The sequence below is a fragment of the Somniosus microcephalus genome, unplaced genomic scaffold, assembly GCF_052327205.1.
Source record: "Somniosus microcephalus isolate GS21.2 unplaced genomic scaffold, FLI_Smic_1.0 scaffold108, whole genome shotgun sequence".
In the NCBI taxonomy this organism is placed as follows: domain Eukaryota; kingdom Metazoa; phylum Chordata; class Chondrichthyes; order Squaliformes; family Somniosidae; genus Somniosus; species Somniosus microcephalus.
The window spans coordinates 498,670-776,570 of record NW_028225295.1 but is presented as its reverse complement, the minus strand read 5'-3'; the positions used below and the strand labels follow the sequence as shown (position 1 = coordinate 776,570).

At 48.7% G+C, this 277,901-nt stretch overlaps 2 protein-coding genes across 2 annotated transcripts; both read right to left on the bottom strand.

Moving 5' to 3' along the window:
• Nucleotides 1-34,317: 34,317 nt before the first annotated feature.
• LOC147083063 (uncharacterized) lies at nt 34,318-43,499 on the bottom strand. The gene is made up of 2 exons (XM_085980304.1): nt 43,342-43,499; nt 34,318-35,920 (listed from the first exon to the last, which is right to left on the bottom strand). Exon 2 carries the CDS (start codon nt 35,809-35,811, stop codon nt 35,020-35,022), a length of 792 nt encoding a protein of 263 aa, XP_085836430.1. The 5' UTR covers nt 35,812-35,920; nt 43,342-43,499; the 3' UTR covers nt 34,318-35,019.
• A 30,902-nt stretch (nt 43,500-74,401) lies between these two features.
• LOC147083062 (uncharacterized) lies at nt 74,402-165,685 on the bottom strand. Its single transcript, XM_085980307.1, has 2 exons — nt 165,645-165,685; nt 74,402-75,278 (listed from the first exon to the last, which is right to left on the bottom strand). The coding sequence occupies exons 1-2, from the start codon at nt 165,683-165,685 to the stop codon at nt 74,402-74,404; spliced, it is 918 nt and encodes a 305-aa protein (XP_085836433.1).
• Between the last annotated feature and the right edge of the window lie 112,216 nt (nt 165,686-277,901).

The window sequence follows — 277,901 nt, the reverse complement described above, 5'->3', positions numbered from 1 at the left end:
CAGTGTTGACTAAAGTGGACTGGGATAATAGATTAAGGTGTAAGACGGTAAATGAGCAGTGGTGTACATTGAAGGAGATATTTCACAACTTTCAAGAAAAATATATTCCACTGAGGAAAAAGGGGCGTAAAAGAAAAGACAGCCATCTGTGGCTAAGTAAAGTAATAAAGGATAGTATCCAACTGAAAACAAGGGCATATAAAGTAGCCAAATCTAGTGGGAGGATAGAAGAGTGGGAAGTATTTAAAAGCCAGCAAAAAATAACTAAAAGATTAATTAAGAAAGGGAAGATAGATTATGAAAGTAAACTAGCAAAAAATATAAAAACAGATAGCAAGAGTTTCTACAGTTATATAAAAAGAAAAAGGGTGGCTAAAGTGAACGTTGGTCCCTTAGAGGACGAGACTGGGAAGTTAGTAGTGGGGAACATGGAGATGGCAAAAACGCTGAACAAATATTTTATATCAGTCTTTACAGTAGAGGACACTAAAAATATCCCAACACTGGACAAACAGGGGGCTATGGGGGGGAGGAGCTAAACACGATTAAAATCACTAAGGAGATGGTACTCGGTAAGATAATGGGACCTAAGGCGGATAAATCCCCTGAACCTGATGGCTTACATCCTAGGGTCTTGAGAGAGGTAGCGGTGGGGATTGCGGATGCATTGGTGGTAATTTTCCAAAACTCCCTGGATTCAGGCAAGGTTCCAGCAGATTGGAAAACTGCTAATGTAACGACCTTATTTAAAAAGGGAGGGAGACAAAAGGCTGGAAACAATAGACCAGTTAGCCTAACATCTGTGGTTGGTAAAATGTTGGAGTCCATTATTAAGGAAGCAGTAACAGGACATTTGGATAAGCATAATTTAATCGGACAGAGTCAGCATGGTTTTATAAAGGGGAAGTCATGTTTGACAAATTTGCTCGAATTCTTTGAGGATGTAACAAACAGGGTGGATAAAGGGGAACCAGTGGATGTGGTGTATTTGGACTTCCAAAAGGCATTTAACAAGGTGCCACACAAAAGATTACTACACAAGATAAAAAATCATGGGATTGGAGGTAATATACTGGCATGGGTGGAAGATTGGCTATCTAACAGAAAACAGAGAGTTGGGATAAATGGTTCATTCTCGGGTTGGCAATCAGTAACTAGTGGTGTTTTGCAGGGGTCAGTGCTGGGACCCCAACTCTTTACAATCTATATTAACGATTTGGAGGAGGGGACCGAGTGCAACATATCCAAGTTTGCCGACGATACAAAGATGGGAGGGAAAGCAGTGAGTGAGGAGGACATAAAAAACCTGCAAAAGGACATAGACAGGCTAAGTGAGTGGGCAGAAATTTGGGAGATTGAATATAATATTGGAAAGTGTGAGGTTATGCACTTTGGCAGAAAAAATCAAAGAGCAAGTTATTATCTAAATGGAGAGAAACTGCAAAGTGCTGCAGTACAAAGGGATCTGGGGGTCCTGGTGCATGAAACACAGAAGGTTAGTATGCAGGTACAGCAGGTGATCAGGAAGGCCAATGGAATCTTGGCTTTTATTGCAAGGGGGATGGAGTATAAAAGCAGGGAAGTCTTGCTTCAGTTATACAGGGTACTGGTGAGGCCACACCTGGAATATTGCGTGCAGTTTTGGTTTCCATATTTAAGAAAAGATATACTTGCTCTCGAGGCATTTCAGAGAAGGTTCACTCGGTTGATTCCGGAGATGAGGGTGTTGACCTATGAGGAAAGGTTGAGTAGGTTGGGCCTCTACTCATTGGAATTCAGATGAATGAGAGGCGATCTTATCGAAACATATAAGATTGTGAGGGGGCTTGATCGGGTGGATGCGGGGAGAATGTTTCCACTGATGGGTGAGACTAGAGCTAGGGGGCATAATCTTAGAATAAGGGGCTGCCGTTTCAAAACTGAGATGAGGAGAAACTTCTTCACTCAGAGGGTGGTAAATCCATGGAATTTGCTACCTCAGATAGCTGTGGAAGCTGCGACATTAACTAAATTTCAAACGGAGATAGACAGTTTCCTAGCTGATAAGGGAATTAAGGGTTACGGGGAGCGGGCAGGGAAGTGGACGTGAGTCTAGGTTCGGATCAGCCATGATCCTATTGAATGGTGGAGCAGGCCCACGGGGCCATATGGCCTACTTCTGCTCCTACTTCTTATGTTCTTATGTGCTTTTTCTCTTCACATATCTATAAAAGCTTTTACAGTCAGTTTTTATGTTCCCTGCAAGCTTACTCTCATATTCTATTTTCCCCTTCTTAATTAATCCCTTTGTACTCCTTTGTTGAATCCTAAACTGCTCCCAATCCTCAGGTTTACTGCTTTTTCTGGCCAATTTATATGTCCTCTCCTTGGATCTTATGCTATCCCTAATTTCCCTTGTTAGCCACGGTTGAGTCACCTTTTTTGTTTTATTTTTATGCCAAACTGGGATGAACAAATTCTGTAGTTCATCCATGCGGTCTTTGAATGTTTGCCATTGCGTATCCACCGTCAACCTTTGAGTGACATTCCCCAATCAATCCTACCCAACTCGTGCCTCAGACCATCGTAGTTTCCTTTATTTAAATTTAGGACCCCAGTCTCTGAGTCAACAACTTCATTCTCCATCTTAATGAACAATTCGATCATATTATGATCACTCTGACCTAAGGGGCCTCGTACAAGAAGATTGCTAATTAATCCTTTCTCGTTACATAATACCCAGTCTAAGATGGCCTGATCTCTGGTTGGTTCCTCAACATATTGGTCCAGGAAAGCATCCCGTAAACACTCCAGGAATTCCTCCTCCACAGCAGAGGACATGAGAGGGGGGGAGGGAGTTCCTTTAAATGTGGAGGAGGTAGGTGTCCCTTTAAATGTGGAGGGGGTGGGTGCCCCTTTAAATGTGGAGGGGGTGGGTGTCCCTTTAAATGTGGAGGGGTGGGTGTCCCTTTAAAAATGGAGGGGGTGGGTGTCCCTTTAAATGTGGAGGGGGTGGGTGTCCCTTTAAATGTGGAGAGGCAGAGCCGCGCATGCTCATTCAGCCTCACCACAAAACGAGGCTGCCAGTGCGCCTGTGCGGGGCCTGTGGAGCGAAGACGGAAGACCGGGCCCGGGGAAGAGGCAGAATCAGCGGTCGGGGTAAAGTCAAGTGTTGGGGAATCGATTTAAATCGATGTGAGGGGGGAGCGGAGAGCGAGATTATAAAGTAAAAAATACGAGAAAAACCAAACCTGAGAGTCGGGCGGGCGGGACTCCGCGGACGCCGAACGGAGCGGATTGAGCTGCGAGGGGTGGCGGAGTGAGCCGGAGCAAGGTGATTCTGACTGACGGGAGCGCGGACCAATAGGAAGAGGGCTGAGGTGGGAGGACTGAACTGGGCGGCCTGGTCCTCCAACCAATGGCGGCGCGGCAAGGGGGTGGGAACTTACTCCCCGGGGCTGAGGCTGGGGCCCGATTGTGACGTCATAACAGGAACAGGCCAGTGAGGTGGATGGAGGCCGGCCCGGCCTGTGACTGACGGGAGCTCTGACCAATAGGACGAAGGCTGAGGTGGGAGGACTGAACTGGGAGGCCTGGTCCTCCAACCAATGGCGGCGCGGCAAGGGGGCGGGGCCTCCTCTCCAGCTCAGGTGCGCTAGGGCCGATTGTGACGCGCTGTCCCCAGGTGAGAGCAGCTCAGTCAGCACAGAGCTGGGGCTGGAATCTGGGAGAGGGGCCGCAGGCAGCGGGCCTGGCAAAGGGGCACAAGCTTTACAATACAAGCTGCTTTCAAATGCACAATTGTTTCCTACACACAGCCTTGGTCACTGCAAAAAAAACTGTTTAACAATTCATCATAATTCCCCTGCTTTAGGAGAGGCGTAGAGTGCAAAAGCAAGGAAGTTATGATGAAACTGTGTAAAAGACTGGAGTCAGCTGTGGCTCAGTGGATAGCAGAGTCAGAAGGTTGTGGATTCAAATCCCGCTCTAGGGACTTGAGCATATAAAGCGAGGCTGACAATCCAGTGTGGTGCTCAGGGAGCGCCGCACTGTCGGAGGGGCAGTACTGAGGGAGCGCTGCACTGTCGGAGGGGCAGTACTGAGGGAGTGCCGCACTGTCGGAGGGGCAGTAATGAAGGAGCGCTGCACTGTCGGAGGGGCAGTGCTGAGGGAGCGCTGCACTGTCGGAGGGGCAGTAATGAGGGAGTGCCGCACTGTCGGAGGGGCAGTAATGAAGGAGCGCTGCAGTGTCGGAGGTGCCGTCCGAAGGGTGAGACGTTAAACCGAGGCCCCCGTCTGCCCCCTCAGGTGGACGTAAAAGATCCCGTGGTACTATTTCGAAGAAGTTAACCTCAGTGTTTTGAGCCCAATATTTATCCCACAATCAGCATGACGAAGACGCAGATTATCTGCTCATTATCACATTACTGTTTGTGGGAGCTTGCTGTGAGCAAATTGGCTGCCGCGTTTCCCACATTACAACAGTGACTACACTTCAAAAAGTACTTCATTGGCTGTAAAGCACTTTGCAGCATCCGGTGGTCAGGAAAGGCGGTTAAGAAGGCAAAAGATATGCTGGCCTTCATTACAAGAGGATTTGAGTACAGGAGTAAAGAAGCCTTACTCCAATAATATCTTCTTAGGCAGTCCCTCGGAACCGAGGATGACTTGCTTACGCATTATCAATGAGTTCTCAGGTGACTGATGAGTCCACACAGCTGGGGCAGATGGTGGTTGAAGGGGCGGGTGGATGGGGTGCTTGGGTTGACGTGCGCTCCTTGCGCTGCCTGCGCTTGGCTTCTGATTGCTCCCGGCGAAGAGACTCGAGGTGTTCGGCGCCTTCCCAGATGCGGTCTTGGGCCAGGGATTCCCAGGTGTCAGAGGGGATGTTGCACCTTTTCAAGGAGGCTTTGAGTGTGTCCTTGAAGGGTTTCCTCTGCCCACCTGGGGCTCTCTTACCATGCCGGAGCTCCGAGTAGAGCGCTTGTTTTGGGAGTCTCGTATCGGGCATGCGGACAATGTGACCCGTCCATCGGAACTGATCGAGCGTGGTCAAAGCTTCGATGCTAGAGTCCATTATAAAAGATGTAATAGCAGAGCACTTGGAAAGCAGTGACAGGATCGGACAAAGTCAACATGGATTTACAAAAGGTAAATCATGCGTGACTAATCTACTGGAATTTTTTGAGGATGTAACTGGTAAAATAGATAAGGGAGAACCAGTGGATGTGGTGTATTTGGACTTTCAGAAGGCTTTCGATATGGTCCCGCATAAGAGATTAGCGTGCAAAATTAAGGCACATGGGATTGGGGGCAAGGTATTGACTTGGATAGAGAACTGGTTGGCGGACAGAAAGCAAAGAGTTGGAATAAACTGGTCGTTTTCCAAGTGGCAGGCAGTGACTAGTGGGGTACCGCAAGGATCGGTCCTGGGACCCCAGCTGTTCACAATATATATTAATGATTTGGACGAGGGAATTGGATGTAATATCTCAATTTGCAGACGACACAAAGCTGGGTGGGAGGGTATGCTGTGAGGAGGATGTCATGAAACTCCAGTACGATTTGGACAGGTTGGGTGATTGGGCAGAAACATGGCAAATGCACTATAATGTGGATAAATGTGAAGTTATCCACTTTGGTGGCAAAAACAGGAAGGCAGATTATTATTTGAAGGGCAATAGATTGGGAGAAGGGGGAAGTGCAAAAAGACCTGGGTGTTCTTGTGCACCAGTCGCTGAAGGTAAGCATGCAAAATTAAGGCACATGGCACATCCTGCCAATGAATGTGCAGGATCTTGCGGAGGCAGCGTTGGTGGTACCTCTCCAGTGCACCTCAAATCACTGGAGAGGTACCACTAACACTGCCTCCAGTTATATAGGGCCTTGGTGAGACCACACCTGGAGTACTGTGTACAATTTTGGTCTCCTTACCTAAGAAAGGATAAACTTGCTATAGAGGGAGTGCAACGAAGGTTCACGAGATTGATTCCTGGGATGGCGGGACTGTCGTATGAGGAGAGATTGAGTAAACTAGGACTGTATTCTCTTGAATTCAGAAGAATGAGAGGGGATCTCATTGAAACATACACAATTATTACAGGGCCTGATAGGGTGGATGCTGGGAGAATGTTTCCCTTGGCTGGGGAGTCTAGAACCAGGGGCCACAGCCTCAGGATAAAGGGTAGGCCATTCAGGACTGAGATGAGAAGAAATTTCTTCACACAGAGGGTGGTGAATCTTTGGAATTCTCTACCCCAGAGGGCTGTGGAGGCTCAGTCATTGGGTATATTCAAAACAGAAGTCGATAGATTTCTGACTAGTAAGGGCATCAAGGGATATGGCGATAGGGCCGGTGAATGGAGTTGAGGCAGAAGATCAGCCATGATCTCATTGAATGGCGGAACAGGTTCGAAGGGCCGAATGGCCGACTCCTGCTCCTATTTCTTATGTTCTTATAAATACAAGTCTATCTTTCTTTCTTATTGTGTCCAATTCTGGGCACCGCACTTTAGGAAGAATGTGAAGGCCTTAGAGAGGCTGCAGAAAAGATTGACCAGAATGGTTCCAGGAATGAGGTACTTCAGTTATGTGGAGAGACAGGAGAAGCTGGGATTGTTCTCCTTAGAGCAGAGAAGGTTAAGGGGAGATTGACCAGAATGGTACCAGGGATGAGGGACTTCAGTTATGTGGAGAGACAGGAGGAGCTGGGGTTGTTCTCCTTAGAGCAGAGAAGGTTGAGAGGAGATTTGATGGAGGTGTTCAAAATCGTGAGGGGGTCTGGACAGAGCAGATAGAGGGAAACTGTTCCCATTGGCGGAAGGCTCGAGAACCAGAGGACACAGATTTAAGGTGATTGTCAGAAGGTCCAAAGGCTCCTCACAGCTTACTGTCCCACCTAGCTTTGTATCATCAGCAAACTTGGATACATTACATTCGGTCCCTTCATCTAGGTCATTAATATAGATTGTAAATAGCTGAGGCCCCAACACTGATCCACGCGGCACCCCACTAGATACAGCCTGCCAACCTGAAAAAGATCTGTTTCTCCCTACTCTCTGTTTTCAGTCCGTTAACCAATCCTCTATCCATGCTACTATATTACCCCCAACCCCATGAGCCCTAATCTTGTGAAATAACCTTTTATGTGGCACCTTATCGAATGCCTTTTGGAAATCCAAATATACTACATCCACTGGTTCCCCTCTATCTACCCTGCTAGTTACATCCTCAAAAAACTCTAATAAATTTGTCAAACACGATTTCCTTTTCATAAAACCATGTTGACTCTGCCTAATCATGTTATAATTTTCTAAGTGACTTGATACCACTTCCTTAACAATGGATTCCAGCATTTTCCCGATGACTGATGTAGCTTTCAAAAGCTCTTACAATAATGTGTCCGTGACTACACAAACCACTCTGGGTCCAGGTATATTGTGTATCAGTAAAACAGTCCGTGACTACACAAACCACTCTGGGTCCAGGTATATTGTGTATCAGTAAAACAGTCCTTGACTGCACAAACCACTCTGGGTCCAGGTATATTGTGTATCAGTAAAACAGTCCGTGACTACACAAACCACTCTGGGTCCAGGTATATTGTGTATCAGTAAAACAGTCCGTGACTACACAAACCACTCTGGGTACAGGTATATTGTGTATCAGTAAAACAGTCCGTGACTACACAAACCACTCTGGGTACAGGTATATTGTGTATCAGTAAAACAGTCCGTGACTACACAAACCACTCTGGGTCCAGGTATATTGTGTATCAATAAAACAGTCCGTGACTACACAAACCACTCTGGGTCCAGGTATATTGTGTATCAGTAAAACAGTCTGTGACTACACAAACCACTCTGGGTACAGGTATATTGTGTATCAGTAAAACAGTCCGTGACTACACAAACCACTCTGGGTACAGGTATATTGTGTATCAGTAAAAGAGGTTTATTAAACATTAAACATCTGGTACAAAGAAGTAGTACTTAACAAGAAGATAGTCACAGTCTGTTCGTTCAAACCCCGGCGTTCCTTCCGAGTGAGCGCGGCGCAAGTCTCCTGATGTATCTTGCTGTGTTCCGTTGACCCATGCGCGCTTCCTTGGGATCTTGCTGTGTTCTGTTGACCGAAGCTCCTATCAATCTCTGGTTACACGGTGCGCTGCTTTCGATGTTCAAAACCTGTATCTTTATACCCTTTTCCCTCTCGTTTTGCCGACGTGGCGTAATTAACCCTCTAACACCTGGTAAAAAGTCTTGCTCCCTCGTTACCCATCTTATGACCTTGTTTGATCCTTCTGACTTTTTCTCCCTACATTACAAAGTACCCTTATCTCAGATCTTCACTTTTCACAGAACACTTCCTAGAATGTTGACGACACAGTCGGTCCATCCTATAGCTGGACCAATGAAGGACGTCTCCAACTCTTATCTATCTCTCTAGTTTTTATCTCTTTAAGCATAATATTGCTGAATTCCTCGTCTCCATAAACTTAGCACAACATTCCATTACTTCAGTAATTTTAAACAGGTTTTTAGTCAGGTTGGCATAATCCCATCCTGCTTTGCGCTCAGCCATTCTCCATTTTATACAGGCTTTTAGGATCTTAACATACAATTTCACATTATTATAGTTATATAAAATTGGTTATAGAATCTTAATAATGTTTACTAAATCCTACAGGTACTCCCTATCCTACATATCCCGACCTTGACGGCGAGGCATTTGCCGACCCCTCAAAACTAAAATCTTACATATGGATTATTTTTCTTCCGTTTATGTAACTCTAACATGTTCTGGGCTGTGATCATATTTAAATGTGATTGGGCATTGGACTTTAGGTGTTTCAGGTAGCAGGTGTAGAATAGTAAGCACATCATTACTACAAGTTGGGATATGACCAGTACATGGGAAGTTATCCTAATCCAATGAGGAATTTCCATGTTTGTCCCTATGTTGTCTTATTAGTCCTAACAGTTTTTGACTCCCTACCTTGTGACATTTGTGTTTAACTGGGTAGATCTTAAACAAACTTCTGATCTTACATAGTTCAAAGTTTTACTACATGGGTTACATATCTCAAATACAAAATCATTACAAGTTGGAGAACAACCAGAGCGTGTGAAATAATAGGAGCCTAAGGGCATGCTGATGTATTAAGCCCAATATCCCACCAGTGTGTGTTGTCCCTTATGCTTTCAATTTCAATATCTATTCTCCAGTTGTCTTGCTCCAAAACATAAAAAATGCTTTAGGGAGGAGTTCAGTCGTATCATGAGCTCACTGAAACCCTCAAACAATAGGGGAATGTCGGGTCTGAATTGTGCCACATAACTGTGCAGCTCGTACTTAAAAACGTGTTGGTTGATGGGACAGGTCCTGTTAGACCCGTAAAGCATGGTAGTTGTGGTGGTAGTGACACAGGAGGCACCACCAAAATCACCTCATACTGGACTCGTACTGGTTTTTCCCCACGCTCTGTTACCTACAAAACACAATTATTACAGTCACAGTTAAATTCAGTCTTACAATCATTTCAAGCGACATTACAGTTTCACATCTACTTCCTGATCTTCCAAGTCGAGATCCTTTCTCCCTTCCGTTTTTCAAAATAGCGGCCACGGGATCTTTTACACCCACCTGAGAGGGCAGACGGGGCAGTGGTTTAACGTCGCATCCGAAAGGTGGCACCTGTGACAGGGCAGCTCTCCCTCAGTACTGCCCCGGAGTGTCAGCCTAGATTACGTGCTCAAGTCTCCAGAGTGGGACTCAAACCCACGACCTTCTGACTCTAGAGGTGAGAGTGTCGCCCACTGAGCCGAGGCTGACCCCTCTTAAACTCCAGCCTAGTTACTGGGGTTATCAGCATCTTCAAACCGCACCCCCCCAACCCCGTAATTGCCATTATTAACACAGAACAGTCCTTCATGTGATTAACAGCAGAATGGGACCAGTGCGCTCAGGTGTGAACTCGCTGGTGTCTCAGCAGGTGAGATGAACTGGTGAATCCCTTTTCACACACTGAGCAGGGGAACGGCATCTTCCCAGTGTGAGTGCGCTGGTGCTTCCAAAGACCGGATGAGTGGGTAAACCTCTTCCCGCAGCGAGAGCAGCTGAACGGCCTCTCCCCGGTGTGGATGCGTCGATGCATCTCCAGGCCCTTGGAGCATTTGAAACTCTTGTTGCAGTCGGAACATTTAAACGGCCTCTCGTCAGTGTGAACCAGCTGGTGTTCCCGCAGAGAGTCAGAACGTGTGAATCCTTTCCCGCACTCGGAGCAGGTGAACGGCCTCTCGTCAGTGTGAACTCGCTGGTGCAGCCGCAGAGAAGAGGGACAAGTGAATCCTTTCCCGCACTCGGAGCAGGAGAACGGCCTCTCGTCAGTGTGAACTCGCTGGTGTATCAGCAGAGCGGAGGGACGAGTGAAACCTTTCCCGCACTCGGAGCAGGTGAACGGCCACTCATCAGTGTGAACTCGCTGGTGTTCCCGCAGAGAGGAGGGTCGAGTGAATCCTTTCCCGCACTCTGAGCAGGAGAACGGCCTTTCGTCAGTGTGAAGTCGCTGGTGTATCAGCAGAGAGTCGGAACGTGTGAATCCTTTCCCGCACTCGGAGCAGGAGAACGGCCTCTCGTAAATGTGAACCAGCTGGTGTTTCCGCAGAGTGTCGGACTGGACAAATCCCTTCCCGCACACGGAGCAGGTGAACGGCCTCTCCCTGGTGTGAACTCGCTGGTGCTGTATCAGGTCGCTGGATCTTCTGAAGCCCTTCTCACAGTCGGAGCACTGAAAAGGTCTCTCATTGGTGTGAACACGCTCGTGTATCAACAGGTGGGAAGACTGGTTAAACCTCTCTTCACAGTGAGAGCAGGCGAACGGCTTCTCCCCGGTGTGAACTCGCCGGTGTCTCAGCAGGGCGGATTGTTGAGTGAATCCCTTCCCACACACGGAGCAGGTGAACGGCCATTTCACAGAGTGACAGCATTGATGAGTCTCCAGCTCGGAAACGCAAGTGAATCCCTTCCCACATTCCCAACATTTGCACGGATTCTCCTCGCTTTGGTTACACTTGTGCCTCCCCAGGCTGCATCTTCGGTTGAATCCACGTCCACACACAAGACACGTGTGCAGTTTGTCCGCACTCTGCTGCTTTCTGCTTCCATATGTCGATGATATTCAGGTCCTGATGAATCGAGTGACTCTGTCAGATCTTCGTGTGAAGTTTGCGTTAAGCTGCCCGTCTGCAATTCTTCCCCTTGCAAGAGACAGTAAAAGAGGTTTATATAAGTAATTAATGTAAATACAGGAGAGAAAATAAAGAAAGACTGGCCTTTATACAGCGCCTTTCACGACCAACGGTTTTACAGCCAATGAAGTACTTTTTGAAGTGTAGTCGCTGTTGTAATGTGGGAAACACTGCAGCCAATTTGCATGATAAATAATGGCCAGGACACCGGGGATAACTCTCCTGCCCTTCCTCGAAATAGTGGGATCTTTTATGTCCACCTGAACGTCTCTTCCGAAAGACGGCCCTCTGACAGTGCGGTGCTCCCTCAGTACTGCCCCTCCAACAGTGCGGGGCTCCCTCAGTACTTCCCCTCCGACAGTGAAGCGCTCCCTCAGTACTGCCCTTCCGACAGTGCGGGGCTCCCTCAGTACTGCCACTCCGACAGTGCGGCGCTCCCTCTGTACTGCCCCACCGACAGTGCGGCACTCCCTCAGCACTGCCCCTGACAGTGCGGCACTCCCTCAGTACTGCCCCTCCGACAGTGCAGCGCTCCCTCAGTACTGCCCCTCCGACAGTGCCGCGCTCCCTCAGTACTGCCCCTCCGACAGTGCGGCGCTCCCTCAGTACTGCCCCTCCGACAGTGCGGCGCTACCTCAGTACTGCCCCTCCGACAGTGCAGCACTCCCTCAATACTGACCCTCCGACAGTGCAGCACTCCCTCAGTACATCCCCTCCGACAGTGTGGCTCTCCCTCAGTACTGACCCTCCGACAGTGCGGTGCTCCCTCAGTACTGCCCCTCCGACAGTGCGGCGCTCCCTCCGTACCGCCCCTCCGACAGTGCTGCGCTCCCTCAGTACTGCTCCTCTGACAGTGCAGTGCTTCCTCAGTACTGACCCTCCGACAGTGCGGCGCTCCCTCAGTACTGACCCTCCGACAGTGCGGTGCTCCCTCAGTACTGCCCCTCCGACAGTGCGGTGCTCCCTCAGTACTGCCCCTCCGACAGTGCGGCGCTCCCTCCGTACCGCCCCTCCGACAGTGCTGCGCTCCCTCAGTACTGCTCCTGTGACAGTGCAGCGCTCCCTCAGTACTGACCCTCCGACAGTGCAGGGCTCCCTCAGTACTGACCCTCCCACAGTGCGGCGCTCCCTCAGTACTGCCCCTCTGACAGGGCACCGCCCCTCCGACAGTGCGGCGCTCCTTCGGCACTGCCCTGGAGCGTCAGCCTAGGTTAATGTGCTCGAGTCCCTGGAGTGGGGACTTTGAACCCACAACTTTCTGACCGAGAGACGAGGGTGCTCTCAACTGAGCCACTGGCTGGCTCTCAAGGTCTTTCACATCCTTGCTAAAGTGCGGTGGCTGGGGGAATTGTCACAGTCCCTTTAATCAGAAGAACACACGAGACGGGGGGAGGGAGTCCCTTTAAATATGGAGGGGGTGGGTGCCCCTTTAAATGTGATGGGGCGGGTGTCCCTATAAATGTCGAGGGGGTGGGTGTCCCTTTAAATGTAGAGCGGGTGGGTGACCCTTTAAATGTGGATGGGCTGGGTGTCCCTTTAAATGTAGAGAGGCGGGGCTGCGCATGCTCATTCGACTCCACCACAACACGAGGCTGCAAGGTGTCGGGGGATCATAGGGTCCAATGAGAGGGAGGAACTGAATGAAATCAGTATTTGTAGGGAAATGGTGTTGGGGAAATTGATGGGATTGAAGGCCGATAAATCCCCAGGGCCTGATCATCTACATCCTAGGGTACTTAAGGAAGTGGCCCTAGAAATAGTAGATGCATTGCTGGTCATCTTCCAGAACTCGATAAACTCTGGAACAGTATCCATGGATTGGAGGATAGCTAATTTAACCCCACTATTCAAAAAAGGTGGTAGAGAGAAAACGGGGAATTACAGACCGGTAAGCCTGACATCGGTAGTGGGGAAAATGCTAGAGTCCATTATAAAGGATGTAATAGCAGAGCACTTGGAAAAAAGTGACCGGATCGGACAAAGTCAACATGGATTTACAAAAGGTAAATCATGCTTGACTAATCTACTGGAATTTTTTGAGGATGCAACTGGGAAAATAGATAAGGGAGAACCAGTGGATGTGGTGTATTTGGACTTTCAGAAGGCTTTCGATAAGGTCCCGCATAAGAGATTAGCGTGTAAAGTTAAGGCACATGGGATTGGGGGCAAGGCACTGACTTGGATAGAGAACTGGTTGGCAGACAGGAAGCAAAGAGTTGGAATAAACGGCTCTTTTTCCGAGTGGCAGGCAGTGACTAGTGGGGTACCGCAGGGATCGGTCCTAGGATATAGATTATCAGGCCCTGGGGATTTATCGGCCTCCAATCCCATCAATTTCCCTAACACCATTTCCCTACAAATACTGATTTCTATCAGTTCCTCCATTTCATTAGACCCTATGTTCCCCGACATCTTTGGGAGGTTATTTGTGTCCTCCTTTGTGAAGACAGAACCAAAGTATGTATTTAGGACCAGGACCAGTGCAAGATAGATGAAGGCGATACTTAGTACAACTAAATCAGGAGGTACAAGCACTAAATAAAGAAGTAAGGAACCAACAACAGATTAAAGATCTAGAAAGGCAGAATGCTGGACTTAAACCAGACAAGTTGCCCAGAATTGGTCAACAAGTAATGACGCAAGTTATCGGAAGAAAGGGAATGGGGCCCGTTGGATGGGGCCATGTACTGTATTAATGACAAGTGATACGTGTGTTTGTCTACAGGGACCGATGGGTATGCGATGGAAGCAATGGACCCAGGTGAAACCATTTAACACTAAAGACCCCCATTCTACCCTCTCCTCTAGGGGAAAGAGCTCGGAAGACGACCAGACCTCTGTTTAAATTACAGATAAACATGGATCCAGTCGACCCTTTATATCAGAGCTTCCATCTCGGGGAGAAGAAGCTCTCCCGATTTACCCTTACACTTGAGAACTCATTTTTAATGTGGAAGCAAGTCATCCTCGGTTCCGAGGGACTGCCTAAGAAGAAGATATAATTGGAGTAAGACTTCTTTACTCCTGTACTCAAATCCCCTTGTAATGAAGGCCAGCATACCATTTGCCTTCTTAACTGCCTTTCACGACCACCGGACGTCCCAAAGCGCTTTACAGCCAATGAAGTACTTTTGAAGTGTATTCACTGTTGTAATGTGGGAAACGCGGCAGCCAATTTGCGCACAGCAAGCTCCCGCAAACAGCAATGTGATAATGACCAGATAATGTTTTTTCATCATGTTGATTGAGGGATAAATATTGGGCTAAAAACACCGGGAATAACTTCTTCAAAATAGCACCACGGGATCTTTTACATCCACCTGAGGGGGCAGACGGGGGCCTCGGTTTAACGTCTCATCCGTAGGACGGCACCTCCGACAGTGCGGCGCTCCCTGAGCACTGCCCCTCCGACAATGCGGCTCTTCCGCAGCACTGTCCCTCCGATGGAGCAGCGCTCCCTGAGCACTGACCCTCCGACAATGGCAGAGGGTTGGGAACCTGAGCAGGGAGACAGAGGAAAGGAAAACAGGGATAAAAGCAAAAGATAGGAAGGAGAAAAACAAAAGTGGCAGTCAGAGAAATCAACGGTTTAAATCAAACATGGCCACAGTAAATAATAATTCTAATAGGTCTAAGAGCATTAAAAAAACAAGCCTGAAGGCTTTGTGTCTTAATGCGAGGAGCATTTGTAATAAGGTGGACGAATTGGCTGTGCAAATAGAGGTAAATGAATATGATTTGGTTGGGATTACGGAAACGTGGCTCAAGGATGGCCAAAACTGGGAACTCAACATCCAGGGGTATTCGATATTCAGGAAAGATAGGCAAAAAGGAAAGGGAGGTGGGGTAGCATTACTGGTTAAAGAAGGGATTAATACAACTGTAATGAAGGATATTAGCTCTGATGATGTGGAATCTGTATGGGTAGAATTGAGAAATACAAAGGAGAAAAAAACATTAGTGGGAGTGGTATATAGACCTCCAAACAGTAAGGCGGAGGTTGGGGATGGCATTAAAAGGGAAATTAAAGAAACGTGCAATAAGGGCACAGCAGCCATCATGGGTGACTTTAATCTACATATAGATTGGGCCAACCAAATTAGTAACAATACTGTGGAGGAGGAATTCCTAGAGTGTTTACAGGATGGTTTCCTGGACCAATATGTCGAGGAACCAACCAGAGATCAGGCCATCTTAGACTGGGTATTATGTAATGAGAAAGGATTAATTAGCAATCTTGTTGTACGAGGCCCCTTGGGTCGGAGCGATCATAATATGATCGAATTCTTCATTAAGATGGAGAATGAAGTAGTTGACTCAGAGACAAGGGTCCTCAATTTAAATAAAGGAAACTACGATGGTCTGAGGAGCGAGTTGGGTAGGATTGATTGGGGAATGTCACTCAAAGGGTTGACGGTGGATAGGCAATGGCAAACATTCAAAGACCACATGGATGAACTACAGAATTTGTTCATCCCAGTTTGGCATAAAAATAAAACAAAAAAGGTGACTCAACCGTGGCTAACAAGGGAAATTAGGGATAGCATAAGATCCAAGGAGAGGACATATAAATTGGCCAGAAAAAGCAATAATCCTGAGGATTGGGAGCAGTTTAGGAGTCAACAAAGGAGGAGAAAGGGATTAATTAAGAAAGGAAAAATAGAATATGAGAGTAAGCTAGCAGGGAACATAAAAACTGACTGTAAAAGCTTTCATAGATATGTGAAGAGAAAAAGATTGGTGAAGTCAAGTGTAGATACCTTGCAGTCAGAATCAGGGGAATTTATAATGGGAAACAAGGAAATGGCAGATCAACTAAATACATACTTTGGTTCTGTCTTCACAAAGGAGGACACAAATAACCTCCCAGAGATGCCGGGGAACATAGGGTCTGATGAAAGGGAGGAACTGAAAGAAATCAGTATTTGTAGGGAAATGGTGTTAGGAAAATTGATGGGACTGAAGGCCAATAAATCCCCAGGGCCTGATGGTCTACATCCCAGGGTACTTAAGGAAGTGGCCCTAGAGATAGTAGATGCATTGCTGGTCATCTTCCAGAACTCGATAGATTCTGGAACAGTACCCATGGATTGGAGGGTAGGTAATGTTACTATTCAAAAAAGGTGGTGGAGAAAAAGCGGGGAATTATAGACCGGTAAGCCTGACATCGGTAGTGGGGAAAATGCTAGAGTCTATTATAAAAGATGCAATAGCAGAGCACTTGGAAAACAGTGACAGGATCGGACAAAGTCAACATGGATTTACAAAAGGTAAGTCATGCTTGACTAATCTACTGGAGTTTTTTGAGGATGTAACTGGTGGATGGGGGAGAACCAGTGGATGTGGTGTATTTGGACTTTCAGAAGGCTTTCGATAAGGTCCCACATAAAAGATTAGTGTGAAAAATTAAGGCACATGGGATTGGGGGCAAGGTATTGACTTGGATAGAGAACTATTTGGCGGCCAGAAAGCAAAGAGTTGGAACAAATGGGTCGTTTTCCGAGTAGCAGGCAGTGACTAGTGGGGTACCGCAAGGATCGGTCCTAGGACCCCAGCTGTTCACAATATATATTAATGATCTGGACGAGGGAATTGGATGTAATATCTCCAAATTTGCAGACGACACAAAGCTGGGTGGGAGGGTAAGCTGTGAGGAGGATGTTGTGAAACTCCAGTACGATTTGGACAGGTTGGGTGATTGGGCAGAAACATGGCAGATGCACTATAATGTGGATAAATGTGAGGTTATCCACTTTGGTGGCAAAAACAGGAAGGCAGATTATTATTTGAATGGCAATAGATTGGGAGAAGGGGAAGTGCAAAGAGACCTGGGTGTTATTGTGCACCAGTCGCTGAAGGTAAGCATGCAGGTGCAGCAGGCAGTTAAGAAGGCAAATGGTATGTTGGCCTTCGTAGCAAGAGGGTTTGAGTGCAGGAACAAGGATGTCTTGCTGCAGTTGTACAGGGCCTTGGTGAGACCGCACCTTGAGTATTGTGTGCAGTTTTGGTCACCTTACCTGAAGAAGGACATTCTTGCCATGGAAGGAGTGCAGCGAAGATTCACCAGGCTGATACCTGGGATGGCAGGAATGACGTATGAGGAGAGATTGTGTCGATTGGGCTTATACTCACTGGAGATTTGAAGATTGAGAGGGGATCTCATCGAAACCTTTAAAATTCTGTCAGGCCTGGACAGACTAGATGCAGGAAGGATGTTTCTGATGGCCGGGGAGTCCAGAACCAGGGGTCATAGTCTAAGGATAAGGGGTAAGCCATTTAGGACTGAAATGAGGAGGAATTTCTTCACCCAGAGAGTGGTGAACCTGTGGAATTCTCTGCCACAGAGGGCGGTGGAGGCCAGTTTATTAAATATATTCAAGAAAGAGTTGGATATATTTCTTGAGTCTAAAGGGATCAAGTGATATGGGGAAAAGGCAGTGACACGGTACTGGATTTGGATGGTCAGCCATGATCGGAGGAGCTTAACAACTTCTACGCTCGCTTCGACAGGGACAAGGAGCCGGCTACCAAAGCCTTGCCACCCCCGGAAGACCAGGTGCTCACTCTGTCGACCTCCGACGTAAGGGGCGCTCTACGCAGAGTGAACACACGAAAGGCTGCTGGACCGGATAGCATCCCTGGACGGGTACTCAAGGAATGTGCTGATCAGCTGGCTGATGTCTTCACCGCCATCTTCCACCTGTCATTGGCCCAGGCAGTAGTCCCTACATGCTTCAAGACCGCCACCATCATTCCTGTGCCTAAACAAGCGGCTGTGATGTGTCTGAACGACTATCGACCTGTCGCACTCACACCCATCATAATGAAGTGTTTCGAGAGACTGGTCCTGGCTCACATCAAAGCCAGTGTTCCTGCCTCCCTTGACCAACACCAGTTTGCCTATCGGGCAAACAGATCAACGGAGGATGCAATCACTACTGCTCTACACTCGGCACTGAATCACCTAGATGGTAAGGAGACCTACATCAGAATGTTGTTTATAGAATACAGCTCAGCATTCAACACTATCGTCCCCAACAAGCTGGCCACCAAACTCCAAACTCTTGGCCTGAACACTTCCCTCTGCAACTGGACCCTGGACTTCCTAACAAACAGACCCCAGTCTGTCAAATTAGGCAACCACACCTCCCCCCCCCAACCCTGAACACGGGGGCCCCACAAGGATGTGTGCTGAGCCCCCTCCTCTACTCCCTCTTCACCCACGACTGTGTGGCTGTTAATGGTTCCAACACCATCATCAAGTTTGCAGATGACACCACGGTAGTGGGCCAGATCACCAACAACGATGAGTCAGCCTACAGGGAGGAGGTCCAGCATCTCGTGAAGTGGTGCGCCGACAACAACCTGGCCCTTAACACCAAGAAAACAAAGGAAATAATCGTGGACTTCAGGAAGTCCAAAGGCGGAAGTCACACCCCCATCCACATCAATGGGGCGGAGGTGGAAAGGGTGGCCAGCTTTAAGTTCCTCGGAGTCCACATCACGGAAGACCTCTCCTGGTCCCTCAACACCTCCTCTCTGGTGAAGAAGGCCCAGCAGCGCCTATATTTCTTGAGGAGGCTGAAGGGATGTAATCTGTCACCCCTGATCCTCTCTAACTTCTACCGCTGCACTATAGAGAGCATCCTGACAAACTGTATCACGGTATGGTACGGCAGCTGTAGCTCCCATGACCGGAAAGCCCTGCAGTGGGTAGTCAAAACTGCCCAACGCATTACCGGCACCCGGCTACCGACCATAGAACATATATATCAGAAACGCTGCCTACGGAGGGCACGGTCCATCATCAAAGACCCTACCCACCCCAGCCACAGTCTGTTCGCCCTCCTACCATCTGGAAGACGCTACAGATGCATTCGCACCCGTACGATCAGATTTAGGAACAGCTTCTTTCCCAGGGCTGTCATCCTACTGAACTCCACAAATAAACACTAAAGCCTGCACATCTGCCGATGCACTTTATTATGGTCGTATTTATGCTAATATATATGTACAAATGTATGTTGAAATGTTTAAGTGTCCTAATCCAAATTGTACACTCTCGGGAGCCGCAAGCCTACATTTCGTTGTACTGCACTTGTGCACTAACAATGACAATAAAAGTTGATTTGATTTGATTGATTTTGATGATCTCATTGAATGGCGGAGCAGGCTCAAAGGGCCGAATGGCCTACTCCTGCTCCTATCTTCTATAATTTTATGTTTCTATGTTTAATGCAGCGCCCCCTCAGTACTGACCCTCCGACTGTGCGGCGCTCCCTCAGTATTCCCCCTCCGACAGTGCGGCGCTCCCTCAGTACTACCCCTCCAACAATGTGGCGCTCCCTCAGTACTGGCCCTCCGACAGTGTGGCGCTCCCTCAGTACTACCCCTCCAACAATGTGGCGCTCCCTCAGTACTGCCCCTCCGACAGTGCGGCGCTCCCTCAGTATTCCCCCTCCGACAGTGTGGCGCTCCCTCAGTACTGGCCCTCCGACAGTGCGGCGCTCCCTCAGTACTGCCCCTCTGACATTGCGGCACTCCCTCAGCACATAAGAACATAAGAAGCAGGAGCAGGAGTAGGCCATACGGCCCCTCGGGCCTGCTCCGCCATTCAATAGGATCATGGCTGATCCGAATCTAGACTCACGTCCACTTCCCTGCCCTCTCCCCGTAACCCCTAATTCCCTTATCTGCTAGGAAACTGTCTATCTCCATTTTAAATGTATTTAATGTTGCAGCTTCCACAGCTCTCTGGGGTAGCAAATTCCATAGATTTACTACCCTCTGAGTGAAGAAGTTTCTCCTCATCTCAGTTTTGAAAGGGCAGCCCCTTATTCTAAGATTATGCCCCCTAGTTCTAGTCTCATCAGCAGTGGAAACATCCTCACCGCATCCACCCGATAAAGCCCCCTCACAATCTTATGTTTCGATAAGATCGCCTCTCATTCTTCTGAACTCCAATGAGTAGAGTCCCAACCTACTCAACCTTTCCTCATACGTCAACCCCCTCATCTCCGGAATCAACCGAGTGAACCTTCTCTTAACCGCCTCGAGAGCAAGTATATATTTTCTTAAATATGAAAACCAAAACTGCACGCAGTATTCCAGGTGTGGCCTCACCAATACCCTGTATAACTGCAGCAAGACTTCCCTGTTTTTATACTCCATCCCCCTTGCAATAAAAGCCAAGATTCCATTGGCCTTCCTGATCACCTGCTGCACCTGCATACTAACTTTTTGTGTTTCATGCACCAGGACCCCCAGATCCCTTTATACTGTAGCACTTTGCAGTTTCTCTCCATTTAGATAATAACTTGCTATTTGATTTTTTCTGCCAAAGTGCATAACCTCACACTTTCCAACATTATATTGCATCTGCCAAATCTCTGCCCACTCACTTAGCCTGTCTATGTCCTTCTGCTGTTTTTTTATGTCCTCCTCACTCACTGCTTTCCCTCCCATCTTTGTATCGTCGGCAAACTTGGATATGTTGCACTTGGTCCCTTCCTCCAAATCGTTAATATAGATTGTAAAGAGTTGGGGTCCCAGCACTGACCCCTGCGGAACACCACTAGTTACTGATTGCCAGCCCGAGAACGAACCATTTATCCCAACTCTTTGTTTTCTGTTAGATAGCCAATCTTCCACCCGTGCCAGTATATTACCCCCAATCCTGTGATTTTTTATCTTGTGCAGTAATCTTTTGTGTGGCACCTTGTCGAATGCCAAATACACCACATCCACTGGTTCCCCTTTATCCACCCTGTATGTTACATCCTCAAAGATTTCAAGCAAATTTGTCAAACATGACTTACCCTTCGCACAGCACTGGAGTATCAGCCTCGCTTTATGTGCTCAATTCCCTGGAGCGGGATTTGAACCCACAACCTACTGATTCTGCTACCCACTGAGCCACAGCTGACTCCAGTCTTTTACACAGTTTCATCATAACTTCCTTGCTTTTGCACTCTACCCCTCTCCTAAAGCAGGGGAGTTATGATGAATTGTTAAACAGTTTTTTTGGCAGATTGACCAAGACTGTGTGTAGGAAACAATTGTGCATTTGAAAGAAGCTTGTATTGTGACGCTTGTGCTCCTTTGCCAGGCCCGCTGCCTGCGGCCCCTCTCCCAGATTCCAGCCCCAGCTCTGTGCTGACTGAGCTGCTCTCACCTGGGGACAGCGCGTCACAATCGGCCCCAGCGCACCTGAGCTCGAGTGGCGGCCCCGCCCCCTTGCCGTGCCGCCATTGGTTGGAGGACCAGGCCGCCCAGTTCAGGCCTCCCACCTCAGCCGTCTTCCTATTGGTCAGCGCTCCCGTCAGTCAGAATCACGTTGTTCCGGCTTAATCCGTTCCGTTCGGCGTCCGCGGAGGTCCCCACCCGCCCGACTCTCAGGTTTGGTTTTTCTCCTATTTTACTTTATAATCTCGCTCTCCGCTCCCCCCCTCACCTCGATTTAAATCGATTCCCCAACACTACTTTACCCCGGCCGCTGATTCCGCCTCTTCCCCGGGCCCGGCCTTCCAGCTGCTCCCGGAGGCCCTGCGCAGGCGCACTGGCAGCCTCGTGTCAATCGACACCACGAGGGGGGAAGGGAGGGTGATTGACAGGTGACGATTGATGGAAGCGCCTGCCCGCGCTGTGATTGGTGCAGGGGAAGGCAAGTGGGCGTGTCCGGGCGCGGCCCACGTGGGGGAGTCAAAGGCTGGCTGGAGCGCATGTGGTGCCCGCCTCGCACCGTTGGGAAGCGTTTGAAATATTTTTTTTTGCGAAACAAACTGAAAACACTCATTAATTCCCCCAACCTCCTCCGCTCTAAAGTGCGATTATTATTATTTTTGTTTTTCCTCATTTGTGTGGGGTGTCTTTTTTTACCTTGCGGTTGCGTGCGCCGATCCAACCGACCCCCTGGGCGTTGCGTGCTGGCGTCAGCGCGTAATCGGAGGGGGGCTTGATTGACGCGAGGCGCCCGCCAATCAGGAGCGCGGAAAACGCTGGGAGGACCGGGTGGGCTGATGGTCCTCCAACCAATGGCGGCGCGGGAGGGAGGGGGGCGGGACCTCGGTGGGCTGGAGACCGCTTTCCTGCTTTCATTGTCTGCAGGAGCTGTTAAAGGGAAGGGGAGGAGGGGGTGGAAAAAACCCAGCTTGTGAGTGTTTATTCCTTTGTATTACCTTTATTGCAAGGCTGTTCATCAACTGCATTGATTTAAAAATAAGTGAACCTTTTCTCTTTTTGACTTTTATCCAGAACAAAGAGCCCTGGTGCTGTGAACATTTTGGTGGGCAGCCACTTTTAAAGGGACAAAGACCAGCATTCTTCCTCCTCTCTCGCTCTCGTGAGTATTTGTGGTGGGTGAGAGGGTGGGGGGGTGAGTCAAAGTGGACTGCGGCCCCTTTTCAACCAAAGAAATTGCATGGCCATTTAAAGGGGAATGGGTGCCCCCCAGGTATTTGAAGGGGCAGTGCCTCTGTATCATGTAAGAGCAGGGAGGTTCTGCTTGAACTTTACGAAAACACCAGTTAGGCCACCGCATGCAGTTCTGGTCGTCCCCATTGCAGGAAAGATGTGACTGTGTGCTCGAGACGGGAGATTTTCGAGGATGTTGCCAGGACTAGAGAATTTCAGCTACAAGGAAAGATTGAATGCATAGAAACATAGAAGATAGGAGCAGGAGTAGGCCATTCGGCCCCTCGAGCCTGTTCCGCCATTCAATGAGATCATGGCTGATCATCCAAATTCAGTACCCTGTCCCTGCCTCCTCCCCATATCCCTTTAGCCTTAAGAAATATATAAGTACAGGAGTAAAGAAGTCTTACTCCAATTATATAGGGCCTTGGTGAGACCACACCTGGAGTACTGTGTACAATTTTGGTCTCCTTACCTAAGTAAGGATATACTTGCCATAGAGGGAGTGCAATGAAGGTTCACGAGACTGATTCCTGGGATGGCGGGACTGTCGTATGAGAAGAGATTGAGTAAACTAGGCCTGTATTCTCTTGAATTCAGAAGATTGAGAGGGGATCTCATTGAAACTTTTAAAAGTCTAATAGGACTAGACAGACTAGATGCAGGAAGGATGTTCCCGATGGCGGGGGAGTCCAAAACCAGGGGTCACAGTCTAAGGATAAGGGGTAAGCCATTTAGGACAGAAATGAGGAGGAATTTCTTCACCCAGAGAGTGGTGAACCTATGGAATTCTCTACCACAGAAGGCAGTGGAGGCCAATTCATTAAATATATTCAAGAAGGAGTTAGATATATTTCTTAAGGCTAAAGGGATCAAGGGATATGGGGAGAAGGCAGGGACAGGGTACTGAGTTTGGATGATCAGCCATGATCTCACTGAATGGCAGAGCAGGCTCGAGGGGCTGAACGGCCTACTCCTGCTCCTATCTTCTATGTTTCTATGTCTTAAAGAAGGATAGCGAGGCGGAGAGGTTCAGCGAGGGAATTCCAGAGCTTACGGCCGAGGCAACAGAAGACACGGCCACTGATGGTGCAGCGATTATAATCAGGGATATTCAAGAGGGCAGAATTGGAGGAGCGCTGATGTCTCGTGGGGGGGAGGAGGTTGTTTTCTTTGGAACTGGGGAGGCTGAGGGGAGACCTGATTGAGGTGTATAAAATTCTGAGGGGCCGAGATAGGAAGGACCTATTTCCTTTGGCAGGGAGGTCCACAACCAGGGGGCATAGATTTAAAGTAATTGGTCGGAGCTTTAGAGGGGAGTTGAGGAGAAATGTTTTCACCCAGTGGGTGGTGGGGGTCTGGAACTCACTGTCTGACAGGGTGGTAGAGGCAGAAACTCTCATCACATTTTAAAAAGTACTTGGATGTGCACTTGAAGTGCCGTAACCTACAAGGCTACGGACCAAGTGCTGGAAAGTGGGATTAGTGTGGATAGCACTTAATCAGCCGGCACGGACAAGATGGGCCGGATGGCCTCCTTCTGTGCCGTAATTTTTCTGTGATTCTATCGCGGGGGGCGGGTGGTTGTGAGGCTGAAGGGAATAACTAAGATAGGGAGGGGCGAGGCCAACAAGGCTGAGAATTTTGAAATCGAAGCATTGCTTAACCGGGAGCCAATGTAGGTCAGCGAGCACAGGGGTGATGGGTGAATGGGACTCGGCGTTGAGTTACGACACGGGTAGTTTTGGATCACCTCAAGTTTACGTGGGCTGGAATGTGGGAGGCCAGCCAGGAGTGCGTTGGAATAGTCGAGTCTCGAGGTAACAAAGGCCCGGGTGAGGGTTTCAGCAGCGGATGAGCTGAGGCAAGGGTGGAGACGGGCGATGTTACCGAGGTGGAAGTAGGCGGTCTTTGTTATGCTGCGGATATGTGTTCGGAAGCTCATTTCAGGGTCAAATATGACACCAAGGTTGCAAATAGTGTGGTTCAGCCTCAGACAGATGTTAGGGAGAGGGATGGAGCCAGTGGCTAGGGAACAGAGTTTGTGGCAGGGACCGAAAACAATTGCTTCAGTCTTCCCAATATTTAATTGGAGAAAATTTCTGCTCACCCAGAACTGGATTAGAGATCGTGGAGCGGTCGAGAGAAGTGATGGTGAGGTAGAGCTGGGTGTCGTCAGCGTACATGTGGAAACTGACACTGTGTTTTCAGATGTCGCCAAGAGGCAGCATTTAGATGAGAAATAGGAGGGGCCCAAGGATAGATCCTTGGGGGACACCAGAGGTAACGATGTAGGAGTGGGAAGAGAAGCCATTGCAGGTGATTCTGTGGCTACGATTAGATAGATAAGAATGGAACCAGGCGAGTGCAGTCCCACCCAGCTGGATGATGGTGGAGAGGCATTGGAGAAGGATGGAGTGGTCAACCGTGTCAAAGGCTGCAGACAAGTCACGAAGGACGAGGAGGGATAGTTTACCTTTGTCACAGTCACAAAGGATGTCATTTGATGAGACTTTGATGAGACTTGATTTGACTTCAGGGCCAAGTCAGTGAGGTGGATTGGGCTGTTTCTGGCCCGCTGGTTATTGTGGGCACGGCTGGACACCAGTGGGACCGGCTCTGCCCTGTTTGTTCTTTGAGGCAATATTAGCTAAAAAAAAATCCTGCTTCCCCCTTACCCTTTCTACACTCCTTTTACAGGGTTTTAGAAGTGGAGCATTTACAGACAGGAAGCTCAAACCAAACATCACCTCAAATTCTGACAGAGCTACGCGATTCATCAGGACCTGATTCAATCGCTCCTTGAATCTGCTGGCACCCCTGTGAGTTCACACTGATTAGAGACCTTTTAAATGTACTGAAAGAGCTTCAAAATCTACAAATAGCTGAAGCGACACCAGTGCCTACACACTGGGGGAAACCCGGGCCCCGTGTGTGGAAGGGAGTCACTCAGCCATCCGCTCCGATGATACACCAGCAAGTTCACACGAGGGAGAGACCTTTAACCCGCTCCGTGTGTGGGAAGGGATTAATTGCACCCTCCGTGCTGCTGAGACACCAGCTTGTCCACACCGATGAGAGACCGTTGACCTGCTCCGTGTTTTTGAAGTGATTCTCTCATTCTTCTACCCTCCTGAGACACCAGCTTGTTCACAGTGATGAGATTAAATGTTCTGTCTGTGGGAAGAGATTTAAAAGGTCCCAGGATCTGAAGAGACACCAGCTGTAGAGAGCAGGAGAGATTCTGTTCACCTGCTCCGTGTGTGGGAAGAGATTCACTCGGTCCTCGAATCTGCTGGCACACCAGCGAGTTCACACTGGGGAGAGGCCGGTAAAACATTCCAACTGTGGGAAAAGCTTTCAAATGTCCCAGGAGCTGAAGGGACACCAGCTGGGGAGAGCAGGAGAGAGACCATTCACCTGCTCCGTGTGTGGGAAGGGATTCGCTCAGCCATCCCACCTACTGACACACCAGCGAGTTCACACTGGGGAGAGACCATTTAAATGTTCTGTCTGTGGGAAGAGCTTTAAAACCTCTGGGAATCTGAACGGACACCAGCGAGTTCACACTGGTGAGAGGTCGTTCACCTGCTCAGTGTGTGGGAAGGGATTCACTCTGTCGTCAAGCCTGCTGAGTCACCAGCGAGTTCACACTGGTGAGAGGTCATTCACCTGCTCCGTGTGTGGGAAGAGATTCACTCGGTCATCCCACCTACTGACACACCAGCGATATCACACTGATGAGAGACCATTTAACTGTTCTGCCTGTGGGAAGAGCTTTAAAACCTCTGGGGAACTGAAGGTACACCAGCAAGTTCACACCGATCAGAGACCATTTACATGTTCTGTCTGTGGGATGAGCTTTAAAAGCTCCACGAATCTGAACGGACACCAGCGAGTTCACACTGGGGAGAGGCCATTCACTTGCTCCGTGTGTGGGAAGGGATTCACTCGGTCATCCCACCTGTTGACACACCAGCGAGTTCACACTGATGAGAGACCATTTAACTGTTCTGCCTGTGGGAAGAGCTTTAAAACCTCTGGGGAACTGAAGGTACACCAGCAAGTTCACACCGATCAGAGACCGTTTACATGTTCTGTCTGTGGGAAGAGCTTTAAAAGCGCTGGGATTTTGAATGGACACCAGCGAGTTCACACTGGGGAGAGTCGTTCACCTGCTCCGTGTGTGGGAAGGGATTCACTCAGTCGTCCCATCTGCTGACACACCAGCAAGTTCACACTGATGAGAAACCATTTGAAAGTTCTGACTGGTAAGACATTTATATGTTCAAAGGACCTGAAGAGACACCAGCTGGAGAGAGAAGGAAAGAGACTGTTCACCTGCTCTGTGTGTGGCAAAGGATTCACTCGGTCATCGCACCTACTGAGACACCAGCGAGTTCACATTGTTCTGTAGCGCAGAGCCCCGCAGACAGCTGGGGTGACATGAACATGGGATGGATGAATGTTTTATAAATTCTTGTACTGCTGTTTAATCTTTAAGACTGTTGTGCTGATGATTCCCTTCGATTGACTGTTCATGGTGTTACATAGAATGTACAGCACAGAAACAGGCCATTCGGCCCAACTGGTCCATGCCAGTGTTTATGCTCCACACCCACCCTACTTCAATTAACCCGATCAACATCTCCTCCCATTCCTTTCTCCCTTGTGTGGCTTCCTCATAAATCTATCTATGCTGTTCACCTCAACCACTCCCTGTGGTAGCGAGTTCCCCATTCTCACCATTCTCTGGGTAAAAAAGTTTCTCCTGAATTCCCTCTTGGATTTATTAGTGACTTTTATATTTATAGCCACATAAATATGATGAGATTCTGTTAAGCTGACCAGTATGTTGTTGTACTTTGTCTTTTTCTGATGAATGAAACATTACTGAGCCCCTGTACCTGTGTTATGGGATGAAGTGCCAGACAAGTGAAGGCACAACGTCTGGGTGTGAATCTGATAACCTCACGGACCGTATAGGTGTGATAACCAGATGGGCTTGTGGTTATAGTCTGGTCACAGATGGACTAAAGTCCCTGAATTAGCAGGAGTTCAGGACGCAGACAACAGACGGGTCCAAACAATCCCATTTCCTGAGCGGTAACCAAGCTTGTGTACAAGAACAGGCCACTTAAGCCATTGTCAGATGGAACAGACTCGAGAAGATCCCGCGCGAATCCACTGTACTTCTATTCTCCAGATTGAGGGAATTATCACCCGATCTGTGTTATGCAGCGCTCTTAATAAAGCCTGGAGAGACAATTTGTGTTCTTGTGAGCTTGATTATCTGGTATCTGAAACCCTGGGACTCCTGATCATTAGAGTCAACCTCAGTGTGTGGAAAGGGATTCCCTGGTGTATCCCACCCGCTGACACACCAGAGTGTCCACAGTGTGACTGCGGTGGGTCGATTCCACTGTTTCCGATGCCTTTAATCACATCCAGGACTGAACCATGTTAATTCAGGCAACTGAGGCTTGTTAATGTTAAGAGCCCCCAATAACTAGGCTGGATTTAAAGATTATTCCCTGTTCTCTCAGTACCCGTGTGCAGAGAGAAGCTGATGTTACAGAATCATAGAGCACAGTAGGATGCCTTTCGGCCCATCGTGCTGGTGCCGGCTCTCTGAAAGAGCGATGCAATTAGTCCCACTGTCCTGCTCTTTCCCCACAGCCCTGCAAATTTCTGCTTTTAGTATATATCCAATTCCCTTTTGACAGTTACTATTGAATCTGCTTCCACCTCCCATTCAGGCAGTGCATTCCAGATCATCACAATTTGCTGTGTAAAAAAAGTGTCCTCATTTCCTCTCTCGATTCTTTTGCCAATGATCTGAAATCTGTGTCCTCTCGTTACCGACCCTCCTGCCAGTGACAACAGCTTCTCCTTGTTTGCTCGATCAAAACCCCTCATAATTTTGAGCCCCTTGATCACAGCTCCACTTAACCGTCTCTGCTCCAAGTTATATTGCCAGTGTTTTGTGAATTGTTGCTGTGATCGAGGTGCTGGATGTCCGTGCCTGGGGAATGCGACATTCTATCCTCGTGAGCACCGAGTGTCAGCATCCAGCAATCTCTGGTCAGGGACTGTCTTTTTAAACTGCCTCACCTGAGCTTTTTGACTCCCTGATTTCATTATTAAACATTTCAGAGTTTTTGCAGACTGACCAAGGCTGAACAGATAAATGTGAGGTATTACATTTTGGTAGGAAGAATGGGGAGGTCACTTACCACTTGGAGGGTGTGAGTCTGGGTGGGGTAGAGGAACAAAGGGATCTCAGAGTACAAATACACAAATCACTAAAAGTTGTGACGCAGGTTAGCAAGGCCATAAAAAAAGCAAACCAAGCACTAGGATTTATTTCTAGAGGGATAGAATTGAAAAGTAGTGAAGTTATGCTAAACCTGTATCGAACCTTGGTTAGACCACACTTAGAGTACTGCGTACAGTTCTGGTCGCCATATTATAAAAAGGATATAGAAGCACTGGAGAGGGTTCAGAGAAGATTTACAAGGATGACACCAGAAATGCGAGGGTATACATATCAGGAACGGATGAACAGGCTGGGTCTCTTTTCTCTTGAAAACAGAAGGCTGAGGGGTGACCTAATAGAGGTCTTTAAAATTATGAAAAATGTTGATAGAGTGGATACAGAGAGAATGTTTCCACTTGTGGGGAAGAGCATAACTAGAGGCCTCAATATAAGATAGTCACCAAGAAATCCAATAGGGAATTGAGAAGAAACTTCTTTACCCAGAGAGTGGTGAGAATGTGGAACTCGCTGCCACAGGGAGTGGTTGAAGCGAATAGTATCGATGCATTTAAGGGGAGGCTAGACAAGCATATGAGGGAGAAGGGAATCGAGGGTTATGCTGATAGATTTAGATGAGGAAAGACGGGAGGAGGCTCGAGTGGAGCATAAACACCGGCATGGACTGGTTGGGCCGAATGGCCTGTTTCTGTGCCGTATATCCGATGTAATCCTATGTCAAGTATCCCAGCTGGCTTAGCTCCAGGCACTTTAGCTCAGTGGGCAGCACTCTCACCTCTGAGTCAGAAGGTCGTGGGTTCAAGTCCCAGTCCAGAGACTTGAGCATAAAAATCTAGGCTGACACTCCAGTACTGAGAGAGTGCTGCGCTGTCAGAGATGGCGTCTTTCGGATGAGATGTTAAACCGAGGCCCCGTCTGCTCTTTCAGGTGGATGTAAAAGATCCCATGGCACTACATTGAAGAAGAGCAGGGGAGTTCTCCCCGGTGTCCTGGGGCCAATATTTATCCCTCAATCAACATCACTGAAATAGATTATCTGGTCATTGTCACATTGTCTGTTTGTGGGAGCTTGCTGTGCGCCAATTGGCTGCCACGTTTCCTACATTACAACAGTGACTACACTTGAGAGGTTCTTCATTGGCTGTAAAGCGCTTTGGGACATCCTGAGGTTGTGAAAGGCACTATACAAATGCAAGTCTTTCTCAGCAAGAGGGTGAGTGTCAGTGGTTGGAGGGAGGAGCTCAGTGTTGTCACTGGCTGGACACAGACAGATGGAAGCTAAAAGACAGAGAATGCTGAAGTTTGGAATGATAACACCCAAAGTCAAGAGTTGAGCCCTTTGCCTAGATAAGGGAGGTGGTTGCTAAGAGACCTACAGACCTAATAACACTGCAAACTGCTCAGGCAGCAGACTTGTTGCAACATGTGAGGTCACGAGTGAGTTGGTGCCCAGACAACAGAGTCTTGGGCATTCCTGAGAGACACAAACTGGTTCTGTAACCAGGAGAACAGGTTGAGGCTCGTCTGAGGTGTTAACACAGAGTCAGCCTGGGGATGGGATGATCAATGACTAGTGGATAAGAACAGAGAGGCCTACATGTAGCCCCAGGCAGCCGAATAGTATCAAGATAGGAATAACAACAGAAAATGCTGGAAACACTCAGCAGGTCCGGCAGCATCGAGGAGAGAGAAACAGAGTCAACGTTTCGGGTCGAGGACCCTTCGTCAGAACTGGAAAAGGTTCGAGAAGAGAGATTTTTAAGCAGGGGCAGGGAGGAGGGGAGGAATGAACAAAGGGAAGGTCTGTGATAGGATGGAAGAACAAAGGGAAGGTCTGTGATAGGATGGAAGAACAAAGGGAAGGGCTGTGATAGGATGGAAGAACAAAGGGAAGGTCTGTGATAGGATGGAAGAACAAAGGGAAGGTCTGTGATAGGATGGAAGAACAAAGGGAAGGTCTGTGATAGGATGGAAGAACAAAGGGAAGGTCTGTGATAGGATGGAAGAACAAAGGGAAGGTCTGTGATAGGATGGAAGAACAAAGGGAAGGTCTGTGATAGGATGGAAGAACAAAGGGAAGGTCTGTGATAGGATGGAAAAACAAAGGGAAGGTCTGTGATAGGATGGAAGAACAAAGGGAAGGTCTGTGATAGGATGGAAGAACAAAGGGAAGGTCTGTGATAGGATGGAAGAACAAAAGGAAGGTCTGTGATAGGATGGAAGAACAAAGGGAAGGTCTGTGATAGGATGGAAGAACAAAGGGAAGGTCTATGATAGGATGGAAGAACAAAGGGAAGGTCTGTGATAGGAAAGAACAAAGGGAAGGTCTGTGATAGGAGGAAAGAACAAAGGGAAGGTCTGTGATAGGATGGAAGGCAGGAGAGATTGACTGACAAAAGGGATGATGGTGCGAGGCAAAAGGAGGGGAAATGGGACAAGTTAAGAAACAAAAGATGGCTCTAGATGAGGTGTGAATAATGATGGGAGCAACATTAACAGCTACCATGTGAGAAAATGAGAAAAATATTAAAATATATAAAGAAATACAGGTTATAGTCTGAAATTGTTGAACTCGATGTTGAGTCCAGCAGGCTGTAAAGTGCCTGATCGAAAGATGAGGTGCTGTTCCTCGAGCTTACATTGAGCTTCGTTGGAACAGTGTAAGAGGCCGAGGACAGAGAGGTCGGAGTGGAGCGGAGAATTAAAGTGACAGGCGAGCGGAAGCTCAGGGTCACCCTTCCGGACTGAACGGAGGTGTTCCTCAAGGCAGTCACCCAATCTGTGTTTGTCTCACCAGTGTGGAGGAGACCGCATCATGAGCAACGAATACAGTGGACTAAATTGTAAGAAGTACAAGTAAATCGCTGTTTCACCTGGAAGGGGTGTTTGGGGCCCTGGACAGTGGGAAGGGAGGAGGTCAAAGGGCAGGTGTTGCATCTCCTGCGCTTGCACGGGAAGGTGCCAGGGGAAGGGGAAGGGCTGTTAGGGGTGATAGAGGAGTGGACCAGGGTGTTGTGGAGGGAGTGGTCCCTTCGGAATGCTGAAAGGGGAGGTGAGGGGAAGATGTGTTTGGTGGTGGGATCATGCTGGAGGTGGCGGAAATGGCGGAGGATGATCCGTTGAACGTGGAGGCTGGTGGGGTGAAAGGTGAGGACAAGGGGAACCCTATCGTGGTTCTGGGAGGGAGAGGAAAGGGTGAGAGCAGAAGTGCAGGAGAAAGAACGGACATTGTCAAGGGTCATGCCAACCACAGTAGAGGGGATTCCTCAGTTGAGGAAAAAGGAAGACATGTCAGAAGCACTAGTATGGAAGGTGGCATCGTCAGAGCAGATGCGGCGGAGATGGAGAAACTGGGAGAATGGAATAGAGTCCTTACAGGAAGTGGGGTGGGTGGAAGTGTAGTCCAGGTAGCTGTGGGAGTCAGTGGGCTTATAGTAGATGTTGGTCGACAGCCTATCCCCAGAAATGGAGACAGAGAAGTTGAGGAAGGGAAGGGAAGAGTCAGAGATGGACTATGTGAAGGTGAGGGAAGGGTGGAAATTAGAAGCAAGGTGAATGAAATGTTATAGTTCAGGATGAGAGCAGGAAACGGCACCAATACAGTCATCAATGTACCGGAAAAAGAGGTGAAGGAGGGGACCTGAGTAGGACTGGAACAAAGCTAGCATGCAGGTACAGCAAGCAATAAGGAAGGCAAATGGCATGTTGGCCTTTATTGCAAGGGGGTTGGAGTATAAGAGTAAGGAAGTCTTGCTCCAATTGTACAGGGCCTTGGTGAGACCACACCTGGAGTACTGTGCACAGTTTTGGTCTCCTTATCTAAGGAAGGATGTACTTGCCTTGGAGGCGGTGCAACGAAGGTTCACTAGATTGATTCCTGGGATGAGAGAGCTGTCCTGTGATGAGAGATTGTGTAGAATGGGCCGATACTCTCTGGAGTTTAGAAGAATGAGAGGTGATCTCATTGAAACATACAAGATTCTGAAGGGGATTGACAGGGTAGATGCTGAGAGGTTGTTTCCCCTGGCTGGAGTGTCTAGAACTAGGGGGCATAGTCTCAGGATAAGGGGTCGGCCATTTAAGACTGAGATGAGGAAGAATTTCTTCACTCAGAGGGTGGTGAATCTCTGGAATTCTCTGCCCCAGAGGGCTGTGAATGCTGAGTCTTTGAGTATATTCAAGGCTGAGATCGATAGATTGTTGGACTCTAGGGGAATCAAGGGATATGGAGATCGGGCGGGAAAGTGGAGTTGAGGTCGATGATCAGCCATGATCTTATTGAATGGCGGAGCAGGCTCGAGGGGCCATATGGCCCACTCCTGCTCTTATTTCTTATGTTCTTAAAGAATGATCCACATATCTCACAAAAAGGCAGGCATAGCTGGGGCCCATGTGGTTCCCATAGCAACACCTTTGATTTGGAGGAAGTGAGTGGAGTCAAAGGAGAAGTTGTTCAATGTGAGAACAGGTTCAGCCAGGCGGAGGAGGGTGGTGGTGGATGTGGACTGGTTGGGCCTCTGTTCAAGGAAGAAGCAGAGCGCCCTCAGGCCATCCTGGTGGGGGATGGAGGTGTAGAGGGATTGGACGTCCATGGTGAAAAGGAGACGGTTGGGGCCAGGAAACAGGAAACTGTTAAAGTGACGAAGGGCATCGGAAGAGTCGTGAATGTAGGTGGGAAGAGACTGGACAAGGGGAGAAAAAAGAGAGTCGAGATAGGAAGAAATCAGTTCCATGAGGCAAGAACAGGCTGAATCGATGGGTCTACCAGGGCAGCCTTGGTTGTGGATCTTGGGAAGGAGGTAGAAGCAGGCTGTGTGGGGTTGGGGGTCTATGAGGTTCACAGCCATGGAGGGAAGATCTCCAGAGGAGACAAGGTCAGTGACAGTCCTGGAAACAATGGCTTGATGTGGTAGTGGGGTCATGGTCCAGGGGGAGGTAGGAGGAGGTGTCAGAGAGTTGGTGTTCAGCCTCTGCACAGTAGAGATTGGTTCACCAAACAACAACAGCACCATCCTTGTCAGCAGGTTTAATGACAATGTTAGGGTTGGGTCGGAGAGAACGGGATACTGCAAGCTCAGAGGGAGGGAGGTTGGAGTGAGTGAGGGGAGCAGAGAAATTGAGACACAATGTGGACACTCTGGTGTGTCAGCGGGTGGGATACACCAGGGAATCCCTTTCCACACACTGAGGTTGACTCTAATGATCGGGAGTCCCAGGGTTTCGGATACCCGATAATCAAGCTCACAAGAACACAAATTGTCTCTCCAGACTTTATTAAGAGCGCTGCATAACACAGATCGGGTGATAATTCCCTCAATCTGGAGAATAGAAGTACAGTGGATTCACGCGCGACCTTCTCGAGTCTGTTCCAACTGACAACGGCTTAAGTGGCCTGTTCTTATACACAAGCTTGGTTACCGCTCAGGAAATGGGATTGTTTGGACCCGTCTGTTGACCGCCTCCTGAACTCCTGCTAATTCAGGGAATTTAGTCCATCTGTGACCAGACTATAACCACAAGCCCGTCTGGTTATTACACCTATACGGTCCGTGAGGTTATTATCAGATTCACACCCAGACGTTGTGCCTTCACTTGTCTGGCACTTCATCCCATAACACGGGTACAGGGGCTCAGTAATGTTTCATTCATCAGAAAAAGACAAAGTACAACAACATACTGGTCAGCTTAACAGAATCTCATCATATTTATGTGGCTATAAATATAAAAGTCACTAATAAATCCAGGAGGGAATTCAGGAGAAACTTCTTGACCCAGAGTTGTGAGAATGTGGAACTCGCTACCACAAGGAGTGGTTGAGGCTAAAAGCACAGATGCAATTAAGGGGAAGCTAGATAAACACATGAGGGAGAAAGGAATAGGAGAATATGTTGGAGGAGGCTCGTGTGGAGCACAAACCCCGGCATAGACCAGTTGGGCTGAATGGCCTGAGTCTGTGCTGTACATTCTATGTAACACCATGAACAGTCAAATCAAGGGAATCATCAGCATAACAGACTTAAAGATTAAACAGCAGTACAAGAATTTATAAAACATTCATCCATTCCATATTCATGTTGCCCTCGCTGTCTGCAGGGCCCTGCGCTACAGAACAACGTGAACCCGCTGGTGTCTCAGCAGATTATTGGAGTTTTTAAAGCTCTTCCCACAGTCAGAACATTTAAAGCGCCTCTCTCCAGTGTGAACTCGCTGGTGTGTCAGCAGGGTGGAGGACTGAGCGAAACCCTTCCCACACACGGAGCAGGTGAACGGCCTCTCCCCAGTGTGAACTCGCTGGTGTGTCAGCAGATCTGAAGACCGAGTGAATCCCTTCCCACACACTGAGCAGGTGAAAGGCCTCTCTCCAGTGTGATCTCGCTGGTGTGCGAGCAGGTTGGAGGACCGAGTGAATCGCTTCCCACACACGGAGCAGGTGAATGGCCTCTCCCCAGTGTGAACTTGCTGGTGTCTCAGCAGATGGTTGGACTGAGTGAATCCCTTCCCACACACGGAGCAGGGAAACGGCCTCTCCCCAGTGTGAGCACGCTGGTGATTCGTCAGATTCCCGGAGCTTTTAAAGCTCTTCCCACAATCAGAACACGTAAAGGGTCTCTCCCCAGTGTGAACTTGCTGGTGTGTCAGCAAGTGAGATGTCTGAGTGAATCTCTTCCCACACACGGAGCAGGTGATCGGACTGTCCCGGGTGTGACTGCGCCGGTGAACTTTCAATGCAGACGGGGAACAGAATCCCTTCCTGCCGTCCCCACCTTTACCCATTTGTTTCCCGGTGTGACAGTTCATGTGTCTTGCCAGGTCAGGCGATCGGCTGAATCCCTTTCCACACACGGAACACGTGAGCGGTTTGTCCGCGCTGCGATTGCTGCTCTCTCCTTCCATGTGCAAAGGCCGATGATATTCAGGTCCTGATGAATTGAGCGACTCTGTCTGATCTTGAGGTGATGTTTGGTCTGAGCTTCCTGTCTGTCAATGTTCCACTTCTAAAACCCTGTAAAAGGAGTTTAGAAAGAGGTAAGAGGGAGAATGTCATCTCATGTCCCCCTTTCCCAGCAAAGGGTCAGTGAAGCTGATTTTCAGGCCCCAGCTGCTGCACAGGTTGGTTGAAAGGATCAGCAGTAATGGCAGCTGCAATCCCCACAAGCCCCCGCGCTCCAGAAAGCGCTCCGGCCGCCGTGCTGAGTTGTGGCTGACACCACGCAGCGCCCCATGGCCCCGCCCTCTCCTGCTCCACAGGCGCCCGGCCCGCACTGCGCATGCTCAGCACCCTGGGCCCCTGTCAATCATCCTCACCCGCGCCTGCGCGCTGGGCCCCTGATCTCAAGGCTGCCGCGCGGGGCGTTCTTTGTGAAGTCGGTGTTGGTGAAGAGCCGCAATCAGTGAGGGAAAGTGAGTTTTGTGAGGGGGCAGAGTGAACCGCAGCACGTGATCGCGGGACCTGTGACTTAAGGGAGCGCTAACCAATAGGAAGAGCGCGGGCGGAGCTGACTGGCAGCGGGTCCTCCAACCAATGGCAGTGCGGCAAGGGGGCGGGGCCTCCTCTCCAGCTCAGGCGCGCTGGGGCCGATTGTGACGCGCTGTCCCCAGGTGAGAGCAGCTCAGTCAGCACAGAGCTGGGGCTGGAATCTGGGAGAGGGGCCGCAGGCAGCGGGCCTGGCAAAGGGGCAATCACTGATTGAATAATAAACAGGGGTAATCACTGATTGAATAATAAACAGGGGTAAGGGGACACTAACCTCACATCATATATATCTATAGCTTAAGTAGACAGATTTTAAGCCAAACGATGGGACCGTTGGCTGCAATTCCTGTGCCATGCGGGAACTCCGGGACGCTTCACGTGTCCCGGTGAACCGCGGGTGCAGGAAGCGCCTCCAGTGGCTGGAACTCGAGCTCAGGGTCTCTGAGCTTGGGGAGCGGCTGGAGTCACTGCCGGGCAGACAGGAGGCTGAGAGTTTCCTGGAGCGCACGTTCCAGGAGGTGATCACCCTACAGCCACAGAGAGTTTGTGGGAATTGTAACTGGGTGGCCGCCCAGCAGGGTTTGAGCAGGCAAGGCAGTGCAGGAATCCCCCGGGAGTGCGGCGCTCTCAAACCGGTTTTCAGTGCTGAATCCCGGTAAGGGTGACGACACCTCGGGGGGAGAGTGCAGTCTAGAGCGCATCCACTGCACTGTGGGGCAAGGCCAATTTCAGTGGGGTGAGAATGGATCTGGCCCGGGTAAATTGGAATCAAAGATTGGCAGGAAAAACTGTAGAGGAACAATGGGCTGCCTTTAAAGATGAAATAATTCAGGTACAGTCGAGGTACATTCCCACTAAGGGGAAATGTAGGGCAACTAAAGTCAGAGCTCCCTGGATGATGAAAGAGATAGAGAGTAAGATGAAGCAGAAAAAGAGCGTGTATGACAGATGTCAGGTCGAGAATACATCGGAGAATCAGGCTAAATATAGAAAGTTCAGAGGAGAAGTGAAAAAGAAAATATGAGGGGCAAAGAGAGGGTATGAGAATAGAATGGCAGCTAACATAAAAGGTAATCCAAAAGTCTTCTATAGGCATATAAATAGTAAACGGGTAGTAAGAGGAGGGGTGGGGCCAATTAGGGACCAAAAAGGAGACCTACGCACGGAGGCAGAGGGTAAGGCTGAGGTACTAAATCAGTACTTTGCATCTGTCTTCACCAAGGAAGAAGATGCTGCCATAGACATAGTGCAGGAGGAGGTAGAGGAGATACTGGATGGGAGAAAAATTGATAAAGACAAGGTACTAGAAAGGCTGGCTGTACTTAAAGTAAATAAGTCACCAGGACCGGATGGGAAGCATCCTAGTACGCTGAGGGAAGTGAAGGAAGAAATTGCGGAGGTACTGGCCATAACCTTCCAAATCCTCATTAGAAACTGGGGTGGTGCCAGAGGACTGGAGAATTGCAAATGTCACACCCTTGTTCAAAAAAGGGTGTAAGGACAAACCCAGCAACCACGGGCCAGTCAGTTTGACCTCGGCAGTGGGGAGGTTTTTAGAAACAAAAATCAGGGACAAAATTAACAGTGTGGATTAATTAAGGAAAGCCAGCACGGATTTGTTAAAGGCAAATCGTGTTTAACCAACTTGATGGAGTTTTTTGATGAGGTAACAGAGAGGGTTGATGAGGGCAATGCGGTTGACGTGGTGTGCATGGATTTCCAAGGCGTTCGACAAAGTGACACATAATAGGCTTACCAGCAAAGTTGAAGCCCATGGAGTAAAAGGGACAGTGGCTGCATGGATAGGGAATTGGCTAAGTGACAGGAAACAGTGAGTAGTGGTGAACGGTTGTTTTTCAGACTGGAGGAAGGTACACAGTGGTGTTCCCCAGGGGTCGGTTCTAGGACCACTGCTTTTCTTGATATATATTAAAGACTTGGATGTGGGTGTACGAGGCACAATTTCAAAATTTGCAGATGACACAGAACTTGGAAGTATAGTGAACAGTGAGGAAGATAGTGATAGACTTCAAGTGGACATAGACAGGCTGGTGGAATGGGCGGACACGTGGCAGATTAAATTTAATGCAGAAAAATGTGAAGTGATATATTTTGGTAGAAAGAATGAGGAGAGGAAATCTAAACTAAAGGGTACAATCCTAAAGTGGGTGCATGAACAGAGAGACCTGGGGGTATATGTGCACAAATCATTGAAGGTGGCAGGGCAGGTTGAGAAAGCAGTTAAAAAAGCTTACGGGAACCTGGGCTTCATGAATAGAGGTATAGAGTACAAAAGTGTTGAAATTATGATGAAACTTTATAAAACACTAGCTCGGCCTCAACTGGAGTATTGTGTCCAATCCTGGGCACCGCACTTTAGGAAGGATGTGAAGGCCTTAGAGAGGGTGCAGAAAAGATTTACGGGAATGATTCCAGGGATGAGGGGCTTCAGTTACATTGATAGACTGGAGAAGCTGGGGTTGTTCTCCTTGGAGCAGAGAAGATTGAGAGGAGATTTGATAGAGGTGTTCAAAATCAAGAGGGGTCTGGACAGAGTAGATAGAGAGAAACTCGTCCAATTGGCAGAGGGGTCAAGAACCAGAGGACACAGATTTAAGGTGATTGACAAAAGAACCAAAGGTGACATGAGGAAAAACTTTTTTACGCAGCGAGTGGTTAGGATCTGGAATGCACTGCCTGAAAGGGTGGTGGAGGCAGATTCAATCACCGCTTTCAAAAGGGAATTGGATAAGTACCTGAAAGAGAAATATTGCAGGACTTCAGATTCCTGGGGCAGGAGGGACCAGTTCTGGGGCAGGAGGGACCTGTCCAAGGTGGACAGGTTGCACCTCAACAGAGCTGGGACCAATGTCCTCATGGGACGGTTAACTAGTGCTGTGGGGGAGGGTTTAAATTAATTTGAGAGGGGGATGGGCACCAGGATGAAACATTCGAGAGGAGAAACAAGGTGAAGAGAGGACTGGGAGAGACAAGTAGCACTAGAGGGACAGAATTGCTGGTCATCTTCCAAAATTCGATAGACTCTGGAACAGTTCCCATGGATGTTCTTGCCATGGAGGGAGTGCAGCGAAGATTCACCAGACTGATACCTGGGATGGCAGGAATGACGTATGAGGAGAGATTGGGTCGATTGAGCTTATACTCACTGGAGTTTAGAAGAATGAGAGGGGATCTCAGCGAAACGTATAACATTCTATATCATTGAATGGCGGAGCAGGCTCGAGGGGCCGAATGCTCCTATCTTCTATGTTTCTATGTTCAGACTCAGACAAATGTTAGGGAGAGGGATGGAGTCAGTGGCTCGGGAACGGAGGTTGTGGGGTGTCTGTCCCTTTAACTACAATTCATAGAATTATAGAAATTTACAGCACAGGAGGAGGCCATTCGGCCCATCTTGTCCGTGCCGGCCGACAAAGAGCTATCCACCCTAATCCCACTTTCCAGCACTTGGTCCGTAGCCTTGTAGGTTACGGCACTTCAAGTACATATCCAAGTACTTTTTAAATGTGATGAGGGTCTCTCCCTCTACCACCCTTTCAGGCAGTGAGTTCCAGACCCCCACCACACTCTGGGTGAAAAGATCTCTCCTCAAATCCCCTCTAAACCTCCGACCAATTACTTTAAATCTGTGCTCTCTGGTTATTGATCTGTCTGCTAAGTGAAATCGGTCCTTCCTATCCACTCGATCTCGGCCCCTCATAATTTTAGACACCTCAATCAGGTCTCCCCTCAGCCTCCTCTGTTCCCCAGCCTCTCCAATCTTTCCTTGTAGCTAAAATTCTCTAGTCCTGGCAACATCCTCGTAAATCTCCCGTCTCGAGCAGTCACATCTTTCCTGCAATGGGGACGACTAGAACTGCATGCGGTGGCCTAACTGATGTTTTTGTACAGTTCAAGCAGAACCTCCCTGCTCTTACATGATACAGAGAGAGGCACTGCCCCTTTAAATACCTGGGGTCACATAGAAACATAGAAGATAGGAGCAGGAGTAGGCCATTCGGCCCCTCGAGCCTGCTCCGCCATTCAATGAGATCATGGCTGATCATCCAAACTCGGTACCCTGTGGTACCCCACTAGTCACTGCCTGCCACTCAGAAAAAGACCCGTTTCTTCCAACACTTCACTTTCTGTCTGCCAACCAGTTCTCTATCCAAGTCAATACCTTGCCCCCAATCCCATGCGCCTTAACCTTACACGCTGTCGAACGCCTTTTGGAAATCCATGTACACCACGTTGACCGCATTGCCCTCCTCAACCCTCTCTGTTACCTCATCAAAAACCTCAATCAGAATCAGAGCGGCCGGGCCCGGCGGATGTCTGGCCAGAGCCCCGGCACCAGGAAACCCAGGGTGCAGCGCCTCCCCCATCTGAGCCGCCGCTTCCCGGTTTCTTCAGCTGGTTCCACCGAGTCCGACTCGGGACAAAGGACAGGAGCCAAGCTCCCAGAATGGCCCGCGGCCCCGGGAGCATGCGCACTCTCAGCGTGGAAATCAGCGCGTTGGATAGAGCGGTTTCTGGGGCGCGGGGAACTGTGGGTGCTGCGGCCGCCATTAGTCAGCGGCTGTCGGGATGAGTTTTATTGCAGGTGACGGAAGTCGGCCCCTGGCCGCCTGTGTAGGTCTTTTTGTTGCAGCAGTTTGAGCTGGAGTGGAGATGGAGGAGAAGCTGCTGGGTTTTCAATGGAATCTGGAACAGTACCCATGGATTGGAGGGTAGCTAATGTTACCCCATTATTCAAAAAAGGTGGTAGAGAGAAAACGGGGAATTACAGACCGGTAAGCCTGACATCGGTAGTGGGGAAAATGCTAGAGTCCATTATAAAAAGATGTAATAGCAGAGCACTTGGAAAACAGTGACAGATCGGACAAAGTCAACATGGATTCACAAAAGGTAAATTGTGCTCGACTAATCTACTGGAATTTTTTGAGGATGTAACTGGTAGAATAGATAAGGGAGAACCAGTGGATGTGGTGTATTTGGACTTTCAGAAGGATTTCGATAAGGTCCCACATAAGAGATTAGCGTGTAAAGTTAAGGCACATGGGATTGGGGGTAAGGTACTGACTTGGATAAAGAACTGGTTGGCAGACAGGAAGCAAAGAGTTGGAATAAACGGCTCTTTTTCCGAAAGGCAGGCAGTGACTAGTGGGGTACCACAGGGATCGGTCCTAGGAACCCAACTATTCACAATATATATAAATAGTCCAGACGAGGGAACTAGATGTAATATCTCCAAGTTTGCAGACGACACAAAGCTGGGTGGGCGTGTGTGCTGTGAGGAGGATGCCGAGAAACTCCAGGATGATTTGGACAGGTTGGGTGATTGGGCAGAAGCATGGCAGATGCAATATAATGTGGATAAATGTGAGGTTATTCACTTTGGTGTCAAAAACAGGAAGGCAGATTATTTTCTGAATGGCAATAGATTGGGAGAAGGGGAAGTGCAACGAGACCTGGGTGTCCTTGTGCACCAGTCGCTGAAGGTAAGGATGCAGGTGCAGCAGGCGGTTAAAGAAGGCAAATGGTATGTTGGCCTTCGTAGTGAGAGGGTTTGAGTACAGGAACAAGGATGTCTTGCTGCAGTTATACAGGGCCTTGGTGAGACCACATCTTGAGTATTGTGTGCAGTTTTGGTCGCCTTATCTGAGGAAGGATGTTCTTGCCATGGAAGGTATCCAGTGAAGATTCACCAGGCTGATACCTGGGATGGCAGAAATGACGTACGAGGAGAGATTGGGTCGATTCGACTTGTTCTCGCTGGAGTTTAGGAGAATGAGAGGGGATCTCATTGAAACTTATAAAATTCTGGCAGGACTGAACACACTAGATGCAGGGAGGATGTTCCCGATGGTCGGAGAATCCAGAACCAGGCCTCACAGTCTAAGGATAAGGGGTAGGCCTTTTAGGACAGAAATGAGGAGGAATTTCTTCACCCAGAGAGTGGTGAACCTGTGGAATCCTCTACCACAGAAGGCAGTAGAGGCCAATTCATTAAATATATTCAAGAAGGAGTTGGATATATTTCTTAAGGCTAAAGGGATCAAGGGGTATGGGGAGAAAGCACGGACCGAGTACTGAACTTGGATGATCAGCCATGATCTCATTGAATGGTGGAACAGGCTCGAGGGGCCAAATGGCCTACTCCTGCTCCTATCTTCTACATTTCTATGTTTCTATCTCTTATGCGGGACCTTAGCGAAAGCCTTCTGAAAGTCCAAATGCACCACATCCACTAGTTCTCCGTTATCTATTTTGCCAGTTACATCCTCAAAAAATTCCAGTAGATTAGTCAAGCACGATTTACCTTTTGTAAATCCATGTTGACTTTGTCCGATCCGGTCACTGTTTTCCAAGTGCTCTGCTATTACATCTTTTATAATGGACTCTAGCATTTTCCCCACTACCGATGTCAGGCTTACCGGTCTGTAGTTCCCCGTTTTCTCTCTACCACCTTTTTTGAACAGTGGGGTAACATTAGCTACCCTCCAATCCATGGGAAATGTTTCAGAGTCTATCGAATTTTGGAAGATGGCCAGCAATGCATCTACTATTTCTAGGGCCATTTCCTTAAGTACCCTAGGATGTAGATTATCTTCTATGTTTCTATGTATTCAATCTTTCCTTGTAGCTGAAATTCTCTAGTCCTGGCAACATCCTCGTAAATCTCCCGTCTCGAGCAGTCACATCTTTCCTGCAATGGGGCGAGCAGAACTGCACGCAGCACTCTAGCCGGTGGCCTAACTGGTGTTTTTTACAGTTCAAGCAGAACCTCCCTGCTCTTACATGATACAGAGAGAGGCACTGCCCCTTTAAATACCTGGGGGGCACCCATTCCCCTTTAAATGGCCAAGCATTTTTTTTTGTTGAAAAGGGGCTGCAGTCCCCTTTGACTCACCACCCCCACCCTCTCACCCATCACAAATACTCACAAGAGAGAGAGAGGAGGAAGAATGCGGGTCTTTGTCCCTTTAAAAGTGGCTGCCCACCAAAATGTTCACAGCACCAGGGCTCTTTGTTCTGGATAAAAGTCAAAAAGAGAAAAGGTTCACTTATTTTTAAATGAATGCAGTTGATGAATAGCCTTGCAATAAAGGTAATGCAAAGGAATAAACACTCACAAGCTGGGGTTTTTTCCACCCCCTCCTCCCTTTAACAGCTCCTGCAGACAATGAAAGCAGGAAAGCGGCCTGCAGCCCACCGAGGTCCCACCCCCCTCCCTCCCGCGCCGCCATTGGTTGGAGGACCGTTAGCCCGCCCGGTCCTCCCAGCGTTTTCCGCGCTCCTAATTGGCCGGCGCCTCGCGTCAATCACAAACCCCCTCCGAGTACGCGCTGACGTCAGCACGCAACGCCCAGGGGTCGGTTGGATCGGCGCACGCCACCGCAAGGTAAAAAAAAGACACCCCACACAAATGAGGAAAAACAAAAATAATAATAATCGCACTTTAGAGGGGAGGATGTTGGGGAATTAATGAGTGTTTTCAATTTGTTTCGGAAATAAAAAAATATTTGAAAAGCTTCCCAACGGTGCGAGGCGGGCTGCGCATGCGCTCCAGCCGGCCTTTGACTCCCCCACGTGGGCCCGGGTAAAGTGTTGGGGAATCGATTTAAATCGAGGTGAGGGGGGGAGCGGAGAGCGAGATTATAAAGTAAAATACGAGAAAAACCAAACCTGAGAGGCGGGTGGGACCTCCGCGGACACCGAACGGAGCGGATTGAGCCGCGCGGGGAGGCGGAGTGAGCCGGAGCAATGTGATTCTGACTGACGGGAGCGCCGACCAATAGGAAGAAGGCTGAGCTGGGAGGCCTGAACTGGGCGGCCTGGTCCTCCAACCAATGGCAGCACGGCAAGAGGGCGGGCCCTCCTCTCCAGCTCAGGTGCGCTGGGGCCGATTGTGACGCGCTGTCCCCAGGTGAGAGCAGCTCAGTCAGCACAGAGCTGGGGCTTGAATCTGGGAGAGGGGCCGCAGGCAGCGGGCCTGGCAAAGGGGCACAAGCTTCACAATACAAGCTTCTTTCAAATGCACAATTGTTTCCTACAGACAGCCTTGGTCACTCTGCAAAAAAAAAACTGTTTAACAATTCATCATAACTCCCCTGCTTTAGGAGAGGCATAGAGTGCAAAAGCAAGGAAGTTATGATGAAACTGTGTAAAAGACTGGAGTCAGCTGTGGCTCAGTGGATAGCACAGTCAGAAGGTTGTAGGTTCAAGTCCTGCTCCAGGGACTTGAGCACATAAAGCGAGGCTGATGGAGCACCGCACTGTCGGAGGGGCAGTACTGAGGGAGCGCCGCACTGTCGGAGAGGTGGTGCTGAGGGAGTGCTGCACTGTCGGAGGGGCAGTAATGAAGGAGCGCTGCAGTGTCGGAGGTGCCGTCTTACGGATGAGACGTTAAACTGAGGCCCCCGTCTGCCCCCTCAGGTGGATGTAAAAGATCCTGTGGTGCTATTTCGAAGAAGTTGTCCCCGGTGTTTTGAGCCCAATATTTATCCCTCAATCAACATGACAAAAAAACAGATTATCTGGTCATTATCACATTGCTGTTTGTGGGAGCTTCCTGTGCGCAAATTGGCTGCCGCGTTTCCCACATTACAACAGTGACTACACTTCAAAAATACTTCATTGGCTGTAAAGCGCTTTGGGACGTCCGGTGGTCGTGAAAGACGGTTAAGAAGGCAAATGGTATGCTGGCCTTCATTACAAGAGGATTTGAATACAGGAGTAAAGAAGTCTTACTCCAATTATATCTTCTTTCTTCTTAGGCAGTCCATCGTAACCGAAGATGACTTGCTTCCACATTTAAAATGTGTTCTCGGGTGTAAGGGTAAACCAGGAGAGCTTCTTCTCCCCGAGACGGACCCTCTGATATAAAGGGTCGACTGGATCCATGTTTATCTGTAATTTAAACAGAGGTCTGGTCGTGTTCCGAGCTCTTTCCCCTAGAGGAGAGGGTAGAATGGGGGTCTTTAGTGTTAAATGGTTTCACCTGGGTCCATTGCTTCCATCGCATACCCATCGGTTCCTGTAGACAAACACACGTATCACTTGTCATTAATACAGTACATGGCCCCATCCAACGGGCCCCATTCCCTTTCTTCCGATAACTTGCGTCATTACTTGTTGACCTATTCTGGGCAACTTGTCTGGTTTAAGTCCAGCATTCTGCCTTTCTAGATCTTTAATCTGTTGTTGGTTCCTTACTTCTTTATTTAGTGCTTGTACCTCCTGATTTAGTTGTACTAAGTATCGCCTTAATCTATCTTGTACTGGTCCTGGTTCACCAGTCGCTGAAGGTAAGCATGCAGGTGAAGCAGGCGGTTAAGAAGGCAAATGGTATGTTGGCCTTCGCAGCGAGAGGATTCGAGTACAGGAACAAGGATGTCTTGCTGCAGTTGTACAGGGCCTTGGTGAGACCACACCTTGAGTATTGTGTGCAGTTTTGTTTGCCTTATCTGAGGAAGGATGTTCTTGCCATGGAGGGAGTGCAGCGAAGATTCACCAGGCTGATACCTGGGATGGCAGGAATGACGTATGAGGAGAGATTGGGTCGATTGGACTTATATTCGCTGGAGTTCAGAAGAATGAGAGGGGATCCCATTGAAACTTATAAAATTCTAACAGGACTAGACAGACGAGATGCAGGAAGGATGTTCCCGATGGTCGGGGAGTCCAGGACCAGGGGTCACAGTCTAAGGATAAGGGGTAGGCCATTTAGGACAGAGATGAGGAGGAATTTCTTCACCCAGAGAGTGGTGAACCTGTGGAATTCTCTACCACAGAAGGCAGTGGAGGCCAATTGATTAAATATATTCAAGAAGGAATTGGATATATTTCTTAAGGCTAAAGGGATCAAGGGATATGGAGAGAAGGCAGGAACAGGGTACTGAATTTGGATGATCAGCCATGATCTCATTCAATGGCTTCCTGTCTGCCAACCGGTTCTTTTTCCAAGTCAATACCTTGCCCCCAATCCCATGTGCCTTAACTTTACACGCTAATCTCTTATGTGGGACCATATCGAAAGCCGTCTGAAAGTCCAAATCCACCACATCCACTGGTTCTCCCTTATCTATTCTACCAGTTACATCCTCAAAAAATTCCAGTAGATTAATCAAGCACGATTTACCTTTTGTAAATCCATGTTGACTTTGTCCGATCCTGCCACTGTTTTCCAACTGCTCTGCGATTACATCCTTTATAATAGACTCTAGCATTTTCCCCACTACCGATGGGTATGCGATGGAAGAAATGGACCCAGGTATAATTTCCCGTTTTCTCTCTACCACCTTTTTTGAATAGTGGGGTAACATTAACTACCCTCCAATCCATGTGAACTGTTCCAGAGTCTATCGAATTTTGGAAGATGACCAGCAATTCTGTCCCTCTAGTGCTACTTGTCTCTCCCAGTCCTCTCTTCACCTTGTTTCTCCTCTCGAATGTTTCATCCTGGTGCCCATCCCCCTGTCTAATTAATTTACACCCTCCCCCACAGCACTAGTTAACCGTCCCATGAGGACATTGGTCCCAGCTCTGTTGAGGTGCAACCCGTCCACCTTGGACAGGTCCCTCCTGCCCCAGAACTGGTCCCTCCTGCCCCAGGAATCTGAAGTCCTGCAATATTTCTCTTTCAGGTACTTATCCAATTCCCTTTTGAAAGCGGTGATTGAATCTGCCTCCACCACCCTTTCAGGCAGTGCATTCCAGATCCTAACCACTCGCTGCATAAAAAAGTTTTTCCTCATGTCGCCTTTGGTTCTTTTGTCAATCACCTTAAATCTGTGTCCTCTGGTTCTTGACCCCTCTGCCAATTGGAAGAGTTTCTCTCTATCTACTCTGTCCAGACCCCTCTTGATTTTGAACACCTCTATCAAATCTCCTCTCAATCTTCTCTGCTCCAAGGAGAACAACCCCAGCTTCTTCAGTCTATCCATGTAACTGAAGTCTCTCATTCCTGGAATCATTCTCGTAAATCTTTTCTGCACCCTCTCTAAGGCCTTCACATCCTTCCTAAAGTGCGGTGCCCAGAATTGGACACAATACTCCAGTTGAGGCCGAACCAGTGTTTTATAAAGGTTCATCATAATTTCAACATTTTTGTACTCTATACCTCTATTCATGAAGCCCAGGTTCCCGTAAGCTTTCTTAACTGCTTTCTCAACCTGCCCTGCCACCTTCAATGATTTGTGCACATATACCCCCAGGTCTCTCTGTTCATGCACCCACTTTAGGATTGTACCCTTTAGTTTATATTGCCTCTCCTCATTCTTTCTACCAAAATATATCACTTCACATTTTTCTGCATTAAATTTAATCTGCCACGTGTCCGCCCATTCCACCAGCCTGTCTATGTCCACTTGATGTCCATCACTATCTTCCTCACTGTTCACTATACTTCCAAGTTCTGTGTCATCTGCAAATTTTGAAATTGTGCCTTGTACACCCACATCCAAGTCTTTAATATAGATCAAGAAAAGCAGTGGTCCTAGAACCGACCCCTGGGGAACACCACTGTGTACCTTCCTCCAGTCTGAAAAACAACCGTTCACCACTACTCACTGTTTCCTGTCACTTAGCCAATTCCCTATCCATGCAGCCACTGTCCCTTTTACTCCATGGGCTTCAACTTTGCTGGTAAGCCTATTATGTGGCACTTTGTCGAACGCCTTTTGGAAATCCATGCACGCCACGTTAACCGCATTGCCCTCATCAACCCTCTCTGTTACCTCATCAAAAAACTCCATCAAGTTGGTTAAACACGATTTGCCTTTAACAAATCCGTGCTGGCTTTCCTTAATTAATCCACACTGTTAATTTTGTCCCTGATTTTTGTTTCTAAAAGCTTCCCCACTCCTGAGGTCAAACTGACTGGCCCGTGGTTGCTGGGTTTGTCCTTACACCCTTTTTTGAACAAGGGTGTGACATTTGCAATTCTCCAGTCCTCTGGCACCACCCCAGTTTCTAATGAGGATTTGGAAGGTTATGGCCAGTACCTCCGCAATTTCTTCCTTCACTTCCCTCAGCGTACTAGGATGCTTCCCTGGTGACTTATCTACTTTAAGTACAGCCAGCCTTTCTAGTACCTTGTCTTTATCAATTTTATCCCATCCAGTATCTCCTCTACCTCCTCCTTCACTATGTCTATGGCAGCATCTTCTTCCTTGGTGAAGACAGATGCAAAGTACTGATTTAGTACCTCAGCCTTACCCTCTGCCTCCGTGCGTAGGTCTCCTTTTTGGTCCCTAATCGGCCCCACCCCTCCTCTTACTACCCGTTTACTATTTATATGCCTATAGAAGACTTGTGGATTACCTTTTATGTTAGCTGCCATTCTATTCTCATACCCTCTCTTTGCCCCTCGTATTTTCTTTTTCACTTCTCCTCTGAACTTTCTATATTTAGCCTGATTCTCAGATGTATTCTCGACCTGACATCTGTCATACACGCTCTTTTTCTGCTTCATCTTACTCTCTATCTCTTTCGTCATCCAGGGAGCTCTGACTTCAGTTGCCCTACATTTCCCCTTAGTGGGAATGTACCTCGACTGTACCCGAATTATTTCCTCTTTAAAGGCAGCCCATTGTTCCTCTACAGTTTTTCCTGCCAATCTTTGATTCCAATTTACGCAGGCCAGATCCATTCTCATCCCACTGAAATTGGCCTTGCCCCACAGTGCAGTGGATGCGCTCTAGAATGCACTCTCCACCCGAGGTGTCGTCACCCTCACCGGGATTCAGCACTGAAAACCGGTTTGAGAGCGCCGCACTCCCGGGGGATTCCTGCACTGCCTTGCCTCCTCAAACCCTGCTGGGCGGCCACCCAGTTACAATTCCCACAAACTCTCTGTGGCTGCGGGGTGACCACCTCCTGGAACGTGCGCTCCAGGAACCTCTCAGCCTCCCATCTGCCCGGCAGTGACTCCAGCCGCTCCCCAAGCTCAGAGATCCTGAGGTCGAGTTCCAGCCACTGGAGGCGCTTCCTGCACACGCGGTTCACCAGGACATGTGAAGCGTCCCAGAGTTCCCGCATGGCACAGGAATTGCAGCCTTCGGTCCCATCATTTGGCTTAAAATCTGTCTACTTAAGCTATAGATATATCTGATGTTAGGTTAGTGTGCCCTTACCCCTGTTTATTATTCAATCAGTGATGGTCCCTTTGCCAGGCCCGCTGCCTGCGGCCCCTCTCCCAGATTCCAGCCCCAGCTCTGTGCTGACTGAGCTGCTCTCACCTGGGGACAGTGCATCAAGAAGGAGTTAAATATATTTCTTCAGGCTAAAGGGATCAAGGAATATGGGGAGAAGGCAGGGACAGGGTACTGAGTTTGGATGATCAGCCATGATCTCATTGAATTCTGCAGCAGACTTGAGGGGCTGAATGGCCTACTCCTGCTCCTATCTTCTATGTTACTGCTAATGAGAGGGAGGAACTGAAAGAAATCAGTATTTGTCGGGAAATGGTGTTTGGGAAATTGACGGGATTGAAGGCCGATAAATCCCCAGGGCCTGATCATCTACATCCTAGGGTACTTAAGGAAGTGGCCCTAGAAATAGTAGATGCATTGCTGGTCATCTTCCAAAATTCGATAGACTCTGGAACAGTTCCCATGGATTGGAGGGTAGCTAATGTTACCCCACGATTCAAAAAAGGTGGTAGAGAGAAAATGGGAAATTATAGACCGGTAAGCCTGACATCGGTAGTGGGGAAAATGCTAGAGTCCATTATAAAAGATGTAATAGCAGAGCACTTGGAAAACAGTGACAGGATCGGACAAAGTCAACTTGGATTTACAAAAGGTAAATCGTGCTTGACTAATCTACTGGAATTTTTTGAGGATGTAACTGGTAGAATAGCTAAGGGAGAACCAGTGGATGTGGTGTATTTGGACTTTCAGAAGGCTTTCGATAAGGTCCCGCATAAGAGATTAGCGTGTAAAGTTAAGGCACATGGGATTGGGGGCAAGGTATTGACTTGGATGCAGAACAGGTTGGCAGACAGGCAGCAAAGAGTTGGAATAAATGGCTCTTTTTCCGAGTGGCAGGCAGTGACTACTGGGGTACCGCAGGGATCGGTCCTAGGACCCCAGCTATTCACAATATATATATAAATGATCTAGACGAGAGAACTGGATGAAATATCTCCAAGTTTGCAGACGACACAAAGCTGCGTGGGCATGTGTGCTGTGAGGAGGATGCCGAGAAACTCCAGTATGATTTGGACAGGTTGGGTGATTGGGCAGAAGCATGGCAGATGCAGTATAATGTGGATAAATGCGAGGTTATCCACTTTGGTGGCAAAAACAGGAAGGCAGATTATTTTCTGAACTGCAATAGATTGGGAGAAGGGGAAGTGCAACGAGACCTGGGTGTTCTTGTGCGCTGAAGGTAAGCATGCAGGTGCAGCAGGCGGTTAAGAAGGCAAATGGTATGTTGGCCTTCGTAGTGAGAGGGTTTGAGTACAGGAACAAGGATGCAGTTGTACAGGGCCTTGGTGAGACCACATCTTGAGTATTGTGTGCAGTTTTGGTCGCCTTATCTGAGGAAGGATGTTCTTGCCATGGAAGGAGTGCAGCGAAGATTCACCAGACTGATACCTGGGATGGCAGGAATGACGTATGAGGAGAGATTGGGTCGATTGGGCTTATACTCGCTGGAGTTTAGAAGAATGAGAGGGGAGCTCATTGAAACTTATAAAATTCTAACAGGACTGGACAGACTAGATGCAGGAAGGATGTTCCTGATGGTCAGGGAGTCCAGAACCAGGGGTCACAGACTAAGGATAAGGGGTAAGCCTTTTAGGACAGAGATGAGGAGGAATTTCTTCACCCAGAGAGTGGTGAACCTGTGGAATTCTCTACCACAGAAGGCAGTAGAGGCCAATTCATTAAATATATTCAAGAAGGAGTTGGATATATTTCTTAAGGCTAAAGGGATATGGGGAGAAGGCAGGAACAGGGTACTGAATTTGGATGATCAGCCATGATCTTGTTGAATGGCGGAGCAGGCTCGAGGGGCTGAATGGCCGACTCCTGCTCCTATCTTCTATGTTTCCCTCACTGATTGCAGCTCTTAACCAACACCGACTTTACAAAGAAAGCCCCGCGTGGCAGCCTGGAGCTCAGGGGCCCAGCGCGCAGGCGCGGGGGAGGATGTTTGACAGGGGCCCAGGGTGTGTGCTGAGCATGCGCGGTGCGGGCCGGGCGCCTGTGGAGCAGGGGAGGGCGGGGCCATGGGGCGCATGCGCGGGGTCAGTCACAACTGTGAGCGGCGGCCGGAGCGCTTTCTGGAGCGCGGGGGCTGGTGGGGATTGCAGCCGCCATTACTGTTGATTCTTTCAACCAACCTGTGCAGCAGCTGGGGCCTGAAAATCAGCTTCACTGCCCCTGGGCTGGGAAAGAGCGACATGAGACAACATTCTCCCTCTTACCCCTTTCTACACTCCTTTTACAGGGTTTTTAGAAGTGGAGCATTTACAGACCGGAAGCTCAGACCAGACATCACGTCAGGATCTGACAGTCGCTCGATTCATCAGGACCTGAAAATCATCGGCCTTTGCACATGGAAGGAAAGAGCAGTGATCACAGCGTAGACAAACCGCACACGTGTTCCGTGTGTGGACTCGCCTTCAGCCGATCGCCTGACCTTGCGAGACACGTGCTCCGTCACACCGGGGAGAAACCAGGTGAAGGTGGGGACAGCGGGAAGGGATTCAGTTCCCCGTCTACATCAGAAGTTCATCGGCGCAGTGACACTGGGGTCAGTCCATTCACCTGCTCCGTGTGTGGGAAGGGATTTGTGTATTCATCCCACCTGCTGAGACACCAGCAAGCTCACTCTGATGAGAAACCATTTAAATGTTCTGACTGCGGGAAGAGCTTCAAATACTCCAAGGATCTGAAGCAACACCAGCTTGTTCACACTGATGAGAGAGCGTTTAAATGTTCTGACTGGGAAGAGTTTTAAAAGCTCCGGGGCTCTGAAGGAACACCAGCGAGTTCACATTGGGGAGAGGCCATTTCCCTGCTCTGTGTGTGAGAAAGGATTCACTGATTCATCCAACCTGCTGATACACCAGCTTGTTCACACTGATGAGAGACCATTTACATGTTCTGACTGTGGGAAGAGTTTTAAAAGATCCGGGGCTCTGACCAGACACCAGCAAGTTCACAGTGGAGAGAGGCCATTTCCCTGCTCTGTGTGTGGGAAGGGATTCTTGCAGTCCAACAACCTGCTGGCACACAAGCTTGTTCACACTGATGAGAGAGCGTTTACATGTTCTGACTGTGGGAAGAGCTTTAAAAGCTCCAATGACCTGCTGAGACACCAGCGAGTTCACACTGTTCTGTAGCGCAGGGCCCTGTAGACAGCTGGGGTGACATGAACGTGGAATGGATGAATGTTTTATAAATTCTTGTACTGCTGTTTAAACTCTCAATCTGTTGTGCTGATGATTCCCTTGATTTAACTGTTAATGTTATTTTTGTTTTTCTCCTTATCACAGGCAATTGCCTATTAAAAGTCAACCATCACAACCAATAAAACATGTAACATAACCAAAAAAGTTTAAAGGAAACTTAAATGAAATTAAAATTCTATTTTCGGTGGTGATGATGCACGCCAGTCCCTCCGGTACCCACCGGTCGCGGAAGGCCTCGAGCGCGCCGGTGGACTGTTCATGTTATTACATCGAATGTACAGCACAGAAACAGGCCATTCGGCCCAACTGGTCCATGCCGGGGTTTATGCTCCACACGAGCCTCCTCCGACATATCCTCCTATGTTTATCTGGCTTCTCCTTAAATACATCTATACCATTCACCTCAACTACTCCTTGTGGGAGTGAGTTCCCCATTCTCATCACTCTCTGGGTAAAGAAATTTCTCCTGAATTCCCTCCTGGATTTATTAATGACTATTATATTTATGGCCCCATAAATATGATGAGATTCTGTTAAGCTGCCCAGTATGTTGTTGTACTTTGTCTTTTTCTGATGAATGAAACATTACTGAGCCCCTGTACCCGTGTTATGGGATGAAGTGCCAGACAAGTGAAGGCACAACGTCTGGGTGTGAATCTAATAATAACCTCACGGACCGTATAGGTGTGATAACCAGATGGGCTTGTGGTTATAGTCTGGTCACAGATGGACTAAATTCCCTGAATTAGCAGGAGTTCAGGAGGCGGCCAACAGACGGGTCCAAACAGTCCCATTTCCTGAGCGGTAACCAAGCTTGTGTATAAGAACAGGCCACTTAAGCCGTTGTCAGTTGGAACAGACTCAAGAAGATCACGCGCAAATCCACTGTACTTCTATTCTCCAGATTGAGGGAATTATCACCTGATCTGTGTTATGCAGCGCTCTTAATAAAGCCTGGAGAGACAATTTGTGTTCTTGTGAGCTTGATTATCTGGTATCCGAAACCCTAGGACTCCCGATCATTAGAGTCAACCTCAGTGTGTGGAAAGGGATTCCCTGGTGTATCCCACCCGCTGACACACCAGAGTGTCCACAGTGTGACTGCGGTGGGTCGATTCCACTGTTTCCGATGCCTTTAATCACATCCAGGACTGAACCATGTTAATTCAGGCAACTGGGGCTTGTTAATGTTAAAACCCCAATAACTGGGCTGGATTTAAAGATTATTCCCTGTTCTCTCAGTACTAGTGTGCAGAGAGAAGCTGATGTTATAGAATCATAGAGCACAGTAGGGTGCCTTTCGGCCCATCGTGCTGGTGCCAGCTCTCTGAAAGAGCGATGCAATTAGTCCCACTGCCCTGCTCTTTCCCCACAGCCCTGCAAATTTCTGCTTTTAGTATATATCCAATTCCCTTTTGAAAGTTACTATTGAATCTGCTTCCACCTCCCATTCAGGCAGTGCATTCCAGGTCATCACAATTCGCTGTGTAAAAAAAGTCTCCTCATTTCCTCTCTCGATTCTTTTGCCAATGATCTGAAATCTGTGTCCTCTCGTTACCGACCCTCCTGCCAGTGACAACAGCTTCTCCTTGTTTGCTCGATCAAAACCTCTCATAATTTTGAGCACCTCGATCACAGCTCCACTTAACCGTCTCTGCTCCAAGTTACATTGCCAACGTTTTGTGAGTTGTTGCTGTGATCAAGGTGCTGGATGTCCGTGCCTGGGGAATGGGACATTCTATCCTCGTGAGCGCCGAGTGTCAGCATCCAGCAATCTCTGGTCAGGGACTGTCTTTTTAAACTGCCTCACCTCAGCTTTTTGACTCCCTGATTTCATTATTAAACATTTCAGAGTTTTTGCAGAGTGACCAAGGCTGAACAGATAAATGTGAGGTATTACATTTTGGTAGGAAGAATGGGGAGGTCACTTATCACTTGGAGGGTGCGAGTCTAGGTGGGGTAGAGGAACAAAGGGATCTCGGAGTACAAATACACAAATCACTAAAAGTTGCGACACAGGTTAGCAAAGCCATAAAAAAAGCAAACCAAGCACTAGGGTTTATTTCTAGAGGGATAGAATTGAAAAGTAGTGCAGCTATGCTAAACCTGTATCGAACCTTGGTTAGACCACACTTAGAGTACTGCGTACAGTTCTGGTCGCCATATTATAAAAAGGATATAGAGGCACTGGAGAGGGTGCAGAGAAGATTTACAAGGGTGATACCAGAAATGCGAGGGTATACATATCAGGAAAGGATGAACAGGCTGGGTCTCTTTTCTCTTGAAAACAGAAGGCTGAGGGGTGACCTAATAGAGGTCTTTAAAATTATGAAAAATGTTGATAGAGTGGATACAGAGAGAATGTTTCCACTTGTGGGGAAGAGCATAACTCGAGGCCTCAATATAAGATAGTCACCAAGAAATCCAATGGGGAATTCAGAAGAAATTTCTTTACCCAGAGAGTGGTGAGAATGTGGAACTCGCTGCCACAGGGAGTGGTTGAAGCGAATAGTATCGATGCATTTAAGGGGAGGCTGGACAAGCATATGAGGGAGAAGGGAATCGAGGGTTATGCTGATAGATTTAGATGAGGAAAGACGGGAGGAGGCTCGAGTGGAGCATAAACACCGGCATGGACTGGTTGGGCCGAATGGCCTGTTTCTGTGCCGTATATCCGATGTAATCCTATGTCAAGTATCCCAGCTGGCTTAGCTCCAGGCACTTTAGCTCAGTGGGCAGCACTCTCACCTCTGAGTCAGAAGGTCGTGGGTTCAAGTCCCAGTCCAGAGACTTGAGCATAAAAATCTAGGCTGACACTCCAGTACTGAGAGAGTGCTGCGCTGTCAGAGGTGCCGTCTTTCGGATGAGATGTTAAACCGAGGCCCCCGTCTGCTCTTTCAGGTGGATGTAAAAGATCCCATGGCACTACATTGAAGAAGAGCAGGGGAGTTCTCCCCGGTGTCCTGGGGCCAATATTTATCCCTCAATCAACATCACTGAAATAGATTATCTGGTCATTGTCACATTGCTGTTTGTGGGAGCTTGCTGTGCACCAATTGGCTGCCGTGTTTCCTACATTACAACAGTGACTACACTTCAGAGGTTCTTCATTGGCTGTAAAGCGCTCTGGGACATCCTGAGGTTGTGAAAGGTGCTATATAAATGCAAGTCTTTCTTTCTCAGCAAGAGGGTGAGGGTGAGTGTCAGTGGTTGGAGGGAGGAGCTCAGTGTTGTCACTGGGTGGACACAGACAGATTGAAGCTAAAAGACAGAGAATGCTGAAGTTTGGAATGAAAACACCCAAAGTCAGGAGATGAGCCCTTTGCCTCGATAAGGGAGGTGGTTGCTAAGAGACCCACAGACCTAATAACACTGCAAACTGCTCAGGCAGTAGACTTGTTGCAACATGTGAGGTCACGAGTGAGTTGGTGCCCAGACAACAGAGCCTTGGGCATTCCTGAGAGAGACAAACTGGTTCTGTAACCGGGAGAACAGGTTGAGGGAGTCACCCTACGTGGGACGGCTCGTCTCAGGTGTTAACACAGAGTCAGCTTGGGAATGGGATGATCAATGAATCATAGAATCATAGACATTTACAGCACAGAAGGAGGCCATTCGGCCCATCTTGTACATGCCGGCCGACAAAGAGCTATCCACCCTAATCCCACTTTCCAGCACTTGGTCCGCAGCCTTGTAGGTTACGGCACTTCAAGTACATATCTGTTAGGGTGAAAATTATATAGCTTAAAGCAGCAACATAAAGAATTAAAGAATGTTTTGTAAGAAGTGAACTTGTAAATAAGAAACAAGACTAAACAAACTCAGCTTAAGAGGGGGCGGCTCAGCTCGGGACACAACCTGTAATTCCCCCTTAGGCTTTACAACATTCGCTGCCCTCATTTTGTGTTAAATTCACAAAGCTTCCATCTTTGTCCCATGAGGATTCCCCATAGTATGTCTAAGTGCTGTTGTGGTGGGCAAGGGGCAGGAATTAACTGTTTGTGTCTGTTCCCATTAAAACCATTGTGCTTGACATTAATTGAATTGAGGAATAGTCGACATTTTTAAGTAGTTTCTTGCCAGATTGAGGGTAGGCAAGATAATTGATAGAAGGCCTCCAATCAAATTACATCAGTGCCCTTCAGCCAGTCAGATTAATGTGTTCAAATGAGGCAAAATAAAATGAACAGTTATTGAATGTGGGAAACACTAAATATTTCACATTTATTCAGTGGTGCAGCCTTCTGCAAACTATTTGCTGGAAGCCCTTTGGATGTATTAACGTAATTCTACTATTCTATAATGCAAAGTCGATGAATCAGAATTGTGAGTATTGATGAGTTACAGTAATTGGTAGCTGCAAAACTGCCCATTTTGTAATTAACCATTAAAAAGTGCCCAAAGTTCTGGAAGGTTCCATATCATTTTATGTTGCCAAACTAGTATCCTGTGAGGACCGGGGAGTTGTTGCTGGGGGAGCGAGATTGGTTGAAGACACCTGTGTGTAATATTTTGCTATAATGTATAAAAGAAGTTTCAATACCTTGTTGCTAAGGGAACGTGATTGGGTGAGGACAAGAGAATTGTTGCTGGGGGAGAATGTTGTCAATTTCTGTCCTGGACTCTCAGTGATGGCTTTTGGAAACTCCTTTCACAGGCTGTGAGAAGGGCAGGATTGACAGACGGGGAAACTCAAACCAAACTTCATATCAAGATCTCCGAGAGTCACTCCATTCATCAGGACCTGAAATTCATCGGCCTTTTGAGTGTGGAAGGAGAAATGTTTGGGAGGTAAGTAGCATGGAGTCCAGTTCTACGGAGTACGGCTTCTACAGAGTACTTAACTCGGGAATTGGGTGAGTGAGCGAATTCGATGAGGTGGGGGTAAGAGGTGCTGCTTGATACGTGAAAAAATATAAACAACTAGGGTTTAATTAGGACTGTGGGCTAAGTTACAGTAAAGATCTAAAGCATAAAACTAAATGTAATAAATTAAAGAAGGTTATTACCTAGATTAAAAACTATTAATAGACAATTGGTTATTTCAAAACTTGAAAACCTAATTAGTTAAATAAAATACAATAGAGATGGCCGGGCAGGTGATGTGTTGCAGCTGTAGCATGTGGGAGCTGGTGGACCCCAGTGTGATCCACAGCAACCACATAGAGTCATAGAGGCACAGGAGGAGGCCATTCGGCCCATCGAGTCCGTGCCGGCTCTCTGTAGAGCAATCCAGTCAGTCCCATTCCCCCGCTCTGCCCCCATAGCCCTGCAAGTTTATTTCCCTCAAGTGTCTATCCAGTCTCCCCTTGAAAACATTGAGTGTCTCCGCTTCCACCACTTCCGTCGCCAGCGAGTTCCAGGTCCTCACCACCCGCTGCGTAAAAAAGTTTTTCCTCACATCCCCCCTGTATCTCTTGTCCAAAACCTTAAATCTGTGTCCCCTAGTCCTTGTACCATCAACTAGTGGGAACAGCCTTTCTCCGTCTAGCCTATCCAAACCCGTCATAATCTTGTACACCTCTGTCAAATCACCCCTCAACCTCCTTTGCCCTAATGAAAACAAATCCAGCTTCTCCAACCTGTCCTTGTAGCTAAGATCCCCCATCCCCGGAACCATTCTGGTAAATCTCCTCTGCACCCTCTCAAGGGCCTTCACATCCTTCCTAAAGTGTGGTGACCAGAAGTGTCTGCAACTCGAGGAACTTCGGCTCAGAGTTAGAGTCATAGGGTTATACAGCACAGAAAGAGGCCCTTCGGCCCATCGTGTCCGTGCCGGCCATCAAGCCCTGTCTAATCCCATTTTCCAGCACTTGGTCCGTAGCCTTGTATGCTATGGCGGTTCAAGTGCTCATCTAAATGCTTCTTGAATGTTGTGAGGGTTCCTGCCTCTACCACCCTTTCAGGCAGTGAGTTCCAGATTCCAACCACCCTCTGGGTGAAAAAGTTTTTCCTCAAATCCCCTCTAAACCTCCTTCCCCTTACCTTGAAACGATGCCCCCTGGTTATTGACCCCTCTACTAAGGGGAAAAGTTTCTTTCTATCTACCCTATCTATGCCCCTCATAATTTTGTACACCTCAATCAGGTCCCCCCTCAGCCTTCTCTGCTCCAAGGAAAACAACCCCAGCCTGTCCAGTCTCTCTTCATAGCTGAAGCGCTCCAGCCCAGGTAACATCCTGGTGAATCTCCTCTGCACCCTCTCCAATGCAATCACATCCTTCCTATATTGTGTCTACCAGAACTGCACACAGTATTCCAGCTGTGGCCTAACTAGCATTTCGTACAGCTCCATCATAACCTCCCTGCTCTTATATTCTATGCCTCGGCTAATGAAGGTAAGTATCCCATATGCCTTTTTAACCACCTTATCTACCTGTCCTGCTGCCTTCAGGGATCTATGTACATGCACACCAAGGTCCCTCTGATCCTCTGTCCTTCCTAGGGTCCTACAATTCATTGTATATTCCCTTGCCTTGTTAGTCCTCCCAAAATGCATCACCTCACACTTTTCAGGGTTAAATTCCATTTGCCACTGTTCTGCCCATCTGACCAATCCATCTATATCGTCCTGTGGCCTGAGGCTTCTCTCCTCGCTATTTACCACTCCACCAATTTTTGTGTCATCTGCGAACTTACTGATCATACCTCCTACATTGATATCTAAATCACTAATGTACACTACAAACAGCAATGGACTCAGCACTGATCCCTGCGATACACCACTGGACACAGGCTTCCAGTCACAAAAACAACCTTCGACCATCACCCTCTACCTCCTGCCACTAAGCCAATTTTGGATCCAATGTGCCAAATTGCCCGGGATCCCATGGGTTCTTACCTTCTTGACCAATCTCCCATGTGGGACTTTGTCAAAAGCCTTACTGAAGTCCATGTAGACCATATCAACTGCACTACCCTCATCCACACACCTAGTCACCCCCTCTCAAAATTCAATCAAATTGGTTAGAAACATAGAAAACATAGAAACATAGAGATAGGAACAGGAGTAGGCCATTCGGCCCTTCGCGCCTGCTCCGCCATTCAATGAGATCATGGCTGATCTTCGTCTGAGATCATAGCTGATCTTACCAGTTCAGTACCCCGTCCCCGCCTTTTCTCCGTAACCCTTAATCCCCTTAGCCTTCAGAAATATATCCAATTCTCTCTTGAAAATATTTATTGAATTAGCCTTCACAGCCCTCTGTGGCAGGGAATTCCACAGGCTCACCACTCTTTGAGTGAAGAAATTCTTCCTCATCTCTGTTTTAAATGATTTGCCCGCTATTTTTAGACTGTGGCCCCTGGTTCTGTGCTCCCCGGCCATTGGAAACATTCTCTCTGAATTCAGCCTGTCCAGGCCTGCCATAATTTTATATGTTTCGATGAGATCCCCTCTCAATCTTCTAAACTCCAGTGAGTACAAGCCCAAACTATTTAATCTCTCTTCGTAGGTCATTCCCGCCATTCCAGGTATCAGCCTGGTGAATCGCCGTTGCACTCTTTCCATGGCAAGAACATCCTTCCGCAGATGGGGCGACCAAAACTGTACACAATACTCCAGATGCGGTCTCACCAGCACCTTGTACAGCTGTAGTAAGGTATCCCTATTCCTATACTCGAACCCCCTTGATATGAAGGCCAACATACCATTTGCCTTCTTAATCGCCTGTTGCACCTGCATGCTCTCCTTCAGTGACTGGTGCACAAGAACACCCAGGTCCCTCTGCACTTCCCCATCTCCCAATCTATTGCCATTTAGATAATAATCTACCCTCCTGTTTTTACCCCCAAAGTGGATAACCTCGCATTTATCCACATTATAGTGCATCTGCCACGTATCCGCCCATTCCCCCAACCTGTCCAAATCGCACTGTAGCCTCCTGACATCCTCATCAGAGCCCACCCCTCCTCCTAGTTTAGTGTCGTCAGCGAATTTGGAAATATTGCATCCAATTCCCTGATCCAGATCATTTATATATATTGTGAACAGCTGGGGTCCCAGGACAGATCCTTGCGGCACCCCGCTGGTCACTGCCTGCCACTCCGAAAACGAGCCGTTTATTCCAACTCTCTGTTTTCTATCCGCCAGCCAGTTCTCTATCCACGTTAATACTTTGCCCCCAATCCCATGAGCCTTAATTTTGCATGATAATCTTTTGTGTGGAACCTTATCGAAGGCTTTCTGGAAGTCAAGGTACACCACATCCACTGGCTCTCCCCCATCTATTTTACCAGTTACTTCCTCAAAAAATTCCAGCAGATTAGTCAAACACGATTTACCCTTTGTAAATCCATGTTGACTCTGTCCGATCCTTTCCCCATTTGTCAAGTGCTCCGCTATTTTATCCTTAATAATGGACTCTAGCATTTTGCCCACAACTGATGTAAGGCTTACTGGTCTATAATTCCCTGCTTTCTCTCTACCCCCCTTTTTAAATATTGGGGTAACATTAGCTACCCTCCAATCCACGGGTACTGTTCCCAAGTCAATGGAGTTCCGGAAGATGATCCTTAGAGCATCTGCTATCTCCAGGGCCACCTCCTTAAGTACCCTAGGATGTAGTTTATCAGGCCCCGGGGATTTGTCGGCCTTCAGTCCCCTCAACTTACCCAACACCATATCCCTAGAGATACTAATTTCTGTCAGCTCCTCCCTCTCATTAGTCCCTATGTTTGCCGATATTCCTGGGAGGTTATTTGTGTCCTCCTTTGTGAATACAGAACCAAAGTATGAGTTTAATTGGTCTGCCATTTCCTTATTCTCCATTATATATTCTCCCGAATCGGACTGCAAGGGACCAACTTGGGATTTTACCAGTCTTTTCCTCCTGATATACCGATAAAAGCTTTTGCAGTCTGTCTTTATGTTTGCTGCAAGTTTACTTTCGTATTCTATTTTCCCCTTCCTGATTAATCCCTTTGTCCTCTTTTGCTGTATCCTGTACTGCCCCCAATCTTCCGGTCTGGTGCTTTTTTTTGCCAGTTGATATGCCCTTTTTTTTGATTTTATGCTGTCCCTAATTTCCCTCGTTATCCACGGTTGAGTCACCTTTTTAGGTTTATTTTTATGCCAAACCGGTATAAACATGTTCTGGAATTCTTCCATTCTATCTTTGAATGCTTGCCATTGTCTCTCCACTGTCAATCCCCCCAGAAACACCACCCAATCAATCTTACCCAATTCCCGTCTCATACCCTCGTAATTCCCTTTATTTAAGTTCTGGACCTTAGTCTCTGATTCAATTTCCTCACTCTCCATCTCGACTGAGAGCTCGATCATATTATGATCGCTCTGACCCAAGGGGCCTCGTACAAGAAGATTGCTGCTAAGTCCCTTCTCATTGCACAATACCCAGTCTAAAATGGCCTGATCTCGAGTCGGCTCCTCGACATATTGGTCCAGATAACCGTCCCGAAAACATTCCAGGAATTCCTCCTCCTCAGAATTTTTACTAATTTGGGTAGTCCAATCAATATGTAAATTAAAGTCACCCATGATGACAGCTGTGCTCTTATCGCACGCTTCTCTAATTTCCCTTTTTATGCCTTCCCTCACCTCCATATTACTATTTGGAGGCCTATATATCACACCCACTAACGTTTTCCTCCCCTTGCTATTTCTCATTTCTACCCATACAGATTCCGTTTCATCCGAGTTAATATCCTTCCTTTCCATTGCATTAATCCCCTCCTTTACCAGCAATGCTACCCCACCTCCCCTACCTTTTTGCCGATCCTTCCTAAATATTGTATATCCCTGGATGTTAAGTTCCCAGCCTTGCCCACCCTGCAGCCACGTTTCTGTAATCCCAATCAAATCATACTTGTTTACCTCTATTTCCACAACTAATTCATCCACCTTGTTCCTAATGCTTCTAGCATTAAGATACAAAGCCTTCAGGCTTGCTTTTTTCACACTCTCATTATGAATTAGTTTGGCCCTTTGTGTTTCTCTCCTTTGCTTATTGCTTCTCACCTTTCTACCATCTATTTCTGACTTCATATGACTTCCCTCTTTTCCACTACCTAGGTTCCCATCCCCCTGCCAAATTAGTTTAAATCCTCCCGAACCGCCCTAGAAAATATTACCCCGAGGACATCGGCTCCCTCACAGTTCAGGTGTAGACCGTCCCCTTGGTACAGGTCACTCCTCCCCAAGAACTGGTTCCAATGCCTCAGGAATTTAAATCCCTCTCCCTTGCACCACTGCTCAAGCCACGTATTTAGCTTATCTATCTTACTCTCTCTAAACTTATTAGCTCGTGGCACTGGTAGCAATCCAGAGATTACTACCTTTGAGGTCCTACTTTTCAATTTAGCTCCTAACTCCCTAAATTCAGCTTGTAGGACCTCCTCCCTCTTTTTACCTATATCGTTGGTACCTACATGTACCACGACAACTGGCTGATACCCCTCCCCCTTCAGAATGCTCTGCACCCGCTCCGAGACATCCTTGACCCTTGCACCAGGGAGGCAACATACCATCTTGGAGTCTCGGTCTCGGCCACAGAAACTCCTATCTATCCCCCTTACAATTGAATCCCCTATCACTATAGCCCTATCCCTCTTTTTCCCGCCCTTCTGTGCAGCAGAGCCAGTCATGGTGGCCTGAACCTGGCTGCTGATGCCTTCCCCTGATAAGTCATCTCCCCCAACAGTGCCCAAAACGGTAAACCTGTTTTGGAGGGAGATGACCGCAGGTGACTCCTGCACTACCTTCCTGCCTTTTGGTCACCCATTTACTGTCTGAGCTAGCCTTTACCTGCGGTGTGACCAACTCACTGAATGTGCTATCCACAAGATCCTCAGCATCGCGTATGCTCCAGAGTGAGTCCATTCGCAGCTCCAGCACCGCCATGCGGTCCGCTAGGAGCTGCAGCTGGACACACTTCCTGCACACATAGTTGTCAGGGACAGTGTCCCTGATTTCCCACATGGCACAGGAGGAGCATGGCATGGGTCCGAGCTGCCCTTCCATGACTTAACCCTTACAATACCCTTTTATTTACTACGATTTAGATTAATTATTGAATTCTACTTAGAATAAGTTTGTGAAAGTACTCACCAACCAGTCACCTACCTGTTTTCTGGTGTTGTATTTTCACTGCCGCCTCCTGTCCTGGAACCTTTTCCACCTAGGTTAGGCTCCTGAAATAAAATAAATTGAACCTACCTTTTCAACTTCCCCTAACCCCTAAAAGGTTAGAGGAGGTGGAAGGGTGGGAGACACTACACTGTAGTGTTTCGGGTTTAGCAACAGCTCCACCTATATAAGAGTTACTGGCCTCCTGCTCTCCTGATTGCACCAGCTGTGAAAGAAAAAGCCCGCGAAAGGTGAGCTTTTAAACTCTCCCGCCTCGGGCTGCTTCCGCGCAGGTCCGCTGCTTCTCCGGTCTCGGGGCTGTGGGCCTCGGTGCCTCTGACTGCTCCCTCTCAAGCCTTTAAGCTCTCCCGCCTCGGGCTGCTTCCGCGCAGGTCCGCTGCTTCTCCGGTCTCGGGGCTGTGGGCCTCGGTGCCTCTGACTGCTCCCTCTCAAGCCTTTAAGCTCTCCCGCCTCGGGCTGCTTCCGCGCAGGTCCGCTGCTTCTCCGGTCTCGGGGCTGTGGGCCTCGGTGCCTCTGACTGCTCCCTCTCAAGCCTTTAAGCTCTCCCGCCTCGGGCTGCTTCCGCGCAGGTCCGCTGCTTCTCCGGTCTCGGGGCTGTGGGCCTCGGTGCCTCTGACTGCTCCCCCTGACAAAGCCATGCTGACTATCCTCGAGTAATCCTTGCCTCTCTAAGTGTAGACTCATTCTGTCCCTCAGAATTTTTTCCAATAATTTCCCGACCACTGATGTTCGGCTCACTGGCCTGTAATTCCCTGGTTTATCCCTACTACCCTTGTTGAATAATGGTACTACATTAGCTGTCCCCCAGTCCTCCGGTACCTCCCCTGTGGCCAGAGAGGTTCTGAAAATTTGTGTCAGAGCCCCTGCAATCTCCTCCCTTGCCTCACACAGCAGCCTGGGATACATCTCGTCTGGGCCTGGGGATTTATCCACTTTTAAGCACGCTAAAACCACTAGTACCTCCTCCCTCTCAATACTAATTTGTTCAAGTATATCACAATCCCCCTGCCTGATTTCTATGCCTACATCGTCATTCTCCATAGTGAACACAGATGCAAAATATTCATTTAAAACCTCACCCACATCTTCCGGCTCTACACACAGATTGCCACTTTGGTCCCTAATGGGCCCTACTCTTTCCCTGGTTATCCTCTTGCCCTTAATATACTTATAAAACACCTTGGGATTTTCCTTTATTTTGCCTGCCAGTGTTTTTTCATGCCCCCTCCTCGCTCTCCTAATTGCTTTTTTAAGTACCCCCTGCACTTTCTATACTCCTCTAGGGCTTCCACTGTTTTTAGTCCTTTTTATCTGCCAAATGCCTCCCTTTTTTTCCTAAACCATTCTTGTATATCTCTTGACATCCAGGGTTCCCTGGGCTTGTTGGTCCCACCCTTGACCTTTACGGGAACATGTTGCCATTGTACTCTCTCTATTTCCTTTCTGAAAGACTCCCACTGCTCTGATGTGGATTTTCCCACAAGTAGCTGATCCCAGTCCACTTTGGCCAGATCCTGCCTTATCATATTAAAATCGGCCTTCCCCCAATTTAGAACCTTTATTTCCGGTCCATCTTTGTCCTTTTCCATGACTACCTTAAATCTCACCGAATTATGGTCACTGTCACCAAAATGTCACCAAAAAAACTCTAACGCCTGCACATCTGCCAATGCACTTTATTATGTTTATGTTACAAGTCAAATGAATGTTAAATGTCTTAATCAAAATGTACACTCTCGGGAGCCGCAAGCCTACATTTCGTTGTACTGCACTTGTGCACTAACAATGACAATAAAGTTGATTATTATTATTATTATTATACTTCTACCACTTGCCCGGCTACATTTCCTGGAATTAGGTCCAGTACCGCCCCCTCTCTTGTAAGACTTTCTACATGCTGGCTCAAAGAGCTCTCCTGGATGCAGTTGATGAGCTGGAGTCCGAGCTTCGGACACTGAGATACATCAGGGAGGGAGAAAGTTACCTGGACACTTTGTTCCAGGAGGCAGTCACACCCCTTAGGTTAAATCCTTCAGATTTGGTCCGTGGTCAGGGACAGGAGGGTGTGACTATGAGTGAGGCAGGTATGGGGATCCAGAAGGTAGCATTGGAGGAGCCTCAGCCCTTGCACTTGTCTAACAGGTACGAGGTTCTTGCAGCCTGGGTGGGCGAGAGCAGGGACTGCAGGGAGGATGAGCAATCTGATCACAGCACTGTGGTACAGGGGGCCATTCAAGTTGGGGAGTAAAAAGTAAAGTAGTAGTGGTAGGGGACAGTATAGTTAGGGGGATAGATACTGTTCTCTGTAGCCGAGAGTGTGAGTCCCGAAGTCTGTGTTGCCTGCCCGGTGCCCGGGTTAAGGACATCTCCTCTGGGCTGGAGAGGAACTTGGAGTGGGAGGGGAAGGATCCAGTTATCATGTCCACACAGGTACCAAGGACATAGGTAGGGCTAAGAAAGAGGTTCTACTGAGGGAGTACGAGCAGCTAGGGGCTAAATTAAAAAGCAGAACCACAAAGTAATCTCTGGATTACTACGTGAGCCACGAGCAAATTGGCATAGGGTCAATAAGATCAGAGAGTTGAATGCGTGGCTCACGGATTGGTGTGGGAGAAATGGGTTTCAATTCATGGGGCACTGGCACCAGTACTGGGAAAGAGGGAGCTGTTCTGTTGGGACGGGCTTCACTTGAAGCGTGCGGGGACCAGTGTCCTGGCAAATCGAATAACTAGGGCTGTAGATAGGGCTTTAAACTAAATAGTGGGGGGGGGGAGGGTTCAGGTGAGGGGAAACCTAGAAAGTTAAAGAGAAAGGACAAGGCAATAGTGCAGGGTAGCGATAGGGGTAATGATAACCAGAGTGTGACAGGAAGGGACAGAGCGTACAAGCATAAGAGTGCACCAGCAAATAAGGTCAGAGCAGGAAAAATGGTAAAAAGACAAAATTAAAGGCTCTTTATCTGAATGCATGCAGCATTCGTAACAAGATCGATGAGTTGACGGCACAAATAGAAATAAATGGTTATAATCTGATCGCCATTACAAAGACGTGGTTACAAGGTGACCAAGGCTGGGAACTGAATATTCAGGAGTACTTGACATTTCGGAAGGATAGGCAGGAAGTAAAAGGAGGTGGGGTAGCTCTGTTAATAAAGGATGAGATCAGTACAGTGGTGAGAAATGATCTTGGCTCGGAAGATCAAGATGTAGAATCGGTTTGGGTGGTGATAAGAAATAATAAGGGAAAGAAGTCACTGGTGGAAGTGGTCTATAGGCCCCCTAACAGTAGCTACACTGTGGGACAGAGTATAAATCAAGAAATAATGGGGGCTTGTAAGAAAGGTACTGCAATAATCGTGGGCGATTTTAATCTTCATATAGATTGGACAAATCAAATTGGCAAAGGTAGCCTTGAGGACGAGTTCATAGAATGTATTCAGGACAGATTCTTGGAACAATATGTTGTGGAACCCACCAGGGAACAGGCTATTTTAGATCTGGTAATGGGTAATGAGACAGGATTAGTTAATGATCTCATAGTAAAGGATCCTCTAGGGAACCTGCTCATAACATGATAGAATTTCACATTCAGTTTGAGGGTCTGAAACTAGTGTCTTAAACTTAAATAAAAGCAATTACATGGGTATGAAGACAGAGTTGGGTAAAGTGGACTGGGAAAATAGATTAAAAGGTAAGATGGTAGATAAGCAGTGGCAGACTTTTAAGGAGATATTTCATAACTCTCAGCAAAGATATATTCCAGTGAGAAAGACTCTGAGAAGGATGAACTAAGGAAGTTAAGGAGGGTATCAAATTGAAAGAAAAGGCGTACAATGTTGTGAAGATTAGTGGTAGGCCAGAAGATTGGGACATTTTTACAAACTTGGAAAGGATGACTAAAAAAATTAAAAAAGTGAGAGAGTAAACTGGCAAGAAATATAAAAACAGACAGTAAGAGCTTCTACAAGTATATAAAAAGGAAGAGAGTAGCTAAAGTAAATGTTGATCCCTTAGAGGATGAGAGTGGGGAATTAATAATGGGAAACAAGGAAATGGCAGAGACTTTGAACAAATATTTTGTATCTGTCTTCAAGGGAGAAGACACTAAAAGCATCCCAATAATAGTGGAATATCAAGGGGCAACAGGGAGGGAGGAACTTAAAACGTTCACTATCACTAGAGAAAAAGTACGAGACAAACTAATGGGACTAGAGGTAGACAACTCCCCTGAACCTGATGGCCTGCATCCTGGGGTCTTAAAAGAAGTGGCTGCAGAGATAGTGGATACATTGGTTGTAATCTTCCAAAATTCCCTAGACTCTGGAAAGGTTCCAGCAAATAGGAAAACTGCAACTGTAATGCCCATATTCAAGAAAGGAGGGAGACAGATAGCAGGAAACTATAGGCCAGTTAGCCTAACATCTGTCATTGGGAAGATGCTGGAATCCATTATTCAGGAAGTAGTAGCAGGACATTTAGAAAATCATAATACAATCAAACAGTCAACATGGTTTTATGAAAGGGAAATCGTGTTTGACAAATTTATTAGAGTTCTTTGAGGATGTAACGAGCAGGGTGGATAAAGGGGAACCAGTAGATGTAGTGTAGTCCATTCTATTTCCCTCACTTCTGCTCTCACCCCTTCCCCTCCCTCCCAGAACCACGATAGGGTTCCCCTTGTGCTCACCTTTCACCCCACCAGCCTCCACATTCAACGGATCATCCTCCGCCACCTCCAGCGTGATCCGACCACCAAACGCATCTTCCCCTCCCTCCCCTTTCAGCATTCCGAAGGGACCGCTCCCTCCGCGACACCCTGGTCCACTCCTCTATCACCCCCAACACCCCTTCCCCTTCGCCCCCCCCAACACCCCTTCCCTTTCGCCCCCCCCAACACCCCTTCCCCTTCGCCCGGCACCTTCACGTGCAAGTGCAGGAGATGCAACACCTGCCCTTTTACCTCCCCCCTTCCCACTGTCCAGGGCCCCAAACACTCCTTCCAGGTGAAACAGCGATTTACTTGTACTTCTTGCAATTTAGTAAACTGTGTTCGCTGCTCACGATGCGGTCTCCTCTCAGAGTCATAACGGCACAGAAGGAGGCCATTTGGCCCATCGAGTCCGTGCCGGCTCTCTGTATACAATCCAGTCAGTCCCATTCCCCCGCTCTATCCCCGTAGCCCTGCAAGTTTATTTCCCTCAAGTGCCTATCCAGTCTCCCCTTGAAAACATTGAGTGTCTCCGCTTCCACCACTTCCGTCGGCAGTGAGTTCCAGGTCCTCGCCACTCGCTGCGTAAAAAAGTTTTTCTTCACATCCCCCCTGTATCTCTTGCCCAAAACCTTAACTCTGTGTCCCCTAGTCCTTGTACCGTCAACTAGTGGGAACAGCCTTTCCCCGTCTAGCCTATCCAAACCCGTCATAATCTTGTACACCTCTGTCAAATCACCCCTCAACCTCCTTTGCTCTAATGAAAACAAATCCAGCTTCTCCAACCTGTCCTTGTAGCTAAGATCCCCCATCCCCGGAACCATTCTGGTAAATCTCCTCTGCACCCTCTCAAGGGCCTTCACATCCTTCCTAAAGTGTGGTGACCAGAACTGGACGCAATACTCCAGTTGTGGCCTAACCAGCGCTTTATAAAGGTTCAGCATAACTTCTCTACTTTTGTACTCAATACCCCTATTTATGAAGCCCAAGATCCCATATGCTTTGCTAACCACTCTCTCAATATGTCCCGCCACCTTCAGGGACCTATGCACATTAACTCCCAGGTCCCTCTGTCCCTGCACACTCTTTAAAACTGTCCCATTAAGTGTATATTGCCTCTCCCTGTCCCTTCTGCCAAAATGCATCACCTCGCACTTCTCTGTATAAATTCCATCTGCCACTTGTCTGCCCATTCTGCTCGCCTTTCTATGTCCTGTTGCAGCCGATTGGTATCATCCTCACTGTTTGCCACCCCCAAGTTTGGTGTCATCGGCAAATTTAGAAATTCTACTCTGTATTCCAATATCCAGGTCATTTATATATATCAAAAAAAGCAGTGGCCCCAGCACTGACCCTTGGGGAACACCACTGTCTACCATCCTCCAGTCTGAAAAACAGCCATTTACCACAACTCGCTGTTTTCTGTCCTTAAGCCAATTCCTTATCCAAGCTGCCACTGACCCACCTATTCCATGAGCCTCAATTTCGTTAACCAGCCTTCTATGTGGTACTTTGTCAAATGCCTTCCGAAAATCCATGTGGACAACATCCATTGCATTCCCTTCATCAATCCTCCCTGTTACTTCATCAAAAAATTCAATTAGTCAAACACGATCTGCCTTTTACAAATCCGTGTTTAATTAGCTTAAACCTCTCCAAGTGCCCGTTAATTTTTCCTTGATTATTGTTTCTAAAAGTTTACCCACCACTGATGTTAAACTGTCCGGCCTGTAGTTACTAGGATTGTCCTTACACCCTTTCTTGTACAATGGCATCACATTTGCCACTTTCCAATCCTCAGGCACCTCCCCTGCATCGTGGGAAGATTGGAAAATTATGGCAAGCCCTTCCGCTATCTCCTCCCCCAATTCCCTTAGCAACCTGGGATGCAAGCCACCTGGACCAGGTGACTTACCCACTCTGAGCATACCCAGCCTTTCTAGTACACCCTGTGTATCAATTTTCACTCCTTCCATTGCTTCTACCTTTTCCACTTCTACCGATATTTTGTCAGCATCCACCTCCTTAGTAAACACCGATACAAAGTACTCATTGAGTATTCGAGCCTTGCCCTGCACCTCTAAGCATATATCACCTTCTTTGTCCCTAATAGGCCTCACACCGCCTCTTACTACCCGCTTACATGCCGGTAGAAGATTTTTGGGTTCCCTTTTATGTTAACCGCCATTCTACTCTCATTCGCTCTTTGCCAATCTTATTTTCATCGTCACTTCCCCTCTCAACTTATTGTATTTGGTCTGGTTCTCCCTTGAAGAATTCACCTGACATTCATCATAAGAACATAAGAAATAGGACCAGGAGTGGGCCATATGGCCCCTCGAGCCTGCTCCGCCATTCAATAAGATCATGGCTGATCATCGACCTCAACTCCACTTTCCCGCCCGATCTCCATATCCCTTGAATCCCCTAGAGTCCAACAATCTATCGATCTCAGCCTTGAATACACTCAAAGACTCAGCATTCACAGCCCTCTGGGGCAGAGAATTCCAAAGATTCACAACCATCTGAGGGAAGAAATTCCTCCTCATCTCAGTCTTAAATGGCCGACCCCTTATCCTGAGACTATGGCCCCTAGTTCTAGACACTCCAGCCAGGGGAAACAACCTCTCAGCATCTACCCCGTCAATCCCCTTCAGAATCTTGTATGTTTCAATGAGATCACCTCTCATTCTTCTGAACTCCAGAGAGTATCGGCCCATTCTGCACAATCTCTCATCATAGGACAGCCCTCTCATCCCAGGAATCAATCTAGTGAACCTTCGTTGCACCGCCTCCAAGGCAAGTATATCCTTCCTTAGATAAGGAGACCAAAACTGTGCCCAGTACTCCAGGTGTGGTCTCACCAAGGCCCTGTACAATTGGAGCAAGACTTCCTCACTCTTATACTCCAACCCCCTTGCAATAAAGGCCAACATGCCATTTACCTTCCTTATTACTTGCTGTACCTGCATGCTAGCTTTCTGTGTTTCTTGCACGAGGACACCCAAATCTCTCGGAACACCAACATTTGAAAGTTTCTCACCATTTAAAAAAGATTCTGTTTTTCTATTCTTCCTACCAAAGTGAATAACCTCTCATTTCCCCACATTATACTCCATCTGCCACTTTACTGCCCACTCACTCAGTCTATCTATATCCCTTTACAGACTCTCTGTGTTCTCCTCACAGCTTACTGTCCCACCTAGCTTTGTACCATCAGCAAACTTGGATACATGACACTCGGTCCCTTCATCTGGGTCATTAATATGGATTGTAAATCGCTGAGGCCCCAACACTGATCCACGCGGCACCCCACTAGTTACAGCCTGCCAAATTGAAAAAGGTCCGCTTATCCCTACGCACTGTTTTCTGTCCATTAACCAATCCTCTATCCATACTACTATATTACCCCAACCCCATGAGCCCTAATCTTGCTATGATTGTGGAGCTGTATCCCAGCGCATACCTGCCCTTCACAATAGAGGTGGTGAAACTGGAATGGCAGAAAAAAATAAAATAAAAAGTGGAGGGGGGAGTTCTCCCCCGTGTCCTGGGGCCAATAGTTATCCCTCAAACAACATCAGCAATACAGATTATCTGGTGATTATCACATTGCTATTAGTGGAAGCTTGCTGTGCTCAGATTAGCTGCCGCGGTTCCTGCATTAAAACCTCGTCCATGTAAAAGTCGGATAGCCAGGTGGTGAAGGGTAGAATACCAGAGCCTCGTCTTGTAGACTTTCTCCAGTACTCCCACTGTACAGGATGTCCAGATACAATCCCGTATCCACTGTCTCCACAAGAGGCAGTGTTTCAGTACTCCCACTGTACAGGATGTCCAAATACAATCCCGTATCCACTGTCTCCACAAGGGGCAGTGTTTCAGTACTCCCACTGTACAGGATGTCCAAATACAATCCCGTATCCACTGTCTCCACAAGAGGCAGTGTTTCAGTACTCCCACTGTACAGGATGTCCAGATACAATCCCGTATCCACTGTCTCCACAAGAGGCAGTGTTTCAGTACTCCCACTGTACAGGATGTCCAGATACAATCCCGTATCCACTGTCTCCACAAGAGGCAGTGTTTCAGTACTCCCACTGTACAGGATGTCCAAATACAATCCCGTATCCACTGACTCCACAAGAGGCAGTGTTTCAGTACTCCCACTGTACAGGATGTCCAAATACAATCCCGTATCCACTGTCTCCACAAGAGGTAGTGTTTCAGTACTCCCACTGTACAGGATGTCCAAATACAATCCCGTATCCACTGTCTCCACAAGAGGCAGTGTTTCAGTACTCCCACCGTACAGGATGTCCAAATACAATCCCGTATCCACTGTCTCCACAAGAGGCAGTGTTTCAGTACTCCCACTGTACAGGATGTCCAGATACAATCCCGTATCCACTGTCTCCACAAGAGGCAGTGTTTCAGTACTCCCACTGTACAGGATGTCCAAATACAATCCCGTATCCACTGTCTCCACAAGAGGCAGTGTTTCAGTACTCCCACTGTACAGGATGTCCAAATACAATCCCGTATCCACTGTCTCCAGAAGAGGCAGTGTTTCAGTACTCCCACTGTACAGGATGTCCAAATACAATCCCATATCCACTGTCTCCACAAGAGGCAGTGTTTCATAGAAACATAGAAGATAGGAGCAGGAGTAGGCCATTCGGCCCCTCGATCCTGCTCCGCCATTCAATGAGATCATGGCTGATCATCCAAACTCAGTACCCTGTCCCTGCCTTCTCCCCATATCCCTTGATCGCTTTAGCCTTAAGAAATATATCTAACTCCTTCTTGAATATATTTAATGAACTGGCCTCCACTGCCTTCTGCGGTAGAGAATTCCACAGGTTCACCACTCTTTCGGTGAAGAAATTCCTCCTCATCTATGTCCTAAATGGCTTACCCCTTATCCTTAGACTGTGACCCCTGGTTCTGGACTCCCCCACCATTGGGAACATCCTTCTTGCATCTAGTCTGTCTAGTCCTGTTAGAATTTTATAAGTTTCAATGAGATCCCCTCTCATTCTTCTAAACTCCAGTGAGTATAAGCCCAATTGACCCAATCTCTCCTCATACGTCATTCCTGCCATCCCAGGTATCAGTCTGGTGAATCTTCGCTGCACTCCCTCCACGGCAAGAACATCCTTCCTCAGATAAGGTGCAGCAGCCAGAGCACTTTGAACAACCCTTTTTATTTTCTTAGCATCCCAAGCTAAAGGACAACATTTCCCATTCTCGCCCAGAAGAAAGATGATGAAACCAGCTGCAGTGGAATAGCCATCAGGACGATCAGCCTGTGAAGCATCGCTAAAGATAACTCGCTTCATGGTCACTGGGTCGCCTAAGGATGGGAACTTAAGTGCGGATTTATCCAGATTTAATTTTGGTAATGTTTAATTTGCCGTTAAAACATTCTCTACTGTGGGGTGTTCCATTGAAGTACTTAACTCAACACATCAAAACTGGCCTCTGGTCTAGTCCGAGTGCACAACCAGTTCAACTGACCAATCAAGCTTCGCAATAGCTCTGTCTTCTTTAGATATAACATCACCTTTCTGTGATGACCCAATACCATTAACCGGGATTGGAGTAACACTCTCTAAATAGGACAGTTGATTTAAAGTTAGAGCAGACCCACTTTGCTTAACAGCTAAACCAATATATTTAATATAGTGCAGGGGAGAGGGTCACACTCCCCCGCACTACAGAGCAGTGTGAACTTGCTGGTGTCTCAGCAGGTTACTGGTCCTTTAAAAGCCCTTCGCACACTCCGAGCATTTAAACGGTCTCTCATCGGTGTGAACTCGATGGTGTGTCAGCAGGTTGCACGACCGACTGAATCCCTTCCCACACAGAGAGCAGGCGAACGGCCGCTCTCCAGTGTGAACTCGCTGGTGTGCACGCAGGTTGCATGACTGAGAGAATCCCTTCCCACACACGGAGCAGGTGAACGGCCTCTCCCCAGTGTGAACTCGCTGGTGTATCATTAGAGCGGATAACTGAGTGAATCCCTTCCCACACACAGGGCAGGTGAACGGGCTCTCCCCAGTGTGTAGGCACTGGTGTCTCTTCAGGTAATTGGAGATTTTGAAGCTCTTCCCACACTCTGAATATTTAAACGGTCTCTCATCCATGTGAATTTGCTGATGTGCCAGCAGGGGGGGCGAGAGAGCGAATCCCTTCCCACACACAGAGCAGGTGAACGGCCTCTCCCCAGTGTGAACTCGCTGGTGTTTCAGCAGGTTGGAGGATCGAGCGAATCCCTTTCCACACACAGAGCAGGTGAATGGCCTCTCTCCAGTGTGGAGGCGCTGGTGTCGCTTTAGCCCCGGGAAGCTTTTAAAGCTCTTCCCACAGTCAGAACATTTAAACGGTCTCTCATCAGTGTGAACAAGCTGGTGTGTCAGTAGGGTGGATGACAGACCGAATCCCTTCCCACACACAAAGCAGGTGAACGGCCTCTCCCCAGTGTGAGCTCGCTGGTGTGTGGTCAGATCCCCGGAGCTTTTAAAGCCTTTCCCACAGTCGGAACAAGTAAACCGCCTCTCATCAGTGTGAGCTCGCTGGTGTCCCTTCAGATCACCAGAACATTTAAAGCTCTTCCCACAGTCAGGACATTTAAATGGTCTCGCATCAGAGTGAACAAGCTGGTGTGTCCGCAGGTGAACTGGATAAACAAATCCCTTTCCACACACGGAACACGTGTGCGGTTTCTCCGCGCTGCGATTGCTGCTCTCTCCTTCCATGTACAAAGGCTGATGATATTCAGGTCCTGATGAATCGAGCGACACTGCCTGATCTTGAGGTGATGTTTGGTCTGAGCTTCCTATCTGTAAATGCTCCACTTCTAAAACCCTGTAAAAGGAGTGTAGAAAGGGGTAAGAGGGAGAATGTTGCCTCATGTCGCCCTTTCCCAGCCCAGGGGCAGTGAAGCTGATTTTCAGGCCCCAGCTGCTGCACAGGTTGGTTGAAAGGATCAACAGTAATGGCGGCTGCAATCCCCACACGCCCCCGTGCTCCAGAATGTATATTTTGAGGGGGTGACTAGGTGTGTGGATGAGGGTAGTGCAGTTGATGTAGTCTACATGGACTTCAGTAAGGCTTTTGACAAAGTCCAGCATGGGAGACTGGTCAAGAAGGTAAGAGCCCATGGGATTCAGGGCAACTTGGCACATTGGATCCAAAATTGGCTTAGTGGCAGGAGGCAGAGGGTGATGTTCGAAGGTTGTTTTTGTGACTGGAAACCTGTGTCCAGTGGTGTACCGCAAGGATCGGTGCTGGGTCCCTTGCTGTATGTAGTGCACATTAATGATTTAGATATGAATGTAGGAGGTATGATCAGTAAGTTCACAGATGACACAAAAATTGGTGGAGTGGTAAATAGCGAGGAGGGAAGCTTCAGGCTACAGGACGATATAGACGGGTTGGTCAGATGGGCAGAACAGTGGCAAATGGAATTTAACCCTGAAAAGTGTGAGGTGATGCATTTTTGGAGGACTAACAAGACAAGGGAATACACAATGAATGGTAGGATCCGAGGAACGACAGAGGATCAGAGGGACCTTGGTGTGCATGTACATAGATCCCTGAAGGCAGCAGGATAGGTAGATAAGGTGGTTAAAAAGGCATATGGGATACTTGCCTTCATTAGCTGAAGCATAGAATATAAGAGCAGGGAGGTTATGATGGAGCTGTACAAAACGCTAGTTAGGCGACAGCTGGAATACTGTGTGCAGTTCTGGTTGCCACACTATAGGAGGGATGTGATTGCATTGGAGAGGGTGCAGAGGAGATTCACCAGGAAGTTTTTTTTTTAGTTCCATTGTGTATGCATGCGTATTATTTGTGTCCGCATGCGTGCGTTCACTTGAGCGTTCGTTTGTTCGATCGTTCGTACATTAAGGAAGGCTTTAACACTAAATAACACCACAATATACAAAGTCCCATAACCATATCAGAAACAATTAACACTTCCAGTAAACTACTTTTAACCAGAAACCCGAAACTTCTTCAACAAAACAAGTAAATACCAGTTCTACACCAGTCCTATTGCATTCTAATAACTCCTCATTTTCACTTGATGTTATCTAACCATATAATGTCATGATCCCAGGAAGTTACCTGGGCTGGAGCGCTTCAGCTATGAAGAGAGACTGGACAGGCTGGGATTATTTTCCTTGGAGCAGAGAAGGCTGAGGAGGGACCTGATTGAGGTGTACAAAATTATGAGGGGCATAGATAGGGTAGATAGAAAGGAACTTTTCCCCTTAGTAGAGGGGTCAATAACCAGGGGGCATAGTTTCAAGGTAAGGGGCAGGAGGTTTAGAGGGATTTGAGGAAAAACATTTTCACCCAGAGGGTGGTTGGAATCTGGAACTCACTGCCTGAAAGGGTGGTAGAGGCAGGAACCCTCACAACATTCAAGAAGCATTTAGATGAGCACTTGAAGCGCCATAGCATACAAGGCTACGGAGCAAGTGCTGGAAAATGGGATTAGAATAGACAGGGCTTGATGGCCGGCGCAGACACAATGGGCCGAAGGGCCTCGTCTTGACAGGCAGGCAGTGACTAGTGGGGTACCACAGGGATCGGTCCTAGGACCCCAGCTATTCACAATATATATTAGTGATCTAGACGAGGGATCTAGATGTAATATCTCCAAGTTTGCAGACGACACAAAGTTGGGTGGGCGTGTGTGCTGTGAGGAGGATGCCAAGAAACTCCAATATGATTTCGACAGGTTGGGTGATTGGGCAGAATCATGGCAGATGCAGTATAATGTGGATAAATGTGAGGTTATCCAATTTGGTGGCAAAAACAGGAAGGCAGGTTATTATCTGAACGGCAATAGATTGGGAGAAGGGGAAGTGGAATGAGACCTGGGTGTCTTTGTGCACCAGTCACTGAAGGTAAGCATGCAGGTGCAGCAGGCAGCTAAGAAGGCAAATGGTATGTTGGCCTTCGTAGCGAGAGGGTTTGAGTACAGGAGCAAGGATGTCTTGCTGCAGTTGTACAGGGCCTTGGTGAGACCACATCTTGAGTATTGTATGCAGTTTTGGTCACCTTATCTGAGGAAGGATGTTCTTGCCATGGAGGGAGTGCAGTGAAGATTCACCAAACTGATACCTGGCATGGCAGGAATGATGTATGAGGAGAGATTGGGTTGATTGGGCTTATACTCGCTGGAGTTTAGAAGAATGAGAGGGGATCTCATTGAAACTTATAAAATTCTAACAGGACTAGACAGACTAGATGCAGGAAGGATGTTCCTGATGGCAGGGGAGTCCAGAACCAGGGGTCACAGTCTAGGGATAAGGGGTAAGCCATTTAGGACAGAAATGAGGAGGAATTTCTTCACCCAGAGAGTGGTGAACCTGTGGAATTCTCTACCACAGAAGGCAGTAGAGGCCAATTCATTAAATATATTCAAGAAGGAGTTGGATATATTTCTTAAGGCTAAAGGGATCAAGGGATATGGGGAGAAGGCAGGGACAGGGTACCGAGTTTGGATGATCAGCCATGATCGCATTGAATGGAGGAGCAGGCTCGAGGGGCTGAATGGCCTACTCCTGCTCCTATCTTCTATGTTTCTATGTGTTCAATCTTTCATTGTAGCTGAAATTCCCTAGTCCTGGCAACATCCTCGTAAATCTCCCGTCTCGAGCAGTCACATCTTTCCTGCAATGGGGACGACCAGAACTGCACGCGGTGACCTAACTGGTGTTTTTGTACAGATCAAGCAGAACCTCCCTGCTCTTACATGATAGAGAGAGAGAGGCACTGCCCCTTTAAATACCTGGAGACACATAGAAGATAGGAGCAGGAGTAAGCCATTCGACCCCTCGAGCCTGCTCCGCCATTCAACGAGATCATGGCTGATCATCCAAATTCAGTACCCTGTCCCTGCATTCACGCCATATCCCTTGATCCCTTTAGCCTTAAGAAATATATCTAACTCCTTCTTGAATATATTTAATGAGTTGGCCTCTACTGCCTTCTGTGGCAGAGAATTCCACAGGTTCACCACTCTCTGGGTGAAGAAATTCCTCCTCATCTCTGTCCTAAATGGCTTACCCCTTATCCTTAGACTGTGACCCCTGGTTCTGGACTCCCTGGCCATCGGGAACATCCTTCCTGCATCTAGTCTGTGTAGTCCTGTTAGAGTTTTATAAGTTTCAATGAGATCCCCTCTCATTCTTCTAAAGTCCAGCAAGTACAAGCCCATTCGACCCAATCTCCCCTCATACGTCATTCCTGCCATGCCAGGTATCAGCCTGGTGAATCTTCGCAGCACTCCTTCCATGGCAAGAACATCCTTCCTCAGATAAGGCGACCAAAACTGCACACAATACTCAAGATGTGGTCTCACCAAGGCCCTGTACAACTGCAGGAAGACACCCTTGTTCCTGTACTCAAACCCACTCGCTACGAAGGCCAACATACCATTTGCCTTCTGAACCGCCTGCTGCACCTGCATGCTTACCTTCAGCGACTGGTGCACTGGGACACCCAGGTCTCGTTGCACTTCCCCTTCTCCCAATCTATTGCCATTCAGATAATAATCTGCCTTCCTGTTTTTGACACCAAAGTGGATAACCTCACATTTATCCACATTATATTGCATTTGCCATGCTTCTGCCCAATCACCCAACCTGTCCAAATCATACTGGAGTTTCTCGGCATCCTCCTCACAGCACACACGCCCACCCAGCTTTGTGTCGTCTGCAAACTTGGAGAGATTACATCTAGTTCCCTCGTCCAGATCATTAAAATATATTGTGAATAGCTGGGGTCCAAGGACCGATCCCTGCGGTACCCCACTAGTTACTGCCTGCCACTCGGAAAAAGAGCCATTTATTCCAACTCTTTGCTTTCTGTCTGCCAACCAGTTCTCTATCCAAGTCAATACATTGCCCCCAATCCCATGTGCCTTAACTTTACACGCTGTCGAACGCCTTTTGGAAATCCATATGCACCACGTTAACCGCATTGCCCTCATCAACCCTCTCTGTTACCTCATCAGAGCGGGTCCGGCGGACCTGCGGCCAGAGCCCCGGCACCAGGAAACCCAGGTTGCAGCGCCTCCCCCATCCGAGCCGCAGCCTCCCGGTTTCTTCAGCCGGTTCCACCGAGTCCGACTCGGGACAAAGGACAGGAGCCAGGCTCCCAGAATGGCCCGCGGCCCCGGGGAGCATGCGCACTCTCAGCGGGGAAATCAGCGCGTTGGATAGAGCGGTTGCTGGGGTGCGGGGAATTGTGGGTGCTGCAGCCACCATTAGTCAGTGGCTGTCGGGAAGAGTTTTATTGCAGGTGATGGAAGTCGGTCCCGGGCCGCCTATGTAGGTCTTTTTGTTGCAACAGTTTGAGCTGGAGTGGAGATGGAGGAGAAGCTGCTGGGTTTTTGATGGAATCTGGAACAGTACCCATGGATTGGAGGGTAGCTAATGTTACCCCACTATTCAAAAAAGGTGGCAGAGAGAAAACGGGGAATTACAGACCGGTAAGCCTGACATCGGTAGTGGGGAAAATGCTAGAGTCCATTATAAAAGAGCAGAGCATTGGAAAACAGTGACAGGATCGGACAAAGTCAACATGGATTTACAAAAGGTAAATTGTGCTTGACTAATCCACTGGAACTTTTTGAGGATGTAACTGGTAAAATAGATAAGGGCGAACCAGTGGATGTGGTGTATTTGGACTTTCAGAAGGCTTTTGATAAGGTCCCACATAAGAGATTAGCGTGTAAAGTTAAGGCACTTGGGATTGGGGCAAGGTATTGACTTGGATAGAGAACTGGTTGGCAGATAGAAAACAAAGAGTTGGAATAAACGGGTCTTTTTCCGAGTGGCAGGCAGTGACTAGTGGGGTACCGCAGGGATTGGTCCTTGGACCCCAGCTATTCACAATATATATACCAGACAAGGGAACTAGATGTAATATCTCCAAATTTGCAGATGACACAAAGCTGGGTGGGCGTGAGTGCTGTGAGGAGCATGCCGAGAAACTACAGGATGATTTGGACAGGTTGGGTGATTGGGCAGAAGCATGGCAGATGCAATATAATGTGGATAAATGTGAGGTTATCCACTTTGGTGTCAAAAACAGGAAGGCAGATTATCATCTGAACGGCAATAGATTGGGAGAAGGGGAAGTGCAATGAGACCTGGGTGTCCTTGTGCACCAGTCGCTGAAGGTAAGCATGCAGGTGCAGCAGGCGGTTAAGAAAGCAAATGGTATGTTGGCCTTCATAGCGAGAGGGTTTGAGTACAGGAACAAGGATGTCTTGCTGCAGTTGTGCAGGGCCTTGGTGAGACCACATCTTAAGTATTGTGTGCAGTTTTGGTTGCCTTATCTGAGGAAGGATATTCTTGCCATGGAGGGAGTCCAGCCAAGATTCACCAGACTGATACCTGGGATGGCAGGAATGATGTATGAGGAGAGATTGGGTCGATTGGGCTTGTACTCGCTGGAGTTTAGAAGAATGAGAGGGGATCTCATTGAAACTTATAAAATTCTTGCAGGACTGGACAGACTGGATGCAGGAAGGATGTTCCCGATGGTCGGGGAGTCCAGAACCAGGGGTCACAGTCTAAGGATAAGGGGTAGGCCTTTTAGGACAATAATGAGGAGGAATTTCTTCACCCAGAGACTGGTGAACCTGTGGAATTCTCTACCACAGAAGGCAGTAGAAGCCAATTCATTAAATATATCATAAAAGACTGAGAGTTAAGAGAGTAACTAAAGGCTTTTATTAACAAAAGAATGAAGGTCTGCCTCGAGTGGTCGACCGGTCCAGAAATACAAAGGGCTGGGGAGCAGTTACCTTTATACTAGGACTTGTGGGAGGAGTCAGCCGAGGCATGTCCAGGCATGTACACACTGGAATACAAACAGTGGTTTACCACATTCACCCCTTGTTTAAAATTGAGTCCGGCGGGGTGAAGTGTATTAAAAGTTAGTGTATTGGAGTCTCTCCGGAGGTCTTGTCTGCCGCTGTGATCGGCGTGGCGACGGCAGGGGTAGTGGAGCTTCCGGCGTCGAGTCCTGCGTGGGCTGTGGCACAGGCGTGTCGTCCTCGTAGATGTCGAGCGGGTCGCGGGGCCCAGGCCTGCCGTCTGCTGGGGCTGGATATCGGGTCGTGGGGGGGGGTGGTAGTGAGTAGTGGGTTACTGCGGCCCCCGAGGGTGCAAGGTCTCTTATGGAGACTGTGTCCTCCCGCCCGTCCGGGTATGCAATGTAAGCATACTGGGGGTTGGCGTGGAGGAGGTCGACCCTCTCGACCAGGGGGTCCATTTTATGGGTCCTCACGTGCCTTCTCAGTAGGACCGGCCCTGGGGACGTCAGCCATGGTGGTAGCGATGTCCCCGATGTGGACTTCCTTGGGAAGACAAACATTTTCTCATGAGGGGTGGCGTTAGTGGCAGTGCAGAGCAGTGACCGAATAGAGTGGAGCGCATCGGGGAGCACATCCTGCCAGCGGGAGGTTGGAAGGCCCCTAGACTTTAAGGCTAGCAGGGCGGCCTTCCAAACTGTTGCATTTTCTCTTTCCACCTGTCCGTTCCCCCGGGGGTTGTAACTGGTGGTCCTGCTTGTGGCAATACCCCTAGTTAGCAGGTACTGACGGAGTTCGTCGCTCATAAACGATGAGCCCCGGTCGCTATGGATATAGCTGGGGAAACCGAACAGGGTGAAGAGGTCGTTCAGACATTTAATGACCGTGGCACTGGTCATGTCCGGGCAGGGGATGGCGAAAGGGAAACGGGACTACTCATCAATAATATTGAGGAAGTACACATTGCGGTCGGAGGAGGGGAGAGGCCCTTTAAAATCAACGCTCAGGCGCTCGAAGGGGCAAGTGGCTTTTATCAAGTGGGCCCTGTCTGGTCTATAAAAGTGCGGTTTGCACTCAGCGCAGACTTGGCAGTTCCTGGTCATGGTCCTGACCTCCTCAATAGAGTAAGGCAGGTTGCGGGCCTTGATGAAGTGGAAGAACCTGGTGACCCCCGGGTGGCAGAGGTCATTGTGGAGGGCCCGCAGTCTATCGATCTGCGCGCTGGTGCAGGTGCCACGCGATAGCGCATCCGGGGGTTCATTGAGCTTCCCGGGCTGGTACAAGATCTCGTAATTGTAGGTGGAAAGTTCGATTCTCCACCTCAAGATCTTGTCATTTTTGATTTTGCCCCTCTGCTTGTTGTTAAACATGAAAGCAACTGAACGCTGGTCAGTGAGCAGGGTAAATCGTTTTCTGGCCAGGTAGTGCCTCCAATGACGCACAGCCTCCACAATCGCCTGGGCCTCCTTCTCAACAGCGGAGTGTCTGGTCTCCGGGCCTTGGAGGGTTCGTGAAAAGAAGGCCACGGGTCTCCCCGCCTGATTGAGGGTAGCGGCCAGGGCAAAGTCGGACGCGTCGCTTTCCACCTGGAAGGGGATGGATTCGTCCACTGCGTGCATCGTGGCTTTGGCAATGTCTTCCTTGATACGGTGGAAGGCTAAGCGGGCCTCTGCCGTCAAGGGAAAAGAGGTGGACTTGATCAGCGGATGGGCCTTGTCCGCATAGTAGGGGACCCACTGGGCATAATAGGAGAAAAACCCTAGACACCTCTTCAGGGCCTTGAGGCAGTGGGGCAGTGGGAGTTCCATAAGGGGACGCATCCGGTCGGGGTCGGGGCCGATGACTCCGTGCTCCACAACACAGCCAAGGATGGCGAGGCGGTTTGTGCGGAATATGCACTTCTCCTTGTTATATGTCAGGTTCAGGAGTTGGGCGGTGCGGAGGAATTTTTCAAGGTTTGCGTCATGGTCCTGCAAGTCACGGCCGCAGCTAGTCACATTGTCCAGATATGGGAAAGTGGCCTGCAACGCATTTTGGTCTACCATCCGGTTCATCTCCCTTTGGAAGACGGAGACCCCGTTGGTGACGCCAAAGGGAACCCTAAGGAAGTGGTAGAGGCGGCCGTTTGCCTCAAAGGCAGTATACTGGCGGTCCTCAGGGAGGATAGGGAGCTGGTGGTACGCTGATTTCAGGTCAATGGTCGAGAAGACGCGGTACTGCGCGATCTGGTTGACCATATCAGCTATGCGGGGGAGTGGGTAGGCGTCCAGCAGGGTGTAGCGATTTATTGTCTGGCTGTAGTCGATGACCAGGCGCTGCTTCTCGCCGGTCTTAACGACCACAACCTGGGCTCGCCAGGGGCTGGTGCTGCCCTCAATAATCCCTTCCTTCAGGAGCCGCTCCACTTCGGTTTTAATGAAAACCCTGTCCCCGGCACTGTATCGCCTGCTCTTTGTGGCGATGGGCTTACAGTCGGGGGTGAGGTTAGCAAACGGGGGGGTGGGGGGGGTGACTCTGAGTGTGGAGAGGTTGCACCTGGTGCGCGGCGGGCAATTTGGGAGCTGCTGGCTGCGGACTGTGAGTGGGGGTAGGGGTCCACCGTACGCCATCGTAACACTTTTAAGGTGGCACTGAAAATCTAACCCCAGCAGGATGGCAGCGCAGAGGTCGGGCAGGACCAGAAGTTTAAAATGATTGTACACGGTCCCGTCTACTACGAGTGTCACTACGCAGTAGCCGCCGATGTCCGCCGACTGGGACTCGGAGGCCATAGAAATCCGCTGGTGCGCAGGCAGGACTGGGAGAGAGCAACGCCGCACCGTGTCGGGGTGGATGAAGCTCTCCGTGCTCCCAGAGTCAAAAAGGCAGATTGTATCGTGGCCATTTACCTTAATGTCCATTGTGGAACTGGCCAGCTGGTGCGGTCTCGCTTGGTCCAGTGTAACGGATGCCAGCGTAGGGGTCGGTGTGTCGCTGCGGGTATCAGATGAGGCGGTGTTGGGGGCCTGCTGCGTTCCGGCTGTCATCCAAGATGGCGGCGTCCATGATCCCCATGTGGCTGGCGGCGTCCAAAATGGCTGCTGTACCGGTGGTTCGCACATGGCCGGGGAGGCCCAAGATGGCGGCCCGCATGGCCCACACGCGGCGCTGCTGGGGTTCGGGGTGGCTTTGGCCCTGCAGACGTTAGCGTAGTGTCCCTTCTTCCCGCAGCCTGAGCAGATCGCGTTTTTCGCCGGGCAGCACGCTCTGGGGTGTTTTGCCTGGCCACAGAAGTAGCATTTCTGGCCTTGGGGCACTGCTGTCTGGCCTTGGGACACTGCTGCGGTAGTTGGGCCGTTGCTGGGGTGTGGCTGGGGTGGCACGGTGCTATGAGGCGGTCCTACCGTGTCCCAGGCTGTCATTCCCCGCGGCGTCCACGGTGCAGAGGAGTAGGCATCCATGCCCCGGTAGGCTGCATCCAATGATAGTGCGAGTTCAGAGGCCTTGTTGAGGTCGAGGTCACTCTGCTCCAACAGTCGCTGTCGGGTGTAATTGGATCTGTGGCCCGCTACAAAAGCGTCCCGGATAAGTTCCTCTGTGTACACGGCGGCCTTTACATCCTTACAACCACAGGCCGGCCAAGCACAGACAGTGCCTGAAGGTATTCCACGGTCGATTCCCCAGGTTGTTGTTTACGACTCCCCAGAAGGTGCCTGGCGTACACTTCGTTCACTGGGCGCGTGTACTGGTCCTTGAGGAGCTTGATAGCGTCCGCGTACGAGGTCGCGTCTTGGATGACCGAGTACACTCGGTGGTTCACTTTGGAGGTCAGGACATCCAGTTTGTCCTCGTCCGATTTGATTGCTGCGGAGGCGGTCAGGAATTTTTCGAAACACTTAAGCCAGTGAGTAAACTTGGTGGATGAGTCCGCCTCCCGATGATCTAAGTCCAGGCATGCTGGTGTGAGGATCTTCTCCATTATAAAAATTTTGTTAATAAAATTGATGCGCTATCAATTACTCATAAAAGACTGAGAGTTAAGAGAGTAACTAAAGGCTTTTATTAACAAAAGAATGAAGGTCTGCCTCGAGTGGTCGACCGGTCCAGAAATACAAAGGGCTGGGGAGCAGTCACCTTTATACTAGGACTTGTGGGAGGAGTCAGCCGAGGCATGTACACAGTGGAATACAAACAGTGGTTTACCACAGTCGGGGAGTCCAGAACCAGGGGTCACAGTCTAAGGATAAGGGGTAGGCCTTTTAGGACAATAATGAGGAGGAATTTCTTCACCCAGAGACTGGTGAACCTGTGGAATTCTCTACCACAGAAGGCAGTAGAAGCCAATTCATTAAATATATTCAAGAAGGAGTTGGATATATTTCTTAAGGCTAAAGGGATCAAGGGATATGGGGAGAAAGCAGGGACCGGGTACTGAACTTGGATGATCAGCCATGATCTCATTGAATGGCAGAGCAGGCTCAAGGGGCCGAATGGCCTACTCCTGCTCCTATCTTCTATGTTTCTATCTCTTATGTGGGACGTTATCGAAAGCCTTTTGAAATTCCAAATACACCACATCCACTGGTTCTCCCTTATCTATTTTACCAGTTACATCCTCAAAAAATTCCAGTAGATTAGTCAAGCACGATTTACCTTTTGTAAATCCATGTTGACTTTGTCCGATCCGGTCACTGTTTTCCAAGTGCTCTGCTATTACGTCTTTTATAATGGACTCTAGCATTTTCCCCACTACCGATGTCAGGCTTACCGGTCTGTAATTCCCCGTTTTCTCTCTACCACCTTTTTTGAATAGTGGGGTAACATTAGCTACACTCCAATCCATGGGTACTGTTCCAGAGTCTATCGAATTTTGGAAGATGACCAGCAATGCATCTACTATTTCTAGGGCCACTTCCTTAAGTACCCTAAGATGTATCTTCTATGTTTCTATGTATTCAATCTTTCCTTGTAGCTGAAATTCTCTAGTCCTGGCAACATCCTCGTAAATCTCCCGTCTCGAGCAGTCACATCTTTCCTGCAATGGGGCGAGCAGAACTGCACGCAGCACTCTAGCCGGTGGCCTAACTGGTGTTTTGTACAGTTCAAGCAGAACCTCCCTGCTCTTACATGATAGAGAGAGAGGCACTGCCCTTTTAAATACCTGGGGGGCACCCATTCCCCTTTAAATGGCCAAGCAATTTTTATTGTTGAAAAGGGGACGCAGTCCCCTTTGACTCAACCCCCACCCTCTCACCCACCACAAATACTCACAAGAGAGAGAGAGGAGGAAGAATGCTGGTCTTTGTCCCTTTAAAAGTGGCTGCCCACCAAAATGTTCACAGCACCAGGGCTCTTTGTTCTGGATAAAAGTCCAAAAGAGAAAAGGTTCACTTATTTTTAAATGTATGCAATTGATGAAAAGCCTTGCAATAAAGGTAATGCAAAGGAATAAACACTCACAAGCTGGGTTTTTTTCCACCCCCTCCTCCCCTTCCCTTTAACAGCTCCTGCAGACAATGAAAGCAGGAAAGCGGCCTGCAGCCCACCGAGGTCCCGCCCCCCTCCCTCCCGCGCCGCCATTGGTTCGAGGACCGTCAGCCAAACCGGTCCTCCCAGCGTTTTCCACGCTTCTGATTGGCGGGGGCCTAACGTCAATCACCCCCTCCTATTACGCGTTGACGCATGCACGCAACGCCGAGGTGTCGATTGGATCGGCGCACGCAGCTCATCGAGGTCCCGCCCCGCTCCCGCGCCGCCATTGCTTGGAGGACCGTCAGCCCGCCCGGTCCTCCCAGCGTTTTCCGCGCTGCTGATTGGCGAACGTCTTGCGTCAATCAAAATCTCCGCTTACGCGCTGACGCATGCACGCAACGCAACGGGGTCGGTTGGATTGGCGCACGCCACCGCAAGGTTAAAAAAAGACACCCCACACAAATGAGGAAAAACAAAAATAATAATAATCGCACTTTAGAGGGAAGGAGGTTGGGGGAATTAATGAGTGTTTTCAATTTGTTTCGCAAAAAAAAATATTTGAAAACCTTATCAACTGTGCGAGACGGGCAGCGCATGCGCTCCAGCCACCCTTTGTCTCCCCCACGTGGGCACGGGGCCCAGACACGCCCACTTGCCTTCCCCTGCACCAATCACAGCGCGGGCAGGCGCAACACGAGGCTGCCAGTGCGCCTGCGCGGGGCCTCCGGGGCCCAGACGGAAGGTCGGGCCCGGGGAAGAGGCGGAATCAGCGGCCGGGTAAAGTCAAGTGTTGGGGGATCGATTTAAATGGAGGTGAGAGGGGAGCGGAGAGCGAGATTATAAAGTAAAATACGAGAAAACCAAACCTGAGAGTCGGGCGGTGTGGCGGAGTGAGCCGGAGCAATGTGATTCTGACTGACGGGAGCGCTGACCAATAGGAAGAGGGCTGAGCTGGGAGGACTGAACTGGGCGGCCTGGTCCTCCAACCAATGGCGGCGCGGCAAGGGGGCGGGGCCTCCTCTCCAGATCAGGTGCGCTGGGGCCGATTGTGACGCGCTGTCCCCAGGTGAGAGCAGCTCAGTCAGCACAGAGCTGGGGCTGGAATCTGGGAGAGGGGCCGCAGGCAGCGGGCCTGGCAAAGGGGCACAAGCTTCACAATACAAGCTGCTTTCAAATGCGCAATTGTTTCCAACAGACAGCCTGGGTCACTCTGCAAAAAAAAACTGTTTAACAATTCATCATAATTCCCCTGCTTTAGGAGAGGCGTAGAGTGCAAAAGCAAGGAAGTTATGATGAAACTGTGTAAAAGACTGGAGTCAGCTGTGGCTCAGTGGATAGCAGAGTCAGAAGGTTGTGGGTTCAAATCCCGCTCCAGGGACTTGAGCATATAAAGCGAGGCTGACACTCCAGTGCGGTGCTGAGGGAGCGCCGCACTGTCGGAGGGGAAGTACTGAGGGAGCGCCGCACTGTCGGAGGGACAGTACTGAGGGATCGCCGCACTGTCGGAGGGGCAGTACTGAGGGAGCGCCGCACTGTCGGAGGGACAGTACTGAGGGAGCGCCGCACTGTCGGAGGGGAAGTACTGAGGGAGCGCCGCGCCATCGGAGGGGCAGTACTGAGGGAACGCCACACTGTCGGAGGGGTGGTACTGAGGGAGCTCCGCACTGTCGGAGGGGCAGTACTGAGGGAGTGCCGCACTGTCGGAGGGGCAGTACTGAGGGAGCTCCGTGCTGTCGGAGGGGCAGTACTGAGAGAGCTCCGCGCTGTCGGAGGGGCAGTACTGAGGGAGCGCCGCACTGTCGGCGGGGCAGTACTGAGGGAGCGCAGCACTGTCGGCGGGGCAGTACTGAGGGAGCTCCACGCTGTTGGAGGGGCAGTACTGCGGAAGCGCCGCATTGTCGGAGGGGCAGTACTGAGGGAGCGCTGCAGTGTCGGAGGTGCCATCCTACGGATGCGACGTTAAACTGAGGCCCCCATCTGCCCCCTCAGGTGGATGTAAAAGATCCCGTGGTGCTATTTTGAAGAAGCTATCCCCTGTGTTTTGAGCCCAATATATATCCCTCAAGCAACATGATGAAAAAACACTATCTGGTCATTATCACATTGCTGTTTGTGGGAGCTTGCTGTGCGCCAATTGGCTGCCGCGTTTCCCACATTACAACAGTGACTACACTTCAAAAGTACTTCATTGGCTGTAAAGCGCTTTGGGACGTCCGGTGGTCGTGAAAGGCAGTTAAGAAGGCAAATGGTATGCTGGCCTTCATTACAAGAGGATTTGAGTACAGGAGTAATGAAGTCTTACTCCAATTATATCTTCTTTCTTCTTAGGCAGTCCATCGGAACCGAGGATGACTTGCTTCCACATTAAAAATTAGTTCTCAGGTGTAAGGGTAAACCGGGAGAGCTTCTTCTCCCCGAGACGGACCCTCTGATATAAAGGGTCGACTGGATCCATGTTTATCTGTAATTTAAACAGAGGTCTGGTCGTGTTCCGAGCTCTTTCCCCTAGAGGAGAGGGTAGAATGGGGGTCTTTAGTGTTAAATGGTTTCACCTGGGTCCATTGCTTCCATCGCATACCCATCGGTTCCTGTAGACAAACACACGTATCACTTGTCATTAATACAGTACATGGCCCCATCCAACGGGCCCCATTCCCTTTCTTCCGATAACTTGAGTCATTACTTGTTGACCTATTCTGGGCAACTCGCCTGGTTTAAGTCCAGCATTCTGCCTTTCTAGATCTTTAATCTGTTGGTTCCTTACTTCTTTATTTAGTGCTTGTACCTCCTGATTTAGTTGTACTAAGTATCGCCTTAATCTATCTTGTACTGGTCCTTGTGCACCAGTCGCTGAAGGTAAGCATGCAGGTGAAGCAGGCGGTTAAGAAGGCAAATGGTATGTTAGCCTTCGTAGCGAGAGGGTTTGAGTACAGGAACAAGGATGTCTTGCTGCAGTTGTACAGGGCCTTGGTGAGACCACACCTTGAGTATTGTGTGCAGGTTTGTTTGCCTTATCTGTGGAAGGATCTTCTTGCCGTGGAGGGAGTGCAGCGAAGATTCACCAGGCTGATACCTGGGATGGCAGGAATGACGTATGAGGAGAGATTGGGTCGATTGGACTTATATTCGCTGGAGTTTAGAAGAATGAGAGGGGATCTCATTGAAACTTATAAAATTCTAAGGGCTAGACAGACGAGATGCAGGAAGGATGTTCCCGATGGTCGGGGAGTCCAGGACCAGGGGTCACAGTCTAAGGATAAGGGGTAGGCCATTTAGGACTGAGATGAGGAAGAATTTATTCACCCAGAGAGTGGTGAACCTGCGGAATTCTCTACCACAGAAGGCAGTAGAGGCCAATTGATTAAATATATTCAAGAAGGAATTGGATATATTTCTTAAGGCTAAAGGGATCAAGGGATATGGAGAGAAGGCAGGGACAGGGTACTGAATTTGGATGATCAGCCATGATCTCATTGAATGGCGGAGCAGGCTCAAGGGGCCGAATGGCCTACTCCTGCTCCTATCTTCTATGTTTCTAACTCTTCGCTTCCTGTCTGCCAACCAGTTCTTTATCCAAGTCAATACCTTGCCCCCAATCCCATGTGCCTTAACTTTACACTTTAATCTCTTATGCGGGACCTTATCGAAAGCCTTCTGAAAGTCCAAATACACCACATCCACTGGTTCTCCCTTATCTATTCTACCAGTTACATCCTCAAAAAATTCCAGTAGATTAGTCAAGCACGATTTACCTTTTGTAAATCCATGTTGACTTTGTCCGATCCTGTCACTGTTTTCCAAGTGCTCTTCTATTACATCTTTTATAATGGACTCTAGCATTTTCCCCACTACCGATGTCAGGCTTACCGGTCTATAATTCCCCGTTTTCTCTCTACCACCTTTTTTGAATAGTGAGGTAACATTAGCTACCCTCCAATCCATGGGAACTGTTCCAGAGTCTATCGAATTTTGGAAGATGACCAGCAATTCTGTCCCTCTCGTGCTACTTGTCTCTCCCAGTCCTCTCTCCACCTTGTTTCTCCTCTCTAATGTTTCATCCTGGTGCCCATCCCCCTGTCAAATTAATTTAACCCCTCCCCCACAGCACTAGTTAACCGTCCCATGAGGACATTGGGCCCAGCTCTGTTGAGGTGCAACCCGTCCACCTTGGACAGGTCCCTCCTGCCCCAGAACTGGTCCCTCCTGCCCCAGGAATCTGAGGTCCTGCAATATTTCTCTTTCAGGTACTTATCCAATTCCCTTTTGAAAGCGGTGATTGAATCTGCCTCCACCACCCTTTCAAGCAGTGCATTCCAGATCCTAACCACTCGCTGCGTAAAAAAGTTTTTCCTCATGTCGCCTTTGGTTCTTTTGTCAATCACCTTAAATCTGTGTCCTCTGGTTCTTGACCCCTCTGCCAATTGGAACAGTTTCTCTCTATCTACTCTGTCCAGACCCCTCTTGATTTTGAATACCTCTATCAAATCTCCTCTCAATCTTCTCTGCTCCAAGGAGAACAACCCCAGCTTCTCCAGTCTATCAATGTAACTGAAGCCCCTCATCCCTGGAATCATTCTCGTAAATCTTTTCTGCACCCTCTCTAAGGCCTTCACATCCTTCCTAAAGTGCGGTGCCCAGAATTGGACACAATACTCCAGTTGAGGCTGAACTAGTGTTTTATAAAGGTTCATCATAATTTCAACACTTTTGTACTCTATACCTCTATTCATGAAGCCCAGGTTCCCATCAGCTTTTTTAACTGCTTTCTCAACCTGCCCTGCCACCTTCAATGATTTGTGCACATATACCCCCAGGTCTCTCTGTTCATGCACCCACTTTAGGATTGTACCCTTTAGTTTATATTTCCTCTCCTCATTCTTTCTACCAAAATGTATCACTTCACATTTTTCTGCATTAAATTTAATCTGCCACGTGTCCGCCCATTCCACCAGCCTGTCTATGTCCACTTGAAGTCTATCACTATCTTCCTCACTGTTCACTATACTTCCAAGTTCTGTGTCATCTGCAAATTTTGAAATTGTGCCTTGTACACCCACATCCAAGTCTTTAATATATATCAAGAAAAGCAGTGGTCCTAGAACCGACCCCTGGGGAACACCACTGTGTACCTTCCTCCAGTCTGAAAAACAACCGTTCACCACTACTCACTGTTTCCTGTCACTTAGCCAATTCCCTATCCATGCAGCCACTGTCCCTTTTACTCCATGGGCTTCAACTTTGCTGGTAAGCCTATTATGTGGCACTTTGTCAAACGCCTTTTGGAAATCCATGCACACCACGTCAACCGCATTGCCCTCATCAACCCTCTCTGTTACCTCATCAAAAAACTCCATCAAGTTGGTTAAACACGATTTGCCTTTAACAAATCCGTGCTGGCTTTCCTTAATTAATCCACACTGTTAATTTTGTCCCTGATTTTTGTTTCTAAAAGCTTCCCCACTACTGAGGTAAATCTGACTGGCCCGTGGTTGCTGGGTTTGTCCATACACCCTTTTTTGAACAAGGGTGTAACATTTGCAATTCTCCAGTCCTCTGGCACCACCCCAGTTTCTAATGAGGATTTGGAAGGTTATGGCCAGTACCTCCGCAATTTCTTCCTTCACTTCCCTCAGCGTACTAGGATGCTTCCCATCCGGTCCTGGTGACTTATCTACTTTAAGTACAGCCAGCCTTTCTAGTACCTTGTCTTTATCAATTTTATCCCATCCAGTGTCTCCTCTACCTCCTCCTTCACTATGTCTATGGCAGCATCTTCTTCCTTGGTAAAGACAGATGCAAAGTACTGATTTAGTACCTCAGCCTTACCCTCTGCCTCCGTGCGTAGGTCTCCTTTTTGGTCCCTAATCGGCCCGACCCCTCCTCTTACTACCCGTTTACTATTTATCTGCCTATAGAAGACTTTTGGATTACCTTTTATGTTAGCTGCCATTCTATTCTCATACCCTCTCTTTGCCCCTCGTATTTTCTTTTTCACTTCTCCTCTGAACTTTCTATATTTAGCCTGATTCTCAGATGTATTCTCGACCTGACATCTGTCATACACGCTCTTTTTCTGCTTCATCTTACTCTCTATCTCTTTCGTCATCCAGGGAGCTCTGACTTTAGTTGCCCTACATTTCCCCTTAGTGGGAATGTACCTCGACTGTACCCGAATTATTTCCTCTTTAAAGGCAGCCCATTGTTCCTCTACAGTTTTTCCTGCCAATCTTTGATTCCAATTTACCCGGGCCAGATCCATTCTCATCCCACTGAAATTGGCCTTGCCCCACAGTGCAGTGGATGCGCTCTAGACTGCACTCTCCCCCCGAGGCGTCGTCACCCTCACCGGGATTCAGCACTGAAAACCGGTTTGAGAGTGCCGCACTCCCGGGGGATTCCTGCACTGCCTTGCCTCCTCAAACCCTGCTGGGCGGCCACCCAGTTACAATTCCCACGAACTCTCTGTGGCTGTGGGGTGACCACCTCCTGGAACGTGTGCTCCAGGAAACTCTCAGCCTCCCGTCTGCCCGGCAGTGACTCCAGCCGCTCCCCAAGCTCAGAGACCCCGCGCTCGAGTTCCAGCCACGGGAGGCGCTTCCTGCACACGTGGTTCACCAGGACACGTGAAGCATCCTGGAGTTCCCGCATGGCACAGGAATTGCAGCCATCGGTCCCATCGTTTGGCTTAAAATCTATCTACTTAAGCTATAGATATATCTGATGTGAGGTTAGTGTCCCCTTACCCCTGTTTATTATTCAATCAGTGATTGCCCCTTTGCCAGGCCCGCTGCCTGCGGCCCCTCTCCCAGATTCCAGCCCCAGCTCTGTGCTGCCTGCGGCCCCTCTCCCAGATTCCAGCTCCAGCTCTGTGCTGCCTGCTGCCCCTCTCCCAGATTCCAGCCCCAGCCCTGTGCTGCCTGCGGCCCCTCTCCCAGATTCCAGCCCCAGCTCTGTGCTGCCTGCGGCCACTCTCCCAGATTCCAGCCCCAGCTCTGTGCTGCCTGCGGCCCCTCTCCCAGATTCCAGCCCCAGCTCTGTGCTGACTGAGCTGCTCTCACCTGGGGACAGCAACTGGAGCCTGAAAATCAGCTTCACTGCTCCTGGGCTGGGAAAGAGCGACATGAGACAACATTCTCCCTCTTACTACTTTCTACACTCCTTTTACAGGGTTTTAGAAATGGAGCATTTACAGACAGGAAGCTCAGACCAAACATCACATCAAGATCTGACAGAGTCACTCGATTCATCAGGACCTTAATATCATCGGCCTTTGCACATGGAAGGAGAGAGCAGCGATCGCAGCGCAGACAAACCGCACACGTGTTCCGTGTGTGGACTCGCCTTCAGCCGATTGCCTGCCTTGGCGAGACACGTGCACCGTCACACCGGGGAGAAACCGGGTAAAGGTGGGGACAGCGGGAAGAGATTCAGTTCCCCATCTGCGTCAGATGTTCATCGGCGCAGTCACACCGGGGACAGTCCGTTCACCTGCTCCGTGTGTGGGAAGGGATTTGTTCATCCATCCCACCTGCTGAGACACCAGCAAGCTCACTCTGATGAGAAAGCGTTTAAATGTTCTGACTGCGGGAAGAGTTTTAAAAGCTCCGGGGTTCTGAAGGAACACCAGCGAGTTCACACTGGGGAGAGGCCATTTCCCTGCTCTGTGTGTGGGAAGGGATTCTCTGTTTCATCCAAATTGCTGAGACACCAGCTTGTTCACACTGATGAGAGAGCCTTTAAATGTTCTGACTGTGGGAAGAGTTTTAAAAGCTCCGGGGTTCTGAAGGAACACCAGCGAGTTCACACTGGGGAGAGGCCATTTCCCTGCTCTGTGTGTGGGAAGGGATTCTCTGTTTCATCCAAATTGCTGAGACACCAGCTTGTTCACACTGATTTGAGAGCCTTTAAATGTTCTGTGTGTCAAAAGAGCTTTAAAAGCTCCACAGACCTGGAGCGACACCATCTTGTTCACACTGATGAGAGGCCGTTTAAATGTTCTGACTGTGGAAAGAGCTTTAAATGCTCCGTGGATCTGACCACACACCAGCGAGTTCACACTGGGGAGAGGCCATTTCCCTGCTCTGTGTGTGGGAAGGGATTCTCTGTTTCATCCAAATTGCTGAGACACCAGCGAGTTCACACTGATGAGAGAGCCTTTAAATGTTCTGTCTGTCAGAAGAGCTTTAAAAGCTCCACAGACCTGAAGCGACACCAGCTTGTTCACACTGATGAGAGACCGTTTACATGTTCTGACTGTGGGAAGAGTTTTAAAATCTCCAGGGCTCTGACCAAACACCAGCGAGTTCACACTGGGGAGAGGCAGTTCACCTGCTCTGTGTGTGGGAAGGGATTCACTCTCTCCTCCACCCTGCTGAGACACCAGCTGGTTCACACTGATGAGAGGCCATTCACCTGCTCCGAGTGCGGGAAAGGATTCACTCGTCTCACCTCTCTGCGGGAACACCAGCGGGTTCACACTGACGAGAGACCGTTTAAATGTTCCGACTGCGACAAGAGTTTCAAATGCTCCAAGGGCCTGAAGATGCATCGACGCATCCACACCGGGGAGAGGCCGTTCAGTTGCTCTCACTGCGGGAAGCGGTTTACGCACCCATCCGATCTTCGGAAACACCAGTTCACCCACACTGGGAAGAGGCCATTCCCCTGCTCAGTGTGTGAAAAGGGATTCACCAGTTCATCTGACCTGCTGAGACACCAGCGAGTTCACACCTGAGTGCACTGGTCCCATTCTGCTGTTAATCACATGAAGGACTATTCTGTGTTAATAATGGCAATTATGGGGTTGGGGGGGCGGGGGCGGTTTGAAGATGCTGATAACCCCAGTAACTAGGCTGGAGTTTAAGAGGGGTCAGCCTCGTCTCAGTGGGTGACACTCTCACCTCTAGAGTCAGAAGGTCGTGGGTTTGAGTCCCACTCTGGAAACTTGAGCACTTAATCTAGGCTCACATTCCAGGGCAGTATTGAGGGAGAGCTGCTCTGTCAGAGGTGCCATCTTTCAGATGCGACGTTAAATTGAGGCCCCGTCTGAAGGGATAATTACAGTCCTAGCCCTTTTGGGCTGTCCTAGATCAGGCGTATTCCCCAGACGTTCACTCTCAATTTAACTTCGAGATAGCCGAATTACATAAGATGCTTAAATGGGTCTAAAGGTTCAGACTATCTCTCCCTAAAGGAATGGAATGACTAAAGATGTTACCATCCTCCGGATAGTACTTTTAATATGTTGAACTAAACTGTAGCCTGATCCTGCTCCTATTTCGTGTGTCTAATTCTGTTAGATTCAGGAGATGGTTCTGTGATAGTGGATTGGCGGTTAGGATCAGATCAGCCATGATCTTATTGAATGGCGGAGCAGGCTCGAGGGGCCGATTGGCCTACTCCTGCTCCTATTTCTTATGTTCTTATGTAACCTTCTGGATATTATGAGGGTCTGGAATACCCCCCAGAATTCTGCAACTCCTTACAAAATTGTGTACAGATTTTGTGGGTTCACTAGTCTATACAGAATTACTCTTTGAGACTATTCTAAAAGTATATAGTTTTATTTAAGAGCTGACATTCAGTTAACATCTGTTGAATCAGTCGCAACATTAACAAATCAAAATACAATTAGCTTACATTCCTTATTTCTCAGAGATCCTTATTTTCAAATCTTTACTTCGTTACATTTCTTATTTCTTATTTCTAAATCCAGAACATCCACCAAAATCAATCTGACTTCCCGAGACTCAGTTAAAGACTTACAGAGATGCCTCTGGAAAGTTGAGAAATGCTTTGCCCGTTCAACGTGTTCTGACTTTCTGTTAAAAAGGTCTTATTTTTATACCCTTTTGGCAGTGGTTTCTTCTTTGATGTTCTCTGCTGATGTCAGCTAATTGTCTTTATTGATACCGCTTTCGAATGCTTTCTATTTTATTGTCAATTCAACTATTGCATGCATAATTATTTCTCTACCTTTGAAGTGTTCCAAAAACCATCGTAAAATCAATGACAGCAATGGTTTCCATTTGATGTCATTCTTACCGAAGATTCTTCATTCAATTCTTAATATTGGCTTTACTGGTTCTTAGCAGACATTTTGACTCCCCTTATTCTCCAAGTTCAATACAAACACAATGCAATTGCTTGGTAACATAGAAAACATAGAAACATAGAAGATAGGAGCAGGAGTCGGCCATTCGGCCCTTCGAGCCTGCTCCGCCATTCAATGAGATCATGGCTGATCATCCAAACTCAGTACCCTGTCCCTGCCTTCTCCCCATATCCCTTGATCCCTTTAGCCTTAAGAAATATATCCAACTCTTTCTTGAATATATTTAATGAACTGGCCTCCACCGCCCTCTGTGGCAGAGAATTCCACAGGTTCACCACTCTCTGGGTGAAGAAATTCCTCCTCATTTCAGTCCTAAATGGCTTACCCCTTATCCTTAGACTACGACCCCTGGTTCTGGAATCCCCAGCCATCAGAAACATCCTTCCTGCATCTACTCTGTCCAGGCCCTGCTCTGTGTGTGGGAAGGGATTCTTGCAGTCCAACAACCTGCTGGCACACCAGCTTGTTCACACTGATGAGAGGCCGTTTATATGTTCTGACTGTGGGAAGAGCTTTAAAAGCTCCAATGACCTGCTGAGTCACCAGCGAGTTCAGACTGTTCTTTAGCGCAGGGCCCTGCAGACAGCTGGGGTGACATGAATGTGGAATGGATGAATGTTTTATAAATTCTTGTACTGCTGTTTAATCTTTCAATCTGTTGTGCTGATGATTCCCTTGATTTGACTGTTCATGTTATTTTTGTTTTTCTCCTTATCACAGGCAATTGCCTATTAAAAGTCAACCATCACAACCAATAAAACCTGTAACATAACAAAAAAAAGTTTAAAGGAAACTTAAATGAAATTAAAATTCTATTTTCGGTGGTGATGATGCACACCAGTCCCTCCGGTACCCACCAGTCACGGAAGGCCTCGAGCGCGCCGGTGGACAGTTCATGTTATTACATCGAATGTACAGCACAGAAACAGGCCATTCGGCCCAACTGGTCCATGCCGGGGTTTATGCTCCACACGAGCCTCCTCCGACATATCCTCCTATGTTTATCTGGCTTCTCCTTAAATACATCTATGTCGTTCACCTCAACTACTCCTTGTGAGAGCGAGTTCCACATTCTCATCACTGTCTGGGTAAAGAAGTTTCTCCTGAATTCCCTCCTGGATTTATTAATGACTATTATATTGATGGCCCCATAACTATGATGAGATTCTGTTAATCTGACCAGTATGTTGTTGTACTTTGTCTTTTTCTGATGAATGAAACATTACTGAGCCCCTGTACCCGTGTTATGGGATGAAGTGCCAGACAAGTGAAGGCACAACGTCTGGGTGTGAATCTGATAATAACCTCACGGACCGTATAGGTGTGATAGCCAGATGGGCTTGATGTTATAGTCTGGTCACAGATGGACTAAATTCCCTGAATTAGCAAGAGTTCAGGAGGCGGTCAACAGACGGGTCCAAACATAAGAACATAAGAAGTAGGAGCAGGAGTAGGCCATACGGCCCCTTGGGCCTGCTCCGCCATTCAATAGGATCATGGCTGATCCGAACCTAGACTCACGTCCACTTCCCTGCCCACTCCCCGTAACCCCTAATTCCCTTATCAGTTAGGAAACTCTCTATGTTTTAAATTTATTTAATGTCGCAGCTTCCACAGCTCTCTGAGGTAGCAAATTCCATAGATTTACTACCCTCCGAGTGAAGAAGTTTCTCCTCATCTCAGTTTTGAAAGGGCAGCCCCTTATTCTAAGATTATGCCCCCTAGTTCGAGTCTCACCCCTCAGTGGAAACATCCTCACCGCATCCACCCAATCAAGCCCCCTCACAATCTTATATGTTTCGATAAGATCGCCTCTCATTCTTCTGAATTCCAATGAGTAGAGGCCCAACCTACTCAACCTTTCCTCATAAGTTAACCCCCTCATCTCCGGAATCAACCAAGTGAACCTTCTCAGAACTACTGCGAGAGCAAGTATATGTTTTCTTAAATATGGAAAGCAAAACTGTACGCAATATTCCAGGTGTGGCCTCACCAGTACCCTGTATAACTGAAGCAAGACTTCCCTGCTTTTATACTCCATCCCCCTTGCAATAAAAGCCAAGATTCCATTGGCCTTCCTGATCACCTGCTGTACCTGCATACTAACCTTCTGTGTTTCATACACCAGGACCCCCAGATCCCTTTGTACTGTAGCACTTTGCAGTTTCTCTCCATTTAGATAATAACTTGCTCTTCGATTTTTTCTGCCAAAGTGCATAACCTCACACTTTCCAACATTACACAGAAACACAGAATCACACAGAAACCCCACAGTGCAGATAGAGGCCATTTTGGCCCATCGAGCCTGCACCGACGCATATCCCACCCGATCCCCGTAACCCCTACACCAACACATATCCCACCCTATTCCCGTAACCCCACATATTTAATCCCCCAAACACTAAGGGTCAATTTATCATAGCCAATCAACCTAACCTGCACATATTTGGACTGTGGGAGGAAACTGGAGCACCCCGGAGAAAACCCACGCAAACACGGGGAGAATGTGCAAACTCCACACAGACAGTCGCCCGAGGCCGGATTCGAACCCGGGTCCCTGGCGCTGTGAGGCAACAGTGCTAACCACTATGCCACCATGCTGCCCTTATACTCCATCTGCCACATTTCTGCCCACTCACTTAGCCTGTCTATGTCCTTTTGCAGGTTATTTATGTCCTCCTCACTCACTGCTTTCCCTCCCATCTTTGTATCGTCGGCAAATTTGGATACGTTGCAGTTGGTCCCCTCCTCCAAATTGTTAAAAGAGATTGTAAAGAGTTGGGGTCCCAGCACTGACCCCTGCGGAACACCACTAGTTACTGATTGCCAACCCGAGAATGAACCATTTATCCCAACTCTCTGTTTTCTGTTAGATAGCCAATCTTCCACCCATGCCAGTATATTACCTCCAATCCCGTGATTTGTTATCTTGTGCAGTAATCTTTTGTGTGGCACCTTGTCAAATGCCTTTTTGAAGTCCAAATACACCACATCCACTGGTTCCCCTTTATCCACCCTGTTTGTTACGTCCTCAAAGAATACGAGCAAATTTGTCAAACATGATTTCCCCTTCATAAAACCATGCTGACTGTCTGATTAAATTATGCTTATCCAAATATCCTGTTACTGCTTCCTTAATAATGGACTCCAACATTTTACCAACCACAGATGTTAGGCTAACTGGTCTATAGTTTCCAGCCTTTTGTCTACCTCCCTTTTTAAATAAGGGCGTTACATTAGCAGTTTTCCAATCTGCTGGGACCTTTCCTGAATCCAGGGAGTTTTGGAAAATTACCACCAATGCATCCGCAATCCCTACCACTACTTCTCTCAAGACCCTAGGATGCAAGCCATCAGGTCCAGGGGACTTATCTGCCTTAAGTCCCATTATCTTACCGAGTACCACCTCCTTAGTGATTTTATTCGTGTTTAGCTCCCCCCCCCCCCCATAGCCCCCTGTTTGTCCAGTATTGGGATATTTTTAGTGTCCTCTACTGTAAATATATTTGTTCAGCGTATTTGCCATCTCCATGTTCCCCACTACTAATTTCCCAGTCTCGTCCTCTAAGGGACCAACATTCACTTTAGCCACCCTTTTTCTTTTTATATAACTGTAGAAACTCTTACTATCTGTTTTTATATTTTTTGCTAGTTTACTTTCATAATCTATCTTCCCTTTCTTAATTAATCTTTTAGTTATTCTTTGCTGGCTTGAATAAGTGTTTAACTTGCTGGACAACTAGATAGGAGCATGTCTAGCGCGGCCAGTACAGTGAAAAGATATCAGTGAAAAGATAGCAATACGGCTAGCTGTGAAGAGCAGAGCAGGAGGAACCCAATGTAAGCCTTAACCTCGTAGAGCACATCTACCTCACATCAACATGTCAGAAGATAATAACGAAAATGCTTTGCAGCGAGGAGAAGACCTTAAACAGGCAGACGAAACTGTAGAAGGTGACAATCGGTCTATAAGCTCCGGTTACGTCAGATCGCAAGCTAGTACACGGTCATCAGGTGGTTCTAGAATAAGCGTGACTATCGCCAGAGCACTGGCTAAGCTAATGGCAGCTCAAGCCAGAGCTGCACATGCGAACAGTGAAATAGAAATAAAAGTAAGACAGGCCCGTCTCCAAGCTGAACCCCAAGCAGAACAGGCCCGATTCCAAGCAGAACAGGCCCGATTCCAAGCAGAACAGACCCGACTCCAAGCGGAACAGGCCCATCACCAAGTTGAATGCCAGGCTGAACAGGCCCGTCTCCAAGCCACATTAGACGCTCTGCAGCAACAAAAAGAGATAGATGCTGCATTAGCCGAGACACATGTATTCGAGGCAATTTTGGAGGGAGTTGATCCCGAGACAGCTTACAAACCTTTAATTCCCGTTCCGTGGCAGAGTCCACGACAGCGCACCATAGATTACGTGAGCGACCATGCCGACATACAGTTTACAGGAGAAAGGGATGGAGGCCTGCACATCTCTACAGACGCAAGCACTTCGTATAACATGCCACAAGTTGCCAACCAAGGTCAAAGCAGACGGCGTGCCTCAAGTCGCAGAGTCTCCGCTAGCAGAAAGGAAGACACGGTGCAGAGGAATAGGACGCTGAATAGAGAAAGTCAGAGGCAAATCCCCTCTCGGTTCCTTGAGACCTCCAACAGAGCCCCTAGCCAAGGCAACCCTGGCACAGGTCCCAGCACCTACGACCTCGCCAAATACCTTGCACGCACCCAGCTGGTGACTTCGGGGTTAATTAAGTTTGATGACAGGCCGGAGAATTATCGGGCTTGGAAGTCCTGCTTCCACGATGCCATATTGGGCTTAGACCTGTCGGCAGGAGAAGAGCTCAGCCTCCTTATCAAATGGCTCGGCCCAGAGTCCGCCGGACAGGCCTGCAGGATAAAAGCGGCCAATGTGGGGCAGCTGCCAGAGGGGTTGAAGAAGGCTTGGGCGAGGCTGGAAGAAAGCTACGGCTTGCCCGAAGCCATTGAAAGGGCTCTCTTTGACAGGTTGGCGAACTTTCCGAGGTTGACGAGTAAGGAACCCCAGAAGCTCCGCGACCTTGGAGATCTGCTGTCGGAACTCAAAGCCGCAAAGCAGGACGGCTACCTACCCGGTCTATCGTACTTAGACACTTCCAGAGGGGTAAGTCCCATCATTGAGAAGCTTCCATTTAACCTGCAGGAGAAGTGGATAACGTTTGGATCAAAGTTCAAGCTAAAGCACAACGTGGCGTTCCCACCATTCTCTGCGTTTGTTAAATTCATCCGTAAAGAAGCCAAAGCCAGAAACGACCCCAGCTTCAACTTCTCCTCCCACCCAGCACTTGCCAGAAGAGACAAGTTTGCCAGACATGGAAAGACACCAATATCTGTCCACAAAATGCAAGTGTCCTCAACTGAGCACACAAAGATTCAGAAGAAACCTGGGGATATGAGCAAACAATGCCCTATCCACAACAAGCCCCATCCTTTAAAGAAGTGCAGAGGCTTCAGGGAGATGTCCCTGGAAGATTGGAATCAATATCTTAAAGAGAACTCTACATGTTTCAAGTGCTGCTCATCCACGAGCCATCTCGCCAAGAACTGCAAGGTAGATGCAAAATGCACTGAATGTGAAAGTGATCGGCACGTTTCAGCACTACACCCAGGCCCAGCTCCTTGGAAGTCAGAGACGCCTCCTCCTGCTTCAGAGCACGGCGGGGAGAGAGAGGGAGCTGCTGGTCCAGAGATTACATCCAGGTGCACCGAGGTGTGTGGAGAAGGAGTGAGCACAAGAGCATGCTCCAAGATTGCCTCGTTAATGTGTACCCTGTAGGATGTCGCCAGGAATCTGAAAAGATGAAAGCACACTTCCTAGAATTTGTCAAGAAAATGCTTGTCAACGATTATGCAGAGATAGCTCCTCCACTCCAGGAAGGCCAAGAGTGTTGGTACCTCCCTTCCTTCGGAGTCTATCACCCCAAAAAGCCGGAATAGACCCGCGTGGTGTTTGACTCCAGTGCACCATATCAGGGAGTCTCTCTCAACGACGTACTCCTCACAGGGCCCGATCTTAACAACAGCCTCTTGGGAGTGCTCATGAGATTCAGGAAAGAGCCCGTCGCCATCACTGCCGATATCCAGCACGTTTCATTGCTTTGTGGTGAGAGAAGACCACAGAGACTTCCTCCGCTTCCTGTGGTATCGAGACAATGACCCCAATAGAGACATTGTGGACTACAGAATGCGTGTCCATGTCTTTGGGAATAGCCCATCCCCTGCTGTCGCCATATAAGGACTAAGGAGGGCTGCCAAGGAAGAAGACGACGACTTTGGCAGTGATGTGAGAGGGTTCATCGAATGAGAGTTCTACGTCGACGACGCACTGAAGTCATTCCCGACCGAAGCAGAGGCCATCAGTACCCTCGGACGAGCCCAGGAACTACTTGCACTATCCAACCTCAGGCTGCATAAGATAGCCTCTAACAGACCAGCAGTGATGGAGGCATTCCCCCCTGAAGATCGTGCTAAGGACGTCAAGGACCTAGACCTCTTCACTGATGACCTCCCCCTACAGCGTAGCCTAGGGGTGTCGTGGAACATAGCAACAGACACATTCACATTCCAAGTCCTAGACGCCAAGAAACCCTTCACACGTAGAGGAGTGCTCTCTACAGTCAACAGCCTATACAACCCTCTCGGCTTCTTAGCCCCTGTCACCATACAAGGCAGGCTGCTCCTCAGGGAACTCTCCACACGCACTGAAGAGTGGGATTCACCTCTCCCCAAAGAGATGGAAGCAGTGTGGGACAGATGGAGAGACTCATTCCAAGACTTACAGGAGATCCAAATACCTCACTGCTCTACGTCTTTCTCTCCCTCAAATGCCCAATTCAAAGAGCTTCGTGTCTTTGCAGACGCATCCGCTAAGGCCATTGCAAGCGTGGCTTATCTGAAGGTCACCACTCAAGAAGGACAAAGCAAAATCGGCTTCATCTTTGATAGAGTCAAGTTGGCGCCCCAGCCAGACCTCACCATACCCAGATTGGAACTGTGCGTAGCAGAACGCAACCTACCCCCTCACAGCAGTCTACGGAAGCTGCATCCTATCATCGACACCGATGGACCGTCTCTGAGGTGGTTCTTCTTTTGTCGCCAGAGGACTCCAGTGACAAGTAGAGTTCGGACTATGTGGAGTCATTAACGACCCCAGACGGGGAGTGTTCTGGACCGATGGACTATTTTATGTGTGCAGATAGTACCCTCTGGTGGTGGTTATTGTGTTAGCAGTGTGTTTGTATGAAGCAGAGGTCATTTGACCTTCATACCTTTCTTCCTGTGTAACACAGGAAGTAGAATTCCAGGAAGAACCTGGCAGTAATGGAGGATTCCATAAGGGTTTCACAATCCAATGTAATCTGATTTCATGTTAGGCCAAGCGCAATATCTGTATCTTTGTTTCTTAGCATAATAGCAATGTTGTCAGAGTAGTATTTTGATAATACTATGTTTATAAAAGGTTAATATTTGATGGTTACAGAAGTGAGTCCAAATGTTAGTTAGTTATACAATTAGTCTATTCTACTGTTGTAAATATGTTTATATCTTATGTAATATCGAATGTATGGTACTCAGTTTGTGTACAAAACATACTTTATCTTTGTTTACAGTTTCACAAAATTGTTCAAGTAAAGGCTTCAAACAGCAAACGGCTTCACGAAGAATTATTTTGAATAAGTGTTTAACTTGCTGGATAACTAGATAGGAGCACGTCTAGCGCGGCCAGTACATAGTGAGCATAGTAGTAGCAGACTTCAGAAGGACAGAGACAGACTGTGAAATGAGCAGACACAAGGCAGATGAAATTAAATGAGGATAAGTGTGAAGTGATGCACTTTGGGAGAAACAACAGGGAGAGGCCGTATAATCTAAATGGGACTATTTTGAGGGGGTGCAAGAGCAGAGGGACCTGGGGGTCCATATTCACAAATCTTTGAAAGTGCCACAGCAAGTTGGTGAGACGGTTCAGAAAGCGTGTGGGATACTTGGCTTTGCAAATAGTGCCATTGAATACAAAAACAAGGAAGTTACACTAAATCTTTACAAATCACTAGTGAGGAACATAGGACAGGAGGAGGCCATTCAGCTCCTCGAGCCTGTCCCACCATTCAATGAGATCATGGCTGATCTGTGATCTAACTCCATACACCCGCCTTTGGCCCATATCCCTTAATACCTTTGGGTAACAAAAACCTATCAATCTCAGATTTAAAATTAACAATTGATCTAGCATCAATTGCCATTCGTGGAAGGAAGTTCCAAACTTCTACCACCCTTTGTGTGTAGAAGTGTCTCCTAATTTCACTCCTGAAAGGTCTGGCTCTAATTTTTAGACTGTGCCCCTAATCCTAGACTGCCCAACCAGCGGAAATAGTTTCTCTCTATCCACCATATCTGTTCCCCTTAATATCCTGAAAACTTCGATCAGATCACACCTTTACTTCTAAATTCTAGGGACTACAACACTAATTTATACAATCTCTCCTCGTAACTTAACCCTTGGAGTCCGGGTATCATTCTGGTAAACCTACGCTGCACTCCCTCCAAGGCCAATATATCCTTCCTAAGGTGTGATGCCCAGAACTGCTCACAGTGCTCCAGGTGTGGTCTAACCAGGGTTTTGTACAGCTGCAGGGTTTTGGCCTCAGCTGGAGTCTTGTGTACAGTTCTGGGCACCACACTTTAGGAAGGATGTCAAGGCCTTGGAGAGGGTACAGAGGAGGTTGACCAGGATGGTACCAGGGATGAGGGACTTCAGTTATGTGGAGAGATTGGAGAAGCTGGCATTGTTCCCCTTAGAGCAGAGAAGGTTAAGGAGACCTAATAGAGGTGTTCAAAATAATGAGGGGTTTTGATCGAGCAAGTCGGGAGAAACTGTTCACTCTGGCAAGTGGGTCGGTAACCAAAGGTCACAGCTTTAAAATAGTTGCTAAAAGAACTAGAGGGGAATGAGGAGAATTGTTTTCACACAGAGGGTTGTTAAGATCTGGAATGCACCATCTGAAAGGATGCTGGAATCAGGTTCCACAGGAACTTTCAAATGGTAATTGTACACGTACTTGAAGAGGACTAGTTTGCAGAGTTCTGGGGATAAAGCTGGGGTTTGGGACTAAATTGGACAGCTCTTTCAAAGAGCCGGCACAGACAGGATGGGCCGAATCACCTCCTTCTGTGCTGTTAGATTCGATGATCAGTGTGAACACGCTGGTGTCTCTTAAGGCTCGTAGAGCCTTTAAAGCTCTTCCCAGAGTTAGGACACTGAAACGGTCTCTCGTCCGTGTGAACTCGCTGGTGTTCCTTCAGATCCCCGGAGCTTTTAAAGCTCTTCCCACAGTCAGAACACTGAAACGGTCTCTCGTCAGTGTGAACTCGCTGGTGTTCCTTCAGATCCCCGGAGCTTTTAAAGCCCTTCCCACAGTCAGAACATTTAAAGGGTCTCTTGTCAGTGTGAACACGCTGGTGTTTCTTCAGCTCCCGGGAGCATTTAAAGCTCTTCCCACAGTCAGAACATTTAAAGTGTCTCTCGTCAGTGTGAACAAGCTGGTGTGACAGGAGGGTGGATGACAGAGTGAATCCCTTCCCACACACTGAGCAGGTGAATGGCCTCTCTCCAGTGTGGAGGAGCCGGTGTCGCTTGAGCTCCCCGGAGCTTTTAAAACTCTTCCCACAGTCAGAACATTTAAAGGGTTTCTCGTCAGTGTGAACAAGCTGGTGTGTCTGCATGGTGGATGAATGAGTGAATCCCTTCCCACACATGGAGCAGGTGAACGGTCTCTCCCCAGTGTGAACTCGCTGGTGTGACAGGAGGTTGGATGAATGAGTGAATCCCTTCCCACACATGGAGCAGGTGAACGGGCTCTCCCCAGTGTGAACTCGCTGGTGTGACAGGAGGTTGAATGACTGAGTGAATCCCTTCCCACATTCGGAGCAGGTGAATGGTCTCTCATCAGTGTGAACAAGCTGGTGTCCCTTCAGACTCCCGGAGCTTTTAAAACTCTTCGCACAGTCAGAACATTTAAATGACCTCTCATCAGTGTGAACAAGCTGGTGTAGCTTGAGCTCCCGGGGGATTTTAAAGCTCTTCCCACAGTTAGGACACAGAAACGGTCTCTCATCAGTGTGAACAAGCTGGTGTCCCTTCAGCTCCCCGGAGCTTTTAAAGCTCTTCCCACAGTCAGAACACTGAAATGGTCTCTCATCAGTGTGAACAAGCTGGTGTCCCTTCAGCTCCCCGGAGCTTTTAAAGCTCTTCCCACAGTCAGAACACTGAAATGGTCTCTCCCCAGTGTGAACTCGCTGGTGTATTTGCAGGTGGGATGAACAAACAAATCCCTTTCCACACACGGAGCAGGTGAACGGGCTGTCCCTGGTGTGACTGCGCCGTTGAACTTCCAACGTAGACGGGGAACTGAATCCCTTCCCACCGTCCCCACCTTTACCCGGTTTCTCCCCGGTGTGACGGTGTATGTGTCTCGCCAGGTCAGGCGATCGGCTGAATCCGCGTCCACACACCGAACACATGTGCGGTTTGTCATCGCTGCTTTCTCCTTCCATGTGCAAAGGCCGATGATATTCAGGTCCTGATGAATCCAGCAACTCTGTCAGATGTTGACGTAATGTTTGGTCTGAGCTTCCCGCCTGTAACTGCTCCACTTCTATAACCCTGTAAATTGAGATCAGAAAAGGATCAGAGGCAAACTGTTGTTTAATTTTCCCCTTTCCGAACCTAGGGGCAGTGAAGCTGATTTTCAGGCCCCAGCTGCTGCACAGGTTGGTTGAAAGGATCAGCAGTAATGGCGGCTGTAATACCCACAAGCCCCCACGCTCCAGAAAGCACTCTGTTGACTCCGAGTCCCGTGCATGTGCTCATGGCCCCCACGCTCTCCCTCCTGCTCCATAATCGCCCGTCCCGATCGGTCCACAACGCGCATGCTCAGCGCACAAAACCCCGCGGTTGGAACATCGGGCGCGCATGCGGAGCCGCAACATCTGGTACGCATGAGCGGCTCAGGTGGGGGCGAGTTGGTGTTTCGCCTCAGCCGCCAAGGAGGTGCGCATGTGCAGGACGACCCAACATTCCTCCTGTCAGCAATCACTCCCTCGTTTCTTCAATAAAAACAGAAAATGCTGGAAATACTCAGCAGGTCAGGCAGCATCTGTGGAGAGAGAAACAGAGTTAATGTTTCAGGTTGATGACCGTTCGTCAGGACTGCTTGTTCTTTAGTGTCAGCCAGTGGCTCAGTGGGTAGCACTCTCGCCTCTGAGGCACAAAGTTGTGGGTTCAAGTTCCACTCCAGAAACTTGAACATTGAATGGCGGAGCAGGCTCGAGGGGCCAAATGGCCGACTCCTGCTCCTATCTTCTATGTTTCTATGTAAGTTTAGGGACCCTCCATGTTGACTTTGTCCGATCCTGTCACTGTTTTCCAAGTGCTCTGCTATTACATCCTTTATAATGGACTCTAGCATTTTCCCCACTACCGATGTCAGGCTTACCGGTCTATAATTCCCCATTTTCTCTCTACCACCCTTTTTGAATAGTGGGGTAACATTAGCTACCTGCCAATCCATGGGTGCTGTTCCAGAGTCTATCGAATTTTGGAAGAGGACCAGCAATGCATCTACTATTTCTAGGGCCACTTCCTTAAGTACCCTAGGATGTAGATTATCAGGCCCTGGGGATTTATCAGCCTTCAATCCCATCAATTTCCCTAACACCATTTCCCTACAAATACTGATTTCATTCAGTTCCTCCCTTTCATTAGACCCTATGTTCCCCAACATCTTTGGGAGGTTCTTTGTGTCCTCCTTTGTGAAGACAGAACTAAAGTATGTATTTAGGACCAGTGCAAGATAGATTAAGGCGATACTTAGTACAACTAAATCAGGAGGTACAAGCGCTAAATAAAGTAGTAAGGAACCAACAACAGATTAAAGATCTAGAAAGGCAGAATGCTGGACTTAAACCAGACGAGTTGCCCAGAATCGGTCAACAAGTAATGACGCAAGTTATCGGAAGAAAGGGAATGGGGCCCGTTGGATGGGGCCATGTACTGTATTAATGACAAGTGATACGTGTGTTTGTCTACAGGAACCGATGGGTATGCGATGGAAGCAATGGACCCAGGTGAAACCATTTAACACTAAAGACCCCCATTCTACCCTCTCCCCTAGGGGAAAGAGCTCGGAAGACGACCAGACCTCTGTTTAAATTACAGATAAACATGGATCCAGTCGACCCTTTATATCAGAGGGTCCGTCTCGGGGAGAAGAAGCTCTCCCGGTTTACCCTTACACCTGAGAACTCATTTTTAATGTGGAAGGAAGTCATCCTCGGTTCCGAGAGACTGCCTAAGAAGAAAGAAGATATAATTGGAGTAAGACTTCTTTACTCCTGTACTCAAATCCTCTTGTAATGAAGGCCAGCATACCATTTGCCTTCTTAACTGCCTTTCACGACCACCGGACGTCCCAAAGTGCTTTGTAGCCAATGAAGTACTTTTGAAGTGTAGTCACTGTTGTAATGTGGGAAACGTGGCAGCCAATTTGCGCACAGGAAGCTCCCACAAACAGCAATGTGATAATGACCAGATAATCTGTTTTTTCGTCATGTTGATTGAGGGATAAATATTGGGCTCAAAACACCGGGGATAACTTCTTCAAAATAGCACCACGGGATCTTTTACATCCACCTGAGGGGGCAGACGGGGGCCTCGGTTTAACGTCTCATCCGTAGGACGGCACCTCCGACACTGCAGCGCTCCTTCATTACTGCCCATCTGACAATACGGCACCCCCACAGCATTGCTTCCCCCGACAGTGCGGCGCTTCCGCAGTACGAACCCTCCTTCAGTGCGGCACTCCCTCAGCACCGCCCCTCCGACAGTGCAGCGGTCCCTCAGTATTGCTCCTCCGACAGTGCGGCACTCCCTCAGTACTGCCCCTCCGACAGTGCGGCGCTCCCTCAGTACTGCCCCTCCCACAGTGCGGCGCTCCCTCAGTACTGCCCCTCCGACAGTGCGGCGCTCCCTCAGCACTGCCCCTCAGACAGTGCGGCGCTCCCTCAGTACCGCCCCTCCGACAGTGCGGCGCTCCCTCAGTACTGCCCCTCCGACAGTGCGGTGCTCCCTCAGCACCGCACTGGAGTGTCAGCCTCGCTTTATGTGCTCAAGTCCCTGGAGCAGGATTTGAACCCACAACCTTCTGACTCTGCTATCCACTGAGCCACAGCTGACTCCAGTCTTTTACACAGTTTCATCATAACTTCCTTGCTTTTGCACTCTACGCCTCTCCTAAAGCAGGGGAGTTATGATGAATTGTTAAACAGTTTTTTTTGCAGAGTGACCCAGGCTGTCTGTAGGAAACAATTGTGCATTTGAAAGCAGCTTGTATTGTGAAGCTTGTGCCCCTTTGCCAGGCCCGCTGCCTGCGGCCCCTCTCCCAGATTCCAGCCCCAGCTCTGTGCTGACTGAGCTGCTCTCACCTGGGGACAGCGCGTCACAATCGGCCCCAGCGCACCTGAGCTGGAGAGGAGGGCCCACCCCCTTGCCGCGCCGCCATTGGTTGGAGGACCAGGCCGCCCAGTTCAGTCCTCCCAGCTCAGCCCTCTTCCTATTGGTCAGAGCTCCCGTCAGTCAGAATCACATTGCTCCGGCTCACTCCGCCACCCCGCGTGGATCAATCCTTCCATTCGGTGTCCGCGGAGGTCCCGCCCGCCCGACTCTCAGGTTTGGTTTTTCTCGTATTTTACTTTATAATCTCGCTCTCCGTTCCCCCCTCACCTCGATTTAAATCGATTCCCCAACACTTTACTTTACCCTGGCCGCTGATTCCGCCTCTTCCTCGGGCCCGTCTTCCGTTTGCTCCCCGGAGGCCCCGCGCAGGCGCACTGGCAGCCTCGTGTTGCGGTGAGGCCCGAATGAGCATGCGCGGCCCCGCCTCTCCATATTTAAAGGGACACCCACCACCTCCACATTTAAAGGGAAACCCGCCCCCTCCATTTAAAGGGACACCCACTCCTCCACATTTAAACGGAAACCCGCCCCCTCCACATTTCAAGGGACACCCACCCCCTCCACATTTCAAGGGACACCCACCCCCTCCACATTTCAAGGGACACCCACCCCCTCCACATTTCAAGGGACACCCACCCCCTCCACATTTTTTTTTAATTCGTTGATGGGATGTGGGCGTTGCTGGCTGGCTAGGCCTGCATTTAGTGCCCATTCCTTATTGCCCTTGAGAAGATGGTGGTGAGCCGCCTTATTGAACCGCTGCAGTCCATGTGGTGTAGGTACACCCACAATGCTGTTAGGAAGGGAGTTCCTTCGCTGTCGCTGGGCCAAAATCCTGGAACGGCGATACAGGTCCAAGTCAGGATGGTGTGTGGCTTGGAGGGGAACTTGTAGGTGGTGATGTTTCCATGCGTCTGCTGCCCTTGTCCTTCTAAGTGGTAGAGGTCGTGGGTTTGGAAGGTGCTGTTGAAGGAGCTTTGGCGAGTTGCTGCAGTGCATCTTGTAGATGGTACACACTGCAGCCGCAGTGTGCCGGTGGTGGAGGGAGTGAATGTTGAAGGTGGATGGAGTGCCAATCAAGCGGGCTGCTTTATCCTGAATGGTGTCGAGCTTCTTGAGTGTTGTTGGAGCTGCACTCATCCAGGCAAGTGGAGAGTATTCCATCACACTCCTGACTTGTGCCTTGTAGATGGTGGAAAGGCTTTGGGGAGTCAGGAGGTGAGACACTCGCCGCAGAATTCCCAGCCTCTGGCCTGCTCTTGTAGCCACAGTATTTATATGGCTGGTCCAGTTCAGTTTCTGATCAATGGTAACCCCCAGGATGTTGATAGTGGGGGATTCAGCGATGGTAATGCCATTGAATGTCAAGGGGAGATGGTTAGAGTCTCGCTTGTTGGAGATGGTCATTGCCTGGCACTTGTGTGGTGCGAATGTTACTTGCCACTTGTCAGCCCAAGTCTGAATGTTGTCCAGGTCTTGCTGCATATGGACATGGACTGCGTCAGTATCTGATGAGTCTCGAATGGTGCTGAACAGTGTGCAATCATCAGCGAACATCCCCACTTCTGACCTTATGATGGAGGGAAGGTCATTCATGAAACAGCTGAAGATGGTTGGGCCTAGGACACTGCCCTGAGGAACTCCTGCAGTAATGCCATGTGATTGAGATGAATGACCTCCAACAACCACAGCCAACTTCCTTTGTGCTAGGTATGATTCCAACCAATGGAGAGTTTTCCCCTTGATTCCCATTGACTTCAGTTTTGCTAGGGCTCCTTGATGCCACACTTGATCAAATGCTGCCTTGATGTCAAGGGCAGTCACTCTCACCTCGCCTCTTGAGTTCAGCTCTTTTGTCCATGTTTGGACCAAGGCTGTAATGAGGTCAGGAGCTGGGGGGCCCTGGCGGAACCCAAACTGGGCGTCAGTTAGCAGGTTATTGCTGAGTAAGTGCCGCTTCATAGCACTGTCGATGACACCTTCCATCACTTCACTGATGATTGAGAGTAGACTGATGGGACGGTAATTGGCCGGGTCGGATTTGTCCTGCTTTTTGTAGACAGGACATACTTGGGCAATTTTCCACATTGCCGGGTAGATGCCAGTGTTGTAGCTGTACTGGAACAGCTTGGCTAGGGGCGCAGCTATTTCTGGAGCAGAAGTCTTCAGTACTATTGCCGGAATGTTGTCAGGGCCCATAGCCTTTGCAGTATCCAGTGTCTTCAGCCATTTCTTGACATCACGTGGAGTGAATTGGATGGGCTGAAAACTGGCATCTGTGATGCTGGGGACTTCAGGACGAGGCCGAGATGGATCATCCACTCGGCACTTCTGGCTGAAGATAGTTGCAAATGCTTCAGCCTTGTCTTTTGCACTCACGTGCTGGGCTCCACCATCACTGAGGATGGGGATATTTTTGGAGCCTCCTCCTCCTGTTAACTGTTTAATTGTCCACCACCACTCACGACTGGATGTGGCAGGACTGCAGAGCTTTGATTTGATCCAATGGTTGTGAGATTGCTTAGCTCTGTCTGTCTATGTTGCTTCCGTTGCTTGGCATGCAAGTAGTCCTGTGTTGTAGCCTCACCAGGTTGACACCTCATTTTTCGGTATGCCTGGTGCTGTTCCCGGCATACTCTCCTGCACTCTTCGTTAAACCAGGGTTGATCTCCCGGCTTGATGGTAATGGTAGAGTGAGGGATATGCCGGGCCATGAGGTTACAGATTGTGGTTGAATACAATTCTGCTGCTGCTGCTGATGGCCCACAGTGCCTCATGGATGCCCAGTTTTGAGTTGCCAGATCTGTTCGAAATCTGTCCCATTTAGCACGGTGGTAGTGCCACACAACACGGTGGAGGGTATCCTCAACATGAAGACGGGACTTCGTCTCCGCAAGGACTGTGCGGTGGTCACTTCCACCAATGCTGTCATGGACAGATGCATCTGCAACAGGTAGATTGGTGAGAATGAGACCAAGTAGGTTTTTCCCTCTTGTTGGCTCCCTCACCACCTGTCACAGACCCAGTCTGGCAACTATGCCCTTTAGGACTTGGCCAGCTCGGTCAGTTGTGGTGCTACCGAGCCACTCTTGGTGATGGACATTGAAGTCCCCCACCCAGAGGACATTTTGTGCCCTTGCTACTCTCAGTGCTTCTTCCAATTGTTGTTCAACATGAAAGAGTACTGATTCATCAGCTGAGGGAGGGCAGTAGGTGGTAATTAGCAGGAGGTTTCCTTGCCCATGTTTGACTTGATGCCATGAGACCTCATGGGGTCCTGAGTCAATGTTGAGGACTCCCAGGGCTACTCCCTCCCGACTGTATACCACGGTGCCACCACCTCTGGTGATGGTGGTGTCATAGAGTCATAGAGTAATACAGCACGGATAGAGGCCCTTCGGCCCATCGTGTCCATGCCGGCCATCAAGCCCTGTCTAATCTAATCCCATATTCCAGCATTTGGCCCGTAGCCTTGTATGCTATGGCATTTCAAATGCTCATCCAAATGCTTCTTAAATGTTGTGAGGGTTTCTGCCTCCACAACCCTTTCAGGCAGTGAGTTCCAGACTCCAACCACCCTCTGGGTGAAAAAGTTCTTTCTCAAATCCCCTCTAAACCTCCCGCCCTTTACCTTGAATCTATGCCCCCTAGTTATTGACCCCTCTACTAAGGGGAAAAGCTCCTCAGCATCCATCCTATCTATGCCCCTCACAATTTTGTACACCTCAATCATGTCCCCCCTCAGCCTCCTCTGCTCCAAGGAAAACAAACCCAATCTGCCCAGTCTCTCTTCATAGCTGAAGCGCTCCAGCCCTGGTAACATCCTGGTGAACCTCCTCTGCACCCTCTCTAACGCGATCACATCTTTCCTGTAGTGTGGCGACCAGAACTGCACACAGTATTCCAGCTGTGGCCTAACCAGTGTTTTATACAGCTCCATCATAACCTCCTTGCTCTTATATTCAATGCCTCGGCTAATGAAGGCAAGTATCCCATATGCCTTTTTTACCACCTTATCCACCTGTTCCGCCGCCTTCAGGGATCTGTGTACCTGCACACCCAGATCCCTCTGACCCTCCGTCTTGCCTAGGGTCTTTCCCTTCATTGTGTATTCCCTTGCCTTGTTAGACCCCCCAAAGTGCATCACCTCGCACTTTTCCGGGTTAAATTCCATTTGCCACTGTTCCGCCCATCTGACCAACCCATCTATATCGTTCTGCAGACTGAGGCTACCCTCCTCGCTATTTACCACCCTACCAATTTTAGTATCATCCGCGAATTTACTGATCATACCCTTTACATTCATATCCAAGTCATTAATGTAGACCACAAACAGCAAGGGACCCAGCACCGATCCCTGTGGTACCCCACTGGCCACAGGTTTCCAGTCACAAAAACAACCTTCGACCATCACCCTCTGCCTTCTGCCACTAAGCCAGTTTTGTATCCAATGTGCCAAGGCACCCTGGATTCCATGGGCTCTTACCTTCTTGACCAGTCTCCTGTGCGGGACTTTATCGAAGGCCTTACTGAAATCCATGTATACCACATCCACTGCGTTACCCTCATCCACACACCTAGTCACCCCCTCAAAAAATTCAATCAAATTAGTCAGACATGATCTTCCCTTGACAAAGCCATGTTGACTATCCCTGATTAATCCTTGCCTCTCCAAGTGGAGACAAATTTTGTCCCTCAGGATTTTTTCCAGTAATTTTCCTACCACTGATGTTAGGCTCACTGGCCTGTAGTTCCCCGGTTTTTCCCTACTACCCTTCTTGAATAATGGTACTACATTAGCGGTTCTCCAGTCCTCTGGCACATCCCCTGTGGCCAGAGAGGTCCTGAATATATGTGTTAGAGCCCCCGCAATCTCCTCCTTTGCCTCACACAGCAGCCTGGGGTACATTTCATCCGGGCCTGGGGATTTATCCATTTTTAGGCCAGCTAAAACCGCCAATACCTCCTCCCTCTCGATGTTAATATGTTCGAGCATATCACAGTCCCCCCGCCCTATTTCTATGTCTACATCGTCCTTCTCCATAGTGAAAACAGATGCAAAAAATTCATTTAGAACCCCTCCTACATCTTCCGGCTCCACACACAGATTGCCACTTTTGTCCCTAATGGGCCCTATTTTTTCCCTAGTTATCCTTTTACCCTTAATATACTTATAAAACATCTTCGGATTTTCCTTTATTTTGCTCGCCAGTGTTATTTCATGGCCCCTCCTTGATCTCCTAATTTCTTTTTTAAGTATCCCCCTGCACTTTTTGTACTCCTCTAGGGCTTCCTCCGTCTTTAGCCTTTTGTATCTACCAAAAGCCCTCCTTTTTTTCCTAATCCATTCCCGTATATCCCCTGACATCCACGGTTCCCTGTGGTTTTTGGAACCACTCTTGACATTTATGGGAACATGTTGCCCTTGTATGATCTCAATCTCCCTTCTGAAAGCCTCCCATTGCTCCGATGCGGATTTTCCTACAAGTAGCTGATCCCAGTCCATTTTGGCCAGATCCTGCCTTATCCTATTAAAATCGGCCTTCCCCCAATTTAGAACCTTTATTTCCGGCCCATCCCTGTCCTTTTCCATGACCACCTTAAATCTTACCATATTATGGTCACTATCACCAAAGTGCTCACCTACTAGCACTTTTTCCACTTGGCCGGCCACATTCCCTAGAATTAGGTCCAGTACCGCCCCCTCTCTTGTAGGACTTTCTACATGCTGGCTCAAAAAGCTCTCCTGGATGCACTTTAAGAATTCTACACCCTCTGAGCCTTTCACACTTTGACTATCCCAGTTAATATTGGGGAAGTTGAAATCCCCCATTATTATTACCCTATTATTTGCACATTTCTCTGAGATTTGCCTACATATCTGTTCCTCTATTTCCCCCTGACTGTTTGGAGGCCTATAGTACACTCCCAGCAAAGTGCTTGCCCCCTTTTTGTTTTTAAGCTCCACCCATATGGCCTCATTAGAGGACCCTGCTAATATATCATCCCTCCTTACTGCAGTAATTGACTCCTTAATTAATATTGCGACACCCCCTCCTCTTATACCTCCCCCTCTGTCTCGCCTGAAGATTCTGTACCCCGGAATATTGAGCTGCCAGTCTTGCCCCTCCCTCAACCATGTCTCCGTGATAGCAACAATATCATACTCCCATGTGTTTATCAACACCTTCAGTTCATCCACCTTATTTGCAAGACTCCTTGCATTAAAATAGATGCCATCCAGCCTTGCCCTTATATATTTGCCCTGTCTACCAAGCTGACTTGTTTTTTCCTCCATAATTGGCAGCACATCCCCCCCTATTTCAGCTTCCCTCTGTATCCCATCCCCCTGCCAAGTTAGTTTAAACCCCCCCCGACAGTGCTAGCAAACCTCCCCGCAAGGATATTTGTCCCGCTCTGGTTCAGGTGCAACCCGTCCGACTTGTACAAGTCCCACCTTTCCCAGAAGCAGGCCCAGTGATCCAGGAAAGTAAAACCCTCCCCCCTACACCAACTCTTTAGCCACGCATTCATCTGCTCTATCCTCCCATTCCTATACTTACTAGCACGTGGCACTGGGAGTAATCCAGAGATTACACCCTTTGAGGTCCTGCCCTTTAATCTGTTACCTAGCTCCCTAAATTCTTGATGCAGGACCTCATCCCTCTTTTTACCTATGTCGTTGGTACCAATGTGGACCACGACCACTGGCTGTTCACCCTCCCCCTCCAGAATGCCCTGCAGCCGCTCAGTGACATCCTTGACCCTGGCACCAGGGAGGCAACAAACCATCCTGGAGTCACGTTTGCGGCCACAGAAACGCCTATCTGTTCCCCTTACTATAGAATCCCCTACCACTATTGCTCTCCCACTCTTTTTCCCCCCCTCCTGGGCAGCAGGAGCACCCCCAGTGCCAGGAAGTTGGCTGCTGCTGCCTTCCCCTGGTGAGTCATCCCCCTCAACAGTATCCAAAGCGGTATACCTGTTTGAAAGGGGGATGTCCGCAGGGGTTCCCTGCACTACCTGCCTGCCTTTGTTGCTCCGCCTGATGGTCACTCCCTGTGCTGCCCTACCCTGAGGCGTGCACAACTCGCTAAATGTGGTATCCACGAGCCTCTCAGCATCGCGCATGCTCCACAACCCATCCACCCGCAGCTCGAGCGCCGCAATGCGGTCTACAAGTAGCTGCAGCTGGATGCATTTCCCGCACACATGGTCGTCAGGGACACTGGCAGCGTCCCTGATTTCCCACATGGAGCAAGAGGAGCAGAACACGGGTCTGAACTCTCCTGCCATGACTTACTCCTTTAATTAATTTAAAAATTAATTCAATACCCCAGTTACAGATATACTCTAGGGCGCTTTATTTACCAACTGTCCCCACTACACCTTAATCCCGAGAAATTTAACACCACAGAATTCAAGCTTGTACTGAAAAGAGAGAAATACTCACCAACCAATCACTTACGTGCTCCCTGGTGACGTCACACTCTGATTATTTTTTACCTCTCTCCTCTGATGTTGATTTGGTACGCTTCTGCTTTGGCGCCGGTTTTTAAGCCGGGCCTCTGCTGCTCTCCGCTGCTGCTCCCTGCCCGAACTGGTCGGGCTTCTGCTTTGGCGCCGGTTTTTAAGCCGGGCCTCTGCTGCTCTCCGCTGCTGCTCCCTGCCCGAACTGGTCGGGCTTCTGCTTTGGCGCCGGTTTTTAAGCCGGGCCTCTGCTGCTCTCCGCTGCTGCGACATTGGTTGTAAGGTATGATTCTGTGAGTATGACGATGTCAGGTTGTTGCTTGACTAGTCTGTGGGACAGCTCTCCCCATTTTGGCACAAGCCCCCAGATGTTGGTAAGGAGGACTTTGCAGGGTCGACAGGGCTGGGTTTGCCGTTGTTGTTGTCGTTTCCGGTGCCGAGGTCGATGCTGGGTGGTCCGTCCGGTTTTATTCTTACAGTTTTTCGTAGCGGTTGTTTACGACTGAGTGGCTTGCTAGGCCATTTCAGAGGGCATTAAGAGTCAACCACATTGCTGTGGGTCTGGAGTCACATGTAGGCCAGACCAGGTAAGGATGGCAGATTTCCTTCCCTAAAGGACATTAGTGAACCAGATGGGTTTCTGCAACAATCGTCAATGGTATCATGGTCGCCATTACTAAGACTAACATTTAATTCCAGAATTAAATTGAACTGAATTTAAATTCCACCAGCTGCCGTGGTGGGATTTGAACCCATATCCTCAGAGCATTTGACTGAGCCTCTGGCTTACTGGTCTAGAGACATAACCACTACACCACCGCCTCCTTAATGGGACAAGTTAAGAAACAAAAGATGACACTAAATGAAGTGTAAATGGAAATGGCAGCTGCCATGTGTGAGAGAGAAAAAAAAGAAAGAGATCGGGGCCGAGGTTATAGTCTGAAATTGTTGAACTCGATGTTGAGTCCAGAAAGCTGTAAAGTGCCTAATCGAAAGATGAGGTGCTGTTCCTCGAGCTTACATTGAGCTTCATTGGAACAGTGTAAGAGGGCGAGGACAGAGAGGTCAGAGTGGGAGTGGAGCAGAGAATTAGTGACAGGCGACCAGAAGCTCGGGGTCACCCTTACCGACTGAACGGAGGTGATCTGCAAAGCGGTCGCACAATCTGCGGTTGGTCTCCCCAATGTAGAGGAGAATTAAAGTGACAGACTAATCTAATTGAAATTTTTTGATGAAGTAACAGGGAGGATTGATGAAGGGAATGCAATGGATGTTGTCCACATGGATTTTCGGAAGGTGTTTGACAAAGTACCACATAGAAGGCTGGTTAACAAAATTGAGGCTCATGGAATAGGTGGGTCAGTGGCAGCTTGGATAAGGAATTGGCTTAAGGACAGAAAACAGCGAGTTGTGGTAAATGGCTGTTTTTCAAACTGGAGGATTGTAGACAGTGGTGTTCCCCAAGGGTCAGTGCTGGGGCCACTGCTTTTTTTGATACATATAAAAATGACCTGAATATTGGAATACAGAGTAGAATTTCAAAATATGCCGATGACACCAAACTTGGGGGTGTGGCAAACAGTGAGGATGATACCAATCGACTGCAACAGGACATAGAAAGGCTAATAGAATGGGCAGACAAGTGGCAGATGGAATTTAATACAGAGAAGTGTGAGGTGATGCATTTTGGCAGAAGGAACAGGGAGAGGCAATATTCACTTAATGGCACAGTTTTAAAGAGTGTGCAGGGACAGAGGGACCTGGGAGTTAATGTGCGTAGGTCCCTGAAGGTGGCGGGACATATTGAGAGAGTGGTTAACAAAGCATTTGGGATCTTGGGCTTCATAAATAGAGGTATTGAGTACAAAAGTAGAGAAGTTATGCTGAACCTTTATAAAGTGCTGGTTAGGCCACAACTGGAGTATTGTGTCTAGTTCTGGTCACCACACTTTAGGAAGGATGTGAAGGCCCTTGAAAGGGTGCAGAGGAGATTTACCAGAATGGTTCCGGGGATGGGGGATCTTAGCTACAAGGACAGGTTGGAGAAGCTGGATTTGTTTTCATTAGGGCAAAGGAGGTTGAGGGGTGATTTGATAGAGGTGTACAAGATTATGACGGGTTTGGATAGGCTAGACGGGGAAAGGCTGTTCCCACTAATTGATGGTGCAAGGACTAGGGGACACAGATTTAAGGTTTTGGGCAAGAGATATAAGGGGGATGTGAAGAAATTTTTTTTTACACACCGAGTGGTGAGGACCTGGAACTCGCTGCCGACAGAAGTGGTGGAAACGGAGACACTCAATGTTTTCAAGGGGAGACTGGATAGGCACTTGAGGGAAATAAACTTGCAGGGCTACGGGGATAGAGCGGGGGAGTGGGACTGACTGGATTGCTCTGCAGAGAGCCGGCACAGACTCGATTGGCCGAATGGCCTCCTTCTGTGCCGTGATGACTCTATGAAACTGTATCATGAGCAGAGAATACAGTTTACTAAATTGCAAGAAGTACAAGTAAATCGTTGTTTCACCTGGAAGGCGTGTTTGGGGCCCTGGACAGTGGGAAGGGAGCAGGTAAAAGGGCAAGTGTTGCATCTCCTGCGCTTGTACGGGAACATGCCGGGTGAAGGGGAAGGGGTGTTGGGGGTGATAGAGGAGTGGACCAGGGTGTCGCGGAGGGAGCGGTCCCTTCGGAATGTTGAAAGGGGAGGTGAGGGGAAGATGCGTTTGGTGGTGGGATCACGCTGGAGGTGGCGGAAATGGCGGAGGATGATCCGTTGAATGTGGAGGCTGGTGGGGTGAATGGTGAGGACGAGGGGAACCCTATCGTGGTTCTGGGAGGGAGGGGAAGGGGTGAGAGCAGAAGTGAGGGAAATAGAACGGACTACACTACATCTACTGGTTCCTCTTCATCCACCCTGCTCGTTACATCCTCAAAGAATTCTAATAAATTTGTCAAACACGATTTTCCCTTTCATAAAACCATGTTGACTCTGCTTGATTGTATTATGATTTTCTAAATGTCCTGCTACTACTTCCTGAATCATGGATTCCAGCATCTTCCCAATGACAGATGTTAGGCTAACTGGCCTATACTTTCCTGCTATCTGTCTCCCTCCTTTCTTGAATATGGGCGTTACATTTGCAGTTTTCCAATCTGCTGGAACCTTTCCAGGGTCTAGGGAATTTTGGAAGATTACAACCAATGTATCCACTATCTCTGCAGCCACTTCTTTTAAGACCCCAGGATGCAGGCCATCAGGTCCAGGGGACTTGTCAGCCTGTAGTCCTATTAGTTTGCCCAGTACTTTTTCTCTAGTGATAGTGATTGTTTTAAGTTCCTCCCTCCCTTTTGCCCCTTGATTTTCCACTATTATTGGGATGCTTTTAGTATCTTCTCCCATGAAGTCAGATACAAAATATTTGTTCAAAGTCTCTGCCATTTCCTTGTTTCCCATTATTAATTCCCCAGTCTCATCCTCTAAGGGACCAACGTTTACTTTAGCTACTCTCTTCCTTTTTGTATACTTGTAGAAGCTCTTACTGTCTGTTTTTATATTTCTTGCCAGTTTACTCTCATAATTCATCTTCTCTCTATTATTTTTTTTGTCATCCTTTACAAGTTTCTAAAAATTTCCCAATCTTCTGGCCTACCACTAATCTTCACAACATTGTATGACTTTTCGTTCAATTTGATACCCTCCTTAACTTCCTTAGTTCATCCTTCTCAGAGTCTTTCTCACTGGAATATATCTTTACTGAGAGTAATGAAATATCTCCTTAAAAGTCTGCCACTGCTTATCTACCGTCTTAACTTTTAATCTATTTTCCCAGTCCACTTTACCCAACTCTGTCTTCATACCCTTGTAATTGCCTTTATTTAAGTTTAAGACACTAGTTTCAGACTCAAGTTTCTCACCCTCAAACTGAATGTGAAATTCTATCATGTAATGAGCAGGTTCCCTGGAGGATCCTTTACTATGAGATCATTAATTAATCCTGTCTCATTACACATTACCAGATCTAAAATAGCCTGTTCCCTGGTGGGTTCCACAACATAGTGTTCCAAGAATCTGTCCTGAATACACTCCATGAACTCGTCCTCAAGGCTACCTTTGCCAATTTGATTTGTCCAATCTATATGAAGATTAAAATCGCCCACGATTATTGCAGGACCTTTCTTACAAGCCCCCATTATTTCTTGATTTATACTCTGTCCCACAGTGTAGCTACTGTTAGGGGGGCCTATAGACCACTCCCACCAGTGACTTCTTTCCCTTATTATTTCTTATCTCCACCCAAACTGATTCTCCATCTTGATCTCCCGAGCCAAGATCATTTCTCACCACTGTACTGATCTCATCCTTTATTAACAGAGCTACCCCACCTCCTTTTCCTTTCTGCCTATCCTTCCAAAATGTCAAATACACCTGAATATTCAGTTCCCAGCCTTGGTCACCTTGTAACCAAGTCTTTGTAATGGCGATCAGATTATAACCATTTATTTCTATTTGTTCCGTCAACTCATCTATCTTGTTACGAATGCTGCGTGCATTCAGATAAAGAGCCTTTAATTTTGTCTTTTTACCATTTTTCCCTACTCTGACCTTATTTGCTGGTGCACTCTTACGCTTGTATGCTCTGTCCCGTCCTGTCACACTCTGGTTATCATTACCCCTATCGCTACCCTGCACTATTGCCTTGTCCTTTCTCTTTAACTTTCTAGGTTCCCCCTCACCTGAACCCTCCCCCGCCCCCCCCCCCCCACTATTTAGTTTAAAGCCCTATCTACAGCCCTAGTTATTCGATTCACCAGGACACTGGTCCCCACACACTTCAAGTGAAGCCCGTTCCAACGGAACAGCTCCCTCTTTCCCCAGTACTGGTGCCAGTGCCCCATGAATTGAAACCCATTTCTCCCACACCAATCCTTGAGCCACGCATTCAACTCTCTGATCTTATTGACCCGATGCCAATTTGCTCGTGGCTCACTTTGTAATCCAGAGATTACTTTGTGGTTCTGCTTTTTAATTTAGCCCCGAGCTGCTCGTACTCCCTCAGTAGAACCTCTTTCTTAGCCCTACCTATGTCATTGGTACCTGTGTGGACCACGACAACTGGATCCTTCCCCTCCCACTCCAAGTTCCTCTCCAGCCCAGAGGAGATGTCCTTAACCCTGGCACCGGGCAGGCAACATAGCCTTTGGGACTCACACTCTCAGCTACAGAGAACAGTATCTATCCCCCTAACTATACTGTCCCCTACCACTACTACATTCCTTTTTACTCCCGCAACTTGAATAGCCCCCTGTACCACGGTGCTGTGGTCAGTTTGCTCATCCTCCCTGCAGTCCCTGCTCTCGTCCACACAGGCTGCAAGAACCTCGTACCTGTTGACAAGTGCAAGGGCTGAGGCTCCTCCAATGCTACCTTCTGCATCCCCATACCTGCCTCACTCGTAGTCACACCCTCCTGTCCCTGACCACAGACCAAATCTGAAGGATTTAACCTAAGGGGTGTGACTGCCTCCTGGAACAGTGTCCAGGTAACTTTCTCCCTCCCTGATGTATCGCAGTGTCCGAAGCTCGGACTCCAGCTCACCAACTCTGAGACGAAGTTCCTCGAGCTGCAGACACTTCTGGTCACCACACTTTAGGAAGGGTGTGAAGGCCCTTGAGAGGGTGCAGAGGAGATTTACCAGAATGGTTCCGGGGATGGGCGATCTTAGCTACAAGGACAGGTTGGAGAAGCTGGATTTGTTTTCATTCGAGCAAAGGAGGTTGAGGTGTGATTTGACAAGAGATGTACAGGATTATGAGCAGTTTGGATAGGCTAGACGGGGAAAGGTTGTTCCCACTAGTTGATGGTACAAGGACTAGGGGACACAGATTTAAGGTTTTGGGCAAGAAATACAGGGGGGATGTGAGGAAAAACTTTTTTATGCAGCGAGTGGTGAGGACCTGGAACTCGCTGCCGACGGAAGTGGTGGAAGTGGAGACACTCGATGTTTTCAAGGGGAGACTGGATAGGCACTTGAGGGAAATAAACTTGCAGGGCTACAGGGATAGAGTGGGGGAATGGGACTGACTGGATTGTATACAGAGAGCCGGCACGGACTCGATGGGCCGAATGGTCTCCTGTGCCTCTATGACTCTATGTGGTTGCTGTGGATCACACTGGGGTCCACCAGCTCCCACATGCTACAGCTGCAACACATCACTTGCCCTGCCATCTCTATTGTATTTTATTTAACTAATTAGGTTTTCAAGCTATGAAATACCCAACTGTCTATTAATAGTTTTTAAACTAGGTAATAACCTTCTTTAATTTACTACATTTAGTTATATGCTTTAGATCTTTACTGTAACTTAGCCCACAGTCCTAATTAAATTCTCGTTGTTTATTTTTTTTACGTATCAAGCAGCACCTGTTACCCCCACCTCATCGAAATCGCTCACTCACCCAATCTCCGAGTTAAGTACTCTGTAGAAGCAGTACTCCATAGAACTGGACTCCGTGCCACTCAGTACTGCTCATCCGACAGTGCGGCGCTCCCTCAGCACTGCCCCTCCGACAGTGCGGTGCTCCCTCAGTACAGTACTGCCCCGCCGACAGTGCGGTGCTCCCTCAGTACTGCTCGTCCGACAGTGCGGCGCTCCCTCAGCACTGCCCCTCCGACAGTGCGGTGCTCCCTCAGTACTGCCCCTCCGACAGTGCAGCGCTCCCTCAGTACTGGCCCTCCGACAGTGCGGCGCTCCCTCAGTACTGCCCCTCCGACAGTCCGGCGCTCCCTCAGTATTCCCCCTCCGACAGTGCGGTGCTCCCTCAGTACTGCCCCTCCGACAGTGCGGTGCTCCCTCAGTACTGCCCCTCCGACAGTGCGGAGCTCCCTCAGTACTGCCCCTCCAACAGTGCGGCCCTTCCTCAGTACTGCCCCTCCGACAGTGCGGCGCTCCCTCAGTACTGCCGCTCCGACAGTGCGGCGCTCCCTCAGCACCGCACTGGAGTGTCAGCCTCGTTTTATGTGCTCAAGTCCCTGGAGCAGGATTTGAACCTACAACGTTGTGACTCTGCTATCCACTGAGCCACAGCTGACTCCAGTCTTTTACACAGTTTCATCATAACTTCCTTGCTTTTTGCACTCTACCCCTCTCCTAAAGCAGGGGAGTTATGATGAATTATTAAAGAGTGTTTTTTGCAGTGACCAAGGCTGTCTGGAGGAAACAATTGTGCATTTGAAAGCAGCTTGTATTGTGAAGCTTGTGCCCCTTTGCCAGGCCCGCTGCCTGCGGCCCCTCTCCCAGATTCCAGCCCCAGCTCTGTGCTGACTGAGCTGCTCTCACCTGGGGACAGCGCGTCACAATCGGCCCCAGTGCACCTGAGCTGGAGAGGAGGCCCCTTGCCACGCCGCCATTGCTGGAGGACCAGGCCGCCCAGTTCAGTCCTCCCACCTCCGCCCTCGTCCTATTGGTCCGCGCTCCCGTCAGTCAGAATCACATTGCTCCGGCTCACTCCGCCCCTCCACGCGGATCAATCCGCTCCGTTCGGTGTCCGCGGATGTCCCGTCCGAATCTCAGGTTTGGTTTTTCTCGTATTTTACTTTATAATCTCGCGCTCCGCTCCCCCCTCACCTCGACTTAAATCGATTCCCCAACACTCTTCCCCGGGCCCGGCCTTACGGTTGCTCCCCGGAGGCCCCGCGCAGGCGCACTGGCAGCCTCGTGCCTTCAGTCTGCTGCTGGGAGGCTCTGGTCCCGCCCCTTCCTGCACCTGATTGGCTGACACCGCTGTCAATCGACACCACGAGGGGGAAGGGAGGGTGATTGACAGGTGACGAGTGATAGAAGCGTCTGCCCGCGCTGTGATTGGTGCAGAGGAAGGCAAGTGGGCGTGTCCGGCCCCCGGGTCCACGTGGGGGAGTCAAAGGTTGGCTGGAGCGCATGCGCAGCCCGCCTCGCACCGTTGGGAAGCTTTTCAAATTTTTTTTATTTCCGAAACAAATTGAAAACACTCATTAATTCCCCCAACCTCCTCCCTTCTAAAGTGCGATCATTATTATTCTTGATTTTCCTCATTTGTGTGGGGTGTCTTTTTTTTACCTTGCGGTGGCGTGCGCCGATCCAACCGACCCCTGGGCGTTGCGTGCTGGCGTCAGCGCGTAATCGGAGGGTGTGATTGACGCGAGGCGCCGGCCAATCAGGAGCGCGGAAAACGCTGGGAGGACCGGGCGGGCTGAGGGTCCTCCAACCAATGGCGGCGCGGGAGGGAGGGGGGCGGGACCTCGGTGGGCTGCAGGCCGCTTTCCTGCTTTCATTGTCTGCAGGAGCTGTTAAAGGGAAGAGGAGGAGGTGGAAAAAACCCCAGCTTGTGAGTGTTTATTCCTTTGCATTACCTTTATTGCAAGGCTATTCATCAACTGCATTCATTTAAAAATAAGTGAACCTTTTCTCTTTTTGCCTTTTATCCAGAACAAAGAGCCCTGGTGCTGTGAACATTTTGGTGGGCAGCCACTTCTAAAGGGACAAAGACCAGCATTCTTCCTCCTCTCTTGTGAGTATTTGTGGTGGGTGAGAGGGTGGGGGGGGTGAGTCAAAGGGGACTGCGGCCCCTTTTCCAAAAAAATTATTGCTTGGCCATTTAACGGGGAATGGGTGCCCCCCCCCCCCAAGGTATTTAAAGGGGCAGTGCCTCTCTCTGTATCATGTAAGAGCAGGGAGGTTCAGCTTGAACTTTACAAAACACCACTTAGGCCACCGGCTAGAGTGCTGCGTGCAGTTCTGCTCGCCCCATTGCAGGAAAGATGTGACTGTGCTCGAGACGGGAGATTTACGAGGATGTTGCCAGGACTAGAGAATTTCAGCTACAAGGAAAGATTGAATACATAGAAGATAATCTACATCCTAGAGTACTTAAGGAAGTGGCCCTAGAAATAGTAGATGCATTGCTGGTCATCTTCCACAATTCGATAGACTCTGGAACAGTACCCATGGATTGGCGGGTAGCTAATGTTACCCCACTGTTCAAAAAAGGTGGTAGAGAGAAAGCGGGGAATTACAGACTGGTAAGCCTGACATCGGTAGTGGGGAAAATGCTGGAGTCCATTATAAAAGATTAATAGCAGAGCACTTGGAAAACGGTGACTGGATCGGACAAAGTCAACATGGATTTACAAAAGGTAAATTGTGCTTGACTAATCTACTGGAATTTTTTGAGGATGTAACTGGTAAAATAGATAAGGGAGAACCAGTGGATGTGGTGTATTTGGAATTTCAAAAGGCTTTCGATAAGGTCCCGCATAAGAGATAGAAACATAGAAGATAGGAGCAGGAGTAGGCCATTCGGCCCCTCGAGCCTGCTCCGCCATTCAATGCGATCATGGCTGATCATCCAAGTCAGTACCCGGTCCGTGCTTTCTCCCCATACCCCTTGATCCCTCTAGCCTTAAGAAATATATCCAACTCCTTCTTGAATATATTTAATGAATTGGCCTCTACTGCCTTCTGTGGTAGAGAATTCCACAGGTTCACCACTCTCTGGGTGAAGAAATTCTTCCTCATTTCTGTCCTAAAAGGCCTACCCCTTATCCTTAGACTGTGACCCCTGGTTCTGGATTCCCCGACCATCGGGAACATCCTCCCTGCATCTAGTGTGTCCAGTCCTGCCAGAATTTTATAAGTTTCAATGAGATCCCCTCTCATTCTTCTAAACTCCAGTGAGTACAAGTCAAATCGACCCAATCTCTCCTCATAGGTCATTTCTGCCATCCCAGGTATCAGCCTGGTGAATCTTCGCTGGACACCTTCCATGGCAAGAATATCCTTCCTCAGATAAGGCGACCAAAACTGCACACAATACTCAAGATGTGGTCTCACCAAGGCCCTGTATAACTGCAGCAAGACATCCTTGTTCCTTTACTGAAACCCTCTCACTACGAAGGCCAACATACCATTTGCCTTCTTAACCGCCTGCTGCACCTGCATGCTTACCTTCAGCGACTGGTGCACAAGGACACCCAGGTCTCGCTGCACTTCCCCTTCTCCCAATCTATTGCCATTCAGATAATAATCTGCCTTCCTGTTTTTGACACCAAAGTGAATAACCTCACATTTATCCACATTATATTGCATCTGCCATGCTTCTGGCCAGTCACCCAACCTGTCCAAATCATCCTGTAGTTTCTCGGCATCCTCCTCACAGCACACACAGCTTTGTGTCGTCTGCAAATTTGGAGATATTACATCTAGTTCCCTTGTCTAGATCATTAATATATATTGTGAATAGCTGGGGTCCAAGGACCGATCCCTGCGGTACCCCACTTGTCACTGCCTGCCACCCGGAAAAAGACCCGTTTATTCCAAATCTTTGCTTTTTATCTGCCAACCAGTTCTCTATCCAAGTCAATACCTTGCCCCCCAATCCCATGTTCCTTAACTTTACACGCTAATCTCTTATGTGGGACCTTATCAAAAGCCTTCTGAAAGTCCAAATACACCACATCCACTGGTTCGCCCTTATCTATTTTACTAGTTACATCCTCAAAAAATTCCAGTAGATTAGTCAAGCATGATTTACCTTTTGTAAATCCATGTTGACTTTGTCCGATCCTGTCACTGTTTTCCAAGTGCTCTGCTATTACATCTTTTATAATGGACTCTAGCATTTTCCCCACTACCGATGTCAGGCTTACCGGTCTGTAATTCCCCGTTTTCTCTCCACCACCTTTTTTGAATAGTGGGGTAACATTAGCTACCCTCCAATCCATGGGTACTGTTCCAGATTCCATTGAAAACCCAGCAGCTTCTCCTCCATCTCCCCTTCAGCTCAAACTGCTGCAAGAAAAAGACTGACACAGGCGGCCAGGGACCGACTTCCGTCACCTGCAATAAAACTCTTCCCGACAGCCGCTGACTAATGGCGGCCGCAGCACCCACAATTCCCCGCGCCCCAGAAACCGGTCTATCCAACGCGCTGATTTCCCCGCTGAAAGTGTGCATGCTCCCCGGGGCCACGGGCCATTCTGGGAACCTGGCTCCTGTCCTTTGTCCCGAGTCGGACTCGGTTGAGCCGGCTGAAGAAACCGGGAAGCGGCGGCTCGGATGGGGGAGGCGCTGCACCCTGGGTTTCCTGGTGCCGGGGCTCTGGCTGCACGTCCGCTGGGCCTGGCTGCTCTGATTCTGATTGAGGTTTTTGATGAGGTAACAGAGAGGGTTGATGAGGGCAATGCGGTTAACGTGGTGTACATGGATTTCCAAAAGGCTTTCGACAGCGTGTAAAGTTAAGGCACATGGGATTGGGGGCAAGGTATTGACTTGGATAGAGAACTGGTTGGCAGACAGAAAGCCAAGAGTTGGAAGAAACGGGTCTTTTTCCGAGTGGCAGGCAGTGACTAGTGGAGTACCGCAGGGATCAGTCCTTGGACCCCAGCTATTCACAATATATATTAATGATCTAGACGAGGGAACTGGATGTAATATCTCCAAGTTTGCAGATGACACAAAGCTGGGTGGGCGTGTGTGCTGTGAGGAGGATGCTGAGAAACTCCAGTATGATTTGGACAGGTTGGGTGATTGGGCAGAAGCATGGCAGATGCAATATAATGTGGATAAATGCGAGGTTATCCACTTTGGTGTCAAAAACAGGAAGGCAGATTATTATCTGAACGTAGGAAAACGTCCCAAGGCGCTGCACAGGAGTTTTGTAAGACATTGAAAAATGTGACCCCGAGCCACAGAAGGAGAAATTCGGGCAGATGGCCAAAACCTTGGTCACAGAGGTGGGTTTTGATCAGCCATGATCTCATTGAATGGCGGAGCAGGCTCGAGGGGCCGAATGGCCGACTCCTGCTCCTATTTTCTATGAAAGAGAGGCGGAGAGGTTCAGAGAGGGAATTCCAGAGCTTAGGGCCCCGCAACAGAAGGCACGGCCACTGATGGTGCAGCGATTATAATCAGGGATGCTCAAGAGGGCAGAATTGGAGGAACGCAGGTGTCTCGGGGGGGAGGAGGTGGTTTTCTTTGGAACCGAGGAGGCTGAGGGGAGACCTGATTGAGTTGTATAAAATTCTGAGGGGCCGAGATAGGAAGGACCTATTTCCCTTGGCAGAGGGGTCCACAACCAGGGGGCATAGATTTAAAGTAATTGGTCGGAGCTTTAGAGGGGAGTTGAGGAGAAATGTTTTCACCCAGAGGGTGGTGGGGGTCTGGAACTCACTGCCTGACAGGGTGGTAGAGGCAGAAACTCTCATCACATTTTAAAAAGTACTTGGATATGCACTTGAAGTGCCGTAACCTACAAGGCCACGGACCAAGTGCTGGAAAGTGGGATTAGTGTGGCTAGCAATTAATCGGCCGGCACGGACAAGATGGGCCGAATGGCCTCCTGTGTCGTAATTTTTCTAGGATTCTATCGCGGGGGGCGGGTGGTTGTGAGGCTGAAGGGAATAACTAAGATAGGGAGGGGCGAGGCCATGGAGGGATTTGAAATCAAGGATGAGAATTTTGAAATCGAAGCATTGCTTAACCGGGAGCCAATGTCGGTCAGCGAGCACAGGGGGTGATGGGTGAATGGGACTTGGCGTTGAGTTACGACACGGGTAGTTTTGGATCACCTCAAGTTTACATGGGCTGGAATGTGGGAGGCCAGCCAGGAGTGCGCTGGAATAGTCGAGTCTAGAAGTAACAAAGGCCCGGGTGAGGGTTTCAGCAGCGGATGAGCTGAGGCAGTGGTGGAGACGGGTGATATTACCGAGGTGGAAGTAGGCGGTCTTTGTTATGCTGCGGATATGTGTTCGGAAGCTCATTTCAGGGTCAAATATGACACCAAGGTTGTGAACAGTGTGGTTCAGCCTCAGAGAGATGTTAGGGAGAGGGATGGAGCCAATTGGTCTTCCCGATATTTAATTGGAGAAAACTTCTCATCCAGAACTGGATGTCGGACAAGCAGTCTGAGAATTTAGACACTGTGGAGGGGTCGAGAGAAGTGGTGGTGAGGTAGAGCTGGGTGTTGTCAGCGTACATGTGGAAACTGAGGCTGTGTTTTCAGATGATGTCACCAAGGGGCAGCATTTAGATGAGAAATAGGAGGGGCCCAGGGATAGATCCTTGGGGGACACCAGAGGTAACGATGCGGGAGCGGGAAGAGAAGCTGTTGCAGGTGATTCTGTGGCTACGATTAGATAGATAAGAATGGAACCAGGCGAGTGCAGTCCCACCCAGCTGGACGACGGTGGAGAGGCATTGGGAGAAGGATGGAGTGGTCAACCATGTCAAAGGCTGCAGACAAGTCAGGAAGGACGAGGAGGGATAGTTTACCTTTGTCACAGTCACAAAGGATGTCATTTGATGAGACTTTGCTGAGACTTGATTTGACTTCAGGGCCAAGTCAGTGAGGTGGATTGGGCTGTTTCTGGCCCACTGGTTATTGTCGGCACGGCTAGACACCAGTGGGACCGGCTCTACCCTGTTTGTTCTTTGAGGCAAAATAAGCCAAAAAAAATTCCTGCTTCCCTCCTTACCCTTTCTACACTCCTTTTACAGGGTTTTAGAAGTGGAGCATTTACAGACAGGAAGCTCAAACCAAACATCACCTCAAGGTCTGAGGGTTAGACGATTCCTCAGGACCTGATTCAGTCGCTCCTCCAATCTGCTGGCACACCCGTGAGTTCACACTGGGGAGAGAACTTCTAAATGTACTGAAAGAGCTTCAAAATCTACAAATACCTGAAGCATCACCAGTGGCCACACACTGGGGGAAAACCGGGCCCCGTGTGTGGGAAGGGATTCACTCAGCCATCCGCTCCGATGATACACCAGCAAGTTCACACGAGGGAGGGACCTTTACCCTCCGTGCTGCTGAGACACCAGCTTGTCCACACCGAAGAGGGACCGTTGACCTGCTCCGTGTTTTTGAAGCAATTCTCTCATTCTGCCACCCTCCTGAGACACCAGCTTGTTCACAGTGATGAGAGACCGATTAAATGTTCTGACTGTGGGAAGAGATTTAAAAGGTCCCAGGATCTGAAGAGACACCAGCTGGAGAGAGCAGGAGGGATTCTGTTCACCTGCTCCATGTGTGGGAAGGGATTCACTCGGTCCTCAAATCTGCTGGCACACCAGCGAGTTCACACTGGGGAGAGGCCGGTGAAACATTCCGACTGTGGGAAAAGCTTTCAAATGTCCCAGGAGCTGAAGGGACACCAGCTGGAGAGAGCAGGAAAGACGCCGTTCACCTGCTCCGTGTGTGGGAAGGGATTCACTCGACCATCCCACCTGGTGAGACACCAGCAAGTTCACACTGGGGAGAGACCATTCACCTGCTCCGTGTGTGGGAAGGGATTCACTCAGTCATCCGACCTGTTGAGACACCAGCAAGTTCACACTGATGAGAGACCATTTAAATGTTCTGACTGCGGGAAGAGCTTTAAAACCTCTGGGGATCTGAACGGACACCAGCGAGTTCACTCCGATGAGAGACCGTTTACATGTTCTGTCTGTTGGATGAGCTTTAAAAGCTCCAGGAATCTGAACGGACACCAGCGAGTTCACACTGGGGAGAGAACGTTCACCTGCTCCGTGTGTGGGAAAGGATTCACTCGGTCATCCCACCTGCTGAGCCATCAACAAGTTCACACTGATGAGAAACCGTTCACCTGCTCCGTGTGTGGGAAAGGATTCACTCGGTCATCGGACCTACTGAGCCATCAACAAGTTCACACTGATGAGAGACTGTTCACCTGCTCCGTGTGTGGGAAGGGATTCACTCGGTCATCGGACCTACTGAGACACCAGCGAGTTCACACTGTTCTGTAGTGCAGGGCCCTGAAGACAGCTGGGGTGACATGAACATGGAATGGATGAATGTTTTATAATTCTTGTACTGCTGTTTAATCTTTAAGACTGTTGTGCTGATGATTTCCTTGATTTGACTGTTCATGGTGTTATATAGAATGTACAGCACAGAAACAGGCCATTCAGCCCAACTGGTCCATGCCAGTGTTTATGCTCCACACCCACTCTACTTCAATTAACCCGATCAACATCTCCTCCCATTCCTTTCTCCCTCATGTGGCTTCCCCATAAATCCATCTATGCTGTTCACCTCAACCACTCCCTGTGGTAGCAAGTTCCCCATTCTCACCATTCTTTTGGTAAAAAAGTTTCTCCTGAATTCACTCCTGTATTTATTAGTGACTATTTTAAGTTTGTGGCCTCATAAACATAGAAACATAGAAGATAGGAGCAGGAGTAGGCCATTCGGCCCCTCGGGCCTGCTCCGCCATTCAATGAGATCATGGCTGATCATCCAAATTCAGTACCCTGTCCCTGCCTTCTCCCCATATCCCTTTAGCCTTAAGAAATATATCTAACTCCTTCTTGAATATATTTAATGAATTGGCCTCCACTGCCTTCTGTGGTGGAGAATTCCACAGGTTCACCACTCTCTGGGTGAAGAAATTCCTCCTCATCTCTGTCCTAAATGGATTACCCCTTATCTTTAGACTGTGACCCCTGGTTCTGGACTCCCCGACCATCGGGAACATCCTTCCTGCATCCAGTCTGTCCAGTCCTGTTAGAATTTTATAAATTTCAATGAGATCCCCTCTCATTCTTCTAAACTCCAGCGAGTACAAGCCCAATCGTCATTCCTGCCATCCCAGGTATCAGTCTGGTGAATCTTCGCTGCACTCCCTCCATGGCAAGAACATCCTTCCTCAGATAAGGTGACCGAAACTGCACACAATACTCAAGGTGTGGTCTCACCAAGGCCCTGTACAACTACAGCAATATAAATATGATGAGATTCTGTTAAGCTGACCAGTATTTTGTTGTACTTTGTCTTTTTCTGATGAATTAAACATTACTGAGCCCTTGTACGCGTGTTATGGGATGACTTTTTTTATTTGTTCATGGGATGTGAGCGTCGCTGGCAAGGCCAGCATTTATTGCCCACCCTAATTGCCCTTGAGAAGGTGGTGGTGAGCCGCCTTCTTGAACCGCTGCTGTCCGTGTGGTGAAGGTACTCCCACAGTGCTGTCAGGGAGGGAGTTCCAGGACTTTGACCCAGTGACAATGAAGGAATGGAAATATACTTCCAAGTTAGAATGGTGTTTGATTTGGAGTTGGTGGTCATAGAGTTATACAGCACAGAAAGAGGCCCTTCGGCCCATCGTGTCCACGCCGGCCATCAAGCCCTGTCTATTCTAATCCCATTTTCCAGCACTTTGTCTGTAGCCTTGTATGCTATGGCGTTTCAAGTGCTCATCTAAATGCTTCTTGAATGTTGTGAGGGTTCCTGCCTCTACCACCCTTTCAGGCAGTGAGTTCCAGATTCCAACCACCCTCTGGGGAAAAAGGTTTTTCCTCAAATCCCCTCTAAACCTCCTGCCCCTTACCTTGAAACTATGCCCCCTGGTTATTGACCCCTCTACTAAGGGGAAAAGTTCCTTTCTATCTACCCTATCTATGCCCCTCATAATTTTGTACACCTCAATCAGGTCGCCCCTCAGCCTTCCCTGCTCTAAGGAAAACAACCCCAGCCTGTCCAGTCTCTCCTCATAGCTGAAGCGCTCCAGCCCAGGTAACATCCTGGTGAATCTCCTCTGCACCCTCTCCAATGCAATCACATCCTTCCTATAGTGTGGCGAGCAGAACTGCACACAGTATTCCAGCTGTGGCCTAACTAGCATTTTGTACAGCTCCATCATAACCTCCCTGCTCTTATATTCTATGCCTCGGCTAATGAAGGCAAGTATCCCATAAGCCTTTTTAACCACCTTTTCTGCCTGTCCTGCTGCCTTCAGGGATCTATGTATTCTATCAGCTGTTCCCATGCGCCTGCTGTCCTTGTCCTTCCAGGTAGAAGAGGTCGTCGGTTTGGGAGGTGCTGCCGAAGAAGCCTTGGCAAGTTGCTGCTGTACATCTTGTAGATGGTACACACTGCAGCCACGGTACACCAGTGGTGGAGGGAGTGAATGTTTAAGGTGGTGGATGGGATGCCATCACACTCCTGACTTGTGCCTTGTAGATGGTGGAAAGTCTTTGGGGAGTCAGGAGGTGAGACACTCGCCGCAGAATACCTAGCCTGTGAGCTGCTCTTGTAACCACAGTATTTATGTGGCTGGTCCAGTTAAGTTTCTGGTCAATGGTGACCCCCAGGATGTTGATGGTGGGGGATTCGGTGATGGGAATGCCGTTGAATGTCAAGGGGCGGTGATTAGACGCTCGCTTGTCGGAGATAGTCATTGCCTGGCCCTTGTGTAGTGCAAATGTTACCTGCCACTTATCAGCCCAAGCCTGAATGTCGTCCAGGTCTTCTTACATGCGGGCATGGACGGTTTCATTATCTGAGGAGTTGCAAATGGAACTGAATACTGTGCAGTCATCAGCGAACATTCCTACTTCTGACCTTCTGTTGGAGGGAAGGTCATTGATGAAGCAGTTGAAGAGGGTTGGGCCGAGGACACTGCCCTGAGGAACTCCTGCAGCGATATCCTGGGGCTGTGATGATTGACCTCCAACCACCAAGAGCATCTTCCTTTGTACTCGGTCTGACTCCAGCCAGTGGAGAGTTTCCCCCTGATTCATTAGCATTGAGGTAATAGTGAGAGTAATAGAAATATAGAAGATAGGAGCAGGAGTAGGCCATTCGGCCCCTCGAGCCTGCTCCACCATTTAATGAGATCATGGCTGATCATCCAAATTCAGTACCCTGTCCCTGCCTTCTCCCCATATCCCTTGATCACTTTAGCCTTAAGAAATATATCTAACTCCTTCTTGAATATATTTAATGAATTGGCCTCCACTGCCTTCTGTAGTAGAGAATTCCACAGGTTCACCACTCTCTGGGTGAAGAAATTCCTCCTCATCTCTGTCCTAAATGGCTTACCCCTAATCCTTAGACTGTGACCCCTGGTTCTGGACTCCCCGGCCATCGGGAACATCCTTCCTGCATCTGGTCTGTCTAGTCCTGTTAGAATTTTATAAGTTTCAATGGGATCCCCTCTCATTCTTCTAAACTCCAGCAAGTATAAGCCCAATCGACCCAATCTCTCCCCATACGTCATTCCTGCCATCCCAGGTATCAGTCTGGTGAATCTTCGCTGCACTTCCTCCATGGCAAGAACATCCTTCCTCAGATAAGGTGACCAAAACTGCACACAATGCTCAAGATGTGGTCTCACCAAGGCCCTGTACAACTGCAGCAAGACATCCCTGCTCCTGTACTCGAATCCTCTCACTACGAAGGCCAACATACCATTTGCCTTCTTAACTGCCTGCTGCACCTGCATACTTACCTTCAGCGACTGGTGCACAAGGACACCCAGGTCTCGTTGCACTTCCCCTTCTCCCAATCTATTGCCATTCAGATAATAATCTGCCTTCCTGTTTTTGCCACCAAAGTGGATAACCTTGCATTTATCCACATTATACTGCATCTGCCATGCATCTGCCCAATCACCCAACCTGTCCAAATCATGCTGGAGATTCTCAGCATCCTCCTCACAACACACACGCCCACCCAGCTTTGTGTCGTCTGCAAACTTGGAGATATTACATCTAGTTCCCTCGTCTAGATCATTAATATATATTGTGAATAGCTGGGGTTCAAGGACCGATCCCTGCGGTACCCCACTAGTCACTGCCTGCCACTCGGAAAAAGATCAGTTTATTCCAACTCTCCCCATAACCCTTGATCCCTTTAATCCCATGGTAGTTGTGGTAAACCACTGTTTGTATTCCTGTTTGTCCTGTTTGTATTCCACTGTGTACATGCCTGGACATGCCTCGGCTGACTCCTCCCACAGGTCCTAGTATAAAGGTGACTGCTCCCCAGCCCTTAGTATCATGGACCGGTCAACCACGCGAGGCAGACCTCCATTCTGTTGTTAATAAAAGCCTTTAGTTACTCTTCTAACTCTCAGTCTTTTATGAGTAATTGATAGCGCATCAATTTTATTAACAACATTTTTATAATGGAGAAGATCCTCACACCAGCATGCCTGGACTTAGATCATCGGGAGGCGGACTCATCCACCAAGTTTACTCACTGGCTTAAGTGTTTCGAAAAATTCCTGACCGCCTCCGAAGCAATCAAATCGGACGAGGACAAACTGGATGTCCTGACCTCCAAAGTGAACCACCGAGTGTACTCGGTCATCCAAGACGCGACCTCGTACGCGGACGCTATCAAGCTCCTCAAGAACCAGTACACGCGCCCAGTGAACGAAGTGTACACCAGGCACCTCCTGGGGAGTCGTAAACAACAACCTGGGGAATCGACCGTGGAATACCTTCAGGCACTGTCTGTGCTTGGCCGGGCCTGTGGTTGTAAGGATGTAAAGGCCGCCGTGTACACAGAGGAACTTATCCGGGACGCTTTTGTAGCGGGCCACAGATCCAATTACACCCGACAGCGACTGTTGGAGCAGAGTAACCTCGACCTCAACAAGGCCTCTGAACTCGCACTATCGTTGGATGCAGCCTACCAGGGCATGGATGCCGACTCCTCTGCACCGTGGATGCCGCGGGGAATGACAGCCTGGGACACGGTAGGACCGCCTCATAGCGCCGTGCCACCCCAGCCACACCCCAACAACGGCCCAACTACCGCAGCAGTGTCCCAAGGCCAGACAGCAGTGCCCCAAGGCCAGAAATGCTACTTCTGTGGCCAGGCAAAACACCCCAGAGCGCGCTGCCCGGCGAAAAACGCGATCTGCTCGGGCTGTGGGAAGAAGGGACACTACGCTAGCGTCTGCAGGGCCAAAGCCACCCCGAACCCCAGCAGCGCCGCGTGTGGGCCATGCGGGCCGCCATCTTGGACCTCCCCGGCCATGTGCGAATCACCGGTACAGCAGCCATTTTGGACGCCGCCAGCCACATGGGGATCATGGACGCCGCCATCTTGGACGACAGCCGGGACGCAGCAGGCCCCCGACACCGCCTCATCTGATACCCGCAGCGACACACCGACCCCTACGCTGGCATCCGTTACACTGGACCAAGCGAGACCGCACCAACTGGCCAGTTCCACAATGGACATTAAGGTAAATGGTCACGATACAATCTGCCTTTTTGACTCTGGGAGCACGGAGAGCTTCATCCACCCCGACACGGTGCAGCGTTGCTCTCTCCCAGTCCTGCCTGCGCAACAGTGGATTTCTATGGCCTCCGAGTCCCAGTCGGCGGATATCGGCGGCTACTGCGTGGTGACACTCGTAGTAGACGGGACCGTGTACGATCATTTTAAACTTCTGGTCCTGCCTGACCTCTGCGCTGCCGTCCTGCTGGGGTTAGATTTTCAGTGCCACCTTAAAAGTGTTACGATGGCGTACGGTGGACCCCTACCCCCACTCACAGTCCGCAGCCAGCAGCTTCCAAACTGCCCGCCGCGCACCAGGTGCAACCTCTCCACACTCAGAGTCACCCCCCCCCAACTGTTTGCTAACCTCACCCCCGACTGTAAGCCCATCGCCACAAAGAGCAGGCGATACAGTGCCGGGGACAGGGTTTTCATTAAAACCGAAGTGGAGCGGCTCCTGAAAGAAGGGATTATTGAGGGCAGCACCAGCCCCTGGCGAGCCCAGGTTGTGGTCGTTAAGACCGGCGAGAAGCAGTGCCTGGTCATCGACTACAGCCAGACAATAAATCGCTACACCCTGCTGGACGCCTACCCACTCCCCCGTATAGCTGATATGGTCAACCAGATCGCGCAGTACCGCGTCTTCTCGACCATTGACCTGAAATCAGCGTACCACCAGCTCCCCATCCACCCTGAGGACCACCAGTACACTGCCTTTGAGGCAAACGGCCGCCTCTATCACTTCCTTAGGGTTCCCTTTGGCGTCACCAACGGGGTCTCCGTCTTCCAAAGGGAGATGGACCGGATGGTAGATCAAAATGCGTTGCAGGCCACTTTCCCATATCTGGACAATGTGACCATCTGCGGCCGTGACTTGCAGGACCATGACGCAAACCTCGAAAAATTCCTCCGCACCGCCCAACTCCTAAACCTGACATATAACAAGGAGAAGTGCATATTCCGCACAAACCGCCTCGCCATCCTTGGCTGTGTTGTGGAACACGGAGTCATCGGCCCCGACCCCGACCGGATGCGTCCCCTTATGGAACTTCCACTGCCCCACTGCCTCAAGGCCCTGAAGAGGTGCCTAGGGTTTTTCTCCTATTACGCCCAGTGGGTCCCCTACTATGCGGACAAGGCCCGTCCGCTGATCAAGTCCACCTCTTTTCCCTTGACGGCAGAGGCCCGCTTAGCCTTCCACCGTATCAAGGAGGACATTGCCAAAGCCACCATGCACGCAGTGGATGAATCCATCCCCTTCCAGGTGGAAAGCGACGCGTCTGACTTTGCCCTGGCCACTACCCTCAATCAGGCGGGGAGACCCGTGGCCTTCTTTTCACGAACCCTCCAAGGCCCGGAGACCAGACACTCCGCTGTTGAGAAGGAGGCCCAGGCGATTGTGGAGGCTGTGCGTCATTGGAGGCACTACCTGGCCGGAAAACGATTTACCCTGCTCACTGACCAGCGTTCAGTTGCTTTTATGTTTAACAACAAGCAGAGGGGCAAAATCAAAAATGACAAGATCTTGAGGTGGAGAATCGAACTTTCCACCTACAACTACGAGATCTTGTACCGGCCCGGGAAGCTAAATGAACCCCCGGATGCGCTATCGCGTGGCACCTGCGCCAGCGCGCAGATCGATAGACTGCGGGCCCTCCACAATGACCTCTGCCACCCGGGGGTCACCAGGTTCTTCCACTTCATCAAGGCCCGCAACCTGCCTTACTCTATTGAGGAGGTCAGGACCATGACCAGGAACTGCCAAGTCTGCGCTGAGTGCAAACCGCACTTTTATAGACCAGACAGGGCCCACCTGATAAAAGCCACTCGCCCCTTCGAGCGCCTGAGCGTTGATTTTAAAGGGCCTCTCCCCTCCTCCGACCGCAATGTGTACTTCCTCAATATTATTGATGAGTACTCCCGTTTCCCGTTCGCCTTCCCCTGCCCGGACATGACCAGTGCCACGGTCATTAAATGTCTGAACAACCTCTTCACCCTGTTCGGCTTCCCCAGCTATATCCATAGCGACCGGGGCTCATCGTTTATGAGCGACGAACTCCGTCAGTACCTGCTAACTAGGGGTATTGCCACAAGCAGGACCACCAGTTACAACCCCCGGGGGAACGGACAGGTGGAAAGAGAAAATGCGACAGTTTGGAAGGCCGTCCTGCTAGCCTTAAAGTCTAGGGGCCTTCCAACCTCCCGCTGGCAGGATGTGCTCCCCGATGCGCTTCACTCTATTCGGTCACTGCTCTGCACTGCCACTAACGCCACCCCTCATGAGAAAATGTTTGTCTTCCCAAGGAAGTCCACATCGGGGACATCGCTACCGCCATGGCTGACGTCCCCAGGGCCGGTCCTACTGAGAAGACACGTGAGGACCCATAAAACGGACCCCCTGGTCGAGAGGGTCGACCTCCTCCACGCCAACCCCCAGTATGCTTACATCGCATACCCGGACGGGCGGGAGGACACAGTCTCCATAAGAGACCTTGCACCCTCGGGGGCCGCAGTAACCCACTACCCACTACCACCCCCCCCCACGATCCGATATCCAGCCCCAGCAGACGGCAGGCCTGGGCCCCGCGACCCGCTCGACATCTACGAGGACGACACGCCTGTGCCACAGCCTACGCTGGACTCGACGCCGGAAACTTCACTACCCCTGCCGTCGCCACGCCGATCACAGCGGCAGACAACACCTCCGGAGAGACTCCAATACACTAACTTTTAATACACTTCACCCCGCCGGACTCAATTTTAAACAAGGGGTGAATGTGGTAAACCACTGTTTGTATTCCTGTTTGTCCTGTTTGTATTCCACTGTGTACATGCCTGGACATGCCTCGGCTGACTCCTCCCACAGGTCCTAGTATAAAGGTGACTGCTCCCCAGCCCTTAGTATCATGGACCGGTCGACCACGCGAGGCAGACCTCCATTCTGTTGTTAATAAAAGCCTTTAGTTACTCTTCTAACTCTCAGTCTTTTATGAGTAATTGATAGCGCATCAGTAGTTTTCTAAGGGCCAATGAATTTTGTCCCGGATTATTGTCTCTAAAAGTTTCCCCACCACCGACGTTAGGCTGACTGGTCTGTAGTTGCCGGGTTTATCCCTCTCCCCTATTTTAAACAGGGCTGTAACATTTGCAATCCTCCAGTCCTCTGGCACCACCCCCATGTCCAAGGAGGATTGGAAGATTGTGGCCGGAGCCTCCGCAATTTTCACCCCTACTTCCCTCAGTAACCGAGGACAAATCCCATCCGGACCGGCGACTTTTCTACTTTGAGGACTGCCAACCTTTGAAGTCCCTCCTCTTTTTCTATTTGTATCCTATCCTGTATCGCTCCGGCCTCCTCCTTTACTGCTACATTGGCAGCATCCTCTTCTCCAGTGAAGACAGATGCAAAGTTCTCATTTAGTCCCTCAGCCCAGCCCTCTGCCTCCACAAGACAATCTCCCTTTAGGTCCCCAATCAGCCCCTCCCTTCCTTTGACTGCCCTTTTACTAGTTAAGTGTTTATAAAAGACTTTTGGGTTCCCTTTTATGTTCGCTGCTAATCTGTTCTCAGACTCTCTCTTTGCCCCTCTTATTCCATTGTTTAGATCTCTTTACTTTCTATATTCAGCATGATTCCCCACTGTATTATCAACCTTACATTTGTCATAAACCTCCTCTTTCTCTCTCACTTTAACCTCTATCTTTAGTCATCCAGGGAGCTCCAGCTTTGGATGCCCTTCCTTTCCCCCTCATAGGAATGTGTCTGCTCTGTACCCGAACCAGCTCCTCTTTGAAGGCCTCCCATTGGTCATTTTCTGTTTTGCCTCCCAATTTTTGACTCCAATCCACCTGGGCCAGATCCCTTTTCCTCTCACTGCAGTTAGCCCTCCTCCAGTTAAGTATTTTTACGCTTGATTGTTCTTTGTCCTTTTCTATAACTATTCTAAACCTGATGATATTATGATCACTGTTCCCCTAAATACTCTCCCACTGAAACACGCTCCACTCGCCCCACTTCATTCCCCAGAACTAGATCCAACTCTGCTTCCTTCCTCCTTGGGCTGGAAACGCACTGATCCAGAAAGTTCTCTTGTACACATTTCAGGGATTCCTCCCCAATTTGCCCTTTACACTGTTACTATCTATATTCGCATAATTGAAGTCCCCCATTATCACTACTCTTGAAGACCGATAAATCCCCAGGGCCTGATAATCTACATCCTAGAGTACTTAAGGAAGTGGCCCTAGAAATAGTAGATGTTTTGCTGATCATCTTCCAAAATTCAATGGAATCTGGAACAGTTCCCATGGATTGGAGGGTAGCTAATGCTACCCCACTATTCAAAAAAGGTGGTAGAGAGAAAATGGGGAATTACAGACCGGTAAGCCTGACATCGGTAGTGGGGAAAATGCTAGTGTCCATTATAAAAGATGTAATAGCAGAGCACTTGGAAAACAGTGACAGGATCAGACAAAGTCAACATGGATTTACAAAAGGTAAATTGTGCTTGACTAATCTACTGGAATTTTTTGAGGATGTAACTGGTAAAATAGATTAGGGATTGGTCCTTGGACCCCAGCTATTCACAATATATATTAATGATCCAGACAAGGGAACTAGATGTAATATCTCCAAATTTGCAGACGACACAAAGCTGGGTGGGCGTGTGTGCTGTGAGGAGGATGCTGAGAAACTCCAGTATGATTTGGACAGGTTGGGTGATTGGGCAAAAGCATGGCAGATGCAATATAACGTGGATAAATGCGAGGTTATCCACTTTGGTGGCAAAAACAGGAAGACAGATTATTATCTGAATGGCAATAGATTGGGAGAAGGGGAAGTGCAACGAGACCTGGGTGTACTTGTGCACCAGTCGCTGAAGGTAAGCATGCAGGTGCAGCAGGTGGTTAAGAAGGCAAATGGTATGTTGGCCTTCGTAGCGAGAGGGTTTGAGTACAGGAACAAGGATGTCTTGCTGCAGTTGTACAGGGCCTTGGTGAGACCACATCTTGAGTATTGTGTGCAGTTTTGGTCACCTTATTTGAGAAAGGATGTTCTTGCCGTGGAATGAATTCAGCAAAGATTCACCAGGCTGACACCTGGGATGGCAGGAATGACGTATGAGGAGAGATTGGGACGATTGGGCTTGTACTCGCTGGAGTTTGGAAGAATGAGAGGGGATCTTATTGAAACTTGTAAAATTCTGACAGGACTGGACAGACAAGATGCAGGAAGGATGTTCCCGATGGTCGGGGAGTCCAGAAACAGGGGTCACAGTCTAAGGATAAGGGGTAGGCCTTTTAGGACAGAAATGAGGAGGAATTTCTTCACCCAGAGAGTGGTGAACCTGTGGAATTCTCTACCACAGAAGACAGTGTAGGCCAATTCATTAAATATAGTCAAGAAGGAGTTGGATATATTTCTTAAGGCTAAAGAGATCAAGGGGTATGGGGAGAAAGCAGGGACCGGGTACTGAACTTGGATGATCAGCCATGATCGCATTGAATGGCGGAGCAGGCTCGAGGCGCCAAATGACCTACACCTGCTCCTATCGTCTATGTTTCTATCTCTTATGCGGGACCTTATCGAAAGCCTTTTGAAAGTCCAAATACACCACATCCACTGGTTCTCCCTTATCTATTTTACCAGTTACATCCTCAAAAAATTCCAGTAGATTAGTCAAGCATGATTTACCTTTTGTAAATCCATGTTGACTTTGTCCGATCCGATCACTGTTTTCCAAGTGCTCTGCTATTACGTCTTTTATAATGGCCTCTAGCATTTCCCCACTACCGATGTCAGGCTTACCGGTCTGTAATTCCCCGTTTTCTCTCTACCACCTTTTTTGAACAGTGGGGTAACATTAGCTACCCTCCAATCCATGGGTACTGTTCCAGAGTCTATCGAATTTTGGAAGATGACCAGCAATGCATCTACTATTTCTAGGGCCACTTCCTCGAGTACCCTCGGATGCAGATTATCTTCTATGTTTCTATGTATTCAATCTTTCCTTGTAGCTGAAATTCTCTAGTCCTGGCAACAACCTCGTAAGTCTCCTGTCTCGAGCAGTCACATCTTTCCTGCAATGGGGCGAGCAGAACTGCACGCAGCACTCTAGCCGGTGGCCTAACTGGTGTTTTGTACAGTTCAAGCAGAACCTCCCTGCTCTTACATGATACAGAAAGAAAGAGGCACTGCCCCTTTAAATACCTGGGGGGCACCCACAGAATCACAGAAACTCCACAGTGCAGATAGAGGCCATTTCGGCCCATCGAGCCTGCACCGATACATATCCCACCCGATCCCCGTAACCCCTACACCAACACATATCCCACCCTATCCCTGTAACCCCACGTATTTAATCCCCCTAACACTAAGGCTCAATTTATCATAACCAATCAACCTAACCCGCACATCTTTGGACTGTGGGAGGAAACCGGAGCACCCGGAGAAAACCCACGCAAACACGGGGAGAATGTGCAAACTCCACACAGACAGTCGCCTGAGGCCGGATTCGAACCCGGGTCTCTGGCGCTGTGAGGCAACAGTGCTAACCACTATGCCACCATTCCCCTTTAAATGGCCAAGCAATTGTTTTTGTTGAAAAGGGGCCGCAGTCCCCTTTGACTCACCGCCCCCCTCCTCTCACCCACCACAAATACTCACAAGAGAGAGAGGAGGAAGAATGCTGGTCTTTGTTCCTTTAAAAGTGGCTGCCCACCAAAATGTTCACAGCACCAGGGCTCTTTAGAGTCATAGAGTTTTAGAGTCATAGAGTTTTACAGCACAGAAAGAGGCCCTTCGGCCCATCGTGTCTGCGCCGCCCATCCATCCCTGTCCAGTCTAATCCCATTTTCCAGCATTTGGTCCATAGCCTTGTATGCAATGGCATTTCAAGTGCTCATCCAAATGCTTCTTGAATGTTGTGAGGGTTCCTGCCTCCACCACCCTTTCAGGCATTGAGTTCCACATTCCAACCACCCTCTGGGTGAAAAAGTTCCTCCTCAAATCCCCTCTAAATCTCCTGTCCCTTACCCTGAATCTATGCCCCCTTGTTATTGACCCCCCCACTAAGGGGAAAAGTTCCTCTTTATCTACCCTATCTATGCCCCTCATTATTTTGTACACCTCAATCAGGTCCCCCCTCAGCCTTCTCTGCTCCAAGGAAAACAACTCCAGCCTGTCCAGCCTCTCTTCATAACTGAGGCGCTCCATCCCAGGTAACATCCTGGTGAATCTTCTCTGCACCCTCTCCAAAGCAATCGCATCCTTCCTATAGTGAGGCGACCAGAACTGCACACAGTACTCCAGCTGTGGCCTCACCAGCGTTTTGTACAGCTCCATCATAACCTCCCTGCTCTTATATTCTATGCCTCGGCTAATGAAGGCAAGTATCCCATATGCCTTTTTAACCACCTTATCTACCTGCTCCGCTGCCTTCAGGGATCTATGTACATGTACACCAAGGTCCCTCTGACCCTCTGTACTTCCTAGGGTCCTACCACTCATTGTGTATTCCCTTGCCTTATTTGTCCGTCCAAAATGCATCACCTCGCACTTTTCAGGGTTAAATTCCATTTGCCACTTTTCCGCCCATCTGACCAACCCGTTTATATCGTCCTGTAGCCGGAGGCTTTCCTCCTCGCAATTTACCACCCCACCAATTTTCGTGTCATCTGCGAACTTACTGATCATACCTTTTACATTCTCATCCAAATCATTTATGTAGATCACAAACAATAAGGGACCCAGCACCGATCCCTGAGGTACCCCACTGGACACAGGCTTCCAGTCACAAAAGCAACCTTCGACCATCACCCTCTGCCTCCTGCCACTCAGCCAGTTTAGGATCCAACGCGCCAAGGCACCCTGGATCCCATGGGCTCTTACCTTCTTGACCAGTCTCCTATGCGGGACTTTGTCAAAAGCTTTACTGAAGTCCATGTAAACCACATCCACAGCATTTCCCTCATCCACCCCACTAGTCACCCCCTCGAAAAATTCGATCAGATTTGTTAGACATGATTTACCCTTGACAAAGCCATGCTGACTATCCCCGATTAATCCTTGCCTCTCCAAGTGGAGATTAATTTTGTCCCTCGGAATTTTTTCCAATAATTTCCCCACCACAGATTTTAGACTCACTGGCCTGTAATTCCCTGGTTTATCCCTGCTACCCTTCTTGAATAATGGTACTACGTTAGCTGTTCTCCAGTCCTCTGGTACATCCCCTGTGGCCAGAGAGGTTCTGAAAATTAGTGTCAGAGCCCCTGCAATCTCCTCCCTTGCCTCCCACAGCAGCCTGGGATACATCTCGTCCGGGCCTGGGGATTTATCCACTTTTTGGCCCGCTAAAACCGCTACCACCTCCTCCCTCTCGATGCTAATATGTTCAAGTATGTCACAGTCCCCTTGCCCGATTTCTATGTCTGCATCGTCTTTCTCCATAGTGAACACAGATGCAAAAAATTCATTTAAAACCCCGCCTACATCCTCTGGCTCTACACACAGATTGCCACTTTGGTCCCTAATGGGCCCTACCCTTTCCCTGGTTATCCTCTTGCCCTTAATATACTTATAAAACATCTTAGGATTTTCCTTTATTTTGCTCGCCAGTGTTATTTCATGGCCCCTCCTCGCCCTCCTAATTTCTTTTTTAAGTATGCCCCTGCACTTTTTATACTCCTCTAGGGCTTCTTCTGTCTTTAGTCTTTTGTAACTGCCAAAAGCCCCCCTTTTATTTCTAATGCATTTTTGTATATCCCTTGTCATCCAAGGTTCCCTTTGCTTGCTGGTCCCACCCTTGACCTTTACAGGAACATGTTGGCGTTGTACTCTCTCTATTTCCCTTCTGAAAGTCTCCCACTGTTTTGATGTGGATTTTCCTATAAGCAGCTGCTCCCAGTCCACTTTGGCCAGATCCTGCCTTATCATATTAAAATCGGCCTTCCCCCAATTTAGAACCCTTATTTCCGGGCCGTCTTTGTCTTTTTCCATGACCACCTTAAATCTCACCGAATTATGGTCACTGTCGCCAAAATGCTCTCCTACTGACACTTCCACCACTTGCCCGGCTACATTCCCCAGAATTAGGTCCAGTACCGCCCCCTCTCTTGTAGGACTTTCTACATGTTGGCTCAAAAAGCTCTCCTGGATGCACTTTAAGAATTCTGCACCCTCTAAGCCTTTCACACTCTGACTGTCCCAATTTATATTGGGGAAGTTGAAATCCCCCACTATTATTACCCTATTATTTTCGCACTTCTCTGAGATTTGCCTACATATCTGTTCCTCTATCTCCCCCTGACTGTTTGGGGGCCTATAGTACACTCCCAGCAAAGTGCTTGCCCCCTTTTTGTTTTTAAGTTCTACCCATATGGCCTCATTAGAGGAACCCGCTAATATATCATCCCTCCTTACAGCAGTAATTGACTCCTTAATTAATATTGCAACACCTCTTTGTTCTGGATAAAAGTCAAAGAGAGAAAAGGTTCACTTATTTTTAAATGAATGCAGTTGATGAACAGCCTTGCAATAAATGTAATGCAAAGGAATAAACACTCACAAGCTGGGTTTTTTCCACCCCGTCCTCCCCTTCCCTTTAACAGCTCCTGCAGACAATGAAAGCAGGAAAGCGGCCTGCAGCCCACCGAGGTCCCGCCCCCGCCCCCTCCGCCATTGGTTGGCGGACCGTCAGCCCGCCCGGTCCTCCCAGCGTTTTCCGCGCTCCTGATTGACGCGAGGCGCTCGCCAATCACACAATCACACCCCCTCCGATTACGCGCTGACGCCAGCACGCAACGCCCAGGGGTCGGTTGGATCGGCGCACGCCACCGCAAGGTAAAAAAAAGACACCCCACACAAATGAGGAAAAACAATAATAATAATAATCGCACTTTAGAGGGGAGGAGGTTGGGGAATTAATGAGTGTTTTCAATTTCTTTCGGAAAAAAACATTTTTGAAAAGCTTCTCAACGGTGCGAGGCTGCCAGTGCGCCTGCGCGGGGCCTCCGGGGAGCAGACAGAATCAGCGGCCGGGGTAAAGTCATCTGTTGGGGAATCGATTTAAATCGAGGTGAGGGGGGAGCGGAGAGCGAGATTATAAAGTAAAATACGAGAAAAACCAAACCTGAGAGTCGGGCGGGACCTCCGCGGACGCCGAACGGAGCGGATTGATCCGCGCGGGGTGGCGGAGTGAGCCGGAACAATGTGATTCTGACTGACGGGAGCTCTGACCAATAGGACGAGGGCGGAGGTGGGAGGACTGAACTGGGCGGCCTGGTCCTCCAACCAATGGCAGCGCGGCAAGGGGGCGGGGCCTCCTCTCCAGCTCAGGTGCGCTGGGGCCGATTGTGACGCGCTGTCCCCAGGTGAGAGCAGCTCAGTCAGCACAGAGCTGGGGCTGGAATCTGGGAGAGGGGCCGCAGGCAGCGGGCCTGGCAAAGGGGCACAAGCTTCACAATACAAGCTTCTTTCAAATGCACAATTGTTTCCTACACACAGCCTGGCTCACTCTGCAAAAAAAAACTGTTTAACAATTCATCATAACTCCCCTGCTTTAGGAGAGGCGTAGAGTGCAAAAGCAAGGAAGTTATGATGAAACTGTGTAAAAGACTGGAGTCAGCTGTGGCTCAGTGGATAGCAGAGTCAGAAGGTTGTGGGTTCAAATCCCGCTCCAGGGACTTGAGCATATAAAGCGAGGCTGGCACTCCAGTGCGGTGCTGAGGGAGTGCCGCACTGTCGGAGGGTCAGTACTGAGGGAGCGCCGCACTGTCGGAGGGGCAGTACTGAGGGAGTGCCGCACTGTCGGAGGGGCAGTACTGAGGGAGCGCCGCACTGTCGGAGGGGCAGTACTGAGGGAGCGCCGCACTGTCGGAGGGGCAATGCTGAGGGAGCGCCGCACTGTTGGAGGGGCAGTACTGAGGGAGTGCCGCACTGTCGGAGGGGCAGTACTGCGGGAGAGCCGCATTGTCGGAGGGGCAGTAATGAAGGAGCGCTGCAGTGTCGGAGGTGCCGTCCTATGGATGAGACGTTAAACCGAGGCCCCCGTCTGCCCCCTCAGGTGGATGTAAAAGATCCCGTGGTGCTATTTCGAAGAAGTTATCCCCGGTGTTTTGAGCCCAATATTTATCCCTCAATCAACATGATGAAAAAACATTATCGGGTCATTATCACATTGCTGTTTGTGGGAGCTTGCTGTGCGCAAATTGGCTGCCGCGTTTCCCACATTACAACAGTGAATACATTTCAAAAGTACTTCATTGGCTGTAAAGCGCTTTGGGACGTCCGGTGGTCGTGAAAGGCAGTTAAAAAGGCAAATGGTATGCTGGCCTTCATTACAAGAGGATTTGAGTACAGGAGTAAAGAAGTCTTACTCCAATTATATCTTCTTTCTGCTTAGGCAGTCCCTCGGAACCGAGGGTGACTTGTTTCCACATTAAGAATGAGTTCTCAGGTGTAAGGGTAAACCGGGAGAGCTTCTTCTCCGTGAGACGGTCCCTCTGATATAAAGGGTCTACTGGATCCATGTTTATCTGTAATTTAAACAGAGGTCTGGTCGTCTTCCGAGCTCTTTCCCCTAGAGGAGAGGGTAGAATGGGGGTCTTTAGTGTTAAATGGTTTCACCTGGGTCCAGTGCTTCCATCGCATACCCATCGGTTCCTGTAGACAATCACACGTATCACTTGTCATTAATACAGTACATGGCCCCATCCAACGGGCCCCATTCCCTTTCTTCCGATAACTTGCGTCATTACTTGTTGACCTATTCTGGACAACTCATCTGGTTAAAGTCCAGCATTCTGCCTTTCTAGATCTTTAATCTGTTGTTGGTTCCTTACTACTTTATTTAGCGCTTGTACCTCCTGATTTAGTTGTACTAAGTATCGCCTTAATCTATCTTGCACTGGTCCTGGTCCTAAATACATACTTTAGTTCTGTCTTCACAAAGGAGGACACAAATAACATCCCAGAGATGTCGGGGGAACATAGGGTCTAATGAAAGGGAGGAACTGAATGAAATCAGTATTTGTAGGGAAATGGTGTTAGGGAAATTGATGGGATTGAAGGCCGATAAATCCCCAGGGCCTGATAATCTACATCCTAGGGTACTTAAGGAAGTGGCCCTAGAAATAGTAGATGCATTGCTGGTCATCTTCCAAAATTCGATAGACTCTGGAACAGTACCCGTGGATTGGCGGGTAGCTAATGTTACCCCACTATTCAAAAAGGGTGGTAGAGAGAAAATGGGGAATTATAGACCGGTAAGCCTGGCATCGGTAGTGGGGAAAATGCTAGAGTCCATTTTAAAGGATGTAATTGCAGAGCACTTGGAAAAAAGTGACAGGATCGGACAAAGTCAACATGGAGGGTCCCTAAACTTACATAGAAACATAGAAGATAGGAGCAGGAGTAGGCCATTTGGCCCCTCGAGCCTGCTCCGCCATTCAATGTTCAAGTTTCTGGAGTGGGACTTGAACCCACAACTTTGTGCCTCAGAGGCGAGAGTGCTACCCACTGAGTCACTGGCTCACACTAAAGAACAAGTAGTTCTGACGAAAGGTCATTGACCTGAAACGCTAACTCTGTTGCTCTCTCCGCAGATGCTGCCTGACCTGCTGAGTATTTCCAGCATTTTCTGTTTTTATTAAAGAAACGAGGGAGTGATTGCTGACAGGAGGAATGTTGGGTCGTCCTGCACATGCGCACCTCCTTGGCGGCTGAGGCGAAACACCGACTCGCCCCCACCTGAGCCGCTCACGCGTACCAGATGTTGCGGCTCCGCATGCGCGCCCGATGTTCCAACCGCGGGGTTTTGTGCGCTGAGTGTGATAAAAATAATAACTTCCGGGAAGTTATGTCATCACTTCCTGTGAACTGTGAACTGTGAACTATGAACTATGAACTGTGTACATACCTCACTTCCTGTCATATGTCACTTCCTGTTGGACTGGTATAAATACTGGTCTGTTCAGTATTGTAAGAGGCTTCTACCAGAGGCATGGTAAAGACCTCTCTTGTATATAGTGTGTTTATAAGTTACTTAAAGCTTACTTTAAAGTTACTTGATGGTAAGTCTCCTTTTTCTTACATCACTGAGCATGCGCGTTGTGGACCGTCAGGACGGGCGATTGTGGAGCAGGAGGGAGAGCGTGGGGGCCATGAGCACATGTGCAGGACTAGAGTCAACAGAGCGCTTTCTGGAGCATTGGGGCTTGTGGGTATTGCAGCCGCCATTACTGCTGATCCTTTCAAACAACCTGTGCAGCAGCTGGGGCCTGAAAATCAGCTTCACTGCCCCTAGGGTCAGAAAGGGGAAAATTAAACAACAGTTTGCCTCTGATCCTTTTCTGATCTCAATTTACAGGGTTATAGAAGTGGAGCAGTTACAGGCGGGAAGCTCAGACCAAACATCACGTCAAGATCTGACAGAGTCGCTCGATTCATCAGGACCTGAATATCATCGGCCTTTGCACATGGAAGGAGAAAGCAGCGATCGCAGCGATGACAAACCGCACACGTGTTCGGTGTGTGGACGAGGATTCAGCCGATCGCCTGACCTGGCGAGACACATACACCGTCACACCAGGGAGAAACCGGGTAAAGGTGGGGACGGTGGGAAGGGATTCAGTTCCCCGTCTATGTTGGAAGTTCAATGGTGCAGTCACACCAGGGACAGTCCATTCACCTGCTCCGTGTTTGGAAAGGGATTTGTTTGTTCATCCCACCTGCAAACACACCAGCGAGTTCACACTGATGAGAGACCATTTCAGTGTTCTGACTGTGGGAAGAGCTTTAAAAGCACTGGGGATCTGAAGCGACACCAGCTTGTTCACACTGATGAGAGACCATTTCAATGTTCTGACTGTGGGAAGAGCTTTAAAAGCCCCAGGGAACTGAAGGAACACCAGCTTGTTCACACTGATGAGAGACCATTTCAGTGTTCTGACTGTGGGAAGAGCTTTAAAAGCACTAGGGATCTGAAGCGACACCAGCTTGTTCACACTGATGAGAGACCATTTCAATGCTCTGACTGTGGCAAGAGCTTTAAAAGCGCCAGGGAACTGAAGCAACACCAACTTGTCCACACTGATGAGAGACCATTTCAGTGTCCTAACTGTTGGAAGAGCTTTAAAATCCCCCGGGAGCTCAAGCTACACCAGCTTGTTCACACTGATGAGAGGCCGTTTAAATGTTCTGAATGTGGGAAGAGTTATAAAAGCTCCGGGAGTCTGAAGGGACACCAGCTTGTTCACACTGACGAGAGACCATTCACCTGCTCCGAATGTGGGAAGGGATTCACTCAGTCATTCAACCTCCTGTCACACCAGCGAGTTCACACTGGGGAGTGACCGTTCACCTGCTCCATGTGTGGGAAGGGATTCACTCATTCATCCACCATGCAGAAACACCAGCTTGTTCACACTGACGAGAGACCCTTTAAATGTTCTGACTGTGGGAAGAGTTTTAAAAGCTCCGGGGAGCTCAAGCGACACCGGCTCCTCCACACTGGAGAGAGGCCATTCACCTGCTCCGTGTGTGGGAAGGGATTCACTCTGTCATCCACCCTCCTGTCACACCAGCTTGCTCACACTGACGAGAGACCCTTTAAATGTTCTGACTGTGGGAAGAGCTTTAAATGCTCCCGGGAGCTGAAGGAACACCAGCGTGTTCACACTGACGAGAGACCCTTTAAATGTTCTGACTGTGGGAAGGGCTTTAAAAGCTCCGGGGATCTGAAGGAACACCAGCGAGTTCACACTGACGAGAGACCGTTTCAGTGTTCTGACTGTGGGAAGAGCTTTAAAAGCTCCGGGGATCTGAAGGAACACCAGCGAGTTCACACTGACGAGAGACCCTTTAAATGTTCTGACTGTGGGAAGAGCTTTAAAAGCTCTACGAGCCTTAAGAGACACCAGCGTGTTCACACTGATCATCGAATCTAACAGCACAGAAGGAGGTGATTCGGCCCATCCTGTCTGTGCCGGCTCTTTGAAAGAGCTGTCCAATTTAGTCCCAAACCCCAGCTTTATCCCCAGAACTCTGCAAACTAGTCCTCTTCAAGTACGTGTACAATTACCGTTTGAAAGTTCCTGTGGAACCTGATTCCAGCATCCTTTCAGATGGTGCGTTCCAGATCTTAACAACCCTCTGTGTGAAAACAATTCTCCTCATTCCCCTCTAGTTCTTTTAGCAACTATTTTAAAGCTGTGACCTTTGGTTATCGACCCACTTGCCAGAGTGAACAGTTTCTCCCTACTTGCTCGATCAAAACCCCTCATTATTTTGAACACCTCTATTAGGTCTCCTCTTAACCTTCTCTGCTCTAAGGGGAACAATCCCAGCTTCTCCAATCTCTCCACATAACTGAAGTCCCTCATCCCTGGTACCATCCTGGTCAACCTCCTCTGTACCCTCTCCAAGGCCTTGACATCCTTCCTAAAGTGTGGTGCCCATAACTGTACACAAGACTCCAGCTGAGGCCAAAACCCTGCAGCTGTACAAAACCCTGGTTAGACCACACCTGGAGCACTGTGAGCAGTTCTGGGCATCACAGCCTAGGAAGGATATATTGGCCTTGGAGGGAGTGCAGCGTAGGTTTACCAGAATGATACCCGGACTCCAAGGGTTAAGTTACGAGGAGAGGTTATACAAATTAGAGTTGTAGTCCCTAGAATTTAGAAGGTTAAGTTGTGATCTGATTGAAGTTTTCAGGATATTAAGGGGAACAGATAGGGTAGATAGAGAGAAACTATTTCTGCTGGTTGGGGATTCTCGGACTGGGGGCATAGTCTAAAAATAGAGCCAGACCTTTCAGGAGTGAAATTAGGAAACACTTCTACACACAAAGGGTGGTAGAAGTTTGGAACTCTCTTCCGCAAATGGCAATTGATGTTAGATCAATTGTTAATTTTAAATCTGAGATTGATAGGTTTTTGTTACCCAAAGGTATTAAGGGGTATGGGCCAAAGGCGGGTGTATGGAGTTAGATCGCAGATCAGCCATGATCTCATTGAATGGCGGAACAGGCTCGAGGGGCTGAATGGCCTCCTCCTGTCCTATGTTTCTCACTAGTGATTTGTAAAGGTTTAGTGTAACTTCCTTGTTTTTGTATTCAATGGCCCTATTTACAAAGCCAAGTATCCCACACACTTTCTGAACCACCTCACCAACTTGCCGCGGCACTTTCTAAGATTTGCGAATATGGACCCCCAGGTCCCTCTGCTCTTGCACCCCCTCAAAATAGTCCCATTTAGATTATACGGCCTCTCCCTGTTGTTTCTCCCAAAGTGCATCACTTCACACTTATCCTCATTTAATTTCATCTGCCTTGTGTCTGCTCATTTCACAGTCTGTCTCTGTCCTTCTGAAGTCTGCTACTACTATGCTCACTATTTACTACGTTGCCAAGTTTTGTATCATCTGTAAATTTCAAACTTCTACACCTATACCCAAGTCCAGGTCAGTTATATATAACAAGAAAAGCAATGGTCCTAATCCCGACCCCTGGGGGAACCCACTGCATACTTCCCTCCAGTCAGAAAAACATCCCTCAGCACTGCTCACTGTCTCCTATCCCTCGTCCAATTATATACCCAAATTACCATCAGCCCTTTAATACCACGTGCTTCTATTCTCCATATAAGTCTTTTATGTGGTACTTTATCAAATGTCTTTTGAAAGTCCATATGTATAACATCTACTGCACTACCTTCATCACTTGGTAAAATAATGGGACTCAAGGTGGATAAATCCCCTGGACCCGATGGCTTGCATCCTCGGGTCTTGAGGGAAGTGGCGGTAGGGATTGTGGATGCATTGGTAATAATTTTCCAAAACTCACTGGACTCAGCAAAGGTCCCGGCAGATTGGAAAACTGCTAATGTAACACCCTTATTTAAAAAGGGTAGTAGGCAGTAGGCTGGAAACTATAGACCTGTTAGCCTAACATCTGTGGTTGGTAAAATGTTAGAGTCCATTATTAAAGAGACAGTAATGGGACATTTGGATAAACATAATTTAATAGGACAAACTCAGCATGGTTTCATGAAGGGGAAGTCATGTTTGACAAATTTGCTTGAGTTTTTTGAGGAAGTAACATACAGGGTGGATAAAGGGGAACCAGTGGACGTAGTGTATTTAGACTTCCAAAAGGCATTTGACAAGGTGCCACACAAAAGATTATTGCTCAAGATAAAAAATCACGGGATTGGGGGTAATATTCTGGCGTGGGTGGAGGATTGGCTCTCTAACAGAAAGCAGAGAGTTGGGATAAATGGTTCATTCTCAGATTGGCAACCAGTAACTAGTGGTGTTCTGCAGGGGTCAGTGCTGGGTCCCCAACTCTTTACAATCTATATTAACGATTTGGAGGAGGGGACCGAGTGTAACATATCAAAGTTTGCAGATGATACAAAGATGGGACGGAAAGTAGTGAGTGAGGAGGACATAAAAAACCTGCAAAGGGACATAGACAGGCTAAGTAAGTGGGCAGAGATTTGGCAGATGGAATACAATACTGGAAAGTGTGAGGTTATGCACTTTGGCAGGAAAAATCATAGAGCAAGTTATTATCTTAATGGCAAGAAACTGGAAAGTACTGTAGTACAAAGGGATCTGGGGGTCCTGGTGCACGAAACTCAAAAAGTTAGTATGCAGGTGCAGCAAGTGATCAAGAAGGCCAATGGAATGTTGGCTTTTATTGCTAGGGGGATGGAATATAAAAACAAGCAGGTATTGCTGCAGTTGTACAAGGTATTGGTGAGACCGCACCTGGAATACTGCATACAGTTTTGGTGTCCATACTTAAGAAAAGACATACTTGCTCTCGAGTCAGTACAAAGAAGGTTCACTCGGTTAATCCCGGGGATGAGGGGATGGTCATATGAGGAGAGGTTGAGTAGATTGGGACTCTACTCATTGGAGTTCAGAAGAATGAGAGGCGATCTTATTGAAACATATAAGATTGTGAAGGGGCTTGATCGGGTGGTTGCTGTGAGGATGTTCCCAATGAAGGGTGAAACTAGAACTAGGGGGCATAATCTTAAAATAAGGGGCTATTCTTTCAAAACTGAGATGAGGAGAGACTTCTTCACTCAGAGGGTGGTAGGTTTGTGGAATTTTCTGCCCCAGAAACCTGTGGAAGCTACATCATTAAATAAATTTAAAACAGAAATAGTTAGTTTCCTAGAAGTAAAGGGAATTAAGGGTTACGGGGAGCGGGCAGGAAATTGGACATGAGTCTAGGTTCAGAATGGTCATGGTCCTGTGGGTAGTGGAGTGGGCCCAGGGGCCGTGTAGCCTGGTTCTGCTCCTACTGTGTTCTAATTCTGTGTTAGATTTCAGGAGATGGTTTTATTCCTGTTCCTGGCTGGGGTGGAGATCGCCTTTACAGAAGGTAAGTGCTGTAGAAAATATAGGGACAGAGTGATCTCCTGGAAGAATTTCGATCGCCTAGATGGGTTGGAGAGGAATTTCCCAGATTTTTTTCTCCCAAATTGGCCATTGGGTCTTTATCTGGTTTTTCGCCTCTCCCGGGAGATCACATGGGTTCGGGTGGATGCAGAGTGATAGAAGATTTGAGGTTAGGATCAGATCAGCCGTGATCTTATTGAATGGTGGAGCAGGCTCGAGGGGCCGATTGGCCTACTCCTGCTCCTATTTCTTATGTTCTTATGTAACCCTCTGTTACTTCATCAAAGAACTCAAACAGTTTAGTCAGACATGATTTACCTTTAGCAAATCCACTGGCTGCCCCTTATTAACCCATGCTTCTCCAAGTGAGAATTAATTTTGTCCTTGACAATGGTCTCTAGTCGTTCACCCACCACTGACATTAGACTGATCGGCCTGTAGTTACCAGGTTTATCCCCCTCCCCTTTTTTAAACAAGGGTGTAACATTTGCAATCCTCCAGTCTTCTGGCACCACTCCCATATATCTGAGGGAGATTGAAAGATTGTGGTCGGAGCTTCTGCTATCTCCACCCTAGCTTCCCTCAGCAATCTAGGATGCATCGCATCTGGACCGGGTGACGTGTTAACTTTGAGTGATGACAACCTATTTAGCACCTCCTTTCTATCCATTTTTATCCAATTTCTCTACTCCCCCCTCCTCTACTGCGACATTAACTTCATCCTCTTCTTTTGTGAAGACAGATGCAAAGTACTCATTCAGTACCTCAGCCACACCCTCTGCCTCCGTATGATCATAATACAGTCAAGCAGAGTCAGCATGGTTTTATGAAACGGAAATCATGTTGACAAATTTGCTGGAGTTCTTTGAGGATGTAACGAGCAGGCTGGATAAAGGGGAACCAGCGGATGTGCATTTGGATTTCCAGAGGGCATTCGATAAGGTGCCACATAAAAGGTTACTGCACACGATAAGAGCTCACGGGGTTGAGGGTAATATATTAGCATGGATAGAGGATTGGCTAACTAACAGAAAACAGAGAGTCAGGATAAATGGGTCAAATGCAGGAAGGATGTTCCCGATGGCCGGGGAGTCCAGAACCAGGGGTCACAGCCTAAGGATAAGGGGTAAGCCATTTAGGACTGAAATGAGGAGGAATTTCTTCACCCAGAGAGTGGTGAACCTGTGGAATTCTCTACCACACAAGGCAGTGGAGGCCAATTCATTAAATATATTCAAGAAGGAGTTGGATATATTTCTTAAGGCTAAAGGGATCAAGGGATATGGGGAGAAGGCAGGGACCGGGTACTGAATTTGGATGATCAGCCATGATCTCATTAAATGGCGGAGCAGGCTCGAGGGGCCAAATGGCCGACTCCTGCTCCTATCTTCTATGTTTCTATGTATTTTCTGGTTGGCAAACTGTAAGAAAAGTAAAAAAGCAAATGATTATTTAAATGGAGAGAGATTACAAAATGCTGCAGTACAGAGTGACCTGGGGGTCCTTGTTCATGAAACACAAAACGTTAGCATGCAGGTATTTCAATTTCAATTTCAATTTTATTTGTCACATAACCAAATACAAGTGAAATCCAGTCAGTGAAATGCTTTTTTCTTAACGAGCCGAGCGCACCAATCAGCAAAGGACACTTAGCTCCTGGTACGCACGGAGCCCGCAAGGACGGCAGCCATCTTCATCGGCGCCATCACAATAGGGCCCGCTCTCGCCTCGCTCCACCTTTCCCGCACTCCTGCCCGACAATCTTCAGCCGCCATGGTACCGACGTCCCGGGGCCTGCTTCTCCCTGGCTCTCCTTCCACCCGGTCTGACCTCCGAGCCTCCCGCGGTGTCCGACCTTCCAGGGCCTGCTTTTCCCGCCCTCGGTCCGCTGGCCGCCTCCCCTCCTACCGGTTCGACCTCCGAGCCTCCCGCCGAGGAGCTGCCGGCCGCCATGCTACAGCGGGTCATCGTGGCCTCTATCACTGCTTCTGCTGCCTCCCCGCCGACTCGCCGAACTCATCAGCGCCGATGCACAGCATCTGTAGCGGGAGAGGGCCGACCGACTCAGGGAGAGCGCTTACCCTGCGACCGCCATGGACGCCATCCCATTGGACTCGCACGACACGTTTTGAACAGACAATAAAAGGCAGTTTTGGGCCTGTTGAAAATCTTGAGAAAGTAATCAGGAAGGCAAATGAAATGTTGGCCTTTATTGCAAGGGGACTGGAGTATAAAAGCAGGGAAATCCTTCTACATCTGTACAGGGTGTTGGTGAGACCACACCTGGAGTACTGCGTACAGTTTTGTTCTCGTTATTTATGGAGGGATATACTTGCATTGGAGGCAGTTCAGAGAAGGTTCACGAGGTTGATTCCTGGGATGAGGGGGTTGTCCTATGAAGAAAGGTTGAGCAGGTTGGGCCGATACTCATTGGAGTTTAGAAGAATGAGAGGTGATTTTATTGAAACATATACGATACTGAGGGGGCTCGACAAGGTAGATGCAGAGAGGATGTTTCCTCTCGTGGGGAAATCTAGAACTCGGGGGCACAGTTTCAGAATAAAGGGTCGCCCTTTTAGAACTGAGATGAGGAGGAATTTCTTCTCTCCGAGGGTCGTAAATCTGTGGGATTCTCTGCCCCAGAGAGCTGTGGAGGCTGGGTCATTAAATACATTTAAGGTGGAGATCGACAGATTTTTGAACGATAAGGGAGTGATGTGTTATGGGGAGCAGGCAGGGAAATGGAGCTGAGCCCAAGATCAGATCAACCATGATCTCATTAAATGGCGGAGCAGGCTCGAGGGGCCAAATGGCCGACTCCTGCTCCTATCTTCTATGTTTCTATATTTCTGTTACTCTCACTATTACCTCAATGCTAATGAATCGGGGGGGAAACTCTCCACTGGCTGGAGTCAGACCGAGCACAAAGGAAGATGGTTGTGGTGGTTGAAGGTCAATCATCACAGCCCCAGGACATCGCTGCAGGAGTTCCTCAGGGCAGTGTCCTCGGCCCAACCCTCTTCAACTGCTTCATCAATGACCTTCCCTCCAACATAAGGTCAGAAGTAGGAATGTTTGCTGGTGACTGCACAGTATTCAGTTCCATTTGCAACTCCTCAGATAATGAAACCGTCCATGCCCGCATGTAACAAGACCTGGACAACATTCAGGCTTGGGCTGATAAGTGGCAGGTAACATTCGCACTACACAAGTGCCAGGCAATGACTATCTCCGACAAGCGAGCGTCTAATCACCGCCCCTTGACATTCAACGGCATTCCCATCACCGAATCCCCCACCATCAACATCCTGGGGTCACCATTGACCAGAAACTTAACTGGACCAGCCACATAAATACTGTGGTTACAAGAGCAGGTCACAGGCTAGGTATTCTGTGGCGAGTGTCTCACCTCCTGACTCCCCAAAGCCTTTCCACCCTCTGCAAGGCACAAGTCAGGAGTGTGATGGAATACTCTCCACTTGTCTGGATGAGTGCAGCTCCAACAACACTCAAGAAGCTCAACACCACCCAAGACAAAGCAGCCCGCTTGATTGGCATCCCATCCACCACCTTAAACATTCACTCCCTCCACCACCGGCGTACCGTGGCTGCAGTGTGTACCATCTACAAGATGTACAGCAGCAACTCGCCAAGGCTTCTTCGGCAGCACCTCCCAAACCGACAACCTCTTCTACCTGGAAGAACAAGGACAGCAAGCGCATGGGAACACCTGATAGAATACATATATCCCTGAAGGCAGCAGGACAGGCAGAAAAGGTGGTTAAAAAGGCTGATGGGATACTTGCCTTCATTAGCCGAGGCATAGAATATAAGAGCAGGGAGGTAATGATGGAGGTGTACAAAACGCTAGTTAGGCCACAGCTGGAATACTGTGCAGTTCTGCTCACCACACTATAGGAAGTATGTGATTGCATTGGAGAGGGTGCAGAGGAGATTCACCAGGATGTTACCTGGGCTGGAGCGCTTCAGCTATGAAGAGAGATTGGACAGGCTGGGGTTGTTTTACTTAGAGCAGAGAAGGCTGAGGGGGGACCTGATTGAGGTGTACAAAATTTTGAGGGGCATAGATAGGGTAGATAGAAAGGAACTTTCCCCTTAGTAGAGGGGTCAATAACCATTCGTTTCAAGGTAAGGGGCAGGAGGTTTAGAGGGGATTTGAGGAAAAACTTTTTTCCCCCCAGAGGGTGGTTGGAAACTGGAACTCACTGCCTGAAAGGGTGGTAGAGGCAGGAACCGTCACAACATTCAAGAAGCATTTAGATGAGCACTTGAACCGCCATAGCATACAAGGCTACGGACAAAGTGCTGGAAAATGGGATTAGAATAGACAGGGCTTGATGGCCGGTGTAGACACGATGGGCCGAAGGGCCTCTTTCTGTGCTGTATAACTCTTTGACTCTATGACCACCAACTCCAAGTCAAACACCATTCTAACTTGGAAGTATATTGCCATTCCTTCATCGTCGCTGGTCAAAGTCCTGCAACTCCCTCCCTGACAGCACTGTGGGAGTACCTTCACCACACGGACTGCAGCGGTTCAAGAAGGTGGCTCACCACCACCTTCTAAAGGGCAATTAGGCATGGGCAATAAATGCTGGCCTTCCCAGCGACGCCCACATCCCATGAACGAATTTAAAAAAAACTTCATCCCATAACACGCGTACAAGGGCTCAGTAATGTTTAATTCATCAGAAAAAGACAAAGTACAACAACATACTGGTCAGCTTAACAGAGTCTCATCATATTTATGAGGCCACAAACTTAAAATAGTCACTAATAAATCCAGTAATGAATTCAGGAGAAGTGTCTTTACCCAGATAATGGTGAGAATGGGGAACTCGCTACCACAGGGAGTAGTTGAGGTGAACAGCACAGATGGATTTATGGGGAAGCCACACAAGGGAGAAAGGAATGGGAGGAGATGTTGATCGGGTTAATTGAAGTAGAGTGGGTGTGGGGCATAAACACCGGCATGGACCAGTTGGGTCGAATGGCCTGTTTCTGTGCTGTGCATTCTATGTAACACCATCAACAATCAATCGAAGGGAATCATCAGCACAACAGATTGAAACATTAAACAGCAGTCCAAGAATTTATAAAACATTCATCCATTCCATGTTCATGTCACCCCAGCTGTCTTCAGGGCCCTGTGCTACAGAACAGTGTGAACTCGCTGGTGTCTCTTCAGCTCCCCGGAGCTTTTAAAGCTCTTAGCACAGTCAGGACATTTAAATGGTCTCTCATCAGTGTGAACAAGCTGGTGTGTCAGCAGGTGGGATGACCGAGTGAATCCCTTCCCACACACGGAGCAGGTGAACGGCCTCTCCCCGGTGTGAACTCGCTGATGTTGCTTCAGATCCCCAGAGGTTTTAAAGCTCTTCCCACAGTCAGAACATCTAAATGGTCTCTCATCAGTGTGATATTGCTGGTGTGTCAGCAGGTTGGATGACTGAGTGAATCTCTTCCCACACACGGAGCAGGTGAACGCCCGCTCACCAGTGTGAACTCGCTGGTGTTCCTTCAGATTCCCAGAGGTTTTAAAGCTCTTCCCACAGTCAGAACATCGAAATGGTCTCTCATCAGTGTGAACTCGTTGGTGTGTCAGCAGGTTGGATGACCGAGTGAATCCCTTCCCACACACGGAGCAGGTGAATGGCCTCTTCCCAGTGTGAACTGGCTGGTGTCTGTTCAGATTCCCGGAGCTTTTAAAGCTCTTCCCACAGACAGAACATGTAAATGGTCTCTGATCGGAGTGAACTCGCTGATGTTGCTTCAGATCCCCAGAGGTTTTAAAGCTCTTCCCACAGGCAGAACATTTAAATAGTCTCTCATCAGTGTGAACTCGCTGGTGTGTCAGGAGGTGGGATGACCGAGTGAATCTCTTCCCACACACGGAGCAGGTGAACAGAATCTCTCCTGCTCTCTCCAGCTGGTGTCTCTTCAGATCCTGGGACGTTTTAAATCTCTTCCCACAGTCAGAACATTTAATGTGAACAAGCTGGTGACTCAGGAGGGTGGCAGAATGAGAGAATCGCTTCAAAAACACAGAGCAGGTCAACGGTCTCTCATTGGTGTGGACAAGCTGGTGTCTCAGCAGCACGGAGGGTGCAATTAATCCCTTCCCACACACGGAGCGGGTTAAAGGTCTCTCCCTAGTGTGATCCTGCTGGTGTATCATCGGAGCGGATGACTGAGTGAATCTCTTCTGGAACACGGGGCCGGTGAACGGGCTCTCCCCAGTGTGTAGCCACTGCTGTTGCTTCAGGTACTTGTATATTTTGAAGCTCTTCCCACACTCAGAACATTTAAAAGGTCTCTCATCAGTGTGAACTCGCTGGTGTGCCAGCAGATTGGAGGAGCGACTGAATCAGGTCCTGATGAATCGAGCGACTCTGTCTGTTCTTGACGTGATGTTCGGTCTGAGCTTCCTGTCTGTAAATGCTCCACTTCTAAAACCCTGTAAAAGGAGTGTAGAAAGGGGTAAGAGGGAGAATGTTGCCTCATGCCCCCCTTTCCCAGCCCAGGGGCAGTGAAGCTGATTTTCAGGCCCCAGCTGCTGCACAGGTTACATACGAACATACGAATTAGGAGCAGGAGTCGGCCACTCGGCCCCTCGAGCCTGCTCCGCCATTCAATAAGATCATGGCTGATCTGATTACTCCACATTCCCACCTACCCCCGATAACCTTTCACCCCCTTGCTTATCAAGAATCTATCTACCTCTGCCTTAAAAATATTCAAAGACTCTGCTTCCACCGCCCTCTGAGGAAGAGAGTTCGAAATACTCACGACCGTCTGTAAGAAAAAATTTCTCCTCATCTCTGTCTTAAATGGGCGACCCCTTATTTTTAAACCGTGACCCCTAGTTCTAGATTCTCCCACAAGAGGAAACATCCTCTCCACATCCACCCTGTCCAGACCCCTCAGGATCTTATATGTTTCAATCAAGTCACCTCTTACTCTTCTAAACTCCAGCGGATACAAGCCTAGCCTGTCCAACCTTTCCTCATAAGACAACCCGCCCATTCCAGGTATTAGTCTAGTAAACCTTCTCTGAACTGCTTCCAATGCATTTACATCCTTCCTTAAATGAGACCAATACTGTACACAGTGCTCCAGATGTGGTCTCACCAATGCCCTGTATAACTGAAGCATAACCTCCCTACCTTTGTATTCAGTTTCCCTCGCAATAAACAATAACATTCTATTAGCTTTCCTGACTACTTGTTGTACCTGAATACTAACCTTTTGCGATTCATGCATTAGGACACCCAGATCCCTCTGCATCTCAGAGCTCTGCAATCTCTCACCATTTAGATAATATGCTTCTTTTTTATCCTTCCTGCCAAAATGGACAACTTCACATTTTCCCACATTATGCTCCATTTGCCAGATCTTTGCCCACTCACTTAACTTATCTATATCCCTTTGTAGCCTCATTATGTCCTCTTCACAATTTACTTTCCTACCTATCTTTGTGTCATCAGCAAATTTAGCAACCATGCCTTCGGTCCCTTCATCCAAGTCATTTATATAAATTGTAAAAAGTTAAGGTCCCAGCACTGATCCCTGTGGCACACCACTCGTTACATCTTGCCAACCAGAAAATGACCCATTTATGCCTACTCTCTGTTTCCTATTAGCTAGCCAATCTTCTAGCCATGCCAACATGTTACTCCCTACACCATGAGCTTTTATTTTCCGCAATAACCTTTGATGTGGCACCTTATCAAATGCCTTCTGGAAATCTAAGTACAGTACATCCACCAGTTCCCCTTTATCCACAGCACATGTTACTTCCTCAAAGAACTCCAATAAATTGGTTGAACATGATTTCCCTTTCACAAAACCATGTTGACTCTGCCTGATTACCTTGAACTTTTCCAAGTGCCCTGCTATAACGTTTTTAATAATAGCTTCTAACATCTTCCCTCTGACAGATGTTAAGCTAACTGGCCTGTACTTTCCTGCTTTCTGTCTCCCTCCCTTTTTGAATAAAGGAGTTACATTCACTATTTTCCAATCTAATGGAACCTTCCCCGAATCTAGGGAATTTTGGAAAATTAAAACCAACGCATCAACTATCTCACTAGCCACTTCTTTTAAGACCCTAGGATGAAGTCCATCAGGACCCGGGGACTTGTCAGCCCACAGCTCCAACAATTTGCTCAGTACCACTTCCCTGGTGATTGTAATTTTCTTGAGTTCCTCCCTCCCTTCCATTTCCTGATTTACAGCTATTTCTGGGATGTTACTTGAATCCTCTATAGTGAAGACCGATGCAAAATACCTGTTCAATTCAACTGCCATCTCCTTATTTTCCATTATTAATTCCCCAGACTCACTTTCTATAGGACCAATGCTCACTTTGTTAACTCTTTTCTTTTTTAAATATCTATAGAAACTCTTATTAACTGTGTTTATATTTCTAGCTAGCTTTCTCTGGTACTCTCATTTTTCTCTCCTTATTAATCTTTTAGTCATTCTTTGCTGTTTTTTATATTCTGTCCAATCTTCTGACCTGCCAGCCATCTTTGCACAATTATATGCTTTTTCTTTAAGTCTGATACTATCTTTAACTTTTTTAGTTAACCACGGATGGTGGGTCCTCCCCTTGGAATTTTTCTTTCTCGTTGGAATGTATCTATTCTGTGTATTCTGAAATATCCCCTTAAATGTCTGCCACTGCAACTCTATTGACCTATCCTTAACCTAATTTGCCTGTTCACTTTAGCTAGCTCTGCTTTCATGCCCTCATAATTGCCCTTATTTAAGTTTAAAATACTAGTCTTGGACCCACTCGTCTCTCCCTCAAACTGAATGTAAAATTCAATCATATTATGATCACTGCTACCTAGGAGCGCCTTCACTATGAGGTCATTAATTAATCCTATCTCATTGCACAATACCAGGTCTAGTATAGCCTGCTCTCTGGTTGGCTCCAGAACGTGCTGTTCTAAGAAACTATCCCGAAAACATTCTATGAACTCCTCATCTAGGTTACCTTTGCCCATCTGATTTTTCCAGTCTATATGTAGATTAAAATCCCCCATGATTATTGCCATACCTTTCGGACAAGCTCTCGTTATTTCTTCCTTTATACTCCATCCTACCGTGTGGTTACTGTCAGGGGGCCTGTACACCACTCCCACAAGTGACTTCTTGCCTTTATCATTTCTCATCTTAACACGCAGGTGCAGCAAGCAATTAGGAAAGCAAATGGTATGTTAGTCTTTATTACAAAAGGATTGGAGTATAAGAGTAAAGTCTTACCGCAATTATATAGGGCCTTGGTTGTGGTGTATGTGCCTTTAAGAACAATTATGGTGTATGTGCCTTTAAGAGCCCCAGGTGTGCGTAATGCCGGTAATTGCCACTTGGGCTATATTAGCCTGTGTATTGTGTATATCCTTTAGAAACCCCCCCCAGACTTGCTTAGTAAATACCTATGAACCAACTCCTGTCTTCAGTGTCTTTATCTACACACGGACACTACAGTGGTGACGAAGTGGAAACGGACTTACCTGCAATTCGGCAGCACCTCAAGGACATCGATTCCTCCAGCGTCCAGAAGACTCAAGGAAGTAAGAGAAACTGTGGTTTCACCAGCTGGCCAAGCTGGTGACAGGTACTGCGCTAATCCTTCCTGGGCGTCAGGCTGGAGCTCCAGCGGCGGGCTCTACAGCTGAGACAGGCAGCGAAATCGGAGGCAAGCAATAACGGACTGGGAGGGTGCACTCGAGAGACGGCCGGCGCGGCAAGCAGGTCAGCGTTTAGACCTCCGTCGGGAACGAGTCTCCAACAGTGAATAAACGGAAACCAGTTATCGGTAGCAGCGGTGGGAAAGCGCGGGAAGCGCCATATCGTTGCTACAGAGAGAAAAAAAAAGCGCGGGAAGCGCCATATCTTTTCTGAAATGCCTAAATCTGGTAATATTGAGGCTTTTGATGGCGAAATAGAAGATTGGACCACATACGTGGAAAGAGTAGAGGTTTATTGCACTGCAAATGGAATAACAGATGATAAAAAAGCTTCAGTACTTCTGAACTTAATGGGCGCGAAGACATACGGGCTGTTACGAAATTTAATCACTCCAGCCAAACCAAAGGACAAGACTTTTAAAGAAATTGTTGATACCCTGCAGGAGCATTTAAACCCAAAAGTTTCTCTCTATCTACTCTACCAATTCCTTTCAAAATCCTAAAATCCTCAATCACTCCTTAACCTTCTAGATTCCAGGGAACACAAGCCTAGTTTATGTAATCTCTCCCTCATAATCTAACCCTTGGAGCCCGGGTAACATTCTGGTGAATCTGCGCTGCACTCCTTCCAAGGTCAGTGTATCCTTTCTGAGGTGCGGTGCCCAGAACTGTACACAGTGCTCCAGGGAGTTCCTGGGAGTTAATGTGCGTAGGTCCCTGAAGGTGGCGGGACATATTGAGAGAGCGGTTAACAAAGCATATGGGATCTTGGGCTTCATAAATAGAGATATTGAGTACAAAAGTAGAGAAGTTATGCTGAACCTTTATAAAGCGCTGGTTAGGCCACAACTGGAGTATTGCGTCCAGTTCTGGTCACCACACTTTAGGAAGGATGTGAAGGCCCTTGAGAGGGTGCAGAGGAGATTTACCAGAATGGTTCTGGGGATGGGGGATCTTAGCTACAAGGACAGGTTGGAGAAGCTGGATTTGCTTTCATTAGAGCAAAGGAGGTTGGGGGGTGATTTGATAGAGGTGTACAAGATTGTGATGGGTTTGGTTAGGCTAGACGGGGAAAGGTTGTGCCCACAAGTTGACAGTACAAGGACTAGGGGACACAGATTTAAGGTTTTGGGCAAGAGATACAGGGGGAGGTGAGGAAAAACTTTTTTATGCAGCGAGTGTTGATGACCTGGAACTCGCTGCCGACGGAAGTGGTGGAAGCGGAGACACTCAATGTTTTCAAGGGGAGACTGGATAGGCACTTGAGGGAAATAAACTTGCAGGGCTACGGGGATAGAGCGGGGGAATGGGACTGACTGGATTGTATAGAGCGCCGGCATGGACTGGATAGGCCGAATGGCCTCCTTCTGTGCCGTTATGACTCTCTGGGGTCTAACCAGGTCTTTGTATAGCTGTAGCTTATAAGGAGAAACTGTTTCCAGTGGCAGGAGGGTCAGTAACCAGAGGACACAGATTTAAGGTCATTGACAAAAGAACCAGAGGCGAAGTGAGGAGAATTTTATTTACGCAGCGAGTTGTTGTGATCTGGAATGCGCTGCCTGAAAGGGCGGTGGAAGCAGAGTCAATAATAACGTTCACTGGGGAATTGGATAAATACTTGAAGGGGAAACATTTTCAGGGCTATGGGGAAAGAGCAGGGGGAGTGGGACTAAATGGAGAGCTCGTTCAAAGAGCCGGCACAGGCACAATGGGCTGAATGGCCTCCTTCTGTGCTGTATGATTCTAGGAGCCACTCCTAGAGTGGAGTGGTGCCCGCAGGGATCGCTTGGCAGGAAATTGGGAGGAGGTGGTTCACACGCAGACTGCACCTGATTTCAAGATGCTGTCCTTTTAAAACTGGTCCTCCACAGGCAAGGAGTGACTCGGTCCCTTTAATGAAATTCACATTGAAAAGGAGAGTCCCTGTCCCTTTAAGAGCCCTCCGCCCACCACTCCCACCTTTTTCTTAAAGTCTTTGAAATTAATAATAAAAGTTCATGCAGAAAAAATCTGAGTGTGTGTCTGACTGTATTTTTGTGAGTATCTGTGTCTGTCTGACTGTATGTGTGTGTGTGTCTGTGTAGTGGGGAAAGAGTTAAACTGACATCGCTGGCAGTTTCACTGACTAGTGTAATAAAGACCATTCTTTGCAGTAGTAAGCTTTTTCTAAGTTGCTGAATTGGCAGTGGAGATAACATAGCTGGACATGGAACCAGAAGAGGCCGAGAGGATGTAAGTTCTGTTCTGGCAGGAAAGTAAAACAATGAGTTGGAAGTAAAAGAGGCCGAGAGAGGCAGGAAAGGAGGACAGAGAGAGGCAGGAAAGGAGGACAGAGAGAGGCAGGAAAGGAGGACAGAGAGAGGCAGGAAAGGAGGACAGAGAGAGGCAGGAAAGGAGGACAGAGAGAGGCAGGAAAGGAGGACAATGAGTCAGAAGTACAATGAGACCCATCTGGCATAAACAAAGGTCATAGGTGAAACAAAAGCTTGGGGATAACGGCCAATAATAAAGGCGGTACTTTAATGTAACGCGGCATAGGCAACCAATCGGTGAAGATGCATGCGGGCCAAGGTCCAATCAGGTGGCAGGAATGAATTTTGACGTGTGTTGTAATGTATAAAAATGTCGTGTTTGCTGTACCAATTTGGAAAGGTCTGGCTAAGACAGAGCAGACTGTTTCCCCACCGGTGCAATAAAGACAACTTGACTATCGATCTAAAACCTTGTGTCGAGGGTTGGTTTAAAATACTCCACAACAGCTGAATCCAGTGCGCTCAGCCGTTTCTTGATATCACGTGGAGTGAATCGAATTGGCTAAAGACTGGCTTCTGTGATGGTGGGGACTGCAGGAGGAGGCCGACATGGATCATCCACTCGGCACTTCTGGCTGAAGATGGTGGGAAACGCTTCAGCCTTGTCTTTTGCACTCACGTGCTGGGCTCTCAGCATCCACCCTGTTAAGCCCCCTCAGAATCTTGCATGTTTCAATAAGATCACCTCTCATTCTTCGAAACTCCAATGAGTATAGGCCCAACCTGCTCAACCTTTCCTCATAAGACAACCCCTTCATCCCAGGAATCAACCCAGGATGCAGGCCATCAGGTCCAGGGGACTTGTCAGCCTGTAGTCCCATTAGTTTGCCTAGTACTTTTTCTCTAGTGATAGTGATTGTTTTAAGTTCCTCCCTCCCTTTTGCCCCTTGATTTTCCACTATTATTGGGATGCTTTTAGTGTCTTGTCCCATGAAGGCAGATACAAAATATTTGTTCAACGTCTCTGCCATTTCCTTGTTTCCCATTATTAATTCCCCAGTCTCATCCTCTAAGGGACCAACATTTACTTTAGCTACTCTCTTCCTTTTTGTAGTGTCCGTGTGTCGATAAAGACACTGAAGACAGGAGTTGGTTCATAGGTATTTACTAAGCAAGTCTGGGGGGGGGTTTCTAAAGGATATACACAATACACAGGCTTATATAGCCCAAGTGGCAATTACCGGCATTACGCACACCTGGGGCTCTTAAAGGCACATACACCACAATTCCTCCCCTTCTAGCTAACTAGTACATCATATTTTAAGTAATTATTAATTACATGTTATATGCAAAATAATATACATTGCTGTATTAATTAATTATAAGTTAGTCTCTCAGGAGGCTTCCTGACTTGGTCCGGATAACGCCTCGGGGATGTAGTAGTTTCTGGTGGTGTAGTAGGTTCTTCTGGCAAGGCTGATTCGGCTTGAAGGCCAGTGTCGGGTTCATCGGGCTCCAGTATCACCGGATCGGAGGTAGATATGGGTATCTCTACTTCATCGTTAGATGTATAGAGTGGTGGTGTAGGTTGTCCCTTTTCGGATGACTTGATGATTTGGTCAGCATGGCACCTTATTATGCTGTCTCCGATGTCCACGGTATACATCAGTGGTCCTAATCGTGTGCAGATAGTTCCAGGCTGCCATTTCTTGGTACGGTAGTCCCGGGCCAAAACCGGTTGGCCTATCTGGAAGGCCCTAGTTGGCCTTTCATTCATGCCCTGAAACTGCCGGTTCTCCACGTCCCTTCGGATGTTGGGCTTGACCAAATCCAGCCGGCATCTTAGGTTTCTATTGTAGAACATCATGGCGGGAGTTTGGTTAGTAACCATATGCGTCGCATTCCTATATGCAAATAAGAAGTTATCCACCTTGTGCTGAAGTTTTATGTCTTCATTACCCATGGCCTTGATGGCCTTCTTGAAGGTCTGGACAAACCTTTCAGCCAATCCATTGGTGGCGGGATGGTATGGGGCGGACGTGTAGTGCTTTACCCCATTGTTCTTTAAGAACTTTCTGAATTCTTCGGACACAAATTGCAGTCCATTATCAGAACATATCTGCTCCGGCAGCCCATTCCTGGCAAATATGGTCCTTAATACTGTGATGGTTTTTTCCGTGGTGGTGGAGGACATCTTTATTACCTCCGGCCACTTGGAGTGTGCATCAACTGCGATTAAGAACATTGAGTCCATAAATGGACCAGCAAAGTCGATGTGCACCCTTTGCCAGGAAGATGAGGGCCACTCCCATGGATGTAGAGGGGCCTGTGGCGGAGCATTTTGGACCTTCTGGCACCCTAGGCAGCTCTTGGTCATGTCTTCGATGTCTCCATCGATACCTGGCCACCATACAAACGCCCTAGCTAGGTTCTTCATTTTCACTCCACCCAGATGCCCCTCGTGAAGCTCCTTTAGCACTTTATCCTGGAGTTTGGGTGGAATCACCACTCTGGATCCACACATCAAGGTTCCTCGGCACACTGACAGCTGTTCTCTTCTTTGCGAGAATGCTGGCAACAGTGGTTCACCATGTGCTGGCCATCCCTTCACTGTTAAATCATAGACCCGTGAGAGAGTAGGGTCATTTCTTGTCTCCCTTTCAATGGCAGAATTTGTCACCGGTAGACATTCCACTATGGTAGAGTGGAATATCTCTACTGGGTCTACTGTAGGTGCCTCTTCTATCGTTGGCAACGGTAGGCGTGATAAACCGTCAGCATTCCCATGCTGTTTTGATCCTTTATATTCCATGTTGTATTGGTGTGCCCCTAGAAAAAGGGACCACCTCTGTAGTCTTTGTGCCGTCATAATGGGGACACCTTTTTTAGGGTTGAATATGGAGATGAGGGGTTGATGGTCAGTCAGCAAGGTAAATTTTTGTCCGTGTAGGTAATGGTTGAATTTCTTCACTCCCCATACTAGGCTGAGTGCTTCCCTGTCTATCTGGGCATAGTTACGCTCAGCTGAGTTCAATGAGCGTGACGCAAAAGCTATCGGCCGTTCCGAGCCATCAGGGAATCTATGGGACAATACCGCTCCTATGCCGTTAGGGGATGCATCGCACGCCAGTCTGATTGGTAGTGATGGGTTGTAATGAGCCAAAATTTTCTCGGATGTGATTAAGTCTTTACATTTATGGAAGGCACGTTTACAGTCTTCGTTCCATTTCCAAATCGCTCCTGTCTGTAGAAGATCATTAAGAGGGTGTAGAATAGTTGATAAGTTCGGTAAAAATTTATGATAGTAATTTATTAATCCCAGGAATGACCTTAATTGTGAAACATTTTCAGGTGCTGGGGCTTTTATGACTGCTTCAATTTTTTTCAGGTGACTTATGCAACCCTTCCTTATTAATTATGTGGCCACAATATGATATCTGATTTTGGAAAAATTCGCACTTGGGGCGATTTGCTCGTAGGCCCCGTTCTTTCAGCCTAGTGAGCACCTGCTCCAAATTGGCAAGGTGCTCGTTGTCGTTTTCTCCTGTTATAAGGATGTCGTCTAGGTAGCATTGAGTTCCCGGAATCCCTTGCAGGACTTGCTCCATAGCTCTTTGCCAGATAGCTGGAGCTGATGCTATTCCAAAAACCAGTCGATTGTACTGGTACAGGCCTTTGTGTGTGTTTATTGTGAGATACCTTTTAGAGGTCTCCTCAACCTCCATCTGTAGATATGCCTGTGCCAAGTCAATTTTTGTGAAACGTTTCCCTCCGGATAGTGAGGCGAAAATATCTTCTATCCTCGGAAGAGGATACTGTACCGTGTGAAGGACCGGGTTTACAGTCACCTTAAAGTCCCCACAGATGCGAATTTTTTTCTGTTCCTCAGAGTTATTTTTCAATGTTTTTTTCATGACTGGAACAATGGGTGTTGCCCATTCGCTCCAATCTATTTTGGATAATACGCCTGCCTTTTCCAAATTCTTCAGCTCTGCCTCGACTGCCGGACGTATTGCGTATGGCACCGGTCTTGCCTTAAAAATTTTTGGAATTGCTGTATCTTCCACTTTTATTGAGGCGGTGATGCCTTTCAAGGTTCCTAGTTTCTCTTGAAACACTTCTTTGGCGTTGGCCAAGATGTCTTTTAATCGTTCAGGTATGATGTCATCATTGTTTTTTTTCCTTAATGGTCACCGTCAGTGCCTGAATGGAGTGCCAGTCTAAACGTATCTTCCTTATCCATTCACGTCCCAACAATGGTGGACCACCATCTTGTAGAATGTATAAATACAACTTTTGTATTTCTTTGCCGTTGTATACCACAGGCACCCTTATTTTTCCTTTGGGGTAGACTTTCTGCCCCGTATATGTTTTTAAGATAATGGATGTGTCTTTTAGAGGTATATGCGAAAATAGCCTCTCGTAATCTCGTTGATTTATTACGGTTAGAGCTGATCCTGTATCTAGCTCCATTTTAACTGGGGACCCTGCTATTGTGAGGGTAACCCAAATGGTTTGGTAATCCTCTTTGGCAAGTACATTATGTAATTTGAGACAGCTTAGTCTCTTGTTTTCGGAGTCGCTATCGCTATTCTGGTCTTCGGAGCTATTGTCCGTCATCATTTGTACCTTCCTGTACTTTTCTTTATTGATTTTTTGTTTTCTGTCAGTGGATTTATTTTGTCCAGATTGGCATACCCGTGCAATGTGTCCAATCTTACCACATTGCCTGCATGCTTGCCCTTGAACCAGCAGTCCCTCTGGTTATGGGTGGATCTGCCGCAGCGATAACATCTTCCGAACTCCTGTGTCATTTTATGGGTGCCGAAGTCCTGTGTCTCTTGTTGTATCTCTGCAGCTCCTTTTGCTGCTGCTTCGTATGATACAGCCATACTGAAAGCTTTGTCCAATGTTAAATCTTTTTCAGAAAGCAGTCTTTTTTGTGTTCCTTCACTTAAGAGACCGCAAACAAATTTGTCTCGAAGATAATCTGATAGTCCTGGTCCGAATTGGCAGTACTTTGATAGCTTTCTTAATTCGGTTAGGTAATCAGCGTTACTTTCATTCTTGTGTTGATTTCTCTTGAAGAACTTGAATCATTCCGCTATCAGCAGCGGTGTTGGGCCTAAATGCTCCTGCAGGGCATCAACAATTTCTTTAAAAGTCTTGTCCTTTGGTTTGGCTGGAGTGATTAAATTTCGTAACAGCCCGTATGTCTTCGCGCCCATTAAGTTCAGAAGTACTGAAGCTTTTTTTTCATCTGTTATTCCATTTGCAGTGCAATAAACCTTTACTCTTTCCACGGATGTGGTCCAATCTTCTATTTCGCCATCAAAAGCCTCAATATTACCAGATTTAGGCATTTCAGAAAAGATATGGCGCTTCCCGCGCTTTCCCGCCGCTGCTACCGATAACAACGCTGTTTTACTGTGGTTTCCGTTTATTCACTGTTGGAGACTCGTTCCCGACGGAGGTCTAAACGCTGACCTGCTTGCCGCGCCGGCCGTCTCTTGAGTGCACCCTCCCAGTCCGTTATTGCTTGCCTCCAATTTCGCTGCCTGTCTCAGCTGTAGAGCCCGCCGCTGGAGCTCCAGCCTGACGCCCAGGAAGGATTAGCGCAGTACCTGTCACCAGCTTGGCCAGCTGGTGAAACCACAGTTTCTCTTACTTCCTTGAGTCTTCTGGACGCTGGAGGAATCGATGTCCTTGAGGTGCTGCCGAATTGCAGGTAAGTCCGTTTCCACTTCGTCGCCACTGTAGTGTCCGTGTGTAGATAAAGACACTGAAGACAGGAGTTGGTTCATAGGTATTTACTAAGCAAGTCTGGGGGGGGGGGTTTCTAAAGGATATACACAATACACAGGCTTATATAGCCCAAGTGGCAATTACCGGCATTACACACACCTGGGGCTCTTAAAGGCACATACACCACACTTTTTATATACTTGTAGAAGCTCTTACTGTCTGTTTTTATATTTCTTGCCAGTTTACTCTCATAATTCATCTTCTCGCTATTATTTTTTGTTATCCTTTCCAAGTTTTTTAAATCTCCCAATCTTCTGGCCTACCACTAATCTTCACAACATTGTACGCCTTTTCCTTCAATTTGATAACCTCCTTAACTTCCTTAGTTCATCCTTCTCATTGGAATATATCTTTGCTGAGAGTTATGAAATATCTCCTTAAATGTCTGCCACTGTTTATCTACCGTCTTACCTTTTAATCTCCGTGGCTGACGTGAGCAAGACCTTTAAGAGAGTGAACACCCACAAAGCACCCGGTCCAGATGGAATCCCTGGGCGTGTCCTTAGAGCATGCGCTGACCAGCTGGCAGCTGAGTTTATGGATATATTCAACCGTTCACTGTACCAGTCTGTAGCCCCCACCCGCTTCAAGATGACATTGGTTATTCCAGTCCCCAAAAAACAAGTTACCTGTTTAAACGACTACCGCCCCATAGCACTCACTTCTGTCATCATGAAGTGCTTTGAGAGGCTGGTCAAAACCCACATCAACTCCTTACTAACTGACACACTGGACCCACTCCAATTTGCCTACCACCCAAACAGATCTAGGGATGATGCCATCGCCACTGTACTGCACACTGCCTTATCACACCTGGATAAGAGGAACACCTATGTGAGAATGTTGTTCATTGATTATAGTTCAGCATTCAATACCATTATCCCCTCCAAGCTTGTCAACAAGCTCAGTGAGCTAGGACTTAACACCTCCCTATGCGACTGGATCCTGGACTTCCTGACGGGCAGACCCCAGGTGGTGAAAATAGGCAGTAACACCTCCTCAACACTGATCCTGAACACGGGAGCTCCCCAGGGTTGTGTGCTCAGCCCCCTTCTGTACTCCCTGTTTACTCACGATTGCGTGGCCACGCACAACTCCAACATCAAGTTTGCTGATGACACTATCGTTGTAGGCCTGATCACAGATGGCGACAAGGCTACAGGGAGGAGGTAAGAGCTCTAGCAGAATGGTGCAAGTACAACAACCTCTCCCTCAACATCAGCAAAACAAAGGAGATGATCGTGGACTACAGGAAGTGGCAGGGCGAGGGACACACCCCAATCTACATCGAAGGGGCTGAGGTGGAGCGGGTCAGCAGCTTCAAATTCCTGGGTGTATTCATTACGGAGGACTTAACGTGGTCGCATCACATCGACGTCATAACGAAGAAGGCATGCCAACGCCTGTTCTTCCTCAGGAGACTGAAGAAATTTGGAATGGCCCCCCAGATTCTCACCAACTTCTACCGGTGCACCATCGAGAGTATCCTGTCCGGCTGCATCACTACCTGGTATGGCAACTGCACCGCCACAGACCACAAGGCTCTACAGATGGTGGTGAAAGCTGCACAACATACTATAGGAATTAAACTACCCGCTGTCCAGGATATCTACCCCAAGAGGTGCCGGGGGAAGGCCCTGAGTCACCCCAGCCACAACCTCTTTGCCCTGCTCCCGTCCGGTAAGAGATACCGAAGCATACGGTCTCGTACCAACAGGTTTTGAAACAGCTTCTACCCCCAGGCCATAAGACTCATGAACGAATAATTTATTATTTATTACTGTAGTTTTATTTATTATTACTGTATTTCTATTCGTATTTTTATCATTGTTATGCCATATTTATTCCAATGTTGGGAGGGCTCGTAAAAATCAACATTTCATTGTGCAGTACACACGTCTGCTGCATATATGACAAATAAAATTGAATTGAATTGAATTAATCTATTTTCCCAGTCCACTTTAGCCAACTCTGTCTCCATACCCTTGTAATTGCCTTTATTTAAGTTTAAGACACTAGTTTCAGACTCAAGTTTCTCACCCTCAAATTGAATGTGAAATTCGATCATGTTATGAGCAGGTTCCCTAGAGGATCCTTTACTATGAGATCATTAATTAATCCTGTCTCATTATACATTACCAGATCTAAAATAGCCTGATCCCTGGTGGGTTCCACAACATATTGTTCCAAGAATTTGTCCTGAATACACTCTATGAACTCGTCCTCAAGGCTACCTTTGCCAATTTGATTCGAAGATTAAAATCACCCACGATTATTGCAGTACCTTTCTTACAAGCCTCCATTATTTCTTGATTTATACTCTGTCCCACAGTGTAGCTACTGTTAGGGGGCCTATAGACCACTCCCACCAGTGACTTCTTTCCCTTATTATTTCTTATCTCCACCCAAACTGATTCTACATCTTGATCTCCCGAGCCAAGATCATTTCTCACCACTGTACTGATCTCATCCTTTATTAACAGAGCTACCCCACCTCCTTTTCCTTTCTGCCTATCCTTCCGAAATGTCAAATACTCCTGAATATTCAGTTCCCAGCCTTGGTCACCTTGTAACCACGTCTTTGTAATGGCGATCAGATTATAACCATTTATTTCTATTTATGCCGTCAACTCATCGATCTTGTTACGAATGCTGCGTGCATTCAGATAAAGAGCCTTTAATTTGATCTTTTTACCATTTTTCCCTACTCTGACCTTATTTGCTGGTACACTCTTATGCTTGTACACTCTGTCCCTTCCTGTCACACTCTGGTTATCATTACCCCTATCGCTACCCTGCACTATTGCCTTGTCCTTTCTCTTTAAATTACTTGGTTCCACCTCACCTGAACCCCCCCCCACTATTTAGTTTAAAGCCCTATCTACAGCCCTAGATATTCGATTCGCCAGGACACTGGTCCCCGCATGCTTCAAGTGAAGCCCGTCCCAATGGAACAGCTCCCTCTTTCCCCAGTACTGGTGCCAGTGCCCCATGAATTGAAACCCATTTCTCCCACACCAATCCCTGAGCCACGCATTCAACTCTCTCATCTTATTGACCCTATGCCAATTTGCTCGTGGCTCACTTTGTAATCCAGAGATTACTTTGTGGTTCTGCTTTTTAATTTAGCCCCGAGCTGCTCGTACTCCCTCAGTAGAACCTCTTTCTTAGCCCTACCTATGTCATTGGCACCTGTGTGGACCACAACAACTGGATCCTTCCCCTCCCACTCCAGGTTCCTCTCCAGCCCAGAGGAGATGTCCTTAACCCTGGCACCGGGCAGGCAACATAGCCTTCGGGACTCACGCTCTCGGCTACAGAGAACAGTATCTATCCCCCTAACTATACTGTCCCCTACCACTACTACATTCCTTTTTACTCCCGCAACTTGAATGGCCCCCTGTACCACGGTGCTGTGGTCAGTTTGCTCATCCTCCCTGCAGTCCCCGCTCTCGCCCACCCAGGCTGCAAGAACCTCGTACCTGTTGGACAAGTGCAAGGGCTGAGGCTCCTCCAATGCTACCTTCTGGATCCCCATTCCTGCCTCACTCGTAGTCACAGCCTCCTGTCCCTGACCACGGACCAAATCTGAAGGATTTAACCTAAGGGGTGTGACTGCCTCCTGGAACAAAGTGTCCAGGTAACTTTCTCCCTCCCTGATGTATCGCAGTGTCCGAAGCTCGGACTCCAGCTCATCAACTCTGAGCCGAAGTTCCTCGAGTTGCAGACACTTCTGGTCACCACACTTTAGGAAGGATGTGAAGGCCCTTGAGAGGGTGCAGAGGAGATTTACCAGAATGGTTCCGGGGATGGGGGATCTTAGCTGTAAGGACAGGTTGGAGAAGCTGGATTTGTTTTCATTAGGGCAAAGGAGGTTGAGGGGTGATTTGACAGAGGTGTACAGGATTATGACCGGTTTGGATCGGCTAGACAGGGAAAGGCTGTTCCCACTAGTTGATGGTACAAGGACTAGGGGACACAGATTTAAGGTCTTGGGCAAGAAATACAGGGGGGATGTGAGGAAAAACTTTTTTACGCAGCCACTAGTGAGGACCTGGAACTCACTGCCGACGGAAGTGGTGGAAGCGGAGACACTCAATGTTTTCAAGGGGAGACTGGATAGGCACTTGAGGGAAATAAACTTGCAGGGCTACGGGGATAGAGCGGGGGAATGGGACTGACTGGATTCCTCTACAGAGAGCCGGCACGGACTCGATGGGCCTCCTTCTGTGCCTCTATGACTCTAAGTGGTTGCTGTGGATCACACTGGGGTCCACCAGCTTCCACATGCTACAGCTGCAACACATCACCTGCCCGGCCATCTCTATTGTATTTTATTTAACTAATTAGATTTTCAAGTTATGAAATACCCAACTGTCTATTAATAGTTTTTAAACTAGGTAATAACCTTCTTTAATTTACTACATTTAGTTATATGCTTTAGATCTTTACTGTAACTTAGCCCACAGTCCTAATTAAATTCTGGTTGTTTATTTTTTTTACGTATCAAGCAGCACCTCTTACCCCCACCTCATCGAAATCGCTCACTCACCCAATCTCCGAGTTAAGTACTCTGTAGAAGCAGTACTCCGTAGAACTGGACTCCGTGCTACTCAGCACTGCCCCTCCGACAGTGCATCGCTCCCTCAGTATTCCCCCTCCGACAGTGCGGCGCTCCCTCAGTACTGCCCCTCCGACAGTGCAGCAGACCCTCAGTACAGCGCCTCCGACAGTGCGGCGCTCCTTCAGTACTGCTCCTCCGACAGTGCGGCGCTCCCTCAGTACTGCCCCTCCGACAGTGCGGAGCTCCCTCAGTACTGCCCCTCCGACAGTGCGGCGCTCCCTCAGTACTGCCCCTCCGACAGTGCGGCACTCCCTCAGTACTGCCCCTCCGACAGTGCGGCGCTCCCTCAGTACTGACTCTCCGACAGTGCGGCGCTCCCTCAGTACTGACCCTCCGACAGTGCGGCGCTCCCTCAGCACTGACCCTCCGACAGTGCGGTGCTCCCTCAGCACCACACTGGATTGTCAGCCTCGCTTTACATGCTCAAGTCCCTGGAGCGGGATTTGAACCCACAACCTTCTGACTCTGCTATCCACTGAGCCACAGCTGACTCCAGTCTTTTACACAGTTTCATCATAACTTCCTTGCTTTTGCACTCTACGCCTCTCCTAAAGCTGGGGAGTTATGATGAATTGTTAAACAGTTTTTTTTGCAGAGTGACCAAGGCTCTCTGTAGGAAACATTTGTGCATTTGAAAGCAGCTTGTATTGTGAAGCTTGTGCCCCTTTGCCAGGCCCGCTGCCTGCGGCCCCTCTCCCAGGTTCCAGCCCCAGCTCTGTGCTGACTGAGCTGCTCTCACCTGGGGACAGCGCGTCACAATCGACCCCAGCGCACCTGAGCTGGAGAGGAGGCCCCGCCCCCTTGCCGCGCCGCTATTGGTTGGAGGACCAGGCCGCCCAGTTCAGTCCTCCCAGCTCAGCCCTCGTCCTATTGGTCAGCGCTCCCGTCAGTCAGAATCACATTGCTCCGGCTCACTCCGCCACCCCGCGCGGATCAATCCGATCCGTTCGGCGTCCGCGGAGGTCCCGCCCGCCCGACTCTCAGGTTTGGTTTTTCTCGTATTTTACTTTATAATCTCGCTCTCCGCTCCCCCCTCACCTCGATTTAAATCGATTCCCCAACACTTTACTCCGGCCGCTGATTCCACCTCTTCCCCGGGCCCGGCCTTGCGTTCGCTCCCCGGAGGCCCCGCGCAGGCGCACTGGCAGCCTCGTGTTGCGCCTGCCCGCGCTGTGATTGGTGCAGGGGAAGGCAAGTGGGCGTGTCCGGCCCCCGGCCCACGTGGGGGAGACAAAAGCTGGCTGGAGCGCATGCGCAGCCCGCCTCGCACCGTTGGAAGATTTTCAAATATTTTTTTTTGCGAAACAAATTGAAAACACTCATTAATTGCCCCAACCTCCTCCCCTCTAAAGTGAGATTATTATTATTCTTGTTTTTCCTCATTTGTGTGGGGTGTCTTTTTTTTACCTTGCGGTGGCGTGCGCCGATCCAACCGACCCCTGGGTGTTGCGTGCTGGCGTCAGCGCGTAATCGGAGGGGGGTGATTGACGCGAGGCGCCCGCCAATCAGGAGCGCGGAAAACGCTGGGAGGACCGGGCGGGCTGACGGTCCTCCAACCAATGGCGGCGCGGGAGGGAGGAGGGCGGGACCTCGGTGGGCTGCAGGCCGCTTTCCTGCTTTCATTGTCTGCAGGAGCTGTTAAAGGGAAGGGGAGAAGGAGGTGGAAAAAAACCCAGCTTGTGAGTGTTTACTCCTTTGCATTACCTTTACTGCAAGGCTATTCATCAGTTGCATTCATTTAAAAATAAGTCAACCTTTTCTCTTTTTGACTTTGATCCAGAACAAAGAGCCCTGGTGCTGTGAACATTTTGGTGGGCAGCCACTTTTAAAGGGACAAAGACCAGCATTCTTCCTCCTCTCTCTCTCTCTCTCTCTTGTGAGTATTTGTGGTGGGTGGGTGGGTGAGTCAAAGGGGACTGCGGCCCCTTTTCAACAAAAAAAATTGCTTGGCCATTTAAAGGGGAATGGGTGCCCCCCAGGTATTTAAAGGAGCAGTACCTCTCTCTGTATCATGTAAGAGCAGGGAGGTTCTGCTTGAACTGTACAGAAACACCAGTTAGGCCACCGGCTAGAGTGCTGCGTGCAGTTCTGCTCGCCCCATTGCAGGAAAGATGTGACTGCTCGAGATGGGAGATTTACGAGGATGTTGCCAGGACTAGAGAATTTCAGCTACAAGGAAAGATTGAATACATCGAAACATAGAAGATAATCTACATCCTAGGGTACTTAAGGAAGTGGCCCTAGAAATAGTCGATGCATTGCTGGTCATCTTCCAAAATTCGATAGACTCTGGAACAGTACCCATGGATTGGCGGGTAGCTAATGTTACCCCACTGTTCAAAAAAGGTGGTAGAGAGAAAACGGGGAATTCCAGACCGGTAAGCCTGACATCGGTAGTGGGGAAAATGCTAGAGTCCATTATAAAAGACGCAAATAACAGTGACCGGATTGGACAAAGTCAACATGGATTTACAAAAGGTAAATCGTGCTTGACTAATCTGGAATTTTTTGAGGATGTAACTGGTATAATAGATAAGGGAGAACCAGTGGATGTGCTGTATTTGGACTTTCAAAAGGCTTTCGATAAGGTCCCGCATAAGAGATAGAAACATAGAAATATAGAAGATAGGAGCAGGAGTAGGCCATTCGGCCCCTCGAGCCTGCGCCACCATTCAATGCGATCATAGCTGATCATCCAAGTTCAGTACCCGGTCCCTGCTTTCTCCCCATACCCCTTGATCCCTTTAGCCTTAAGAAATATATCCAACTCCTTCTTGAATATATTTAATGAATTGGCCTCTACTGCCTTCTGTGGTAGAGAATTCCACAGGTTCACCACTCTCTGGGTGAAGAAATTCCTCCTAATTTCTGTCCTAAAAGGCCTACCCCTTATCCTCAGACTGTGATCCCTGGTTCTGGATTCCCCGACCATCAGGAACATCCTCCCTGCATCTAGTGTATCCAGTCCTGCCAGAATTTTATAAGTTTCAATGAGATCCCCTCTTATTCTTCTAAACTCCAGCGAGTACAAGCCCAATCGACCCAATCTCTCCTCATACATCATTCCTGCCATCCCAGGTATCAGCCTGGTGAATCTTGGCTGGACTCCTTCCATGGTGATATACCTATCAATTCCTCCAATAAAAGGCGAAGAGTTACGAAGGTGACTAAAGGTTTTTATTGACTAAATAACAGAGCCCACTCTCGTGGGTGATCCGATCCAAGCAGGAGGAATACCAGCCAGTCGCTCACCTTTATACCTGGCCTGGTGGGTGGAGCCAAGGCGGAGTCGGCAGTGGTCATCCCAGGTATAGCAGTGTGGCAAGAGGCGACCTCGTACCGTGATACAATAGTGGTCAGTGATACAGTTATAACGAACAGTGGTGAACAGTGCTAACTACTAACAGTGATACGATAGTGAACGTGGTTTACCACATTCACCCCTTGTTTAGAATTAAGTCCGGCGGGGTGAAGTGTACTACCAATTCTGGTAGGTCAGTCTGTCCGGAGGCTTCGTAAGCCTCTCCGATCGCCGCAGCGGTGGTGTTGCCTTATCCGGTGCTGGTGCCTTATCCGGTGTTGATGCTGGTGTTTGCGTGGTCGGCGAGGGCTCGTGGGGTTCCGGCATGCCGTCTACCTGGGCTGGGGTTGGGGGGGGTGGTGGCGGTGTTTCCGGATCGGCTGAGGGTGCGAGGTCTCGTAGGGAGACAGTGTCCTCCCGCCCGTCTGGGTACGCCACGTAGGCGTACTGGGGGTTGGCGTGCAGGAGGTTCACCCTCTCGACCAGGGGGTCCGTTTTATGGGTCCTCACGTGTTTCCGCAGCCAGACCGGCCCCGGGGCGGTCAGCCAGGTTGGTAGAGTGGTTCCCGTAGTCGACTTCCTGGGGAAAACGAACATTCGTTCATGGGGGGTGGTGTTAGTGGCCGTGCAAAGTAATGACCGGATGGAGTGCAGCGCTGTCGGGAGGACTTCTTGCCAGCGGGAGGTTGGGAGGCCCTTAGACTTTAAGGCTAAGAGGACGGCCTTCCATACCGTCGCGTTCTCTCTTTCCACCTGACCGTTACCTCTGGGGTTGTAGCTGGTGGTCCTGCTTGCTGCAATACCTCTCTCTAGGAGGAATTGCCGGAGTTCCTCGCTCATGAAGGAGGAGCCCCGGTCGCTGTGTATATAGTTCGGGAACCCGAACAAGGCGAAGAGGGCATTCAGGCACTTAATGACCGTGCTACTGGTCATGTCGGGGCAGGGGAAGGCAAAGGGGAAACGGGAGTACTCATCAACGATGTTGAGGAAGTACACATTACGGTCAGAGGACGGGAGGGGCCCCTTAAAGTCGATGCTCAGGCGCTCGAAGGGGCGGGTGGCCTTGATCAGGCTTGCTCGGTCCGGCCTATAGAAGTGCGGTTTGCACTCCGCACAGGTCTGGCAGTTCCTGGTCATGGTCCTGACCTCCTCGATGGAGTAGGTCAGGTTGCGGGCCTTAATGAAATGGTAGAGTCTGGTGACTCCGGGGTGGCAGAGCTGGTCGTGGAGGGTCTGAAGCCTATCGATATGCGCGCTGGCGCATGTCATTCGTGAAAGGGCATCAGGGGATTCGTTCAGCTTGCCTGGCCGGTACAAGATCTCATAATCGTAGGTGGAGAGCTCGATTCTCCATCTCAAAATCTTGTCATTCTTGATTTTGCCCTTCAGCTTGTTATTAAACATGAAAGCCACCGAACGCTGGTCGGTGAGGAGGGTAAATCGTTTGCCTGCCAGGTAGTGCCTCCAGCGCCGTACTGCCTCCACGATCGCCTGGGCCTCTTTCTCGACCGACGAATGTCGGATCTCGGGGCCCTGTAGGGTCCTTGAGAAGAAGGCCACTGGCCTCCCCTCCTGGTTTAGGGTGGCGGCTAAGGCGAAGTCGGATGCGTCGCTCTCCACCTGGAAGGGGATGGACTCGTCCACTGCGTGCATCGTGGCCTTGGCTATGTCTCCCTTAATGAGGGAGAAGGCCGCGCACGCCTCCTCCGTGAGGGGGAAGGAAGTGGCTTTCAGGAGGGGTCTGGCTTTGTCCGCGTAATTGGGTACCCATTGGGCATAGTAGGCGAAAAGCCCCAGGGTTCTCCTAAGTGCTTTAGGGCAGTGGGGGAGGGGTAGCTCCATGAGGGGGCGCATTCTTTCTGGGTCGGGGCCGATGATTCCGTTCTCCACTACGCAGCCGAGGATGGCAAGGCGCGTGGTGTTAAACACGCATTTCTCCTTATTGTAGGTGAGGTTCAGCCGTTGGGCCGTACGGAGGAATTTCTCCAGATTCGCGTCATGTTCCTGACGGTCGCGGCCGCAGATAGTGACGTTATCTAGGTAGGGGAATGTAGCCTGCAGTTCGTTCTGGTCAACCATCTGGTCCATCTCCCTTTGGAAGACCGAGACCCCATTAGTGACACCGAAGGGGACCCTAAGGAAGTGGTATAGGCGCCCATTCGCCTCGAAGGCGGTATACTGGCGGTCCTCAGGGTGGATAGGGAGTTGGTGGTAGGCCGACTTCAGGTCGATGGTCGAGAATACTTTATACTGTGCAATCTGATTGACCATGTCAGATATGCGGGGGAGGGGGTATGCGTCCAGCTGGGTATATCTGTTTATGGTCTGGCTGTAGTCGATGACCAGGCGGTTTTTATCGCCGGTCTTTACGACTACGACCTGGGCACGCCAGGGGCTGCTGCTCCCCTCGATAATGCCCTCTTTCAGGAGGCGCCGCACCTCAGAGCTAATGAAGGCTCTGTCCCCGGCGCTATACCGCCTGCTCTTGGTAGCGACGGGTTTGCAGTCAGGGGTAAGGTTAGCAAACAGAGAGGGTGGCGGGACCTTGAGGATGGAGAGGCTGCAGGTGTTACGTGGTGGGCGGTTTAATGTTTGCTGGTTGTTGACTGTGAGTGGGGGGAGGGGTCCACCGTATGCTAGGGTTACGCTTTGGAGGTGGGATTGGAAGTCCAGCCCTAGTAGGACGGCAGCGCAGAGATGGGGGAGGACGAGGAGTTTAAAGTTTTTATACTCCGTGCCCTTAACCGACAGGGTCACGACACAGTAGCCGCTGATGTCCGTGGCGTGGGACCTCGATGCCATCGAGATTCGGCTGCGCGTTGGTAGGACAGAGAGGGAGTAGTGGCTCACCGTGTCTGGGTGGATGAAGCTCTCCGTGCTTCCGCTGTCGAACAGGCAGGTCGTGGCATGGCCGTTCACTTTGATGTCCATCATTGACTTGGACAGATGGTGCGGGCGGGCTTGGTCCAGGGTGACGGAAGCTAGTGTGTAGCTGAGCGAGTCGTTGTCATCTGCGGGCGAGGCGGTCGGGCGTGGTGAGTAAAATGGCGTCTCCCACGAGGTAGGGCAAAATGACGGAGAAGATGGCTGCCCCCGTAGCTCACATGAGGCACTATTGGGGTCGGTTGCCTTAATCAAAGATGGCCGCCCCCATGACTCATGTGTGGGGATGCTGGCCTCAGTTGCCCTAAACAAAGATGGCCGCCCCCATGACTCATGTGTGGGGATGCTGGCCTCAGTTGCCCTAAACGAAGATGGCCGCCCCCATAGTTCGCATGCGGCACTGCTGGCCTCTGAGGATCCGCTCCTGCAGGCCTTGGAGAAGTGGCCTTTCTTCAGGCAGGTTTTGCACATGGAGTTCTTGGCTGGGCAGCGCGACCTCGGGTGCTTCTCCTGGCCACAAAAAAAACAGCCGGCGGCCCGATCGCGGATGCCCGATGTCGGGGCCGGTGCCGGGGGTGGCGGGGCCGGTCGGGTCCGGGACGCCGACGCAGAGGTAGGTCCCGGGGGCGGCGCTGGGAAGGGTGCTGTGGTAGGGGTCGGGCCCGAGTCCCAGGGTCGCGAGCAGTACCTGGTGAATGCTTCCTGATCTTGGTGGGCCACTTCCAGGGAGATAGCGAGGGCTTCAGCTTTTTCCATGCTGAGGTCTTTAGCTTCCAGCAGTCTTTGCCGTGAGTACTCGGACCGTAGGCCTTTCAGGAATGCGTCGCGGATATTATCTTCAGTATTTTCGGCTGCCGACACCGATTTAAAGTCACAGTTCCTGGCGAGTGCATATAGCGCCTGTGAGAATTCGGCTACTGATTCTCCTGGCTGTTGCGGCCGTGATCTTAGGAGGTGCCTAGCGTACATGTAGTTTACCGGGGTCCGGTACTTCTGTTTCAGCAGGTTGATGGCGGTCTCGTAGGTAGTCATGTCCTCGATGAGAGTGTATACTCTCGGGCTCAGTTGTGCCTGCAGGACACTTAGTTTGGATGCCTGAGGGACGCTGGATTCTCTCAGGTATGATTCGAAGCAGACCAGCCAGTGTTTAAAGTCTGCGGCTGAGTTTGCTGCTCGTGGGTTCAGGTCCAGGTACGGCGGTCTGAGGGCTCGCAGCCAAGCTGGCTGGTGTGGCTGTGCTCCTGGGAGCTGCGCTGGTGGCTCCTCCGCCGGTTGTGACTCGTTGTCGGACATCATTAAATTTAGTCAATAAAATTGATATACCTATCAATTCCTCCAATAAAAGGCGAAGAGTTACGAAGGTGACTAAAGGTTTTTATTGACTAAATAACAGAGCCCACTCTCGTGGGTGATCCGATCCAAGCAGGAGGAATACCAGCCAGTCGCTCACCTTTATACCTGGCCTGGTGGGTGGAGCCAAGGCGGAGTCGGCAGTGGTCATCCCAGGTATAGCAGTGTGGCAAGAGGCGACCTCGTACCGTGATACAATAGTGGTCAGTGATACAGTTATAACGAACAGTGGTGAACAGTGCTAACTACTAACAGTGATACGATAGTGAACGTGGTTTACCACACATGGCAAGAACATCCTTCCTCAGATAAGGCGACCAAAACTGCACACAATACTCAAGGTGTGGTCTCACCAAGGCCCTGTACAACTGCAGCTACAAAGGCCAACATACCATTTGCCTTCTTAACTGCCTGCTGCACCTGCATGCTTACCTTCAGCGACTGGTGCACAAGGACACCCAGGTCTCGTTGCACTTCCCCTTCTCCCAATCTATTGCCATTCAGATAATAATCTGCCTTCCTGTTTTTGACACCAAAGTGAATAACCTCACATTTATCCACATTATATTGCATCTGCCATGCTTCTGCCCAATCACCCAACATGTCCAAATCATCCTGTAGTTTCTCAGCATCCTCCTCACAGCACACACGCCCACCCAGCTTTGTGTCGTCTGCAAATTTGGAGATATTACATCTAGTTCCCTTGTTTAGATCATTAATATACCTTGCCCCCAATCCCATGTGCCTTAACTTTACACGCTAATCTCTTATGTGGGACCTTATCGAAAGCCTTCTGAAAGTCCAAATAGACCACATCCACTGGTTCTCCCTTATCTATTTTACTAGTTACATCCTCTAAAAATTCCAGTAGATTAGTCAAGCACGATTTACCTTTTGTAAATCCATGTTGACTTTGTCCGATCCTGTCACTGTTTTCCAAGTGCTCTGTTATTACATCTTTTACAATGGACGCTAGCATTTTCCCCACTACCGATGTCAGGCTTACCGGTCTGTAATTCCCCGTTTTCTCTCTACCACCTTTTTTGAATAGTGGGGTAACATTAGCTACCCTCCAATCCATGGGTACTGTTCCAGATTCCATCAAAAACCCAGCAGCTTCTCCTCCATCTCCACTCCAGCTCAAACTGCTGCAACAAAAGGACCTACACAGGAGGCCAGGGACCGACTTCCGTCCCCTGCAATAAAACTCTGCCCGACAGCCGCTGACTAATGGCGGCCGCAGCACCCACAATTTCCCGCGCCCCAGAAACCGTTCTATCCAACGCGCTGATTTCCCCGCTGAGAGTGCGCATGTTCCCGGGGGCCACGGGCCATTCTGGGAGCCTGGCTCCTGTCCTTTGTCCCGAGTCAGACTCGGTGCAACCGGCTGAAGAAACCGTGAAGCAGTGGCTCGGATGGGGTAGGCACTGCACCCTGGGTTTCCTGGTGCCGGGGTCCCGGCCGCTCTGATTCTGATTGAGGTTTTTGATGAGGTAACAGAGAGGGTTGATGAGGACAGTGCAGTTAACATGGAGTACATAGATTTCCAAAAGGCGTTCGACAGCGTGTAAAGTTAAGGCACATGGGATTGGGGGCAAGGTATTGACTTGGATAGAGAACTGGTTGGCAGACAGAAAGCCAAGAGTTGGAAAAAATGGGTCTTTTTCCGAGTGGCAGGCAGTGACTAGTGGGGTACCGCAGGGATTGGTCCTTGGAACCCAGCTATTCACAATATATATTAATGATCTGGACGAGGGAACTAGATGTAATATCTCCAAGTTTGCAGACGACACAAAGCTGGGTGGGCGTGTGTGCTGTGAGGGGGATGCTGAGAAACTCCAGTATGATTTGGACAGGTTGGGTGATTGGGCAGAAGCATGGCAGATGCAATATAACGTGGATAAATGCGAGGTTATCCACTTTGGTGTCAAAAACAGGAAGGCAGATTATTATCTGAATGGCAATAGATTGGGAGAAGGGGAAGTGCAATGAGACCTGGGTGTCCTTGTGCACCAGTCGCTGAAGGTAAGCATGCAGGTGCAGCAGGCAGTTAAGAAGGCAAATGGTATGTTGGCCTTCGTAGCGCGAGGGTTTGAGTACAGGAACAAGGATGTCTTGCTGCAGTTGTACAGGGTCTTGGTGAGACCACATCTTGAGTATTGTGGGCAGTTTTGGTCGCCTTATCTGAGGAAGGATGTTCTTGCCATGGAAGGAGTGCAGCGAAGATTCACCAGACTGATACCTGGGATGGCAGGAATGACGTATGAGGAGAGATTGGGTCGATTGGGCTTGTACTCGCTGGAGTTTAGAAGAATGAGAGGGGATCTCATTGAAACTTATAAAATTCTAACAGGACTAGACAGACTAGATGCAGGAAGGGTGTTCCCGATGGCCGGGGAGTCCAGAACCAGGGGTCACAGTCTAAAGATAAGGGGTAAACCATTTAGGACTGAGATGTGGAGGAATTTCTTCACCCAGAGAGTGGTGAACCTGTGGAATTCTGTACCACAGAAGGCAGTGGAGGCCAATTCATGAAATATATTCAAGAAGGAGTTGGATATATTTCTTAAGGCTAAAAGGATCAAGGGATATGGGGAGAAGGCAGGGACAGGGTACTGAGTTTGGATGATCAGCCATGATCTCATTGAATGGCAGAGTAGGCTCGAGGGGCCGAATGGCCTACTCCTGCTCCTATTTTTTATGAAAGAGGCGGAGAGGTTCAGAGAGGGAATTCCAGAGCTTAGGGCCGAGGCAACAGAAGACACGGCCACTGATGTTTGAGCGATTATAATCAGGGATGCTCAAGAGGGCAGAATTAGAGGATGTCTCAGGGGGGAGGAGGTTGTTTTCTTTGGAACCGAGGAGGCTGAGGGGAGACCGGATTGGGGAGTATAAAATTCTGCGGGGCCTAGATAGGAAGGACCTATTTCCATTGGCAGAGGGGTCAACAACCAGGGGGCATAGATTTAAAGTAATTGGTCGGAGGTTTAGAGGGTAGTTGAGGAGAAATGTTTTCACCCAGTGGGTAGTGGGGGTCTGGAACTCACTGCCTGACAGGGTGGTAGAGGCAGAAACTCTCATCACATTTTAAAGGGTACTTGGATATGCACTTGAAGTGCCGTAACCTACAAGGCTACAGACCAAGTGCTGGAAAGTGGGATTAGTGTGGATAGCATTTAATCGGCTGGCACGGACAAGATGGGCCGAATGGCCTCCTTCTGTGTCATTATTTTTCTGTGATTCTATCGCGGGTGGTTGTGAGGCTGAAGGGAATAACTAAGATCGGGAGGGGCGAGGCCGTGGAGGGATTTGAAAACAAGGATGAGAATTTTGAAATCGAATCATTGCTTAACCGGGAGCCAATGTGGGTCAGCGAGCACAGGGGTGATGGGTGAACGGGACTTGGCATTGAGTTATGACACGGGTAGTTTTGGATCACCTCAAGTTTACATAGGGTAGAATGTGGGAGGCCAGCCAGGAGTGCATTGGAATAGTCGAGTCTAGAAGTAACAAAGGCCCGGGTGAGGGTTTCAGCAGCGGATGAGCTGAGGCAAGGGTGGAGACGGACGATGTTAGAGGTGGAAATAGGCGGTCTTTGTTATGCTGCGGATATGTGTTCGGAAGCTCATTTTAGGGTCAAATATGACACCAAGGTTGTGAATAGTGTGGTTCAGCCTCAGAGAGATGTTAGGGAGAGGGATGGAGTCAGTGGCTAGGGAACGGAGTTTGTGGCAGGGACCGAAAACAATTGTTTCAGTCTTCCCAATATTTAATTGGAGAAAATTTCTGCTCACCCAGAACCGGATTAGAGATTGTGGAGGGGTCGAGAGAAGTGGTGGCGAGGTCGACCTGGGTGTCGTCAGCGTACATGTGGAAACTGACGCTGTGTTTTCAGATGTCACCAAGGGGCAGCATTTAGATGAGAAATAGGAGGGGCTTAAGGATAGATCCTTGGGGGACACCAGAGGTAACGATGCGGGAGCGGGAAGAGAAACCATTGCAGGCGATTCTGTGGCTACGATTAGATAGATAAGAATGGAACCAGGCGAGTGCAGTCCCACCCAGCTGGACGACGGTGGAGAGGTGTTGGGAGAAGGATGGAGTGGTCAACCGTGTCAAAGGCTGCAGACAAGTCAAGAAGGATGAGGAGAGATAGTTTACCTTTGTCACAGTCACAAAGGATGTCATTTGATTAGACTTTGATGAGACTTCAGGGCCAAGTCAGTGAGGTGGATTGGGCTGTTTCTGGCCCGCTGGTTATTGTGGGCATGGCTGGACACCAGTGGGACCGGCTCCACCCTGTTTGTTCTTTGAGGCAAAATAAGGCAAAAAAAATCCTGCTGCCCCCCCCTTACCCTTTCTACACTCCTTTTACAGGGTTTTAGAAGTGGAGCATTTACAGGCAGTAAGCTCAAACCAAACATCACCTCAAATTCTGACAGAGTTACGTGATTCCTGAAAGAGCTTCAAAATCTACAAATACCTGAAGCAACACCAGTGGCCACACACTGGGGGAAACCCGGGCCCTGTGTGTGGGAAGGGATTCACTCAGACATCCACTCCGATGATACACCAGCAAGTTCACATGCGGGATGGACCTTTAACCTGCTCCGTGTGTGGGCAGGGATTAATTGCACCCTCCGTGCTGCTGAGACACCAGCTTGTCCACACCAATGAGAGACCGTTGACCTGCTCCGTGTTTTTGAAGTGATTCTCTCATTCTGCCACCCTCCTGAGACACCAGCTTGTTCATAGTGATGAGAGACCGATTAAATGTTCTGACTGTGGGAAGATATTTAAAAGGTCCCAGGATCTGAAGAGACACCAGCTGGAGGGAGCAGGAGAGATTATGTTCACCTGCTCCGTGTGTGGGAAGGGATTCACTCGGTCCTCGAATCTGCTGGCACACCAGCGAGTTCACACAGAGGAGAGGCAGGTGAAACATTCCGACTGTGGGAAAAGCTTTCAAATGTCCCAGGAGCTGAAGGGACACCAGCTGGAGAGAGCAGGAAAGAGGCCATTCACCTGCTCTGTGTGTGGGAAGGGATTCACTCGGCCATCCCACCAACTGACACACCAGCGAGTTCACACTGGGGAGAGACCGTTCAACTGCTGTGTGTGTGGGAAGAAATTCACTCAGTCATCCCACCTACTGACACACCAGCGAGTTCACACTGAGGAGAGACCGTTCACCTGCTCCGTGTGTGGGAAGGGATTCACTCAGTTATCCCACCTGTTGAGACACCAGGGATATCACACTGATGAGAGACCATTTAACTGTTCTGCCTGTGGGAAGAATTTTAAAACCTCTGGGGAACTGAAGGTACACCAGCAAGTTCACACCGATCAAAGACCATTTACATGTTCTGTCTGTGGGATGAGCTTTAAAAGCTCCAGGAATCTGAACGGACACCAGCGAGTTCACACTGGGGGGAGGCCATTCACTTGCTCTGTGTGTGGGAAAGGATTCACTCGGTCATCCCACCTGTTGACACACCAGCGAGTTCACACTGATGAGAGACCACTTAAATGTTCTGACTGTGGGAAGAGCTTTAAAACCTCTGGGGATCTGAAGCAACACCAGCGAGTTCACACTGATGAGAGACCGTTTACATGTTCTGTCTGTGGGATGAGCTTTAAAAGCGCTGGGATTTTGAATGGACACCAGCGAGTTCACACTGGGGAGAGGGAGTTCACCTGCTCCGTGTGTGGGAAGGGATTCACTCAGTCATCCCACCTGCTGACACACCAGCAAGTTCACACTGATGAGAAACCATTTAAAAGTTCTGACTGGTAAGACATTTATATGTTCAAAGGGCCTGAAGAGACACCAGCTGGAGAGTGAAGGAAAGAGACTGTTCACCTGCTCAGTGTGTGGCAAAGGATTCACTCGGTCATCGCACCTACTGAGACACCAGCGAGTTCACATTGTTCTGTAGCGCAGAGCCCCGCAGACAGCTGGGGTGACATGAACATGGAATGGATGAATGTTTTATAAATCTTGTACTGCTGTTTAATCTTTAAGACTGTTGTGCTGATGATTCCCTTCGATTGACTGTTCATGGTGTTACATAGAATGTACAGCATAGAAACAGGCCATTCGGCCCAACTGGTCCATGCCAGTGTTTATGCCCCACACCCACCCTACTTCAGTTAACCCGATCAACATCTCCTCCCATTCCTTTCTCCCTTGTGTGGCTTCCCCATAAATCCATCTGTGCTGTTCACCTCAACTACTCCTTGTGGCAGCGAGTTCCCCATTCTCACCATTCTCTGGGTAAAAAAGTTTCTCCTGAATTCCCTCCTGGATTTATTAGTGACTTTTATATTTATAGCCACATAAATATGATGAGATTCTGTTAAGCTGACCAGTATGTTGTTGTACTTTGTCTTTTTCTGATGAATGAAACATTACTGAGCCCCTGTACCCGTGTTATGGGATGAAGTGCCAGACAAGTGAAGGCACAACGTCTGGGTGTGAATCTAATAATAACCTCACGGACCGTATAGGTGTGATAACCAGACGGGCTTGTGGTTATAGTCTGGTCACAGATGGACTAAATTCCCTGAATTATCAGGAGTTCAGGAGGCGGTCAACAGACGGGTCCAAACAATCCCATTTCCTGAGCGGTAACCAAGCTTGTGTATAAGAACAGGCCACTTAAGCCGTTATCGGTTGGAACAGACTCGAGAAGATCGCGCGCGAATCCACTGTACTTCTATTCTCCAGATTGAGGGAATTATCACCCGATCTGTGTTATGCAGCGATCTTAATAAAGTCTGGAGAGACAATTTGTGTTCTTGTGAGCTTGATTATCTGGTATCTGAAACCCTGGGACTCCCGATCATTAGAGTCAACCTCAGTGTGTGGAAAGGGATTCCCTGGTGTATCCCACCCGCTGACACACCAGAGTGTCCACAGTGTGACTGCGGTGGGTCGATTCCACTGTTTCCGATGCCTTTAATCACATCCAGGACTGAACCATGTTAATTCAGGCAACTGGGGCTTGTTAATGTTAAAACCCCAATAACTGGGCTGGATTTAACGATTATTCCCTGTTCTCTCAGTACTAGTGAGCAGAGAGAAGCTGATGTTATAGAATCATAGAGCACAGTGGGATGCCTTTCGGCCCATCGTGCTGGTGCTGGCTCTCTGAAAGAGCGATGCAATTAGTCCCACTGCCCTGCTCTTTCTCCACAGCCCTGCAAATTTCTGCTTTTAGTATATATCCAATTCCCTTTTGAAAGTTACTATTGAATCTGCTTCCACCTCCCATTCAGGCAGTGCATTCCAGATCATCACAATTCGCTGTGTAAAAAAAGTCTCCTCATTTCCTCGCTCGATTCTTTTGCCAATGATCTGAAATCTGTGTCCTCTCGTTACCGACCCTCCTGCCAGTGACAACAGCTTCTCCTTGTTTGCTCGATCAAAACCCCACATAAGTTTCAGCACCTCGATCACAGCTCCACTTAACCGTCTCTGCTCCAAGTTATATTGCCGTTGTTTTGTGAATTTTTGCTGTGATCGAGGTGCTGGATGTCCGTGCCTGGGGAATGGGACATTCTATCCTCGTGAGCACCGAGTGTCAGCATCCAGCAATCTCTGGTCAGGGACTGTCTTTTTAAACTGCCTCACCTGAGCTTTTTGATTTCCTGATTTCATTATTAAACATTTCAGAGTTTTTGCAGAGCGACCAAGGCTGAACAGGTAAATGTGAGGTATTACATTTTGGTAGGAAGAATGGGGAGGTCACTTATCACTTGGAGGGTGTGAGTCTAGGTGGGGTAGAGGAGCAAAGGGATCTCGGAGTACAAATACACAAATCACTAAAAGTTGCGACACAGGTTAGCAAGGCCATAAAAAAAGCAAACCAAGCACTAGGGTTTATTTCTCGAGGGATAGAATTGAAAAGTAGTGAAGTTATGCTAAACCTGTATCGAACCTTGGTTAGACCACACTTAGAGTACTGCGTACAGTTCTGGTCGCCATATTATAAAAAGGATATAGAGGCACTGGAAAGGGTGCAGAGAAGATTTACAAGGATGATACCAGAAATGCGAGGGTATACATATCAGGAAAGGATGAACAGGCTGGGTCTCTTTTCTCTTGAAAACAGAAGGCTGAGGGGTGACCTAATAGAGGTCTTTAAAATTATGAAAAATGTTGATAGAGTGGATACAGAGAGAATGTTTCCACTTGTGGGGAAGAGCATAACTAGAGGCCTCAATATAAGATAGTCACCAAGAAATCCAATAGGGAATTCAGAAGAAACTTCTTTACCCAGAGAGTGGTGAGAATGTGGAACTCGCTGCCACAGGGAGTGGTTGAAGCGAATAGTATCGATGCATTTAAGGGGAGGCTAGACAGGCATATGAGGGAGAAGGGAATCGAGGGTTATGCTGATAGATTTAGATGAGGAAAGACGGGAGGAGGCTCGAGTGGAGCATAAACACCGGCATGGACTGGTTGGGCCGAATGGCCTGTTTCTGTGCCGTATATCCGATGTAATCCTATGTCAAGTATCCCAGCTGGCTTAGCTCCAGGCACTTTAGCTCAGTGGGCAGCACTCTCACCTCTGAGTCAGAAGGTCGTGGGTTCAAGTCCCAGTCCAGAGACTTGAGCATAAAAATCTAGGCTGACACTCCAGTACTGAGAGAGTGCTGCACTGTCAGAGGTGCCGTCTTTCGGATGAGATGTTAAACCGAGGCCCCCGTCTGCTCTTTCAGGTGGATGTCAAAGATCCCATGGCACTACATTGAAGAAGAGCAGGGGAGTTCTCCCCGGTGTCCTGGGGCCAATATTTATCCCTCAATCAACATCACTGAAATAGATTATCTGGTCATTGTCACATTGCTGTTTGTGGGTGCTTGCTGTGCGCCAATTGGCTGCTGCGTTTCCTACATTACAACAGTGACTACACTTCAGAAGTTCTTCATTGGCTGTAAAGCGCTCGGGGACATCCTGAGGTTGTGAAAGGCGTTATATAAATGCAGGTCTTTCTTTCTCAGCAAGAGGGCGAGTGTCAGTGGTTGGAGGGAGGAGCTCAGTGATGTCACTGGGTGGACACAGACAGATTGAAGCTAAAAGACAGAGAATGCTGAAGTTTGGAATGATAACACCCAAAGTCAGGAGATGAGCCCTTTGCCTAGATAAGGGAGGTGGTTGCTAAGAGACCTACAGACCTAATAACACTGCAAACTGCTCAGGCAGCAGACTTGTTGCAACATGTGAGGTCACGAGTGAGTTGGTGCCCAGACAACAGAGCCTTGGGCATTCCTGAGAGAGACAAACTGGTTCTGTAACCGAGAGAACAGGTTGAGGGAGTCACTCTACGTGTGACGGCTCATCTCAGGTGTTAACACAGAGTCAGCTTGGGAATGGGATGATCAATGAAGCATAGAATCATAGAAATGAACAGCACAGAAGGAGGCCATTCGGCCCATCTTGTCCGTGCCGGCCGACAAAGAGCTATCCCCCCTAATCCCACTTTCCAGCACTTGGCCCGTAGCCTTGTAGGTTACGGCACTTCAAGTGCATAGCCAAGTACTTTTTAAATGTGATGAGGGTCTCTGGCTCTACCACCCTTTCAGGCAGTGAGTTCCAGACCCCCCCCCCACCCTCTGGGAGAAAGAATTTCTCCTCAATTCCCCTCTAAACTTCTGACCAATTACTTTAAATCTGTGCCCCCTGGTTATTGACCCTTCTGCTAAGGGAAATAGGTCCTTCCTATCCACTATATCTCGGCCCCTCATTATTTTATACACCTCAATTAGGTCTCCCCTCAGCCTCCTCTGTTCCAAAGAAAACAACCCCAGCCTATCCAATCTTTCCTCATAGCTAAAATTCCCCAGCCCAGGCAACATCCTCGTAAATCTCCTCTGCACCCCCTCTAGTGCAATCACATCCTTCCTGTAATGTGGTGACCAGAACTGCACGCAGTATTCTAGCTGCGGCCTAACTAGTGTTTTATACAGTTCAAGCATAACCTCCCTGCTCTTATATTCTATGCCTCGGCTAATAAAGGCAAGTATCCCGTGTGCTGTCTTAACCACCTTATCTACCTGTCCTGCTACCTTCAGGGATCTGTGGACAGGCACTCCAAGGTCCCTCTGATCCTCTGCCCTTCTCAGTGTCCTACCATTTATAGTGTATTCCCTTGCCTTGTTAGCCCTCCCCAAATGCATCACCTCACACTTCTCCAGATTGAATTCCATTTGCCACTGTTCTGCCCACCTGACCAGTCCATTGATATCTTCCTGCAGTCTGCAGCTTTCTTCATCATTATCAACCACACGGCCAACTTTTGCATCATCTGCAAACTTCTTAATCATACTTCCTACATTCAAGTCCAAATCATTGATATATACCACAAAAAGCAAAGGACCCAGTACTGAGCCCTGCGGAACCCCACTGGAAACAGCCTTCCAGTCACAAACACCCTTCGACCTTTACCCTTTGTTTCCTGCCTCTGAGCCCATTTTGGGATCCAACTTGACACTTTGCCTTGGATCCCACGGGCTTTTACTTTCGTGACCAGTCTACCATGTGGGACCTTATCAAAAGCCTTGCTAAAATCCATATAGACTACGTCAAACACACTACCCTCATCGACCCTCCTTCTTACCTCCTCAAAAATGCAACCAAGTTAGTCAGACACGACCTTCCCTTAACAAATCTATGCTGACTGTCCCTGATTAATCCGTGTCTTTCTAAATGAAGATTTATCCTGGCCCTCAGAATTTTTCCCAATAATTTTCCCACCACCGAGGTTAGGCTGACTGGCCTGTAATTACTCAGTCTATCCCTTTCTCCCTTTTTAAACAACGGTACCACGTTAGCAGTCCTCCAGTCCTCCGGCACCACCCCTGTAGCCAGAGAGGATTGGAAAATGATGGTCAGAGCCTCTGCTATTTCCTCTCTTAACAGTCTGGGATACATTTCATCCGGGCCTGGGGATTTATCGACTTTCCAAGATGCTAAACCCCTTAATACTTCCTCTTACACTGTTTATTTCATCTAATATTTCACACTCCTCCTCCCTGATTGTGATGTCAGCATCGTCCCTCTCTTTTGTGAAAACAGATGTAAAGTATTCATTAATATACATATGATGTGAGGTTAGTGTCCCCTTACCCCTGTTTATTATTCAATCAGTGACTGTCCCTTTGCCAGGCCCGCTGCCTGCGGCCCCTCTCCCAGATTCCAGCCCCAGCTCTGTGCTGCCTGCGGCCCCTCTCCCAGATTCCAGCCCCAGCTCTGTGCTGACTGAGCTGCTCTCACCTGGGGACAGCGCGTCACAATCGGCCCCAGCGCACCTGAGCTGGAGAGGAGGCCCCGCCCCCTTGCCGCACTGCCATTGGTTGGAGGACCCGCCGCCAGTCGGCTCTGCCCGTGCTCTTCCTATTGGTCAGAGCTCCCGTCAGTCACAGGCTGCGCCGAGCGATCACGTGCTGCGGTTCACTCCGCCCCCTCGCAAAACTCACTTTCCCTCACTGATTGCGGCTCTTCACCAACACCGACTTTACAAAGAAAGCCCCGCGCGGCAGCCTGGAGCTCAGGGGCCCAGCGCACAGGCACGGGGGAGGATGATTGACAGGGGCCCAGGGTGTCTGCTGAGCATGCGCGGTGCGGGCCAGGCGCTTGTGGAGCAGGAGAGGGCGGGGCCATGGGGCGCATGCGCGGGGTCGGCCGCAACTCAGCGCGGTGGCCAGAGCTGATGAGAGACACAAGAACATAAGGCGTAGGAGCAGGAGTGGGTCATTTGGCCCCTCGAGCCTGCTCCGCCATTCAATAAAATCATAGCTGATCTGATCTTGGCCTCAACTCCACTTCCCTGCCCGCTCCCCATAACCCTTGACTCCCTTATCGTTCAAAAATCTGTCTATCTCCACCTTAAACACACTCAATGACCCAGCCTCCACAGCTCTCTGGGGAAGAGAATTCCAAAGGTCAGAGGCTGGGTATCCTGTGGCAAGTGTCTCACCTCCTGACTCCCCAAAGCATTTCTACCATTTACAAGGCACAAGTCAGGAGTGTGATAGAATACTCTCCACTTGCCTGGATGAGTGCAGCTCCAACAGCACTCAAGAAGCTTGACACCATCCAGGACAAAGCAGCCCACTTGATTGGCACCCCAGCCACCACCTTAAATATTCACTCCCTCCACCACCGGCGTACCGTGGCTGCAGTGTGTTCCATCTACAAGATGCACTGCAGCAACTCACCAATACTTCTTCGGCAGCACCTCCCAAACCCACGACCTCTACCACTTAGAAGGACGAAGGCAGCAAGCGCATGGGAACACCACCACCTAGAAGTTCCTCTCCAAGTCACACACCATCCTGACTTGGAAATATATCGCCGATCCTTCATTGTCACTGGGTCAAAATCCTGGAACTTCCTCCCTAACAGCGCTGTGGAAGTACCTTCACCACAAGGACTGCAGCGGCTCAAGAAGGCAGCTCACCACCACCTGCTCAAGGGCAATTAGGGATGGGCAATAAATGCTGGCCTTGCCAGCGATGCCCACATCCCATGAATGTAGAGGGAGCTGTATTCTGTATCTCATCCCTGCTGTACCTGTCCTGGGAGTTTTTAATGGGACAGTGCGGAGGGAGTCTTAACCTGTATCTAACCCATGCTAATCATCCACTTAATTTTTTTAATAGAATAATAAACTATAACAATTTAATCTCATCTTCTAACCCTTTCTAAAATTGTGCTAGTTGCCCATGCGCTGAGTGTATCCAAGCATTGCTCCAATGGACGCCGCACGGCTCATCCCGGTATCTGAAATCACAGGAATCAACTTTCATTGATCTTCTCATCCTCCTCCTATTGCTTGCTCCAAATGTATCTCTGCGCTACTCAGCCGACTGAGACAATGGCGGTGGTTGTTACCCAGAATGCCCTATCTATAAACGCGTCTTTTTCCGAGTGGCAGGCAGTGACTAGTGGGGTACCACAGGGATCAGTCCTCGGACCCCAGCTATTCACAATATATATTAATGATCTAGACGAGGGAACTAGATGTAATAGCTCCAAGTTTGCAGATGACACAAAGCTGGGTGGGCGTGTGTGCTGTGAGGAGGATGCTGAGAAACTCCAGTACGATTTGGACAGGTTGGGTGATTGGGCAGAAGCATGGCAGATGCAATATAACGTGGATAAATGTGAGTTTATCCACTTTGGTGGCAAAGACGGGAAGGCAGATTATTATCTGAATGGCAATAGATTGGGAAAAGGGGAAGTGCAATGAGACCTGGGTGTCCTTGTGCACCAGTCGCTGAAGGTAAGCATGCAGGTGCAGCAGGCGGTTAAGAAGGCAAATGGTATGTTGACCTTCATAGCGAGAGGATTCGAGTACAGGAGCAAGGACGTCTTGCTGCAGTTGTACAGGGCCTTGGTGAGACCACACCTTGAGTATTGTGTGCAGTTTTGGTCACCTTATCTGAGGAAGGATGTTCTTGCCATGAAGGGAGTGCAGTGAAGATTCACCAGACTGATACCTGGGATGGCAGGAATGACGTATGAGGAGAGATTGGGTCAGTTGGGCTTATATTCGCTGGAGTTTAGAAGAATGAGAGGGGATCTCACTGAAACTTATAAAATTCTAACAGGACTAGACAGAGTCGATGTAGGAAGGATGTTCCCGATGGTGGGGGAGTCCAGAACCAGGGGTCACAGTCTAAAGATAAGGGGTAAGCCATTTAGGACTCAGATGAGGAGGAATTTCTTCACCCAGAGAGTGTTGAACCTGTGGAATTCTCTACCACAGAAGGCAGTAGAGGCCAATTCATTAAATATATTCAAGAAGGAGTTAGATATATTTCTTAAGGCTACAGGGATGTTAAACTATGCCATGTTCTTCGCAGCCTTCAACATATCATTGATGACAATGAACACCTCGCTAAGGCCATCCCCAAGCCTCCACTGCTCGCACTCAAACAGCCGCCTAACCTCAAACAGACGATCTTTCGCAGCAAATTACTCAGCTTTCAGGAGAACAGCGACCACGACAACACACAACCCTGCCACGGCAACCTCTGCAAGATATGCCAGATCATCAACACAGATACCATCATCACACGTGAGGACACCACCCACCAGGTACATGGTACATACTCATGTGACTCGGCCAACGTTGTCTACCTCATACGTTGCAGGAAAGGATGCCCCGGAGCATGGTACATCGGCGAGACCATGCAGACACTGCGACAATGGATGAACGGACACTGTGCAACAATCGCCAGGCAGGAGTGTTCCCTCCCAGTCGGGGCACACTTCAGCAGTCAAGGACATTCAGCCTCCGATCTTTGAGTAAGCATTCTCCAAGGCGGCCTTCGAGACACACGACAACGCCAAATCGTCGAGCAGAAACTGATAGCCAAGTTCCGCACTCATGAGGACGGCCTCAACCGGGATCTTGGGTTCATGTCATGCTACATGTAACCCCACCCGACGTAGGGTCATCCAGACTCGAGTCGTCGTTGGCTTGTTCTCTCTACACAGATGCGACTGGACCTGATGTGATTTCCAGCAAAAAAAATGTTTTGTCTTTTTTGTTTTCCATACAGACCCCAGCATCTGCAACATTTGACCCCTTGTGACCCCACCTCATTGTTCTTTGATGTAATGTTTTCCTGACGGACCTGTTTGGACACCATTCACACCTTTGATTCATAGAAGATAGGAGCAGGAGTAGGCCATTCGGCCCTTCGAGCCTGCTCCGCCATTCAATGAGATCATGGCTGCCGAGTTGTGATAAATGGCAGTTAGAAAGATTACCTGTAATCATCTGGCATTATTCTCTGACTATATAAGCTGGGTCTTTATGCATCTTTTCACTTCACCTGACGAAGGAGCAGCGCTCCGAAAGCTTGTGATTTCAAATAAAGCTGTTGGACTATAACCTGGTGTTGTGTAACTTCTTACATTTGTCCACCCCAGTCCAACATCGGCATCTCCACACCATGGCAAATGGAATTGAATCTGGAGAAGTGTGAGGTAATGCATTTGGGGAGGGCTAACAAGGCAAGGGAATACACTATAAATGGTAGGACACTGAGAAGTGTAGAGGATCAGAGGGACCTTGGAGTGCATGTCCACAGATCCCTGAAGGTAGCAGGACAGGTAGATAAGGAGATTCCAAGACAGCACACGGGATACTTGCCTTTATTAGCTGAGGCATAGAATATAAGAGCAGGGAGGTTATGCTTGAACTGTATAAAACACTAGTTAGGCCTCAGCTAGAACACTGCGTGCAGTTCTGGTCACCACATTACAGGAAGGATGTGATTGCACTAGAGTGGGTGCAGAGGAGATTTACCAGGATGTTGCCTAGGCTGGGAAATTTTAGCTATGAGGAAAGATTGGAGAGGCTGGGGTTGTTTTCTTTGGAACAGAGGAGGCTGAGGAGAGACCTAATTGCGGTGTATAAAATTATGTGGGGCCAAGATAGAGTGGATAGGAAGGACCTATTTCCCTTAGCAGAGAGGGTCAATAACCAGGGGGCACAGATTTAAAGTAATTGGTCTGAAGTTTAGAGGGGATTTGAGGAGAAATGTTTTCACCCAGAGGGTGGTGGGGGTCTGGAACTCACTGCCTGAAAGGGTGGTAGAGGGAGAAACCCTCATCACATTTAAAAAGTACTTGGATATGTACTTGAAGTGCCGTAACTTACAAGGCTACGGACCAAGTGCTGGAAAGTGGGATTAGGGTGGATAGCTCTTTGTCGGCCGGCACGGACAAGATGGGCCGAATGGCCTCCTTCTGTGCTGTAAATTTCTTTGATTCTATGATTCATTGATCATCCCATTCCCAAGCTGACTCTGTGTTAACACCTCAGACGAGCCGTCCCACGTAGGGTGACTCCCTCAACCTGTTCTCCCGGTTACAGAACCAGTTTGTCTCTCAGGAATGCCCAAGGCTCTGTTGTCTGTCCACCAACTCACTCGTGACCTCACATGTTGCAACAACTCTGCTGCCTGAGCAGTTTGCAGTGTTATTAGGTCTGTAGGTCTCTTAGCAACCACCTCCCTTATCGAGGCAAAGGGCTCATCTCCTGACTTTGGGTGTTATCATTCCAAACTTCAGCATTCTCTGTCTTTTAGCTTCAATCTGTCTGTGTCCACCCAGTGACAACACTGAGCTCCTCCATCCAACCACTGACACTCGCCCTCTTGCTGAGAAAGAAAGACTTGCATTTATATAGCGCCTTTCACAACCTCAGGATGTTCCAGAGTGCTTTACAGCCAATGAAGTACTTCTGAAGTGTAGTCACTGTTGTAATGTAGGAAACGCGGCAGCCAATTGGTGCACAGAAAGCTCCCACAAAAAGCAATGTGACAATGACCAGATAATCTATTTCAGTGATGTTGATTGAGGGATAAATATTGGCCCCAGGACACCGGGGAGAACTCCCCTGCTCTTCTTCAATGTAGTGCCATGGGATCTTTTACATCCACCTGAAAGAGCAGACGGGGGCCTCGGTTTAACATCTCATCCGAAAGACGGCACCTCTGACAGCGCAGCACTCCCTCAGTACTGGAGTGTCAGCCTAGATTTTTATGCTCAAGTCTCTGGACTGGGACTTGAACCCACGACCTTCTGACTCCGAGGTGAGAGTGCTGCCCACTGAGCTAAAGTGCCTGGAGCTAAGCCAGCTGGGATACTTGACATAGGATTACATCGGATATACGGCACAGAAACAGGCCATTCGGCCCAACCAGTCCATGCCGGTGTTTATGCTCCACTCGAGCCTCCTCCCGTCTTTCCTCATCTAAATCTATCAGCATAACCCTCGATTCCCTTCTCCCCCATATGCTTGTCTAGCCTCCCCTTAAATGCATCGATACTATTCGCTTCAACCACTCCCTGTGGCAGCGAGTTCCACATTCTCACCACTCTCTGGGTAAAGAAGTTCCTTCTGAATTCCCTATTGGATTTCTTGGTGACTATCTTATATTGATGGCCTCTAGTTATGCTCTTCCCCACAAGTGGAAACATTCTCTCTGTATCCACTCTATCAAAGTTTTTCATAATTTTAAAGACCTCTATTAGGTCACCCCTCAGCCTTCTGTTTTCAAGAGAAAAGAGACCCAGCCTGTTCATCCTTTCCTGATATGTATACCCTCGCATTTCTGGTATCATCCTTGTAAATCTTCTCTGCACCCTCTCCAATGCCTCTATATCCTTTTTATAATATGGTGACCAGAACTGTACGCAGTACTCTAAGTGTGGTCTAACCAAGGTTCGATACAGGTTTAGCATAACTTCACTACTTTTCAATTCTATCCCTCTAGAAATAAACCCTAGTGCTTGGTTTGCTTTTTTATGGCCTTGCTAACCTGTGTCGCAACTTTTAGTAATTTGTGTATTTGTACTCCGAGATCCCTTTGTTCCTCTACCCCACATAGACTCACACCCTCCAAGTGATAAGTGACCTCCCCATTCTTCCTACCAAAATGTAATACCTCACATTTATCTGTTCAGCCTTGGTCAGTCTGCAAAAACTCTGAAATGTTTAATAATGAAACCAGGGAGTCAAAAAGCTCAGGGGAGGCAGTTTAAAAAGACAGTCCCTGACCAGAGATTGCTGGATGCTGACACTCGGTGCTCACGAGGATAGAATGTCCCATTCCCCAGGCACGGACATCCAGCACCTCGATCACAGCAAAAATTCACAAAACAGCGGCAATATAACTTGGAGCAGAGACGGTTAAGTGGAGCTGTGATCGAGGTGTTCAAAATTAGGAGGGGTTTTGATCGAGCAAACAAGGAGAAGCTGTTGTCACTGGCAGGAGGGTCGGTAACGAGAGGATACAGATTTCAGATCATTGGCAAAAGAATCGAGCGAGGAAATTAGGAGAATTTTTTTACACAGCGAATTGTGATGATCTGGAATGCACTGCCTGAATGGGAGGTGGAAGCAGATTCAATAGTAACTTTCAAAAGGGAATTGGATATATACTAAAAGCAGAAATTTGCAGGGCTGTGGGGAAAGAGCAGGGCAGTGGGACTAATTGCATCGCTCTTTCAAAGAGCCGGCACCAGCACGATGGGCCGAAAGGCATCCTACTGTGCTCTATGATTCTATAACATCAGCTTCTCTCTGCTCACTAGTACTGAGAGAACAGGGAATAATCTTTAAATCCAGCCCAGTTATTGGGCGCTCTTAACATTAACAAGCCCCCGTTGCCTGAATTAACATGGTTCAGTCCTGGATGTGATTAAAGGCATCGGAAACAGTGGAATCGACCCACCGCAGTCACACTGTGGACACTCTGGTGTGTCAGCGGGTGGGATACACCAGGGAATCCCTTTCCACACACTGAGGTTGACTCTAATGATCGGGAGTCCCAGGGTTTCGGATACCAGATAATCAAGCTCACAAGAACACAAATTGTCTCTCCAGACTTTATTAAGAGCGCTGCATAACACAGATCGGGTGATAATTCCCTCAATCTGGAGAATAGAAGTACAGTGGATTCGCGCACGATCTTCTCGAGTCTGTTCCAACTGACAACGGCTTAAGTGGCCTGTTCTTATACACAAGCTTGGTTACCGCTCAGGAAATGGGATTGTTTGGACCCGTCTGTTGACCGCCTCCTGAACTCCTGCTAATTCAGGGAATTTAGTCCATCTGTGACCAGACTAAAACCACAAGCCCGTCTGGTTATCACACCTATACGGTCCGTGAGGTTATTATCAGATTCACACCCAGACGTTGTGCCTTTACTTGTCTGGCACTTCATCCCATAACACGGGTACAGGGGCTCAGTCATGTTTCATTCATCAGAAAAAGACAAAGTACAACATACTGGTCAGCTTAACGGAACCTCATCATATTTATGGGGCCATAAATATAAAAGTCACTAACAAATCCAGGAGGGAATTCAGGAGAAACTTTTTTACCCAGAGAATGGTGAGAATGGGGAACTCGCTACCACAAGGAGTAGTTGAGGTGAACAGCACAGATGGATTCATGGGGAAGCCACACACGGGAGAAAGGAATGGGAGGAGATGTTGATCGTGTTAATTGAAGTAGGCTGGGTGTGGGGCATAAACACTGGCATGGACCAGTTGGGCCGAATGGCCTGTTTCTGTGCTGTACATTCTATGTAACACCATGAACAGTCAATCGAAGGGAATCATCAGCACAACAGTCTTAAAGATTAAACAGCAGTACAAGAATTTATAAAACATTCATCCGTTCCATGTTCATGTCAACCCAGCTGCCTTCAGGGCCCTGCACTACAGAACTGTGTGAACTCGCTGGTGTGTCAGCAGGTGGGATGACCGAGTGAATCCTTTGCCACAAACGGAGCAGGTGAACGGTCTCTTTCCTTCTCTCTCCAGCTGGTGTCTCTTCAGGGCCCTCGACCATTTAAATGTCTTCCCACAGTCAGAACATTTAAATGGTCTCTCATCAGTGTGAACTCGCTGGTGTGTCAGCAGGTTGGACGACTGAGTGAATCCCTTCCCACACACGGAGCAGGTGAATGGTCTCTCCCCAGTGTGAACTCGCTGGTGTCCGTTCAGATTCCCAGAGCTTTTAAAGCTCATCCCACAGACAGAACATGTAAATGGCCTCTGATCGGTGTGAACTCGCTGGTGTTCTTTCAGCTCCCCAGAGCTTTTAAAGCTCTTCCCACAGTCAGAACACTTAAATGGTCTCTCATCAGTGTGAACTTGCTGGTGTCTCACCAGGTTGAATGACTGAGTGAATCCCTTCCCGCACACGGAGCAGGTGAACACCTTCTCCCCAGTGTGAACTCGCTGGTGTACCTTCAGATATCCGGACCTTTTAAACCTTTTCCCACAGTCAGAACATTTAAATGGTCTCTCATCAGTGTGAACTCGCTGGTGTATCAGTAGGTTGGATGACTGAGTGAATCCCTTCCCACACACGGAGCAGCAGGTGAACGGCCTCTCCCCAGTGTGAACTTGCTGGTGTCTCAGTAGGTGGAATGACCGAGTGAATCCCTTCCCACACACGGAGCACGTGAATGGCCTCTTTCCTGCTCTCTCCAGCTGGTGTCCCTTCAGCTCCTGGGACATTTGAAAGCTTTTCCCACAGTCGGAATGTTTCCCCGGCCTCTCCCCAGTGTGAACGCGCTGGTGTGCCAGCAGATTTGAGGACCGAGTGAATCCCTCCCCGCACACTGAGCAGGTGAACAGAATCTCTCCTGCTCTCTCCAGCTTGTGTTTCTTCAGATCCTGGGACCTTTTAAATCTCTTTCCACAGTCAGAACATCTAATCGGTCTCTCATCACTGTGAACAAACTGGTGTCTCAGGAGGGTGGCAGAATGAGAGAATTCACTTCAAAAACACGGAGCAGGTCAACGGTCTCACATCGGTGTGGACAAGCTGGTGTCTCAGCAGCACGGAGGGTGCAATTAATCCCTTCCCACACACGGAGTGGGTTAAAGGTCCCTCCCTAGTGTGAATTTGCTGGTGTATCATCGGAGCGGATGACTGAGTGAATCCCTTCTGGAACACGGGGCTGGTGAACGGGCTCTCCCCAGTGTGTAGCCACTGGTGTCTCTTTGGGTACTTGTAGATTTTGAAGCTCTTCCCACACTCAGAACATTTAAAATGTCTCTCATTAGTGTGAATTCTCTGGGGTGCCAGCAGATTGGAGGAGCGATTGAATCAGGTCCTGATGAATCGAGCGAGTCTGTCTGTTCTTGACGTGATGTTTGGTCTGAGCTTCCTGTCTGTAAATGCTCCACTTCTAAAACCCTGTAAAAGGAGTGTAGAAAGGGGTAAGAGGGAGAATGTTGCCTCATGTCCCCCTTTCCCAGCCCAGGGGCAGTGAAGCTGATTTTCAGGCCCCAGCTGCTGCACAGGTTGGTTGAAAGGATCAACAGTAATGGCGGCTGCAATTCCCACAAGCCCCCGCGCTCCAGAAAGCGCTCCGGCCGCCACGCTGAGTTGTGGCTGACCCCGCGCATGCGCCCCATGGCCCCGCCCTCTCCTGCTCCACAGGCGCCCGGCCCGCACCGCGCATGCTCAGCACACACCCTGGGCCCCTGTCAATCATCCTCCCCCGTGCCTGCGCGCTGGGCCCGAGCTCCAGGCTGCCGCGTGGGGCTTTCTTTGTAAAGTCGGTGTTGGTTAAGAGATGCAATCAGTGAGGGAAACATAGAAACATAGAAGATAGGAGCAGGAGTTGGCCATTCGGCCCCTCGAGCCTGCTCCGCCATTTAATGAGATCATGGCTGATCATCCAAATTCAGTACCCTGTCGCTGCCTTCTCCCCATATCCCTTGATCCCTTTAGCCTTAAGAAATAGATCTAACTCCTTCTTGAATATATTTAATGAATTGGCCTCCACTGCCTTCTGTGGTAGTGAATTCCACAGGTTCACCACTCTCTGGGTGAAGAAATTCTTCCTCATCTCAGTCCTAAATGGCTTAACCCTTATCCTTAGTCTGTGACCCCTGGTTCTGGACTCCCCAGCCATCGGAAACATCCTTCCTGCATCTAGTCTGTTTAGTCCTGTTAGAATTTTATAAGTTTCAATGAGCTCCCCTCTCATTCTTCTAAACTCCAGCGAGTATAATCCCAATCGACCGAATCTCTCCTCATACATCATTCCTGCCATCCCAGGTATCAGTCTGGCGAATCTTCGCTGCACTCCCTACATGGCAAGAACATCCTTCCTCAGATAAGTCGGCCAAAACTGCACACAATACTCAAGGTGCGGTCTCACCAAGGCCCTGTACAACTACAGCAAGACATCCTTGTTCCTGTACTCAAACCCTCTCACTACAAAGGCCAACATACCATTTGCCTTCTTAACCGCCTGCTGCACCTGCATGCTTACCTTCAGTGACTGGTGCACAAGGACACCCAGGTCTCGTTGCACTTCCCCTTCTCCCAATCTATTGCCGTTCAGATAATAATCTGCCTTCCTGTTTTTGCCACCAAAGTGGATAACCTCACATTTATCCACATTATATTGCATCTGCCATGCTTCTGCCCAATCACCCAACCTGTCCAAATCATACTGGAGTTTCTCGGCATCCTCCTCGCAGCACACACGCCCACCCAGCTTTGTGTCGTCTGCAAACTTGGAGATATTACATCTAGTTCTCTCGTCTAGATCGTTTATATATATTGTGATGAATAGCTGGGGTCCTAGGACCGATCCCTGTGGTACCCCACTAGTCACTGCCTGCCACTCGGAAAAAGAGCCGTTTATTCCAACTCTTTGCTTCCTGTCTGCCAACCAGTTCTCTATCCAAGTCAGTACCTTGCCCCCAATCCCATGTGCCTTAACTTTACACGCTAATCTCTTATGCGGGACCTTATCAAAAGCCTTCTGAAAGTCCAAATACACCACATCCACTGGTTCTCCCGTATCTATTTTACCAGTTACATCCTCAAAAAATTCCAGTAGATTAGTCAAGCACGATTTACCTTTTGTAAATCCATGTTGACTTTGTCCGATCCTGTCACTGTTTTCCAAGTGCTCTGCTATAACATCTTTTATAATGGACTTTAGCATTTTCCCCACTACCGATGTCAGGCTTACCGGTCTGTAATTCCCCGTTTTCTCTCTACCACCTTTTTTGAATAGTGGGGTAACATTAGCTACCCTCCAATCCATGGGAACTGTTCCAGAGTCTATCGAATTTTGGAAGATGTCCAGCAATGCATCTACTATTTCTAGGGCACTTCCTTAAGTACCCTAGGATGTAGATTATCAGGCCCTGAGGATTTAATCGGCCTTCATTCCCGTCAATTTCCCTAACACCATTTCCCTACAAATACTGATTTCTTTCAGTTCCTCCCTCTCATTAGCAGTAGAAGATAGGAGCAGGAGTAGGTCATTCGGCCCCTCGAGCCTGCTCCGCCATTCAATGAGATCATGGCTGATCATCCAAACTCAGTCCCCTGTCCCTGCCTTCTCCCCATATCCCTTGATCCCTTTAGCCTTAAGAAATATATCTAACTCCTTCTTGATGCACTGTCCCCAGGTGAGAGCAGCTCAGTCAGCACAGAGCTGGGGCTGGAATCTGGGAGAGGGGCCGCAGGCAGCAGGCCTGGCAAAGGGACCGTCACTGATTGAATAATAAATGGGGTAAGGGCACACTAACCTCACAACAGATATATCTATAGCTTAAGTAGACAGATTTTAAGCCAAACGATGGGACCAAAGGCTGCAATTCCTGTGCCATGCGGGAACTCCGGGACGCTTCACATGTCCTGGTGAACCGCGTGTGCAGGAAGCGCCTCCAGTGGCTGGAACTCGAGCTCAGGGTCTCTGAGCTTGGGGAATGGCTGGAGTCACTGCCGGGCAGACAGGAGGCTGAGAGTTTCCTGGAGCACACGTTCCAGGAGGTGGTCACCCCGCAGCCACAGAGAGTTCGTGGGAATTGTTGGAATAAAATTTTGCTGGACAAGATTTTGCTGGAAAAGACACAAACAACAAATTCGCTGACTGGGACTAATTGAATCACTGCACAGTGAGACATGCCACGCTTACACATGGCTGGAACAAAGTTCATCTCGTGTCCTGACTGGGACTAATTGAATCACTGAGGACTAACAAGGTTCACTGGTATCCTATCATCGAACTAATCACTTGTATCCCATTATCGAACTAATCACATTCCGCCGGTGACGCGGACGGAACAAGACGGAACGAAGACCTGAAGAGGCAGAATTGGCAACACAAGTGTGTAAACTCCTGACTGGAGGAAAATAACGATATGCGCTAATAAACAAATTGATTGGATGAATGTAAATGATCTAAAACCAACTTCTTGGAATTGTATATAAGCTCGGCACATACTACAATCGGGGAGAAGGTGCTCTCGCAGACCGCGTGGTTGCAGACGCTTCTCCCAGAGCTCTGTCATTTGATAAAGTTGTCTCTCTTACTCAAAGTCTAGCAACCTACAACAGGAATGGTAACTGGGTGGCCGCCCAGCAGGGTTTGAGGAGGCAAGGCAGTGCAGGAATCCCCCGGGAGTGCGGCGCTCTCAAACCGGTTTTCAGTGCTGAATCCCGGGGAAGGTGATGACACCTCGGGGGGAGAGTGCAGTCCAGAGCACATCCACTACACTGTGGGGCAAGGCCAATTTCAGTGGGGTGAGAATGGATCTGGCCCGGGTAAATTGGAATCAAAGATTGGCAGGAAAAACTGTAGAGGAACAATGGGCTGCCTTTAAAGAGGAAATAATTCAGGTACAGTCGAGGTACATTCCCACTAAGGGGAAATGTAGGGCAACTAAAGTCAGAGCTCCCTGGGTGATGAACGAGATAGAGAGTAAGATGAAGCAGAAAAAGAGCATGTATGACAGATGTCAGGTCGAGAATACATCTGAGAATCAGGCTAAATATAGAAAGTTCAGAGGAGAAGTGAAAAAGAAAATACGAGGGGCAAAGAGAGAGCATGAGAATAGAATGGCAGCTAACATAAAAGGTAATCCAAAAGTCTTCTATAGGCATATAAATAGTAAACGGGTAGTAAGAGGAGGGGTCGGGCCGATTAGGGACCAAAAAGGAGACCTACGCACGGAGGCAGAGGGTAAGGCTGAGGTACTAAATCAGTACTTTGCATCTGTCTTCACCAAGGAAGAAGATGCTGCCATAGACATAGTGAAGGAGGAGGTAGAGGAGACACTGGATGGGATAAAATTGATAAAGACAAGGTACTAGAAAGGCTGGCTGTACTTAAAGTAGATAAGTCACCAGGACCGGATGGGAAGCATCCGAGTACACTGAGGGAAGTGAAGGAAGAAATTGCGGAGGTACTGGCCATAACCTTCCAAATCCTCATTAGAAACTGGGGTGGTGCCAGAGGACTGGAGAATTGCAAACGTTACACCCTTGTTCAAAAAAGGGTGCAAGGACAAACCCAGCAACCACGGGCCAGTTTGACCTCGGTAGTGGGGAAGGTTTTAGAAACAAAAATCAGGGACAAAATTAACAGTGTGGATTAATTAAGGAAAGCCAGCACGGATTTGTTAAAGGCAAATCGTGTTTAACCAACTTGATGGAGTTTTTTGATGAGGTAACAGAGAGGGTTGATGAGGGCAATGCGGTTGACGTGGTGTGCATGGATTTCCAAAAGGCGTTCGACAAAGTGCCACATAATAGGCTTACCAGCAAAGTTGAAGCCCATGGAATAAAAGGGACAGTGGCTGCATGGATAGGGAATTGGCTAAGTGACAGGAAACAGAGAGTAATGGTGAACGGTTGTTTTTCGGACTGGAGGAAGGTACACAGTGGTGTTCCCCAGGGGTCGGTTCTAGGACCACTGCTTTTCTTGATCTATATTAAAGACTTGGATGTGGGTGTACAGGGCACAATTTCAAAATTTGCAGATGACACAGAACTTGGAAGTATAGTGAACAGTGAGGAAGATAGTGATAGACTTCAAGTGGACATAGACAGGCTGGTGGAATGGGCGGACACGTGGCAGATTAAATGTAATGCAGAAAAATGTGAAGTGATACATTTTGGTAGAAAGAATGAGGAGAGGAAATATAAACTAAAGGGTACAATCCTAAAGTGGGTGCATGAACAGAGAGACCTGGGGGTATGTGTGCACAAATCATTGAAGGTGGCAGGGCAGGTTGAGAAAGCAGTTAAAAATCTTACGGGAACCTGGGCTTCATGAATAGAGGTATAGAGTACAAAAGTGTGGAAATTATGATGAACCTTTATAAAACACTAGTTCGGCCTCAACTGGAGTATTGTGTCCAATCCTGGGCACCACACTTTAGGAAGGATGTGAAGGCCTTAGAGAGGGTGCAGAAAAGATTTACGAGAATGATTCCAGGGATGAGGGACTTCAGTTACATTGATAGACTGGAGAAGCTGGGGTTGTTCTCCTTGGAGCAGAGAAGACTGAGAGGAGGTTTGATAGAGGTGTTCAAAATCAAGAGGGGTCTGGACAGAGTAGATAGAGAGAAACTCTTCCAATTGGCAGAGGGGTCGAGAACCAGAGGACACAGATTTAAGGTGATTGACAAAAGAACCAAAGGCGACATGAGGAAAAACTTTTTTACGCAGCGAGTGGTTAGGATCTGGAATGCACTGCCTGAAAGGGTGGTGGAGGCAGATTCAATCACCGCTTTCAAAAGGGAATTGGATAAGTACCTGAAAGAGAAATATTGCAGGACTTCAGATTCCTGGGGCAGGAGGGACCAGTTCTGGGGCAGGAGGGACCTGTCCAAGGTGGACAGGTTGCACCTCAACAGAGCTGGGACCAATGTCCTCATGGGGCGGTTAACTAGTGCTGTGGGGGAGGGTTTAAATTAATTAGACAGGGGGATGGGCACCAGGATGAAACATTAGAGAGGAGAAACAAGGTGAAGAGAGGACTGGGAGAGACAAGTAGCACTAGAGGGACAGAACTGCTGGTCATCTTCCAAAATTCGATAGACTCTGGAACAGTTCCCATGGATTGGAGGGTAGCTAATGTTACCCCACTGTTCAAAAAACGTGGTAGAGAGAAAATGGGAAATTATAGACCGGTAAGCCTGACATCGGTAGTGGGGAAAATGCTAGAGTCCATTATAAAAGAGGTAATAGTAGAGCACTTGGAAAACAGTGACAGGATCGGACAAAGTCAACATGGATTTACAAAAGGTAAATCGTGCTTGACTAATCTACTGGAATTTTTTGAGGATGTAACTGGTAGAATAGATAAGGGAGAACCAGTGGATGTGGTGTATTTGGAATTTCAGAAGGCTTTCAATAAGGTCACGCAGAAGAGATTAGCATGTAAAGTTAAGGCACATGGGATTGGGGGCAAAGTACTGACTTGGATAGAGAACTGGTTGGCAGACAGGAAGCAAAGAGTTGGAATAAACGGCTCTTTTTCCGAGCGGCAGGCAGTGACTAGTGGGGTACCGCAGGGATCGGTCCTAGGACCCCAGCTATTCACAATATATATTAATGATCTAGACAAGGGAACTTGATGTAATATCTCCAAGTTTGCAGACGACACAAAGCTGGGTGGGCGTGTGTGCTGTGAGGAGGATGCCGAGAAACTCCAGTATGATTTGGACAGGTTGGGTGATTGGGCAGAAGCATGGCAGATGCAGTATAATGTGGATAAATGCGAGGTTATCCACTTTGGTGGCAAAAACAGGAAGGCAGATTATTATCTGAATGGCAATAGATTGGGAGAAGGGGAAGTGCAACGAGACCTGGGTGTCCTTGTGCACCAGTCGCTGAAGGGAAGCATGCAGGTGCAGCAGGCGGTTGAGAAGGCAAATGGTATGTTGGCCTTCATAGCGAGAGGGTTCGAGTACAGGAACAAGGATGTCTTGCTGCAGTTGTACAGGGCCTTGGTGAGACCGCACCTTGAGTATTGAATATTGAAACTTATAAAATTCTGACAGGACTGGACAGACTAGATGCAGGAAGGATGTTCCCGATGGTCGGGGAGTCCAGAACCAGGGGTCACAGTCTAAGGATAAGCGGTAAGCCATTTAGGAGAGAAATGAGGAGGAATTTCTTCACCCAGAGAGTGGTGAACCTGTGGAATTCTCTACCACAGAAGGCAGTAGAGGCCGATACATTAAATATATTCAAGAAGGAGTTGGATATATTTCTTAAGGCTAAAGGTATCAAGGGATATGGGGAGAAGGCAGGGACCGGGTACTGAATTTGGATGATGAGCCATGATCGCAGGCTCGAGGGGCCGAATGGCCTACTCCTGCTCCTATCTTCTATGTTTCTATAAACCCCAGGACCAGGCCCCTATGGGGAATAGGTATGCAGATCTAGGCGCAAAACTAGCTGCGGAAGAAATGCAACCAGAGGACGCGTTCAAAAATGAAATAAATATGGTCATGATAGTCAGTGGGGTACAGGAAGTGAATATAATGGAGCTACAAGAAAATACTAGTAAAGGGCAAAAGGAGAAATGGAGACAAGCTGGCGCGCAATTACAAGATGGAATTTGGAAATGGGCCTCACGTAACCAGGTGGTGGCACCGGAATGTTGTAGACAACAACTGATGGTGCTATGCCATGGTGTAACACATGGTCCACCCCAGGACGAATACTCCTGTATTCAAATCCTCTTGTAATGAAGGCCAGCATACCATTTGCCTTCTTAACTGCCTTTCACGACCACCGGACGTCCCAAAGCGCTTTACAGCCAATGAAGTACTTTTGAAGTGTAGTCACTGTTGTAATGTGGGAAACGCGGCAGCCAATTTGCACACAGCAAGCTCCCACAAACAGCAATGTGATAATGACCAGATAATCTGTTTTTTCGTCATGATGATTGAGGGATAAATATTGGGCTCAAAACACCAGGGATAACTTCTTCGAAATAGCACCACGGGATCTTTTACGTCCACCTGAGGGGGCAGACGGGGGCCTTGGTTTAATGTCTCATCCGTAGCACAGCACCTCAGACACTGCAGCGCTCCTTCATTACTGCCCCTCCGACAGTGCGGCTCTCCCACAACATTGCTTCCCCTGACAGTGCGGCGCTCCCGCAGTACTGCCCCTCCGATGGAGCAGCGCTCCCTCAGTACTGCCCCTCCGATGAAGCAGCGCTCCCTCAGTACTGACCCTCTGACAGTGTGGCGCTCCCTCAGCACTGCCACTCCGACAGTGTGGCACTCCCTCAGCACTGCCCCTCCGACAGAACAGCGCTCCCTCAGTACTGACCCTCCAACAGTGCGGCGCTCCCTCAGCACTGCCCCGCACTGGAGTGTCAGCCTCGCTTTATATGCTCAAGTCCCTGGAGCGGGATATGAACCCACAACCTTCTGACTCTGCTATCCACTGAGCCACAGCTGACTCCAGTCTTTTACACAGTTTCATCATAACTTCCTTGCTTTTGCACTCTCCGCCTCTCCTAAAGCAGGGGAGTTATGATGAATTGTTAAACAGTTTTATTTGCAGAGTGACCAAGGCTGTCTGTATTGTGCATTTGAAAGCAGCTTGTATTGTGAAACTTGTGCCCCTTTGCCAGGCCGCTGCCTGCGGCCCCTCTCCCAGATTCCAGCCCCAGCTCTGTGCTGACTGAGCTGCTCTCACCTGGGGACAGCGCGTCACAATCGGCCCCAGCGCGCCGGAGCTGGAGAGGAGGCCCCGCCCCCTTGCCGCGCCGCCATTGCTTGGAGGACCAGGCCGCCCAGTTCAGTCCTCCCACCTCAGCTCTCTTCCTATTGGTCAGAGGTCCCGTCAGTCACAAGCCCGGGTCGGGCCTCAATCGACCTGATTAGGCCTCTTCCTGTGATGACGTCACAATCGGGCCCCAGCCTCAGCGCCGGATAGGAAGGTCCCGCCCCCTTGCCGCGCCGCCATTGGTTGGAGGACCAGGCCGCCCAGTTCAGTCCTCCCAGCTCAGCCCTCTTCCTATTGGTCAGCGCTCCCGTCAGTCAGAATCACATTGCTCCGGCTCACTCCGCCACCCCGCGCGGGTCAATCCGCTCCTTTCGGCGTCCGCGGAAGTACCGCCCGCCCGACTCTCAGGTTTGGTTTTTCTCGTATTTTTTACTTTATAACCTCGCTCTCCGCTCCCCCCGCTCACCTCGATTTAAATCGATTCCCCAACACTTGACTTTACCCCGGCCGCTGATTCCGCCTCTTTCCCGGGCCCGGCCTTCCGTCTTCGCTGCACAGGCCCCGCGCAGGCGCACTGGCAGCCTCGTTTTGTGGTGGGGCCGAATGAGCATGCGCGGCCCCGCCTCTCCACATTTAAATGGTCACCCACCCCCTGCACATTTAAAGGGACACCCACCCCCTCCACATTTAAATGGTCACCCACCCCCTGCACATTTAAATGGTCACCCACCCCCTGCACATTTAAATGGTCACCCACCCCCTGCACATTTAAATGGTCACCCACCCCCTGCACATTTAAAGGGACACCCACCCCCTCCACATTTAAAGGGACACCCACCCCCTCCACATTTAAAGCGACACCCACCCCCTCCACATTTAAAGGAACTCCCTCCCCCCGTCTCATGTCCTCTGCTGTGGAGCAGGAATTCCTGGTGTGTTTACGGGATGGTTTCCTGGACCAATATGTTGAGGAACCAACCAGAGATCAGGCCATCTTAGACTGGGTATTATGTAACGAGAAAGGATTAATTAGCAATCTTGTTGTACGAGGCCCCTTAGGTCAGAGTGATCATAATATGATCGAATTCTTCATTAAGATGGAGAATGAAGTTGTTGACTCAGAGACTAGGGTCCTAAATTTAAATAAAGGGAACTACGATGGTCTGAGGAGCGAGTTGTGTAGGATTGATTGGGGAATGTCACTCAAAGGGTTGACGGTGGATAGGCAATGGCAAACATTCAAAGACCGCATGGATGAACTACAGAATTTGTTCATCCCAGTTTGGCATAATAATAAAACAAATAAGGTGACTCAACCGTGGCTAACAAGGCAAATTAGGGATAGCATCAGATCCAAGGAGAGGACATATAAATTGGCCAGAAAAAGCAGTAAACCTGAGGATTGGGAGCAGTTTAGGATTCAACAAAGGAGGACAAAGGGATTAATTAAGAAGGGGAAAATAGAATATGAGAGTACGCTTGCAGGGAACATAAAAACTGACTGTAAAAGCTTTTATAGATATGTGAAGAGAAAAAGCACATAAGAACATAATAAGTTGGAGCAGAAGTAGGCCATATGGCCCCTCGGGCCTGCTCCGCCATTCAATAGGATCATGGCTGATCCGAACCTAGACTCACGTCCACTTCCCTGCCCGCTCCCCATAACCCTTAATTCCCTTATCAGCTAGGAAACTGTCTATCTCCATTTTAAATTTATTTAATGTCGCAGCTTCCACAGCTATCTGAGGTAGCAAATTCCATGGATTTACCACCCTCTGAGTGAAGAAGTTTCTCCTCATCTCAGTTTTGAAACGGCAGCCCCTTATTCTAAGATTATGCCCCCTAGTTCTAGTCTCACCCATCAGTGGAAACATTCTCCCCGCATCCACCCGATCAAGCCCCCTCACAATCTTATATGTTTCGATAAGATCGCCTCTCATTCTTCTGAATTCCAATGAGTAGAGGCCCAACCTACTCAACCTTTCCTCATAAGTCAACCCCCTCATCTCCGGAATCAACCGAGTGAACCTTCTCTGAACCGCCTCGAGAGCAAGTATATCTTTTCTTAAATATGGAAGCCAAAACTGCACGCAATATTCCAGGTGTGGCCTCACCAGTACCCTGTATAACTGAAGCAAGACTTCCCTGCTTTTATACTCCATCCCCCTTGCAATAAAAGCCAAGATTCCATTGGCCTTCCTGATCATCTGCTGTACCTGCATACTAACCTTCTGCGTTTTATGCACCAGGACCCCCAGATCCCTTTGTACTGTAGCACTTTGCAGTTTCTCTCCATTTAGATAATAACTTGCTCTTTGATTTTTTCTGCCAAAGTGCATAACCTCACACTTTCCAATATTATATTCCATCTGCCAAATTTCTGCCCACTCACTTAGCCTGTCTATGTCCTTTTGCAGGTTTTTTATGTCCTCCTCACTCACTGCTTTCCCTCCCATCTTTGTATCATCGGCAAACTTGGATATGTTGCACTCGGTCTCCTCCTCCAAATCGTTAATATAGATTGTAAAGAGTTGGGGTCCCAGCACTGACCCCTGCGGAACACCACTAGTTACTGATTGCCAACCCGTGAATGAACCATTTATCCCAACTCTCTGTTTTCTGTTAGATAGCCAGTCTTCCACCCATGCCAGTATATTACCCCCAATCCCGTGATTTTTTATCTTGTGCAATAATCTTTTGTGTGGCACCTTGTCAAATGCCTTTTGGAAGTCCAAATACACCACATCCACTGGTTCCCCTTTATCCACCCTGTTTGTTACAACCTCATACAATTCGAGCAATTTGTCAAACATAACTTCCCCTTTATAAAACCATGCTGACTCTGTCCGATTAAATTATGCTTATCCAAATGTCCTGTTACTGCTTCCTTAATAATGGACTCCAACATTTTACCAACCACAGATGTTAGGCGAACTGGTCTATAGTTTCCAGCCTTTTGTCTACCTCCCTTTTTAAATAAGGGCGTTACATTAGCAGTTTTCCAATCTGCTGGGACCTTGCCTGAATCCAGGGAGTTTTGGATAATTACCACCAATGCATCCGCAATCCCCACCGCTACCTCTCTCAAGACCCTAGGATGTAAGCCATCAGGACCAGGGGATTTATCCGCCTTAAGTCCCATTATCTTACCGAGTATCATCTCCTTAGTGATTTTAATCGTGTTTAGCTCCTCCCCCCTATAACCCCCTGTTTGTCCAGTGTTGGGATATTTTTAGTGTAGTAAAGACTGATACAAAATATTTGTTCAGCGTTTTTGCCATCTCCATGTTCCCCACTACTAATTTCCCAGTCTCGTCCTCTAAGGGACCAACATTCACTTTAGCCACCCTTTTTCTTTTTATATAACTGTAGAAACTCTTGCTGTCTGTTTTTATGTTTTTTGCTAGTTTACTTTCATAATCTATCTTCCCTTTCTTAATTAATCTTTTAGTTATTCTTTGCTGGCTGTTAAATGCTTCCCAATCTTCTATCCTCCCACTAGATTTGGCTACTTTATATGCCCTTGTTTTCAGTCGGATACTATCCTTTATTACTTTACTTAGCCACAGATGGCTGTCTTTTCTTTTACGCCCCTTTTTCCTCCGTGGAATATATTTTTCTTGAAAGTTGTGAAATATCTCCTTGAATGTACACCACTGCTCATGTACTGTCTTACACCTTAATCTATTTTCCCAGTCCACTTTAGTCAACTCTGCTCTCATACCTCCATAGTCTCCTTTATTTAAGCTTAGTACACTGGTTTGCGATCCAACTCTCTCACCCGCCAACTGAATTTGGAATTCAACCATGTTATGTGTTAGATCCGTGTGTTAATGGAGACACGGAATGCAGGAGTTGATTTAACAAGTGTTTACTGAACAAAGTCTGGAGGTGAACTAACTACACAAGATGCTATACAGGCTTATATACCCGAGTGGCCACTACTGGTACTACAGTACACAAGGGCTTCAAAAACATAGTTCCTCTTTAAGGTACATACACTACAATTCCTCCCCTTTTAGATAATTAGTACATAACATTTTAAGTAATCATTAAATAACATTATTACAAGAACAATAATCTACACATTTGCTGAAGTTACTCAATTACAAATTCAGTCTCTCTGAAGGCTTCCTGACTCGGTCCGGATAACGCCTCGGTGGTGTAGTAGGTTCTTTTGGCAAGGTCGATTCGGATTCAATGCCAGTGTCAGGTTCATCTGGTTCCAGTATCACCGGATCGGAGGTAGATACTATGGGTATCTCTGCTTCGTCACTAGGTGTATAGAGTTGTGGTGTAGGTTGTCCTTTTTCGGATGACTCTATGATCTGGTCAGCATGGTGCCTTATTATGCTTTCTCCAATGTCCACGGTATACATCAGCGGTCCTAGTCGTGTGCAAATAGTTCCAGACTGCCATTCCTCAGTACGGTAGTCCCGGGCCAAAACTGGTTGACCTATCTGGAAGGTTCTAGTTGGCCTTTCATTCATACTTTGAAATTGCCGGTTCTCTACGTCCCTTCTGACGTTTGGCTTGACCAAATCCAGCCGGCATCTTAGTCTTCTATTGAAAAACATCATGGCGGGGGTTTGGTTTGTAACCACGTGTTGCATTCCTGTACGCAAACAAGAAGTTATCTACCTTATGTTGTAGATTTATGTCTTCATTACCCATGGCCTTTATGGCCTTCTTGAAGGTCTGGACAAACCTTTCAGCTAATCCATTGGTGGCGGGATGGTATGGGGCGGTCGTGTAGTGCTTAACCCCATTGTTTTTCAAGAACTTCCTGAATTCTTCGGATACAAATTGTGGTCCATTATCAGAACAGATCTGTTCAGGCAGCCCATTCCTGGTGAATATGGTCCTTAATACTGTGATGGTTTTTTCCGTGGTGGTGGAGGACATCTTTATTACCTCCGGCCACTTGGAGTGTGCATCCACCGCGATTAAGAACATTGAGTCCATAAATGGACCAGCAAAGTCGATATGTACCCTTTGCCATGGAGATGAGGGCCACTCCCATGGATGTAGAGGGGCTTGTGGTGGGGCGTTTTGGACCTTCTGGCATCCTAGACAGCTCTTGGTCATTTCTTCGATGTCTCCATCGATACCTGGCCACCACACAAACGCTCTGGCTAAGTTCTTCATTTTCACTCCTCCCAGATGCCCCTCGTGAAGCTCCTTTAGCACTTTATCCTTGAGTTTGGGTGGAATCACCACTCTGGATCCACACATCAAGGTTCCTCGGCACACTGACAGCTGTTCCCGTCTTTGCGAGAATGCTGGCAACAGTGGTTCGCCATGTGCTGGACATCCCTTCACCATTAAATCGTAGACTCGTGAGAGAGTCGGGTCATTTCTCGTTTCCTTTTCAATGGTAGAATTTGTCACCGGTAGACATTCCACTATGGTCGAGTGGAACATCTCCACTGGGTCCACTGTAGGCGCCTCTTCTACCGTTGGCAACGGTAGGCGCGATAACCCATCAGCATTCCCATGCTGTTTTGTTCCTTTGTATTCTATGTCATATTGGTGTGCCCCTAGGAAAAGGGACCACCTCTGTAGCCTTTGCGCTGTCATAATGGGAACGGCCTTTTTAGGGTTGAATATGGAGACGAGGGGTTGATGGTCAGTCAACAAGGTAAATTTTTGTCCGTGTAGGTAATGGTTGAATTTCTTCACCCCCCACACCAGGCTGAGTGCTTCCCTGTCGATCTGGGCATAGTTACGCTCAGCTGAGTTCAATGAGCGTGACGCAAAAGCTATCGGCCGCTCCGAGCCATCAGGGAATCTATGCGATAATACCGCTACTACGCCAGTCTGATTGGCAGTGATGGGTTGTAATGAGCCAAAACTTCCTTGGACGTGATCAAGCCTTTACATTTATGGAAGGCATGTTTACAGTCCTCGCTCCATTCCCAAATTACTCCCATTTGTAGCAGTTCGTCAAGAGGGTGCAGAACAGTTGACAAGTTCGGTAAAAATTTATGATAGTAATTTATCAATCCCAGGAACGACCTTAATTGTGAGACATTTTCAGGTGCTGGGGCTTTTATGACTGCTTCAATTTTTTCTGGGGACTTATGCAACCCTTCTTCGTTAATTATGTGGCCACAATATGATATTTGTTTCTGGAAAAATTCACACTTGGGGCGGTTTGCTCGTAGGCCCCGTTCTCTCAGCCTAGTGAGCACCTGCTCCAAATTGGCAAGGTGCTCGTTGTCGTTTTCTCCTGTTACAAGGATGTCGTCTAGGTAGCATTGAGTCCCAGGAATCCCTTGCAGGACTTGTTCCATAGCCCTTTGCCAGATAGCTGGAGCGGATGCTCCTCCGAAAACCAGTCGATTGTACTGGTACAGGCCTTTGTGTGTGTTTATTGTGAGATACTTTTTAGAGGCCTCCTCAACCTCCATCTGTAGGTATGCCTGTGCCAAGTCAATTTTGGTGAAACGTTTCCCTCCGGATAGTGAGGCGAAAATATCTTCTATCCTCGGAAGAGGATACTGTACCGTGTGAAGGACCGGGTTTACAGTCACCTTGAAGTCCCCACAGATGCGAATTTTTCTCTGTTCTTCAGATTTATCATTATTCAAAGTTTTCTTCATGGCCGGGACGATGGGTGTTGCCCACTCGCTCCAATCTATCTTGGATAACACGCCTGTCCTTTCCAAATTCTCCAGCTCTGCCTCGACTGCTGGACGAATTGCGTATGGCACCGGCCTTGCCTTAAAATACTTGGGAATTGCCGCATCTTCCACCTTTATTGAGGCGGTGATGCCTTTCAAGGTTCCTAGTTCCTGTGGAACACTTCTTTGGCGTTGGCCAAGATGTCTTTCAATCGTTCAGGTATGACGTCATCATTTCTTTTTCTTACTGGTCACCGTCAGTGCCTGAATGGAGTGCCAGTCTAAACGTATCTTTCTGATCCATTCACGTCCCAACAGCGGTGGACCACCATGTTGCAGAACGTATAAATACACCTTCTGTATTTCCTTGCCATTGTATACAACAGGCACCCTTATTTTCCCTCTGGGGTATACTTTCTGCCCCGTAAAAGTTTTTAAGATCATGGATGTGTCTTTCAAGGGTATATGCGGAAATAGCCGCTCGTAATCCTGTCGACTTATGACGGTCAGAGCTGATCCTGTATCTAGCTCCATTTTAACTGGGGACCCTGCTATCGTGAGGGTAACCCAAATGGTCTGGTAATCTTCTTTGGCAATTACATTATGTAATTTGAGACAGCTTAGTCTCTTGTTTCCGGAGTCGCTATTGCTCTTCGGAGCTACTGTCCGTCATCATTTGTACCTTTTTGTACTTTATTGATTTTTTTTTTGTCAGTGGATTTTTTGTTTCCAGATCGGCATACACGTGCAATGTGTCCCATCTTTCCGCATTGCCTGCATGCTTTGTCCTTGTACCAGCAGTCCCTCTGGTCATGGGTGGATCTGCCACACCGATAACATCTCTTGAAACCCTGTGTCATTTCATGGGTGCCGAAATCCTGTGGCTTGTGCTGTATCTCTGCAGCTCCTCTCGCTGCTGCTTCGTATGATACAGCCATACTGAAAGCCTTGTCCAGTGTTAAATCTTTCTCAGAAAGTAGCCTTTTCTGTGTTCCTTCACTTAGGAGACCGCAGACGAATGTGTCTCGAAGAGAATCTGCCAGTCCTGCCCCGAATTGGCAGTGCTTTGATAGCTTCCTTAATTCGGTGAGGTAATCAGCGTTACTTTCATTCTTGTGCTGATTCCTCCTGAAGAATTTGAACCATTCCGCTATCAGCAGCGGTGTTGGGTTTAAGTGCTCCTGTAGGGTATCAACAATTTCCTTAAAACTCTTGTCCATCGGTTTGGCTGGAGTGATTAAGTTTCATAACAGCCCGTATGTCTTTGCGCCCATTAGATTTAGGAGTATCGATGCTTTTTTATCATCCTCTATTTCATTTGCTGTGCAATATACCTCTACTCTTTCTGCATATGTGGTCCAATCCTCTACATCACCATCGAAAGCAGTAATATTGCCAGTCTTAGGCATCCTGAAAAAAAAATGGCGCCTCCCGCGCTTTCCTTTCTTCCTCGCTGAAAAAAAATGGCGCCTCCCGCGCTTTCCCGCTGCTGTTGCTGCTGACAACGCTGTTCTCCGCGGTTTTTAATTATACAAATATTTTTAATAGTCGGAGACTTGTTCCCGCCGGACTCTCTGGGACTTCCCCCTCCCCCTGCGTGGTCCGAACGCCGACCTGTTTTGCAGAGCTGGACGTCTCCCGAGTGCTCCACCCTTCGTCTCTGTTTGCCTGCGCCTTCACTGCTTGGCCCCGCTGTAGAGCCAGCCGATCGAGCCCCAGCCCACCGCCCAGGAAGGATTATTGCAGTACCTGCCACCAGGAATCGATCTCCTTGAGGTGCTGCCAAATTGCAGGTAAGTCCGTTTCCAATTCGTCGCCACTGTTGTATCCGTGTGTTAATGAAGACACGGAATGCAGGAGTTGGTTTACAGGTGTTTTACTGGACAAAGTCTGGAGGTGAACTAACAGATACAAGACATTATACAGGCTTATATAGCCCGAGTGGCCACTACCGGCATTACAGTACACAGGGGCTCTTAAAGGCACATACACCACAGTGAACCTGTGGAATTCTCTGCCACAGAGGGCGGTGGAGGCCAGTTCATTAAATATATTCAAGAAAGAGTTGGATATATGATATACCTATCAATTCATCCAATGAAAAGCGATGAGTTAAGAAAGTAACTATAGGTTTTTATTGGCTAAATAACAGAGCCCACCCTCGTGGGTGATCGGATCCAACAAGGAGGAATACCAGCCAGTCGACCACCTTTATACCTGGGCAGGTAGGTGGAGCCATGGGCGGAGTCAGCAGTGGTCAGCCCAGGTATAACAGTGTGACAAGAGGCGACCTCATATAGTGATACAACAGTGTGAACAGTGATAACCATAGAGTAACGATATAACAGTGATAACTATAGTGTAACGATAGTGAACGACAAAAGTGGTTTACCACATTCACCCCTTGTTTTGATTTGAGTCCGGCGGGGTGAAGTGTACTACCAGTTCTGGTATGTCAGTCTGTCCGGAGGCCTCGTAAGCCTTTCCGATCGTCGCAGCGGCGGTGCTGCATTATCCGGTGTTAGTGCTGGTGTCTGCGTGGTCGGCGAAGGCTCGTGGGGTTCCGGCATGCCGTCTACCTGAGCTGGAATCGGGGGGGGGGTGGGAGGGGTAAAGGTGGTGTCTCCGGAATGCCCGAGGGTGCGAGGTCTCGTAAGGAGACTGTGTCCTCCCGCCCGTCTGTGTATGCCACATAGGCGTACTGAGGGTTGGCGTGCAGGAGGTTCACCCTCTCGACCAGGGGGTCCGTTTTATGGGCCGTCACGTGCTTTCGCAGCAGGACGGGCCCCGGAGAGGTCAGCCAGGTTGGTAGTGTGGTTCCCGTAGTCGACTTCCTGGGGAAAACAAACATTCGTTCATGGGGGGTGGCGTTAATGGCAGTGCAAAGTAGTGACCGGATGGAATGCAGCGCTGCCGGGAGGACTTCCTGCCAGCGGGAGGTTGGGAGGCCCTTAGGCTTTAAGGCTAAGAGGACGGCCTTCCATACAGTCGCATTCTCTCTTTCCACCTGGCCGTTCCCTCGAGGGTTGTAGCTGGTGGTCCTGCTTGCAGCAATACCTCTTGCTAGTAGGAACTGGCGGAGTTCCTCGCTCATGAAGGAGGAGCCCCGGTCACTATGTATATAGTTTGGGAACCCGAACAAGGCGAAGAGGTCGTTCAGGCATTTAATGACCGTGGTACTGGTCATGTCTGGGCAGGGGAAGGGGAAACGGGAGTACTCATCAACAATGTTGAGGAAGTACACATTACGGTCAGAGGACGGGAGGGGCCCCTTAAAATCGATGCTCAAGCGCTCGAAGGGGCGGGTGGCCTTGATCAGGCTTGCTCTGTCCGGCCTAAAGAAATGCGGTTTGCACTCGGCACAGGTCTGGCAGTTCCTGGTCATGGTCCTGACCTCCTTGATGGAGTAGGGCAGGTTGTGGGCCTTAATGAAGTGGTAAAGTCTGGTGACTCCGGGGTGGCAGAGGTCGTTGTGGAGGGTCTGAAGTCTATCAATTTGCGCGTTGGCGCATGTAATTCGTGATAGAGCATCAGGGGGTTCGTTCAGCTTACCTGGCCGGTACAAGATATCATAATCATAGGTGGAGAGTTCGATTCTCCACCTCAAGATCTTGTCGTTCTTGATTTTACCCCTCAGCTTGTTATTAAACATAAAAGCGACCGAACGCTGGTCGGTGAGGAGGGTAAATCGTTTGCCTGCCAGGTAGTGCCTCCAGCGTCGTACAGCCTCCACAATCGACTGGGCCTCCTTCTCGACCGACGAGTGTCGGATCTCAGGGCCCTGTAGGGTCCTTGAGAAGAAGGCCACCGGTCTCCCCTCCTGGTTAAGGGTAGCGGCTAGGGCGAAGTCGGATGCATCGCTCTCCACTTGGAAGGGGATGGACTCATCCACCGCGTGCATTGTGGCCTTAGCAATGTCTCCCTTAATGAGGGAGAAGGCAGCGCACGCTTCCTCCGTAAGGGGGAAGGATGTGGACTTCATGAGGGGTCTGGCTTTGTCCGCATAATTGGGCACCCATTGGGCATAGTAGGCGAAGAGCCCCAGGGTTCTCTTCAGCGCCTTTGGGCAGTGGGGGAGGGGTAACTCCATGAGGGGGCGCATTCTTTCGGGGTCGGGGCCGATGAATCCGTCCTCTACTACGCAGCCGAGGATGGCAAGGCGTGAGGTGTTAAACACACATTTCTCCTTATTGTAGGTGAGGTTCAGCCGTTGGGCCGTACGGAGGAATCTCTCCAGATTAGCATCGTGGTCCTGCCGGTCGTGGCCACAGATGGTGACGTTATCTAGATAGGGGAACGTGGCTTGCAGCCCATTCTGGTCAACCATCCGGTCCATCTCCCTTTGGAAGACCGAAACCCCGTTGGTGACGCCGAAGGGAACCCTAAGGAAGTGGTAGAGGCGGCCATTCGCCTCGAAGGCGGTATATTGGCGGTCCTCAGGGCGGATAGGGAGTTGGTGGTAGGCCGACTTAAGGTCGATGGTAGAGAATACTCGGTATTGTGCAATCTGATTGACCATATCAGATATGCGGGGAAGGGGGTATGCGTCCAGCTGGGTGTACCGGTTTATGGTCTAGCTGTAGTCGATGACCAGACGGTTTTTATTGCCGGTCTTAACGACCACGACCTGGGCACGCCAGGGGCTGCTGCTCCCCTCGATGATGCCCTCCTTCAGGAGACGCTGCACCTCAGAGCTAATGAAGGCTCTGTCCCCGGCGCTGTACCGCCTGCTCTTGGTAGCGACGGGTTTGCAGTCGGGGGTGAGGTTAGCGAACAGGGAAGGTGGCAGGACCTTGAGGGTGGATAGGCCGCAGGTGTTACGCGGTGGGCGGTTTAAAGGCTGCTGGTTGTCGACTGTGAGTGCGGGGAGGGGTCCGCCGTATGCTATAGTGACGCTTTGGAGGTGGGATTAGAAGTCCAGCCCTAGTAGGACGGCAGCGCAGAGCTGGGGGAGGACGAGGAGTTTAAAATTTTTATACTCCGTGCCCTTAACCGACAGGGTCACGACACAGTAGCCGCTGATGTCTGTGGCGTGGGACCTCGATGCCATCGAGATCTGGTTGCGCGTTGGCCGGACAGTGAGGGAGTAGTGGCTCACCGTGTCTGGGTGGATGAAACTCTCCGTGCTTCCGCTGTTGAACAGGCAGGTCATGGCGCGGCCATTTACTTTGATGTCCATCATGGACTTGGACAGGTGGTGCGGGCGGGCTTGGTCCAGTGTGGCGGAGGCTAGTGTGTGGCTCAGCGAGCTGCCGTAGTCTGCGGGTGAGGCGGTGGTCGAGTCCGGAGGCGAGGTGGCGGTCGAGCATGTAGGGTAAAATGGCGGCGCCCACGAGGTTGGACAAAATGGCGGAGAAGATGGCTGCCCCCACAACTCACATGAGGCACTGCTGGTGTCGGTTGCCTGGATCAAAGATGGCCGCCCCCATGACTCACACGTGCGGATGCTGGCATCTGTGGCCTTGATGGAAGATGGCCGCCCCCACAACTCGCATGAGGCACTGCTGGCCTCTGTTGATCTCTGTTGGCCTCTGCAGGCCTTAGCAAAGTGGCCTTTCTTCAGGCAGCTTGAGCACGTCGCGTTTCTCGCTGGGCAGCGCGCCCTAGGATGTTTCGCCTGGCCGCAGAAGAAGCAGCCGGCGGCCCGATCGCGGGGGTCCGAAGTCGCAGCCGGTACCGGGGGTGGCGGTCCCGATCGGGTCCGGGACGCCGACGCAGAGGTAGGTCCCAGGGGTGGCGCTGCGAGGGGTATCGCGGTCGGGGTCGGTCCCGAGTCCCAGGGTCGCAAATTACTGTACCTGGAGTACGCCTCGAGGTCCCGATGGGCCACTTCTAGGGAGCGAGCGAGGGCTGCAGCTGTGTTCAGGTCAAGGTCCTTTGCTTCAAGAAGTCTTTGCCGTGCGTAGTCGGACCGCAGGCCTTTGACGAAGGCATCGCGGACATTATCTTCAGTATTTTCTGCCGCTGATACCACTTTAAAGTCACAGTCCCTGCCGAGTGCTTGTAGCGCCCGTAAAAATTCATCTACCGACTCTCCTGGCTGTTGCGGGCGGGATCTTAGGAGGTGTCTGGCATACATGGAGTTTACCGGGCTCCGGTACTGTTGTTTCAGCAGGTTGATGGCAGCTTCGTATGTTTTAAGGTCCCGGATGAGTGCGAATACTTTAGGGCTCACTTGGGCGGTCAGAACTCTTAGCATGGATTTCTGAGGCACGCCGGATTCTCCCAGGTAGGATTCGAAACAGCTCAGCCAGTGTTCGAAGTCGAGGGCTGAGTTTGCTGCCTGTGGGTTTAGATCCAGGTACAGTGGTCGGAGGGCTCGCAGCCAGGCTGGCTGCTGTGGCTGTTGTAGCTGGGCGTCTGGCTGGTCGCTTGGCTGGTCGTTTGACTGCTCAAGTGTCGACATTTTAAAATTTAGCCAATAAAATTGATATACCTATCAATTCATCCAATGAAAAGCGACGAGTTAAGAAAGTAACTATAGGTTTTTATTGGCTAAATAACAGAGCCCACCCTCGTGGGTGATCGGATCCAACAAGGAGGAATACCAGCCAGTCGACCACCTTTATACCTGGGCAGGTAGGTGGAGCCATGGGCGGAGTCAGCAGTGGTCAGCCCAGGTATAACAGCGTGACAAGAGGCGACCTCATATAGTGATACAACAGTGTGAACAGTGATAACCATAGAGTAACGATGTAACAGTGATAACTATAGTGTAACGATAGTGAACGACAAAAGTGGTTTACCACAATATATTTCTTAAGGCTAAAGGGATATGGGGAGAAGGCAGGGACAGGGTACTGAATTTGGATGATCAGCCATGATCTCATTGAATGGCGGAGCAGGCTCGAAGGGCCGAATGGCCTACTCCTATCTTCTATGTTTCTATGTAACAAAGGTTTGGATGAGGGTTTCAGGCACCAAACGTGGCAGTGAATTCACTCTCACCAAGCTTGCACAGATAGCAGTGTGATAATGACCAGATAATCTGTATTGGTGATGTTGGGTGAGCGATAAATATTGGTCCCAGGACACAGGGTGAACTCCCCCTGCCCTTTTTAGGTTTTTAAACTGTCATTCGAGTTTCTCTCCCTCTATTGTGAAGGGCGGGTACAGTCCCACAGTCACTGGTTGCCTTCTAGTGCTCCTCCGAGTGGCCAATGTGTGAGGATGTGCAGGGATTGTTGGCAGCCTATTCAACCTTGGGGGCATCACAGACAAAATCAAACCCCCTTTGCAGACTCGGCCTTTGCTGCTGGGGGGTGACTGGACAGTGATCAGTAGCAGGAGCCCAGGGCACTGAGGCTAACTGCAGTCTCCCCAACTGCATCCCAGGCCGGGATCAGCTGAGCTCCCACACAGTGTGCAGCTGGAATGTGCAACCTATCCTGGGGAGTGGGGGAAAGGGAGGTCAAAGGTCAGCACCGAATGTCAGTCAACCTTGACCCCCAGACTCCCTCACTGATAGAATCATAGACATTTACAGCACAGAAGGAGGCCATTCGGCCCATCTTGTCCGTGCCGGCCGACAAAGAGCTATCCACCCTAATCCCACTTTCCAGCACTTGGTCCGTAGCCTTGTAGGTTACGGCACTTCAAGTACATATCCAAGTACTTTTTAAATGTGATGAGGGTCTCTGCCTCTACCACCCTGTCAGGCAGTGAGTTCCAGACCCCCACCACCCTCTGGGTGAAAACATTTCCCCTCAAATCCCCTCTAAACTTCTGACCAATTACTTTAAATCTGTGCCCCCTGGTTATTGACCCTTCTGCTAAGGGAAATAGGTCCTTCCTATCCACTCTATCTAGGCCCCTCATAATTTTATACACCTCAATTAAGTCTCCCCTCAGCCTCCTCCATTCCAAAGAAAACAACCCCAGCCCATCCAATCTTTCCTCATAGCTAAAATTCCCCAGCCCAGGCAATATCCTCGTAAATCTCCTCTGCACCCCCTCTAGTGCAATCACATCCTTCCTGTAATGTGGTGACCAGAACTACACGCAGTGTTCTAGCTGTGGCCTAACTAGTGTTTTATACAGTTCAAGCATAACCTCCCTGCTCTTATATTCTATGCCTCGGCTAATAAAGGCAAGTATCCCGTGTGCCATCTTAACCACCTTATCTACCTGTCCTGCTACCTTCAGGGATCTGTGGACATGCACTCCAAGGTCCCTCTGATCCTCTGCACTTCTCAGTGTCCTACCATTTATAGTCTATTCCCTTGCCTTGTTAGCCCTCCCCAAATGCATCACCTCACACTTCTCCGGATTGAATTCCATTTGCCACTGTTCTGCCCACCTGACCAGTCCATTGATATCTTCCTGCAGTCTGCAGCTTTCTTCTTCATTATCAACCACACGGCCAACTTTTGCATCATCTGCAAACTTCTTAATCATACTTCCTACATTCAAGACCAACTCATTGATATGGACCAATCAGCAGAACACGTTCTGTTGACGTCATGACGTCTGCACCTTTTATGACGTCAAGACGTCCCAGAGCGCGTCACCCGCCGCCCGCCCATTGATCCCAGGATCTGTCTCCCTAATGGTCGGCGGACACGTCAATCACGCCCGCTGCCCGCTGTCACGTGCCCCTGAGGCGTTCTCAGGCTCCGCCCGAGTGAAGTCGCTCCATTCGGTGTCTGCGGAGCCCTCGGACTCTCAGGCTTGGATTCCCCTTTATTCTCTCCCCTCCTCTGATCTCAATCGGATCTGGGGGAAAACTCACTTTCCCTCACTGATTGCGGCTCTTCACCAACACCGACTTTACAAAGAAAGCCCCGCGCGGCAGCCTGGAGCTCGGGCCCAGCGCACAGGCGCGGGGGAGGATGATTGACAGGGGCCCAGGGTGTGTGCTGAGCATGCGCGGTGCGGGCCGGGCGCCTGTGGAGCAGGAGAGGGCTGGGCCATGTGGCGCATGCGCGGGGTCAGCCACAACTCAGCGCGGCGGCCAGGACGCTTTCTGGAGCGCGGGGGCTTGTGGGTATTGTAGCCGCCATTACTATTGATCCTTTCAACCAACCTGTGCAGCAGCTGGGGCCTGAAAATCAGCTTCACTGCCCCTGGGCTGGGAAAAGGGGGACATGAGTACAGGTACCGTACCATAGTGGTTATGTTACTGGACTAGTTATCCAGAGGCCTGGACTAGTGATCTGGAGAAGTGAGTTCAAGTGAGAACTATATCTAACTCCTTCTTGAATATATTTAACAATTCATTAAATATATTCAAGAAGGAGTTAGATATATTTTTTAAGGCTAAAGGGATCAAGGGATATGGGGAGAAAGCAGGGACAGGGTACTGAATTTGGATGATCAGCCATGATCTCATTGAATGGCGGAGCAGCCTCGAGGGGCCGAATGGCCTACTCCAGCTCCTATCTTCTATGTTTCTATGTAATCCCAGCACGGCAGCTGCAGAACTTAAATTCAGTTAATTAAATAAATCTGGAATTAAAAGGCTCGTAATGGTGACCATGAAACCGTCGTTAAAAACCCATCTGGTTCACTAATCTGACTGGCTTATATGTGACTTCAGACTCACAGCAATGTGGTTGTCTCTTCACTGCCCTCTGAAGTGACCTAGCAAGCCCCTCAGTTATACCAAACCACTGTAAAGAAGTGTAACCGCACTGTGGGAGCACCTTCACCACACGGACTGCAGCGGTTCAAGGCGGCGGCTCGCCACCACCTTCTCAAGGGCAACTAGAGATGGGCAATAAATGCTGGTGTTGCCAGCGACGCCCACATCCCGTGAAGGCTAAAGGGATCAATTGAATGGCGGAGCAGGCTCGAGCGGCCGAATGGCCGACTCCTGCTCCTATCTTCTATGTTTCTATGAATGATTATATTAAAAAAATGGAGACCACATTCTCCCTCTTACCCCTTTCTACACTCCTTTCACAGGGTTTTAGAAGTGGAGCCTTTACAGACAGGAGGCTGAGACCTAACATCACGTCAAGATCTGACAGAGTTACAGGATTCCTCAGGACCTGATGCAATCGGTCCTCCAATCTGCTGGCACACCAGTGAACCAGAGTTCACACTGATGAGAGACCTTTTAAATGTTCTGAGTGTGGGAAGAGCTTCAAGATCTACAAGCACCTGAAGCGACACCAGTGGCTACAGATTGGGGAGAGCCCGTTCACCGGCCCCGTGTTCCAGAAGGGATTCACTCAGTCATCGGCTCCGATGATACACCAGCAAGATCACACGAGGGAGAGACCTTTAACCCGCTCCGTGTGTGGGCAGGGATTAATTGCACCCTCCGTGCTGCTGAGACAGCAGCTTGTCCACACCAATGAGAGACCTTTAACCCGCTCCGTGTGTGGGATGGGATTAATTGCACCCTCCGTGCTGCTGAGACACCAGCTTGTCGACACCGATGTGAGACCGTTGACCTGCTCTGTGTTTTTGAAGCGATTCTCTCATTCTGCCACCCTCCTGAGACACCAGCTTGTTTACAGTGATGAGAGACCGATTAAATGTTCTGACTGTGGGAAGAGATTTAAAAGGTCCCAGGATCTGAAGAGACACCAGCTGGAGAGAGCAGGAGAGATTCTGTTCACCTGCTTCGTGTGTGCGAAGAGATTTACTCGGTCCTCGAATCTGCTGGCACACCAGCGAGTTCACACTGGGGAGAGACCGGTGAAGCACTCTGACTGTGGGAAAAGCTTTAAAAGGTCCCAGGAGCTGAAGGGACACCAGCTGGAGAGAGCAGGAAAGAGGGCGTTCACCTGCTCCGTGTGTGGGAAGGGATTCACTCAGTCATCCAACCTACTGACACACCAGCGAGTTCACACCGGGGAGAGACCATTTACATGTTCTGCCTGTGGGAAGAGCTTTAAAAGCTCCACGGAACTGACGTTACACCAGCGAGTTCACACTGATGAGAGACCATTTACATGTCCTGCCTGTGGGAAGAGTTTTAAAAGCTCTGGGGATCTGAACGGACACCAGCGAGTTCACACTGATGAGAGACCATTTACATGTTCTGCCTGTGGGAAGAGCTTTAAAACCTCTCGGGATCTGAAGCAACACCAGCTTGTTCACAGTGATGCGAGACCATTTAAATGTTCTGCCTGTGGGAAGAGCTTTAAAACCTCTGGGGATCTGAAGCAACACCAGCAAGTTCACTCCGATCAGAGACCATTTACATGTTCTGTCTGTGGGATGAGCTTTACAAGCTCCAGGAATCTGAACGGACACCAGCGAGTTCACACTGGGAAGAGGCCATTCACCTGCTCCGTGTGTGGGAAGGGATTCACTCTGTCATCGCACCTGTTGACACACCAGCGGGTTCACACTGATGAGAGCCCGTTCACCTGCTCCGTGTGTGGGAAGGGATTCACTCTGTCAGCCAACCTGTTGAGACACCAGCAAGTTCACACTGATGAGAGACCATTTAACTGTTCTGACTGTGGGAAGAGCTTTAAAAGCTCCGGGAATCTGAAGCAACACCAGCTTGTTCACAGTGATGCGAGACCATTTAAATGTTCTGTCTGTGGGAAGAGCTTTAAAACCTCTGGGGATCTGAAGCAACACCAGCAAGTTCACTCCGATCAGAGACCATTGACATGTTCTGTCTGTGGGATGAGCTTTACAAGCTCCAGGAATCTGAACGGACACCAGCGAGTTCACACTGGGAAGAGGCCATTCACCTGCTCCGTGTGTGGGAAGGGATTCACTCTGTCAGCCAACCTGTTGAGACACCAGCAAGTTCACACTGATGAGAGACCATTTAACTGTTCTGACTGTGGGAAGAGCTTTAAAACCTCTGGGGATCTGAAGCAACACCAGCAAGTTCACTCCGATCAGAGACCATTTACATGTTCTGTCTGTGGGATGAGCTTTAAAAGCTCCGGGAATCTGAAGGGACACCAGCGAGTTCACACTGATCTGTAGTGCAGGGCCCTGTAGTAAGCTGGGGCGACATGAACATGGAATGGATGAATGTTTTATAAATCTTGTACTGCTGTTTAATATTTAAGACTGTTGTGCTGATGATTCCCTTCGATTGACTGTTCATGTTGTTCCATGGAATGTACAGCACAGAAACAGGCCATTCGACCCAACTGGTCCATGCCAGTGTTTATGCCCCACACCCACCCTACTTCAATTAACCCGATCAACACATCCTCCCATTCCTTTCTCCCTTGTGTGGCTTCCCGTTAAATGCATCTGTGCTGTTCACCGCAACTACTCCTTGTGGTAACAAGTTCCCCATTCTACCACTCTCTGTGTAAAGATTTTTCTCCTGAATTCACTACTGGATTTCTTAGTGCCTTTTATATTTATAGCCACATAAATATGATGAGATTCTGTTAAGCTGACCAGTATGTTGTACTTTGTCTTTTTCTGATGAATGAAACATTACTGAGCCCCTGTACCCGTGTTATGGGATGAAGTGCCAGACAAGTGAAGGCACAACGTCTGGGTGTGAATCGAATAATAACCTCATGGACCGTATAGGTGTGATAACTGGACGGGCTTGTGGTTATAGTCTGGTCACAGATGGACTAAATTCCCTGAATTAGCAGGAGTTCAGGAGGCGGTCAACAGACGGGTCCAAACAATCCCATTTCCTGAGCAGTAACCAAGCTTGTGTATAAGAACAGGCCACTTAAGCCGTTGTCAGTTGGAACAGACTCGAGAAGATCGCGCGTGAATCCACTGTACTTCTATTCTCCAGATTGAGGGAATTATCACCCAATCTGTGTTATGCAGCGCTCTTAATAAAGTCTGGAGACACAATTTGTGTTCTTGTGAGCTTGATTATCTGGTATCCGAAACCCTGGGACTCCCGATCATTAGAGACAACCTCAGTGTGTGGAAAGGGATTCCCTGGTGTATCCCACCCGCTGACACACCAGAGTGTCCACAGTGTGACTGCGGTGGGTCGATTCCACTGTTTCCGATGCCTTTAATCACAGGCATGTGCGGCCCAGTTAAAGGGACATCGACCGTCACATCCTCTTCCCTCGGAGTATTGGTGTCAGTTAAAGAGTCTGTGATCTTTTTGTCTTCTCCTTTGTAACTAAAGGGACAATGTGTCTCCTTCCCTCAGCGTAACACCTCAATATTTAAAGGGACATTGTCTCTCTGTATTCATAGAATCACAGAATAGCACAGAAGGAGGCCATTCGGCCCATCGAGTCTGTGCCGGCTCTTTCGAAGAGCAATCCAGTTAGTCCCACTCCTCCGCTCTTTCCCTATATCCCTGCAATTTATTTCAGTTCAAGTATTTATCCCGTCCCCTTTTGAAGGCTCCTGTTGAATCTGCTTCCACCGCCCTATCAGGCAGCGCGTTCCCCATCACAACAACTCGCTGTGGAAAAAAAGTTTCCTCAGGTCACCTCTGGTTCTTTTGCCAATCACCTTAAATCTGTGTCCTCTGGTTACCGACCCTTCCTCCACTGGAAACAGTTTCTCCTTATTTACTCTATCCAAATTATTCATGATTTTTAACACCGCTATCAAATCTCCCCTTAACCTTCTCTGCTCCAAGGAGAACAACCCCAGCTTCTCCAGTCTCTCCACATAACTGAAGTCCCTCATCCCCGGTACCATTCTAGTAAATCGCCCCATAACCTTCTCTGCTCCAAGGAGAACAACCCCAGCTTCTCCTGTCTCTCCACATAACTGAAGTCCCTCATCCCCGGTACCATTCTAGTAAATCTCCCCTTAACCTTCTCTGCTCCAAGGAGAACAACCCCAGCTTCTCCAGTCTCTCCACATAACTGAAGTCCCTCATCCCCGGTACCATTCTAGTAAATCTCCCCTTAACCTTCTCTGCTCCAAGGAGAACAACCCCAGCTTCTCCAGTCTCTCCACATAACTGAAGTCCCTCATCCCTGGTACCATTCCAGTAAATCTCCCCTTAACCTTCTCTGCTCCAAGGAGAACAACCCCAGCTTCTCCAGTCTCTCCACATAACTGAAGTCCCTCATCCCTGGTACCATTCTAGTAAATCTCCCCTTAACCTTCTCTGCTCCAAGGAGAACAATCCCAGCTTCTCCTGTCTCTCCACATAACTGAAGTCCCTCATCCCCGGTACCATTCTGGTCAATCTCCCCTTAACCTTCTCTGCTCCAAGGAGAACAATCCCAGCTTCTCCTGTCTCTCCACATAACTGAAGTCCCTCATCCCTGGTACCATTCCAGTAAATCTCCTCTGCACCCTCTCCAAGGCCTTGACATCCTTCCTAAAGTGTGGTGCCCTGAATTGAACACAATACTCCAGCTGAGGCCTAACCAGTGTTTTATAAAGGCTTAGCATAACCTGCTTGCTTTTGTACTCTATTCCTCTATTAATAAAGTCAAGGATCCTGTATGCTTTTTAACAGCCTTCTCAACTTGTCCTGCCACCTTCTAAGATTTGTGTGCATACACCCCGAGGCCTCTCTGTTCCTGCACCCTCTTTAAAACTGGACCATTTAGTTTTATTGCCTCTCCTCATTCTTCCTACCAAAATGTATCACTTCACACTCCTGTGTTAAATTTCATCTCACGTTTCTGCCCATTTCACCAGTCTGTCTGTGTCCTCCTGAAGTCTGTTACTATCCTCACTGTTTACGACATTTCCAAGTTTCATGTCCTCTGCAAACTTTGAAATTGAGCCCTGTACACCCAAGTCCCGGTCATTAATATGGATCAAAAAGAGCAGTGGTCCTAATTGCGAGCCCTGGGGATCCCCACTGAATCCCTCCCTCCAGTCTGAAACACAGCCGTTCCCCACTACTCTCTGCCTTCTGTCCCTGAGCCCATTCTAGATCCATGCTGTCACTGTCCCTTTAATCCCATGGACTAAGGCCAACAAGTCTATTATGTGGGACTTTGTCAAACGCCTTTTGAGAGTCCATATACACAACATCAACCGCTCTACCCTCAACCCTCTCCATTACTTCATCAAAGAACTCCATCAAGTTAGTCAGACACGATTTGCCTTTAACAAACTGACTTTCAGTTACTAGCCCAGACTTTTCTAAGGGCCAATGAATTTTGTCCCGGATTATTGTCTCTAAAAGTTTCCCCACCACCGACGTTAGGCTGACTGGCCTGTAGTTGCCGGGTTTATCCCTCTCCCCTATTTTAAACAGGGCTGTAACATTTGCAATCCTCCAGTCCTCTGGCACCACCCCCATGTCCAAGGAGGATTGGAAGATTGTGGCCGGAGCCTCCGCAATTTTCACCCCTACTTCCCTCAGTAACCGAGGACAAATCCCATCCGGACCGGGCGACTTTTCTACTTTGAGGACTGCCAACCTTTGAAGTCCCTCCTCTTTATCTATTTGTATCCTATCCAGTATCACTCCGGCCTCCTCCTTTACTGCTACATTGGCAGCATCCTCTTCTCCAGTGAAGACAGATGCAAAGTTCTCATTTAGTCCCTCAGCCCAGCCCTCTGCCTCCACAAGACAATCTCCCTTTAGGTCCCCAATCAGCCCTGCCCTTTCTTTGACTGCCCTTTTACTAGTTAAGTGTTTATAAAATACTTTTGGGTTCCCTTTTATGTTAGTTGCTAATCTGTTCTCATACTCTCTCTTTGCCCCTCTTATTCCATTGTTTAGATCTCCTCTGTACTTTCTATATTCAGCATGATTCCCCACTGTATTATCAACCTTACATTTGTCATAAACCTCCTCTTTCTCACTTTAACCTCTATCTTTAGTCATCCAGGGAGCTCTAGCTTTGGATGCCCTTCCTTTCCCCCCCATAGGAATGTGTCTGCTCTGTACCCGAACCAGCTCCTCTTTGAAGGCCTCCCATTGGTCATTTACTGTTTTGCTTCCCAATTTTTGACTCCAATCCACCTGGGTCAGATCCCTTTTCCTCTCACTGCAGTTAGCCCTCCTCCAGTTAAATATTTTTTATGCTTGATTGTTCTTTGTCCTTATCTATAACTATTCTAAACCTGATGATATTATGATCACTGATCCCCCAAATACTCTCCCACTGAAACACGCTCCACGCGCCCCACTTCATTCCCCAGAACTAGATCCAGCTCTGCTTCCTTCCTCCTTGGGCTGGAAACACACTGATCCAGAAAGTTCTCTTGTACACATTTCAGGGATTCCTCCCCAATTTGCCCTTTACACTGTTATTATCCCAGTCTATATTCGGATAATTGAAGTCCCCCATTATCACTACTCTGTAGTTCTTGCATCTTTCTGTAATTTGCCTGCAAATCTGCTCCTCTCTCTCCTCCCCACTATTTGGTGGCCTGTAGTAAACACCCAGCAGTGTAATCGCTCCTCTATTGTTCCTGAATTCAAACCAATCTTTGCTCCCTCGACTACATCACCCTCTCCAGTGCTGTAATAGTTTAGTTCATCAATACTGCCACCCCCTTCTCTTTTTCGTTCCCTATCTTTCCTGATTACCTTGTAGCCAGGAATATTAACATCCCAATCCTCCCCTTCTTTGAGTCTGGTCTCTGTTATTGCCCCTATATCAGAGTCCCCTGTGGCACCTTGTGCCTGCAGCTCACCAACCTTATTTACCAGACTATGTGCATTTACACACATGCACTCCAAACCCATCTTAGTCTGCCTCGCTTTTGCCCCGTCTGATTCCTCCTATTTCTGAACTTTTCTTTACTCTGGTGCTATTTCTCTCTCATATTATTATATCTATGACAGCTAGTTCTGGTCCCCCCCGACAAGTGGAAACATTTTCTCCACGTCTACCCTGTCAAACCCTTTCATAATCTTGATGACCTCTATCTGGTCACCCCTCAGCCTTCTCTTTTCCAGAGAAATGAACCCCCAACCTGTTCAGCCTTTCCTGATCGGTATATCCTCCCAGTTCTGGTGTCATCCTTGTGAATATTTTTTGCACGTACTACTGATGTCAGGCGAACTGGCCCAGTGGTCCTTGTTTTCTCTTGCCCTCCTTTCTTGAACGGCGGGGTTACATTTGACACCTTCCAATCCCCAGGGACCATTCTACAATCTAGGGAATTCTGGAAGATCATAACCAAGACTCGAGGAGTTATTGGTAAACTCCTGGAGTCTGTAATATGGGATAAAGTTAATTACAAACTCGCAGAACAAGGAGAATCGCGGTCCCTTTAACCAGCACAAATCCCTGTGTGGAGGAGAGGGGGAGATACAGTCTGTCCCAGGAACTGTCGCACAACAGAATGAGAGACCCTGTCCCTTTGATTCATGAATTTTAAAAGTCTGTATTGCAATCTGAGCCCGTGTGTTGTGAGCCAAAGAGCCTTGTGTCCAATGAGGGGAATAAAGGCCCACAGCCTCCCCTGGCCCCGGGCCCTGAACAAGGGACTGGAGAAACTCGCTGCCCTGCAGATCAGACAATCAGCCGGCGCAAGTCCCGCCCCTCAGGCTCCCCGATTGGTTGGAGGACCCGCCACAGGCTCGCTCCTCCAGCCCCGCCCCACTCGCTCCCTATTGGTCGGAAGCTCCCATCAATCAGGCCCTGGGCCACGTGTCACTGGAGCGCGCTCCGCCAAACTGAAGAAGCTCTGCTCGGGGCCCGGATCCGCGGACTCTCAGGTTTGGATTCCCGTTTATTCTCTCCCCTCCTCTGATCTCAATCGGATCTGGGGGAAAACTCACTTTCCCTCACTGATTGCGGCTCTTCACCAACACCGACTTTACAAAGAAAGACCCGCGCGGCAGCCTGGAGCTCGGGCCCAGCGCGCAGGCGTGGGGGAGGATGATTGACAGGGGCCCAGGGTGTGTGCTGAGGATGCGCGGTGCGGGCCGGGCGCCTGTGGAGCAGGAGAGGGTGGGGCCATGGGGCGCATGCACGGGGTCAGACACAACTCAACCTGGCGGCCGGAGCTGATGAGAGACACAAGAACATAAGGCGTAGGAGCAGGAGTAGGTCATTTGGCCCCTCGAGCCTGCTCCGCCATTCAATAAGATCATGGCTGACCTGATCTTGGCCTCAACTCCACTTCCCTGCCCGCTCCCCATAACCCTTGACTCCATTATTGTTCAAAAATCTGTCTATCTCCACCTTAAACACACTCAATGACCCAGCCTCCACAGCTCTCTGGGGAAGAGAATTCCAAAGGTCAGAGGCTGGGTATTCTGTGGCAAGTGTCTCACCTCCTGACTCCCCAAAGCCTTTCCACCATTTACAAGGCACAAGTCAGGAGTGTGATAGAATACTCTTCACTTGCCTGGATGAGTGCAGCTCCAACAGCACTCAAGAAGCTCGACACCATCCAGGACAAAGCAGCCCGCTTGATTGGCACCCCATCCACCACCTTAAATATTCACTCCCTCCACCACCGGCGTACCGTGGCTGCAGTGTGTACCATCTACAAGATGCACTGCAGCAACTCGCCAATACTTCTTCAGCAGCACCTCCCAAACCCGCGATCTCTACCACTTAGAAGGACAAGGGCAGCAGGTGCATGGGAACACCACCACCTGTAAGTTCCTCTCCAAGTCACACACCATCCTGACTTGGAAATATATCGCCGATCCTTCATCGTCACTGGGTCAAAATCCTGGAACTTCCTCCCTAACAGCACTGTGGGAGTACCTTCACCACAAGGACTGTAGCGGTTCAAGAAGGCGGCTCACCACCACCTGCTCAAGGGCAATTAGGGATGGGCAATATATGCTGGCCTTGCCAGTGATGCCCACACCCCATAAATGTAGAGGGAGCTGTATTCTGTATCTGTATTCTGTATCTCATCCCTGCTGTACCTGTCCTGGGAGTGTTTAATGGGACAGTGCTGGAGGGAGTCTTAATCTGTATCTTACCCATGCTAATCATCCACTTAATTTTCTAAATAGAATAATAAACAAAAACATATTAATCTCATCTTCTAACCCTTTCTAAAATTGTGCTAGTTGCCCATGCGCTGTGTGTATCCGAGCATTACTCCAATGGACGCCGCGCGGCTCATCCCAGTGTCTGAAATTACAAGAATCAACTTTCATTGATTTTCTCCTCCTCCTCCTATTGCTTGCTCTAAATGTATCTTTGCACACCTCAGGCAGCAGAGACAATGGCGATAGTTGTTACCCAGAACGCACCACGAGGTAGAATAGGCCCTATCAATGCTGCAGGGGCCTGGTGTGCAGGCGCAGGGTGGGGGTGGGGCGGGTCCCGCACGTGCGCAGTTAGTGCCACCAATCGGGTGATGGCAGCGGAAGGCGGAGAGAAGATTCCGGAGCGGGGAGGCGGAGGGGTGCAGGGGTGCAATGGAACCGGCGGGGAGGCTTTATAAACACCCGGTGTAGGCCTCAAGCCCCCGAATAAGAAACTATGGGTCCCCCATTTGCCCCGAGCGGGGCGGCGGCTGCGGGGCTTTCTCCCAGTGACAGGCCCGGCTCAACGGCCACCATCTGCTTGATACATTAAAAAATATATAAACAACTAAGGTTTAATTAGGAGTGTGGGCTAAGTTACAGTAAAGATCTAAAGCATATAACTAAATTTAATAAATTAAACAAGGTTATTACCTAGATTAAAAACTATTAATAGACAATTGGATATTTCAAAACTTGAAAACCTAATTAGTTAAATAAAATACAATAGAGATGGCCGGGCTGGTGATGTGTTGCAGCTGTAGCATGTGGGAGCTGGTGGACCCCAGTGTGATCCACAGCAACCACATAGAGTCATAGAGGCACAGGAGGCCATTCGGCCCATCGAGTCCATGCCAGCTCTCTGTAGAGCAATCCAGTCAGACACATTCCCCCGCTCTATCCCCGTAGCCCTGCAAGTTTATTTCCCTCAAGTGCCGATCTAGTCTCATCCCAGTTTGGAATGAAAATAAAACAAAAAAGGTGACTCAACTGTGGCTAACAAGGGAAATTAGGGATAGCATAAGATCCAAGGAGAGGACATATAAATTGGCCAGAAAAAGCAGTAAACCTGAGGATTGGGAGCAGTTTAGGATTCAACAAAGGAGGACAAAGGGATTAATTAAGAAGGGGAAAATAGAATATGAGAGTAAGCTTGCAGGGAACGTAAAATCTGACTGTAAAAGCTTTTATAGATATGTGAAGAGAGAAAGATTGGTGAAGTCAAGCGTAGGTCCCTTGCAGTCAGAATCAGGGGAATTTATAATGGGGAACAAAGAAATGGCAAACCAATTAAATACATACTTTGGTTCTGTCTTCACAAAGGAAGACACAAATAACCTCCCAGAGATGTCGGGGAGCAAGGGGTCTGATGAAAGGGAGGAACTGAAAGAAATTAGTATTTCTAGGGAAATGGTGTTAGGGAAATTGATGGGATTGAAGGCCGATCAATCCCCAGGGCCTGATAATCTACATCCTAGGGAACTTAAGGAAGTGGCCCTAGAAATAGTAGATGCATTGCTGGTCATCTTCCAACATTCGATGGAATCTGGAACAGTACCCATGGATTGGAGGGTAGCTAATGTTACCCCACTATTCAGAAAAGGTGGTGGGGAGAAAATGGGGAATTACAGACCGGTAAGCCTGACATCGATAGTGGGGAACATGCTAGAGTCCATTATAAAAGATGTAATAGCAGAGCACTTGGAAAACAGTGACAGGATCAGACAAAGTCAACATGGATTTACAAAAGGTAAATCATGCTTGACTAATCTACTGGAATTTTTTGAGGATGTAACTGGTAAAATAGATAACGACGAACCAGTGGATGTGGTGTATTTGGAGTTTCAGAGGGCTTTCGATAAGGTCCCGCATAAGAGATTAGCGTGTAAAGTTAAGGCACATGGGATTGGGGGCAAGGTATTGACTTGGATAGAGAACTAGTTGGCAGACAGAAAGCAAAGAGTTGGAATAAACGGGTCTTTTTCCGAGTGGCAGGCAGTGACTAGTGGGGTACCGCAGGGATCGGTCCTAGGACCCTAGCTATTCACAATATATGTTAATGATCTAGACGAGGGAACTAGATGTAATATCTCCAAGTTTGCAGATGACACAAAGCTGGGTGGGCGTGTGTGCTGTGAGGAGGATGCCGAGAAACTCCAGTATGATTTGGACAGGTTGGGTGATTGGGCAGAAGCATGGCAGATGCAATATAATGTGAATAAATGCGAGGTTAGCCACTTTGCTGTCAAAAACAGGAAGGCAGATTATTATCTGAATGGCAATAGATTGGGAGAAGGGGAAGTGCAACGAGACCTGGGTGTCCTTGTGCACCAGTCGCTGAAGGTAACCAGGCAGGTGCAGCAGGCGGTTAAGAAGGCAAATGGTATGTTGGCCTTCGTAGCAAGAGGGTTTGAGTACAGGAACAAGGATGTCTTGCTGCAGTTGTACAGGGCCTTGGTGAGACCACACTGAGTATTGTGTGCAGTTTTGGTCGCCTTATCTGAGGAAGGATGTTCTTGCCATGGAGGGAGTGCAGCGAAGATTCACCAGGCTGATACCTGGCATGGCAGGAATGACGTATGAGGAGAGATTGGGGCAATTGGGCTTATATTCCCTGGATTTAAGAAGAATGAGGGGGGATCTCATTGAAACTTATAAAATTCTAACAGGACTAGACAGGCTAGATACAGGAAGGATGTTCCCGATGGCGGTGGAGTCTAGAACCAGGGGCCACAGTCTAAAGATAAGGGGTAAGCCATTTAGGACTGAGATGAGGAGGAATTTCTTCACCCAGAGAGTGGTGAACCTGTGGAATTCTTTACCACAGAAGGCAGCAGAGGCCAATTCATTAAATATATTCAAGACGGAGTTAGATATATTTCTTAAGGCTGAAGGGATCAAGGGATATGGGGTGAAAGCAGGGACCGGGTACTGAGTTTGGATGATCAGCCATGATCTCATTGAATGGCGGAGTAGGCTTGAGGGTCTGAATGGCCTACTCCTGCTCCTATCTTCTATGTTTCTATGTCTCCCCTTGAAAACATTGAGTGTCTCCGCTTCCACCGCTTCTGTCGGCAGCGAGTTCCAGGTCCTCACCAGTGGCTGCGTAAAAAAGTTTTTCCTCACATCCCCCCCTGTATCTCTTGCCCAAAACCTTAAATCTGTGTCCCCTAGTCCTTGTACCATCAACTAGTGGGAACAGCCTTTCTCCGTCTAGCCTATCCAAACCGGTCATAATCCTGTACACCTCTATCAAATCACACCTCAACCTCCTTTGCTCTAATGAAAACAAATCCAGCTTCTCCAACCTGTCCTTGTAGCTAAAATCCCCCACCACCGGAACCATTCTGGTAAATCTCCTCTGCACCCTCTCAAGGGCCTTCACATCCTTCCTAAAGTGTGGTGACCAGAAGTGTCTGCAATTCGAGGAACTTCGGCTCAGAGTTAGAGTCATAGAGTTATACAGCACAGAAAGAGGCCCTTCGGCCCATCGTGTCTGCGCCGGCCATCAAGCCCTGTCTATTCTAATCCCATTTTCCAGCACTTGGTCCGTAGCCTTGTATGTTATGGCGTTTCAAGTGCTCACCTAAATGCTTCTTGAATGTTGTGAGGGTTCCTGCCTCTACCACCCTTTCAGGCAGTGAGTTCCAGATTCCAACCACCCTCTGGGTGAAAAAGTTTTTCCTCAAATCCCCTCTAAACCTCCTGCCCCTTACTTTGAACCTATGCCCCCTGGTTATTGACCCCTCTACTAAGGGGAAAAGTTCCTTTCTATCTCCCCTATCTATGCCCCTCATAATTTTGTACACCTCAATCAGGTCCCCCCTCAGCCTTCTCTGCTCTAAGGAAAACAACCCCAGCCTGCCCAGTCTCTCTTCATAGCTGAAGCACTCCAGCCCAGGTAACATCCTGGTGAATCTCCTCTGCACCCTCTCCAATGCAATCACATCCCTCCTATAGTGTGGCTACCAGAACTGCACACAGTATTCCAGCTGTGGCCTAACCAGCATTTTGTACAGCTCCATCATAACCTCCCTGCTCTTATATTCTATGCCTCGGCTATTGAAACCAAGTATCCCATATGCCTTTTTAACCACCTTATCTACCTGTCCTGCAGCCTTCAGGGATCTATGTACATGCACACAAAGGCCCCTCTGATCCTCTGTCCTTCCTAGGGTCCAACCATTCATTGTGTATTCCCTTGCCCTGTTAGTCTTCCCAAAATGCATTACCTCACACTTTTCAGGGTTAAATTCTATTTGCCACTGTTCTGCCCATCTAACCAACCCGTCTATATTGTCCTGTAGCCTGAAGCTTCCCTCCTCGCTATTTACCACTCCACCAATTTTCGTGTCATCTGCAAACTTACTGATCATACCTCCTACATTCATATCTAAATCATTAATGTACACTACAAACAGCAAAGGACCCAACAGCGATCCCTGCGGTACACCACTGGACACAGGCTTCCAGTCACAAAAACAACCTTCGACCATCATCCTCTACCTCCTGCCACGAAGCTAATGTTGGATCCAATGTTCCATAGAAACATAGACGATAGGAGCAGGAGTCGGCCATTCGGCCCCTCGAGCCTGCTCCGCCATTCAATGAGATCATGGCTGATCATCCAAATTCAGTACCCTTTCCCTGCCTTCTCCCCATATCCCTTGATCCCTTTAGCCTCAAGAAATATATCCAACTCCTTCTTGAATATATTTAATGAACTGGCCTCCAGCGCCCTCTGTGGCAGAGAATTCCACAGGTTCACCACTCTCTGGGTGAAGAAATTCCTCCTCATTTCAGTCCTAAATGGCTTACCCCTTATCCTTCTGGACTCCCCGGCCATCAGAAACATCCTTCCTGCATCTAGTCTGTCCAGACCTGACAGAATTTTATAGGTTTCGATGATATCCCCTCTCAATCTTCTAAACTCCAGTGAGTATAAGCCCAATCAACACAATCTCTCCTCATACGTCATTCCTGCCATCCCAGGTATCAGCCTGGTGAATCTTCGCTGCACTCTACAACACTGGCATCTACCCAGCAATGTGGAAAATTGCCCAAGTATGTCCTGTCTACAAAAAGCAGGACAAATCCGACCCGGCCAATTACCGTCCCATCAGTCTACTCTCAATCATCAGCAAAGTGATGGAAGGTGTCGTCAACAGTGCTATCAAGCGGCACTTATTCAGCAATAACCTGCTAACTGACGCCCAGTTTGGGTTCCGCCAGGGCCACTTAGCTCCTGACCTCATTACAGCCTTGGTCCAACCATGGACAAAAGAGCTGAACTCAAGAGGTGAGGTGAGAGTGACTGCCTTTGACATCAAGGCAGCATTTGATCGAGTGTGGCATCAAGGAGCCCTAGCAAAACTGAAGTCAATGGGAATCAAGGGGAAAACTCTCCATTGGTTGGAATCATACCTAGCACAAAGGAAGTTGGCTGTGGTTGTTGGAGGTCATTCATCTCAATCACATGACATCACTGCAGGAGTTCCTCAGGGCAGTGTCCTAGGCTCAACCATCTTCAGCTGTTTCATCAATGACCTTCCCTCCATCATAAGGTCAGAAGTGGGGATGTTCGCTGATGATTGCACACTGTTCAGCACCATTCGAGACTCGTCAGATACTGACGCAGTCCGTGTCCATATGCAGCAAGACCTGGACAACATTCAGACTTGGGCTGACAAGTAACATTCGCACCACACAAGTGCCAGGCAATGACCATCTCCAACAAGCAAGACTCTAACCATCTCCCCTTGACATTCAATGGCATTACCATCGCTGAATCCCCCACTATCAACATCCTGGGGGTTACCATTGATCAGAAACTGAACTGGACCAGCCATATAAATACCGTGGCTACAAGAGCAGGCCAGAGGCTGGGAATTCTGCGGCGAGTGTCTCACCTCCTGACTCCCCAAAGCCTTTCCACCATCTACAAGGCACAAGTCAGGAGTGTGATGGAATACTCTCCACTTGCCTGGATGAGTGCAGCTCCAACAACACTCAAGAAGCTCGACACCATTCAGGATAAAGCAGCCCGCTTGATTGGCACTCCATCCACCTTCAACATTCACTCCCTCCACCACCGGCACACTGTGGCTGCAGTGTGTACCATCTACAAGATGCACTGCAGCAACTCGCCAAAGCTCCTTCAACAGCACCTTCCAAACCCGCGACATCTACCACTTAGAAGGACAAGGGCAGCAGATGCATGGGAACATCACCACCTACAAGTTCCCCTCCAAGCCACACACCATCCTGACTTGGACCTGTATTGTCGTTCCTTCACTGTCGCTGGGCCAAAATCCTGGAACTCCCTTCCTAACAGCATTGTGGGTGTACCTACACCATATGGACTGCAGCGGTTCAAGAAGGCGGCTCACCACCATCTTCTCAAGGGCAATTAGGGATGGGCACTAAATGCAGGCCTAGCCAGCGATGCCCACATCCCATCAATGAATTTTTAAAAAAAATTGCCCTGGATCCCATGGGTTCTTACCTTCTTGACCAATCTCCCATGTGGGACTTTGTCAATAGCCTTACTGAAGTCCATGTAGACTACATCAACTGCACTACCCTCATCCACACACCTAGTCACCCCCTCAAAAAATTCAATCAAATTGGATAGACAGCATCTCTCCCTGACAAAGCTATGCTGACTATCCTTGATTAATCCTTGCCTCTCTAAGTGGAGACTAATTCTGTCCCTCAGAATTTTTTCCAATAATTTCCCGACCACTGATGTTAGGCTCACTGGCCTGTAATTCCCTGGTTTATCCCTACTGCCCTTGTTGAATAATGGTACTACATTAGCTGTCCTCCAGTCCTCCGGCACCTCCCCTGTGGCCAGAGAGGTTCTGAAAATTTGTGTCAGAGCCCCTGCAATCTCCTCCCTTGCCTCACACAGCAGCCTGGGATACATCTCATCTGGGCCTGGGGCTTTATCCACTTTTAAGCCCGCTAAAACTGCTCGTACCTCCTCCCTCTCGACAATAATTTGTTCAAGTGTATCACAATCCCCCTGCCTGATTTTTATGCCTACATTGTCCTTCTCCATAGTGAACACAGATGCAAAATATTCATTTGAAGCCCCACCTATATCTTTTGGCTCTACACACAGATTGCCACTTTGGTCCCTAATGGGCCCTGTTCTTTCCCTGGTTATCCTCTTGCCCTTAATATACTTATAAAACACCTTGGGATTTTTCTTTATTTTGCCCACCGGTGTTATTTCATGCCCCCTCTTTGCTCTCCTAATTTATTTTTTAAGTACCCCCCAGCACTTTCTATACTCCTCTAGGGCTTCCACTGTTTTTAGTCCTTTGTATCTGCCAAAAGCCTCCCTTTTTTTCCTAATCCATTCTCGTATATCCCTTGACATCCAGGGTTCCCTGGGCTTGTTGGTCCCACCCTTGACCTTTACGGGAACATGTTGCCATTGTACTCTCTCTCTTTCCTTTCTGAAAGACTCCCATTGCTCCGATGTGGATTTTCCTACAAGTAGCTGATCCCAGTCCACTTTGGCCAGATCCTGCTGCATCATATTAAAATCAGCCTTCCCCCAATTTAGAACCTTTATTTCTGGTCCATCTTTGTCCTTTTCCATGACTACCTTAAATCTCACTGAATGATGGTCACTGTCACCAAAATGCTCTCCTACTGACACTTCTACCACACACCCAGCTACATTCCCTAGAATTAGGTTCAGTACCGCCCCCTCTCTTGTATGACTTTCTACATGCTGGCTCAAAAAGCTCTCCTGGATGCACTTTAAGAATTCCGCACCCTCTGAGCCTTTCACACAGATGAATGCTGGAGGAGGGGCGTGTCTGAAGTGAAAAGGCGGAGGTTGTGAATATTTATTTTATATTTAATACTATTTTCTAAAATATTGTCTTATTTTAAATTAAATTGAATAGGGTTTATTTTTTGCTTTGAGGTGCCTGCTGTACATGGTCCATGTCTCTGAGGCATACAGGAGGGCGGGTATCACTGCTGCTCTGTAGACCATGAGCTTAGAACCGTGTTTGAGGTCCTGGTCTTCAAACACTCTCTTCCTCAGGCGACCGAAGGCTGCACTGGCACACTGAAGGCGGTGTTGGACTTTGTCGGCGATGTCTGCCCTTGTTTACAGTAGGCTCCCGAGGTATGGAAAGTGGTCCACATTGTCCAAGGCCTTGTCGTGGATTTTGATAATCGGGAGCAGCACTGCGTCCGCCAAACTGAAGAAGCTCTGCTTGGGGCCCGCATCCACGGACTCTCAGGTTTGGATTCCCCTTTATTCTCTCCCCTCCTCTGATCTCAATCGGATCTGGGGGAAAACTCACTGTCCCTCACTGATTGCAGCTCTTCACCAACACCGACTTTACAAAGAAAGCCCCGCGCGGCAGCCTGGAGCTCAGGGGACCAGCGCGCAGGCACGGGGGAGGATGATTGACAGGGGCCCAGGGGGTGTGCTGAGCAACAGAAAATGCTGGAAAAACTCAGCAGGCCAGGCAACATCTGTGGAGAGAGAAATCGAGTCAACGTTTCAGGTTGAAACCCTTCGTCAGGACTGAGAGGAAACACAGGAAATGAAACCGATTAAAAGGCCAGTTTGGGGGCTGGGAAATGGGGATGAAAGAACAAAAGAGAGGTGAAGATCGGACCAGTAAAGAGACAAAAGACGGCTCGAGATGTTTATTCAATGGATGCAGTGTGAAGTGTGAAATGTTCGGGCAGAATGAGAGACAGCTGCCATGTGGGAGAGAGAAAAAGGGGGAAGGGCCAAAACAAAGGGGTGGATAAAAAATATGTAAAAATGTATTGGGGGCCGTGGTTATGATCTGAAATTGTTGAACTCGATATTGAGTCCGGAAGGCTGTAAAGTGCCTGATCGGAAGATGAGGTGCTGTTCCTCGAGCTTACGCTGGGTTTCCATGGAACAATGCAAGAGCCCGAGGACGGTGAGGTCTGAGTGGGAATGGGGCGGTGAATTAAAACAACAAAGGCAGGCAGGTAGTGCAGGGAACCCCTGCGGACATCCCCCTTTCAAACAAGTATACTGCTTTGGATACTGTTGAGGGGGATGACTCACCAGGGGAAGGTGGCAGCAGCCAACTTCCTGTTACTGGGGGTGCTCCTGCTGCCCAGGAAGGGGGGAAAAAGAGTGGGAAAGCAATAGTGGTAGGGGATTCTATAGTAAGGGGAACAGATAGGCGTTTCTGTGGCTGTAGATGTGAATCCAGGATGGTTTGTTGCCTCCCTGGTGCCAGGGTCAAGGATGTCACTGAGCGGCTGCAGGGCATTCTGGAGGGGGAGGGTGAACAGCCAGTGGTCGTGGTCCACATTGGTACCAACGACATAGGTAAAAAGAGGGATGAGGTCCTGCATCAAGAATTTAGGGAGCTAGGTAACAGATTAAAGAGCAGGACCTCAAAGGTTGTAATCTCTGGATTACTCCCAGTGCCACATGCTAGTAAGTATAGGAATGGGAGGATAGAGCAGATGAATGCGTGGCTAAAGAGTTGGTGTAGGGGGGAGGGTTTTACTTTCCTGGATCACTGGGCCTGCTTCTGGGAAAGGTGGGACTTGTACAAGTCAGACGGGTTGCACCTGAACCAGAGCAGGACAAATATCTTTGCGGGGAGGTTTGCTAGCACTGTTGGGGGGGGTTTAAACTAACTTGGCAGGGGGATGGGATACAGAGGGGAGCTGAAATAGGGGGGGATGTGCTGCCAATTATAGAGGAAAAAACAAGTCAGCTTGGTAGACAGGGCAAATATATAAGGGCAAGGCTGGATGGCATCTATTTTAATGCAAGGAGTCTTGCAAATAAGGTGGATGAACTGAAGGTGTTGATAAACACATGGGAGTATGATATTGTTGCTATCACGGAGACATGGTTGAGGGAGGGGCAAGACTGGCAGCTCAATATTCCGGGGTACAGAATCTTCAGGCGAGACAGAGGGGGAGGTATAAGAGGAGGGGGTGTCGCAATATTAATTAAGGAGACAATTACTGCAGTAAGGAGGGATGATATATTAGCAGGGTCCTCTAATGAGGCCATATGGGTGGAGCTTAAAAACAAAAAGGGGGCAAGCACTTTGCTGGGAGTGTACTATAGGCCTCCAAACAGTCAGGGGGAGATAGAGGAACAGATATGTAGGCAAATCTCAGATAAATGTGCAAATAATAGGGTAATAATAATGGGGGATTTCAACTTTCCCAATATTAACTGGGATAGTCAGAGTGTGAAAGGCTCAGAGGGTGTAGAATTCTTAAAGTGCATCCAGGAGAGCTTTTAGAGCCAGCATGTAGAAAGTCCTACAAGAGAGGGGGCGGTACTGGACCTAATTCTAGGGAATGTGGCCGGCCAAGTGGAAAAAGTGCTAGTAGGTGAGCACTTTGGTGATAGTGACCATAATATGGTAAGATTTAAGGTGGTCATGGAAAAGGACAGGGATGGGCCGGAAATAAAGGTTCTAAATTGGGGGAAGGCCGATTTTAATAGGATAAGGCAGGATCTGGCCAAAATGGACTGGGATCAGCTACTTGTAGGAAAATCCGCATCGGAGCAATGGGAGGCTTTCAGAAGGGAGATTGAGATCATACAATGGCAACATGTTCCCGTAAAGGTCAAGAGTGGTTCCAAAAACCACAGGGAACCGTGGATGTCAGGGGATATACGAGAATGGATTAGGAAAAAAAGGAGGGCTTTTGGTAGATACAAAAGGCTAAAGACGGAGGAAGCCCTAGAGGAGTACAAAAAGTGCAGGGGGATACTTAAAAAAGAAATTAGGAGATCAAGGAGGGGCCATGAAATAACACTGGCGAGCAAAATAAAGGAAAATCCGAAGATGTTTTATAAGTATATTAAAGGTAAAAGGATAACTAGGGAAAAAATAGGGCCCATTAGGGACAAAAGTGGCAATCTGTGTGTGGAGCCGGAAGATGTAGGAGGGGTTCTAAATGAATTTTTTGCATCTGTTTTCACTATGGAGAAGGACGATGTAGACATAGAAATAGGGCGGGGGGACTGTGATATGCTCGAACATATTAACATCGAGAGGGAGGAGGTATTGGCGGTTTTAGCTGGCCTAAAAATGGATAAATCCCCAGGCCCAGATGAAATGTATCCCAGGCTGCTGTGTGAGGCAAAGGAGGAGATTGCGGGGGCTCTAACACATATATTCAGGACCTCTCTGGCCACAGGGGATGTGCCAGAGGACTGGAGAACCGCTAATGTAGTACCATTATTCAAGAAGGGTAGTAGGGAAAAACCGGGGAACTACAGGCCAGTGAGCCTAACATCAGTGGTAGGTAAATTATTGGAGAAAATCCTGAGGGACAAAATTTGTCTCCACTTGGAGAGGCAAGGATTAATCAGGGATAGTCAACATGGCTTTGTCAAGGGAAGATCATGTCTGACTAATTTGATTGAATTTTTTGAGGGGGTGACTAGGTGTGTGGATGAGGGTAACGCAGTGGATGTGGTATACATGGATTTCAGTAAGGCCTTCGATAAAGTCCCGCACAGGAGACTGGTCAAGAAGGTAAGAGCCCATGGAATCCAGGGTGCCTTGGCACATTGGATACAAAACTGGCTTAGTGGCAGAAGGCAGAGGGTGATGGTCGAAGGTTGTTTTTGTGACTGGAAGCCTGTGGCCAGTGGGGTACCACAGGGATCGGTGCTGGGTCCCTTGCTGTTTGTGGTCTACATTAATGACTTGGATATGAATGTAAAGGGTATGATCAGTAAGTTCGCGGATGATACAAAAATTGGTAGGGTGGTAAATAGCGAGGAGGGTAGTTTCAGTCTGCAGGACGATATAGATGGGTTGGTCAGATGGGCGGAACAGTGGCAAATGGAATTTAACCCGGAAAAGTGCGAGGTGATGCACTTTGGGGGGACTAACAAGGCAAGGGAATACACAATGAATGGAAAGACCCTAGGCAAGACGGAGGGTCAGAGGGATCTGGGTGTGCAAGTACACAGATCCCTGAAGGCGGCAGAACAGGTGGATAAGGTGGTAAAAAAGGCATATGGGATACTTGCCTTCATTAGCCGAGGCATTGAATATAAGAGCAAGGAGGTTATGATGGAGCTGTATAAAACACTGGTTAGGCCACAGCTGGAATACTGTGTGCAGTTCTGGTCGCCACACTACAGGAAGGATGTGATCACGTTAGAGAGGGTGCAGAGGAGGTTCACCAGGATGTTACCAGGGCTGGAGCGCTTCAGCTATGGAGAGAGACTGGGCAGATTGGGTTTGTTTTCCTTGGAGCAGAGGAGGCTGAGGGGGGACATGATTGAGGTGTACAAAATTATGAGGGGCATAGATAGGATGGATGCTGAGGAGCTTTTTCCCTTAGTAGAGGGGTCAATAACTAGGGGGCATAGATTCAAGGTAAAGGGCGGGAGGTTTAGAGGGGATTTGAGAAAGAACTTTTTCACCCAGAGGGTGGTTGGAGTCTGGAACTCACTGCCTGAAAGGGTTGTGGAGGCAGGAACCCTCACAACATTTAAGAAGCATTTGGATGAGCACTTGAAATGCCACAGCATACAAGGCTACGGACCAAATGCTGGAATATGGGATTAGATTAGACAGGGCTTGATGGCCGGCGCGGACACGATGGGCCGAAGGGCCTCTATCCATGCTGTATTACTCTATGACTCTATGACAGGCGACCGGAAGCTCGGGGTCACCCTTACGGACTGAGCGGAGGTGTTCCGCAAAGCGGTCACCCAATCTGCGTTTGGACTCACCAATGTAGAGGAGACCACATCGTGAGCAGCGAATTCACTCTGGATCCACTCTATCAACATTTTTCATAATTCTAAAGCCCTCTATTAGGTCACCCCTCAGCCTTCTTTTTTCAAGAGAAAAGAGACCCAGCCTGTTCATCCGTTCCTGATATGTATACCCTCGCATTTCTGGTATCATCCTTGTAAATCTTCTCTGCACCCTCTCCAGTGCCTCTATATCCTTTTTATAATATGGCGACCAGAACTGTACGCAGTACTCTAAGTGTGGTCTAACCAAGGTTCGATACAGGTTTAGCATAACTTCACTACTTTTCAATTCTATCCCTCTAGAAATAAACCCTAGAGCTTGGTTTGCTTTTTTTATGGCCTTGCTAACCTGTGTCGCAACTTTTAGTGATTTGTGTATTTGTACTCCGAGATCCCTTTCCTCCTCGACCCCACCTAGACTCGCACCCTCCAAGTGATAAGTGACCTCCCCATTCTTCCTACCAAAATGTAATACCTCACATTTATCTGTTCAGCCTTGGTCACTCTGCAAAAACTCTGAAATGTTTAATAATGAAATCAGGGAGTCAAAAAGCTGAGGTGAGGCAGTTTAAAAAGACAGTCCCTGACCAGAGATTGCTGGATGCTGACACTCGGTGCTCATGAGGATCGACTGTCCTATTCCCCAGGCACGGACATCCAGCCCCTCAATCACAGCAACAATTCACAAAACAATGGCAATATAACTTGGAGCAGAGACGGTTAAGTGGAGCTGTGATCGAGGTGCTCAAAATTATGAGGGGTTTTGATCGAGCAAACAAGGAGAAGCTGTTGTCACTGGCAGGAGGGTCGGTAACGAGAGGACACAGATTTCAGATCATTGGCAAGGAATCTAGAGAGGAAATGAGGAGACTTTTTTTACACAGCGAATTGTGATGATCTGGAATGCACTGCCTGAATGGGAGGTGGAAGCAGATTCAATAGTAACTTTCAAAAGGGAATTGGATATATACTAAAAGCAGAAATTTGCAGGGCTGTGGGGAAAGAGCAGGGCAGTGGGACTAATTGCATCGCTCTTTCAGAGAGCCGGCACCAGCACGATGGGCCGAAAGGCATCCTACTGTGCTCTATGATTCTATAACATCAGCTTCTCTCTGCTCACTAGTACTGAGAGAACAGGGAATAATCTTTAAATCCAGCCCAGTTATTGGGGGCTTTTAACATTAACAAGCCCCAGTTGCCTGAATTAACATGGTTCAGTCCTGGATGTGATTAAAGGCATCGGGAACAGTGGAATCGACCCACCGCAGTCACACTGTGGACACTCTGGTGTGTCAGCGGGTGGGATACACCAGGGAACCGCTTTCCACACACTGAGGTTGACTCAAATGATCGGGGGTCCCAGGGGTTCGGATACCAGATAATCAAGCTCACAAGAACACAAATTGTCTCTCCAGGCTTTATTAAGAGCGCTGCATAACACAGATCAGGTGATAATTCCCTCAATCTGGAGAATAGAAGTACAGTGGATTCGTGCGCGATCTTCTCGAGTCTGTTCCAACTGACAACGGCTTAAGTGGCCTGTTCTTATACACAAGCTTGGTTACCGCTCAGGAAATGGGATTGTTTGGACCCGTCTGTTGACCGCCTCCTGAACTCCTGCTAATTCAGGGAATTTAGTCCATCTGTGACCAGACTATAACCACAAGCCCATCTGGTTATCACACCTATACGGTCCGTGAGGTTATTATCAGATTCACACCCAGACGTTGTGCCTTCACTTGTCTGGCACTTCATCCCATAACACGGGTACAGGGGCTCAGTAATGCTTCATTCATCAGAAAAAGACAAAGTACAACAACGTACTGGGCAGCTTAACAGAATCTCATCATATTTATGGGGCCATAAATATAATAGTCATTAATAAATCCAGGAGGGAATTCAGGAGAAACTTCTTTACCCAGAGAGTGGTGAGAATGGGGAACTCGTTACCACAGGGAGTAGTTGAGGCCAATGGTATAGATGTATTTAAGGAGAAGCCAGATAAACATAGGAGGATATGTCAGAGGAGGCTCGCGTCGAGCATAAACCCCGGCATGGACCAGTTGGGCCGAATGGCCTCTTTCTGTGCTGTACATTCGATGTAATAACATGAACAGTCCGCCGGCGTGCTCGAGGCCTTCCGTGACCGGTGGGTACCGGAGGGACTGGCATGCATCATCACCACCAAAAATAGAATCTTCATTTAATTTAAGTTTCCTTTAAACTTTTTTGGTTATGTTACAGGTTTTATTGGTTGTGATGGTTGACTTTTAATAGGTTTGCCTGTGATAAGGAGAAAAACAAAAATAACATTAACAGTCATATCAAGGGAATCATCAGCACAACAGATTGAAAGTTTAAACAATAGCACAAGAATTTATAAAGCATTCGTCCATTCCACTTTCATGTCACCCCAGCTGTCTGCAGGGCCCTGCGTTACAGAACAGTGTGAACTCGCTGGTGTCTCAGCAGGTCATTGGAGCTTTTAGAGCTCTTCCCAAAGTCAGAACATTTAAAGGGTCTCTCATCAGTGTGAACAAGATGGTGTTGCTTCAGGTCTGTGGAGCTTTTAAAGCTCTTCTGACAGACAGAACATTTAAACGGTCTCTCATCAGTGTGAACAAGCTGGTGTATCAGCAGGTTGGATGACTGTGTGAATCCCTTCCCACACACAGAGCAGGGAAATGGCCTCTCCCCAGTGTGAACAAGCTGGTGTACCAGCAAGTTGGTGGACTGCAAGAATCCCTTTCCACACATGGAACAGGTGAATGGCCTCTCCCCAGTGTGAACTCGCTGGTGTCTGGTCAGAGCACTGGATCTTTTAAAGCTCTTCCCACAGTCAGAACACGTAAACGGTCTCTCATCAGTGTGAAGTTGCTGGTGTTGCTTCAGGCCCCTGGAGCATTTAAAGCTCTTCCCACAGTCAGAACATTTAAATGGTCTCTCATCAGTGTGAACAAGCTGGTGTATCAGCAGGTTGGATGACTGAGTGAATCCCTTCCCACACACAGAGCAGGGAAATGGCCTCTCCCCAGTGTGAACAAGCTGGTGTGCCAGCAGTTTGGTGGACTGCAAGAATCCCTTTCCACACACGAAGCAGGTGAACGGTCTCTCCCCAGTGTGAACTCGTTGGTGTCTGGTCAGAGCACTGGAGCTTTTAAAGCTCTTCCCACAGTCAAAACATGTAAACGGTCTCTCATCAGTGTGAACTTGCTGGTGTTGCTTCAGGTCCCTGGAGCATTTAAAGCTCTTCCCACAGTCAGAACATTTAAATGGTCTCTCATCAGTGTGAACTTGCTGGTGTTGCTTCAGATCCCCAGAACATTTAAAGCTCTTCCCGCAGTCAGAACATTTAAATGGTTTCTCATCAGTGTGAACAAGCTGGTGTCTCAGCAGGTGGGATGAATAAACAAATCCCTTCCCACAGACGGAGCAGGTGAATGGACTGTCCCCAGTGTGACTGCGCTGATGAACTTCTGATGTAGACGGGGAACTGAATCCATTCCCACCATCCCCACCTTTACCCAGTTTCTCCCCGGTGTGACGGTGCACGTGTCTCGCCAGGTCAGGCGATCGGCTGAATCCGAGTCCACACACGGAACACGTGAGCGGTTTGTCTGCGCTGTGATCGCTGCTCTCTCCTTCCATGTGCAAAGGCCGATGATATTCAGGTCCTGATGAATCGAGCGACTCTGTCTGATCCTGACATGATGTTTGGTCTGAGTTTCCGGTCTGTAAATGCTCCACTTCTAAAACTCTGGAAAAGGAGTTTAGAAAGGGGTAAGAGGGAGAATGTTGTCTCATGTCCCCCTTTTCCCAGCCCAGGGGCAGTGAAGCTGATTTTCAGGCCCCAGTTGCTGCACAGGTTGGTTGAAAGGATCAACAGTAATGGAGGCTGCAATACCCACAAGCCACCGCGCTCCAGAAAGCGCTCCAGCCGCCGCGTTGAGCTGTGGCTGACACCTCGCATGCGCCCCATGGCCCCACCCTCTCCTGCTCCACAGGCGCCCGGCCCGCACCGCGCATGCTCAGCACACACCCTGGGCCCCTGTCAATCATCCTCCCCTGCACCTGCGCGCTGGACCCGAGCTCCAGGCTGCCGCACGGGGCTTTTTTTGTAAAGTTGGTGTTGTTTAAGAGCTGCAATCAGTGAGGAAAACATAGAAACATAGAAGATAGGAGCAGGAGTAGGCCATTCATCCCCTCGAGCCTGCTCCGCCATTCAATGAGATCATGGCTGATCATCCAAATTCAGTACCCTGTCCCTGCCTTCTCCCCATATCCCTTGATCCCTTTAACCTTAAGAAATATATCCAACTCCTTCTTGAATATATTTAATGAATTGGCCTCTACTGCCTTCTTTGGTAGAGAATTCCACAGGTTCACCACTCTCTGGGTGAAGAAATTCCTCCTCATCTCTGTCCTAAATGGCTTACCCCTTATCCTTAGACTGTGACCCCTGGTTCTGGACTCCCTGACCATCGGGAACTTCCTCCCAACATTTAGTCTCTCTAGTCCTGTTAGAATTTGGAGATATTACATCTAGTTCCCTCGTCCAGATCATTAATATATATTGTGAATAGCTGGGGTCCAGCACGGGTTAGATACAGAGTAAAGCTCCCTCTACACTGTCCCATCAAACACTCCCAGGGCAGGTACAGCACGGGTTGGATACAGAGTAAATCTCCCTCGACACTGTCCCATCAAACACTCCCAGGGCAGGTACAGCACGGGTTAGATACAGAGTAAAGCTCCCTCTACACTGTCCCATCAAACACTCCCAGGGCAGGTACAGCACGGGTTAGATACAGAGTAATGCTCCCTCTACACTGTCCCATCAAACACTCCCAGGGCAGGTACAGCATGGGTTTAGATACAGAGTAATGCTCCCTCTACACTGTCCCATCAAACAAGCCCAGGGCAGGTACAGCACGGGTTATCCTTAGACTGTGACCGCTGGTTCTGGACTCCCCGACCATCGGGAACTTCCTCCCAGCATCTAGTCTGTCCAGTCCTGTGAGAATTTTATAAGTTTCAATGAGATCCCCTCTCATTCTTCTAAACTCCAGTGAGTACAAGCCTAATCGACCCAATCTCTCCTCATACATCATTCCTGCCATCCCAGGTATCAGCCTGGTGAATCTTTGCTGCACTCCTTCCATGGCAAGCACATCCTTCCTCAGATAAGGCGACTAAAACGGCACACAATACTCAAGGTACGGTCTCACCAAGGCCCTGTACAACTGCAGCAAGACATCCTTGTTCCTGTACTCAAACCCTCTCACTACGAAGGCCAACATACATTTGCCTTAGCCGCCTGCTGCACCTGCATGCTTACTTTCAGCGACTGGCACACAAGGACGCCCAGGTCTTGTTGCACTTCCCCTTCTCCCAATCTATTGCCGTTCAGATAATAATCTGCCTTCCTGTTTTTGACACCAAAATGGATAACCTTGCATTTATCAATGTTGTATTGCATCTGCCATGCTTCTGCCCAATCACCCAACCTATACAAATCATACTGGAGTTTCTCGGCATCCTCCTCACAGCACACACGCCCGCCCAGCTTTGTGTCATCTGCTAACTTGGAGATATTACATCTAGTTCCCTTGTCCAGATCATTAATATGTATTGTGAATAGCTGGGGTCCAGCACAGGTTAGATACAGAGTAAAGCTCCCTCGACACTGCCCCATCTGACACTCCCAGGGCAGATGCTGCACTGGTTAGATACAGAGTAAAGCTCCCTCTACACTGTCCCCATTAATCACTCCCAGGGCAGGTACAGCAAGGGTTAGGTACAGAGTAAAGCTCACTCTACACTGTCCCATCAAACACTCCCAGGGCAGGTACAGCACGGGTTAGATACAGAGTAAAGCTCACTCTACACTGTCCCATCAAACACTCCCAGGGCAGGTACAGCACGGGTTAGATACAGAGTAAAGCTCACTCTACACTGTCCCATCAAACACGCCCAGGGCAGGTACAGCATGGGTAAGATACAGAGTAAAGCTCCCTCTACACTGTCCTGTCAAACACTCCCAGGGCTGGTAAAGCATGGGTTAGAAACAGAGTAAAGCTCCCCAACACTGTCCCATCAAACACTCCCAGGGCAGGTACAGCACGGGTTAGATACAGAGTAAAGCTCCCTCTACACTTCCGCATCAAACACTCCCTGGGCAGGTACAGCACGGGTTAGAAACAGGGTAAAGCTCTCTCTAAATTGGTTCACCAACCACAGCCAACTCAGATCCAGCATGTGTTAAATGCAGCGTACAACTCCTCTGACACTATCCAATGATGCACACCAGCTCAGGTAATGCATAGTAAGAATGCAGAAAAAAATCCCTCTTCATGTAAGTGTCAAGCACTACCAGGTAGCTTCACACATAAGTTAAGCTCAAGTCAACTTGTCGCATCAAAGGTCGAGTCTTCTGGCAGCTGTCAGACAGCTCCCTGTGGCTGGTTAGACTCTCACCTCTGGAGAGGTCTTAGTCCCACCTGATCGGCTCTGTGAATCCAGCCACCTCCAGCCAGTCCCAGTTAGTGTGACGATGATTCGACTCCTCTCTCCACTTTTCACAGATACTGTTCAGTCCAAGAATCCTTTAACATAAAACTGATTATTATTAATTCTAGAATCTGTAATTGGAATACAATTTTTGTGACTATGATTAGATTTAATTTGAATATATTTGTAATTAATGACATTAGGTTGAATTACTTACCTTAATATTAAATTGTTCTTTCCTTTCCCCTATTTATATGGACTAGACTCACCGGCAGTGTCAGCTGCCATGTCCAGCTCCACCCACACTGACTCCCACTGATGCTGTGTAACCAGGGGCGTAAACCATCTCCAGGTGACATCAGAAAGGAGCCAGGGACCATGTCACAAAGCAGCCCAAACCCCTCCCACTCTAGGTATTACAGAGTCACATGACCAGGCTCTGCTCCTGGTGTGCAGTCTCACTGGGCATGAATGCAGGTTGTACAATCAGTCCCATCTCCAACCCTGCTCCCGCGTACTGAGACTCCAGGCAGGGAGCACTGACTCCCAAAATTACCACTGATAAATTCTCCCTCCCATCCTCTGAATGTGAGGTCCCAATATTCAAAGGCCCCCATTTCTACCTTTTGCTTTATACTCCAGAAAGTCTCCCCTCACTTTATTTCAGTGTGTCTCCATCCTGCTTTGGCAAAGAGAGAAGGTTAGTGGGAATGGTGTTTGGGATACGGCAAGGATATTACATCTCCCTTCTTGTGCTCTGAAACAAGTCTATTCCCTGTAACAGGAAGGGCGCCAGAGGCAAGAAGTGGAGGGATCTTCAGGGGGATCAAGTGCTGGGACCATCGGAGCAGTAATTGGAGGGTGCATCATGGGCAATAGGCTCCCTGTGTATTATCCCATCAAACACTCCCAGGGCAGGTACAGCATGGGTTAGATACAGACTAAAGCTCCCTCTACACTGTCCCATCAAACACACCCAGGGCAGGTACAGCACGGGTTAGATACAGACTAAAGCTCCCTCTACACTGTCCCATCAAACACACCCAGGGCAGGTACAGCACGGGTTAGATACAGAGTAAAGCTCCCTCTACACTGCCCCTTCAAACACTCCCAGGGCAGGTAGAGCACGGGTTAGATGCACAGAAAATCTCCCTCCACACTGTCCCATCAAACACGCCCAGCGCAGGTACAGCATGGGTTAGATACAGAATAAACGGCCTAGAAATTCAGTTTGGGTCGCCCAGCGCACCTGGGCGCCGGAATTACCGCTGCGCGCGGATCCACTTGCGCCAGCAGGATATTCAGTTTCAGCGCCCCAAGTGGAAGCCGGCCGCTAAACAGGGGTTTCGGCGCCCCGCTTGGGGGCGCTGAAACTGAATATTGGCGTGCAAGGTGCCGCAGCGCCACCCGCTGTGGCACGGCAGCCTGCGGTACTGCAGGCCTTCCTCTCACCCTTAAGGGGGAGGTGCCTGCAACAACGCGATCTCCGCTCGCGAGTGCCGGCAAATGAGCCCGGCACCAAGGAGAAGTGCCGGGCTCTCTGGAAACAGCCGGCAATGCCAAGGGGGGGGCGGTGTAGGAGGCCGGGGACGGAGGTGCGGGCAGGCGGCCGCCGAAAATGCGGCCGGCCGCACCTCCACCTTAATTACCGCCACTACCGCCACAGGTAGGCCCCTGTGTACCGGTCGCTGTTTGCGGCCGGCGCGGAGGAGGCGGCCGCTACTAAATATGGCCAGCGGGGCGATAGCAGGGCGCTGCGCACACCGATGACGTCACCGGTGGCGGCGCAGCGCTACAGCCTAACGCCGCCATTAGCGCACCACTGAATTTCAACGGAGGTTTGCAGACTGGCGCAAAAGCCCTCTTTGGGCGCAAACTGGTGGCGCAGGCCACTGAATTTCTAGGCCAAGGTCCCTCTACACTGTCCCATCAAACACTCCCAGGGCAGGTACAGCACGGGTTAGGTACAGAGTAAAGCTCCCTCTATGCTTTCCCATCAAACATTCCCAGAGCCAGGACAGCACGAGTTAGATACAGAGAAAAGCTCCCTCTACACTGTCCCATCAAACACTCCCAGGGCAGGTACAGCACGGGTTAGATACAGAGTAAAGCTCCCTCTACACTGTCCCGTCAGACACTCCCAGGGCAGGTACAGCACGGGTTAGATACAGAGTAAAGCTCCCTCTACACTGTCCCATCAAACACTCCCAGGGCAGGTACAGCACGGGTTAGATACAGAGTAAAGCTCCCTCTACACTGTCCCGTCAAATACAGCCAACTCAGATCCAGCATGTGTTAAATGCAGTGTACTGCTCCTCTGACACTATCCAATGATGCACACCAGCTCAGGTAATGCATAGTAAGAATGCAGAATAAAAATCCCTCTACATGTAAGTGTCAAGCACTCCCAGGTAGCTTCACACACGAGTTAAGCTCAGGTCAACTTGTTGCATCGAAGGCCGAGTCTTATGGCAGCTGTCAGACAGCTCCCTGTGGCTGGTTAGACTCTCACCTCTGGAGGGGTCTTAGTCCCACCTGATCGGCTCTGTGAATCCAGCGACCTCCCTCCAGTCCCAGTTAGTGTGACGATGATTCGACTCCTCTCTCCACCTTTCAGAGATACTGTTCAGTCCAAGAATCCTTTAACATAAAACTGATTATTATTAATTCTAGAATCTGTAATTGGAATACAATTTTTGTGACTATGATTAGATTTAATTTGAATATATTTGTAATTAATGACATTAGGTTGAATTACTTACTTCAATATTAAATTGTTCTATCCTTTCCCCTATTTATATGGACTAGACTCACCGGCAGTGTCAGCTGCCATGTCCAGCTCCACCCACACTGACTCCCACTGATGCTGTGTAACCAGGGGCATAAACCGTCTCCAGGTGACATCAGAAAGGAGCCAGGGACCATGTCACAAAGTAGCCCAAACCCCTCCCACTCTAGGTATTACAGAGTCACATAACCAGGCTCTGCTCCTGGTGTGCAGTCTCACTGGGCATGAACGCAGGTTGTACAATCAGTCCCATCTCCAACCCTGCTCCCACGTACTGAGACTCCAGGCAGGGAGCACTGACTCCCAAAATTACCACTGATAAATTCTCCCTCCCATCCTCTGAATGTGAGGTCCCACTATTCAAAGGCCCCCATTTCTACCTCTTGCTTTATACTCCAGAAAGTCTCCCCTCACTTTATTTCGGTGTGTCTCCATCCTGCTTTGGCAGAGACGGCTTGTGGGAATGGTGTTTGGGATAAGGCAAGGATATTACCTCTCCCTCCTTTGTGCTCTGAAACAAGTCTATTCCCTGTAACAGGAAGGGCACCAGAAGCAATAAGTGGAGGGATCTTCAGGGGGATCAAGTGCTGCGACCATCAGAGCATTAATTGGAGGGTGCATCATGGGCAATAGGCTCCCTCTGTATTATCCCATCAAACACTCCCAGGGCAGGTACAGCACGGGTTAGATACAGAGTAAAGCTCCCTCTACCTTGTCCTATCAAACACTCCCAGGGCAGGTACAGCACGGGTTAGAAACAGCATAAAGCTCTACTCTACACTGCCCCATCAAACACTGCCAGGGCAGGGACAGCACGGGTTAGATACAGATTAAGGATCCCGCTACACTGTCCCATCAAACACTCCCAGGGCAGGTACAGCACGGGTTAGATACAGAGTAAAGCTCCCTCTACACTATCCCATCAAACACTCCCAGGGCCGATCCAGCACGGGTTAAAAAAGAGTAAAACTCCCTCTACGCTGTCCCATCAAACACGCCCAGGGCAGGTACAGCACGGATTAGATACAGAGTAAATCTCCCTCTACACTGTCCCATCAAACACTCCCATGCTGTCCCTGCCCTGGCAGTGTTTGATGGGACAGTGTAATGCCTGCCCGGACAGCAGGCATTAGATACAGAGTAAAGCTCCCTCTAAACTGCCCCATCAAACACTCCCAGGGCAGGTACAGCACGGGTTAGATACAGAGTAAAGCTCCCTCTACACTGTCCTGTCAAACACTCCCAGGACAGGAACAGCACAGGTTAGATACAGAGGAAAGCTCTCTCTAAATTGGTTCACCAACCACAGCCAACTCAGATCCAGCATGTGTTAAATGCAGCGTACAGCTCCTCTGACACTATCCAATGATGCACACCAGCTCAGGTAATGCATAGTAAGAATGCAGAATAAAAATCCCTCTACATGTAAGTGTCAAGCACTCCCAGGTAGCTTCACACACGAGTTAAGCTCGGGTCAACTGGTCGCATCAAAGGCCGAGTCTTCTGGCAGCTGTCGGACAGCTCCCTGTGGCTGGTTAGACTCCCACCTATGGAGGGGTCTTAGTCCCACCTGATCGGCTCTGTGAATCTAGTGACCCCCATCCAGTCCCAGTTAGTGTGACGATGATTCGACTCCCCTCTCCACATTTCACAGATACCGTTCAGCCCAAGAATCCTTCAACATAAAACTGATTATTATTAATTCGGGTACAGCACGGGTTAGATATAGAGTAAATCTCCCTCTACACTGTCCCATCAAACACTCCCAGGGCAGGTACAGAATGGGTTAGATACAGAGTAAAGCTCCGTCTATACTTTCCCATCAAACACTCCCAGGGCAGGTTCAGCATGGGTTAGATACAGAATAAAGCTCCCTCTACACAGTCCCATGAAACAATCCCAGGACAGCTACAGCATTGTTTAGATACACAGTAAAGCTTCCACTACACTGTCCCATCAAGCACTCCCAGGGCAGGTACAGCATGGGTGAGATACAGAGTAAAGCTCCCTCTACAGTGTCCCATCAAACACTCCCAGGACAAGTACAGCATGGGTTAGATACAGAGTAAAGCTCCCTCTAAACTGTCCCATCAAACACTCCCAGGGCAGGTACAGCACGGGTTGAATACAGAGTAAAGCTCCCTCTACAGTACCCCATCAAACCTCCTCATGGCAGGTACAGTGCAATTTAGATACAGCGTAAAGCTCCCTCTACACTGTCCCATCAAATACTCCCAGGGCAGGTACAGCACGGGTTAGATACAGAGTAAAGCTCCCTCTACACTGTTCCATCAAACACTCCCAGGCCAGCTACAGCATGGGTTAGGTACAGAGTAAAGCTCCCTCTAAACTGTCCCATCAAACACCCCCAGGGCAAGTAAAGCGTGGGTTAGATACAGAGTAAATCTCCCTCTGCATTAACCGATCAAACACTCCCAGGACAGGTACAGCATGGGTTAGATACAGAGTAAAGCTCCCTCTATAATGACCCATCAAACACTCCCAGGGCAGGTACAGCACGGGTTACATACAGAGTAAAGGTCCCTCCACACTGTCCCATCAAACACTCCCAGGGCAGGTACAGCACGGGTTAGATACAGAGTAAAGGTCCCTCTACACTGTCCCATTAAACACATCCAGGGCAGGTATAGCATGAGTTAGATACAGAGTTAAGCTCCCTCTACACTGTCCCATCAAACACCCCCAGGGCAGGTACAGCGCAGGTTAGGTACAGGGTAAAGCTCCCTCTAAACTGTCCCATCAAACACCCCCAGGGCAGGTACAGCACGGGTTAGATACAGAGTAAAGCTCCCTCTACAGTGTCCCATTAAACCTCCCATGGGCAGGTAATTCACGTGTAAGATATAGAGTCAAGCTCCCTCTACACTGTCCCATCAAACACTCCCAGGGCAGGTACAGCACGGGTTAGATACAGAGTAAAGCTCCCTCTACACTGTCCCATCAAACACTCCCAGGGCAGGTACAGCACGGGTTAGATACAGAGAAAAGCTCCCTCTACACTGTCCCATCAAACACTCCCAGGGCAGATACAGCATGAGTTAGATACAGAGTAAAGCTCCCTCTAAATTTTCCCAACAAACACCCCCAGGGCAGGTACAACATGGGTTAGATACAGAGTAAAGCTCCCTCTACATTGTCCCATCAAACACTCCCAGGGCAGGTACAGCATGAGTTAGATACAGAGTTAAGCTCCCTCTACACTGTCCCATCAAACACCCCCAGGGCAGGTGCAGTGCGGGTTAGATACAGAGTAAAGCTCCCCTTACACTGTCCCATCAAACACTCCCAGGGCAGGTACAACGCGGGATAGGTACAGAGAAAAGCTCCCTCTAAATTGTCCCAACAAACACTCCCAGTGCAGGTACAGCATGATTTAGATACAGAGTAAAGCTCCCTCTACAGTGTCCCATTAAACCTCCCCAGGGCAGGTACAGCACGGGTTAGATACAGAGTAAAGCTCCCTCTAAAGTGTCCCATCAAACACCCCCAGGGCAAGTAAAGCGTGGGTTAGATACAGTGTAAATCTCCCTCTGCATTAACCAATCAAACACTCCCAGGACAGGTACAGCATGGGTTAGATACAGAGTAAAGCTCCCTCTGTAATGTCCCATCAAACACTCGCAGGGCAGGTACAGCACAGGTTAGATACAGAGTAAAGCTCCCTCTACACTGTCCCATTAAACACACCCAGGGCAGGTATAGCATGAGTTAGATACAGAGTTAAGCTCTCTCTACACTGTCCCATCAAACACCCCCAGGGCAGGTACAGTGCGGGTTAGATACAGAGTAAAGCTCCCTCTAAATTGTCCCAACAAACACCCCAGGGCAGGTACAACATGGGTTAGATACAGAGTAATGCTCCCTCTACACTGTCCCATCAAACACTCCCAGGGCAGGTACAGCGCGGGTTAGATAGAGAGTAAATCTCCCTCTACACTGTCCCATCAAACAGCCCCAGGGCAGGTACAGCGCAGGTTATATACAGAGTAAAGCTCCCTCTGCAGTGTCCCACTAAACACACCCAGGGCAGGTATAGCATGTGTTAGATACAGAGTAAAGCTCCCTCTACACTTTCCCATCAAACACTCCCAGGGCAGGTACAGCATGAGTTAGATACAGAGTAAAGCTCCCTCTAAATTTTCCCAACAAACACCCCCAGGGCAGGTACAACATGGGTTAGATACAGAGTAATGCTCCCTCTACACTGTCCCATTAAACACTCCCAGGGCAGGTACAGTGCGGGTTAGATAGAGAGTAAAGCTGCCTATACACTGTCCCATCAAACACTCCCAGGGCAGGTACAACGTGGGATAGGTACAGAGAAAAGCTCCCTCTAAATTGTCCCAACAAACACTCCCAGTGCAGGTACAGCATGATTTAGATACAGAGTAAAGCTCCCTCTACACTGTCCCATCAAACACCCCCAGGGCAGGTGCAGTGCGGGTTAGATACAGAGTAAAGCTGCCTATACACTGTCCCATCAAACACCCCCAGGGCAGGTACAACATGGGTTAGGTACAGAGTAATGCTCCCTCTACACTGTCCCATCAAACACTCGCAGGGCAGGTACAGCATGGGTTAGATACAGAGTAAGGCTCCCTCGACACTGTCCCATCAAACACTCCAAGGGCAGGTACAGCATGGGTTAGATACAGAGTAAAGCTGCCTCTACACTGTCCCATCAATCACTCCCCGGGCAGGTACAGCACGGGTTAGATACAGAGTAAAGCTCCCTCTACACTGTCCCATCAAACACTCCCAGGGCAGGTACAGCGCGGGTTAGATACAGAGTAAATCTCCCTCTACACTGTCCCATCAAACACTCCCAGGGCATGTACAGCATGAGTTAGATGCAGAGTGAAGCTCCCTCTACACTGTCCCATCAGCACTCCCAGGGCAGGTACAGTGTGGGTTAGTTAGAGAGTAAAGCTCCGTCTACATTGTCCCATCAAACACTCCCAGTGCAGGTACAGCATGAGTTGGATACAGAGCAAAGCTCCCTCTACACTGTCCCATTAAACACTGCCAGGGCAGGTAACGCGCGGGTTAGATACAGAGTAAAGCTCCCAATGCTGGGAACTCAACATCCAGGGGTATTCAATATTCAGGAAGGATAGGCAAAAAGGAAAGGCAGGTGTGGAAGCATTGCTGGTTAAAGAAGGGATTAACACAATTGTAAGGAAGGATATTGGCTCTGACGATGTGGAATCTGTATCGGTCGAACTGAGAAATACCAAGGGGCAGAAAACGTTATTGGAAGTGGTATATATTAAAAGGGAAATTAGAGAAGCGTGCAATAAGGGCACAGCAGTCATCATGGGTGACTTTAATCTACATATAGATTGGGCCAACCAAATTAGTAACAATACTGTGGAGGAAGAATTCCTGGGGTGCTTACAGGATGGTTTCCTGGACCAATATGTCGAGGAACCAACCAGAGATCAGGTCATCTTAGACTGGGTATTATGTAATGAGAAAGGATTAATTAGCAATCTTGTTGTACGGGGCCCCTTGGGTCGGAGCGATCATAATATGATAGAATTCTTCATTAAGATGGAGAATGAAGTAATTGACTCAGAGACGAGGGTCCTGAATTTAAATAAAGGAAACTACGATGGTCTGAGGCGCGAGTTGGGTAGGATTGATTGGAGAATGTCACTCAAAGGGTTGACGGTGGATAGGCAATGGCAAACATTCAAAGACCGCATGGATGAACTACGGAATTTGTTCATCCCAGTTTGGCATAAAAATAAAACAAAAAAGGAGACTCAACCGTGGCTAACAAGGGAATTTAGGGATAGCATAAGATCCAAGGAGAGGACATATAAATTGGCCAGAAAAAGCAGTAAACCTGAGAATTGGGAGCAGTTTAGGATTCAACAAAGGAGGACAAAGGGATTAATTAAGAAAGGGAAAATAGAACATGAGAGTAAGCTTGCAGGGAACATAAAAACTGACTGTAAAAGCTTTTATAGATATGTGAAGAGAAAAAGATTGGTGAAGTCAAGCGTAGGTCCCTTGCAGTCAGAATCAGGGGAATTTATAATGGGGAACAAAGAAATGGCAGACCAATTAAATACATATTTTGGTTCTGTCTTCACAAAGTAGGACACAAATAACCTCCCAGAGATGCCGGGGAACATAGAGTTTGATGAAAGGGGGGAACTGAAAGAAATCAGTATTTGTCAGGAAATGGTGTTAGGGAAATTGATGGGATTGAAGGCGGATAAATCCCCAGGGCCTGATAATCTACATCCTAGGGTACTTAAGGAAGTGGCCCTAGAAATAGTAGAAGGAATCTGGAACAGAACCCATGGATTGGAGAGTAGCTAATGTTACCCCACTATTCAAAAAAGGTGGTAGATAGAAAATGGGGAATTACACACTGGTAAGCCTGACATCGGTAGTGGGGAAAATGCTAGAGTTCATTATAAAAGATGTAATAGCAGAGCACTTGGAAAACAGTGACAGGATCGGACAACGTTAACATGGATTTACAAAAGGTAAATCATGCTTGACTAATCTACTGGAATTTTTTGAGGATGTAACTGGTAAAATAGATAAGGGAGAACCAGTGGATGTGGTGTATTTGGTTTCAGAAGGCTTTCGATAAGGTCCCGCATAAGAGATTAGCATGTAAAGTTAAGGCACATGGGATTGGGGGCAAGGTATTGACTTTGATAGAGAACTGGTTGGCAGACAGAAAGCAAAGAGTTGGAATAAGCAGGTCTTTTTCTGAATGGCAGGCAGTGACTAGTGGGGTACCGCAGGGATCGGTCCTTGGACCCCAGCTATTCACAATATATATTAATGATCTAGACAAGGGAACTAGATGTAATATCTCCAAATTTGCAGACGACACAAAACTGGGTGGGTGTGTGTGCTGTGAGGAGGATGCCGAGAAACTACAGGTTGGGTGATTGGGCAGAAGCATGGCAGATGCAATATAACGTGGATAAATGTGACGTTATCCACTTTGGTGGCCAAAACAGGAAGGCAGATTATTATCTGAATGGCAATAGTTGGGAGAAGGGGAAGTGCAACGAGACCTGGGTGTCCTTGTGCACCAGTCGCTGAAGGTAAGCATGCAGGTGCAGCAGGCGGTTAAGAAGGCAAATGGCATGTTGGCCTTTGTAGCGACAGGATTCGAGTACAGGAACAAGGATGTCTTGCTGCAGTTGTACAGGTCCTTGGTGAGACCAATCCTTGAGTAATGTGTGCAGTTTTGGTCGCCTTATCTGAGGAAGGATGTTCTTGCCATGGAAGGATTTCAGCAAAGATTCACCAGGCTGATACCTGGGATGGCAGAAATGACGCATGAGGAGAGATTGGGTCGATTGGGCTTGTACTCACTGGAGTTTAGAAGAATGAGAGGGGATCTCATTGAAACTTATAAAATTCTGACAGTACTGGGGAACTAGATGCAGGAACGATGTTTCCGATGGTCAGGGAGTCCAAAACCAGGGGTCACAGTCTAAAGACAAGGGGTAAGCCATTTAGACAGAGTTAAGGAGGAATTTCTTCACCCAGAGAGTGAACCTGTGGAATTCTCTACCACAGAAGGCTGTAGAGGCCAATTCATTAAATATATTCAAGGAGTTGGATATATTTCTTAAGGCTAAAGGGATCAAGGGATATGGAGAGAAAGCAGGGACAGGGTACTGAATTTGGATGATCAGCCATGATCGCATTGAATGGCAGAACAGGCTCGAGGGGCCAAATGGCCCATTCCTGCTCCTATCTTCTGCGTTTCTATGTTTCTATGGTTGTTAAGATCTGGAACGCACCATCTGAAAGGATGCTGGAATCAGGTTCCACAGCAACTTTCAAACGGTAATTGTACATGTACTTGAAGAGGACTAGTTTGCAGAGTTCTGGGGATAAAGCTGGGGTTTGGGACTAAATTGGACAGCTCTTTCAAAGAGCCAGCACAGACAGGATGGGCCGAATCATCACCTTCTGTGCTGTTAGATTCTATGATCAGTGTGAAGATGCTGGTGTCTCTTAAGGCTCTTCAAGCTTTTAAAGCTCTTCCCAGTCAGAACATTTCACAGATCTCTCGTCAGTGTGAACAAGGTGGTGTGCCAGCAGGTTGGAGGACCGAGTGAATCCCTTCCCACACACAGTGCAGGTGAACAGTGAATCAAATCAAATCAAATTAAATCAACTTTTATTGTCATTGTTAGTGCACAAGTGCAGTACAACTAAATGTAGGCTTGCGGCTCCCGAGAGTGTACATTTAGATTAAGACATTTAAACATTCAACATACATTTGGCTTGTAATACATTAACATAAACATAACCATAATAAAGTGCATTGGCAGATGTGCAGGCTTTAGAGTTTATTTGTGGAGTTCAGTAGGATGACAGCCCTGGGAAAGAAGCTGTTCCTAAATGTGGTCGTACGGGTGCAAATGCATCTGTAGCATCTCCCAGATGGCAGGAGGGTGAACAGACTGTGGCTGGGGTGGGTAGGGTCTTTGATGATGGACCGTGACCTCCGTAAACAGCGTTTCTGGTATATGTGCTCTATGGTCGGTAGCCAGTGTGAAATCGTTGGTGTCCATTCAGCTCCCGGGAGCTTTTAAAACTTTTCCCACAGTCAGAACATTTAAAGGGTCTCTCGTCAGTGTGAACTCGCTGATGTGCCAGCAGGTTGGAGGACCGAGTGAATCCCTTCCCACAGACAGAGCAGGTGAACGGCTTCTCCCCAGTGTGAGCTCGCTGGTGTCCCTTCAGCTCCCCAGGACTTTTAAAGCTCATCCCACAGTGGGAACATTTAAATGGTCTCTTATCAGTGTGAGCAAGCTGGTGTCTCAGCAGGGTGGATGAACCAGTGAATCCCTTCCCACACATGGAGCAGGTGAACGGCCTCTCCCCAGTGTGAACTCTCTGGTGTATCTGGAGCTTGGATGAGTCTGCAAATCCCTTCCCACACACGGAGCAGGAGAACGGTTTCTCCCCAGTGTGAACTTGCTGGTGTGCATGGAGGTTGGATGACTGAGTGAATCCCTTCCCACATTCAACACACGTGAACGGCCTCTCCCCAGTATGAACTCACTGGTGTATCTGGAGCTTGGATAACTCTGCGAATCCCTTCCCACACACGGAGCAGGTGAACGGCCTCTCCCCGATGTGAGTGTGCCGATGAGTTTCCAGCTTGGATGGATAACTGAATCTCTTCCCACAATCCCCACATTTCCACAGTTTTTCCGTGGTGCGGGAGTCCTTGTGTTTATCCAGGTTGGACGATCAGTTAAAGCCTCATCCACACACAACACGTGTACGGTTTCTCCCCGCTGTGAATGGTGCGATGTTTTTCAGGCTGTGTAACTGGTTAAACCTCTTTCCACAGTCAGTGCACTGGAACACTCTTACTCGGGTGTGTGTTTTCCAGTCACACGGATGTTTGAAATCTTTTCCCACAGACAGAACAAACAAACATTTGTCCTTCCATATTCAAAGGTCAATGATATTCAGGTCCTGATGAATGGAGTGACTCTGTCAGATCTTGATGTGATGTTTGGTTTGAGTATCCCATCTGCAAATCCTCCCCTTCTAATACCCTGTAAAAGGAGTTTAGAAAAGCCATCACTGTAAATACAGGATAGAAATTCAGAACAAACAATTCTAGTTTCTGTGGAACATTCTTTCCTCTCATTTCCCCAAAGCTGTAAATCCCCATCCCACACACTCTCCCTCCTCCCTGTGCTGAAATCCAAACCCATCGCACCATCTCCAACATTTCTTTCCTCCACTCCCAGTTTTCCCCCTCACTCTACTCTGGTTGGGTTCAGTTCTACACCCGCTTTGTGCAGAGTGAGAATAAAATCAATGAGTCAATGATTGTCTCTCCTGGTCACGGGGACCCTGAAGCCCCGCCCACTCCTTGTTCCTGTACAAAGATGGCCACGCATGCGCCGTGCTGCCAGTGGAACCGGTCTGTCTTTCCTGCACCAAGATGGTGGCGCGTAACCCGGGCCTGTCACCGAGAAAAAGCCTCACAACTGCAGTCCGGTGGAACAGAGACCAGGCCGCTGGATCTCATTCGGGCCTGAGGCCGTTCTCCAGCTTTATAAACCCTGCGGCGCGGACTACCCGCAGTTTATTAATCTCCCGACCCCACTCCCGCCGACCAATAGCTCCGCCCGGTGACCGTGCGGGGCTTTCTTTGTGAGGGACTCGTGACCCGGGCCCAGGGCCTGATTGACGGGAGCTTACGACCAATAGGGAACGAGCGGGGCGGGGCTGGAGGAGCGAGCTGGCGGCGGGTCCTCCAACCAACCGGGGAGCCTGAGGGGCGGGACTTGTGCCGGCTGATTGTCTGATCCGCAGGGCAGCGAGTTTCTCCAGTCCCTTGTTCAGGGCCCGGGGCCAGGGGAGGCTGTGGGCCTTTATTCCCCTCATTGGACACAAGGCTCTTTGGCTCACAACACACGGGCTCAGGTTGCAATACAGACTTTTTAAATTCATGAATCAAAGGGACAGGGTCTCTCATTCTGTTGTGCGACAGTTCCTGGGACAGACTGTATCTCCCCCTCTCCTCCACACAGGGATTTGTGCTGGTTAAAGGGACCGCAATTCTCCTTGTTCTGCGAGTTTGTAATTAACTTTATCCCATATTACAGACTCCAGGAGTTTACCAATAACTCCTCGAGTCTTGGTTTTGATCTTCCAGAATTCCTTAAATTCTAGAATGGTCCCCGGGGATCGGAAGGTATCAAATGTAACCCCACCATTCAAGAAAGGAGGGCGAGAGAAAACAAGGACCCCTGGGCCAGTTAGCCTGACATCAGTGGTACGTGCAAAAAAGATTCACAAGAATGACACCAGAACTGGGAGGATATACCGATCAGGAAAGGCTGAACAGGCTGGGGGCTCATTTCTCTGGAAAAGAGAAGGCTGAGGGGTGACCAGATAGAGGTCATCAAGATTATGAAAGGGTTTGATAGGGTAGACGTGGAGAAAATGTTTCCACTTGTCGGGGGAGACCAGAACTAGCTGTCATAGATATCAGATATAAGAGAGAGAAATAGCACCAGAGTAAAGAAAAGTTCAGAAATAGGAGGAATCAGACGGGGCAAAAGCGAGGCAGACTAAGATGTGTTTGGAGTGCATGTGTGTAAATGTACATAGCCTGGTAAATAAGGTTGGTGAGCTGCAGGCACAAGGTGCCACAGGGGACTATGATATAGGGGCAATAACAGAGACCAGACTCAAAGAAAGGGAGGATTGGGATCTTAATATTCCTCGCTACAAGGTAATCAGGAAAGATAGAGAACGAAAAAGAGAAGGGGTGGCAGTATTGATCAACTAAACTATTACAGCATTGGAGAGGGTGATGTAGTCGAGGGAGCAAAGATTGGTTTGAATTCAGGAACAATAGAGGAGCTATTACACTGCTGGGTGTTTACTACAGGCCACCAAATAGTGGGGAGGAGATAGAGGAGCGATTACACTGCTGGGTGTTTACTACAGGCCACCAAGTAGTGGGGCGGAGATAGAGGAGCGATTACACTGCTGGGTGTTTACTACAGGCCACCAAATAGTGGGAAGGAGATAGAGGAGCGATTACACTGCTGGGTGTTTACTACAGGCCACCAAATAGTGGGGAGGAGATAGAGGAGCGATTACACTACTGGGTATTTACTACAGGCCACCAAATAGTGGGGAGGAGATAGAGGAGCAGATTTGCAGGCAAATTACAGAAAGATGCAAGAACATAGAAACATAGAAGATAGGAGCAGGAGTAGGCCATTCGGCTCCTCAAGCCTGCTCTGCCATTCAATGCGATCATGGCTGATCATCCAATTTCAGTACCCAGTCCCTGCTTTCTCCCCATACCCCTTGATCCCTTTAGCCTTAAGAAATATATCCAACTCCTTCTTGACTATATTTAATGAATTGGCCTCTACTGCCTTCTGTGGCAGAGAATTCCACAGGTTCACCACTCTCTGGGTGAAGAAATTCCTCCTCATTTCAGTCCTAAATGGCCTACCCCTTATCCTTAGACTGTGACCCCTGTTTCTGGACTCCCCGACCATCGGGAACATCCTTCCTGCATCTAGTCTGTCTAGTCCTGTCAGAATTTTATAAGTTTCAATAAGATCCCCTCTCATTCTTCCAAACTCCAGCGAGTACAAGCCCAATCGTCCCAATCTCTCCTCATACGTCATTCCTGCCATCCCAGGTGTCAGCCTGGTGAATCTTTGCTGAATTCATTCCATGCCTTGACTAATTTACTGGAATTTTTTGAGGATGTAACTGGTAAAATAGATTAGGGAGAACCAGTGGGTGTGGTGTATTTGGACTTTCAGAAGGCTTTTGATAATGTCCCGCATAAGAGATTAGCATGTAAAGTTAAGGCACGTGGGATTGGGGGCAAGGTATTGACTTGGATAGAGAACTGGTTGGCAGACAGAAAGCAAAGAGTTGGAATAAACGGGTCTTTTTCCGAGTGGCAGGCAGTGACTAGTGGGGTACCGCAGGGATCGGTCCTTGGACCCCAGCTATTCACAATATATACTAATGATCCAGACAAGGGAACTAGATGTAATATCTCCAAATTTGCAGACGACACAAAGCTGGGTGGGTGGGTGTGCTGTGAGGAGGATGCTGAGAAACTCCAGTATGATTTGGATAGGTTAGGTCATTGGGCAAAAGCATGGCAGATGCAATATAACGTGGATAAATGTGAGGTTATCCACTTTGGTGGCAAAAACAGGAAGACAGATTATTATCTGAATGGCAATAGATTGGGAGAAGGGGAAGTGCAACGAGACCTGGGCGTCCATGTGCACCAGTCGCTGAAAGTAAGCATGCAGGTGCAGCAGGCGATTTTAAGGAGGCAAATAGTATGTTGGCCTTCGTAGCGAGAGGGTTCGAGTACAGGAACAAGGATGTCTTGCTGCAGTTGTACAGGGCCTTGGTGAGACCACACCTTGAGTATTGTGTGCAGTTTTGATCACCTTATCTGAGGAAGGATGTTCTTGCCATGGAGGGAGTGCAGCGAAGATTCACCAGACTGATACCTGGGATGGCAGGAATGACGTATGGGGAGAGATTGGGTCGATTGGACTTGTACTCGCTGGAGTTTAGAAGAATGAGAGGGGATCTCATTGAAACTTATAAAATTCTAACAGGACTAGACAGACTCGATGCAGGAAGGATGTTCCCGATGGCCGGGGAGTCCAGAACCAGGGGTCACAGTCGAAGGATTCGGGGTAAGCCATTTAGGACGGAGATGAGGAGGAATTTCTTCACCCAGAGAGTGGTGAACCTGTGGAATTCTCTACCACAGAAGGCAGTGGAGGCCAATTCATTAAATATATTAAAGGAGTTAGATATATTTTTTAAGGCTAAAGTGATCAAGGGATATGGGGAGAAGGCAGGGACGGGGTACTGAATTTGGATGATCAGCCATGATCTCATTAAATGTCAGAGCAGGCTCGAGGGGCCGAATGGCCTACTCCTGCTCCTATCTTCTATGTTTTTATATTTCTATTACTCTCACTATTACCTCAATGCTAATGAATCGGGGGGAAACTCTCCACTGGCTGGAGTCAGACCGAGCACAAAGGAAGATGGTTGTGGTGGTTGGAGGTCAATCATCACAGCCCCAGGACATCGCTGCAGGAGTTCCTCAGGGCAGTGTCCTCGGCCCAACCCTCTTCAACTGCTTCATCAATGACCTTCCCTCCATCATAAGGTCAGAAGTAGGAATGTTCGCTGGTGACTGCACAGTATTCAGTTCCATTTGCAACTCCTCAGATAATGAAGCAGTCCATGCCCGCATGCAACAAGACCTGGACAACATTCAGGCTTGGGCTGATAAGTGGCAGGTAACATTCACACCACACAAGTGCCAGGCAATGACTATCTCTGACAAGCGAGCGTCTAATCACCGCCCCTTGACATTCAACAGCATTCCCATCACCGAATCCCCCACCATCAACATCCTGGGGGTCACCGTTGACCAGAAACTTAACTGGACCAGCCACATAAATACTGTGGTTACAAGAGCAGGTCACAGGCTAGGTATTCTGTGGCGAGTGTCTCACCTCCTGACTCCCCAAAGCCTTTCCACCCTCTGCAAGGCACAAGTCAGGAGTGTGATGGAATACTCTCCACTTGTCTGGATGAGTGCAGCTCCAACAACACTCAAGAAGCTCAACACCACCCAAGACAAAGCAGCCCGCTTGATTGGCATCCCATCCACCACCTTAAACATTCACTCCCTCCACCACTGGCGTACCGTGGCTGCAGTGTGTACCATCTACAAGATGTACAGCAGCAACTCGCCAAGGCTTCTTCGGCAGCACCTCCCAAACCGACAACCTCTTCTACCTGGAAGAACAAGGACAGCAAGCACATGGGAACACCTGATAGAATACATATATCCCTGAAGGCAGCAGGACAGGCAGAAAAGGTGGTTAAAAAGGCTGATGGGATACTTGCCTTCATTAGCCGAGGCATAGAATATAAGAGCAGGGAGGTGATGATGGAGCTGTACAAAACGTTAGTTAGGCCACAGCTGGAATACTGTGCAGTTCTGCTAGCCACACTATAGGAAGTATGTGATTGCATTGGAGAGGGTGCAGAGGAGATTCACCAGGATGTTACCTGGGCTGGAGCGCTTCAGCTATGAAGAGAGATTGGACAGGCTGGGGTTGTTTTCCTTAGAGCAGAGAAGGCTGAGGGGGGACCTGATTGAGGTGTACAAAATTTTGAGGGGCATAGATAGGGTAGATGGAAAGGAACTTTCCCCTTAGTAGAGGGGTCAATAACCATTCGTTTCAAGGTAAGGGGCAGGAGGTTTAGAGGGGA

What these genes read in the sequence shown, in the direction of transcription:
- LOC147083062 (XM_085980307.1), bottom strand. Translation starts at nt 165,685, where the DNA reads ATGGAGTATAAAGGAAGAAATAACGAGAGCTTGTCCGAAAG. An exon ending in AACGAGAGCTTGTCCGAAAG is followed by an intron (nt 75,279 to 165,644) that starts GTATGGCAATAA and finishes CTCTGATGCGAG; the next exon opens with ACCATTTAAATGTCCTGACT.
- LOC147083063 (XM_085980304.1), bottom strand. Translation starts at nt 35,811, where the DNA reads ATGGAAGGAGAGAGCAGCAATCGCAGCGCGGACAAACCGCTCACGTGT.